Below are 288358 nucleotides of genomic sequence, written 5' to 3' on the forward strand. Positions count from 1 at the left end.
CATCCTTATCTCCCTGGGTATTCTGAAGGGGCGGCTTCCCCCAGCTAAACCTTCTTTCCTCCTACCCCATCCCCACTTTCAGCCAGGAACCTCTTCCCTTCCTCTCTCCCTTTTTCGGGGCATAAAATCCTCCAACTCAGCCTGTGTGAGCGCTGCCGGGATGGAGCAGTGAGTGCAAACGGGAGGGAGTTCCTTTGTTTTAATAGCCTGCCTACAGCAAGGTAGGACTGCAGGCAAAGTGATTCCTGGCCAGCAAGGGGCACTAATCCTGTAGCAGAAGACCCAGTGGAGGGGAGAGCCATTGGAGAGCATCTGAAGGAAGAGATGGGCAGGCGCCAAGGCAAGAATTCCTCCAACAATCTGAAAAACAACATGAAAACACCAGATCCCAGCGATCTTACTACAGAAGGACTTGAACACCCTATTCTGGAAGAAGTGGAAAACAGTGTCATTATGAAAGCAATAGAGTCTCTTAAACAGGGTATGAATAACTCACTTAAAGAAATAGAAGAGAAATATAACAAAAAGGTTGAAGAAATGAGTAAAGAAATGGAAGAGAAATATAACAAATGAGTAAATTCGTAAACGATACCCTGGGAAACCAAGAAAAACAATCAAACAGGTAACGGAATCAGTTCAAGAATTGAAAACTGAAATGGAGGCAATGAAGAAAACACAAACCAAGGGCCGGCTGGATATGGAAAATCTAGGTAAACAAACAGAGACTTCAGGAACAAGCAAAGCCAAAAGAATACAAGAGATAGAAGAACGAATCTCAGATTATGAAGACACCATAGAGAAAATAAACGCTCTGACCAAAGAAAATAGCAAATCCAACAAATTCTCATCACAAAACATTCAGGAAATCTGGGACATAATAAAAAAAAAACAAATCTAAGAATAATAGGGGTAGAAGAAGGAGAAGAATTGCAGATCAAAGGTCCAGAAAATATATTCAACAAAATTATAGAAGAAAACTTTCCCAACCTAAAGAACAATATTCCTATGAAGGTTCAAGAAGCATACAGAACACCGAATAGACTGGATCAGAAAAAACATCCCCTCACCATATAATAATCAAAACACAAAGCATTCAGATTAAAGAAAGGATATTAAGAGCTGCAAAGGAAAAAGGTCAAGTAACTTATAAAGGTAAACCTATCAGACTTGCACCAGACTTCTCTATGGAAACCATGAAAGCCAGAAGGTCCTGGATAGAGGTACTGCAGAAACTAAGAGATCATGGATGCAAGCCCAGACTACTATACCCAGCCAAGCTATTGTTCACTATCAATGGAGAAAACAAAATATTCCAGGATAAAAACAAATTTAAACAATACATAGCTACAAATCCAGCCTTACAGAGAATATTAGAAGGAAAACCACAACCCAAGGAATCCAACATTCCCAACACTGCCTACAATAACTCAGGCATCTAGCAACCCTTCACAAGCACAACTCAAAGAAGGAAAACACATACACTCTACTACCCCCCCCAAAAAAATGACCAGAGTCAACAACCACTGGTCATTAATATCACTTAATATCAATGGACTCAATTCACCTATAAAAAGGCACAAACTTAGAGATTGGATATGAAAACAGGATCCAACATTCTGCTGTTTACAAGAAACACACCTCAACCACAAAGACAGACACCTACTCAGAGTAAAGGGTTGAGAAAAGGTTTTCCAAGCAAATGGACCTAAGAAACAAGCGGGTGTGGCCATTCTAATATCTAACAAAATCGACTTCAAACTAAAATCAATCAGAAGAGATGGAGATGGACATTTCATACTCATAACAGGAACAATTCATCAGGAGGAAGTCTCAATCCTGAATATCTATGCCCCTAATATAAAGGCACCCACATATGTAAAAGAAACTCTTCTAGAACTCAAGGCAGTCATCAAACCACACACACTAATAGTAGGAGACTTCAACACACCTCTCTCACCAATGGACAGGTCAATCAGACAGAAACCTAACAGAGAAATAAGAGAATTATTGGAGGTATTGAATCAAATGGACTTAACAGACATCTATAGAACACTCCACCCAAATAGGAAAGAATATACCTTCTTCTCTGCAGCTCATGGAACCTTCTCGAAAATTGACCACATACTCAGTAACAAAACAAACTTTCACAGATACAAAAAAATATTAGTAACCACCTGTGTCTTGTCAGATCACCATGGATTAAAGTTAGAATTCAACAACAATGGAAGCCCCAGGAAGTCAACAAACTCATGGAAGTTGAACAGTCAACTACCAAATCACCCCTGGATCAAGGAAGAAATAAAGAAAGAAATTAAAGTCTTCCTTGAATTTAATGAAAATAAAGATACAACATACTCAAACCTATGGGACACTATGAAAGCAGTGCTAAGGGGAAAGTTCATAGCACTAAGTGCCCAATTAAAGAAAACAGAGAAAGCACACACTGAAGACTTAACAGCACATTTGAAAGCTCTAGAAAAAAAGAAGCTGATTTACCCAGGAGGAGAGGAAGACTGGAAATAATCAAACTGAGGGCTAAAATCAACAAAATAGAAACACAGAAAACAATCCAAAGAATCAATGAATCAAAAAGCTGGTTCTTGGAGAAAATTAACAAGATTGACAAACCCCTATCCAAACTAATCAAACGGCAGAGAGAGAACATGCAAATTAATAAGATCAGAAATGAAAATGGGGACATAACCACAGACACAGAGGAAATTCAGAGAATCATTAGATATTACTACGAAAGTTTATATGCCACAAAGTTGGAAAATGTAAAAGAAATGGACTTTTTTTAGATAAGTACCATATACCAAAGTTGAACCAAGAACAGGTGAACAATCTAAATAGACCTGTTAGTCGTGAAGAATTAGAAGCTATTATCAAAAATCTCCCTACCAAAAAAAGCCCAGGGCCAGATGGTTTCAATGCAGAATTCTACCAGAACTTCCAGGAAGAGCTAATACCTATACTCCTTAATGTATTCCACAATATAGAAACAGAAGAGTCATTGCCAAACTCCTTTTATGAAGCTACAGTTACTCTGATACCAAAACCACACAAAGACACAACCAAGAAAGAGAATTACAGGCCAGTCTCATTCATCAACGCGAAAATTCTCAATAAAATACTGGCAAACCGAATCCAAGAACACATTAGAAAAATTATCCATTATGATCAAGTAGGCTTCATCCCAGAGATGCAGGGATGGTTCAACATACACAAATTTATCAATGGAATCAATCATATAAATAAACTGAAAGAAAAAAAACCATATGATCATTTCATTGGATGCTGAAAAAGCATTTGACAAAGGTCTGATCTCCAAAATATATAAAGAACTCAAGAAACTAGACACTAAAACTCTAATTAACCCACTTAAAAAAATGGGGAACTGAACAGAACAGAGAATTCACAACAGATGAACTTCGAATGGCCAAAAGACACTTAAGGTCATGCTCGACCTCCTTAGAGATCAGGGAAATGCAAATCAAAACCACTTTGAGATACCATCTTACACCTGTCAGAATAGCTAAACTCAAAAACACCAATGATAGCCTATGCTGGAGTGGATGTGGAGTGAGGGGAACACTCATCCATTGTTGGTGGGAATGCAAACTTGTGCAGCCACTGTGGAAATCAGTGTGGCGGTTTCTCAGGAAACTGGGAGTCAACCTCCCTCAGGACCCAGCAATTCCACTCTTGGGAATATACCCAAGAGATGCCCTATCATACTACAAAAGTATTTGTTCAACTATGTTCATAGCAGCACTATTTGTAATAGCCAGAACATGGAAACAACCTAGGTGCCCCTCAATAGAAGAATGGTTAAAAAAGGTGTGGAACATATACACATTAGAGTTTTACTCAGCGGTAAAAAAACAATGACATCTTGGATTTTGCATGCAAATGGATGGAAATAGAAAACGCTTTACTGAGTGAGGTAACCCAGACCCGAAAAGAGGAATATGGTATGTACTCACTCATAAGTGGATTCTAGCCATAGTTAAAGGTCTTTGAGTCTATAATTCGTGATCCTAGAGAAGCTAAATAAGAAGGTGAACCTGAAGAAAATCATATAGTTATCCTCCTGGATATTAGAAGTAGACAAGATTACCAGGCAAACTTGGGTGCACGGGGAGTGGGAGGGTGGAAGTAAGGGAAGATGGTTAGGGAGAGGGGGAGGATTGGGGATGGCTTGGGGGAATGGGAGGGGGGAGGGAGGAAGGATGGTTATGGGAGCACGGAAGTTTATATCTCAACTAAGGGAGCCATTTTAGGGTTTGCAAGAGACTTGATACTGGAGTGTTTCCCAGGCCCAAGGAGAGGTCCCCAGATTGTTCCCTGGACAGCAGAGGAGAGGGTGCCTTAACTGGCCTTGGCCCATAACCATACTGATGACTATTTTGCATGTCACCACAGAACCTTCATATGGGGAAGGATTAAGATAGAGACAGAGACACATATTGGAACACTGGACTTAACTCCCTAGGTCCAAAAGAGAAGCAGAGGGAGGGAGATCGTGAGCAAGGAAAGCAGAACCAGAGGGAACCTTCATCCGATGATGGATGGAGATAGAGACGGAGACCCACATTGGAGCACTGGACTGAGCCCCCAAGGTCCAAATGAAGAGCAGAAGGAAGGAGAACATGAAAAAGGAAGTCAGGACCGCGAAGGGTGCGTTCACCCACTGATACAAGGGGACTGATCGAATGAGAGCTCACCAAGGCCAGCTGGACTGGGACTGAACGAGCATGTGATCAAACCGGATTCTCTGAATGTGGTTGACATGGGGGCTGACTGAGAAGCCATTGAGAATGGCACTGGGTCTTGTTTCGTCTGCATATACTGGCTTTTTGGGATCCTGGCCTGTTTGGATGCTCACCTTCCTGGACCTGGAGGGATGGGGGAGGAACTTGGATTTCCCACAGGGCAGGAAACCCTGACTGCTCTTGGGAATGGTGAGGGAGGAGGAGAGGGAGTGGGGAGAGCGGGAGGTTATTGGGAGGAGGGGAGGAAGTGGAAATTCTTTAAATAAATAAATAAGGGAAAAAAATATAACAGATGAGCTCATTTACGATTCTTCTGTACAAACAGCCCGGACTCCTCAAGGCAGACTGGTGGATCCCAGTTTGTCTAACTCTGCAACAGTCTAGGATGCTCTGTAAATGTGCGTTCCCAGTGTTCATCAGTATGTGATGATCCCTTTCATACCTCTCATCTCTAATATTTAATTGACATCTATAGTATGAACTACTGTATGCTGTGTACACTGAAATTGTTAAACCCATGTTCACCCTACGTTTCAGGGAGGCATTCTGTAAACGGTCATAGGAGCTGTTGGTGCTAATCACTGAATGTTTCCCTAGCTCATAAAACAATAATCATCCAAATCATTGTACTTAAACCCTTTCTGTTCATGTTTGACTCAGAAATTTCCCCCACAGGCTCATGGGTTTGAACATATGGATCCTAGCTAGTAGTAGTGTTTTGGGAGGTTACAGAACCTCTGAGAACATGCCCTAGACAACAGAAGTAGGGCGTAGGGGTAGATTTTGAAGGCGTGCACATTTCTGGCTCTAACCCCAGATCTCTATGGCCTGCCCATCAAGATGAAAGAGAACTTGAAAGTATCTTCTGTCATAGCCCAAGTCACTCCAGTCACCAGACTTTCCCTGACATGATGGACCCGCTGTCTCTAAGCCCAAATCAACTGCTCATCCATTCAATGCCTTCTGCTTGTTATCTCAGCAGCAAGGAAAGTAATGAATGCGCTGTCCTCCTTTTTTCCCTTTGTTTTCCTGGGCCCAACTCATATCCCACCCAGCACACATGTGCACACATGCCATAAAGAAAAAAGAAATCCATCATATTGTTCCATGTTTACAAAGCGCGTTTTGCATTTATTTGCTCTAGTGTCGCCCAAATCCAATTTTAAGGGATTTTCCCTGTAGATTTCTTTTAATAATTGCAAAACTTATATATTTGCTTACCTGCCATAATTTTATTGCATATCAAGTCAGAGAAACCTCAGTCCAGTCTTTCACATCCAGAGACGGAGAAGTACAAAAAATAACAGACAAAGTACTCCTGTGTTATGTACAGATTGCTTTGGTAAAGGGAGAAGAAATCAAAATATTCAGGGAAATTTTACTGAATATTATTTTTTCCATATAATAGCGTCAGTCACAGGTAACAAAGCCATAATTCACATTTTGATTCCAGTATTGGGGCTATAGGGAGTTTTTGTTGTTGTTGCTTGTACTATTTTGGAGAGTTTTGCCATTAATTTCATCAGTTTGATTATTTCATGAACTTAGAATGCTGCTAATATCTTCTTATTTAACATTAGAAAGGAAAAGCCTTCTTGCTAAAATACTAAACATGTGCTTTAAAATCTGTTCTTTAAGCAGACTTTTCAAACGTTGGAATGAATTTCTGTGGCTGTACACTCAGGATTTAAATGATACTGTGGTACTTGTGAAAGATCCATTCTAGAAACAAAAAGAGGGAAGCTTATCAGCTAGTAAGTGGGCAATCGCCACTTTCTAGTTTCCTGGTAAATCAAAATTACAGGCTTTCTTGTGTTCATTTGGAAGTTGACCTAGGTCTCCTTCTGTCCTGGTTTAATTTATATTGCTGTGACAAAGCATCCTGACCAAAAGCAGACTAAAGGAGAAAGTCCATTCTAGCTCACAATTCCAGGTTGCAGTCCATCAACTGTGAGGAAGGCAAGGTGGGACCCGAAGCAGCTACTCACCCACAGTACCGGGCAGAGAGAAAAAAGTATGTGCATGCACACCTGCTCAGCTCACAGGTGCAACTGCTTAGCTCACATGAACACCTGTTCAGCTCATGTGAACCTGCTCAGCAGCTCACATGAACACCTACACAGCTCATGTGAACACCTGTTCAGCTCACATGTACAACTGCTCAGCTCATGTGGACACCTGATCAGCTCATGTGTACACCTGTTCAGCTCACATGAACACCTACTCAGCTCACGTGAACACCTGCTCAGCTCATGTGAACACCTGCTCAGTTCACATGGACACCTGCTCAGCTCACATGTGCACCTGCTCAGCTCATATGTGCAACTGCTCAGCTCACATGTGCAACTGCTCAGCTCACATGTGCACCTGCTCAGCTCACATGTATACCTGCTTAGCTCACATATGCACTTGCTCAGCTCACATGAGCACCTGCTCAGCTCATGTGAACACCTGCTCAGCTCACATGAACACTTGCTCAGCTCACATGTGCAACTGCTTAGCTCTTGTGAACACCTGCTCAGCTCATGTGGACACCTGCTCAGCTCATGTAGACACCTGCTCAGTTACATGGACACATGCTCAGCTCACATGTACACCTGCTCAACTCACATGTGCATCTGCTCAGCTCACATGGACACCTGTTCAGCTCACATGTGCACCTGCTCAGTTCACATGTGCACCTGCTCAGCTCATCCACACAGCTGCTCAGCTCACTTCCTTCATTCTTTTTCAGAGCAGACCATAAAATGGCACTGCTCACACTCAAGGTGGATCTTCTCATTTTAATTAATTTTATTAAGAAAATTCATTACATCTGTGCCAACTTGATTTCTGTAATTCTTCATTAAGACTCACTCTCTTCCCATATGGTTCAAGATGCTTTAAAGCCGGGTCAAGTTGACTATTAGAATTAACAACTACCCTATCTAAAAATAGCCTTGAGTCAGGCAAGAATAAAGTTAAGACAAGACTTCTGAACACTGACCTGGGAGAAGTTAGAACATGTAGTTCTAAGCCACAATATTCTGTGGTACATTTCATTTGTTTGTTTAGTGTGTGTGTGTGGTGTGTGTGTGTGTGTGTGTGTGTGTGTGTGTGTGCATTTAAGGACACGTGGAGACCAGAGTCAATTCTTTTCTTTCAATATGTGGGTCCTGGAAATAGAACTCAGATGTCAGTCTCCCTAGTCTTTAAGTTCACAGATGAAAAATAAATAAGTAAAGGAAACTCTCAGATCTTGAAAGAAAGGCAAAAGGCCATGGCAGAGTAGAACCTGCCTCTATTAACTTAAGTGTTTGTTTTTTTGTTTTTTTGTTTGTTTGTTTGTTTTTTCTTTATCTGAAGATGTGAAACAATGAATGTGAATCCAGGGTCTGGAGAAAATGCAGACAGATGCCTTGAAGATGATCTATTATCATCATCAAATAATATTCTACTTCCTAAGGACCCATGTGTTTTGCAAATTCAGCATCTTTAGTCAATATTATCGTACCTCCAAGTGTTGAATGTACAAATGCATGACAATAGCAATTGCCTGCATCCCTTTCCAAGTGGACAAAGATAGAGAGTAAATAAATGTTTCTTTGTTATTTTGTCTTTGTATATATTAGTTGTGTCATACACCATTTAAACAAGCAAGTGACTTTTCCCAATAGGACCACAGCAAATATCTAGGCTCTTACATGAACAAAAACTCTTGATCTCTGTAATTTTTACTTATGTCACATAATTTATATTATTTTTCTTTTAAAATGTTAGTTTTTGAGAGTCTGATACATTTTTATTCTGCATTTACATCATTTCTACCCATCTCTTTGTTCTTCAGCTCTTTTCATGTCTCAAGTCCCTCTCCTATTCATGACCTCTTGTTCTATCGTTGATGTTACATATGTATATTAGTATGCACAGTACACACATATAATATACGTGCAGCCTACTGAGTCAGGCTATTATTGCGCCTACCTGCATGTGTGGAGGGCTGATATTCATATCAACACTCCCCCTTTAGTTTTGAGATCTTGAAAGTGAAAGCATTAAGCTCTGCATAGGTGACTGGAAACAGGGAAGCAGCAGGCTCTGGAGGCAGATTTGGGTCATACCGGAAATCCTGTGTAAACTGGGCAAGTCTTCATGGGAAATGAAAGAAAAAGTAAAGAGTTCACGATTCTATACAGATCCCCCCACGCACTGAGATAAAATTTCCAGAGTTATTGCTGAGTTTTACAAAATCTGGGCTAGTTAAAGATTGTTTTCCTATAAACGAGAAAAACTATAGCCTTTTTATTCCTAGATCAGCAGACTCAGATCAGCTGAACTAGAGATAAATTCACTAATATGATTTACTGTGTTCCAGGTACTGTTACGATTTATGTTAATTAGCACAGCGCATTTGATGAGAATCACAGGAAGTAAATAAGCAGACAGGGCTGAGAATAATCCTTTGAAAACCCACTCCTTCCCAGAAGCAATGAGAACACCTGGGAAGGCGTCAAATCATCGTCTCCAGAATCCTAGAAATGGGTCTTGCAACAACTAGAAGGGAGGTTTAACCTTGGGACAAATGGCTGAGTCTCGGTAATGACATCAAGTTCTGTGTCATTTTAATTTCGCTTTACCCACTCTCCTCTCCTTACTTCCTTGAAAACGAATATCTTTGCAAAAACAGTAAAATGATAATCCTCGAATTCCAAGGGTAGCAAATTGGATTAGGAACCCTCCCCAAAAACATTGCCCTCAGAATTGCAGGTAATTACCTTGTACTTCCCTAGAAATTTCCACGTAGAAGGTTGTGTTCATGACCAGAGCCAGCGCACAACAGAATTTCTCCAGGAGAATCTGTCAACAAAGGGTCAGCAGCAATTGATTTACACTAAAGCTTCTTGACATGGTTAGAATGTTTGGCGCAAAAATAACTAAGGAACCATAAGAGGCAAATCCGAGGAGCAAGATATCATGAAAAACTGTCAAGTTCTGCTGTGTTTTTGGAAATCTAAATGGCCAAATGGCCGTGCACTTGCCACAAGATATGTGTACAAGTTCATGGCTTTGTACAAATCCCAGAGAGAGTTGAGAAAGTTCAAAGGTCACACCTTTGTTTTTCCTGAAGACTGCACAAACAGGAAGTAAGGGCGATGGTAGGATTGTCAGCAACCTGCCTGTAATCATCACCCTTCTCTTTGCCTTGACAAAATGCCTTACAGAAGCACCTGAAAAATCAAAATAATAAAAATAAAAATAATGATGATGATGATGATAATGATAATAATAATATCAACAACAACATATGGTTGGATTGTGATTTTTCTTGTCTTTTTTTGTTTTGGTTTTGAAAAAAGGTTTTGTGTAACCCAGGTGGCTTGGAGCACTGTGTTGTCTACATCAAATGCAGTTTATGTCCAAAGACAAAAAAAATGGGAATAGATTTAATAAAGATGAGTTCAAAGCTGAGTTTATTTTGAAAATCAAGAAACGATTGAAATAGGCTAAAAAATAAATATGCAGACATTTTGTACTCATGAACTAATTGATTTAATATTATTAAAAGGTAAATATCCCTGTTTGATCTCTATATATTTACTGAAATCCTATCAAGCTGACTGGTGATATTTTTGGACAAACAAGGAAATGGAAAGGACCTGGACTAGCTAAGTCATTTTGGAAAGAAGAGGAAAGTTGGGAGGCTCATCCTTCCATACGTCAGAACTTACCACATGATTATAATAGTCAAGAAGGTGTGGTACTGGTGTAGAACAGATTCACATCAACTGGAATATCATTGTCTAGAAGCAATCATTAAATATAATAATTAAGTAACTGAATGGTTGAAAGAGTGCCAGGACACTTATTCTTAAGGCTGAAAGAATAGTCTACATTTAAAGATTTATTTTAATTTTATACATTATGTGCATGCATGTGTGTCTGTGAGAGGTGGTAAGCGATGTGTGTGAGTGCAGGGGTCTTGGCGCCTGAGGAGACCAGAGGAGGATGTTGGATCCCATGGAGTTGAGTTATAGACACTTGTGAGCATCTCAGCATGGGTGTTGGAAAATGAACTCAAATTATCTGCAAGAGCAGTTTGTATTCGTACCCCTGAGCCATCTCTTCAGCCCCAAGGATAGCCTTTCAAACAAATATTGCTACAAAAAGTAGATATTCAGTTGTACAAGAAGTAAGTTGTATATGTACTTGTGGCATATAAAATTAAGTAAGACATGGACCTAAGAAAAACCTAATTGTGTTAAAGATGCAAAGTGTTGAAGGAAGTTTACATGATCTTGAATTGGATGAGAAATTTTTAGATACTATTGAAAACACAGGCAATGATAGAAAGTGTAAATAAATTAAACTTTGTAAAAATTGAGATAGGTTGAGCTTCAAAGGACTGGCTCAAGAAGTATAAAGGAAACACAGAACAAGAATAAAAACTGGTAACTTATAGACTGACAAGGAACTTGTCTCTAGAATATGTGAAGCATTCCTAAATCCCAACAATAGAAAGACAAACATCATTTTTTTCAACAGCCAGAGTTTAAACACATTTTTCTCTGTTTCTACAGAAAGAAACCACAAATGTACAGTAGATCCATGAGTAGACAATCCCACCATTGGACATCGGGAATGCAAATCAAAACAGTAACACTCTAACCACTCCATGTCTGTGGGGGGACAGCTATGACAGTTGACTCACATGTGGAGCTGACGCTCACACGCATTTCTGGCAGAAGTATAAAATATGGTGTCTGCTTTGGATAACTGCCAGACTGGTCCTCAAAACTTAACCTGGGCTCACTCTTCCACTCCCAGTCATATACTCAAGAGAATATCTTTTTAAGAAAATCGGCATCATGATTTGTACAGTGTTGCAGAAGCATTCTTTACAAAGTAATGGAAACGAAATTCAGAAATTCTGCAATAGATGACTGTCTAAACCAATCACGAACACGGATATTCATTCCATAGGATGCAATTCCATCACAAAAAGAAATGAAGTCCTAGCATAAGCAAGAGCTGGAATGAAACTGAAAAGCTCTGTGTTGAGTGAGAACGGACAGCGATGGCAGCATGCTATAGGGTTCCATCTATGAACTGTCCAACACAGGCAAGTCCACAGAGTTAGGAAGCAGATTCCTAGCTGCCAGAAGCCAGAGTCAATAGCGGAAACAAACAGCAATTACTAGCCTAGCATGGTGGCTGACACTGTAAGTCCTAGCATTTGGGAGGCTGAGGCTGGAGAATCACTTCAAATTTGGTTTGGGCCGATTAGGGTTACATAGTGTTTTAGCTACTTTTTATAGCTATGATAAAACACATGACCAAAAATAATTTGTGAAAGAAAGGGTTTATTTTGGCTTATCATTTCAGAGAGATAAAAGCCCATCACAACAGTCATGGCAGCAAGCATCAGGCCTGTCAGAGTAAACAGGAAGCTAATACACACAGAGAAACACAGTGGGCAAACTGCACACACAGAAGCACAGTGGGTAAACTGCACACACAGAAGCACAGTGGGCGAACTGCACACACAGAAGCACAGTGGGCGAACTGCACACACAGAAGCACAGTGGGAGAACTGCACACACAGAAGCACAGTGGGAAAACTGCACACACAGAAGCACAGTGGGTGAACTGCACACACAGAAGCACAGTGAGTGAACTGCAGACACAGAAGCACAGGGGGCGAACTGCAGACACAGAAGCAGTGGGAAAACTGCACACACAGAGGCACAGTGGGAGAACTGCACAGCGTGATGAGGCTATATATTGCTGGAAGAGGCTGCTTATTCATTTCCCGGCCGCCCTGCAGCTCAAACCCAAAATAATCACACAGAAACTATATTATTTAAAACACTGCTTGGCCCATTAGCTCTAGCTTCTTATTAGCTAACACTTATATTTTAATTTAACCCATTTCTAGTAACCTGTGTATCACCACATAGCTGTGGCTTACTGAGTAAAATTCCCAGTGTCTGTCTCTGGTGGGGTTACATGAATTCTCTGGACTCCCCACTTCTTTCCCCTAGCATTCAGTTTAGTTTTCCCTACCTAGCTCTGTTCTACCCTATCAGGCCAAGCCTGTTTCTTTATTAACCAATGGTATTCACAGCATACAGAGGGGAATCCCACATCACCTCCCCTTTTCTGTTTAAATAAAAAGGAAGGTTTTAACTTTAACATAGTAAAATTACATATAACAAAACAGTTATCAAGCAAGAATTGCAGTTACAATATTTATGTCTACTTTTCCTTTTATCATAGCTAAGAAAGCTATTTCTATATATCTAGAGTTGATTATCTATTAACCTATATTTCTTAATTATGCGTTAAATTTTTCCAATGAGCTGTACACACAGCACCATAATCAAGAGCAGAAATCAAGAGCAGAAACACACATACAGCAAAATTGAGCTTAAATGTGTATCAATAAACCAAGATCCATATCAATGCAAATCTCTATAGCATATCTGCCTTTAAATGTAAAGAAATATTTACAAACAATGTTTGGGAATATGGACTTAGTTTTCTTCAAACTGCTTCCTGCTTTTGGCTGGGTGAAGTAATTTTTTGGGAATGTTTACAGCAACTTTTCAGGGGCTCTTGGTCCATCAAACCGTATTAGTCGACAAGTATTCCACGGGTTTTCATCCTCTGTGAAAACAAAAGAAGAATCTCTTTTCCAAAGCAACATATCCTGAGACCCAAATTCTGAAGTCATGATACCTTTAAAATATATGTGATGGTTTAGCTTAGCAGCCTGTACAATAAAATGTCTCTCTGTACTTAGCTCCTTCACAGTCAAAAATTTCAAAGAAAACACGATAATATATATAATCAGGACTATTTGTGTGTATTTCATCTTTATGTGGCTTGTTTTTATTCTATTACTTTTTAATATTTATTATCTTTACTCTTTTAATCTATGACTGTCTGTAATCTGTCATTTTAAAGACTTTGTTTTTTTTATGAACCATTTACTTCTTTTTATAACTCTCTATACTCTTTTTCTTCTCTCTCCCAAGCCTATGTACATTTATCCAACACCATGATTCATTTAGAGTTCTTTTATGACTGAATCTGTCCTATTGCACATATGTAATTCTTTTTGGTCTTGAAGAGCTTTTAAAATGATAAGCAGCCTGGCTGTGGTGGCCCTGGGTGCTGTTCTGCCTCTCTCCACTTTCAAAATGGTGGAGGTACCATTATTGCCAGGGACCACCAGGTAGGAGCTGCACTCAGCACTGTAACTCTGAGAGTGAGCATGCAGCACATAAACTCTTTTTATCTGAGTAATAGCTAAATATGCCATGCACAGCATTGCATGGCCTGAAAATATCTCTGTATATGGTGGCAGGAATCTGCCATGCTCTCCTGCCTGTACATTCCTAGCAGACCAAATCCTGATGCCTACCCCGGCAGAGGGCACTGAGCTACAGGCATGGTCTCAGCTACTTTCCCAAGCAGGCATACAAGCACCCGGGCCCGCAAACCCCATTCAAGTGCTCCATAGCTGGACCTGCAGAAAGAGTCAGAGTTTGTGCTGGCAGCATGGCTGAGAAACCATGGCTTTTTTTTTTTTTACTGCTGCTACTAAATTAAGAAAACCTCTACTAAAGGAGCTGCAGCATGCCACCAGCAAGCAAAGCCCATTAAGAAAAATAAATGATGCTAAACTTTGTTTTTTAGTGTTTATAATTCCTTTCCAAGCCCTCTAAGGTTGTACGTGGATTTAGTTGACCACGTCGGCATGCCAATTTGTACTTGGAGGAGCCTGCTTGTTCATTTCCTGGCCGCCTGGCAGCTCAGACCCAAAATAATCACACAGAAACTTTATTATTTAAAACACTGCTTGACCCATTAGTTCTAGCTTCTTATTGGCTAACACTTATATCTTAATTTGACCTATTTCTAGTAATCTGTGTATCGCCATGTGGCTGTGGTTTACTGAGTAAAGTTCCCAGTGTCTGTCTCTAGTGGTGCTACAAGGCTTCTCTGGACTCTGCCCTTCTTTCTTCCAGCATTCAGCTTAGTTTTCCCCACCTACCCCTGTTCCACCCTACCAGGCCAAGCCAGTTTCCTTACTAACCAATGGTATTTACAATATACAGAGGGGAATCCCACTGTATGAGCTACATGTTCTCAAAGCCTGCCCAGTAACACACTTCCTCCAGTAAGGCACCGCCTTCTGAAGGTCCCATTACCTTCCCAAACAGCTCTACCCACTGAGGATCCAATGCTTAAATAACTGAGCCTCTAGGGTCCTTTCTCATTCAAATCACCACCCATACTGAGGTCAAAAACAGCCTGGGCTACAGAGTGAGAACCTGTCTAGGAAGGGAAGGAGAAAAAAAGAAAGGAAGGAAAGAAGAAGAGAAAAAGAATGGAAGGGATGAAGGAGGATGGAGGAAGGGAGGAAGGAAGAAATAGAGGGAGGGAGGGAAGGAAGGTGGAAAAAAGAAGGAGGGAGGGAAGGAAGGATTGCTAATATATTTGCAATTTTCTTGGAGATTGACAAGCCAGTTGTGGAATTGTGCAATGGTGACAGACCACACTTGTAAGTGCACTGCAAACCATCAAACTGCATATTGAAATGACATATGAAGTTAACAATTATTACTATCTCTGTTTTACAAATGATAAAATGAAAACACTAAAGATTAAGCAATTACCCTGTCACACAATTAGTATGAGGTAAAACGGGGGTTTAAATGCAGCTCCTCCTGCTCCAGAATCCGAGCATTGGTGTCTGTGTCCTGTGGAATCCTTGTAAGTCCTCCTTGCTGCTAGGAGGTCAACTAATAAACCAAACAGGTGCTCTTCTGTTTCTGTCTGGCTAGAGAAAATGATACAAACAGGGGTATCAGCCCCCATCTTATAAATGGGATGGTAAATCCAGATATCCTGTTAGAGTCCAATGACATGTAATGAAACCTGGAAATACCTTTCCAGAAATTGCCTCTTAGTGGGTCATTTTCAAGCCTCTTCCACCTTTACACATACAGAAGCTTCTCCCATAATGACAGAGGAACAAGGCTTTTGCCTGTAGACATGTTATTACTAAAGATGAGTCATTCTCTGCCTTACAATGTTGCTTAACCCTTTGGTTTTGGTTTCTTTGTAACAGAGGAGCTGTATCCTGTACCTTAAAATCCTGTATACTTCAAACTAAAGTCAGTCCCGTGAAAACTGGTCACGCAAAAAAAAAATTTCTGCTAAGTAGTAGTTACTATTGTGTCTGAGATGATCCCACAAACTAATCATCACTTTCCCCATAATTCTTGTCAATATAATCAACAGCAAACAAAGGTCACATTTAAATGAGAATGCAGCCAACACTCACAGATCTGTACAACTGAAACAGCAACTGCTAATTACTCATGGACATGAGGAAGGGCACTACATCTTAAACCAACAAAGTGAAGCACGGGGACTGGAGCAAAGCTCTCTGCTGAACTGGCAGGCATGTTTCTCAAGTAAAAGAAATGTGAAATGGTTATTAAAATATTGTTCACAGCAGCTGAGTCTTGAAGTCAATTTAGGTGTCTATTGACAAAGGGATAAAGGGAATGTGTTTTACATTGTATGTGGAATTCTTTCAGCCATGAAAGAGAATAAAGTTAGGAAGGAAACTGGATGCAACTAGAGATAACCAGTATAGACACATGATATGTGTGCACTGATGACATCAAAATAGAAGCAAAATTGTCAGGGGAATGAAAGGAACTAATTGGAGGGGGAGGGGAGACAGAGAGTAGAATGTTTAAAAAAGGATAATCTGAAAGTACATTACACACTGACCTGTGTAACCCTATAGAATAAAGAGTCATTTTGTGTATTCTTCTAAAAACAAAGCCAACCAAATAAAGAAGAACACACAGAAAAATGCCAGAAAGGAAGGAAGCTAGAAACAGTGGAAATTTCAGAGTAGCGTGGTTAGGCTGAAAAAGTCATTTCCCCTACAAGTCCAGGAAAGTACAAACTCAAACACCCACACACACCCATGAACAAAGTACACATCCATATGAATAAAGTGTACACACATGCACACCATACACAAACACACACATCAAAGTGTTGGGATCTGCCAACAGAGATGAAGTCGGTCTCATTTCCCTCCCTTTTCTGACCTTGAGCCTCTTGTCTCCTTTAAGAAAGCTTGACAGCTGGCTCTTTTCTAAGTCTCCAGACCAGAAGATGCTGTGCCTCAGAGAATGCATCAGTCGCGTGTGCCTTCTACCTTTGCTAATGCTGCAGAACACTCACCTTCTAGCGTACCTTTAAATAATCACATGGTGGAGTTGTGATTTCTTCCCTCCTTTCTTCTTCCCTCTCTTTTTAATTAAATGCAGAAAAATGATTTAAAAAATAGGTAAAAACCTAAAACTTGTATCTAATCCTTTAAAAACTGGCCATTAACTTGAGAAGATGTTAGGCTCAATGATTCAATACATTTACTCTGCACAATATTTATATAGTTGCAGGAGGCTTATTATCTATATTAAAATACTATAAAATTTGTTGAAAATTCAGTGTAGAAGATCTGGTCGATGCCATGACTTGGGATTGTTCTTTTTCTCCCTCATCCATACATACAATTTGAGAATTTGGGCTTTTTCACAGCATCCCACGTTTCCTGAATTTTCCTTTCCTGTTTTTCTGTTGTTATATTTGTTTGTTTGTTTGTTTGTATCATATTCTTTGCTTATTTGGTCTATGCCTTCACTTTATCTCTGAGTTTTGCTATTATCTTCTTCTTGATTCATTTTGCATTTAAGACTTTCCATGGATTTTCTAGTTGGGCTGTTGGATTTTTTAGCTTCATTTCATTCAGCTTGGGTCCTCTTCAGTGTTTCTATCTCCTTTCTAAAATCATTATCAAATCCTGGCTTCTCTTCTCTTCTCATGTTTATGTTTGGGCGTCACTCAGGCATGAATTCTCTGTATGTTCTTTCTCCTTGATTTCTTTGTACTTTGTTTAAATCTGGAATTCTTTGATGAAGTTTATGATTGCTCTTTTAAGTTCTGCATCCTGGGGTCCATCAATGTCATTCTCATTGACAAACATTTCTGCAGGATTGGGAGGTTTGGGCAAGAAGATATTGGTTTGATCTTTCATCTTATTGGCATTTTGTGATGAGATCTGGACACGTGGACTTCTTTTGTCTGAGATGGTAGAGCAGGCTGAGGGAGAAGGAAGAGTGTGGATTAGGCCTAGGAGTGAAAGCAAGATGGCAGAGAAGACTGAGATGGTGCATTGGCTGTGACTAGCGGTCCAAGCCTGGACTGTGGAGTATGTTTGACTGCTTTACAGATTGTAGAAATGAAAACAGTATGTTACTGGCACAAAAACAGACATGTAGACTCATCGGACAAAATCAAAGAGCCAAACACGAGCACACATAGCTTTAGCTGTTCAATATTTATTTGACCATATGCCCAAAAGAGCAGCTGGAAAAAAGAAAGTACCTTCAACAAATGGTGCTAATAATGACATTAAATTGTGTCTGTCACTTTCACAAAAAGTAATTCTTTTTTTTCTTTTTTTAAATTAATTAATTTATTTAAAATTTCCACCTCCTCCCATCCTCCAATTTCCCTCCCCCTCGCTCTCCAGTCCTAAGAGAAGTCAGGGTGCCCTGCCTGTGGGAAGTCCAACCCCCCCCACTACATTCTAGGAAAGATGTGCACCCAAACAGACTAGGCTCCCAAAAAGCCAGTACATGCAGTAGAATCAAAATCCAGTGTCATTATCCTTGTCTTCTCAGTACACCCTCTTTGTCAGCCACATTCAGAGAGTCTGGTTTGATCACAAGCTCCATCAGTCCCAGTCCAGTTGGCCTTGGTGAGCTCCCACTAGATCAGTTCCACAGTCTCCGTGGGTGGACACACCCCTTGCAGTCCTGCCTTCCTTTCTTATATTCTCCTTCCTTCTGCTCTTCATCTGGGCTTTAGGAGCTCAGTCCAGTGTTCCAATGTGGGTCCTCCGTCTTTATCTCCATCCATTGCCAAATGAAGGTTCTATGGTGATATGCAAGATATTCATCAGTGTGGCTATGGGAGAAGGCCAGTTCAAGCACCCCCTCCTCTGCTGCTCACAGACCTACCTGGGGAAATCCCCTTGGACACCTGGGAACCCCTCTAGAGCCAAGACTCTAGTCAACCCTAAAATGGCTTCCTTAGTTAAGATATCTTCTTCCCAGCTCCCATATCCACCCTTCCTCCATCTCAATTATCTCCAAGCTCTCTCCAATCTCCTCCTTCTCCCTTCTCTCTCCCTATCTCCCCTTCCCCCCAACTCAACCCAATCCCCCTGCTCCCAACTTTTGCCCAGTGATCTTGTCTACTTCCAATATCCAGGAGGATAACTATATGTATTTCTTTGAGTTAACTTTCTTATTTAGCTTCTCTAGGATCACGAACTATAGGCTCAATATCCTTTGTTTAAGACTAGAATCCACTTATGAGTGAGTACATGCCATATTCCTCTTTTTGGGTGTGGGTTATTGGTTCACCCGAATCTGTGCCTCCCTCTCCAGGTACAGTTTGTGCGCCTTCCGTGCCTACCATGAGCTAGGGCGAAGGCCTGGGGATTGAACAGAGACACATACATAAAAAGAGACCTGGGTCGATTGTCAAGAAATAGGCGAATGCCAATTTTATTTAGCTTTTTGTAAGGTTAATATACTTTTGCTCCAGTAAAGGAGATACTTCCTCCCAGCCAGGGGGGCGAGGGGAACTGGCGCCATGTGGGTATCTTCCCAGGCAGGGGGCAGAGGCAGAGGGAGCAGTGACAGACAGTGAGAGAGACCTTGGCGCCGTGGGAACTCTTCTGGGCAGGTGGGAAATTACCATTCCAAAGGTTTAACAAAGCCTACAGCTAGATCACCAGGCTAAAAGTGGAGCTAGCACAGAAATTAGCAGGAAACTTGGCTGGCTAGCATAAACAGTCCTTGCAAAATGCCCTCTAAGAGCAGGGGGAAACCCGGGAACCTACAGGTTATCTCACTCAGTAAAGCATTTTCTATTTCCATCCATTTGCATGAAAAATTCAAGATGTCATTGTTTCTTACTGCTGAGTAAAACTCTAAAGTGTATATGTGCCATACCTTTTTTATCCATTCTTCTATTGCGGGTCACCTAGGTTGTTTCCAGGTTCTGGCTATTACAAATAGTGCTGCTATGAACATAGTTGAACAAATACTTTTGTAGTATGTTAGGCCATCTCTTGGGTATATTCCCAATGATGGAATTGCTGGGTCCTGAGGAAGGTTGACTCCCAGTTTCCTGAGAAACCGCCACACTGTGATTTCTACAGTGACTGCACAAGTTTGCATTCCCACCAACAATGGCGAGTGTTCCCCTTACTCCACAACCTCTCCAGCATAGACTATCATTGGTGTTTTTGAGTTTAGCTATTCTGACAGGTGTAAGATGGTATCTCAAAGTTGTTTTGCAGATAAAACAAATTTGCATTTCCCTGATCGCTAAGGAGGTTGAGCATGACCTTAAGTGTCTTTTGGCCATTTGAACTTCTTCTGTTGAGAATTCTCTGTTCAGATCAGTACCCCCATTTTTTAAGTGGGTTAATTAGAGTTTTAATGTTTAGTTTCTTGAGTTCTTTATATATTTTGGACATCAGACCTTTGTCTGATGCAGGATTTGTGAAGATCTTCTCCCATTCAGTAGTTTGCCTTGTTGTCTTAATGACAGTGTCCTTTGCTTTACAGAAGCTTCTCAGTTTCAGGAGGTCCCATTTATTCATTGTTGCTCTTATTGTCTGTGCTATTGGAATTCTACTTAGGAAGTGGTCTCCTATGCCTATATCTTGTAGACTACTTCCCACTTTCTCTTCTATCAGGTTCAGTGTGGTCAGATTTATATTGAGGTATTTAATCCATTTGAACTTGAGTTTTGTGCATGGTTATAGATATGGATCTATTTTCATTCTTCTACATGTTTTTATCCAGTTATGCCAGCACCATTTGTTAAAGATGCTTTCTTTCTTCCATTGTATAATTTTAACTTCTTTGTCGAAAATCAGGTGTTCATAGGTTTGTGGGTTAATATCCGGGTCTTCGATTCGATACCATTGGTCAATATCTCTGTTTTTATGTCAATACCGAATTGTTTTCATTACTGTAGCTCTGTAATAAAGTTTGAAGTCAGGGATGGTAATGCCTCCGGAAGTACTTTTATTGTCAAGGATTGTTTTGGCTATCCTGGGTTTTTTGTTTTTCCATATAAAGTTGATTAGTGTTCTCTCAAGGTCTGTGAAGAAATTTGTTGGGATTTTGATGGGGATTGCATTGAATCTATAGATTGCTTTTGGTATAATTGCCAGTTTTACTATGCTGATCCTCCCAATCCAAGAGCATGGGATTCTAAACGGATCAATGGCCTAGCCCTGAGACATGAAACACTGAAATTGCAAGAGGAAAATGTAGACGGTGCCTACGTGATGTAGATATACAAAAGGCCCTTTTAAACAGGGCTCAATTTACTCAAGAAATAAGGCCAATAACTGACAAGTAAGATTTTATAAAACTAAAATGTTTCTAAACAATATAAGAAACAGTCAACCAGGTGAAGAAGAAGTCCATAGAATGAAAGTTGTATATCTAACAGAGGGCTAATATCTACAATAGATAAAGAACTGAAAAAAAAGGCATTCAAAACAATGGGCCAGGATCTGAACAGAGAGTTTTCAAAAGAAGAAAAAAAAAAAAAACAATGCCTACGAAATACCTCAAAAATGTTCATCCACCCTAGAAATTATGGAAATGTAGATCAAAACAACTTTGAGATTTCATCTTATCCAGTTAGAATGGTGAAGTCAAACAAACAGCAGATTCTAGAGAGTGATAAGAAAAGGGAACCCTCATTCCCTGCTGTCATATTACCCTGCTATACTGTAAGTCCTTAGCCTATGCATAAAGGACTCAATAATCTACTGCACAGATCCTTGATCATCTATGTTCATTGTTACACAATATCTCAGAAATGAGAAAACAAAAAAATGTCCTTCAACTGACAAATACATAATGAAAATACAATATATATACATATACTATGTAATACCTTCCATTCAGCTGCTGACAAAAAAAAGTAAATCATAAAATTTGTAGGTAAATAGGTGATACTCAAAAAGATCACATTGACTGACATTCTCCAGACTCAAACCAAAAAAAAAAAAAAACTAACATTACATGTTCTCTTTCATTAGAGACTCCTAACTTGAAATCTTCAAATATGAGTACATATCATGGAATAACTACAGAAATCAAAAATAAAAAAGGACCAAGGCCAGTGTAGGGAAGTGGAAAAGAATAGAGAAGGGAATAGCAGGGTATAAATAACCTGGTGGGAAAATGGAAAGGGGGTGCTCTGTTAGGGCATGGAAAGGGAGGAAAATTCAGAAGGAGAGAGAAGGATGGAAAACAAGATGTCTGAAAAGTCAGAAGGAATCATTCTATTAACTACATTCCTTAAAAAAAACTACAACACACACAAGCCTGTGCAAAAATATACATACATGGTTTTAATGAACTTCTCTCATCTAGGCTGAGAATGCTGCCTGCCAGAGCCAAAGATCCTGAAACAAAAACCACAACAGCAGGCATATAGAAGTACTTTTTTTTGTATTGCTGGTCAAGGTTTTCAACTTGTAATGTTTAAAACATTCCAGTTTGCTGCCATTGTTGTTGGTTGACCCCAGATAGAAGGCAAATCCTTACTGCTAGAGATGACAAGCACTTCAAAGGCCCCTGAGATAGAACTGACATGTATGCCTTCCCCTTGAGGGCTAGAGTTCATGGAATCAGAAGGTGCTATGCAAGCTTCTGAAGGAGAGAAACAACCATCAATCCTACCGAGCTATGATAGATATATGAACCACAACAGTGACCATAATAACCCAGGGGTGCAATAGTGCCATGTATACTTTGGCAGTAGCCAGCAGCTCTCTAATTGGACTTAAGACCCATTCAACAATAGGGAAACTTTCCTAGTACTGGGAACCTAGTCAGCTACTCCAAACTACTGAAGTCATGCATCTTGGAGGAGAACCTCAACCATGTTACTGTACCAGCACAATCTCTAACTACTTATTAAATGTTTGCCCTTACACCCAGAGATAAATGGAGTCCTCACCCCTCATTTAGAAAATGTCTCTTTGCAATAGTCAGAAATCATTACAGAAAAAACACAACCATTCAAAATGCTGAGTTGTGGAGCTTAGTCCTACTGGAAACATCTACAAAACACCCTTCACCTAACGCTCAGAAAACCTTGCAGAAGAAGGAGCAGAAGGATTGTAAGAGCCAGAGGATCGGGATATGGCTGTGAGATTGTGTTTCCTAGTAAAGTCAGAAGCTATGTCTGTAAAGTTTCAAAAGCATGACTCTCATAGACATGCCAAAGCGGGCAGGAAAAGACCATGAAGATTCAACACAAGGAACAACTAAGGAACGCAGAGAAATCGTCTTCTCCAGAGAACACACCGGCTGGTTATCAAATGACAAATGCTCAGCCTTAAAAATGCAAATACAAGTAACATCCACAACCAAGCAGGCTACATTTAGGAATAAATATGCATATTAATGAAAAAGGAGGCAATGAATTTGAAAGAAAGCAAGAAGGGGTATGGCGGAGGGTTTAGAGAGGGGGGAATGGGAAGAGGGAACTGATGTAATTATAATATCAAAAATGAAATAAATAATAAAAAGAAATTCAGTATAGAGATGGCTCAGTGGTTAAGAATGTTGGCTGTCCTTCCAGAGTACTGCGTTTAATTCTCACTACCCACAAAGTGGCTAACTCCAGTTCCAGGGGATCAAACATTCTCTTCTGGCCTCCTTGAACTCAGCACACATACAGTGCATATACATTCAGACAAAACATCAAAACACATAAAATAATTTTATTTTTTTTATTAAAAATTTCCACCTCCTCCCTGTCTCCCCTTTCCCTCCCCCTCCCTACCTCTCCCTCCTTCTCTAGTCCTAAGAGCAGTCAGGGTTCCCTGCCCCGTGGGATGTCCAAGGTCTACCCCCTCCATCCAGGTTTATAAAGGTGAGCATCCAAACAAACCAGGCTCCCACAAAGTCAGTCCATGCAGTAGAATCACAACTCAGTGCCTTTGTCCTTGGCTTCTCAGTCAGCCTTCATTCCCAGACACATTCAGAGAGTCCAGTTTGATCACATGCTCCATCACTCCCAGTCCAGCTGGCATTGGTGAACTCCCATTAGATCAGTCCCACTGTCTCAGTAGGTGGACGCACCCCTCGTGCTCCTGACTTCTTTGCTCATGTTCTGTCTCCTGCTCCTCATTTGAACCTTGGGAGTTCAGTCCAGTGCTCCAATGTGGGTCTCTGTCTTTATCTCCATCCATCGCCAGAAGAAGGTTCTATGGTGATATGCAAGATATTCATCAGTGTGGCTATGGGACAAAGCCAGTTCAGACACCCTCTCCTCTGCTGCCCAAGAAACAATCTGGGGACCTCTCCCTGGACCTGGGAACCCCTCTAGAGCCAAGACACTAGTCAACCCTAAAATGCCTCCCTTAATTAAGATATTTATTTCCCTGCTCCCATATCCACCCTTCCTCCATCCCACCCATCCCATTCCCCCAAGCTCTCCTAAATCCTCCCCTTCTCCCTTCTCTCTACCCATCTCCCCTTACACCACCCCACACACACCCCCGTGCACACAAGTTTTGCCTGGCAATCTTGTATACTTCCAATATTCAGGAGGATAACTATATGATTTTCTTTGGATTCACCTTCTTATTTAGCTTCTCTAGGATCACTAATTATAGGCTCAATGTCCTTTAATTATGGCTAGAATCCACTTATGAGTTAGTACATACCATATTCCTCTTTTTGGGTCTGGGTTACCTCACTCAGTAAAGCGTTTTCTATTTCCATCCATTTGCATGCAAAATTCAAGATGTCATTGTTTTTTACCGCTGAGTAAAACTCCATTGTGTATATGTTCCACACTTTCTTTAACCATTCTTCTATTGAGGGCACCTAGGTTGTTTCCAGGTTCTGGCTATTACAAATAGTGCTGCTATGAACATAGTTGAACAAATGCTTTTGTAGTATGATAAGGCATCTCTTGGGTATATTCCCAAGAATGGATTTGCTGGGTCCTGAGGTAGGTTGACTCCCAGTTTCCTGAGAAACCGTCACACTGATTTCCAAAGTGGCTGCACAAGTTTGGAATCCCACCAACAATGGATAAGTGTTCCCCTTTTAAAAACACTTTTAAAAGTTCAGTGTAACAATTCCTACAACTCACTAGTTGTGTTTAAAGTATGATACAACTTCCTCTTGCTGAGATCTAAAATTTACAGTTATAAAAAGATATGTTTATTGTCACTTGGTCTACATTCTGAGTTAAATAGAAGTGTGCAACTATCTATTCCAATACATTGTTTGAGATAGAATTTTTATTACTTGTAAGCTGTAAGAAAGATAAGCAATGCTCTTTAGATAAAAGCTAACATACACAAGTCTATAGCAAATAAAATACAAGAAAGGTTATTTATGCTCCATCAACTTTCTCCAGCTAAGGGATTAGTCTTGTCACTTAAAATACAGATATATTTTATTGTAAGTCCATGTCTGCATATATATGTATATGTGAGTGTGTGAACATCTGTGTGTATGTAAAGAAAGATTACCATGAGACATTGCCACACACGGTGATTCGACACAATTTTCTATGTTTCTCAGTCATTTCTTGAAGCCTGTGGGAGAACATTCCGGTTTCCATGATATATTGATCATGGATGTCTGTGGATCGTAGAGATGAAGCAAGTTACAGTGAGTTTCTGAGAGATCATTCCTGTGAACAGTGTTTCTGCATCTTTTCCAGAGTTCTTTGTTTCAGCTAACTTTTCAAGGGTCATTTTGGACCCAACAGCTTTTGGCAATAAAGACTGTGCCTTCCCTCCAAGACAAAGGTGGGCTATTTCAGAAGATTCTAGTGCCCTAAAGCTAGGGTTCCTCCCCCGATACAACCTATTTCATCAAGAACAACCCATGAAATACTAGCTGCCTGGTTTGATGTCTTCTGTGATGATTAGCTCTAATTGTCACATTGACACAACCTACAATCCATGGGGAACAGGGTCCCAGTGAGGGGTTGTCTAGGGGGCAATGTGGGCTGTGAGTGTGTCTGTAGTAGACTGTTTTGATTGCCTTCACTGATGTGAAAAAAACCCATATTGGAAGTGGGCAGTGTCACGCCCTGCTTTGGGGCCCTGGGCTGTATGAGGGTAGAGTGAGCAAGCTGAGCACTAAGCACACACACAATCCTTTCCCCTGCTCCTAAATGTGGGTGTGATGTCACTAGCTGTATTAAGTCCCTGCTATCTTGATGTCCCTGCTATGATGGACTATGATCTGGAGTGAGCTAAAAAAAAAAACCATTCTTCCCTAAGCTGCTTTTCTTTGGGATATTATTCTATTACACCAAGAGAAACGAGGCTAGGACACCTTACATAGTGGGACAAGCCTTAGAGTTTCATGCTATCTGACATATGTACTGAAGCTTTAGTGTGCAATGGGTGAACCACTGATACTTGATTAAATACCAATTCCTATATGCCATAAAAGATTCTATATTATCTCAACCTGGCCACCACCCTATTGTTTCACCAAGATGTTGTTTCTCTCCTTCGGTGCTTATGACCCCTTTCTTTAGGGGCATCTTCTACATACTTACATTGAACACTACTTATCTGATATCATTCCCTTCAGAAAACCATATCACCTTGTTATTTATTCTTCTTAATACCACTACGTCAATGGCACTTAACCTCTTCATCTATAACATCAACATATAAAAACTCCCCCTTCTCTCTGATGCACATCTAAGTGAATGAATTGTCCCTTGGGGACCTGATAATCCCTGTGTTTCTCTGTTTTGGCTTCTCTACTACATCTTCAAAAGTCATACCCTTTACCATTCTCAACTACTCGCTCCGCCAACAGATGACAAGAAGGAGATAATCAGAACTTCTGCTACTGATTTATGAGCATGGGTTATGATCATGTACAATATGATGTAGTGTTTTGCACATGCCCGAATAAGACATAAATAGATTTAATTCTATATGGCTATATAGAAATGTAAGTTCATGTGTGCTCCCACACTGTCATGCCCAGTCTATAACATTTTACTACATCCAACTGACCCTTCCGGTTCTCACAGTTCTTCCTTTCTGCGTCCTCTGCTGTGGTGAACCTTGGGCCTTGGAAGAAGGGGTGTAATATGGGTGCCCCTTCAGAGCTAAGCATTCTACATCTCTGGTTCTTCGCATGTTGACCAGCTGTGGGTCTCTGTATTAATCACCACTTACTAAAGAAAAAAAAATCTTCTTTTACAATCTTGGGAGATTCGCTAAACAATGGGTATTTTGAATCTTTAGATATTTATCTGTGTTCAGATGAGTGATCTGATATCATATCCACAAATCTACGGTCATATTCTGTTGCTAAAGCAAATCCAACAGATTTGACTTAATGAAATTTTGCTTTAAAAGGCATTTCTTCTATTCCTTTGTGTTTCTACTAGCAGTCAATCTGGTACAGCTTTTGGATTCACATTTAAATAAAATAAAGTAATATATTGCTTTTCTCAAGAATTTTATTTGATTTGCAAATAGCACTTAATTGAATTAATATTATGATGTATAAAGATATTTTTTTCTACAAACACAGCACTACAAGAAATAACGTGTTTATCCAAGATAAATCAATTTCACTTGAGAGAAGGCCTTAGGTTTTCAAAAGAAGGAAGTAAAGTTTGGTTTTAATAAGGAAAGGCCAAAGATTATGGAAAGAAGTTTGCTGTCTTACGTTGATCTGCAAAAGTCCGTGAAGAAAAGCAAATGGAATGGGAAGAGCTGTTTTCTTGACCTGTTTTTTTTCTCTCTCTCTCATTTTAGTAAGGACCTAAAACCTTTGATTCATGGGGACTGGGTTCCTTATCTGTAAAGAATGGGTTGAATGAATTCACCTTAGTCTCTTTTTCCTCTTAGAAGGTCTAATGTGGGGGACTCTAATTCTGCAAAAGAAATTCCCAGGAAGAAGAGAGTCAATGAGACCAGAGAAGTGGCTGAAAAAATAGAAATCCTGCCTTCCAAAAGACTTTGACATGACACAGGATATAGCAACAGAAAAATGTGGGGTAAAAAGGATCTCCAAACAGAAGCTTCACGTTTGAGTAGAAGATTTTATTGGGAGAACTAAAATATTAGCTAAGGGCAAGAAAGAAGGCTTGGTGGATAAACATGCTTGTCATGAAAACATGGTGGCTTGGGTCCAATCCCCGGAATCTAAGTAAAAGTAGAAAGAGAGAATCTACTTGCTAAGTTGTTCTCTGATCTCCATACATGCAGAGTGGCATGTGAGTGTACACACATACATCATATACTTGCACACACAATAACGAACATTTTTCTTAATAAATGATAAATTAAATGGGAAGGCCCCAATGAGACATTTTAAATGCATAGGTGATATGCCTTGACCTCTGATGATTACATTTACAAGAGAATTCTAGCCCTCAACTCTAAGGTCACCCATTAGAAAATACAATTGAAACTAAGAAACTCCTGTTTTTAAGCCTTAATTCTTCAAACATGAACATAAACTGTATTGACAGGGATTCTCAAATAAATTATACAGAAGAATGGTTCTTCAACTGATAGTTGAAGCATAGTATGGGAGCTAGTATCTTACACTTAGATTTCACCCATAAATGTCTCTGGAAGGCACATTTTCCAAAAACAGAGCTAAGCACAGAATTGTTCCTGAAGCGGAGCAAAGTCACACTATGTATCAGTTCCAAGTCTATTTCCAAGTGTTTTCCCTCCCCATCTAGAAGCCCATACACAAGTCCGCTGGGCGCCCCGTAGAACTTACCAGTGTTGAAGACCTTTACCTAGAAACCTTACCAAGTGTGCTAAGTAGAATCCTCAAAGTTGACCTGTATAAAATGTAGGTTTGAATTAGATGACCTTAATGATATGTCCACATTTACATTTCTGGATATGCCAGTGAGGATTCTAATCCATCCCAACCCATATCTGGCTATGGTGTTTTCAAATGGTAACAATTTTCTATTAAAATATTGATAGATATGGCTTGTAGCTGAACAATTTGAGGCATATTCTGCTCATTTTATTACATTTCATGGTCGCTGTCTTCACAGGGTACTTACACCTCTCCTACCCAGCAGAAGCATGGCACAATGGAGGGTTATAAATTTCTTTCCAACTCTTCAGTGGCAAGCTGAGTGGGGCTTTAGGAGAGGGTTCCCATCATGGAAGTCACCAACTACTTTAAGTGTGGGCTTAAGTAGTTATTTTGGCAGAGCAACTGAGAAATTTTAATGATACAGGTTGTACTTTAGTGAGTTTATGTAGCCACAATTTGTAAATAGCATATATTTAAAGTAACATCCTTTGAGAGTTGGGAACTGTCACTGAATGCAGCAAAGGGATCACTCACATTTCTGATGGGGAAGTGAGGCTCCAACTGTATCTTTCTTTGCTGTTTTGTTTTGATTTTGTTATTATGAATAAAACCATCAATCAACAGTTGTATCAGAACTATATCCAGTCTTCATCTGAAATGGTAGGTAGCCCACAGATTCGAGTTCCGTGAGTAGCTGTGACAGCAATTCATGAGAATCAAAGGGCTCAGTGGGATTGACAGTGAGGAGCTCCATGAGTGTTTTATTATTTGCCCATTGTGCCTTATATTTCCTTTCAAGTAACAACATGTGCAAATGAATCTCTATACAAATAAATTTGTAAGGTTAGAGAGATAGCTCTGTTAGTAAAGTGTTTGTCTTGCAAGCATAATCATCAGGGCTCCATTCACAGTATCCACATAAAAATTTCAAGCATGACTTATGTGTGTAATACCAGCACTGAGGAGATGAAAATAGATATGTCTGAGGGACTCTATGGCCAGCAAACATAGCTTATTTGGTGAGTTCCAGACCAGTGAAAGAGTGTGTGTGTATGTGTGTGTGTTTGTGTGTGTATAAAAAGTTAACAGCATGAATGAAATGATACTCAATTCTGTCCTCTAGTCACCACACACAAGTACACATATATCTACACACAAATGCATGCACACATACTTAAGAAACAAATAATTAATTTTCATGTACATATATACATATATACACATAATAAACCAAGAATTAGAGTTGATCATTAAGGGTTTGATTATATAACATGTTTCATGATCTATTGTGAAAGAGAAAACCGTGAGAAACAGCCAATAATAAAGGAAAGAATGAAAGAATCAAAGTCTTAACTCATAAAGAAGCAATGTGTTCATCGCTCTGGGGAAGGAAGCATGTAAAAGCAAACCAAAAACTCAGACAGATGAAGAGAAAGGCTCAGTTCATCTGGTTAGCTGGAAAAATCAATCTGAAGCCACACACAGTAGCGAGTCTCAACTGCCTGTCCAAACAACCAGGTGCTTCCCTCACTCTGCTTTGCTTTGAATACAGAACATTACTGCAAGGTAGACATGGCTCTCTTAGTGTGGGGATATCAAGAAAATTCTGAGGAACCCTGATTAACGAGCCATGAACCAAGAAGAGACTTTTCCTGTTCGGATCACTGCTCAGTGCCTTCCCTTATGTCTTAGAGTCTTCCCAATGGGAATCCTTTCATTACTGAAGACTTGAGACGTAAAGGCAAGACTATGGCTCAGGTCACCATATGGCAAGAAGCATCCTAAAGAAGTGCACAGGAGACACCAGCCAGAAGATCAGGTAAGCCTCCTGCCTGTCCACAGAACTCTCCCATTCTGTTCAGTTCCCAAACATCTAATCTGCTTCTACCTCTTCCTCCACACTACCCACTCTCATTGCTATGCTCCCTAACTCAAATGATATTCCCTGCTCAAATGCCAGTCAGAAGAACAGGTAGACAAACTCAGAAAGAGACTTATTGGTGAACCAGAGGCTTCATCAGCTACCAGAACTCCAGATAGACTGATGACCCTCAGATCTCCTCCCCTCTCTTGGTGTCCCCAATGTTATCCCCAATTCCTCCTCACCAACTTATCACCGTGTCCCAGCCCCTAACTTGAGAAGAGATTCCAAGAATCACTGCTGGACCAGAGACTATGCAGGCTGCCAGAACTCCAGCCCAGACACACCAGAAGACCAAGGAGGAAACAAAACCAAGAAACAAAACACCCATCCAACAAAGACGAACTCAGAAATCAACACCTAGACCTATAATCACCTCAGACTCTGATGCCTAGACACAATGTAAGAACACAATCGATAAGAACCAGGGCAGTATGTCACCACCGGAGCCCAGCTATGCTACTACAGCAAGCCCTGAATATTCAGACATAGCTGAACACAAGAAAACAACCTGAACAGCAACTTTGTAAAGATGATAGCAGTCCTTAAAAAGGAGATAATGAATAAATCTCTTAAAGAAAGTCAATGAACCAAAGAAGAAACCAGCAGTTGAAGGAAATTATAAAAATTATTTAAGGCCTGAAAATTAAAATAAAAGCAATAAAGAAAACACAAACAGAGGTAATTCTGGAAATGGAAAATCTAGACAAGTGAACAGGAACTACAGACACAGGCATCATCAACAGAATAAGAGAGATAGAAAAGAGAATCTCAGTATTGAAGATGCCATAGAAGAAATAGATTCATCAGTCAAAGAAAATGTTAAACCTAAAAATTTCCTGCACAAAATGTCCAGTAAAAAGATCATCAACCATCACACATTGAGAGTGGGGGACATCAATACCCCACTCTCACCAATGGGTAGGAAGCCAGACCAAAACTAAACAGAGAAATACTGGAACTAACAGACATTATGAAGCAAATAGACCTAACAGATATCTATAGAACAGTTTACCTAACCACAAAACAAAATGCCTTTTTCTTAACATCTCGTGGAGTTTTCCTCAAAATTGGCCACATGCTAAGTCACAAAGCAAGTCTCAATAGATACAAGAAAATTGAAATTACCCCTGGGTCCTCTTAGACCATCACAGATTAAAGCTGGATTTCAACAACAGAAAATCTACATCTCATTGGAAATGAACAGCTTTCTACTGAATGACTACTGAGAAATAAAGAAAGAAATTAGAGTCTTCCTAAAATTAAAAGAAAATGAATGTACAACATTCACAAATTTATGGGACACAGTGGTGCTAAGTTCATAGCACCAAGTCCCCACATAAAGAAATTGGAGAGCTCTCATACCAGCAACTTAGCAGCACAGCTGAAAGCTCTAGAACAAAAAGAAGCAAGCACATCCAAGAGGAGCAGAGTGTAGTAAAAGGAAGTGGCAGGCCGCTTCCCGCCACCCAGCTCCCAGCTAGCTTTACAACCGAAATAATTACATAGAAACTGTATTCATTTAAACACTGCCTGGCCCATTATCTACAGCACCTTATTGGCTAACTCTCATATATTGATCTTACCCATTTCTAATAATCTGTAATGCCACTTGACTGTGGCTTATTGGCATGAGTCTAACCAGCGTCCATCTCAGAGAGGAGAGCCACAGCGTCTGCCACATTGCCTTCTTCCTCCAAGAATTCTGTTCTGTCTACTCCACCCACCTAATGGCTGGTCTATCAAAAGGTCAAAGTAACTTCTTTATTTAACCAATGAAAGTAACACATAGACAGAAGACCCTCCTACACCAACAGAGGGTAGGAAATAGTCACACTGAGAGCTGAAACCAATAAAATAGAAATAAAGGGAAAAATACAAAGAATCAGTAAAACAAAGAATTAGTTCTTTGAGAAAGTCAATGAGATAGACAAATTCCTTTTCAAATTAACTAAAAGTCAGAGAGAATATCCAAATTAGCAAAATCAGAAATAAAGGTGGAACAGAACAACGAAACTAAGGAAATACATAAAAAACATACTTTAAAAACCTGCATTCCATACTACTCAGCAGTAAAAAATAATGGCATCTTTAACAAGTATATGTTTCCCAATTCTGAGGCCAAATATCTGGGTTCCCAATGTCACCGACTGGCTCTTCTTGGTTACAGGTGGCACTTTGGCCATGTTCTCACATTGTCACTCCTCTGTGTACCCTAATCACCTCTGCAGGCAAATGGACAGAACTAGAAAAATCATACTGAGTGAAATAACCCAGACCCAGAAAGACAAATATAATATGTACTCTCTCATAAAAGGATGTTAGACATAAAGTAAAGAAATACCAGCCTAAAGTCCACAACCCCAAAGAATGTAGATAACAAAGAAGACCCTAAGAAAGACATGCATAGATCCACCTAGGAAAAAGAAAAAAGACAAGATCTCCTGAGTAAATTGTGAGTGTGGAGAGGAAGGTAGAGGAGAGAGGGAAGGAAGAAAGGGGAGTGGAAAGAATGTATAGTGTGATAATAACCAACAACAACAACAAAATCACCTGCACTCCACAAAATGGAGAAGTCTAAAAGTAATGAACAATTTTCTCAATAGATACCACTTAGCAAAGTTAAACCAAGGTCAGATAAATACTTTAAAGGGACCTTATGGTTGTTTGAAAGGAAATGGCCCTCAAATCGAGTCGCACTATTTGGAGATGTGACCTTGTTGGAATGGTTGTGGCCTTGTTGAAGAAAGTGTGTCACTGTGGGTTGGGCTTTGAGGTCTCCTATGCTCAAGCTACTCTCTCCATGCCCGGTGTCAAAGTTCGTTCCTGTTGCCTTCATATCATGATGGAGCCAGCACAATGTGTACCTGCAAGCCATTATGCTCCCTGCTACGATTACCATGAGCTGAACTTCTGAAAATGTTGGCCATCCCAATTAAATATTTTTCCTTTATGCCACAGTCATCGTGTCTCTTTACAGCAATAGAAACCTAACTAAGACAGACATATAACCCCCAAGGAAATATAAGCAGTGATTAAAAGACTGCCCTTCCAAAAAAGTTTCAGCATAGAATTCTACCAGACTTTCAAAGAAGATCTAATGCCAATACTCCTCAAATTATTCCATAAAATAGAAAGAGAAAGAACATTGCCAAATTCATTTTTTTGAGACTATAGTCACCCTGATACCCAAATCACACAAAGACTCAGCAAGGAAAGAGAATTATAGACCAATTTCTCTCATAAATATGCTTGCAAAAATGTTCAATAAAATACTGGCAAATCAAACCCAAAACCACATAAAAAGATCATCCACCATGAACAAGTAGGTGTCATTCCAGAGATGCAGGGATTGTGCAACATACAAAAATCAATCAATATAATCCACTATATAGGCAAACTGAATGAAAAATGTCACATGATCATTTCATTAGATGCCCAAAAAGCCTTTGGCAAAATCCAACACTCCTTCATGATAAAAGTCTTGGAGAGATCAGGAATTCAAGGGACATACTTAAATATAATAAAGAAAATTTACAACAAGCCTATAGCGCAACATCAAATTAAATCAAGACAAGCTCAAAGAAATTCGACTAAAATAACGAAAAAGACAAGGCTGTTCACTCTTTCCATATCTATTCAATATACTTTAATAGAACTTAAAGTTAACTGGAGCAATAAGAAAACTGAAGGCGATCAAGAGAATACAAATTGGAAAGGAAGACAACAAAGTACCACTATTTGCAGATGATATGGTAGTATATATAAGTGACCCCCAGAATTTTATCAGGAAATTATTACAGCTGATAAACACCTTTATTGAAGTGGTTGGATACAAGATTAACTCAAAAAAATCATAGTCCTCCTATATACAAATAACAATTAGGCTGGGAAATAAACCAGGGAAACAATATGCTTCACAATAGCCACAAATAGTATAAAATATCTTGGGATGACTTTAACAAAACAAGTGAAAGACTTATGTCAAAAACTTCAAGTCTTTGCAGAAAAAAACTGAAGGTATCAGAAGATGAAAAGATCTCCCATGCTCATGGATCAGTAAGATTAACAAAGCAAAAATGTCTATCTTACCAAAATTAATCTACAAATTCAACATAATCCCCATCAAAATTCTAACACAGTACTTTACAGACCTTTAAAAGACAATTCTCAACCTCGTATGAAAAAACAAAAAACCCATAATAGCTCAAACTATCCTATACAATAAAAGAGCTTCCAGAGGAATCACCATTCCTGATTTCAAGCTCTACTACAGAGCTATAGCAATAAAAAAAATTCAAATGTGTTGGTCTAAAAACAGACAGATTGATCAGTGGAATCAAAGACCCAGATGTAAATCCACATACCTACAGATGTCTGATTTTTTTTTTATGAAGAAGTCAGAAATATACAGTGAAAAAAGAAAGTATTTTCAACAAATGGTGCTTGTCCAACTGGATGTGCAAGAATACAAGTAGACCCATTTCTATTACCCTGTGCAAAGCTCAAGTCCAATCGGATCAAAGACCTCACATAAATCCAGATGCACTGAACATGACAGATGAGAAAGTGAGGAATTGCCTTGAACACATTAGCACAGGAGACAACTTCCTGAGCAGAACAACAGAGCAGGCACTAAGATGAACAATTGATAAATGGAACTTTACAAAACAGAAAATTTTCTGTAAGGCAAAGGATACCAACAATAGGATAATATGGCAGCCTACAGAATGAGAAAAAGTTTTCCCCAATTCCACATCCACCAGAGGACTAATGCCCAAAATATATAAAGAACTCAGGAAACTACACATCAACAAACCAAATGATCCAATTAAAAAATGGGATACAGATCTAAACAGAAAATTCTCAACAGAGGGATATTAAATGACTGGGAAACTCTTAAAGAAATGTTCAACATTCTTAGCCATCATGTAAATACAAATCAAAACTGCTTTGAGATTCCATACACCTGTCAGGATGGCTAAGATCAGCAATACAAGTGACAGCTCATGTTGGCGAGGATGTGGAGCAAGGGGAACACTCTCTCCATTGATGGTGGGAGTGCAAACATGTACAGTCGCTATGGAAATTGTTATGGCAGTTCCTCAGAGAACTGGGACTCTGTCTTCCTCAAGACACAGCTATACCTCAGGTGTATACCCAAAGGACACTTCATCCTACCACAAGGACACTTGCTCAATTATGTTCATAGCAGCTTTATTCATAATAGCCAGAAACTGGAAAACCTAGATGTCCCTCAACCAAAGAATAGATAAAGAAAATGTGGTACATTTACGCACTGGAGTATTACTCAGCTGTTTTTTTTTTTTTTAAAAAAAAAACAACATCATGAAATTTTCAGGCAAATGAACGGAACTAAGGTCATCTTGAGTAAAATAACCCAGGCCCAGTGTGTACTCACTTACGTGTGGATATTAGCTGTTAAGTAAAGGATAAGCAGGCTACAGTTTACAGACCCAGATAAGTAACAGGGTCTGCCCTTGAAAAATGACAACTAAGGTTACCCTCTAGCCTTCACATGTACACTTACTCATGCTACCTACACACATACAGAAACACACAGCAAAGATACACGCATACATGACACACAAGCCTAATTTGAGCCTAATTAATAGATGGTGGCATACTTGCTGCATCCTTAACATGCCTCCTCGACAGAAGAGGAATCTGTAGTTTGGATAAAACAGGGATAATCATGAAACAAAAAAATATTTGGAGATTACCTCTAGCAAAATCTATTCTGTTCCAGGAAAAAGCCATGATCCATATGCAGAGTGGGAGAGTAACTGGGAAATTGGTTAATCCCGCTGTGACTTTAGGAGTCAGAAGACACAAGACTTCATTTCACCTGTAAAATCACAGTGTCAGATGGATTAGTTCTCACAGTCCTTCTTGGCACAACCATTACTTGACCCTAAGGAACAGCAGAGCAGAGATCTCTCTAAAGAAACATTTGACCCGATGAGAGTCAACTCCGTAAATGCGTGTTTCTATAATTCAAATTAACCCCCTTATGGATGATGATTTGGGAAGAGTTAGAACACAGAAAAGACACATCAATCCACACAAGCCTTCCACACATGGCACGTTTTGTCCCTCCGCATAAGCACCGAACTGCGTCTTGCAGACACCAGCCTTGCTGAAGGCAGCCAGACATGAAAGAATCTGTCACACTGAAGATTTTAAGAACTCGAATGCACCTCAAGGCATCTCTGGGAGAACATGTTGGAAATGCAGAGTCCCAGGCCCTTCGCCAGGCCAACTGAATCAGAACCTTCATCAAAACACCTTTGAGTTTCTGGTTTGCCTTTTAGGGTTTAAGCTTTGGTGTCCTCGCAATCCACTTGCCACACTCAACTCAGTGCTACCCGATGATTTCCCTGATCTTCTGCTAAGCCATCAATGGTTATTCTCTTGCTCTAATTTTAAGGCTTGAAACTGTAATTTGAAGTGTGCTGGTATTCTTACAAGGATAGCTAATATTTTTATGAGTAGTTACTCAAGTTTGCACAGGTTATGGTCAACTACCAGCCCCAACACTGTTTTGCACTTAGACTTGTAAGGTGTCGGTGCATGATTTTGCAGACCTAAAGGTGTTTAATGAAGTGTCCGTCGCTTTGCAATAGAAATCCCAATGGAGGGCGAGTGCTCAGTGAGCAAGAGCATTTGCTGTGCAGGTCTGAAAACCTGAGGTCAACCCTGAACCCACTGAAAGATGGGAGGAGAGAAGCAACTTAATTACGTCATCCTCTGGCCTCCACATGCACACTGTCACACTTACATCTCCACACTCACACACACACTCACATCGTGTGACATTAACGTTTTTAAGGAAAGCAATGCCAATATATTACTTCCATGTCATTTGGTCTTATGTTTGTTTGCTCAGATTGAGACAGGGGTTCACTGTGTAACCGAGAAGCTTCAGCCTCCAGCCTCAACCCCTGAGTGCTGGCGTGTGCAACCATAGCCAGCTTCTGTTCTGTGTTTACTAAAATGAGTTGCTGGAAACCAAATGTGTCTCTTTTAAAAAGCTAGTATGCACTCGTCGGGTAAAAAGAAAGGTTGTGATTTCCTTTATTCTTCACAAGTCTAACCTCATGAGATTGGCATTCCCGCCTATTTGTCCCCCAGACACAGAGCGGGGAGGGGAGAGGGAGGAGAAGGAGGGTGGATAAAGAGAGGAGGTGACAGGACTGAAACAAAGTCTATGTGCAAAGGGGACACAGCTCCTGTATGGCAACCGGTGGATAGGAAGTCCTGAAGATGAAAATATTCCGGTCTGATATTGAAAACTCTATGGCAGCCTCACTCCTGGAGACTACTGTGCATTTGTAAACTGTGGTACCTGGCTAGTTTTATAACAATTTGACACAGCTGGAGTCGTCTGAGAGGAGGAACCCACAGTTGAGAAAATGCCTCCATAAAACCCAACTTTTGGGCATTTTCTTAATTAGTAATTAATAGGGGAGGACCTGGCCCATTGCGGTTGGTGCCCTCCCTGTACTAATGGTCTTGGATTCTACGAGAAAGCAAGCCATGGTGATAAGCAAGCCAGTAAGAAGCAGCTCACCATGGCTTCTGCATCAGCTCCTGAATCAGCCCTGCCTGTGTTCCTGCCCTCACTGCTTTTGATGATGAACTGTTATGTGAAGCTGTGAGTGAAATAAACCCTTCCTCCCCAAGTTGCCTTGGGCTGTGGTGCTTCATTACAGCAATAGAGCCCGAACTAAGACAGTCCATTTTGTTCTTCTGCTGGTTCCAGGAGTTTTGTGTGTAGTTCCATATTTTACCACCAGGGAGCACTGTGCCAAACCACAGAGCAGAGTGTCCTGTTTGTATCTATAGCCTTGTCTCCCTGTCTTTGAAGCACAGCCACTGGTAGGGTGAGGCCTCGAAGAAAATGAAACGCTTCGGCTGGGTTTCTAACAAGAATGTAAATGAACCACGTTTTCTTCTTCAGCTCGAGGAGGTACGAGCTGGAAGAATCTCCCACCAGATCCTATGCCGGAAGTTATGGTCCAGTCCAACTGGCACTGTGTTATGAGACCAACTCCTAGGGAAATGGTGCCCAGCCAGCAGCCTCCTCTGGGGAGTCTCTGAAAACTCTCTGCCATCGGTGGGCTATCCTTTGTTCTGAGATGACCGGTCTCTTCTCCCAAACCACTCTCTCTCAAAATAGGTTCCTAGCCAAATGGAAAAGAAATATGGAGAGGCACCAGGAAAAAGAGGAAGAAGAGAGGAGTAAGAGGGAGGTGGAGGGGAAGGGCAAGTGGGGAGGAGGGGGAGAAGGAAAGACCAAACTTGATTTTCTGTTTGTTTGTTTGATTGATTGATTGATTGATTGATTGATTATAATGTTAATCCCTTTAACGTTCCTCTTCTGTTTTCATTCCCACCATTTTTCGTCATCCTTTATTGTTATGGGGCTGTTTAACGCTTTCACTACAGTGGTGGTGGTGGTGTGAAGACGGTAGCTTAAAAGAAATCCCACACTAGCTCAGGATTGAGTATAATAGAGGGTTATTAATTTGGGGGTAAACTCACAGATTACAGTCCTCTGCTTGAACGGGGAACAGTAACCGAATCCTGCAGCCAGAAAAGAGGCTGGATTTGTGCTTTATACCAGAATTTATAGTTTAAGAGTCCATGCCCAAGTGAGCGGGTAACTTAAAGGCTACTGGTGAGAGGAATTCCTACAGCAATGGTGTGTGTGTGTGTGTGTGTGTGTGTGTCTGTCTGTCTGTCTGTCTGTCTGTCTGTCTGCTGGTAGCTGCTCTGTTCTGTGCCGTCTTCTCTCCAGTCTTTCTGTTACCCTAGTCTCTGCCCATCCACCTGGAACCTCTGTGTCGCTGTGCCCAAGGAGGAAGAGAACAAACACAGATGAGGAGCCAGGCTTTCCCCCACTGATGCAGTCTCTCTGTAGAGAAGCTCCACACAGCTTCAGGAAGAGCTCAGTTTAAGTGTTATAGCTCTGAAGGGAATGGTAATCTGGTTGTTAGGAGTCAAGACATACTGCAAAGTCACACCGTGCAACAAACCTCACGCAGGAGATTTTTTGGGAAAGACACGAGAGGGCAGCTGCCTCTGCTCAGGTGAGAAGCAGCTGGGAACTGACCAGAAAGCACGCTTATCTAGGGCTCCTTGGAGGAGTTTTCCAGAGTGGGGAATGGTGGGATTTCAAGCCAAACCTAGAAGTAGGCTTGGACCTTTTTCTCATCCCATCTCCTTGACTACACCGTCCAAAAGGAAGACTGGGAAATACTGGTTCTTCTAAGAGCCCTATAACCGCCTTAACAGCTTAAAGCCAACAAGGGAAAGGAAGTCTACTGAAGACTAACAGCAGTCTCTGTCCTTGTGAGCATGTCTCTGCCATTGTGAGCATGTCTCTGCCATGTAAGCATGTCTCTGCCATGTGAGCATGTCTCTGCCATTGTGAGCATGTCTCTGCCATGTGAGCATGTCTCTGCCATGTAAGCATGTCTTTGCCATGGTAATCATGTCTCTGCCTTGGTAATCATGTCTCTGTCATGTAAGCATGTCTCTGCCATTGTGAGCATGTCTCTGCCATGTGAGCATGTCTCTGCCATGGTGGGCATGTCTCTGCCATGTAAGCATGTCTCTGCCATGGTGGGCATGTCTCTGCCATGGTGGGCATGTCTCTGCCATGTGAGCATGTCTCTGCCATGTAAGCATGTCTCTGCCCTGTGAGCATGGACAGAAAACCTTGAGGGAGCTCATGAAGAACCTTCTGGAACTTGGAAAACTGATTCACCACAGAAAGCTTTCTTTTACCAGCCTGGTCTCTTGCCCAGACTGTATCTGGAGTACAGGTAATTCAAAACAAGCACAAAGGAAGCTGCTGGCCCTATCAAATGGGCTTATTCTCTGAAAATATAAGACTTTTCCAGAAATTCTTTATTAACTGAAATAAGTAAAAATTTCCCCTATTCTATCCACCAGCCAGAAATACCCACACTGAAAAATGACTAACTGTTTTTGTAGCAAACCTCAGATGAGAGTTTCAAGGAAATAGGAGTGACCCTGGCCCTTCTTAAAGCATTGTCAATGCCTGGTGCAGACTTGGACCCTTCAAAGATCTGGCCAATGATCTTTTCCACTCTGGAAGGTTCTCAGAGATCAGTAATCAGGAAGTAGCTGGCTGAACCCAGGAAAATGGTGCTGATACTTGTCCCTCAAGTTTCCCTGTTGTTTTTTTTAAACATGTCTTGGTCACACTGAAAAGCTGTCTGAGAGTCACCCACACGGATAGTTCGAAGCATTGACTCCGGGACTCCTTTCTCCAGAATGAGATAGTGTGAGTTTGTGTTGGAATCTGTGTTTTTCAAAACGACTCTTAATGGCCGTTTTGTTCGTAGAGCACATCTAGCTCAAGCTAGCTTCTTATTCATGACCAGGCTGGCCTCGAACTCAAAGATCCGCCTGCCTCTGCCCCCTGAGTGCTGGGATTAAAGGTGTGCACCACTACAAAAGGCTCGGTCATTTTATTTATTTATTTTTGATCCGGAAAATTTTGTGTGGCTGAAGGTGACCTTGAACTTCTCTAACATCCTGATGAGGAGGATGACCTTGAACTTCTGACCTCCTGCTTCTACCTTCTAAAAAATCTGGGTTTAGAGAGTTGCACCAGAATGCCCAGTTTATGTGGTGCTTGGGATCAAACTCAGGGCCTGGCCATGTTAGCCAAGACTTACAAGGTAAGCCCTTCAAATATGACTTTAATACAAGCAAGCTCTGAAGCCCATGAGACAGATATTAGCCCATGTTGAAATAATTATGTTGATAAATCACCATGTGTAGGCAGACTAATATGAATGAATATAGTATTTAAAAACATTTTCTTATCTATATTATGTCAGAAATCTTTTAAATTCCCCTTATTAAATTACTAACACATTGGCCTTATTAGGTATAAAAATGAATCTATGCTGTTACATTTCATTTTATTTAAGAATAAAAAGAAAACCTTACATGATTCTATTAGTCATTGGTTCAGCATTAAGACTCATGATTATAGATAATGGATGTGCTATTATAGACAATCAGAGAATAATGAAGTTTGTAAGGGCTTGTATTTGCTCCTATTTAACCAGGAAATTGAAAGTGTGTGTGTGTGTATGTGTGTGTGTGTGTGTGTGTGTGTGTGTGTTCTCGGGTATGGAAGTAAGTTCCTTTTGCTTGCTGTGAAGCCACCACAGATCTAAATGCTTCCCAGAAAAGGACATTAGTGATTAGGAATGTAAAGAGAAATGGACGACGGTCAACAGTAAGGAGCACTGCCATAGTTTAAGAGAGTCCAAATGGAACAACAGAGAGAGTTCTGGCTTTCTTCTGTTGCTTTAAATTAAACTCAGAAATTAGAAAATGTACAAGAGAAATACAAAGCACAGGGCAAAGATAAGAGCAAACATCAAAAACCATTTATTCTTGTATAAGAACCTCCCTCATTGAAAGCAATCTTTTCCTCAGTATAATAAACTTGATTCTCATCAATATCAATATTACACTTCCCATGAGTGTTACAATAAAATAGAATAGACAACAGCTCTGAATTATAGAGCTTTATTTTCTTCTTGTTTGCTGGCTCAGTGGGTGAAGTACATGCTGTACAAGCATGGAGACACAAGTTCAGATTCTCACAGTCCGTGCAAAAGCCAGGGATGGAAGCAGTACACGTGTGTGTGTGTGTGTGTGTGTGTGTGTGTGTGTGTGTGTAGACCTGAATTCAGATTGTCACAATCCATGTAAAAGCCAATAATGGGAGCATTACACCTGCTGCTGCTGTGTGTGTGCAAGGGGGGGGGAGGATCTGTCTGTCTGTTTGTCTGTCTGTCTGTCTGTCGGTCGGTGCGTGTTCAATGTTTCTTTGTATAATTCTTCTGGACGTGAAAGGAAACTGCCACTTGTCTGAGCCAATAACACACTTTTGAATACTTTTATATTAATAAGTTTTGTTCGATAGACAAAAACTTCAGGATGGCATTTGCTCAAAATGCCCCATTGTCCCGAAGTGACGATATCAGCATGAGACTTCACATTAACCAAAATACCATCATTCAAAAGAGCAAACAAATCCAAGGAGTTCTATTTTGGTAAGGTCTTTTTTTTTTTTTAAAGTAGTAATGCCTTTGCCAATTTCATTGTTATCTCACACCTATAGCCTAATGAAAACAGCCTGTTAGTGAATGGCAGTAGGGCCCAGTGTGAAGTCGTCAGTCTCTTCCTTGCTAAGACATAGATAGAAAGAAGTGCTGTAGAGTGCTATTGCATCCAAACTGAGTGGGTAGTTCATTGTCCTTCCAGTAGCTGCCAGTTTTTACAAGTAAAGACAAAGAAGATCACAACTTAATCCATGTTGTGGACAGCTAGAGTAATGAAGGTCGGCCAATAAGTATTTTCTAGATTCTACACATAAAATTTTAGTTCTTCAAAAGAGGTAGAGTAAAAAATGCATCACAGAGCAATCTTTATGTCTTATTATAAGTCTTCCCTGCATTCCAGCTTGCACCGAGGCAACCCAGTTTCTGATCAGTAATTGGTGGGTCTGTGTAATTTAGAGAGACATGACCAAAAATTCTCAGAACAAATTTCACAAGTCATAGTGAGGAAACTAGCCCTGGATTTGGAAGATGTTTATCACCAGGGTTTTCTTTACATCCATAAGCAGCTACCAGGCACCGGCTGTACACTTAGCACCAGCAATAACAAATACAACAGCAATAGCCTCACCCCCAATGAGCTGGTTTTTATGCAGTGAGAATTGGGTTTAGTGTTAGTAGTTCTGTGCTGTTCTCACTTTAACACTGTGAGACAGTGATCAGTTTTCTATCCTCATTTTGTATACAAGAAGACAAGAAGGACGATTGGGTTATAAGAAGTTCCCAAAGCATATAACATGTTTCTTTAAAAAAAAAAAAAAAAGTTTAGCCCAGCAGTGGTGGCGCACACCTTTAATCCCAGCACTTCGGAGGCAGAGGCAGGCAGATCTCTGTGAGTTCAGGCCAGCCTGGTCTACAAGAACGAGTTCCAGGATAGGCTCCAAAGCCACAGAGAAACCTTGTCTCAAAAAGCCAAAAATAAAAACTAGAAAAGTTTATTTTTAATTTATGTGTGAGTACCTGTGTGAGTGTATGTGCGCCAGCTGCATACAGGCGCCGATTATCCGATCCCATGGAACTGGAGTTACAGACAGTTGTGAGTCAGCAGATGTGGATGCTTGAAACCAAACCCAGGTCCTCTGAAATAAGAACAATACGTGCTCTTAGCTGCTGAGCCATCTCTCCACCTACATGCCCCTCATATGCATGGCTCTTGGTCCTGTTAGCTTCACATTGAAAACAATTCCATTTTCAATAAAGCACATTTTAATGTTGGGTGTCATATTAATTTTCCTAATGTCATTAATTTTAATATTTATTTAAAATTTTACCTATGTTCAGAAGGTATGCGTGTGCAGGTATGAGTGCAAACGTGTATGCAGGACAGAGAATATCCAGTGTGTTTCTCATTTGCTCTCCACCTTATAATTTTGAGACAGTGACTCTTACCAAACCTGGAGCTCAACAACTTTGGCTAGACCAGCTGATTACCAAGTCATAGGGATCCTCCTGTCTCTGTCTCTCGAGTATTGTGATTGCAGACACATATGACTGGACCAGTCTTGTCTGGGTTCTGGAATTCGAACTTGGTCCTCATACTTGCATAGCAAGCGCTTTATTAGCTGGTCCATCTTCTCAGTGCTTTATTTACAAAACGTAAGTTTTATGTTTAGAAATTATAAACATTAGGATTTTTATCCTAGGATTTTTATTTACATTTTAATATTAATAGTTATTTAATAAATGAATTTAGGTCAGTAATAAGGCCTGTATAGTATGATGTGTTCTCTTTGAAGGGATCTTCATATTGCTCAATTTATGAAGCATCAAAGAATGCATTTGCTATGATTTGAATGTTTATCTTCTCCAAAATACTTATGCTGTCATTGAATTGACTTTGGTTCAGATGGTAGCTCAATGCAGTAGTATTTATCAATCATTCATGGCACCCTGGGTTTTATTCCCAGGACTGCAGAAAAGACAGAGTGGAGAAACTTTAAAGAACTGTTTAGGCTGTAAGGGTTAATATCATTGTAAAATGCTGGAAGGGGATGGGAAGAGGGCTCCGTGGATCAAGTGCTATAAGTCCAATTAGTAGATAGATTATGAGCTCACATTGCACACACATGTGCACACATACAATCAGTGGATACGAGCACAAAGACCCACATTCAGTCCCCAGCATTCCCCTAAAACCCTGGCCACGGTAGCCCTGAGTACCTGTAATCCCAGCACTGGGAAGGTAGAGACATAAAGCTCTTTAAGGCTTGCTGGTAAGCCAGTATAGCCCTGCCCAATTTCAGTGAGTTTCTGCCCAGTCCAGGTTCTGTTAGAGACTCTGTCTCAAAAAAAATAAAAATAATAATGTGGAGATCCGTAGATGAAGATACACTAGCCTGGACATTTGTGCATTCACACTTACACATGCATGAACATACATAAACAACACAGAGGCACACACAGGTAGGAAGTGAGATCAGCTCTTCTTGTGTCCTTTCTTCCTCTCTCTATTTGCCATGTTATAATACAGAAACAAAGCCCTCACCAGATGCCGGCACCTTGATTTTCTACTTCCTACCTTCCCAAAAGAGATACCTCGGTAAATTTATCTTCATTGTAAATTATGCAGTCTTTGAGAAAGCAGCATCATATGGACTAAAACAATTTTGGGAGCTACAAGAAGATGAAAGCCAGGTGGTGCTCAGCCTAGAGGAGAGAAAACTGAAATTGTAGGTAAAGGAATAATGAAACATAACAGAGTTTTCCTCTGTTCAAAATGTTAGTGCCAATTTGAAGCATTTTTCTTCATTGCCCTCAAGTACTAGAATCACAATTAGTAAGGAAAAAGATATATGTACATAATGATGCATATGCACACACACTTGTGCATACATATAAACATACATACACATGATCTGCATGTAACAAACTGCAAACTGGTTCTCTAGGTGAACATTAATTTTTTTTTTCTATTGTGGGCATTCCATACAGATCTCATAACCAATTTTGGGTCTTGGGTACCCTTAAGAGCAGTAGACCAAAGGCTCGTTAAAACACACTGATGTGAGATAATCACTCTGTCTGCTGTGAATATGTTTTATTACCATTGGTTAATAAAGAAGCTGATTTGGCCAATAGCCAGGCAGAATAGAGACAGGTGGAAACCCAAGCAAAGATACAGGGGAAAGAAGACAGAGTCTGGGTACACCAACAGTCGCTGGAGGAGTGTGAGACCAGAGCATTGCCGGTAAGTCACAGGGCACATGGCAATACACAAATTAATAGAAATGAGTTAATTTAAGTTCAAAGAGCTAGCTAATAAGAAGCTTGAGCTATCAACCAAACAATTTATAATTAATATTAAGCCTCTGAGTGTTTATTTGGGTACTGGCAGGCAGGAGAGAAACCTTCAGTTACAACCAACTCCGTGATAACAGTCTCTGACTCAGAAGAGAAGGGTCTAGCATCTGGAGAAACAGAAGACTGCTTTCAAAAAAAAAATACTGTTTCTTCTACCAAAACTATATGTTTTATGTTGAAATCTGAAAAACAGATGGTAGTTTGGAAATAAAAAGGCACAAACCCTCAAAAAGAAAGTTTGCGTTGCTGTCCTCAAGAAAACTCAACAAAAGATATGAATCTTACTGATGGGATCTCACAGGACAAGTAGCCCCATCTCCCTCCCATCTTGCAGAAGATGTCCCAAGTTTGTTTGGCACGGTTTCAACTTTGAGATCTAGCCCTGCCCCAGATTTTCCAAGAACCATAACACTCCTGTCAAAAACTGAAAACTGAAATTAAAAAAAAAAAATCATTGGTTCATTCCTCGCCTCAGAAAAGTCTTAACAGAAATAAAGACTCTATGTTGGTCAAACGAAGCCAAAGAGCACAAAAGAAAGGGCATATAACCGCCTGACAAGAGCCAGGAGTAGAGGCAGGAGTGGGAGTTGTGGAGGCGAGGGGTGCATAAGCCCAGGTTGTGAATGTTGTAGAGACTGAGACGGTCTGACGGTGACGGAATCCAGTATCCATGGCTGAAAAGGCAAAGTGACTTTTACAACCCCAGTTTACCTTTCCCTGGCTCCATAGACTGCCAAAGGAAAAAGAGAACAGACTCTCACCTGAAAGGCCAAGTAGCTCCCTCACCTGATGGTGAAGGTCAGCATCTTCCACATGCTCGTAGCACACTCCATCACTGAGCATGATCCTACAGTCTGCCTCTCACACAGGTCGCTCCCTTTAACTCTGTCTGATTTTTCTTTTTATCATTACTGTCTTCAAACACAAATGATAGTATACTTCTATATGTGGATGTATGTGAAAGAGAGGACGTGTATGTTTGGGTGCACATACATATGTGTGTACACAGAGGTCAACCTCAGAGTTATTCCTCGGGTGCTGGTCACCTGATTTTTTGAGTCTCTCATGATTTTTCAAGCTCACTGATTAGACTAGTCACTGCAATAAATAATCAGCTTGTCTTTTCTAACTACGGGAGTATTTTGAGTGGCCTCTGGCTGAAAACCACTGACAGAATACATAATTTAATTAATATGAGTATTTCATGAATTAACTGCCTAAGGATCCCTAGAGTGTTTTGGATGTTTAACTCCCAAACTCATTAGAAGGGAGAGTCATCTCCTCATTGCTTGTCCATCTGAAGAAACAGATCCTCCTACCTCCAGGAAATTCTCAGGAGACTGATTTATGAGACTTAGTCATCTAAAATAAACCCATGCATCAAGGACAAGGAAGGTGAAGACATTATGAATAACTTATGTTATCAAACCAGCTATGTTATGCATATGTATGTATATCATCTATTCATGACCATGAAGTCAATCTTATACAAAACAAATTTGTTACATCTCTGATCCATAACCAGCTACATCTGATAGATAATGATGATAGAGAGATAGATAGGTGATAGATAAATAGATTGAGAGATACATTATAGATAGACAGAAAGACAGACAGATAGATAGAACTAGATGTCCCTCAAATAAAGACTAGATAAAGGAAATGCAGAGTACTACTCAGCTATTTAAAAAAAATGACATCATTAGTTGGGCGGTGGTGGCACACGCCTTTAATCCTAGTACTCGGGAGGCAGAAGCAGGCGGATCTCTGTGAGTTCAAGGACAGCCTGGTCTACAGGAGCTAGTTCCAGGACAGGCTCCATAGCTATAGAGAAACCCTATCTCAAATAGTAATAATAATAATAATAATAGTGATGACGATGGCATCATGAAATTTGCAGGCAGATGGATGGAACTAGAAAAAACCCAGACCCAGAAAAACAAGCATGGTATATATTCACTTACAAGTGAATACTAGCTGTTAGGTAAATGGTAATCATGCTACAATCCACAGACCCAGAGAGGCTAAGTAACAGAGAGATTTGGTCAGGGGGCTGGGGGACACATGGGTCTCCCTAGGAAGTGAAAACAGAATGGATTTTGTGAGTGGACTGGGGGTAGGTGTGGGTGGGAACAGGAGGGAACAGTGGGGGTGGCTATGCGGGGAGAGAGTATGGGGAGAGATGACTGGAAATGGAGACATTGGGGGTCCATATGGAAACCTAGCGCAGTGGAAACTCCATGGAATCTACCAGGGAGACCCTAGCAAGGACTCCTAGTAATGGAGGGTATGGAGCCTGAACTGGACCATCCTCTGTAACTAGGCAACACTTCCAGTGGTGGAACTGGGACTCAAAACCTTTGACCTAAAATCTATCTTGCCTGCAAAATGTAGGCACAGAGCTTGTGGGAGTAGCCAACTGGTGATGGGTCTAATTTGAGACCCACACCACAAGAGGGAGCCCAAGCCCAGTACTCCCTGGATGATCAGGAACCAAGAGGTTGAATAGCCCCAGGAACTAGGATAGAAAAAAAAATGCAATAAACTGATTCCTAATGATATTCTACTATACTCATAGATCAGTGCCGAGCCCAAATCGTCATCAGAGAGGTTTCCTCTGACAGCTGATGGGAGCAGATGCAGAGACCCACAGTCAAGCATTAGGTGGAAAGAGAACCCAAATTGGAGCTCTCCACTGGGTTCCTTCCCTTGGGACTCGGGGAATCTCACAGAAGAGAGGGATGGAAAAAGAACTATAGGAGCCAGAGGGATGAAGGACACCAGGAGAATATGGCCCAAAGACATAATCAACTAAACGGGGATCATAGGAGCCCACAGAGACTGAAGAGACAATCATGGAGCCTGCATGGATGTACTAAGTCCTCTGCATATATGTTATGGCTGTTAGCTTGGTGTTTTGTGAAACTACTAATAGTGAGAATGGACTGGCTATTTTGTCTGTTCCCGGAACCCTTTTCTTCCACTGGGTTGCCTTGCCCAACCTTGATATAAGAATTGGTGCCTAGTTCTATGGTAACTTGTTATGCCGTGTTTGGTTGATGTTCGAGGAAGGCCTGCTCTTTTCTGAAGGAAAATAGAGAAGGAGTGGATCTAGGGTAGAAGGGATATGGGGAGTGGGGTTGGGAGAAGCAGACAGAGGGAAAACTGCAGTCGGGATGAAAATGAAACAAAAATTTTAATTTAAAAAATAATCAATTAACTGACTTCATTGTTTCTTGCAATGGAAAGCATCCAAACTCAAATCTGCTTACTTACTTATTTACTTATTTATTCATTTGTGGAGTATGTATGGCATGGAAAGCATGTGACAACCAGAGGACAACTTTTGAGAGTTGGCTCTCACCTTCCGTTTTGTTGAGACAGTGTCTCTTGTCTCTGTGTACTGCAAACTCACTGGCCCACGAGGGTCTAGGCAGTTCTCCTGTTTCCGGCTGCTATCTTACCTTAGGAGTGCTATGATTACAGATCATGTCTAGCTTTTGCACATGGGTTTTGGGTATAGAACATGGATCATGAGGCCTCAGCATGCAATTTTACCCACTAAGTCATTTTCCTGGCCCAGAAATGCAAGTTTTAGTATAATTTCCTTGGGGAGAAGAAACTCATGCAAACCCAATCGGAAGACCTGCAATTAGAAATGATCATATGGAATCGCTTTCCTTAATGCTTTTGTATTCACTCAAAAGAAGAAATATCTTTCCTATATAAGACCCAGCGGAAAGATGGTGGGCAGTGAAGACCTAGACAGGATTATAAAACATCATCTTTGTATTCAGCGAATTTCTTCATCTGGGTACCTTTTACAATTCCTAGCAGTAATTGTTTGCCCCTAAGTATGTGCTAAGGTAAAATAGTTAGTGAATAATGACCCCTTTTAAATCCATATGCCATAATGATGTCAATTTATTTGAATAGTTGGCTTAGAAAGTCATTGTACCAAGTTAGGTGCAAGCACCCTGACAAGACAGTGCCTTTTATAACCCTCTGCCCTCTCCACACACATCCATTTTCTCCTAATTAGACAACAAAGGGTCTTTGGAAATGCCCCAGTTAGACATCATTACCAAGCATTTTGCCAGTATTCACTAGATTAATGTGACTAATTATACAGCCTTCAACAATGAATAGGAATTGGTCCACGAATTCCTTTGCAAATTGCTTTAAGTTAAAGCCAGTTTAGCCCTTAGTGATAGACCCGGTTACTTTAGGTGAGATTTACAAGAGAGTAGTTTTCTTTTCTCCTTGGTCCTTGAAGGAGAATAGATGATTAACAACTCCTGGGAATTGAGTTTCCAAGGCAGCATAAGACCCATTTACAGCATTAGAATCCCTCAGGCTGGCACAGGATGCACATGGGACAGGTAAGCTGCGGGGTAGGAAACTGAAAAAAAAAAATGTTTGCAAAGCATAAATACGTATGCTGGGGAACTGTGCATACCCAAAAAAAGGAGAACAGAATGATCTGAGTGTGTATGCAGAAAGGGCACACACGCGAAAGTCAGAGGACAACCTTGGGTTAGCAGTGCTTGCCTTCGACACCTTGCTTGAAAAAGTGTCTCTCTTTGGTGTTGCCATCATATACTCCCAAATCTGGTACTACAGCTTTCGGTGATTTTTCTGCCTCTGTCTCCCATATCACTGCAGGCCCATGGAGCTACAGGTATAGGCGCAGGCCACCAGGTCCAATTCTATAAGGGTTCTGAGGGTTCAAACTCAGGCCCCCATATCTGTGCAGCAAGCACTTCACCCACAGAGCCAACTCCCTAGCCTTTTCGAAACTCACTTTCCCGGTCTGTGAATTGGAAACGGGAACGTAATTCGTGAATACTCACTGCCAACAAAAGCACTCAGCCCAGTGCACACAAATGCTCAACAACTGTCAGCATATGGTTTTGTGAAAAGGATTACGGCAATCTGTTAGAAAAATGAACACTAATGTAAATAAGCTTATTCTTTCAATTATCCTTACTGCAGCCTTAGTACTGTTGAGAAGGCAGATTTATAACAAATTTAGTTAAAGATCTCATTGGCTTTTATTTGGGATTCCTGAATTAGGACAGACTCCGTTCTATCAAACAGAGTGAAAGCTCCACCGGCAACAGTTGTGTAACATGGGAACCATGAGATAGGAAAAGCTAATTGGTGAGCACGCGTTACGGTTTTTGGTACGGGTTGAAGGTGAGGAGACTCTTTTGTTCATGACTGTAGTAAACAGAAATCTGTTTGAGGAAATCTCACCTATTTGAGGATCTACCCCCTTCTGTAAAGTTATGTGACATTGGCATGAATGGGTCCATTTTGTTTGTATGGTCAGCTGGGCCATGGTGAAGGAGTTAAGTCAGAACACAATTGCACCCACCCCCGCCTTTTCTTTAATTGCACTATCTCAAATTAAGGGCTCAGGATATTTCTGGGGTTTTAATTCTAATTTCTGGCGGGTCTCTCTCTCTCTCTCTCTGTCTCTCTCTCTCTCTGTCTCTCTCTCTCTCTCTGTCTCTCTCTCTCTCTCTCTGTCTCTCTGTCTCTCTCTGTCTCTCTCTGTCTCTCTCTCTCTGTCTCTCTCTCTGTCTCTCTCTCTCTGTCTCTCTCTGTCTCTCTTTCTCTCTGTCTCTCTGTCTCTCTCTCTGTCTCTCTCTCTGTCTCTCTCTCTCTCTCTCTGTGTGTGTGTGTGTGTGTGTGTGTGTGAATGTGTGCACATGTGTGCATGTGGTTGTGCAGCTATGCAAGTTTGTGGTGGCCAGAGATCAACTGTGGACATCTTTCTTAAGTAGCCATTTATCTTGTCTCTTGAGACAGTGTCTCTCGTTGATCTGGAACTCTCCAATTTAGGCTAGGCTGGCTGGCCAGTGGACCTCAGGGGTCCTCCTGTCTCCACCTCCCAAACACTGGGATTCCAACTGTGGGTCACCATGCCCAGTTTCTTTATGTGGGCTCTGAGCCTCTAACTCGAGTCCTCACGCTTGTATGACAAACACCTTATCAGCTGAGCTGCCTGCCTAGCCCTAAGATGGGTCCATAAATGTGAGTGCAAAATGAGGAATGAGGAAAGAATGAGTAAAGATGAAATGATCTAGGATTGGTGGATTCGCCATCACAAACATTTCCGGGCAAGGAGTCCAAATAGTCTTAGGGTGTGAATAGTCACTCGCTGTTTCCTGATGGAAACCCACTGTTTCAAGTCTTGAAATGAGCAATAAAGTTATTTGAAAACCCAAAGGTTGTATTTCCCATGCAAGAGGTTCCCAGAATAGCAAAATTGCACCGACGAGGACATGAAACTGTGAAGACACACTGGCGAGTGCATATCTAGTCTCAGTGTAGAGGTTCACCCAAAAGGTACCCCTCCCCACGGAGACCTCACTAGGACTGATCTCAGCAGCAAACTTCTATTGCAAATGCTATTTTGTAGTAAGTTCTGTGAGGCTTTGTATTCATTGAGCACTTCCCATCTAATCATGCAAGAAAATGAACCATGAAGAACAAAATGGAGGCTTACATTAAATTTTCTCTTCAGAGAATCCATGTTTGCAAAATCAAGAAGCGAGTCACTACCACCGTGAATAACAAAGAATGATGCCATGAAGCTGTCATTTATTTGGGTTGACTTTCTGATTTAATTTGGGGCACACTACTAAAATGTTTTTTTTAGAGGAGATTAGAAGAAACATTAAAGAGATCATAGTGATAAACCTTTCTCTTTATCAGGCACTAAACTCTACTGTGCTTTCTCTGCATTTCACTACTTACATATTTACAACGCTCCTGAGATCATATTCTCTAGATGTGCAATCTCCCCCATCACCAGTACTTCACATCACATGTCCCTTTCTTCTTATATGCTCCTTACACTGCAAGACATCATCCACAGATGATCCACAGATGAACCCATCTGTGCTGCACCGGAAGTTTGTTGCCTTGAACTTGACCATGCAAAACTCGTATTTTTGATAGAGAACCATGGTATGGAAAGTATGAAGTAGACGAGAGTTCCCTTTCTTCTCAGAAGACATCCATATGTTTGTCATAGCAAAACAGAGTCACAGACCAAATGTTGCCACCCTTGCAGACCTTCGTAGGCCAGTAGTGGACAGATGTGGAAGGTTCTGAAAGATTGGTGGAGATTCAACTCACTCACTGACCTTTTAGAGGTCTGGTGACATCTGGCCCGAGACACTGGAGGGACATATAGCATGTCAAAACCAAGATTCGCTTACCAGAACACTTGCCACTGGGCCACCAGAAAGCCTCAGACTATGTCTAGACACAGGACATGTAGGGACATACTTTGCACTCGTAAATGAAAGTAAAGTCTACAAAATATTTTCAGGCCATCCAAGTACGTTTGACTATTTCAGATTTCACTACTAAAGCCCAAATCCAACACTCATGCCAATTTATGAGCCTCTAATTTTATAAATGAAAATACATCCTTAACATTTATCTACGCAGATTAGGATAAAGTCTGGTGTTGATCACGTTAACAGGAGTCAAATTTCTTGTGAAAAGTGCTGTGAAGGACGGCCGACCTGACTCTCCTGAAGGCTGACCACCTAACATGGCAAAGGATTGTTCTTAAGTCCAGACTTTCTCAGTCCTTCCATTCTAGAGGAACCCTTTGAATGATTCTTGGGATTGTGGATAAACAAGCCTGGTGGGTGGTACACGCCTGTATACCCAGGACTTAGAAGATAGAACCAAACATATCAGGATGCAAAGCTTTGGTCTCACAGTGAGTTCAAGAACAACGTGTGCTGTATAAAACTTATTCAAAAGTAAACTAAAATGATGCTGCATAATGCATATATCACATGGTACACCTGAGTGGGACTTTATCTTAATTTAACACAGATAGCGTGTCTTTAAATGATCAATCCTCGAGAAAAATGTTAAAATGACAAGTAAGTTTAATTTCTCAAATAAACTCATGCTTTCATTTAAAAAAAGATTTAAGCATAAAACAAACAATGAACTTACAATTTTTAATGTCTTAATAAGCTGAGGATGTGGCTCAGTAGTACAGCACCTACCTAGCATGCACAAAGCCCTGAGTTGGACCCAGGATTATATAAAATGGGCATGGTGGTGCACATCTGTAATCCGAGCACTTGGTGCTAGTCCTTGAAGAAACCTCAGATCCAATTTAGACAGAACCATCCAGCTACAGTTAAAGTTCTTCCCCATCCTTCCCGATGGTTCCCAAAAGGACCCAGTTTCAGAGAAACACTCCAGCTGTTGCTCAGGTGTCTAAAAAGGAAGAGAGTACAATTTGATTTTATTGTGCAACTTTTTCAATAAGAAGAACAAGGCTTTGGGGTTGAGTTAGCTTTGTCAATAAAGTACCTGTCTTGCATGCACGAGGACCTGAGCTTGATACCCAAAGCCCATTAAACAAAACACGAAAAACTCAGGCATGATGGTACATGTTTGAACAGCCAGCCTAGCCTACCTGGTGAGCTCCTGACCACGGAGAGATCCTGTTAGCAAAACCAAAAAGTGTCTAGAGATTCTATCTCACACAATCCCCTCCATCTTCTTTTTCTTACGATAGCCCGACCTCCTATCCCACGATGTCCCCTGAGGCTGGGTGGTAGAGAAAAGGTGGGAGAAAGAGGGTGTGACACAGATGTCTCAATTAGGGAGGAGTACCCCAGTCACTTTTTCTCTGTATTTGACCATTTGTGAATCTCTATATTCTATGGTGTACTTGCTGGTTTTGGGTCAACTTGTTACAAGCTAAAGTCATCATAGGAAGGAGCCTTAGTTGAAGAAATGCCTCAGGGAGACCCAGCTGCAAGGCACTTTGTCATTTCGTGATCCGTGTGGGAGGGCCTAGCCCATGCTGGGTAGTGCCATCCCTGGATTGCTGGTCCTAGGTTCCATACGAAAGTGGGCTGAGCTATCCATGAGAAGCAAGCCAATAAGCAGCACCCTTCCACAGCCTCTGCATCAGCTCCTGCCTCTGGGATCCTGTCCTGTTTGAGTTCTTGTCCTGACTTCCTTCAGTGATAAACAGCAATGCTAAAGTGTAAGCCAAAGAAACCCTTTCCTACCCATTTACTTTTTAGTCAGGACGTTTCATTGCAGCAAGAGAACTCCTAATTAAGATGTATGGGAACAGAGGTACATATGGGTACAGAGATTTAGAGGGTAGTTTGTACTATGTCCATTTAGCAAACAAATTATAGTAGATTCACTCCTGGGGCCTGTAAGCTTTGGGTCTTTGGACAAGATCTTCAATAAGAGAGAGATTCTTCTTGTGGAACAGGCCGTAAATATAGTCAGAAAGAAGTTGGTTACCACCAAAACCTTCATGCCACTATAGCATCTGGAGCATGTCTCGCCAGGCCAGTTATTCTTGTATCTCACGAAGTTTACATCTGAGCAAGGCTGCTGCTGACTTTTCTTCCCTAACAGTGTGCCTAGCACCTTCCAGTACCACAACAGCTCTCCAGCAAGAGGAGCTTCCAGATAAGTGCCAACTTGACTTCTCTGGTCCCGTGGCTAAGCGTGCTGTCTTCAGCAGTAAGTCTTACCATCACGTTCTGGGTTGACAGTCTAAGAAAGAACAGGTATTTCTTGAGGGGTTTTTTTTTTGTCTTTTTTTTCCCATGAGACAGGGTTCCTCTACTTTTCCTGTCCTGGAGCTCACTTTGTAAACCAGGCTGACCTTGAACTTGCAAAGATCTTTGTGCCTCTCTCTTGCTCTCAAATGCTGGGATTAAAGGCGTACACCACCACTGTCGAGCTCTCTCTCTCTCTCTCTCTCTCTCTCTCTCTCTCTCTCTCCCTCTCTCTCTCTCTCTCTCACACACACACACACACACACACACACACACACACAATAATTTGAACGCATTTATCACTCTTATTATTGGAACAGAAACCTAAAAAGGGATACTTACGAAAATATATGTAGATTTTGGCTAGGTTAAAGATCCAGTCCATCATAGAGCGATAGGTCAGGATATATAGAGAGAAACAAGCCACTGCTCCGCAGGGGTCCTCCTGGTTCAACAGGAACATCAACCCATAGGATGGTGTCACTCACATGTAGGATTGACCTTCCCCCTCAGTTAGCTCAGCCCAGAAACTCCCTCATAGACAAACCCAGAGACTTGTCTCCTAGATGATTCTAGATCCTATCCAGTTGAAAATCAATATTAATCATCACCCTTACAAATGACGTAATGTATGTCAAGCTAGATGAGGAAGCAACTTGTATCAGTTTATTACAGCCTCAGTATGTCAACACATACTCATTGAGAATGGAATGTTCAATAATTTCCTGTGTGACTTTTCTCTTTGGGACTGATGAGTTTTACTACTAGAATCCCTCTTTAAAAAAAGACTCTTTCTTACAAATGCTTTGTGCTATAGTTAGAGCCCAATAATGGTAATCTCAACCAATCAGCACAATGATTTGTCTAATTTTGAGGCACAAGTGCCTTTTCCATCTATCAGGAGCCATTGCTGTGCCCATAAGTTGTTTTCAAGCGAGGATGCAAAATGGAGTAAGTCACCCTCAATGACCCATGCAATCCATTGATGAGCAGTTTTCATTGTAAATGTGAGTGCACAGATTTCTTTCTTGTGAACCCTTTGTTGTACTGATACAATGGAATGACTCACATCCTGGATTGTTCATCATGTCATCAATTTACCTGAATTGTCTATAGACGTTGAGTCTTCCTTTTCTCACTTCTTATTTTCAAAAGTCACCACTTGGACCCTTATATATGCTTGCAAATGTAAATTCTAATAAATTAAAGTATGGAATGTGAAATGAACAAGAGAACAGAAATTGCAAAACTATATGAAAATGTCAGAATGCAATCTATGTCATCTTGTTAGCTAACATATAGAACTCTTAATTTTGCTAAATTTACCCATTGCTTTGTCTGGTGCCATGGAACTCTGAGATGTCACAAAGACAAGGCAATCAGTAAGGCATAAAAGAACTCAGTCAGTTATCTAGCTCCAAGGAAGGATAGGAACCCCAAGTCTATGCCATGAGCTAGCTCCACATACCCATCCACCTGAACCTCAAATCCAATTCAACCCATACTTTTGACCCTCACTCATCATAACCACTTGAAATAATGTCCTCTCCAATGAACCTCATTCCTTCATGTCCTGAGGACTCCCATCCCTCTGTCTCATTTGATTTGGCTCTTCTCAAAGGGACTGCTTTCTTTCATATGATCAAATATGTGACCTATCCTAACTAATGTCACCCCTTGATGACATCACATAAATTCTATCATCCCTGTCTTTCATTATTTTGTTGCAAGAATATTTACTTTGAATAGTAACCACTTTATTGAAATGTAATGTACTTATCATGAGAATAAGTCACTTGATATGTACAACTTAACAATTTTCTGTGTGTTCTGTTTTGTGCAATCACCATGACTATTACTTTTAGAATACTTTTATCACTCCCAAGTAAGCCATATCTCCTTTCCCTTCTATAGTCCCCCCCAACCCTCCTTCCATTTTTAGACAACCAATAATCTACTATTTTGTTTTTTATGGGCTTAAGAACTATGGACTCTCCATGTAAATAGAATGATACAGTAAGGGTCATCATTATTGATTCTAGCTTTCTTCATAAAGCTTCACACTGAAATCCCCCAAGGTTTTCTATTGAAGAATTTGCTTATTCTTTAAGTATTTACACATAACAAGTACTATTTTATCAGCACCACAGGACTGAGGGAAACAGGACAGCTTCAAAATTCCGTGCAGCATCAGCACCTAAGGAAGACCACAGGAGACAGACAAATCAAGGTCAGACCTTGTCTAGACTGCTTCCTTCGCTGTAAAATGAAGCTTTACAGAAACGAACACTGGACTGCAAAACTTTATGCACGCTCTCTAGCATGTAATAAATATTCCACAACAGGGAGGTTCTGTTGCTGTCGCTGGTGTGCTATCCCAGCGGAACAAGACAAGCATGAGCCTCATTAGAGTCCTGTCAACCCACTACTGTCACTGGAAGACACACCTGTTCCTAGCAGTTCCCATGACAGATCACATTCTCTCAGCATCCTTTGGTCTTTCACCCATCAATACTGATCTTGTCCTTTTTTCACCTGGTGGACTTCCTCTTATCCTTTAGACTAACCCTCTGTAGAGGGGATCAGAAGGAGTAGGAAGGAGACAAGACAGAGCAATGCGGGTGATTATGAAGAAAGCACATTGTGTACACATCACAACACACCCATTGTTGTGCATAATTAATGCTAATAAAAGCATCAAAAAGAGACTTAACTTTTGTGATGCTTTCTAAAATGTTCTCCAAGGGCCCTTCTCCCATTCTGCATCAAATGACCCTTCCTTGAGCACCATCTCTTTCTTATTGGTCCAGTGCTGTGCTATAACCTAGTACCTCTCCTCTTTTCCCTGCTCTTACCCTTAGAGTAGGCTATGTGGCATTAATCCCTGCTTTTGTAGTCTCCAATTAGATGTTCAATAAATATTTACTTCTTAAAGGAATGAGTATGTGAGTGAAAAAAAGAAAACGGTGCCCGCGGGTAACAAATGCCTTTAATCCCAGCCTTCAGGAGGCAGAGCATACAATCTCAGGGAGTTTGGGGCCAACTTCATCTATATTGAGAGTTCCAGGCTATCCCGTGCTAGACAGTGATCTCAAAGAGAAAGAAGAATTGGGGGAATATAGGAGGAGGGTATTGAGTAAGTTGCTTTTCTGTATATTCTTTGGCAGCAGAGCTGAATTGCAAGCCAGTTTGTCTTAAAACTTTCGGCAGTAAACTAGTACTCCCTTTGGGTTCTGAAAGTGGAATGACAATATTTCTCCAAAGAAAAGGGATTCCTGCGTTTCCATTAATCTGGCCAGAGGCTGCAGGTATAAGACTAACAGACTCCTTGGTCTCGACTGCGGGAAGGAGCATCACTCAATTGCAAAGATCACTTTTGTTGGCACCAGTCAGAGGACAGAGACATCTGCGTGCCCCAGTGACATCACTTTTCACATCAGCCTTTCACAATAGATGGGGGAAATGTCAGGGCACATTTCCAGTTTATCTAGACATAGCTGGGCCAAGGCCAAGTTTCTCTATACTTCTCCCCACTGTTATTGAGTTGTTAGAATCTCCTGAGTTCTCTTCACCCTCATTCTACTTCAAACCAAGACTCCCAACTTCCCCCAGCTCTTTTGTGTGAACTGATGCCTCCAGAGACAAAGTTCCAGGTGATACTCTGATCAATGGTTCAAAACCACTCTCTGTCTGTCCAGCTAGCACACCAGATCCTGGGATCTCTGGTGAGGGCTAGCAACTTTTAATGTCCTTTTTTTCTCTGGTCTCAGACCTACAGAACCCACTTACACCCATGCTTCTCCTACTTCTTCTTGTGCCCTGGCAAGATTTGCCACCCATTTGCTCTTGGGTCGGACTTTCTGCATCCCCACCTGTTGGGATATGCCTCTACCGCTTCCTGGAATAGAGCAAGCAGGTGTCTGAAGGCAATGAGAGAACTGTTGTCTGAGAAGAACTGTAAGTGACCATTCATGAGAGACTGTTAAATGTAGCCACAGGGGGAGGAGTTGGCTTCCACTAGTAGGGAAGCTCCATTGGCTAGAAATCTGCCCCACGCTGTCCTTCTTCACCCAACCATCTCTTCTCAAGAACAGGCCCATTTCTAATGTCAATCTAACCTTCATCTCAGTAACACCCAGCACAACTGTGTCTAATTCATTTGTGACAACTCTATGGCTAGGATCTAGTTTTCCTTTTTGTTTTTAAGAGCATCCACGGATATGTCTGGTTCTCTGATGGTTTCTTTTGTATATATGTATATGTAGGGATATTCTTCTATATGTTTTTGCATATATGTGCTGTATCTATGTGTGTAGATGCATGTGCAGATGCATTCATGTGCATATATGCAGATGGAGGCAAAGTTTGAGTTTGGAGGTCTTCCTCTAACCACATCATTTTCCATTTTGTGTTCTGAGACAAGCCTAAAAAGGGCAGCCAGTGAGCCCTGGAGATTCCCTTGTCCTTGAACCCCTTCACTGAGGTTTAAAGTGTGTGCTATCACACTTGATTTTACATAGGCACAGAGAACCCAAATTCAGTGTTCCAAGCTATTACTGCAAGCACTTCACCCATTGGGCCAGGTCCCCAACCCTTCTGATTGATTCTTAATAAGAAAAATTGAATTCTGAGTTCATTGGATTCGATGTTTAGTTATTATTGTTGTTCTTAGCGTGAAGCTTTCTGGCACAATTAAAAACTGAAAGTTTTATTTTGAAGGTAAAATATCTATGTTGCTTCCAAATGCAACCACATAAAAGTATATTTCTGAATCCCCACTTCTTTTTTTTTTAGAATTTGTAAAACAGTTACTTTTAAGGGAACAGTTCACAGGGAGATGGGAATCCTTTCAAAGGAGTTCGGGTAGTCCTTTGGCTTTCTTTACAGGGGATGACGAAGTGAATTCTAGATCGAAGGAACCAATTCCAGTGTGTACTTCTAAGAACAACTTTCAAGTTCTACTGTCACTCAAAACAGTGATCTTCTGCTACAGCTGGACATCAGTGCCCTTCTGGTGGGGGACAGAAGCTATCTGTAACACCTGCTGGTTCCAGTGCCTCCACCAAGACTCATCATCACACATAGGAGACTCATTCTCTCCCTAGACTCAGACATGTCAGTGGCTCTTCTCAGCAGAATCTAAACTCATAGCCAAGATTCTAACTGCAAGAGCACAGAGACAGAAATTTTGACATTCCAGCCTCTGCATCAGAAAGTCAACCCACGTGCTTGGCTCAGATACCTTAAGGATTGCTGTATGAAATACCATCTGAGAAACCATCTGGAAAATTCGCAGTGAGAGTACTCAGAGCAAACACTTGCACTGGTGAGCTCAGCGCACACTGGGATTCTTGCCTGCCTTGAAGAGAAGACCTGGGGCCAGGATTCTGTCTTGCAAATGAGTGAGGCAATCAACAGGTTAAAGACTGGGCATGTGGAGCTCAGCGGAAAGGTGTGTGTTCAGTGTGCACTTGCACAGCCCCAGGCTTCACACCCAGCATCAAATCATTTTCAAAGACTTACTGAATCTTCAAATTCTTCCTATTTACCTTTCCTTATTTCTACATCTTCTCAGAGAATGATGAGGACAAAGATGACCACCCTGTACCCAAGGTTTGCAAATACTAGAAAGGGAGAGAAGTTTCATCCCACAGAATTCTCTCTACAGGCTTCTCATTTGAAGAAGCCTCTGGTTGATGTTGAAGTTGGCAAGCGGGAGCCATGTATGCATTGTTTTCCTTGTGGAATTTGTATACATACAATTAACAAAGTAAAACTTAGCTGGCTATGCAAATGCTAATTATTTACTCCTCATTTAAATAACAACAATTAAGTCATTGTTTGAGCTGTCCGGGTTTGCATATGCAAATTATGTTTGTCTCAACTACTGGAAACTCACTGATCACAGCTGCGTGAAAAATGGGGAGTTTATAAAATTTCCATCAGTCTTCACAGGGTAATGCTTAGTTATGCAAAATTAATTTAGCATTTGCAAATTAGAAGATGGTGCTTTCATTCATGTCTACCTTTAGCTCCTAGAACTGTACAAGTAATCCCTGAGAGAACTTGTGAAGGATAATCATTTAATTTTAAATCAAATCATAAAACATTTAAATGGGGCTGCACATATGTGATGGAGTTAAAGGACGAGAGTGCTCCTGGCAAGCATCTGAAGCCTTTTGATTGACAGAAGGCAGTGATCACTGAGAAACACCAAGCGGCTGTGTTGGCACGCTCTCCCCTGACTGAGCCTGCTCTCATCTCCTCGCTACCTCATCCCACTTTCTGGAGCATTTTAAAATGGGGTGCTATCTCTGAATTTTAAGACGAGAAGGGAAAGCCATTCCTTAGTGACAGCAGTGGCAAACATGAGCTGTTTGATGTCTTCCCCTCATTCCCTTGCTCTCGGTCGGGAACTATTTGCTCCCTCTCCCTACATGGATGTTTTCATTTTGCTTGATTTTTCCTTAACTCACAGTAAGAAATACTTGTATTGTCTCACCTCTGTGGACTTATAGTGGGAGTTTGCAGATGTCAGGACCTGAGGAGCTCAGTTGGTAAAGTGCTTGAAAATGAGTGAACCTGAGTTAAATACCCAGAATCCACATTTTAAAAAAAGCACCGAGGAGGCAGAGACAAGTAGATGCCTGGGGCATGCTAACCTACTTCAAGAGTTCCAGACCATTGAGAGACCCTGACTCAAAAAGAAGGTGTACTGCACGTGAGTTTGATTACCAGCACCGATATCAAGATCTGACAGCTACCGGTACTCTATTGCTCCAGTGTATCTATTGCTCTCTTCTGGCCTCTGTGGGTTCTTGTACCCTCATATTCACATACACACACACACACACACACACACACACACACACACACACAATTAAAATTAAAACAAACCTTTAAAACTATTTTAAACCCGAAGTAGATTTTGTAGGCAGAAAAAAAAATTACAGATACAAATTTCATAAGTTAGCAAATTTGTAACATCCAATAACAAGTTGACCTTCATTGTGCCATGGTGCTGCTTCTATTGAATAAAACCTTTGAGACAGGTTAAGAAAATATTTAAGAGTGACATTACCAGATGCCACTTTTTATACTGATAAGAATAACAACAAAAGAAACGAACACACAGAAATGGAACCGCTCTACCTTCAACTGTTATTGTTGTGTAAAGAGGAAAATCTACCATATTTCCCCAGAGTCAACATGTCTCCATCAGTTAGAAGGTCAAGTAGTGAGGTATGCTTTCTAACCATAGCAGGAGGCAGCCAACAAAAATATTTTGACCTTACAATGTCTCCTTCAAAGGTTGCTGTAAGTAAGTATTATCCTCATAAAAAGCAAAAACCAGTCACTGTTCAAACCCAAGATGGCCGGGTTGGAAATACCAGCAGCATGTGTGAATCCCTCCGCAAACCCATCAGCAGGAATAGATGGCAATTTAGCAAACAAATAAACAAAGCAAACGACTCCAGAGAGAGCCCTTGCTGGTGGAACAGGCTACACGGGTAGCACACTAGTGTTATTCAGGCAGTCTCCCCGGGGTTCGTGCTTTCTTGCAATGCATACACAGCTGACTACCATGACTGCTACTGTACCCCCATGTCTCCCACATCCCATCTGCTTCTCCACTCGAAGCAATGGCCCCCACACTTTCCACACACATTAGGAACTGTCTCGGCTCTTTGCCTTTGCGCCTGCTGTTATTTCTCCTTCAAATGGCTCGCTTGTATCTCTCCCCTGGGAGAAAGTCTACTCAGCCTTCCAGGTCTTGCTTGCTCCTTCCTTCCCTTGGAATGTTTTTCTAGGCATCCACTGTGCCTCTTTCAAGGAACTTAACAGTATACAGGTAATCACTGACCTTTTGTTACGAGTTAAATTGTGTCTCTCCTGCCCCAACCCCCACAACTTCATATGTTGGAGTCTTTTATAATTTAGTGTGTTTGTGTATGTAAGTGGTATATACACATACATCTACCTGTGCCTGCCTGGAAGCCAGAGAAGGTTTTCAGGTATCCTGCTCTATCATGTTCCCCTTGAGTCGGGGTCACTCACTGAATCCAGATGTAGGCAGCCTGTAAGTCTCAGCAATCCTCCTGTCTCTGGACATCCACTGCATTGGTTGCAGGAACATGTAGGCATGCCTGTGTTTTATGAGTGCTGAGGATTCAAATTCATGTCCTCATGCTTGCATAGTAAACATTCTTATTAAAAGATTAGGAACAGTACCTTGAGAGAAGACAGTATGTAGACATAGAAAGAAGACAGCCATCCACAAACCAAGAAGAACTCTTCAGAAGGAACCACCACTGCAGATGCACAGATTGTGAAAGAGTTTGGCCTCCCTGATGGAGAAAATCTGTCTCTGTTGTTTAAAGTACTCAGCCTCTTGTACTTGGTTGCAGCAACCCAAGCTGGTGGGTACACCATTTGCTCTTCCTCTTAAGAGTAAGCTAAGATCAAGGGCATGAGTGCATGCAAGAGTCTCACAATATGGGTCGAATAATTATTTATTGAGTGAATAAAGCTGAAGCTGGAGTGAGGACAGAGAAATAAAGTTAAGACAGCCGTGTAAGTGTTAAAAGTCCTACTGCAGTTACAAAATAGAAAGAGTCTAATACTTTTTAGCTAATTATAAGTTTGAGTTTTCAATTGAAAAATTAAGAGGAGGTAATGAAGGACAAGAAACAGGAGCAGAAGAAGAGGAAGAGAAAGGCGGAGGAAGAGATATACCAGTTCTCTAGATGGATTAGGAAAATCCTAAGATAAATTGCTAAGTCCTCTAATTTAGAATATATGCTTTTTTTGTAATCATTATTCTGAATTCACAAAATCTTGGCTTATATGTAAAATGTACCACTAATTACTGAGAACTAATTATACCCATGTCATAGAGCTAGGTGTTATGACTTCCTATAAGAATCATAAAAATATGGTGGGAAAAGCCACAAATGAGTACCTTGGTTAGAACACAGCTGACATATGTTTATGTATATATGTATGTGTGGTGTATGGTGTGGTGTGTGTGTGTGTGTGTGTGTGTGTGTGTGTGTTATGTGTATGGATGATTTCTTCTTGTCCAAAAGTAATATATTTTGTATATAAAACTGATATTTTGTTTTCTGAGTCCTTAGTCATCCTATGAATAGTGTTCAGGGCCTAATGAGAAAAACAAATTGGATTGTGTCCAAGTTAATGATTCATCTTTCTGCCTCAAACCAACTTCTTTGCTTAAGTAATTTATTACTTGCTTCTGTACCTTTGTGACGGAATACGTGATGAAAGCACTGAATGCTTACAGGTTTTAGTTTGGCTCACAGTTTCAGATGTGTTTGGTCCATCATGGTAGAAAGGGCAAGGTGGAACTGCTATTGTCAGTGATGGCTGCATTCTTGTCAAGATAAAGCCAGTTAGTACTCTAGCATGGAAGGGGCAAATAGGGAAGGGGAAAGATTCATAAGCTCCACCTCCTAGCTGAGGAGCAAGCAACAGTCGGTGGCTGGTGAGGAAGAGAGTGAACTTTCTGTTGGGGTGTGGCCCTAGGTAGGTCAACCATGCTCCCGTGGATGGTCCCATAATCATGTACATGTATTGACAGCATTAACGAGGTTCAATGGGTTATGAAAAGAAAAGTGCAGAAAATAAGAAGGACATGAAGTTGGGAGGAAGAGAGATCTAGGAGTAGTTGGGGGGAGGGCAATGAACATATCCACAAAAGATCAAAGAATATATTTTAAAATATTTTTGCTAAAAGATGAATAAGGAAATAAAAACAAATATAAGAAATCAGCCATTTTGCTCATGCACTTCCCTTCCCTTTACCTGGATACTAAAGCATGGAGAACGCTTTTGAAGAACAGAGAGAGAAAGAGCCTTCCTGAGAGATGAAAGGGCCTCGGCCAAACAAAGGCGTGGAAGTACAGATTGTAGTTTTTGAAGTATTGGTCATTTCAGTCAAAAGCGCACAAGTAGAATAAGGAGAGAACAAAGGACATTTGATCCTGCTGGAGGAGTGAGGGCTGCAGAAGGTACAGCAAATGCACAGGGAAGAGCAATGAGCCCCGGAGACTAAGGATGAACGGCAAAGAGCGGTGAATCTAGAAGACAATGAGTCATCTCGAGGACTACACCATTCTAGGGTCAAAACTGAAAAGACAAACAGTGGCCAGAGCAAAGCAGAGGAAACCCAGCATGCTTAGCACCCTGGGAGCCAGGTGACAAGATATGTTAGAGAGTCAGACTTTGATGTGCTAGATAGTGCCATGCCAACTTGACACAAACAAAAGTCATCTGGGAGGAGGGAGCCCCCGTTAAGAAAATGCCTCCATAAGATTGGGCTATAAGGCATTTTCTTAATTAGGGGTTGGTGAGGGAAGGCCCAGCTCATTGTAGGTGGTACCATCCCTGAACTGGTGGTCCTGGGTACTTTAAGAAAGCAGGCTGAGCACCTCTCCATGGCCTCTACATGAGCTGTTGACTCCAGGCTCCTGGCCTGGGTAAGTTCATATCCTGACTTCCTTAGATGACGATAAGAGATATGGAAGTGTAAGCCAAATAAACCCTTTCCTCCCAAGCTTCCTTTTTGGTCAAGATGTTTCATTGCAGCAATAGAAACCCCAACTAAAACACTGGGAAACAGTATTTCCAAAATCTCAGCAGCTCAAACCTTGGGTGGATCTTAAAACCAAACTAGTAAACGGGCTTTTCTGTCTTACCAGTCAGCACACAAATAACCACACGAAGACTTCTTATTAACTATGAAAGCTCGACCAATAATTTAGGCTTTTCCCTAGCTAGCTCATAACTTAACCCATTTCTATTAATTTACTTTCTGCCTCATGGCTTTATTACCTTTACTCTGCCCATGCTGCTTTCCTGCTTCCTCCCTCTCTAGTTTGTGACTCCACCTTATTCTTTCCAGCATCCTCTCTGCCCCTCAAATCCTGCCTAGCTATTGGTCATTTAACTTTTCATTAAACCAATTACAGTGACATATCTCTATACAGTGTAATCAGATATCTCACAAAAAGTACTGTCTTAATTTCAGAAAGCAGCCTGGGAAGAAACAACAACCCTCCTCTTCTGGAACTCACCAATTTCACTGTCAAGGAGAAAAGAACCTATGTGGCGTGTAAACCTACGTGGTGTGTGTGTGTGTGTGTGTGTGTGTGTGTGTATACAGACGCACATGAACATTTGTGTGTCTATGCGGAGGCCAGAAGCCAGCTGTAAATCTCAGTCCTCAGCAGATATTTCTTTCATATCTCTTCATCATCCAAGGAAGTCAGGACAGAGCAGAAATCTGGAGTCAAGAGCTGATGTAGAGGCCGCAGAGGAGCGCTGCTCACTCGCTTGCTCCCCACGGCCTGTTCAGCCTGCTTTCTTATAGAACCCAGACCCACCAGTACAGGGATGGCACCACCTACAATGAGCTGGGCCCTCCCCCACCAATCACATGCTGAACAATTTATTTATTTATTTATTTATTCATTCATTCATTCATTTTGAGACAGGGTCTCTCACTGGTCTGAAGTTTGTCAATTATACTAGGCAGGCTGGCCAGGAAGCCCCAAGGGTCTCCTGTCTTTACCTCCCAAACACTAGGATTTCAAACATTTTCATGTGGGCTCTGGGGCTCAAACTCAGGTCCCTATGCTCTAAGATGAGTACTCTACCAACTGAATTTTCTCCCTAAGCCCAGCCCCTACATGATTTGTTCAAACTTGTGCTTTGAATTGAACTCCTGGTACCGATTCCTTCTGTTTGCTTAGACATATGGCTAAACCTAACCTAATGCCTTTGCAGTTCGTGTCCAACTATACACCTAGAAGGAGCAGAAGACTGGTTAGAATGTGCCAGGCTCTGCCCCACCCTTCATCCGCCTTACGGGGGCATGGGTTGGGGAGAGATGCCCCCTACCGCTCCTCACCTGAGGTCCTAAGAGCTGGAGCGCTGCTCCTGCCCATTACCAGCTGCAGCACTCGGGAGAGGGGTTCATGGACCTCGCCTGACAGCACAGTAGAGCTGGCCCTGAAGGTGGAAGTGTGGGAGAGCTGACGCTGGGGACGTGAAAGCAGGGAAACTAGACCCACCCCTCGCTCATCCTTGCTGCAGAGCTTACCCTGTTAGTGAAGACAGGGAGAGCTAGCAGACTCACCACTCCTGCCACTACCCAGGCCCAGAACCAGAGTTAAGAGTTGGCCCGCTCCAACACCCACCTCTTCTATGATCTGCTGGAGCACGTGAAGGGGCGGGTCCTACAGATCCAAAGCTGGAGAGTCTCCATGACTCAGGGCCACAACAGGATATCCAAGAGAGTCCTAGTGAGGACCCAGCATTGATAGTATAGCAGAAACCAGAGGCCTCGGATCAGATCAAAAACTTTTTGCAATGAACACTTGCAAATAAAGATATATGGATAAAAGAGTTTACTGCATGAATCACTGTATCACATTAAAACTTCCATGGTGAGATTTTTCCCTTTTTTTCATTTTTTTCCATTAAATTTTCTTTTCTTTTTTTTCCTTTTGGGGGGCAGGGAGGTTACAAGGGCAGAGGGCAGATATGCAGGGACTAGAAATGAATGTGATAGAGATGCATGATGTGAAAGACACAAAGAATAAATAAAAAAGAAAGTTAAACACTATTTTAAAAAGAATTTGCCAGTCTCTATTCCAACTACAGCATCATCTAATAATTGTTCTAATATCATTATAACCTTTTAGTGACAATAGTAGTATTGACATTGTATTAACATTATTGATTTTTATGTTGATTTTGATCTAAAAAATACCTTCCGAAACTTCTGGTCTTATATTTGCAGGTTGTTTTAAGTCTATAAATGCATATGTCTCATCCACAAGTCAGGCCAGATTATACTGGCCTAACCATTCCTTATCTGTTTATTGATTCCCCTGCCCTGCTTACTGGCTAAAGAATTCCAGTAGAAAGTTGACAGCTTATATTAAAAGTGTTTTCACCATGTTCCCGATGCCACTAGTGATTGTTTCAACACTTCTTCATTAAGAAGGATGTCTCTCGGTTTCTCTAGATATAATTATTAAGTTTAAGGAAGTACCTTTCTATATTTTTTTTGTCAAGATACTTTGTGTCTCTTGAAATGAGTAAATTTTTTTTTCTCCCAGTTATGCTACTGCCTGGCATGGATTGATTGCTAATGCTAAAATAATCTTGCAATTTTTAGGTAACTAGTAAGTCGTCATATTTTTTTAAAGTAGTATTGGGATTGTACGACGTTTCTTGCGATATAGTTCAGTGGCTGGGTGTTTGTCTACCGTGCCCAGAGCCCTGGATTCAATTCCTAGTGATTTGAATCAATCAGGCTTTTGAGATAGCAGCTTGTGTCCCGAAATAGTAGTAAAGTGGTCACTGAGAAATTGAGGAAGGCAGGACCAGACGGATGCCTTCAATAAATGTCTTAGGCTATGATTTGTTAGGCACGCTAAGGAGTAAGGTGGCTCATGAGACTCAAGCAGAGCGAGGAAGGTGAGTCTTTCAAACAGATCTGGGGAGTGGGTGCTAGGGCAGGTCGCCTAGGGAGAGCGGAGCTGTCGTGACCCGAATAGACATTTGCAGGGGTTGCTCTGGCTGTTATCCTGAGGGCCGACTTCAATGGGAAAGAGTCAGGAGATTGCTCCCATACCACCCAATGCTGGTAGAAATGCGTTTTTACAGACCCCAACTGTGCACGTGTGTTTATCACACCCATGCTGAAGAGAATTCGCCTGCCTAGATAAGAGAGTAAGAGGCAGACAGGCTCACGCCAGCTTCCTCTATACCCTGGAGGCAAAGCTCTCTGTGCTGAACTCCCATATGTACATCACTGGCAGCAATGCCTCTCCAAACCCTACAGAGCTTCCCTCCCTATGATCTTACCTTACTGTGGATGACAAGGCAGTGGAAGGAAAAGAATCAAGTCACCGTGTGTTTACGATGCTATTGGCCCATTCTTCTCTTGCAGGCCAGGCAGATGACCTCTTGGAAAATCACATGAGACTTAGCCAAGGCTGTTTACCCCTGTACTGTTAGACACACCAACTATCTGTGAAAAATATTTCCAAAGTTAACTTACAAAGAGAATTTCTACAAAACCCTCTCCGTGTCATGAGTGATTTGATAATTACATTTCAAGCCGAAAACTTAAATGATATTTCTCGTTCATCCATGCCTGAATTCTGGTTGACTATAAAATTCCAACTTGTCACACTTTCAATTCAGCTGACAGACTGTAAATATTTAGTGAACAATTCACTTCACCTGTAAAATGAACTCCACAGGTCAGACCCGGAGGAACAACCCCCGAACGGGAATTGAAAGCAGCTCTAAAGGTCAGGCGCTACCAGAGGAAGAGACATTTTCATGGGCCAATTCGCTTCCGGTGGGAGCTGGTAATATATTTAGAGGAGATGGGAAACGGGGAATATCGGCAAGAAAGATGCCATTCTCTGATTCCCCAAAATTCAAATTAGAAGAGAAAAAAAACGCAGAAAGGACCTTGAAGCCACACCCATTCTCCAGTCACAAGTATCTTCCATCATAGGACCCGATGCCATGTGACCTCGTTCCCAAAATCTTCTGAGAACTGCAGCCATCCACAGCATTCTTCTGGAGAGGGATTTTTCTCAGGCGGGTTCTTGTGTTTAAGCAGAAAGGCCCTCCCCACCAGCACTGGTGCTGAGCTGCCGTTTGTCTATTCTCTAGTGGAAAGTTCAACCACAGGCGGGCATGTTTTCTTTCCTGTGTCTGAAAACCACATGCATTTCAGTGAACAGATGAAAGCAAAGAATGAAATGGAAGACTGTCAGCTACCCAGGTCCCTGTCACAGCAAGTGGAAACACCTTCCTTTCTGCTGCTGTAAGGGTGACCTGGGGAAGATGGCGCTTTTATCCAGTCAGTCTCAGCAGAACGCAAGTCACATTTCATTGTCCTGTGTGGAAAAAAAGCACAAATATATGGTGGTGTTCCATTGTTTGAGATTTGGAGGATCTCTCTCTCTCTCTCTCTCTCTCTCTCTCTCTCTCTCTCTCTCTCTCTCTGCGTGTGTGTGTGTGTGTGTGTGTGTGTGTGTGTACCTGTGCTTGCTGGCACACGTGCATTTGTGTACATACAGAGACCAAAGGTCATACACTGAGACTCCTGATCATTCTTCGCTTTAGTTATTTTTATATTCTGAGACAGATTTTCTTACTGATCCTGGAAAAACACTTACTTGTCTAGGTCGGCTGGTCAAAATACCCAAGGATTCTCCTCATTTTGCCTCATTACCGACGGGCGCCACCATGTCAGACTTGGGTGCTAGAGACCCAAACTTAGATCCTCCTGCATGCACGGAAAGCACTCTACCAGCTGCACCCTACCTCCAGTCACCCGTTCTGCTCTTGTAGAGCACAGAGCAACGAAAGAGCCAGGAGAGAAGGTGAGATTGACTTAGGAACATCTGTCTGTTTTGCTTCAATCAATTCTCACCCAGGGGGCTGGCAATGGAAACAGCCAAAAGTTACACCACTCTGTGTGCCTCTCCTCCGCACAGCAGACGCTTGTGGCTGGAGACATTTCTTTGTACAGATGCAGGGTCCTGGGTGGCGAAGAAGGAGGTAGCGGTGGCTCTTCGGAGATGAGCAACTAAACAAGTTCTGTTTGCCTTTCTCTAAACGCACAACCTGGAAATTCCTTCCATGTCGCTGCCGTCCTTAGCGACCCCACATGTTTTCTCAGCACCCTGGTGTTCAGTGAGGTATGAACCAGTTCACTATGGTAAAGCATGTGCATCTCAGAATTCACACGTGGAAGCAAGAGAGCCTGAAGGTGCAGCCAGGTGATGGAGTGAGATCTGACCATACAGTGAAACATCTTGGGTGGCTGCTACACAAAGATTCATTTTGTGTGTGGGATGGAGGATACACGTGTGTCTATTCAAGTATGTATCGTATATTTGTATACGTGTGGGTGTGCATGTTCAAAAGTGTACATGTGTGTTGAGGCCAAAGTATGATCAGCAGTATCATTTCTCAGAGGCTATCTCCCTTGTGTTTTGAGACTCAGCCCTCACTGGGATCTAGGGCTCACCATTCTGCTGATCAGACTAGTCAATGTGAGCCCCAGAGATGCTCCTACTGGGATTACAAGGGAATGGCACCGTGCTTGGCTTTTTCAGGGGGATGCTATGGACCAAATTCAGGTACTCACATTTGTATGACTAGCACTATATTGATGGAACCTTTTCCCAAGTCCTGCTTCTTGGAAGATCTTTATTGTAGTAACAGATCCTGTAGTTGGCAGTTTGAGAAATTCAGTTTTGTCTGAGTAGACTATCCTCTATCCCCAAAGGCCCGTCTTACCAGATAGGTGGCACTCATTGGTCACAAAGGTAACCGCTGATGAAATCGTTCTTGATGAAAAAAAAAAATAGAAAACAAAATAAGACTAAAAGCAAAAGTTATTTATACTGTGCTGAGGGAACAAAACCCTATGTAGCTTTGCAACACTTTCAACTCCTTCTGAAAAGAAACGTGATCAAACCAGTGGCCATCCCGCATGGAGCATCGTGGCATCGGGGCACGGTACCTCACCCTAGCTGCAAAGCTATTAACAAATGATAGCTGTTGGGGATGCCAGTCTTCTTTAGGGGTGTGGCTTCTGGCAGCCCTGCACGCTGCAGTAGGCAGTCCTGTTCCATGCCTGTATGGGCAGTACTAATTAGACTCATCGGGTTATAATTAAAAACAAAACAAAACAGACATGAAGTTGTGGGCGAGCTGGGATGAGGCAGATCCCAGAAGAGTTACAGGGAAAATTTAGGATAGATATGGTCAAAATTCATTGTACACGTGTATGAAAATGACAAAGTTAATAAAAGTACATTTTACAAAAAGAAATTTTTACAAAAAGAGCAACTGAAGGATTTTAGACACAAACTGGCAAATCCTAGTCATCTGATTCTTCTTTAAAGTAACTTTATTGATCTCTAGGACTTGTTTTCCTAAAGCCTCTCTACCCAGCTCATTATTAAAATTTTCTGAAAGGTCTTTTCTGCTTTGCTCTTTGTGTCATAGCCACAGAAAGGACCAAATGATGACACTGGGCGACCACTGAGCCCATTTGCCCTTTGAGCATTTTATGTGATTTGCTCCAGTTAGAGGTTGACATTAGAAACCTTTTGCTCAAGCTGGAATAAGTTCTCGTCCTGTTTTGCTTTGCTTTGCTTTGCTTCTTATTCTTTCAGGCATTTGTCCACTGACTTTAATGTGGAATTCAAAATATCCTGAACTTTCTTTGGTATTGGACAATGTTGCATCTTTATTATAAGAAAAAGATAGAAGGAAAACACATGTTTCTCTCTCTCTCTCTCTGTGTGTGTGTGTGTGTGTGTGTGTGTGTGTGTGTGGTGCATGCATTTGTACTTCTTTATATATGTGGGAGAATGTACACATATGTATAAGTGTATGTGGAGGCCAAAGGTACAATAGCAGGTGGTACCTTCTGTGGTCCTTCATCACTGTTTTTGTGACAGGGTGTTTTCACCGAACCTAGAGGTCCCCTATGGGCTTGATTGCCTGGCCAGTGAACTCCTGGAATGCTTCTGTTTCCATCAAAACACCCTCCCTCTCCTCTCAAGGTTGGGATTACAAATGCACGGGACCACATACAATTTCCTACTCGCGTGCTAAGGCTTCATACTTACGCGGCAAGCGATTCACCCACTGAGCCATTGCTGCAGCCTCTAGCAAGTCTGTTTATTGAATAGACACACACAGAAAAGTCCATAAATCACAGACACCTAGATGAACTTTTATGAAGTGACCATCCTCTGTGACAAGTACGAAAAAAGTCACCATAAGCGTGCCGTTTCTCTCCTGTCCTCCACCTCACATCTCCTCAATTGTAAAAACTGCAGTTCTGACCTCACAGTGTGTTTTTTTTTTCCCAACTTCTTTTTGAAGTTTGAATCAATGAACCCACACAGATTGCATCCTTATTGGCCTTGCCTTTCATTAATGTTTGCAGGCTTTTTCCAGGCTGAGGCCTACAGAGGTTCTCCATTAAGGTCAGCTGGTACAGCTGTAGCTCACCAACATCCCACAGTTTTATGATAGACTTGTATTGCTGCCAGTTGAGGGTGATTCTGAACGGTGCTGTACTGAACATGCCACACAAGCCTTACAATGCATGTGGACACGCTTCCATGCTTTGTGTACCCACAACATGCCTGGGTCACTAGCTAATCTCACGTTCCTGTGTAAGTGGATAATGTGAAAACCTTTTTGGAAGTTTCGCTAATTTGCATGAGAATTCCACATTCTCCACATGTCCACATAGTATGCAGAATACACCCACCATGCCTTGGGGGCTGAAAGTAGAGCATGAAATTTCTGGAATTTTCTCTCATACCGCAGAAATACGTGGGATAATTGAGGTGTAGAACCATGGAAGAGCCCTGCATTCTGTCCAAACGCAATGACAAGGAAGAAAGGAAGTGTGTTTTTGTGAAAGGGAATGATGGCAGAGAGGTTTGTGGAAACAAATACATAATAATTTTCTTAAAATTCTATTAATATGTTGCTACTCTACAGAGCATGCAAAAGGTCAAAAACTCAAGACTAGCTTCAGTTCATTGTGTGTGTATGTTTTGGTTGGTTGGTTGGTTTATTGGTTGACTTTTAGTTCAGGTTTTGCCTCAGTTCAGCACGTGTGTGCGTGCGTGTGTGCGTGCGTGCGTGTGCGTGTGCATGTGCGTGTGCGTGTGTCTTTGTTTTTGGCTCAGGTTCTGACTGTTCCTGGGGTCAGGAGGTAGTGTAAGCTTGGCAGCACAGCTACAGGGATCCTGGCTAGGTGCACCTTACTCAGTTTACCCAGCAGCCCCTTTGCGAGGAAGAATTTTAAGAATGTTTAAGCCGCTGGTCAGGACATGTCACATGATGCAAAGATTCTCAAGAAACCTGACTTCTGTTTGAGAGAAACTTTTTTATCATAAGGCTTGATCCCCATCTTCACAGCCCTTCCAAATTTGCCATCTCCAAACTTACTTCACCTGGTGGGTTAGTCTTGCCTGCTCTGGTCTAGAACCAAATCCTTTCTTCTCATTGGCGACACTTGAACCAGTTTTCTTTTCCCTGCAGTGGCAACTGCTTAAAACAAGTTACAGCTATGGGGCTGGAGCAGTTAAATCATCAGTTCTCAACCTGTGGGTCGAGATCCCTTTGGGTGACTGAACAAACCTTTCACAGGGGTCACCTAAGACCGTCGGAAAACAGTTATGTCTATTGTGATTCCTAACAGTAGTGTGATTACAGTGATGAAGTAGCAATGAAAATCATTTTATGGTTGTGGCCACTACAACATGAGGAACTGTGTAAAAGGGTCGCAACATTAGGAGAGTTGTGATCTACAGCTTTCGAGATTTTTGGCTGCTCCATCAGCCTTCTGAAATTCTGGTGCAATATTTATATCCCGCCTTCCCTGACTTTAAAGCAATCCTGTGAAAGGGGGAATTTGTGCATTAATATGTGGCATTTGAGTTCTATCTAGAAAAATAAGCTTCTCTTCTGGTTTAGATATCTTTGATCTTCAAGCATCAGACCTGCCTGAGCTATTGTGAGATATAAAAGGACAGTTCATCTGCTTTCCATTGTTTTTAAGGTTGCATAAATGTACAAATGTGAGCTGCTGTATGATTGCTTACACATTTCACATTTTCCCTCTATTGTCACAGTGTGTTTTGTGTGCTGGGAAATCCAGAATTGGCTTTCGAATTATCATCACCATGCTTTTGAGAGTCCCAGCTGCCCTGAAATGCACTGTACAGACCAGTCTGACCTCAGTTTCACAGAGATCCACCTGCCTCTGCCTCCCAAGTGCTGGGATGAAGAGCATGTGCCATCATGCTTGGCTGGCTTACTCTTTTTTGTAACAAGTAGAATGGAGATAACACCTTTCCTCTTTGGATGACATTAACATCAGTTGACAAAGAACATTCCTTCTTCTGTCTGCAGTCTACGTATAGTGACAGGCAGGGGACAAAAGCAAGAAAATAAAATAATTGTATGTGTGAATTCAAGTTGAAACAATAACCAGTTATGCGGTTTGCCAACTGGGGCACAAACTGGAACATTTTGAGGATGGGGACCAAGCTGTGATCAGGAACAGAGCATCTCCCACTGACCCACAGCATAGAATAAGGCCAGTGTGGTTGGCTACATCAGTATCCCGACTCTCTAACTCATTCATGTTACAACTAACATGAAATGCCAGGATCATGGTTTTATAATTCCTCCATTTAAAAACAAAACAAAACCCTTTCTGGTGTTCAGTTTCAATCTCTTTTGTAATATGCTAACTGATGTTGAGGGAAAAAGGAACCCCCTCTAGACATTCTGCCCTATTGACAATGGTACTGTTTCTTTCTTTAGGGCTTCATTAACTGAGAGAATTATACACGATAATTCCATCTATGTATAAGTGAATTCTTTTGCTTTCACAGTGTCCTATTCATTGGAACATGAATTCATTGAAGCATGGTTCTTTTACTGATTTGACCCAGGATGTAATCTCAATACTTATCTGATTTCTGTGGTATGATGGAAAGTTTATCATGAGTTTAAGGATCAAGTAGACCAGATCTATCTTATAAATTATTGGTTATATGAATTTAGAAAATTATTTGTTTAGACTTCATGGATGCACTATATTATCCATAAAATAAAGAGGACTTTACACATGTCAGGGGCTTTATACAAGACCCCATACCCTGACACATGTAAGAAAGGCACGGTCAGCATCAGCTAACAGTTCCTCATCACCACCGTCTTCTTCTTAAATGAAGAAATAATACCCACATGCCTTACCTTGCCCATGATTATAAAGTCCTTTAACATCACTAAGCATGTAGAATGAATAAATATCCAAATAATGAAACTTTAAAAAAATATAGCCACTTTTTTATTATTATCATAGATTGAATTGGCTTCATCTTTCACTGTTCCAAATCAGTCTGCAAAGCTGACAGCAGCCTCATCATCACCAGCAACTGGAGATGCACGCTTGTAGACTCAGCACTTGGGAATTTGTAGTCAGGAGGATCAGAGGTTCAAGGTCCTCCTCAGCTATGTAATGAGTCTGAGGCCAGTCAGGGCCTCATTACACCCTGCTCAAAGAACCAAACAAAATTCAGCAAACAAATAAACCCCAGGAACTGGAGTTCAGTTACTCCCAACAAAAATGCCCAATTTCACTCATCCCTCTGTCACTTTTACCTATCCATAACTTTCACACACTCTGAATAAATTTACGTGTTACTTGAGCCTTTGGTTAAAGTAGTTCATCGTCCTCTAAGTCCTTCAGGAGACTAAGGTAGGCAGCTTTGCAAACAGTCTCTGCTAGGCTCTGAAAAGAGGATGTCTGGGTGCCAAAGTCTTCAAAAAATCATCCGGATTGATGTTCTCCACACAGTGGTTTTCTGTAGGGAGAAATGTTCTTGTCTCGCGACACTGTCCTCAAGTTGTCTGCGTTTGCCACATCCTACTTCTCCGAAATACCATTGTTCTCCAAACTGAGGCTCAAACTAGGACATGTTTTTTGTGCTCTCTATCCTGAGTCCCTTAGGAAAGGCCAATCCCACGGAAAGCGCAAGAGGTGGTTTCCGTAAGAGATGGAGCCTCAGTCGTCAACTAAGTCCAAGAGAAAAGCAAAGTGATGCCTGGCTTCTTTGCCAAGTTGCAACAGGTCCAGGAAGAAGTCCGGAATCGCTCATTCCTTAGCTCACAGGGTCCAGAGTCAGAATGCATCTTTCCCTGCCAGAATGAAGTAACTGGCTTCATTCTGTACTCGGCAATTCTGGGAAACTTTAGGGCAGACACTGAAGGGGAAAAGAAGTACGCCACTGAAAGTTCGGGGTGTTTTTAACACCATGGGTAGAATCTAGCCACCCACACACCATCCTCTCCCGGAAATGCCATTTCCTCTTCCAGGAAACAAAGGTGTGGAGAATTCTGAGCATCAGTCATGTGTTCTCAATCGAGGGAGACGAGAAAAAACCCTGCAGCCTGGGGAGAAGGGGAGTTGGTCCTTCCTGCAGCTTACAGAGGTCAGTCTGCAGGTTCCCACCCCACGTAGGCCAAAAACACAGTTCCATGATCTTGTTTTTAAAATACTTTCAAGACCAAAACAAAATCATTCCTTTCCTGAAATATATGAGAGAATGCCCTCTCAGAAGATCCAGCAGTCAGGGCCATGAACTTCTGTTGATGAACTCTACGGTTATAGGACATTAGAATATCACAGGTCTTCCAAACCCAGGTGTCCGGAAATATGGAAGACAAATACTAAAATCAGTGCTGTCAGGATGGAGGTAGTATTTAGCCGTGCTTAAGATGGATGCTAAAGATCTCTCAAGGTTTGTTTCCTGATTCTGATCCTTCTAAATTGTGTACTTCTGAGTATACTATGTAATATTTCAAAACAACATTATGTTCATGTGGTAAGGGGAGATGATGGTGGTGACGTTCGAAACTCCTTTAGATTATGAAGAAAAAATAAACAATGTACCTAAATCTGCCCTCCACAGTACCTATCATACGTATTTATTATGTTGCCAATGTCATCACTCTTTGTAGCCTTTTAAAAGCAGCTAATCTCTGATTATAGTGTGAGGTTGGGGATGTAGCGCAGTGGTAGGTGCTTGCCTGGCATCAGCAAGGCTCCAAGTCTAACCCTTAGCAGAGTTAAGTGTTTTCAAAATTAATAAGAGGGCATAAGAACTTCCCGGAGGCCCTGCACGTATTTAGTCTCCTAAAATGTGCAGTGAGAAACATAGTCATGGAGAATCGAATGTTTTCTGTCTTCTAGGCACAGCTATGCGACCGCTCTGCCATTTCTCCCCAACTCAACAGGTTCCACTGAAGGCCGGCTGGAGAAGTCAGGCAAACGGCCTTTGAACGAGGGACTCCTCAGTGGTCACAGACACAGAGGCAGGCTGACGTGGGGGCCATTCTTCTCGCTCTGTGACCTTGTTCCCAGGCACAACACGCTTTCCTGCCAAATGTGACCGCCAAAATATAATGAAGGCCTACTATGTGCCAGACTCTGATGATGTCCTGATGAGACTGTGCCATTATACCTCAGGGCTGGAAGCACAGCCTCTGCATTTTAAGATCCTGACTTGAGTCAAGCACTGAATTGAGGGACAATTCAGTGCTTGAGTATCAACAAATAGCAAAGCGGGCTAATTTCGACCAAGCGTTTTTTTATCCTTTTAAAAGGGTCCATTGGCTATGACGGGTTCATATTTATTAGAGGAAAGAGTCGCCATATGTGGCTTCTTAACACAGCCCCGAGTATCACTTGATAAAGTCACTAAGCTCTTCCAGGTCTCTGTTTCATTTGTAGATTAGAAGTTGAAACTGTCGTACCTTAGGGTCATTTAAAGATGGTGTTCTGTGCGTCAGTAATCAGAAGCCTGTTAATTAAGAACAGAGAGAAGGTGGGGAGAAGGACGGATCATTATTTAATTTCTCATACTAATCTGGTCTTCCTCTACCACAGCAATACAAATATTCTATTGAGTGTGGGGAAAATCCACCACCCCTTATTATCAATACTCTTTATGATCATCTTGAAAATTAGCAACATGGTGTAAAAAACTCCTGAAAAGAAAAGTACATTGTAACGACACGATTGCTGCTGGAGAGCTGTGAAGCTCACAGCAGTCCAGAAAATCAAAATCACAAATGAGTCGTAATGACAATCAGGAAGCCTCTATCGCACGGCAAAACTGTGCCCAAACATGCTCCGTGGGTAATTAAAAAGCAAACCAAAACAAAAAGCAACGCTTGCCAATCCTTTGTGATGTAAAAAGGATTAAATAAAAACACTTTTTTCTATCAGCGACCTTGGCCCTTCCCACTGGCGGCTCATTTACGGTTTTTGAGTTCAGTGAGAAGAGACTGCTCTCGCGTCCCCCTTCCTGGTACTCCCGTGGCTGAGGCTGTAGCGTCCGAGCTGCTAGGTGCTGCCTGCGGCTGCCGCGTCTCTCCCCGCCCGGGTCTGTACCATCCAGGCCTCCCGCAGCCTCCAGGTCCCAGTCGCAGCTGAGCGACAAGTGGCCAGTGAGGCGTGAGGATGGAGGGTGGGGACAGAACCAGCAGGAGAAAGGCAGAGAGCGCTGGCAGAACGCAACCAGGCGCGCGTCCCTGAGCCGGCGTGGCGAGCGCCCTCTGGCCGGTGTCGCCCGCCGGGAGCACCCTCGGGTCACCAAGCCCGCGCCAATCCTCCGCCATCGGAGCAACAGCGGCGGCGCTGCGCTGGGACCGCGACCGCGACACCAGGTAGGAGCCGGGACCCCAAGTCACCCCCGAGAAGAAAGCGGACTGGAGGTGCCATGGACTGGGTCCGGAAGGGTCACTAGGGTATCCCTTGCAACTGTTCCAGGAACGAGCAGAGGGTTGTCGGGATAAGTAGGGGTGAGAACGAAATCGAAAAAAGCAAACTTTGGGGCTCCCCCGTCCATGGTTTCTTGCTTACTGGCGACCTTGACCAGGTGGAGGCTGGGGTCAGGGATGAAGGGGCACTTCCTTCTTCATACTGCTTTTACTTAGCGCCTGAGGAAAGGCAGGCAAGGAAAAGGAAAACAGTAGTAACTTTATGTGTTCTCCGGGAAAAAAAAAAAAAAAAAAAGAAAAATCTTTACTCTTGTAAGAAGTGTTTTCTGGAGCTAGTGACCTATCCAAAGAGAACACCTCGTTTTCTGAGAATTTGTTGACGCGCTAGATTAGTTTTGTTTTAGTTTTTGGGGTTTCCCCCCCGCCCAGGGGTCAGGGGTGGGTTTAAAGTTTTTGTTTGTTTTTTTAAAGTTGGGATTGCCATTCCTATAACTTTGAGAAAGAGGTTGTTTTCCAGCCTTGAGGGCTTTGTTGTTAACAAAACATAGATTGTTGCACGTAACCCCTTTGTTCCCCTGGAGTTTGAAGAGCCAGAATTATCGATGTGCAACGGGTGATTTCAGTGGTTCGCTGTGGTGGTGAAGAGAGGTCTAATGTCTGGCTGAACCTTGGTGCTTCTGGTGTGTTGTGTAAGGGGAGCGTCACTGGGCTGTCCTGTTCTCTGGGCTGTCCTGCCACTGTGTGGGCTGGATGTGGTGCTAATAAAAGATTATTCAGTGGTGGCACAACTGTGTGTGTGTGGAGATGGGAGGGTGGAGAGAGTAAGACTGGGCTCTCAGGCTGTCAGTGGAAAAATGGGCCGTTTGTGCCCAGTCCTTCAAGCTGCAGGTGCCTTTGGAGAAGGCAAACCGAGACTGGAATTGTGTGATGAACCCCAGAGGAGATTGAGGGAGTCTGGTTTTTGCCTTCTCATCTGCTACCCATTTGTCCCTTTCATTGGGTAAAGAGAATTTAAAGTCTCAGGACTCGGGTGTCAAAAAAGCAAGAGCTTGCTTGGCTCCACACATTTTCCTTTCCTTTGTTTTGTCTCCCTAAGAAGCCAGGCCCACCATTGCCTCTTTCCTCTGGTTTCCAGAGAAGTCCTATTCCTAGGGCCTTGAGGGCCTCACCCCACTGCACACCCCAACCTTGTGAATCACCATCTTCACACACACACACCCCCAACTTATCTTTGATAATGTGTAAAATGGTAGGCCTACAGCGGATGCTTCCTCTCTTAAAAAAAAAAATGCTGTGTCTTGTGGGAAGAAGGGTGACATTTACTAATTTGGTTGCAAATTACTTTTGAAGTCTATGCACAGCTGTTTAAAAATCCCTCAGAGATCAGTGCCATTGTTTGATGCAGGTGTCTACCACAGAAAGACCTCGTTAGGCTGTTTCTTTCGCTGATTGAATGAACATATATTCGATGATGTAGCCTAGGAAGATCTGAAACCTGCACAGGTCCCTGCAAGTTCAACAATTCTATCTAAATGAAGAGGTTTTTGTTTTAGGTTTTATCACTGCTGCTTTGTCTCCCCCTCCCCGCCCCCCCCCCCCCCCCGCAGCAACTCTTACTGCCTGTCCCAAGGGTGACCTTACTGGCATCAGTAGTTTTTAATTCCGAGTTCCGAGATTGTCATCTACACTTTTAAAATGGAAACTTCTTGGGAAGAGCCCTACTGTCTGATGTTATGTTTGGTTCACTCTTCCATGGCCTTATGCTGTGGAGGCTAAGGATGGCACTGCATCCTGGGCAAACTCCCACCACCTGTTCTTCCACCAGCACTGCCTCCTACAGCGGGGCCTCTGTGTACACTGTGTGTGTGCAGCCTCTGTGTACACTGTGTGTACAGCCACACGGTGCAGCCTCTGTGTACACTGTGTGTACAGCCACACGGTGCAGCCTCTGTGTACACTGTGTATGCAGCCACACAGTGCGGTATCTGTGTACACTGTGTGTGTGCAGCCTCTGTGTATGCTGTGTGTACGGCCACACAGTGCAGCCTCTGTGTACACTGTGTATGCAGCCACACAGTGCGGTATCTGTGTACACTGTGTGTGTGCAACCTCTGTGTACACTGTATGTGCAGCCACATGGTGTAGCCTCTATGTACACTGTGTGTGCAGCCACACGGTGTAGCCTGTGTACACTGTGTGTGCAGCCACACGGTGTAGCCTCTGTTTACACTGTGTGTGCAGCCACACAGTGTGGCCTCTGTGTACACTGTGTGTGTGTGTGCAGCAACACGGTGTAGCCTGTGTACACTGTGTGTGCAGCCACACGGTGCAGCCTCTGTGTACACTGTGTGTGTGTGTGCAGCCACACAGTGCAGCCTCTATGACTGTTCTGTCCTTTCTTCCAAGGGCTTCGGGGATGTCGTTCACTGTTTCAAACCTAGCTTTTACAGAACCTCAAAGATCTTTCACGACACTCTTTTTCTACTCCTCTCATTCACAGCAGGCCTTGGAAGCTCTCTGAAATAGAGAGCTTTGGCCTTTGCTCGTTTCTATAAAGATTTCTCATTCTAGTATGACATAATCCCTTCTCTCATCTGTGGAAAAGACCAGAGTTCTGCATAATGATGTCCCTGGGGTCAGAACCCAGGATATTCTTTTAGGAATGCGGGTTTCTGGTCTTACTCTATCATTTCAGGGCCTGGGAGTAAACCTCCTTCTGATGCAGCATTAATTATGGTGTGTTTGCCTTTCTTTAAAGTAGAAAGCAGGATTAATTAGAACCCCTATTTTTTTTAAGTATTTAATAATTTAGAGTTTTTGATTATGCTGTTTGTCCCGTGAATGTTGCTCAAGTATTAACCAACTGTGACAGCTTGCTAGTAAATTTGTATTTGGCTTTAGGTGATTTCTTTTTTATAGGACTAAATATTTAAGTTTCAAAAACAATTTCCTCTAAATCAGTTTAAATATGACACATTGTTTTGGTTTTGGTTTGAGACAGGGTCTTATGTAGCCTAGGTTGGCTTCAAGCTCACCTGGAACACTTGATCCTCTTGCCTCTACATCCAAAATGTTGGGATTTCAAGTGAACACCACAACTCCGGACCTTAGGTGGTATCTTTATGATACAGTGAAAATTGTCTATGACACAGCTATAGGAAGTCCGCACACACACATACACCCCAAATTAAATTTGTAATTAAAAGTAGCAAGGTTAATGCATAAGATCGTGTTAAGTTCATCCAGTCCTTCTAATACAGTGTTTTTATTAGTTCTTGGAGAATTTCACATCCTTACAATGTATTCTGGTCATAATCTCCTCCGCTCCTCCCCAGCAACTCCCAGACTAATCCCAGAACCCCCTCAACTTCATGTGCTCCTTTTCGTTTTGTTTTTGAGATTATAATATGATTAAAATATCTCTCCCTCTCTTTCCCCCCACCCTGTCATATATCCCTCCCCACTCTCCTTCATGGTCTCTTTTTTTCATTAATTGTTATTGCACGTATATATGTATAAACATATATATTCCTAAATATAACCTGTTCAATCTGTATTTTTTATAGCCTTCTAAGGGCCACAGTTTTAAAGAAAAATGATTCTCATTCTCCTGGGGGCCATTAACTGCCAATAACTCCTTAGGTGGGGAGGGTGCTGGTGACCTCTTCCTTGCGGCGATGTCCTGCAATGACTTGCCCTGGCAGCCAGAGTTGCTGTGATGTTTTTAGAGTAGCAATTCTGTTATGTTTCAAAGACTGGCTTTGCCCAATTTGTCACATCCTGTGGATCCTGCAGTCTTTCTGTCCCATGATGACCCTTACCCTGGTGGGGAGGAGGTGTGATACGGCTATTCCATTTACGACAGAAGCCCACTGTTCTTCACCCCAGTCATTATCTTAAGACTTCAAGCATCTCATTTCTAAGCATCCTTGCAGCCAGCCTAGCCTGTTCAAATCTATTCCAGTAGTTAATACAGAAGTCGTGAGAGATTTACAGAAACACATGATGTAAAGCCAGAAAAAGTGAATTAAAAGCTGTTTCTTGGCAAGGTCAGAGCCTTCTTTCATCTTAACCTGTCAGACATTTGTACATAGTCAGATTCTAACTACTATGTCATCTCAACATATTCTTAGGGGTGGGAATTGAAAGTTCAAGGTCTCAGAAGTTAGAACTATCTCAACTGAGTCCAGAATCATAGATTTCTGCTCCAGGGTTAAGTTGTCATTTAATTAAGACTCTAATAGAATGCTAAAAAGTGACAACTTTTGAATCATAATCAGAACAAAAGGAACAAAGTTTAAGCTGGGGATGAGGCTTAGTTGGTATTGTTCCTACCTGGCATGCAGGAAGTCCTGGGTTCCATCCTAAGCACTACATAAACCAGTCGTGGTTCTGTATGTCTGTAATCCCAGCACTCTAGAGGTGGAAGGCAGGAGATCAAAAGTTCAAAGTTGTCATTGGCTACAAAGTGAGTTCAAGGCCATCCTGAGATACAATACACCTCCTATCAAAACAAACAAAAACAACAGCAAAGGATTACCATTACTTATTATCTAAATGCTAATTATAAATTATCTTCTTTAATCTTCATAAACTCTCTTATAATTTGGGTATTCTTATTCTCCCTTTTCAGAAGAAGAAACTGAGGATCAGGAGAGCTGAGTCATGTGGCCAGGTTTTATTTTATAACTTATAAGAGGTTGAGCCAAGTTTGACTGACAGCTAAGACCTGTTGTAAACTGCATGTCAGGCCATCTACCAATTGGAAAATGCACACAAGATTGACCATCTTAATCTCTTAAAAATATTTGTTTAATTTTATTTTATGTGTATGAGTGTTTTGTTTGCATGCCTGTCTATAAACCACACGCAGGCCAGAGTGGTTGTCGGATCACCTGAGACTGAAGTAGGGGCCTCTGAAAGAGCAGCAAGTGCTCCTAACCACCGAGCCATCTTGCCAGCCCCCCTCTTAACCTCTTTTAAGTGTCAGATTCAGTGGCATTGTGTGACCATCACTTCCATCCATTAAGCCCTTTTCTTGTGTGTGTACGGGATGTGTTTCATGTGGCATACACACATGACTGTGTATCCATGCACCCTTTCTCATATATGTAGAAGCCAGAGTGAGACATCAAGCGCTCTCCTCAATTATTCTCCATGTTACTCCCTTGAGGCAAGGTCGTTCACAGAGCAAAAAGCTCAGTCTTTGAATGAGGCTGAGTGAGTTCTGGGAGTCTTCCTAGCTCCACCCTCGGCCCCCAGTGCTGGGGTTATAGGAGCATGGAGTTGTTCTGGCTTTTTATGTGGGTCCTGGGGTATAGGAACCCAAGTTCTCACACTTGCAGAGGAAGCTTCTTAACCACTGAGCGATCTCTCTCAACAAGCCCCATGGAGCGCTTGTCATCTTACAAAACCATACACAAAGCACTTGCCTTTCCATTCCCCACTTTGCAGCTCCTGGGAACCACAATTCCACTTGCTAGCTTTGTCGAGGCACCTTACATAAGTATGCTCGTAAAAGAATGTGTCTTTTATTGGCTGGCCGTGTTCACTTAGCTTCTTTCACTCAGTCTTCTCCATCCATGTTACAGCAAATGTTCAACATTTCCTGTTTTTTAAGATTGAACATTTCAGTGTGTGTCTGTGCCATATTTGCTTACCTATGAGTCGGCTGAGGGTTGGAGCAGTTGCTTCCACCTTTGATTCTTGCAGATAGGGTTGCAAAAAGGCAGGTGTATTAACCCTTTCTTGTTGCTATGACCAAGTATCTCTCAAACGCAATTTTAAAAAGGAAGCATTTTTTTCTGGCTCATGGCTTGAAGGTATAGTTCATTATGTCAGGAACGGGTCTGCAGCAGAGCACGGGGTGTGACTGGTCCTGTTGCACCCACAGTCAAGAAGCAGAAAGTGACGGGGCCTGATGCCTTCCTCCCTTTCACATTTCTGCTCATGCTGAGACTCCGCCCATAGGCTGACGCGGCACATGTCCAGAGTGTGTCTCCCCTCAGTTAAACATCTCTAGAAATGCCAGAGATTTGTCTCCTAGGTGATGCTTATCCCGCCAGATTGACAATCGAGTGTTAACTGTCTGAGTAGATGTGTAAACATGTCGGAGATGTTGTTGTTGCTTCCTTTTGGGAATTCCAGAATCTGCCAGCAATTCTGTACACATTTAAGAATGATAAGGAAACACTGCGGTGTTTTCATTATTGTTGGACCACTTTGCATTCCCACCAACGGTGATATGCTGTTCTAATCACTCTTCGTCCTAGCCAACCATTGAGATTTTCTGCTTTTGATTAGAGTCATCCAAACAGACCTGGTGTACTAACTAATTAACTTTAAATCAGATCATCAGCTGCCCAGTTCCAGGGATCTGTGAGGCAGGGCTATCCCTCACTCCATTACTTCTCCTGTCTCATCTTGTATTTACATGTCTGTGCTAGCTCAAATTCACTGGAAGCACTCCTATTCATGAAGCCCTGACAGATCAGGAAACCATGACCGGGAGGGGCCCCTAAAAGGCAAGCTGAAGGCTTTTGTCCCAGTCTTTATACAGGACCTTCTAATGCAGAAGCGAATGCCATGAAGAATGAAAGCCTATGGTACCAGTTCTCAGTAACTCTGAGTGGAGAGCTTATAGAAAAGTACTTATGGGGCTGAGCATCTTTGTGAGGATGCAACTATCTTATCTGCCTATTTCCCTTCTGACCTCTCTACAAAGACTAGAGTTTTCTCCCGGTCACTACAGCAGGGTGACACAGGTTCCTAATAGGTGTGCATAGAATGACACTGTCTATGTTATATAGATGGCAGTCCTATAAGAGCGCCAACACTTGGGGTGTCTGAGTATCCCAGAGCTGTCAGTGTTAGCTCCACTGACACCTAAAGGGTTAGTGACCCCGGTGTGTCTTACAGAAGATAGGAACAGCATTTGTTGAGTGATCCTGAAGCCCACAGGTGTCCTAGCGCAGCAGGACGAGGGGGTGTGAGCAGGTTCGAACCTGCATCCCTTACCAGTTTGTCAATGAACCTTAATTAATTAACTTTTAGGAGTCTCGTTCTCCCTACTTGAATGAGTGAGTGGCAGTGGCATTGTAACTGGCAAATCTTCCCAGGTCAGGTGAGTGTAATACGTATGGGTAGAGCTGGGAAGGTTAACTGTTGTGTCTAGACTGGAGCACTTTTGAGAATGCAAGGGGACGTTATTAATAACTAATCTAGTACGACAGCTATAAACCCAGCTTTCCTGGGAACCCTGATCAGTAGAGTTAACTTACTTTGGAGAAGGGGTTGGTTGCATGAATGCATGTGTGTTTATGTCTGCACGTGTATGTGGCATATGAATGTGGTTACATATGGAGAGAAAGAGAGAACATTTGCTTGTGTAGATGTGTGCATGTGCCCAACATTTGTGTTTCTGGAAGTCATAAGTCAACACTGGGTGTCTTCTTCCCTGTTTATTCGGACAAAGGGTCTCACTGAACCCCCAAGCTCACTGAGTCCATTAGCCTAGCTAGCCAGTCAGCTCCAAGGCTCCTCTTGGCCCCGCCTCTCCAGTGCTGGGATTACAGACACATGCTGCCAACACCGGGATTTCTTACACGGATTCTAAGAAACCAAGCTCAGATGCTCATGCTCACAGTGCAAACCCTTCCCCAACTCCTTAGTCCCTAGAGCAACCCTCCTTTTAAGGCCCACAGAGCTCTTGGCCACATTCTAAGCACAAGAAGAGCTCTGCTAAGGTTCAGTTTCACTCCCTGTGGCTGTCAGTTCTAGTCAGGCATCCCTGGCCTTGTGGAGAGCACTTGTTGTGCGCACTTGCGGAGAGACTTAGCGTTGTGCGCACTTGCTTTAGCTAGTGAAAGGAAAGCAAGCATGGAAAGGGCAATGGTTCTGACTCTAGAAAAGCTCAGTCTGGAGAACCTGAAATGTACACAAAAGAGACTTCTTTTTAATGCATGTGTGCATCTAGTGCCTGCTTTCCACCGACTACGATTCACCCTGTCTCACCAAGGTATGTTGTCTCTAGAACAAGTAACTTGCTTTAGACCAGTGATTCTCAATCTATGGATCGTGATCCCTTGGGGGTTCAAATGACCCTTTCACGGGGGTTGCATATCAGATATTTACATTATGGTTCATTATAGTAGCAAAACTACAGTTATAAAGTAGCAATAAAAACAATTGTGTGACTGGGGAGGTTGCCGCAACATGAGGAACTGAATTTAAGAGCATCAGCATTAGGAAGGTTGAGAATCACTGCTTTAGAGAAAGAGAAGCCAAGAAAGTATTGTGAGGGCAATCTGTATTGTCACATAAGCTGAACTGTCTGAAATGCCTGACTGCTTCACCAACAAAACTTCCTTAAACTCTAAGGTCTTGTTTTTAATAGTAAATGGATCTTGGGCCAGTTTCTCCGTTTTTTCATGAGAATATAGACTCAAAGCCTTGCAATGTGAGTGCAAAGGTCAAATTTTAGCTTTGTGTTGGGACATGAGCTCATGAGACTATTATCTTGATCCTGCAGAATGGAAAGCCATTTCCATTCTGCTTTTCATCCTAATTATAAAGAGCATGTGGTAAAATATCGAGACCATAATACTATGGACTTGGCTTCAGAAGTTGGCTTGGACCACCGTGGTGGTCCTGGAATCTGGGTGTTCACCTCTGTCTCCTTCCTCCATGTCCAGGGCTCAGCTAGAGTCAGGGTTTGTTAGTTCACCCGCTGGGACATCTGCTTCCTTACTCCACCCTTTCTCACTTCTGCTGCCTCCACCCTGAAATACCTCACTGGTCTACATTACTCTTGATGGTTCTCCATGCTGCAGCAGGAAGCAGCCTTCTACACCCGAGTCTGGGTATCCCACCTCCCTGCTTTAAGTTCTTCCATGGTTACCCAGTGCTTTGGGGGTGAAACCTAACCTCCTTAACAGACCCAAGAGGTTCTATGCCTTTCTTCTCTGGCCATATACATCACATTCCTCCCAAGTCAGAGCCTCATTAAATACTTCAGTGACATGCATCCTATGTGGACCCAAGCTTGCTATGTGGTCTACTCTGCTGGCCTCTGACCTCTCTTTTCTTGAATTCCTGTGCACCTCATACTTCACATAATCATCTCTTCCTGCAGGCTTTTTGGGGATCCTGTAGACCAGAATTTACTTTCCTTCTATGAGGATTCAAAGCATCTGTCAGATCATCTCTCTAAGGTACTTAGCAGAGCATATAGCCTGTAGCAACCAGTTTTTACTTGTTAGCAGTAACAGCAGTAGGGATAGATTCATTTGTTTGCCTTTAGTTGCCCCTGGTATTACAGCCTGAACAAACACTGAGTCAACATCATCTCTCATCACTCGTCACATCTCTAATATATACCTATGTATCTGATACATGAGAGTATCAAGAAAGACTTGTAAGATACGTAAATGGTCATAAAATCTACAATCTGCAATGTCCGGGGGCCTATCCATTGTGTTAGAAGAAATGGGTCAAATGTGATCTAAATGTTTGCACAAACAGAAAAAAACTATTTTCCTGGAAACTTTTGTCTGTGAGTTTCTGGAATCTTCTGGATAAATTTCACTAAAACTCCTAGCTCAAGGCATAGGAAACATTTACAGTATGAACCCTTCACAACTCTGCTATTAGGGACTTTTATGCTAAAAATTCTAGGAAAGGACCAGCTATAAGAAAAGATCTGTCTCCTCTTGTATGTGTTGTATTGTCTTCCTCTGTCAACTTCTGGCACCTCACTTTGCTGACAATTAAAATGCCAATAAAAAAAGAAAAAGACAACATTAAAGATTATCAAGAAACTAAAGTCCCTAATTGGGCCAGGTGGTCTATGCCTAGAATCCCAGTCTTAGGAAAGAGGAGGAGACAGGAAGATTGTGAGTTAAAGGCCGGCCTCGGGCTACACGTGGACACCCTGTCTCAGAAACCTAGGGGCTGGGGTGTGGGTTAGCGGCCGGTCACTTATCTAGTCAAGGCTTCAACTCTGACATTGAAAAAAGAAAAAAAATCAAGGACTGTAGGGAGGGTAGAGAAAGGAAAAGAAACATTACAATGTGAAAATACACTGTAAGCCAAAGGACAAAAAAATAAGGAAAACATAAAATCAGACGTCCTGACAACCAGATGCTAGCTATGTTAAAAAGGACTAAATGGAAGAAATACTTTCTAACCTAAAATTTAAAAGATCTTAAGGGATCTTTTGTTTGTTTGTTTGTTTTTGGATCTTCAAAATGAAATCATAGTTACCTGGCAGTTTAGAATAAGAAAAGGAAAAGTAAAGGAATAAATTCAAGAGTTTGGGTTTTCGGTACGTACCAAAGGAATAAAAGAAGTGAAATCACACACACACACACACACACACACACACACACACACACACACACACACTCCATAAAATCCCCAGCTAGCCAGGAGTAAGTGAAGAAGCATGACCCTTCTCCCAAAACACAGTGGAGGCAAGAACTGACTCCCAGAGTTCCCCTGACTTCCACATATAGGTTCAGTCCCCACTTTCTCTCTCTCTCTCTCTCTCTCTCTCTCTCTCTCTCTCTCTCTCTCTCTCACACACACACACACACACACACACACGCACGCACACACACACAAGGATTTTTTTAAAATTCTGTTTAAATGATTCAAAGGTAGAATACCCACAAACATGAAATGAAAAGAGGAAAAAGGAAAAAGTATTTGAAAGAAGATTAAAAATAAATCCTAGCAATGAGTGGGGAAGGATAGAAAGAGAAGGGAAAGAAGGGGGAAGGGGAGGGCAGGAAGGAGGGAGACAGTTCTCTAGGGGTCAGGAAGAGGGAGGGACAGAGGGAAAGAGGTGGAAGAATACACTATTCTAGATCCCTGGTACCCACAAAGCAGAGCTGGAGCAAGGTCAGGGCCAGTATTTATTCCTGGCGTGAAAGGCTGGGTCACAATGGTACGCAGAGGTGATGTGCACTTGTGGTGACGGTTCTCTCCTGAGAAGTGTCTACACAAGGTCATGTGAGGGCAAGCCAAAGGACTCCTCCTATTGGCCTGCAGAAGCAAGGTGACACTTATTGCTGTGTAAGGCACAGCCTTCTTTCTCATCTCAACCATCTCAATCTAAATGTTTCCTTTGGGGACATCGGAAAGTATGGTGGCCCCTTAAGTGCCAGTTGCATCCCCTACTTTGTTCACCCTCCTTTGTCCATCCCTTTCTGCTCCCGCTTAACTCAAAGGCCTTAACCATCCCTGTGTGTTGCCTTTCATGAGGCACCTACAAGTCTTTCATCTTCCCTCTTCTGCTTCATGTATTCCTGGGGACTTGACAGCTTCTCCCCAGCTCATTGCTAGAATCCCATGATGATGTATGTTTTCATTCAATTATTGCTTCCTCCAGAAGCTGCTGAAGGGCATGTAGCAAGTCTATCCCCTTCTCGCTTTAACTCTGGTCTTATGGAGCTGAGGCTGTGACTTCAATGGAGGAAGCTCATGAAGTCGGTGATGGCGAACACTGACTGCCAACTTGCCAGGACCTAGGATCACCTGGCAGACCAATCACTGGCCATGTAGATAAGGAACTTTCTAGATTAGGTCAACCGAGGTAGGAAGGCCAACCTAAATGTGGGTGACTGCATTCAGTGGGCTGGAGCCTTGGACTGATAAAAAAGGAAAGAGGTTGCTGACACGAAGCCTCTACCGCCTGAGTGTGGGTGGGCGTGACCACCTACCTCAAGCTCCTGCTACCCTTTCTTCCCATCCACGAGGGACTGTACTCTCAAGAAAGTACCTAACACAAAGCCTCTGCAATTAAGAGATATAATTGATTTTCCTCCAGGCACAAATATGATGGTTTCTGCGAATGCATACCACATTTTCATAGCTAGTAATAAGACCTGTAAGCACTCCAAATGTTGTCTATGTTTTCAAGCTAAGTCTTAAGGAATATGCCTGAAACTAGTGGAGGCCAAGTCCATGAAAGCCTTAGTTTCCTCCCACTAACTGGGGACATTCAACCAACTGTCACCTGAAGTTAGAGCATCCCCTTTAGAGAGACCGAAGGGAGGCTACCATCTCTTGTGTCATTCGTCTGCCTCGATCCTCCTCGGCCATGATGGTACACTGATCACAGCATTAATGAGCCAGGTTAGGTGGTGCATCAGTTACCTTTCTCATTGTCATGATAAAATAAATACCCGACAAACACAAAGTCCAGAAGGCAGGTTCCTCAGAGCTCACAGTTTGAAGGTGCCGTCCATCATGGCATTAAAGGCACGGTCACCGGAGCATGAGGCAGCGGGTAACAATGAATTCACGCTGAGGAAGCAGAGAGGATGAGTGTTGGTGCAGGGCGTGCTTTCCACTTGTTGTGCAGTCTGGGACACCAACCAAGGGGACAGTGCTGACATTCAGAGTGAGTCTTCCCTCCTTAGCTAAATCTGGAAATCATCGGAAGCACACCTGGAAGTGTTTCCAAACCCAGTCACCTAGAAAATGAATATGAACCATCAAAGTAGGTCTTTGAAACTCCTCCAGATTGTAAGGTATTTAACATATACATAAACACACACATACATACACGCATCACACACATACACACAAAGTTTAAAACATTTAATACTACGATAAGAATTGCTTTCTATTGTATTGATAGTGATGGTAATACAAGAGGTGTTACAATAACCTTTTTTTTTAAAAAAAAGACAAGTTGATTACTTGATTACCTCAGTGAGTATGTAAATGATGATGATGAACAGAGAGGCAGAATATTAATATTGAATAATTAAGACTGGGAATTCCTTCCTTCTACAAAAGGAAAATAGCATCTATATCATTGAAGACTCACTTCTCACAGCAATATTCAGAACAGCCATTAACCCTTCATAAGAAGAAACTGAATGACTCTTCCACTTAAATAGAACTACACACTGATGCACAATTTTGTAAGAATTATTTTAATGATGATGAAAATAAGCCAATGAGAACTCTCTCATGGAGTTCCAAGTTCTTAAGCAGGGCAGCTGAAGTATTTGCCAAAGGCAAAGTCGAGTCCTCTGACCTTCCCCGGTCATTTCAGTAAGAGCAGTATCATAGCTCTGAGACTCGCTCCTAGCTCCAGGACATGGGGATTGTTAATATTTGCAGTGCACCTGAGGTCTGTGATGAAAAGCACTCCAAGAATGTAAACCATCTGAAGGAGAAAAAAAAGACATCCTTCTTGCTTACTAAGGTGAAGAAAATGCAACTTCTTTGACCAAGTTTAAATGAGCACATCATTTAGTAACTAATGAAGTAAAATGCACCCATAACAGCCTCTTACAGTAAGAGCTGCCGAAGAGAAATGTCAACACAGTCCATTATTCTTAACTTTATTATTTCAATAGAAAGGAAAGGTGAGAAGCAAAGCGCTTCTCTTCCTAAAGCAAAAGCAGGAGAGTTAAGAACAAAAAGAATGTCTGTCCATGCAAGCATAGAACCAATTTTCTTGTGGAAAAATGCTGTGAATATCTTCTTGTGGAAGAATAATTTGGATCCCCTATATTTAACTGTCTGAGATCCATGGAGAGATTGCACACTTTTAATTCAAGTATGTGTCCATCTCAACACTCTTAGTCATAAGCTAAAAAGGGAAAATGCAAAAAAAAAATCACCAAGCATTCTGTGAGTTCAAAAAATGAAACATAAATTTGTTTGAACATTTGTTTTAAAGCAGCCAGAAGGAAAAAGTCAATCTGAATTCCAGGGAATTTTAATCCATGTGCCATGCACATTTTCTTAGTCTTTTGTAAGATAGAATCAAAGGATTGCATTTTCTAAGAACCCATTTCTAAGAAGCTTAAGTCTTAATCAGTTAAGTATGACATAGGCTTGAAATGGGATTTGGTGTTGAGTAATTAAGAATGAAGTTCAGAGTGATATAAGTTGGCAGTGAACTCATGTTATCGCTCTGGAATTGTCCAGGATGCAGTTTATCGTTTCTTTGACAAACATTTACTTGACCCTGAGTCTTGCTTTGGATATCAGTCTCTGTGGGACAAATTGCCCAAGCTTAGTGACTGAAAGCATCTCTAATTTGCTTGCTTGTGGTTTTACAGGTCAAGAATTCGAGGGTGGTTCTGGCATAGTGACTAAATAGCTCGTCAGAGTCCTGGGGGGTAGCCTGATCTGATCACATGGTTCCATCGTGGGTAAAACTACAAGGGTAAGGCCACATAGCTCCTCATCTTTCTTCTTGCCAAGTGCCTACCTTATGCCTCTTTCCATAGCAATTAGATACAAAAAATGAGGGCTATGAATACCCAAAATCAAAGGCTCAGATTTGTAAAGTTCAAGCTAGGACGTTACACAGCATCATTTCTACAGATGTCCATTGGCCAGAACAGGTCACAGAGCAAGCAGGATGTGGGAGTGGGAAGTGTGGAGTAGCACCCCAGATCAGCCCTGAGATGGGGCAGGCTGAGAAAGCTATTTTTGTAGTACCATCGGACACAAACATGAGGCGGTTAGCACACTATCTCCTAGAGAGGACCTCTTGTATCTTCTGTCCCCACTGGGTGGGAGAGCAGGATCTCTAGGCATCCCCAGCATAGACCTCCTTTAACAAAGAGCCCTACATAGATACAACAAGAGGTCAGGAAACATGTACAGTCAAGTTATTGCGGGCACATGACCAAGCAGCAGAGTAACTGGGAGAGAGACCAGAAAAGCCTAAACAGGAAGAAGATGGATGTGCTAAAGAGAGCTGGGGTTGGGGAGAGCTCGCAGTAGTGGACAGAACCAAAGAACTGAGATGGGAGTGGCAGGAGCGATGAAGAGGATGAAACAGAGCAATGAAGAACACAGAACAAGGACAGTAAAGCAGAACACGTGATTCCACAGGAGAGATGCCAATCATGGCAAAGGTTAAGAAAGAACCAATGGAAAGCTAGAGGTGGCTTAGCATCAGAGCTGACTCTAAGCATCCGTGGGAATCAAGCAAGAAGCACCCAGGAGAGCACCCTAACTTGGAACCAAAAGGGTAGAACACTCCACAAACCAAGCTGTCAATCTATTCCACTTGACCAAATACCGTCACTGGGCCAAACTGACTGAATAACTTTAGAGTGAACTGCGTGCTTGCATGCCAGTGGCGACACACTTAGATCCTACACTCTAGTTGACATATTGTCTTATTGGGGAACTGAGGAGAGGGGATGTGGCAGTAAAAAGTCAACCATGAAAGATCTACCTGCAAAGAACTCTTAGTCTTATTTGGAGAATGGGGGAACAGACTATAAAGAAGGCAATCTAATTGACATGAGAAAAAGAGTTTCTACTAAATAATGCAAAAACGGAGGGTTGCCCATTTGACTCTGAATCAAAACTGGTCTAACTCGCAGGCAACCAGCTTTTCCTGCCTGCCAGGTACTGCTGTTATCTCTTCGCAGCTAGTGACTCATCTCGCCCTGGTAACCACTTTTGAGGTGGGTCCTATTGTTATCCTGAGTTTACAGGCAGGGAAACTGGGGTTAAATAGCTTGCTGAACGTCATGAGCTGGAAATCAGACCCAGGTGGTCTGATGTTGTAATCTATGTTTTTTTGTTCCTGCAGTTATTATTGGTATATATTAATTATACAGAATACTGGTTTCATTGGGACATCATACATGCACATTTTATTCTCTCCCTTTTCCCCTCCGCTTCACTGATCCCTCCCTCTTCACTAATAGTTTCCGTTTTGCTTTTACCTGTACTTTTTCTTCTCTCCTTCTCTAAAGCTTACACTAGAGAAAAAAATCAAGAGAGAGAATATGAAATGCTTGTCTTTCTGAGTCTGGCTTATTTTGCTTAACATAATCTCCAGCTCCATACATTTTATTGAAAATGCACAAGTTTTTCTTGTTATTATTGTTGTCATTGAAACAAATTTAAAACTTGAAATCCTACTGCCTCATCCTCCCAGGTACTAGAATTTATTTCTGCTCACTTGTGTGTGTGTGTGTGTGAGAGAGAGAGAGAGAGAGAGAGAGAGAGAGAGAGACAGAGAGACAGAGAGAGAGACAGAGAGAGAGAGACAGTGAGAGAGAGAGAAACTTTGTGAGTGAATGCCACAGCTGTATGTGTTCCCATGGAAACCCCCAAAGACATTATATCCTGAAAGGGCAGTAGACCAGACTTCGTTTCTAGCACCGATATCAAGTGGCTAACAGCCACCTGGAACTCTTCCTCTAGGAGATCTGACTCCCTCCTCTGAGCTCCATAAGCACCCTTACACACACACACACACACACACGCACGCACACTCATAAATACACATAAATCATTATAAATGAAACAGTAAACTATTTTCGAAGCAGTGGCTGTGAGCAGCTAAGGATGCTCCTCTTCTCTGCTTCCTTATTGGCCGAGATCTGCTTCAGTCCCGACCTTCGTGCCCTACATAGCTTCCTTTCCAGTATAGCCAGAAACCCGATTCACTTCTCTGTATATGTCAGTCCTTCCAACTGTATTCCAAACTTCTGGCTTTGCACATAAAGATTCTTTTAGTCAATCTATAAATAAAATGAATTATATTTTAGAATCTTCTTCCATTCTTCTGGACTTACTCATCCCATTCTCAAACTCTCGCCAGGCTCTCAGTGAACTTTCCCTTCCTCCTTCCCCTTTCATTCACTCTTATGTATTTTGAGTGCAATACTTAAAAAATACCCTGAACAAATTGTAAATGTTGCATTCTGTCTAGGGGTATGTGACAGAGAAGGTGTTGATCATGTGTTCAATATCTAGTGCCACGTGCAAGCATGCAAAGACAAATTCTCATTCTTTCTCTCCCCCCACCCCCATGCACATACACTCACAGACACAGAAAGAGTGTGATACTGATTACTGTGCCTTGTAGACAACTATTAATTTTTTAGTTAAAATGATTGAGAATGCAGCCTGATTAACATTCTTGAGCAATAACCATGAAGTTTGAACTTTATGGAAATATTTTGGGAATTTGAGAAAATAACGTACTATGGGACATCTTAGAATTATTTTAGTTCATGCTAAGAGTGCTTTTTTATTTGCCTTTGAGTCGGGAGATTTTCATATGTATATTAATCAGTGAATTTGTGTCAGCTTTTGATGCTTCCTGTGACTGTTGCTTATGATTTAACAGATTCCTGAAGCACATGGATTCAAAACACTAAAAAAAGACATCCTTGTTCGAAGAAGTATTTCTTTTGTTTTTAACTTCCAAAGCATCTTTTAGAGATTAGAGATGCAGCTCAATTGGTGGTATGCTGGCCTAGCATTCATAAAACTTCAGGTTCAGTCCTCAGCATCCATATGATGGCTCACAACCATGGCCGTATTCCAGGGATCTCATGCTATGGGATCTGACGCCCTCTTCTTGTCTCTATAGGCAGCAGGCGTGCAAGTGGTGCACAGACAAACACACGGGCAACATATTATAAGCATGATAGACAGACAGGCAGACAGATAGGTAGACAGGCAGATATTTTAAAACATCATTTTAAAAAATCTTTTCTCTAATGGAGGGTCACTGAGTATATGAAAACACTCTATGGCAGGCCTCAATGCCCAGTAATCACTGACAAAATAAACTCAATAACATTTTTGTGAATTTTTTTTGTTTTATTTACTTTGTTTTAGCATTTTTATCTTATTTGTCTTTTGTCTGTTTCTTTTGATTCTTATTTTTGTGGTTTTATGGGGGGGCTGTTTCTTGCTGATTTTTGTTTCTTGTTTTGTTAGGGGAACGGGAAAAGAATATAAAGTTGGATAGGTAAGGAGGTGGGAAGGATGGGGGGAGTTGAGAGAGGCGGGGAACATGAATAAAAGATATTGTATGGAAAAATTTAGTTAAACCATAATAAAAGTGATTAATTAATTAAAAACAAATGCATTACCAAAAAAAATCTAAATAATGTTTTTGTGTGTGTGTGTTTTTGATTGGTTATAAAACAAAGTCAGAATTGCAATGGAGTATTCACATTCGAGAAAATGAGCAATTTTCAGAAGCCAAATAATTAATTGAATGTAACTATTAGCCACGCATCAGAGAGGTACCTGTTTGGTAGAGTGTTTTAGGAGCATGTATAAAGGCCTAGTATCAGTCACCAGTAATGCTCTGAGCATGGTAGCACACACCTGTAATTGGTAGACAGAACAAAGAGGCTCAGAAGTTCAAGGTCATCCTTGGTTATGCCAGAAGTTCAGGCAAGCTTGGGCTATATAAGACTTTGTCTCAAAAGTAAGTATATATATGTAGATACATATGGTGCAGGAGAATTGTCTGCATTCTGTCAATCATGTTTTAAATAAACACTGAGTGGTCAAGCAGGAGGTATAGGTGGGAAAACCAGACAGGAAGTGAAAATGATGCAAGGAGAGCAGAAGAATTCTGGGGAGGAGGAAGTTGATTCCTCCCACTCCTGCCCAGACCACCAAAGCAGCAGGATGTGATCTACCCCAGCTGAAAAAGGTACTGAGCCACATGGCTAAAATAGATCAGAATAATGGATTAATATAAGTTACAAGAACTAATAAGAAGCCTGACCTAATGGGCCAATCAGCTTTATAACATATAGAGATCTTTATGTGATTTTCTTTGGGACCTAAACAGCTGTGGGAATTGGGCAGGACAAAAAACCCTAACAAACAAGCCAGGACCCCCTCATGTTAGATAGATAGATAGATAGATAGATAGATAGATAGATAGATAGATAGATAGATAGATAATAGATAGATAGATAGATAATAGATAGATAGGTAGATAGATGATAGATATAGAGAGATAGATAGGTAGACAGATGATGATGAGAGAGACAGAGAGAGAGAGAGAGAGAGAGAGAGAGAGAGAGAGAGGAAGATGCAAAAATATTAGCCCTGAAAATGAATTAGAATAAATAACTGCCTAGGTAGAGAACCTTTATGGCCCTCTTTCCAGGGAGCAGAGACCAAGTATCTGACAGTCACTAAGGCTCCCCCCCTTTAGCTTTATTGTTATGCCATATCCAGGCTCACCACGGCTAGCGTGTTCCGTTTTGCTGTATGTGAGGAGGCATAGATCACGTATGCGGTCCTATGTATCTGCACACTGGTGAGGGTGCATGTCAATGCAGAAGCCAGAGGAGCACACTGAGTACCCTGCTCTATTGTCTCTGCCTTATTGCCTGGAGGCAGGGTCTCTCACTGGACCTGGAGCTACCTGGTCCACTGATCCTCCAGGCTCTGACCCCCCACAATGCTGGAGTTATGGACCAAGTGCTTGATCCAAGCCAGTGGGTGCTGGGGATCATGGAACTCAAGTCTTCCTGCTTGTACTTCCCTTCCCCTAACAAGCCATCTCCCCAGGTCCCACACAGTGCTTTTAGATGATGTATATATTCAGTCATAGACGATGAAAGGAAACTATTTTTTTACAAAAGTATAAGATAAGTATAACTGAACTAACCTATTGGGGAGAAAACGTTTAGAACATTGCTCACCATAAAATATTTTGGATAATTTTCACCACACTTTTACAATGCCTAAAATTTTGCCAATTTAGGATTTTGAAGGACATGGGTCTTCTTAAAAATCCAATGCTGCTGACATTTTCTCTGCACCGTAGACAGGTGTAGCCAATCAGGGGAAAGTGAGAATTTTTTTTATTTCAATTTTATATCTGTCTAACGAGTTAAATATGTGTTGATCAGGCACCTAAGCACACTGGGCGTCATTTGGATACAAAGATACAGAGATAAAAAGAGAAAATGCTAGCCCTCGGGAAACCTGCTTTCTTTCAGGAAAGAAAGACTAAGGAAGTGAACCCCACCAGCTCAGTGAGAAAAAGCTGACTAAGGGCCAGCACCAGAAAATGCAGATAGAGGGTGGAGAGCTCAGGGGAATTTTTGCATCTTTGTCTGCTTTTAGATTGCTAAGTGTGTGACTCAGGAAAAAAAAAATCTCTCATACATGTTGGTTGCCACAAGTCATGGTTAAGAAAAACAAAACAAAACAAAACACAAAGCAAAACAAACAAACAAAAACCAAGAAGGTACCGATGAGTCATTAGGTGGCACAGAAACAATACGCCTTCCGTCCGCCGGACCCATACGTCTTCGGACGGACATGAGTCTTCTGTCCTCCAGGGGGTTAGAGCCTCGGGTGGCTCTCTTTTTCTACCTCCATTCTTTTGTTACTATGCAGGGCCCGATTTTCAGTAGTGGGCAGCGAATGCTGGCTCCTAGGTGAATATTGTCATATCTAACATGACAGCTGTAGTCCTCAAACGTAAGGTTTATCTCTTGCTTTCATTTTCAATCCCTAATCTTTCATTGCTTATGGCTGATTTTTTTTGCAACTAAGAAAAATGAGCAGAAGAAACCCCAAAATGGTTTAATTAATTCCCACTCATGAAGCTGAGACCAAAAAGCTTTCACCTCCTGCTCTCCTTCTGCCTGTGTCACCTCTGGGGTGTTTCGCCCTGCTTTGTGGCTGTGACCATTCAAGCGTACTCCCGTCTCCAAACACTTCCTGGGAAAGGAACCACCCTCATTCATCTCTGGCCTCTTCTCTTAAACCCCACACAGAGAATCCACCTCTGAGAAATTCCTCAAGTCTTCACATGCAAAGATAAAGGCCACAAGATATAGAATTAGGCTCTACCGCTTCACCTTAAAAAGTATTGCCTTTCTTCCTGTATCGAGGTGAGAATTCTCCCATAGATACAAGTTGGGGCATTCTTCCCATGAGCAATAATCACCTCCAGCGTCTTGAAGCAAATCAGTTTCTCAGATCTTCGCCCTGCACCCAAAGCGTTGACTGCTACACCATTAGCTGTCCTTGTTTACCCTGTGTCTTCTATCTCAGCTTTCTGGTTGTATTTTATCTAAGTCATCTTCACTCTAGTTGAGCTAAGGCTGTGTGGTTTTGCAAATTAAATCCGTTGTGGGTTTCTGCATATGTCCTCCTCCCTGTGTTTACTAAGCTTTTTTTATTTTAAAAACATGGTACGTCTGTTTTCATCTTGACAGTTGTGTGAGGCGAGGTTTGTTTGGCTCAGGGTTCTTTTAAACAAATTCAAGGCTGTTTAGAAGGACACACTCTTAAGAACCAGAAATAAACGCTCTGGTGAAAGTGTACCTTTAGGAACGGGTAGAGTCCCCTTTAAAGTTTAAGTGTGTGTAGAAGAGATCATGTAGTCTGTGAGTCTAGACTTTATATTTTGGTCAAAGAAGATCTGTTTCTTTTTCTAAACAAGGAAGCAATTGTTAACTTTATTTTCAAATTTTAAACTTTTACCTTCTTAAACTTTGTGTGGATGTATGTGTGTAAACGATCTGTGTGAGAGTGTAGGAACATGCGTGCCATCGTGTGCCTGTAAAGGTCAAAGGTCAACTTCATACCTTTGACCTTTGTTCTGAGACAAAGTCTCACAAGGCCTTTCTTAATGTTGTACTGCACAGTCAAGGCCAGATGGCTTCTTCTCCTGTCCCCACCTCCTGTCTCCTTCTCCTGTCCCCACCTCCTGTCTCCACCACCTGTCTCCATCTCCCAAACTGACAGATTGAAACTAGTAATTGTTGAATGCAACAGAAGTAGTAAAAATGTATGGAATTTGTAGCATAGGTACATGTGGGAGATGGGGACATAGTGGGATTCATAGATGGTTCTAATATTTCTAGTTTGAAAGACTTAGTAGACAATAATTCTATTGTTCAAGACAAGAGATAGAAGAGAGACATGGGTATCTAAGGAAAAACTAGAAATCCTATTATGTTTGGCTATGCTTGTGAGATTATTGAGCCGCTTGAACAAGTCTGATGACCCATTGTTGAAATTTTGAGAATGAAAGAAACTAGAGTGGAATAAATTAAAGTACAGATGTGTCCCATAATACTTCCTTGAGGAGACAGACCAACTATAAACAGAAGCAGGAGTTGGTTGCAAAGTCAGCAGACGAGTCAGCCAGCACTGGCAAGTGTGGCTGACACTGGAGGAAAGAAACAAGGAAAAGACAGCACATTTGCCATTAGCAGTTGGTCCTTTCAGGGAGCAAGATGGGCAAGTGTGGGCAGGGTGACCCAACTGGCAGAGGGTGGAAGAGTGACTGGGAGATAAAGAGATGGCCTTGGAAGCTTATTGGGAGAGGAAAGGGTTAGGCCACCCTCTGGCAGAAACGATGTCAGAAGTTTGGTGTCTGAAAATGGAAAACTTGCATTGTGCCTGTCATTGGGACCCAGTGAAAAAATGACATTGGGTACCCAGAGCAAGGAGTCGGTGTGTGGGATGCTCCTCAGTGACAAGGTAGGTGGAGAGAAATGAAGAAGAGAGTAGGAAACTGAGCAAATGTGTGTCTTGTGGCTTTCGTTTTCTCTTCAAAAGAGACACGCTCATCTACCTAGGGTGGAGAAGGAAGAGTGATGGTTTTGGAAACTAAAAGAAAAACAACTGTGAAACAATTCTAAAGGAAACAGACCAAGATAGGATTTTTAAAAAAGAAGGAAAGCTCATAAGCAAATCCAGTGGAAAAAAATCATATTCATAGATTATATATTTGCTTTTGTATTTGCTTCTTAACTTTCTGTTGGCTTTTGTTTGTTTTGGGCAGGCAGGGTATTACATGACCCAGGCTGGCACTGGACTTTCTGAGTAGTCAAGGCTGTGCTTGAACTCCTGATCCTTCTGCCTCTACCTCCTGAATGCTGGAATTAAAGGCATATGCCACCACCCCAAGCTCATTTAACTATTTTTAAGTGTACAGCTCAATAGCATTTGCTATATTCAAGATTTTCGCCCTGCTTCACTGCCAACTGTTTTCATAATTGTCTCCTCACCCAAATAGAAGCTAATAGCTCCCCTTCTCCATGAGCTCTGCCTCGGGCAACTCCATTCTGCTTAGTCTTCCTGAGAATATGCCTGTTACTGATAGCTGATACTGCTTTGCTTTTGAACTGTGATTCATGAAAGAAGAAAAAAAGAAGTGATAGAAGGTCATCATGTTTACAGAACTGTCCTATGGCTGAAGACTCCATTTGTAATTTTAATTTATTCTGTGAGAATTTCACACATGTATATCATGGAATATGATCATATCCATCCATTCCTTGGAACTTTCCCAAATCCCCCTCTCATTTTCTTGTCCTCTCCCTTCTTTCCTTTCTTCCTTTTAAATAACAAACCACTAAATTTAGCTAGTGCTGCCCATATATACATGGGTGTTGGGGCCATGCACATACCAGTGGCCACACCCCAAAGAAGGATTCTCCTCCCTCAGCAGCCCCTTAGTTAGGGGTGGGGCCTTGTAAGCTCCTCCCTTCTTCATGCTTTCTGGCAGTGACAAAGCTGGCACAATCACGAACCCACAGCAGTTGTGGTTACCTGCAGTCGATTTCAGAAAACCATTTGTTTCATTTCAGTATGTGTTACTAAAACACAAGTTCCTTTTTAAAAAAACAGCTGTTTATGCATCATCTCAAAAAATGAGATATTATGCAAACAAGCACCCTCTGCTCTTTGTCATATGTGGGTGATGGGGAAAGAACTCTAAAAGGGGTATCAGACTCGGCTATATTTAATGGAAATGTTTTCCTGCTCTGTTACAATAATAAGCAGGTTATAATAAGAAACTTCAGTGGAGGAAATGTCTGATGTTTTGGTCATCTCTGTAGAAGCACGTTTTCGTGTATGTGTGTATGTGTGTGTGTGTGTGTGTGTGTGTGTGTGTGTAGTGCCTGAACGAGAGATAAGGAAATTCCAGTATTAAGAACGAATGACAAGGCCCTCTTCTTGTGGGCCTGTATTATAGACAGGCCTTTACATTGATAGCAGCAGATACAGCTGCTGGCAACCACAGTGTCAGCTAGACACCAGAACTCACTGCTGCCCTCTAAATATTGCTGACCCAACCTACCAAAAAGAGGAACTACTTTTCTATCTTCTCACTTCCCCAGACTTAGCTCCCCTGATCCCAGGCTAGTCAAAAGCAGTTATGAGATTCTCTTGCTTTCAGTAATGAAGATGGGGAAGGCCTGCCCTCTGTGGGTGGCATCATACCCTGGATGGGAGCCTGAGCAGCGTAAGGGGAGAAGAAATGCACAGCAATATGCGTTCATTGCCCATTTCCCCTTCCTCCTCCCTGCTCCTTCTTCGTGTGTGCGCATGCGCACGTGTTTGTTTGTGTGTGTGTGTGTGTGTGTGTGTGTGTGTGTGTGTGTGTAAGTATCATGGTCCTCTGTAGAGATCAGAGTACAACTTGTAAGAGGTGCTTCTCATCAAGTGTTGTTCCAGAGACCATATTCAAGTAGTCAGGTTTGGTAGTAGGTGTCTTTACCTTCTGAGTCATCTCTTTGGCTCCTGCTGTCTGCTCCTTGACTATGAATGCCATGTCACCAGCTGCCCGAGTTCCTGCTGCCTCGAACTCTTCTCCGTTAAGTTCTTAACAGAGCACAGGAACCCGTATAAGGCCAGACATTTAGAAGATTTGCAAAGGGTCTAGTGATATAGGTCACTTGCTTAACATGGCCAGAGTCCTAGGTTCAGTCCTTAGTACTGCCAGAGAGAGGGGAGGCAGAGGGAAGAAGGGAGAGAGAGAGAGAGAGGGAGAGAGAGAGAGAGAGAGAGAGAGAGAGAGAGAGAAAGAACATCAAACAAATTGTTAAAATAAGAACACTTTTTTCAGCAATATTTTTGCTTTAGAAATATGATGCTGTATTGTGAAGCACATTATTTATATTGTCATCATTTAGTTGATTTATATTATATTTCATTGAGAAATAAATAGTGTAACTTTTTTGTTATATTTCCTGGTATGAAAAATATCCCAATCCACATAATTGACGTCTCCTTATAGAGTGAGCTGGAATGTAGCTCAGTTGGTAGAATGTGTGCCCCGTATAGAAACAGGGCTGGGTTCAGTCCCCAGTGTCTCATAGACTGGGGGGGGGGGGTGCACAGCTGTAATCTGACTACCTGGGAAGTAGGAGCATGAGCATCAGAAGTCCAAGATCATCTCTGACTGCATAGGCAGTTCAAGGCCAGCCTGGGCTACATGAAACCCTGCCTCCAAAGAAAGGGAGCGAGGAAGGATGGGAGGAAGAAATGTTAAGACAAAATGTGAGGATAATCTTCTGCAGAGCAGAGATGGGCGAGAGGAGACACGTGTGCTAGAGCATCCCTGGCGTACAATGGGTAGAGATGCAGAGAAGTGCGAACAGCACCTTGCTTTAATTTCAAAGCTTGGAAAACCTGCTATATGTAGAATACATATTTTAAGGATCACACAATATATATCATGTCTAAAGCTTGGGAGGTAATGAACTCCAAATTTAGCCTAGTAATTAATGTTCATAGAGAATAGTTGAGGGTGCAAAAGCAAAGACATTAGAAGCGTCGAATGTTTCAATTATGTTTTCTTTTTGAGTTGGAATTCAAGGCATGATTGTTCATGAAGGGTTTTTTTTAATGGTTTTGATAAACCTAATGGATTTGTCTGTCGCATCATGTAAAACTAATACTTGTATGTAACTCAAAAGCAGAAATGCAAGCGGATTTTAAAAACGGGCAAAGGTCTTGAATAAACATTTCTTCAAAGAAGATGTGTAAATAGCCAACAAACACATGAAAAGATTCTCAGTCTCGCTAATCATTAGAAATATGCAAATTACAACCACCATGATCAAACCCATTTCCATGACTATTAGAAAAACAATAGAAAGTAAGAAATGGAGACCTGGTGATTGTGTGCCTTGTTTTCAAGAATGTAAAATGGTATGCAAAGCTGTTAGGTGGTTCCTCAAAACATTAAAAATAGAGTCCTGGGATTTAGCTAAGAGACAGGGTACTCTCCCAGCATGCATGAGATTCAATCCCTAGCACCACACACAAAAGAATTAAAAAGAGAATTTAAAAAAGAAAAGAAAGGAAAATCGAATAAAACCCCAGCCCTTCTAATCAGAACATATGCAGAGGAACTGAAAGCAGGAGCCCAGAGAGATAACTTGCGTATTCATGCTCATTGTCAGCTTTGTATGCAGCAGCCAAGAGGTGGAGACACTTGTCCTTAGCAGACGAGTGCATCAGTAAAACCAAGTACGTACACACAAGGGGCTATTACTGACCCTGGAAAAGGGAGGAATCCTTCTCATCTCCAGCAGAAAACCTTGAAACCCTTATACTGAGGGTAGAAAATCAGAGGCAACAGCCTCTGTATGATTATCCTTGCTTGAGATGTTTTTGTTAGTTCAACTCCCAGGTGTGGTGGCTCCTGCCAGAAAGCCCAATGGTTGGACCCCGAGGAAGGGGAGTTGTGAACATCACACATAAAATTGTAAATGTCATCGGAACACGACGTAGAATATTAGTTGCCAGGGCCTGGGAAAGAAGTTGAGGTTGCATAGGTGTGGTTTCAAATTTTCCAGATGAAAAAGTTTGAAAACGGGTCTATGGCAATATGGATGCATACACTATGACTTCACTGCAAAATGCAAATGATCTCGATAGCGAATTTTATGTCATGTGGATTTTCCACAATTAAAAGGGAATTTGTATTAACTATAAAAAGATTTTGTGTGACCTAGAGATTTCCAGAATTCCCTTCAGTTACGTAACTACCGTAAAAATAAGATAGTTATCTAATTAAATATCTTGCTCAGATTCTACACATCAGTCCAGTCCTTGACGTGATTTTATGCTAAGCATTCTATACTGATAGAATATTCCACACTTTTTCTTCACCCGCATAAATCCCACTGCAGCGAACACTGCTGAGGGGCTATGGAGACGCCTTGGAGGATAAAGTGCTAAAGTTTGGATCCCCAGCACCCACATAAAAGCTGAGGCCTCTTTGTAACTCCAGAACTCTTAGGTGGTGAAGACAAATCCCCCTGTGAGCCAGCTGGCTGGCTTAACCAACTGAATCAAGTGAAAAGGGAGAACTCTAGATTGAGTGAGGGACCCTGCTTCAATAAATAAAGTGGGAAGGGAAAGGGGCTGAGCAAGGCACTCAAGGTCAACCCCTGGATCCACATGCACATGTGCACACATGCATGCACAAGCGCACACTCCTGACCGTATGTACACATGGGAATACATACTGCAGACATGTACACATGCAATAAAGGCTATTAATAAATGCCCTTCTAGGAGTCTCACTAACATACTGCTTTCTGTTTGACAGTCAGGAGCCCACTTATGCATGTCGGATTGCTTTTGCTTTGTGAACCTTGGACACTGTATAGATCTGAATTGCATGACTTGGATAGCCCCACTAGTGATTCTTCACGTGTCTGAGACTGCATGTGTGCCCAGCTTTTTGTGTGCATTGAACTTAGGCTTCTGAGGCTAGGGCTTTCCTAGCTGAGCCACACCATGTTAAACAATTTTAAGTGTAGGATTTGGTTCTCTAAAGACATTGACCTTGCTCTGCATCTCTGGCCACTATCCATCTCCACAAGTGTTTCATCTTCTCAAACAGCAGCTCTGTACCCGTTAGGAAGTAATCCCATTTCCTCCTCTTTGCCTTGCCATTCTCTCTGTCCTCAGCATCTGACCAGCCTAGTTCTCATGTGTAAATGTATGTACTCCTTTGTCCCTGTGACTTAGTTCACTTAGCACAGTGTTCTTAAGGTCCATCTGTGTTGTAGTATGTGTCAAAGCCTCCTTCATTAGGTCTGAATATTACTGGTGCTGAGGTTTAGATCCCCAGCACCCAGGCAGAAGCTGAGACCTTCTTATAATTATAAAACTCTTAGGAGGTAAGGGCAGATTTCCCTGGGCTAGCTGGCTAGCTAAACCAGTTGAATCAAAACAACTCAAGATTGATTGAGAGATCCTACCTCAATAGATAAAGGAATCCTAGGTCAACCCCTGGTTTCTACATGTCTGTGCATATATAGACACACAGTTGTGACAATATATACACACATATATACATACATGTATTACTGACTGTGATAAGTCTACCCTTTTCAGCCTCAACTACATCTTCTGTAGAACTAGATATTGGTCATTTTTTTTAAAAGGCCACTGTTTAGAGTTAATGACAACACACAGAGAGAAAGATACATATACACAAAATAAGGCATGGGGCTCACATATTGGATGTGAATTCTATTCTCTTCCCTTCTCTTCCCATAATCCCCCTCATGTGTGTTCACATATTCATATGAAGGCCAGATGACACCTGGACTGTCATTTCTAGACCACATCAATCTTGGTTGTAGAGGCAGGGTCTCTCCCCAGCCTGTAGCTCAGCAGGAAGGCGAGGCTGACTTTGCAGAGAGCCCTAGGGATGTGCCCATCTCTACTTCCCCAGGGCTGGGGCTACAAGCACACTATCATGCCCAGGTTTTTGCTGTTTTCACGTTTTTATAGAAGTGAAATAGGGTTCACATGTTTGCAAGGCAATTATTTTACTGACTAAACTGTTGCTCCAGATGGCCTTCCTTTCTTTTTCTAAACCATAGGTTTTGTGAGAAGCAAGGGCAAGTGCACACCCTTCTCACTTCCCTAGTTCCTGATGTCACCCTTCAGTGAAGACGCTAGAATTTCTGTTGAACTTAACTGAAAGAGTGGGAGATCTTCATTGTTTAGTAAATTGGAACCCAGCTTCAAGAGCACTAGCATTATAAAATTGTTCAGCCTTCCCACACTTTCCCACTATCCCCACCCATTTAGATTGGTAACAAGGAAAATTACCGCAAGCCCCATCACTCAAAACATCAACGTGTACAGAATGCATTGTGGGTTGCACTCTTAGCTGGTAGCTTAGGGAAGAGAGATGGCTGACCCGTCTTGGGCTGCATTAAAATGCTGATATCAGGCTAAATGAATCAGATCAACATGTGAGGACCCAGTCTTCCATTATCTTAATCTGTTGTCCTCGGCCTAAGTTAATTAAAGTTAATCACTGTGGAGTTAATTATAGTACAACAGAACATGCGGTTAACAGCGTATTCTGCCATCCCTGCAGAATGGACAAGTCAGTATCTCAGTGGTCAGGGTGGCTGATCTTTCACAAAGGCAAGCAAGCCTGCTGCTGAGGAACCTTGAGTGATGCTAATCTGGATGGAAACACAAAGCCACTTTCCACAGCAGATGCCAGATGACAGGAATTACACTCAAAGTGGTGACTCTGAGACAAACAGTTCACCTTGTTTCTGACTGAATGTTTCCACTGGTTCAACTCTATGAAAAATGTATTTTGATTGTGTGTGTCTGTGTGTGTGTGTGTGTGTGTGCGTGCACATGTGCGTGTATAGGAGCACATGTGTACACAATCATCTGGAGGCCAGAGCCCAAATTCGGGTGTCTTTTTTCAGTTGTCCTTACCTTATTTTTTGACACAGAGTCTCTCATTGAACCTGGTCTTGCTAGTGTAGCGAAACTGTCATCGGATCCCAGAGGAGTCTCTTGTCTCAGTCTCCCCAGCTCTGGGGTGATAGACAAACCAAACACTTTTTATGGGGTTGCTGGAGATCCAACTCTGCTCCCCATGGTTGTGCTATAAGCCCTTCACTCACTGATGCAGCCACCTCCCTGTCGTGAATTTTTTTCTTTTTATTCTTTAAGACATAGTTCCTCCCAATCTCCAGAATTCCCCAGAGACAGTAAGTTGCTGTCATAAACTCAATGATGTTATCAGTTTGTCTTTCCTGGGGGGGGGGGGGAGAAGGGAGAGGAAGACATTGTTACTGGCTTTGAAACTGCAAACTTAAATAAAGTATACCATTTGGCACTATGAGACAACCTAAATTCTTCCTACAGCTGAAAGTATATAGCTGCTATTCTATTTGGTTTTGAGTTTGGTTTTGGTTTTGCTTTGTTTTGTTGTTGCTGTTTTGAGACAAAGTTTCTCTGTGTAGCCCTAGCTGTCCAGGAACTCACTCTGTAGACCAGGCTGGCCTCGAACTCAGACATCTGCCTGCCTCTGCCTGTTAAGTGCTGAGATTAAAGGTCCCCACTGCCTATCTCTGCTGTTCTTTTCAGTCTTGACAAGAGCCTTCACAGAACACAAGCAAAGCAAAGCCACTGTCACTTCAACTAAGAAGAACGTAGCTGGTAATGGGTGACAGAGCCCGATGTGGTAACGAATGCTTGTCATCCAAGCACTGAAGAGACGGAGGCAATAGGGCTTCAAGTCTGAGTCCAAGCTAGGACACAACATTGACTTCAAAACCAGCCTGGGCTACATGGCAGGACTTCGTCTCATAAAAAACAAAAAGCAAACAGGGTTATGTGTGATGGGGGTGTTTGTGTGTGTCTGGGTGTGGGTGTGACTGAAGTAGGAGGCCACAAGTTTGAGGCCAGCCTAAGTTTGTTGTAAGACCTGTCCACAGGGAAAAACAAAAAACAAACTCAGTACTCAGGACAGCGGTGAGACCTAATTGAACAGCGTGACTTGTGTTTCTTCCCACACAGCACCTCAGCCCTGTTGAGTTTGTATCTCTGAAGAACAGCTCCATGGGAAGCCTTGTCAGCAAGCCTGCTTTGTTAGGAGGAAGTTCATTGGATGATGGTGTGCTTGGGATCTGGAGGCGTGTGTTTGCTTTACTCACGTAACCACAGAGTAGCGGTTAGTTTCTCTCTTAGAGATAAGAGTGACAGGAGCTGATGCTGACTTTAAAATGCCCATGAACTCTTCTTTTGAGAAGATATCTGGTGATTTAGTCATGATGATGGTAGCTAGTCAGGTATGAGACGCCTTAAAGGTTGTACCCCTTCCCGTACAATCAGCAGTTTATCAACCCAGGAACTGAAATTGCACGGCTCTGGTCACAGATCCAAAGACTGCGGTCTGGGTGCCGTCTCTAGCACTAAGTGGAAACATCCTAGACTGTGCAGAAGATCACACGATGGCTACCAAGTGGGAGGGCTTTCTGCTAAAGAACAAAGAGCCATTGGCCCTTTCCTTAAGAATTCACTCAAGTGGGCCTCTCACTCGGACAGGAACTGGCCCTCAGGAAATCCACCATTCTAGGGGCTTTAGAAATAATATAAAGCTCACCTAAAAATGGAGGCAAGCGTGGGCTGTCAGGGTGACAGTGCTTTCCTTTACTGTGGTCTCTGGGCCATTGTCCACTCACCCTCAAGAGTCCTCCACATTGTTCTAGGAGTTCTGCTTATCTTTTGTGCTGTGTTTTACGTGTCTCTTGAACTCATTTGATGGAAATAACACGGACCCGAGAGTCTGGGGAAGGCAGAGAGAGATCCTTATAGGGATGACAGGTTTCTCGTGTTTACCTCTCCACCTTCCCACAGATTTTGTTGTTTATTTTTTCTTCCACCTGGATTCAGAAGAAGCCTGGAAGGGACTCGCAGACAAGGACAGGTAATTGAGCGTGTATAGCTTTGCTGCAGCTGGGTATTTTCAACACGCCTCGGCTCCACCAGTGGGACGTTTTCGTCTTTCTTTCTTTTCAAAAGTACACAAAGCAGGATGTGAGCTCACCAGTTACTTAGCACACAGAAACACAGGAACTGTGGGGCTAACTGAGAACAGTACTTCAAACGGTGGTGGAGAGGTGCCCCTGCTTCCTGCCTGCTTTGAGAGCTACACTCTTTCCAGAGGAGCCCTAACTGGGGCTCCAGAGAAGCTCACCTCCCAATCTGTGAATTTTCTCAGAGGCTTAAAGAAGGAATTGCATGCTGGTAAAGAACACTTAGGTGATAAAGTTTCCTTCTAGCTTTGGGAACCTGTGTGTGTGTGTGTGTGTGTGTGTGTGTGTGTGTGTGTGTGTGTGGTGTGTTGCTGGGGGATTGAACCCAGGGACTCTGGCATAGTAGGCAAGAACTCAACACTGAGCTGTGGTCACAGCTTTGATTTTACATTTTTTTTTCTTTTTAGTTTAAGATAAGGTCTTGCTCTCCATCACAAGTAGAGCCTTGTGCTATTTTTTTTTGTCAACTTAACACAATTGAGAGTTCCCTGAGAAGAGAGAACCTCAACTGAGAAACTGGTCTGTCTATCAGCGGAACATATTTTTGACTAATGACTGATGTGGGGGTCCAGCCCACTGTAGGTGGTGCTTCCTCCTTCCTCTGGTCCTGGATTGCACCAGAAGCAAAGTATGATGAACAAAGCAGTAAGCAGCGTCCCTCCTCCATGGCCACTACTTCAGTTCCTGCCTACAGGTTCCTGCTCTGCTTGGGTTTCTCTGTTAACTTCTCTCAGGGACCACAATGAGGACGTGTAAGCCAAATAATGCCCGTGCTCCCCAAATGACTTTCAGTCAGTGTTCTGTTAGAGTAATATAGCAAAAGAACCAGGACAGCCCCAAGCTTGTGATCCTCCTGCCTCAGCACCCTCTGCCCCTCCGGTAGCCCTGTGCCTTCTGATCTGCTAGGAATTACTCGTCTGTTTGACATAAACCTTCTGTGACCTGGAATTTGCATTGTCCGCATTCATAGAGTCTCTGCATCCCTCTTGTATTCCTGCAAATACCTAAGGAAGGCACAGCATAGAGAGCCTTTTGAGCTTAGATTTCAAAGGAAAAGAAGCAAGAAAATGACCTTGTCACATCCCTGTTGCCTCTCCAAGCTGTAGTGTAAAAGTGTATCTGATAATCCTTGGAATTAGACTTAAATCCAGCTCGCTCTTGTCTCAGGGAAGGTCAGCATTCTGATTTTGTGGATGCTAGGCTTCAAATCTTTATGGTTTGTCTTGGAGCTGTTGTATTTGTCTGTTTGTCTTAATTTCTTTACATTTATTTAGTGTGTGTGTAAATGTGTGTGTACGTTTGTGTGTACATATGTGAAGGCTAGAGGTCAATTTTAGACATCTTTCTTTGTGGCTATCCACATCATTTTTTGAGACACAGCATCTCACTGAACATGGAACTTGCCAGAAATCCACCTTTCTCCATATCTTCAGTGCAGGAATTAGAACCGTGCAACAGAACCGGAGTCCTCTTGCTTACCCAGAAAACACTACTGACTGAGCCATCTTCCCAACCAATGATTTTTAAACCTAATGGAGCAGAATTGCTTTGAGCTCAGCATTTTAATAAATTCATACAGCAGTGAGATATGACCTAGAGAATAGGAAAAAATCATTTGCAAGTTAAATATGAATATATTTTGGAGAATGTGCAAAGAGTAGATATTACCTCATTTGAAGAAGGAAGGCTTGGAGGTTACTTTAATATGCAGCACAAACATGAGAATAAATAAGAAGGGCATACTGAATAACAATGTCTAAAACTTCACCCAAAAAGAGTAACAGCTTGGAGCATACAAGAGAATTTTCGTTAGTTTATTTATTTTTTAAGAAATGCATAAACGGTAATAATGAAAAAGGCTCAACCTAGATACACTGGCATTCACCTCCGCCTCACCAGATTTCCATTTTTGTAGAATCACTGGATGAGCGAGCTCTTCAGTTAACGAAAGTCTGCTTCCATTTCACCACAATATCTACTAGCTCCCGGGAGGAACGTGAGACCATGTCACTAGTATTTAGGAAGCAAAGCTCGAATTCCAAATCTAGGACATCGGAGGTCTTCCGAGGCAAGTCCGATTCAAGACTTGCTGTAATTATTTGTCCTGTTGCTGTGAAAAACACCTGAGCAAAGCAGTTCAAGGCACAAAGGTTTCCTTGGCAGGCATGGCGTGAGACTACAGTCCATCATGGCAAGGAAGCCACAGCAGCGCTAGCCTGAGGGTCCTTGACTGCCATCTTAACCCCGGTCCACAGTCAGAGCAGCCAGGATGAATGCTGCTGGTGACCCGACTCTCTGCTTTAGCCTCCGCCTGGGACCTCAGCTACCTCCCACGTGTAGGGTGGTGGCTCTTTCCACCTCAGTTATCCTAATCTAGAAAATCCCTCACCGACCTGGCCAAAGGGGTTGTTCCCATCCTGACTCTCAATCTCATCGAGCTGAAAATCAGCATCCACGCCACAGTCCTTGTTTCTGCTTCAGTCACTAGTGTTTGTCCGCACGTCGAAGTCTGGAGTGAGGACGAGAGATCAGGCCAAATTTATAGCCAACTACATGAAACAAGATGGGTCAGCCGGACGCTAGAGCCAGATGGTGACACAGGCCACTGGTAAACTAGCTGAAGGCCAAACTGAGGCCTTGCGTCAGTGCAAGACTTGATCCAGGCTCAGCACTCCAAAAGGTCAAGAGCAAAGTAGGACCCATGTCTGGAGCCACGCCACTCCAGCTCCAGGGAAGCAGATCCCCCCTTCTACACTCTGTTGACACTGTACACACATGCACATATCCACGCACCAACATACATCACACACATAGTTACAAATAAAATAGATCTTTACCAAAAAATGAGCGTGCTGGGGAAGTAGGACTTTAGAATGTTACGATGGACAAAACACAAGGATTTAGTCAGCTCCTATTTCCAGAGGAGTTAACTGTTGGATGCAGCCTCCCTAAAAGTCCATTTGTTCTTTGCCTGCATTGATGAACCTCTAGTGGATTCTACTCTAACTTCTGTTCAAATAATATCTGAAGAGCACTGATTATTGTAGATATGTTTTATAAGCACGTGGGCACAAAGAAAAATGTCTGCCTTCACTGAGCCTTTAGAAACATATAAATCAGAACGAGTTATGCATCTTGACTATCGCAGCAACTGTTCCCAGGAAGGAAGTAGATAAGGGTAGATGCTGTACAAAACAGAAGCCCATGCCTTGCTGAGGGAAACATAGAGGGCACATTCACTGCAGAAAACAGCACAGTGGTTCCTTGCACGGCTAAACAGAGTGCTTCCTGATCCAGCCATTCCGTTCTTCAGTGCACCCAGAAGAACTGAGACAGGGACTCGGGTGCTTCCTCCCCGGTCTAAACATCACCATCACGCAGTGTATTCAAACAGTAGGAGATGTTCATCAAGAGGAGAACAGACAAACCAATGTGGCCTGTCCTCAGTGTAATATTACTCACCCTTTAAGAGAAGCAGGGGCTTGGGAGATAGCTCAGTCAGTAAGATGACGGCTGTTCAAGCAGGACCCCTGTGTGAAAAGGCCAAGCTTAGTGGTCCGCATTCAGTTCCACAGCTGGGAGACGGAAATGACAGGTGAATCCCTTAGGCTTGCTGACTGGCCTGCCTACCTGAATTGGTGAGTTCCAGACTGATGAGAGACCCTATTTCAAAAGACAAGGTGGGCAGTACCCTGAGGAACAACTCAAGGTTTACCTTTGGCTTACACAAACATGAAAGACACACACAGACACACACGCACACACACACACTGCAAAACAGATGAACCCCACAAACCTATGTGAAGGTGAAAAAAATTCCAACATACATGATGAACCTAGAGTGGCCAATTCCATCAGGTCAGGACGCAGAATGGCAGCTGGAGGCTGGGGTGGGTGTTGGTGTTCAATAGGGCAGAGTTCAGGCTTCGAATAATAAGGATGTTCTAGAAACTGATGGCAGCGATTATTGGGCTGTGATATGAACACTCTAGGGTCATTGAATTGTGAACTTCAAAGAGTAACATGGCAAAGTTTATGTTCAGTGGATGTCACCAACATAAATCTATTGAGCCTAAATTCGCTACCCTGACAGTAGCGACTGCACAGCGAACTTTGTGCAGCTCTTGTGCCTGTGCAAAGGTGACCACAATCATTGAGTCCGGAAAGGTGGAGAAAGAAACGCTGACTAGAGGGGCTGGGAGTGTTTATTATGGAGAAGCATTGGTGGAACAGCATGAGAGCCCTTGTTGAATTGAGGGACCCACAGTGGCAAAGCCACCACCCTTAGACACCTTTTCCACATAGCGTGGTGATTCCAAGATCAGTAGAAAAAGTGATATATGGGGAAAATGATAGGCATTTCAGAGTAGAAAGAAACCCTCTGACCTTCCATGGAGCCATGATTAGAGAGCCAGAAGACCTTAAGAGCATTATGGGTATGGAACCACAAAGCAAATTCTCCATTTCTAAAAGATGATTGAATATTGGATGGCAGGCAAACCAGTGAAAACATGTCCTCCTCTTAAACCGTTTCCATTGTCCTTCCAACTGAGCAGTGCTACCAAATAGGAATGGAGGATTTGGGCTTCACACTTCACATCAGAAGTGTTTCTCCTAAAAAGCTAAATGTTCCTTTCTCCTAAAAGGTTGCTCCAAAGTAGATTGTTCAGCCCCAGTCTGCATGCAGCCTGACTTCCCGGGCTCACCACCAAACAGTAAATAACTGAATGCTGGAACGAACAGATTAGTCTAGCAGGCCAATTCCTTCTAACTCTGCTGCCTCCAGCCTCAAGCACAGAGCCCCTCAGTGCTCCTCCACCCTGGAGCAACACCCAGGAATGGGGGGGGGGGGGGGGGAAGAGGCCCTTCGGCCAGATGCTGAAGACAGGAAGCCTGGGATAGTGGCAGGAGCTCCTGGAGGCTTCGAGCAAATTACTCCTACAGAGAATTTGTTTTCCAATCCCCGCCCCTTGCCATTTTGCCTAAAAGCTAGACTTCCCATTTATATCGCTTGCCTTTTATTGCCACATCCCCTGTGAGGAAGCTCTCAGCTGCAAAAGCCTTTGGGGGAAGAAGGAGTATGGGGAAGGGCAGAAGCTGAACCAGAGAAAACAGTGTGTTCTGCCCTGTACTTCCTGGATGTCCGGTGAGAACACCTGGAGACAGGGGTGTGGCATCGTCTTTGGGAGCAGCGGAGGTGACAGTTTCTTTGGAGAAGGCTAGAGAAGACTGCAAGGTGAATAATCGCTGCGGAAGACAACAATCATCTTTTAATCACCGCGCCTCCGCTAGAAGGAACAGCTGTGGAGCACACAGTGGGAGCCCAAAGAGCCCCGGCAAAGATCTCAACCCAGCTCTCTCAGTGGGATGTAATTAAAAATAATTAGTTATAGAATGGCACTTAGCTTACTGAAGATCAAATGATTGTGAGCTTCCAGAATAGACCCCGAGGGAGGGAGGAACATTGGCTCCATCGTGCCTGGGGGGGTTTCTGTGGCACTTGGGTCTCACTTCTCACTTGGCTGTGACACTGTGCAGAAGCGGGCAGACAGCTTCATCTCTCTGAGTCAAGGTCTCCATCTGTAAGACAGAGGCAAGAGCATCCCCTCTGATGCACTGAGGCACTAAAACAGGACACTAGGAAAATTACTTTGACTACATAGCAGAAGTTTTAGTCCCTATTGCCCCATTTTTTTCTAAAAGGTAGGCTGAGGTAGAGATTAATAAACATTCCTTCTTCGTTAGAAAAAGATGAACTTTCGTTTTAAAAAAGAAAAGAAGGGTTAGCAAATGTCCATGAATGTCTGTGAAAGATTGTCTTTATTTTGCTGACTTATGTTGGAGGACCTGCCTAGGCTGGGCTGCATCAGCATCTGCTGGGCTGCATCAGCATCAGTTTCTGAAGTCCCAGCCCTGGATTAAATAAAGGAGAAAGTCGGCCAAGCACTGGTATACATCAATCCATTGCTCTCTACTCTCGACTGTGGATGTAACGTGACCAGTTCTCACACGTCCCTTGCTGTGTCTTTCCCACAATGATAGACTGAAATCTTGAACTCAGAACCAAATAAACCCTTTCTCCGTGTAATGCTTTAAAAACTGGCCATATGTGAACCCAGCACAGTGGATGGCATTACTATGGGGAAACGTATTTGCTGATCTGGGTGGTTTGAAGCTGAGGATGACTTCAGTTCTCCGAACTGAGAATTTCCTATTGGAAGGCCTGGAGGACTCTTCTATGGTTCTGATAACAGGGTGTTGTCTGAATCACTTTCCACAGAAAGCTCGTGATGGATTGGCCTTAACTGTAACCGTGACTTGTCAAGCCAACTCTTATCAAAGCTGGAGATCTTAATGGGTGCAGCATGTGAGCTGGCACTGGATAAGCTGGTCTCACAGGGAAAACAGGCTAGAACTGGAATTAGAGGACTTGGGCCATGCCACTTCCCCAGGAGCAGAAGCTGTCCCCTGAGAAGTCTTAACTCCTGAACACTTCATTTTTTTTCTGCTTTCTAATGGGAATGGTCTGTTCTACTTGACAAAAGTGGTATGATGACTTAATAACTTATGAAAGGAATTTTCCTCTTTGTTATAAATATGATTTTGTTATAAGAATAATCACTTTTTCTTTACTTTTTACTTTTTCTTTTCTTGTTTTGTTTTTTGGGGTTTTTTTTTGGTTTCGGTTTTTTTTTGAGACAGGGTTTCTCTGTAGCTTTGGAGTCTGTCCTGGAACTAGCTCTTGTAGACCAGGCTGGCCTCAAACTCACAGAGATCCCCTTGCCTCTACCTCCCGAGCGCTGGGATTAAAGGTGTGCGCCACCACCACCCAGCAATAACCAATTTTTCTAACGATTTTTAAGATAGCATACAAAGTGATAGGTTTCGTGAATGCATTTTCACATATAAACTAAATGGGTTTTTTTTTTCTTTCATTTGTCCCTCCCATCCCCCATCCTCCCTGCCTCTTTTCTCCCAGAGTCTGGAGGGCCCTTGGCTTTCGTGCCCCATGACTTCCATTACCCTTTGTTTCCCCTTCTCCCCCATTTAGATTGCTTCCTCCTGTGTCATATCCATCTCGACTTTCATTCACTACATATTTATTCTGATCATTTTTAAGAATTAGAACTGTGGACTCTAAAAATAATCATTTAAAATCACCTAAAATCAAATCCATCCAAGATAACATTTCCGTCCAAACTTTCTCTCACTAAAATTAATGCATGTATATTTAAAAATAAGCTCTTGTTATAATAGTATATATAAATAGTTATGTCTCTGATATAACCATATTATGTAAATATTTTTCCTTCAATGAGTTATAACTAGTCCATTGTAAAATAATCCATTGTAGTACAGGCTATTTGATTAAGAAATGTTGTGTTTTTTATATTAAGCTCACTCCAGTGTTATTATTATGAAATAATTCAGCAACAAGTATATGCCCACAAATATACCTTATTGTTTATTATTTATTTAAATTATTTAATGCATATTTCCTCTCCTTTTTTGAAGATTTACTACTTTCACTGAGTGTGTGTATATTTATTTGTATGTGTTGTGTGGGTGCCCACCGAGGCCAGAAGAGTATTCAAATCCCCTGGAGCTGGAGGAACAGGCAGTTGTAAATCACCCCTTGCAGGTGCTAGGAACAGAGCCCAGGCCTTCTGTAAGAGCAGTCTATAGGCTAATAGGTGAGTCATCTCACCAGTCCCCATATCTTCTCTTATAGAGATTGTACACATCCCTTATGGCCAGATCTGCTTCAGGACTCATATGTTATAAGGATGATAAAGTTATATGTTATATATTGCCAATAAACTACACATGGGGTTCATATTAATCATTTGTCTAATGTATAATCTTGTTACAATTTTAATTTGCTTCAAAAGATAAATCTTTTTCTATTTTCAGAGCTTTATGGGTTTTGGAATTATAGAGATGGGATTCTGCACTTGGCTAATTTACATATTTTTGATTTCTAACAACATTGAATTCTTTGTGTTCTATTAGCTAGCTATTCATACCATTTTTCATATGCTGCCTGTGTTGGGCTTGTTCTATACTTTTTTATGATGTTTGTATTTTTCCTGATGGTCACACAGATGAGTCAAGAGTATAGTCATATGTTTTACAAAGATGTGTCTGTCATTAAAAATGCTTCATTAGTGTTCATCACAACTGGCTTTTACATAAAATACTGCTGACATGTTCTTCTTTATGGAGTTTCTGTGGTGTCATATCTGGAAAGTTCTCCCTCGTTCCAAAAGATTCTAATCACTAATCTATATTATCTAGTACTTTTACTGGTTGACTGGTTTCATTTCTACATATCTTCTATCCACCCAACTTTTAATTTGATGTTGACCTTGATATAGCCTTCAATTCAGAGGACACGGTCCCATTTACCAACAAACCTTCCCTTTTCTATTGGCTTAGAGTATCATTTTAATTATATACAGAACCTACATATACACATATAGACATCTTAATCTGCTTCAGATCTTCTATTTTGTTCTGTTTATTTAACCTCTTTTAACACCATTTCCACAGTTACATAGAATTTTCTCTATCTATAAAAACTTGTGGAAAGGAAGAAATGATTAAGTGGAACACAAAGGATTTTTAGGAGAGTAGCAATGTTCCATATGGATACTATTGTTGTGGGAACATGGCCTTATTTGTCTATCCAAACCCATAAGACGTACAACACCAAGAATGAACTTTATTGAAAACTGTATCTTCTATGTGATGATGATAATTGAGACAATGTATCTATCACTCTAGTAGGGATATGGGTGGTGGGGAAACTATGTGTGAGTGGAACAGGGAACTCTCTGCATTTCTCTGCTCAGTTTGGGTATAAACTTGTTCCATAAAATTAAGATAGATTAAATGAAACAAATCCAGGCAATGCTACTGAAATCATGGCTTTATTCCTGTGAGAAATATACAAAGGCAAACAGAGCATCAGCTAGATTGTGTTTTAGCAAGAATTATGATTCAAATACTTTGTTATTATAGAATAGTATTTATCAAATTCAGTGGTGAAGGACCAAAGTCTTAAAATCCCATTTTCTATGAGAGCTCAGGTGTCTTTATTTTTCTTAGGAAATCTATTTGTGACACTTGGGTTAGTTACATTTTCCATTGTGGCCGAAGGCCTGGTGTAAGCAACTTAAAGGAGGAAGGTCTTACTTTAACCCATGGTTTTGGAGATTTCAGTCCAGGGGCAGAGAAAAGACACGGAAGGAGCCAGGCTTTCACTGGGCTGACTGAGCTGGCTTTCAGGGCGAGCAGCTCTAATGTTCTAACGCTGGAGCAAAACCTATCATTAAGTCGTCTTCATGGGCAAATGATGTCAGAGTAATAGGATTCAGGCAGTGGGAAGATGACGGCCTCTGGGCTCCTGACCCACGTCTGTCACCGAGCAGACAGATAACATGGATATCGCATTGCTGATTTCTCTGAGTTTCAATTCTATTACCTGTTATATGAGAATCTAGACCAAATGGCTACCAAGGACCTTTTAATTTTCAAAATGGGAGAGAGATTAGGGCATCCCTACTCTGATTTATTCACTGTTCACATAGTTGGAATCTGAAATGTCCCCCAGTTTCATGGCCCTCTGCTGGTGACCCTGATAGATTTAGCTGCCAACTTTGACACAGCCTAGAGTCAACTGAGAAGGGAATTTCATCAAAAGGACGGCCCAGATCAGGGTAGCCTGTGGGTATGTGGAGAACAGGAGGCCCCAGCACCCTGTGGATGGCACAAGCCCCGTGTTGGTGATCTTTGGCTATCTAAGAAAGCATAAGTCTGTGAGCAAGTCAGGAAGCAGCATTCCTCCATAATGGCTACTTCAAACTCCTGCTTGAGTTCCTCCCTTGACTTTCCCCAGTGATGAACTATGACCTGGAAGTGAAAGCCAAATAAACCCTCCCCTCCGCAAGTTGCTCTAGCTTGTGGTGTCACAGCAAGAGAATGAAACTGGAGCGGCTGGCCATGCAAATTGGGAGGCTGTGGACCCTGCAGGTAGTGGGCAGGTTGCTGACAGAAGGTTCCTAGGAGCAGCTGTTGGAAGGTAAACCCCATCCCTGGTTCCTGTTGTACTTCCTGGCCTGCCAGGACGTAAATGACCCCTGGCACATGCCTTCCCTGACATGCACTGAGCTGCTCTGCCCTCCCTTCCCCACCACGGTGGGTTAAAACTCTGAAACTGTAAGCCAACATGAATCATTCATCTCTTGTTTTCGTCAAGTATCGTGATCTCAGAGAAACAAAAATAACGAGGGTTGTTGCTGGCTTTATACTTGATTCACCCATTTGCTTGTTCATTATGAACATATTATAAGTCCATCCCGATGTTCTCCATGCACATAAGTGAGATGGGAATGAAGAAATAGAGAAAGACAGATTATCCTAATCTCCTGTGTTTCCTTCACCACGGTGAGCCCAGAAGTCTCTGAACTTGACACGGTGATGAGGAGCATGGACCGGGGAGATGGTCTCACCACTGCCACTTGAATATACTGATTTAGGAGGCTTCTCATCCTTAGCTATGCTGGCGTATTTAACATGTAGAACCACCCTGAGCATTGTTGGTTGTCTAGTAATAGACACGGCCTCTGCCTATAGCCAGTAGCATCTGTTCCCTCTATTTATGACAGCCAAGTCTACTGTCTCTAAACTTGAACAAATGTCCACTGCGAGTAGCAACAAGCTGGTTGAGGAGCACAGACTTAGAACCTCCTTAGACACAAGCACTGTGCTAGATGCTGTGCAAAATGAAAAAATGGGAAGATGCAGGCCTCTCCGGTGTGGCTTCCTCTATTGCAGATTCTGTATCTAGGGTAGGTATCAGGCATCTGGAATCTTTGCTGAAGGTCAGCTTGTTTTTCCCCACAGTTTTAACATGACAGGTCCAGAGGGCTAGAAGATTTGCTTGCTGGATATTTGTCGGGTGATGTTGATATTGGAGGATCCCCCAGAGACCTACCTTAGGTGTTACAGAGTTTCTGGCTATATCCTTTATGGATGTGGTACATGCTGTACTTGTGGCTCAAAATACTGTAAAACTAATTCTTTCGGTCACACCCATTCACATTCCATACATTTTAAATTAGGCCTCGGGGGCCACTGAGATGGCTCAGTGAGTAAAGGGACTTGCTGCCCAGTCTGACTACTTGAGTTTGGTACCATGACCCACATGGTGCAAGAAGAAAACCATCTCCTGCAAGTGATCTTCTGAGCTCTACACGCGTCCTATGGTGCATGTAACCCCTCCCCAACCCTGCGTGAGCTCATACTCACAAACAGAAAACTTAAATATCATTCTAAAAAATGTTTAAGAAGAAACTAGGTCTCAATGAACTGATTAGTCAACCCACAATTCGTAAGATGTCAGAGGAAAAACAAGGAGAGAATCCTCTAAGTTGGAGCCGTCACAGTTAAGTAATGGGCTTGTATAGTATATTAATCTTGGCCTTCTCCTAAATTACCAAGTCAGTAGTAGTGAACAGGCTAACCCAGAAGTGTGGATGCTGCCTAAGTTTACAGTGTATATGGAGTTGAAGCTTCAAACTTTGACACCGAGTTTTTACAATCTGTGCATTTGTTATTGGGGACATTTCTGTATATAATAAGTGGGCAATTCACTTGGACCCAAGCACACACATCTGTCCACATTTCTTTCCCTTCTGATCCCCTTCCCTGGGCCATCATGTCTCTGTACCTGCAGCATCCTTATGTGACAGAAACGGCCCACGTCAGCGTTATCTGTCCAGGCTAGTGCAGGGAGGACTTTACCCAGTACTATTCTGTGGAACCCAGTCAGTTCATCTAAGGACAGTTATTTCCGCTCTCTGTGGTGACAGCAGTGAACATTGTATTTTCTCTGAAAAGTGTCACCCACCCTCAGGAGGAAGTGGGGTGTGGTGTTAACGCAGCAGTAAACACAGGAGTGTTTTGCCATTGGTGTACCCTGCGGTGGCAGCTCAGTCTGCTCTTTCTCCTGTCTGTGATACCACGTCACAGCTCTCTGCTCATGGAGTAAGAAGGCAAGAAAGTGAAGGCCAGGCTCTGGGTGCTTCGTTTTCTGATCCCCTGTAAGAGAAGAGGCCAACAATCATGTCTCATGGCTTATTTAGAGTTAAGTCCCAATGATACCCTTGTATCCAGTACAGCAACTTACAACCCCATTGGTCGTTTAGCCAACGTTTTTTGAATAGATGTTTGTGTCACCTCATCTGCTTGGTCAGTAGTTTAGGCTTATTCTAGGCTTATGAAGTGATCCATGGTATGAGTTCTATTCTTAGTAGGAAGCACTTCAAAGGACATCTGGGAAAATCTTACGGGATCATATCTGACTTTCCCAGTGGCCCCTCAAAAGCACTTTCTGTAGATTAAGTCTTTGACTCTTCAGAATATGGACAGATCCAGTCCTTCAGAGATTTCTAGGAAGCAAGCCTACTGTATGCCTGGTTTTACACATATGAGAACAAAGTCATGGAGTTTCAGACATTTGATTGAGATATAGAGTTGGAATATGATAGAGCTGACTTTATATGTTGGCAGTGACCTTTGCAAACCTATGAACACCTTCATGTTTTCACTCACTCCAGGGTTCCTGTGCCCCTGTGTATATTAGCAAATGTTAGGTGACAGTGACACCCTGTGCCCTGGGACTTCAGCATCATCTTCTCATTAAGGTGTCCTTTGTCTCGGGTCCCGGTCCAGCTTTTGCTTCCCCGTTCTACGTGGTGCAATTTTCCTCGCTGAGCATCAGCTTCGCAGGAAGAACTAGAAGAAGTCACTCCGTGCATCAGGAAGACAGCAAAGCCACGGCCACAGAGACAGATTCAGGGCTGCTGGTCCAATAGCATCATAGAGATCATCTTTTCAGGGTCAATTTGACACACGGAGCAGAACCTTAAATTACATCTGCTGTAGAAGACAACATCTTCATGCTTGCCTTTTCCCAGACAGGATGGTCGGCTGCCAGCATGGCCCAGGCATCAGTGAGAGACCCTGTCTCAAGGGAAAAGGAAAGAGAGGGAGAAAGCAGGACACTGGGCATCCTCTTTTGGCCTCTGAACAGGTGTACAGTCACACATTCCCATATATTCACATGCTTATAAAACACACAGACATATACCCGCTACACACAAACATGCCCAAGGCATACACATTAAAGAAAACTTTGAATAGGCATAAAATAGAAATTCTGGGTACTAAGAAAACATTGGGGTCTAGTCTAATTGACAGTGTTAATTTTTGTCTTTAAAATAATAATATTTGTAGTACTTAGTGCTCAGTACTTTGGAAGATAGGCATGATGGGGTATTTAAATGATTCAAAGATTCTTTAAGAGTCTTCTAATTGGGAAAATTTACTCCCACCTCTCGAGTCAAAGCTGCCCTGGAATTTTCTTTGACCAGTTATATGTGGCAGAACTATGTTGACTGAGTCCCATGCCCAGCCTTGAAAGGCTCAGCAGTGTGCTTCCTTCTCACCCTCTTCTAGGGTCACTGCCATACAGACAAGCCCAGGATGCTTCCAGGAGGATAAGGGACCTCATAGAGAGAGAAGCCAAGCTGGCCTAGCTGTCCCCACTGAGTCAACCCACATGCCATAAGATGTGAGCTGTCCAACTGAGCACATCTCTACTTGATGGCAATTAATTGCGAGCAATAAATAAACAGCTGGTATTTAAGTTCCAAGGTCATTTGTTGTACGATTAAAAAAAAATCAAACAGCAGGAAAAATGGACAAGGCACAGTTGTATCTTCATGAGATCTAAAAGCTGAATATAAGTTCACAAATCCTTATTTTGTTAAATATATTAAGTCTCTCAGGAAAGAATTGTGTAGACCTGCAATGTCAGATACTCAGAGGAGATCACAAGTTTAAGTCATTAAGGAATCCTTAAATTCAATCTCTAGTGCTATCAAAGAAAAAAGGACCAAGCATACAATCTCTAGTGCTAGCAAAGAAAAAAGGACCAAGCATACAATCTCTAGTGCTAGCAAAGAAGAAAGGACCAAGCATACAATCTCTAGTGCTAGCAAAGAAAAAAGAGTCAAGCATACCATGACGTTTTTATCCTGAGTAAGATTGTAGGAGTGAGGAAATGAAGTTGGGACCGGGAAAGAAGTCTTAATGAACTGAGACATAAATGGGGCCCCTGAAGAATGGAAGACTAGAAAGATGGCACTGGGCATGAACATGGGAGGATGGCCATGTGGAAACAGGAATAGTGGAAACAGAGCCCTAAAGATGGACTTGGACTCACCCAACAGAGAGTTCCAGGTAGCTTCTCTGTGGGAGAAAAGCATTAATTAAGCCCAAGACATAAAGGCTTTGAAATGTCAGCCTAAGAATTATGATTTACTCAATAAAGATTCACAGGTCTTTCTTAGTTATTGGGGTAATTTAATCAGAATGATGCTTTTGTGGCTCCATCCATGTAAGTAGGACTCATTGACACACATCTTGGTGTGTCAGGAAACAGAACACAGGTCAGAACCTGGGATGCATATAACCTTAAGGGCCATCCTAGTGACCAACTTCTGTCACCCAGGCCCTACCTTCAGAACACTCTATGGCCTTCAGAATAATGCCACAGTCTAAGCACCAAAGGTTCAAAATAAAAGCCTGTGGGAGACATTGCGAAGTCAATTATAACAATCATATTTTGCTGAGCAATTATAATTGGAAGTCAAATTCTTTGGTTTCTTCATTCTCGAGAAATTACAGTGCATCTTCTCTTCTGCACGTTGAGCATTTTGAGTCAAATGAAAGCTGTCATGTTTTGTTTGTTTGTTTTGTTGGTTGGTTGGTTGGTTGGTTGGTTGGTTGGTTGGTTGGTTGGTTAGTTGGCAATTTGGTTGGTCTGGTTGTTTTGAAATAGGTCTCATTATTAAATAGCCCAGGTTGGTCTCAAACTTAGGATCCTGCCTCAGCCTCCTGAGTCCTGGGAATAAAGACAAGTGCAACCATGTCTAACTAGGCTACAGTTTTTGTTATTATTGTTGTTGTTTCTTTTTTATTTTTTCTCACTCTTCTTTAGCAATGAGAATGTTCAACAAGTGTAACAATGAAATATTGTCCATTTTTAAGTTAAAAAATATGCTTAAGTGCTAGAGGGTTGAATCAGTGTTTGTTGTGCAAATATGAGGACCTGCATTTAGACCCCAAGCACCTAGGTAGCAAGTCCAAGCATCATGTATGTGTTTGCAATTTCAGTGCTGGGGAGACACACTAAGGAAGATTCTAGGGGCTTGTTTGACCAGCCAATTTAGCAAAATTGATGAGCTCTCAGTTCAATGAGAGATCCTATCTCAAAAAAATAGGGAAACAAGTAATTGAAGAAGACAACCAACATCAACTTCTTGCCTGCACACACACACACACACACACACACACACACACACACACACACGCACACTGGGGGGTTGGCGGGGATCATGTCATTCCAGCCATTGAGCTCATGAGAACATCTATCTATGACAAATACTGGGAAGTTTCCTTTACTGCCCACTTTCTCTACAACTCTACCACCCCATTTGAACTTCATATATCTTTACAAGTAAGAGACTTTCATGAGCTAAGCACCAGGATTTTCATTTCCTGTGGCCTAGACTCACATCTACTGCCAATTATATCTGATTCCGTACAGCATCAAATCTATTAGCCAAAAATAAATTTGATCACGCCCAGCATTCTAAGCATTGAGCTTAGAAGAGTGAAGATCCTTCAGAAATTTCGAGTATCTGTAATGATAGTATTTTTCACCTTCGATAGCAAAAGCAGGGAAGATTGCCTGGGTGAACTGCTATCTATCATGATAAGTGTTAAAACAAGATTATTGTATCAGAGGGCAGTAAGTACTGTATGGGAGATGTATGTAGGGTTTTATGAGGACATGCTAGCAAGGCGCAGACACAGGTCACATAATTCAACCAATATGTGCCTCTAGAAGACTGTTTATCCGCTCCTCCTGACCTATTTGGTACAAATCAATAAAGAGGAAACAGACCATTAGAAAACATATCAGGGTTTTAATACTAATAACTAACATTGATTGAGAGTTTACTGGGTGCCAATCCCATTCTAAGCACCTTTCATGTGTTTGCCCATTTAATTCCCACAGCCCTTTGAGAGTGCTAATGGTAGCAACAGTGCTTTCAAAGGAGCAAATAGGCTTAGAGGGGTGATATAACTCCAGCAGCCGGGCTCCAGAGAGCGTCCATCTTCTGCCTGTGACAGGTGCTGGAAAGTTAGGGGTGCACTTCCTCCACAGCTGTCTGAGCTCAGTTTGAACGTCAGATGTCTTTGCAGGTAAAAGAAATGCACAAGCAGAAATAATGTGCACTGTTACTTTTAAGAAGTAACGTCTTTGGCAAAAAAGCATTGGATATCCACTATAGATGAGATGGGGGGCAGTGGACAGGCTTTTAACCCCCAGTATTTGGAGGCAGAGGCAGGACATTCTCTAGGTTCTAGGCCAACCAGTTTTGCAGAGGGAGTTCCAGGTAAGTTGGGGCTATATAGCAAGCATCCTGACCCATCTGTCATCTTCCATACACACGTGTTGTGACTTGTAGGACTGTCGTAGGTGGTGAGGAAAGGTGAAGTTGATTGTTTACAGTTCACCAAACAAAACGTGGCAGCCCCAGTTATCAGACACCATGTGCCACATGGACATTTGTTTGTAGACAAGACACTTCTCTTTCTAGCTTAATATCCAAGAAAATTTCTCCTCTTCTCTCCATGAGTTCTGAGCCCCTAAAAGGAACCCACAAAACTTCTCTATGTTAATGTCATCCCCCCAGTGTTGATCATAGATCTTCTTTATTCTCGACATAAATGTCCATGCGATGCCTGTTCTATTTTCTAGATGTCAACACGTATGTCTTATCATGCCACTGTGGCCAGACCCTTGGAAAGGGAACCCTTCACTAGTTTGGAAAACAGACACTAGCATTGAGTAAACTGTCAAAATGCTCTGGGTAAGGACGTAGAATAAATAAATCTGGAGAAACACACCCAAATGTGCATCGCTTATTAAATCAGAAATCTCTGCTACCAACACTAGACCTCCAGGAGAAGAAAGTTTCACTGAATTTCCCTCCACCTGGTAACATAAGCCCTGGCAAACCTAGAGATTCCCATCTATTCCTAAGACAGATTCAGGTCAAATTGCTGCTGCCCAGTTAGGAGCCTAACCTGGAAATAGCCTATGATGAATCACCAAAGGTCATTGTGGTAGTAACTTGGGCTCGAGGAGTCAAGGATCCCTCCAGACTCAAGTCAAAATCGCCTTCTTATCTTTACTATGAACGAGAACATGAAGAGAGGAAGGAAGGATGCTGCTTTGTTACTGATACTAAATGAGAGCTTCAGACCTACGGGAATTTAAGAAGCAGGTGGAAAAAGAAAAGATAGAGATGGGAAGACAGGCTCAGTAGATGAAGCACTTGCCTGACATGTGCAAAGACAGGAGCTCAAATCGCCAGCATCTGCACAGATACTAGGCAAGTGTGGCAATAGCCTGCAATCCTAACACCCAAGATGCAGGGGTAGGGGTTCTGGGACAAGCCAGTTAGCTAGAACTGCAGGAATTCACACGCTCTGGATTGAGCCAGAGACCCTCCATCACCAAATAAAGTGGTGAGTGACCAAGAAAGGCACCCATTTCAACTCTAAGCCGCCACGTGCACACGCTCACACAAGTACATGTACCCACACATACCCACATATATGCTCATCACTCACACACATACATGCAGGAAAACATAAAGGAAAAGGTGTTTAGTTGGCAGAGCAAGTAGAGATGGAGCTAGCTGCAGGTGAAGATTCAGGCTTCGGGTGTCAATGAGATGGCTCAGCAGTAAAGAGCACACGCTGCTCTTGCGGAGGACCAGAGGTGGGTTCTCAGCATCACACAGGACGGCTCATAGCTGCCTGTATCACCAACTCCAGTGTTCAGTTCTGGCTTCTGGCTTCCTCGGCTATGTGCGTGCATTCATACATACACACAGATGCACAAGTACATAAAACCATAAATCTTTTAAAATAAAATTGTAAAAAAGAATCATACTAACTCTTGAAATCTGTAGCCAACACTGTGGTGATTTCCATGTAAAGCTCTGAGGAAACATATTAGGAACCCTGGCCTTTACGAGGTCCTTTGCCTTTAGGGTGAGGCACAACCAGAAAATGGTCAATGGCTTGGAGGTTTTTAAAGTGGTTTGTAACATTTAGTAGCTTCATTGCTTGTGTCTGTATGAGCGTGTGTTTGTCTCTGACAAGAGCAACCCAAATTGAAAATATCCAAAGTAAATACGGATCAGCTGCTAGCTGCTGAGAGCCAATTCCATGACACACAGAAATAGACTACGTAAGAATGTTGTGGTGTCATATTTACTGGCGTGACTAAAATAGGCTCGGTCTTCACAAACTCGTTTTCTGCTTTCTGTGTTTTGGACACCTACTTGAAGAAACAAAAAGTTGGAAAATGTTTGCCTTACTGTGCAGCTATCGAGCGTGACTGAGCAGAATTAACCCTTAGTTCTCACTATCGAGGTTAGCCACAGGCTTTCCAAAGATCTCTGCAAGCCAGTCTCTAGTTAAGGACCCAGCAATGTGTTTCTCAGAGGAGGAAATGAACGCATGTGTTCAGATGGATAGCAGGCCCATTGGGAGTGCTGGCTATTCGTGATAAGGAACTAAGTAGAGATGGAATACTAAAAACAATTTGTCTTAGGGACCTGTAAATACAGCCTCTGTCTTCTGTCACTTTTCTAGGGAACAACCATGTCACCATTCCTTCGAATTGGTTTATCCAACTTTGACTGTGGTACCTGCCAGGCTTGTCAGGGTGAGGCCGTGAACCCCTACTGCGCTGTGCTTGTCAAAGAGTATGTGGAATCAGGTAAGTTAATTGGGGTCAGGGTGGGGGAGGGAAAATAGGGGTTGGTGGCTAGGCTAGACAAGTATGTGGGAGACAAGACCTTCCTTGTTCTTCCAGGACATCTGATGGAACTGAATTTCACAGTTTAGGATGTTGGTACCCAGCAAAGACAAAAGACTTTATTAAGGACCCAGGTTTAGTGATGGATTCTGACCAGATCTATTTTGCTGTGTTATTTTTCCCACATAAACAGAGATAAAGAAAGTACCAAGTTGGGGAAATTAGACAAGGGGCTAATGGAGAAGAAATCTAGTAAAGTGGAGTAGACTATGTATTACCTGTGCTAACAACTCCTTATTTTCAATGACTCCAGATGAAGCCTGTCAAATCCTAGATCTTGGGATTAACTCTAAAGACTGCTTGTGTAAGAGCCTTCTCTGAGAAAGTTAGGAAGGAGTCAGCTAGAATTCTACATGAATAAAAGAATATTTCTGTTTTATTAACTGTGACTATGTACAGGCAGTTCATGAGGAGGAGGAAATTGGAGTCATGTCCCTAAGATTGATTTTGTGAGTTTAGACAGCTCTGTCAAAACAATCCCATTGGGTAAAGAATCCCTTGGTGATTATGCCCTCTGATTCCCGCTTGATCTACACCTCTTCATTTTAGTATTCTTAAGTCTCTTCCAAAGGAAAGGAAGGAAGCTATTTATCCCAAGACCTTCCCAGCCTTCCTGCCTTGTTCTGTATTCCTGAATGCAGAAGGAGAGTTATGTAGGATGTATTTCCATTCATTTACACACACACACACACACACTAATGGAGAGTCACTGTGAGAGCCTTGGGGACAGAGCAGACAGGAAAACACTCCCTGTCTACAAAGAGGACCCTCCCTTCAGACTTTGCAGTCTCACAGAGGAAGGCAGGTGATAAGCAGTTAAGGTGTGATGACCAGCAACGGGGGCTGAGAAGATAAAGCCGGGCAAGAGGAGAAAGGGGCAGAGAAGTGAACATTATTCTCAATGGAGTGGCCCTAAAATGGTCTCTGTCAAAGGCCGGGAACATCTGTGGATGTGAGAAGGAACTGAGGCATGCACTGAGAGCCTCTCACTGGATGCTGAAAATGCCGAATTCTGGGATTCCAAATTTTATTACGTTGTGTCCCCCATCCCCACTTCCCTTCATGCTCCCTTCCTCGCACTAGTGCCTCAAAGCCTAGGAGACAGTCTGGATGCTCTTGATTTCTCTTCCACCCAGACTCCTCCACTGTCTTAAAAGTGAAAATGCCGCTTGCTTCCACCTAAACTCTTGCAAATGTCACAGACATCTTTGAAGTGTAAAATGGCTGTGTATTTTCAAAGCTGCTTTTGACTTCATGGGTCTTGTAGATCTGGCTCTCTTTCCAGCCTCAGGTCTCACTGACATTTGCCAACTGCCAATCTTTCTTTTTCTTTTCTTTTCTTTTTTTCCCTTTCCTCTTCTTTGGGCCTGCTTTTGAACTTGATCTCAGCCAAATGGACCACGAGACCCTGTCAGAAAAAAAAGAAAGAAACAAAACTGTTTTTCCAACAAATTAGTCAGTGGGATTAGGATATTTATTTTTTATTTTTGTTCAGGTTATGGTCTGAAAAGGAATCTAACTAAGATTCCTCTTCCAGAATTTAAACAGGTTGCCATATTTAGAGTGTGAGGTTGCAGTTTTCATGATGAGTCAGGGGAATGGGAACAAACAGGAAGTGGTGCCGTCAGCCTGGGACCCTTTGGAAACATCAGCCCTTGCTGGACACACATAGACAGGCATGCTGGTTAATTTTAACTGTCAATTTGAAAGTCTAGAATCAGCTGGGAAGAACACCTTAATTAGGGATTACCTAGGTTATGTTGACCTGTGTGCAGTCTTTGAGGAATTATCTTGACTGTTAATTGACGTAGGAAGACCCAGTCCATTTGGGTGGCACTATTCCCTAGACAGGGATCCACGAACAGTATAAGAGAGGGGAAATCTAGTCAAAAACAAGCAATCAAACAAGTAGGCTTGCAAGAATGCATTTATCTCTGCTCTTGATGTGCTTTGACTAATTGCTTGAATTCCCTCTTAGTGATAGACTATAGCCTGGGATTTAACCCAAATAAGCCCTTTCTCCCCTAAGTTGCTTTCTGTCAGGGTATTTTATCACAGCAACAGAGATGAAACTAGAACAACAGGATTCTGAGTTCTGGTCTATGTTTTAGGTCATTCTTAACCTAGTGCCTGACTCCTGGATCACTGCCCTTCTCTGAGCATGGAGAATGGTTATAGGGAAAAGGAATAATTTAATAGGGAAGCTTAGAGAATATGATAAATAATATCATCGTTGATTTTCAAAGAACCCAATCTATCATTGTTTTTTTAACCTAACCCCTCCTTTTACAGAAACTCATGAGTTCCCAACCCCAAACTGGAGAGCCGTTGCCAGTTGGTGGTTTCTGAGGTAGAGTGAGTCAGGTTTCTTTAAAAGTGTAACTCCTGGTCTGTTGGCCAGGCCCCATTGGGTGTCTCCACACCAATGTATATGGAGAATACAGAAAATTGAACTCGCTGGAGGATAAAGGAGGAGGAGAAGGAGGAGGAGGAGGAGGAGGAGGAGGAAGAGGATAAGGAGGAAGAGGAGGAGGAGGAAGGAAGGAAGGAAGGAAGGAAGGAAGGAAGGAAGGAAGGAAGGAAGGAAGGAAGGAAGAAGAGGAGAAGGAGGAGGAAAAGAAAGAGACTCAGTGTTGAGGAAACTATGTTGGGAGGAGGGTGTGGAGGGTGGATCAGAGGTGAATCTGGAAGGAATTACAAAGGTGGAAACTATCATAATACATTGTATTCTCGTATGAATGTTTCAAAGACTTAATGAAAATGTACAACATTTTAATCACCCTCTTCCTATTCAGTCCTTCACAGAGTCACAGTTTATACCGCTACTGGCCATGTTTCCCTAAAGTTTGAAATTACTGGTAAAAGCCCACTCTATTTAGCCTCCTGTGTTGTAAAAGATTGTCAAAATAACTTCATATTCCTACTTCAAGCAGATTTGTTTTTCTTTTACACCACCAATGTCCCTGAATTGCTAAAGATGACATTCACTAGGCTTATTCTCAGAAGACGCAGTCAAATACTACTGCAGTCCTCTGCTACTGGAAATGATCGGAGACTGTAAACCAGAGAAGATCTCTTGTGGGTAGATCTAACAAAATGACTTAATTCCATTTGCAAACTGCCAGGGAGCTTCTGGGAAAGATTCTTGTAAAGAACTCAAACTTGTCACAGCTCTTGTTCCTGTGACCAGGTCCTTTACTTTCCTGCCTGTCTTCACATGTGCATCTGCTGTTGGATTGGCTGGTCCATTTTCAGCCCTTGCCAGCCTTTGCTTAGGGAGCATCGGTACTGTAAGCTACATCTTCAAAGATTGGAGAAGGAGGCATGTGCTTGTGATCATAGCACTTGAGAGGCTAATGTGGGAAGATAGAGAACTCAAGACCAACATGGGCTACACAGTGAATTTGAGACCAACCTGGGCTATCTAGTGACATACTATCTAAAAGAAATGGGGGGCGGGGAGAAGGAAGTAAGGACTCATTTGTTTCAAAGGCTGTTGTTTCCGTGTGTTTATGGCAAATAAAAATTATTTTTTAAAAAAATATTAAAGGATCATTCCTTATAAGTTCAACTTATGCTGCTGTGCCTTTCATATAAATACAGCAGCTTTATGGGGGTCCATTTCTACCAGATGCCAGTGGAATTAATAGAACCAAGCTATTATAAGAAAGGAAGGTTTTAAAAGGCGTAGGTTGGGGATTTCTTTTCTTGGTTGATGTGTTGAGAGGAGCTATGTGAGTGTGGTTGTGTTTCTTGGCTTTGTGTGTGTGTGTGTGTGTGTGTGTGGTTTTCTGAGATGTGGTCTTGCCACAAAGCACAAACTGACTGTGAACCCTCCATCCTCCTATAACATGTGTTGGTGTTATAGGTGTTCACCACCATGCCTAGTAGCAAGGGGCTGTTTTAAAGGTTATTTTCTCAGATGCTCACTCTCAAAGTGGAGAGAGGAAAAAAAAAACCATTGACTGGGGAAGGAAATTTTCCAGTTTAAGTAATTTTAAGAGGGTTGGTACTTAAACTATCTATATCGTACTTATAAAAGGCAATGTGTTAACTTGCATCTAACCATGTACCTGTCTTATTCTGCCCTAGACTGTATCAGAATTATGTACATGACAGCAATAGAAATGGCGGCCACTATTAAATGGAATTGAATTATTCTCCGGAGTTTGTAGAAGAGTAATTAAAGAGACAATATTTTTTCTCTCCCTAGAAAATGGGCAGATGTACATTCAGAAAAAGCCGACCATGTACCCACCCTGGGACAGCACCTTTGATGCCCACATTAACAAGGGAAGGGTGATGCAGATCATTGTGAAGGGCAAAAATGTGGACCTCATATCGGAAACAACTGTGGAACTCTACTCCTTGGCGGAGAGATGCCGGAAGAATAACGGAAGGACAGAAATATGGGTAAATGTCAGAGCTGTGTATGGTACGAACGGTGTGCACCCAAGCCTTGAACTTCTGACCCTCTTCTCCCCACCTCTCAAGTGCTGGGTTTAGAGGTGTGTGCCACCATACACAGCCAGTATGCACCAGGATGCAGGCTGTTGAGTAGCTTGAAATGCCCTGCCATCCTTAAGCAAGAGGACACGAGTCATGGATAAGCAGACAGCCTATCATATACTCCTTGGTGATTTGAAAATTACAGTGACTATTCATGAACTGAAGTGTATTGAAAACCTCAGATCTCTTGGTATGGAGAGGAGGATCTCAGTTATAAATAACAGTTATTGTCTGTTACTCTTAAGGTACTCCTGGAACTAATAGGCTTATCCAGGGATGAGAGTGGGGTATTGAAGTCTCCCACTGTTAGTGTGTGGGGTTTAATGCTATGATTTAAGCTTTAGTAGTGTTTCTTTTGCCCTTGTATTTGGGGCATAGACATTCAGTATTGAGATTTCCTCTTGATGGATTTTTCCTGTGACTAATATGAAATGACCTCCTTTCTCTCTTTTGGTTGATTTTAGTTTGAAGTCTATTTTGTTAGATATTAGGGTAGCTACACCAGCTTGTTTCTTAGGTCAATTTGATTGGAAAATGATTTCCCAACCTTTTACTCTGAGGCAATTCTGTCTTTGAGGTTGAGGTGTGTTTCTTGTATGCAGCAGAAGGATGGATTGATTCTGTTTTCATATCCAATCTGTTAGCTTTTTTATAGGTGAATTGAGTCCATTTATATTAAGGGATATCAATGAGCAGTGATCACTAGTTCCTGTTATTTTAGTTTTTGTTGATGGTGATATTATTGTGTGTGTTGTTCCCTTTAGAATTTGCTGCTGTTAGCTCATCTATTGTCTGTGTTTTTGTGGATGTAGTTAACTTCCTTGGACTGAAGTTTTCCTTCTAGTACTTTGTGTAGGACTGGGTGTAGTACTTTGTTTGTGGCTAAGTATTGGATAAATCTGGTTCTGTCATGGAATATCTTGCTTTGTCCATCTATGGTGACTGAAAGTTTTGCTGGGTATAATAGTCTGGGCCGGTAGTCTCCTAATGTCTGCATAATGCATGACCAGGGCCTTCTGGCTTTCATTATTTCCATTGAAAAGTCAGATATAATTCTTTATATGTTATTTGGCCTTTTTCCTTTGCAGCTCTTAATATTCTTTCTATATTCTGTATGTTTTGTGTTTTGATTATTATGTGGTGAGGGTTCTTCTTTTTTGATCCAGTCTGTTTGATGTTTTGATGTTCTGTAAGCTTCTTGTATCTTCATATGCATATTTTTCTTTAGTTGGGAAAGTTTTCTTCTATGATTTTTTGAATATATTTTGAATATATTTTCTATGCTTTTGAGTTGGACTTCTATCCCTATTATTCTTAAGTTTGGTCTTTTCATGTTGTCCTGTATTTTCTGGATATTTTATGTTAAGCTTTTGTTAGAGTTAATGTTTTCTTTGACTGGTGAGTCTATTTCCTTTATTATATCTTCAGTGCTTGAGATTCTCTCTTCCATCTCTTGTAGTCTGCTATTTATGCTCCTGATCATTTTCTCATATTTTCCATTTCCGGAACTTTCTCAGATTGTATTTTCTTTATTGTCTCTCTTTTGGTTTTCAAGTCTTGAATAATTTCTTTCATCTGTTTGATTGCTTTTTCTTGATTTTCTTTAAGAGATTTGTTGATTTCTTCTAATATTTTGTTTTTCTCTTCCTACATTTCTTTGAGAGAATTTTTCTTTTCCTCTTTAAGGGCCTCAAACATTCTCCTAAAGTTATTTTTTAGATCATTTTCTTCTGCTTCATCTATATTTGAGTGTTCAAGTCTTGCTGTTGTAGAGTCACTAGTTTTTGTTGGTATCATATTGCTCTTTGTGGTGTTCAGTGTGTTCTTACCTTGTCTACCCAGCTTTTCCTCTGATTGGTGTAGTTGGAGCTGTGTCTCTAGTGATCAATCTTCCAGTTGCCAGTGGATCCAAGGCTCAGATGGTTGCTCCTCACAGTTCAGTCAGGGCCATGGCTGCAGTCACCCGGAGGACACTTGATGTTCCAGAGATTGTTTGGGCCTACTCCTATGGAAGTTGCTTGCTTGAGCCTCCTCTGTAGAGGTCGCTGGCTCAGGCCTGCTCTGGCGGAGGTCACTGGCTCCCTCGGCATTCTCTCCCTTGTACCTGCTCTGGCTGAGGTGGCTACCTCCAGCCTACTCCAGTGGAGGTTGCTGGCTCAAGCCTCTTCTGGCAGATGGAGGTCCCTGGCTTGGACCCACTCCTGCAGAGGTCTCTGGCTTGAACCCACTCCCACGGAGGTCCCTGGCTTGGACCCACTCCTGCAGAGGTCTCTGGCTTGGGCCTTCTCCCTCAGCAGTAGCTCCCTTGTACCGAAAACCATCTTCTATATAGATTGAAAGCCAGAAAACTATTTTCATATGTTTATGTCATTTATGCCAAAGTAGTAAAACTCCTTACCTTTCTACCTGAATAATAATTCAGATTTTAGCAAGACTTCCAAAAGCTTTAAAGTTACAACTTCCACATGGGAATGATGGAAACCTAGAAATGGCGTTCTTGTGTTCTTATGACCTCACGTTGATTTTGTCTTCTTTTTTTATAATATAATATTTTATTATTTCTTCTTTATTTTAATTGATTTTTATTGAGTTTTACATTTTTCTCTGCTCCCCTGCAGTGATTTTGTCTTCTGAAGAAAAATACATAACTCATCCTTCTGTCACAAAGTTAATATTTAAGCACAACGACATGCCAAGATTTTTTAAGGTGCCCAAGATGACATATGTTTAGGCAATGTCATTCAACAGTACATATAGAACACCTTTCACTCCACTTGGGGAGGAGACTGTGGCAATTCCAACTCCTGTAGACTGGCTGCTTAGACAAACAGAAAAGGTTAAAGAACTGGCGGGTGTTGCAGATGTTTGGTTTGGTGTGAAGGAGTTTATATACTTTAAGCTAATGGAGATGTGGAGCTCTGGCTGTGTCTGAAACACAGGAGACAGAAAAGATAAGTTACAGAAACCCCCACTTCCCCATGCCTGCTGTTTCCATGATTTTCTACTTTCCACCTAATTTATTTTGTTGAAATTAGACCTCTCTCTAATTTTTATGATAACTTACTATGTTTTCTTCTCAATGAAGGAACAGATAATCAGATTTTTTTATCCTTCTTTAATAAAGTACAGACTTCATTCACTAGCAGTTTGACTTTCTATTTCTATCTTTTTGAAGTTGCCTTTAATTTCACACCCTGGGTTTTGCCAATTTCTCTCCTCTTCCTCCTTTTCCATTTTGTTTTGTTCAAACAGAGTCATGTTATGTAGTCCAGGCTAGCCTTGAACTACTAGCAGTTCTCCTGCCTCAGTCTCCCAAGTGTCAGGATTGCAGGCATGCACTAGACACAAGTGTGCACTTGTAAGACTTCGTCTGCGGCCTAGGGCTGTTGGACGTCAGTACATAACAGCATTCACATCCTCATATAGCCAAGTTGCTTGCTTTCTGTATTTTTAAGCCTTAATTTTGGGGGGTTATTTCTTGGTTTACTTTCATTTCAAGAGCTCCCAGACTATTTTGAATTTTTGTTTTATCTTTCTTCTGAGGTTATCAGCTGTTTTAAAATTGATTTTTTTAAAAAAATTTAGCAACAACAACAACAACAACAACGAAGATTTTCTCAAATTTGCCATTCATGCCCATCTTGGCTTTAAACGACACATTGGTTCTCCCTTTGTGTTTCCCATGGTTGCAAGTATCTGCAAGGGTTTTACCAGTCACTCCCCAGGGCTTTATAAAACGTCACTTTCCAATGGCTTGCTGACTTAATTTCCTCCATCACCAGTGCTTTCTGAATATTGATAAGGCCGTGGTGACCAAGGTTCACAGTTTCCTTTGAAAATGGGTCTCAAATTCCCCCTCCTTGTTCTGCTTTTGCCTCCATTTTTACTATACCAGAGATTAGAAAATGATGGTGTTAATTCTTATGGTCTAAAGCACTTCTCTTTACCTTAACCAGTGTAAGTTTGCATGAGAGCTTATAGCTATTCCAAAAGCAGAGCTTTATTACATCACAAAACTCTGAGAGCAGGGGTACTGCCAGTTGTCAGTCTTTCCGAACTCATTGAAGACTTGGTGATTTGCACAAGGTCACACAGCTGAGAAATGGTCCCTCAGTGCTTTGAAATTTAACTCTGGGTTCAACATAACAGTTCCTGCTGTCTCTCCCTTAGGACAGGCGACCGCTGCTATGATGCTCAATAATGAGTCACTTTAAAGTCATGTCTTAATCTATTTATTCCACTAATGGCATAGTATGATGGTTTGACATATATCATATATGTGTAGGTGTGTATATAAACATACATGCATACATATATTCAAATACACATGTATGTAAATATCTACATAGATACAGATATATCTATTTTCCTCCTGTGTATGTTACATTACGTGGTATTCAGAATAAGTCTTAAAATGGCACTTTGCTCTTCTGTCTTCTGTACGATACTGTCCATAAGTTGTATATATACATATAGAACTTGAAAAATTATAATAATGTATAGAATATATAAGTACCATGCATGAACTTTTTCTAAAATATATGTCAGGTAATTTAGTAATTTAAAAACTATTCAAATATGCATATAATATATATATATATAAAACATGCATATAGAAAACTTTCAAGAATCACCTAATTAAATTTTTCTTTAGTCATTTTACAAATGCTTGTGATAGAAAAAGTATACTGCATGGAGTATACCCTGATCTGCCTAGATGTATAGCCCACATAGTAAGTGAAAGAAAACCCCTCAGAGCAGGACTTATCTTTATTCCCTAGGACCTACTTCTTCCCAAGTGAGCAAGGCTTGGCATCCAGGACACTTCTGTCAGTGATTAATATCTGGGGATAAGCTCATATGGTCTTCAGGTAAACACCCTGCAGGACAACAGATTCCGTTTTTTGAATCTTCTTTCTTCTTTCAATTTTGAACCTCCAGTAAAATGAATGAACTGCCAAGTCATTCCATCAAAGGCAAGCCACTGTCTCAGGTGCTGCACAGTTCTGATAATAGCGGGCTCGGTGATGATGAACTTGCGTGGAGAAGAGCCGAGATCTCCTCTCTAGTGGCAATCTGCCATAAGTCATGCAGCTAGTTAAGAGGTCCTAGAGCCAGGGTTGGCTTCCCATTCTGACGATGTTCTTTCTTCTTCTCTCTCCCAGTTAGAGCTGAAACCTCAAGGCCGAATGCTAATGAATGCAAGATACTTTCTGGAAATGAGCGGCAAGTGACATTTCTTCTTCCTGTTTGGGGGTGAGGAGGGTATAGCCTGTTCAGCGAAGGCTCGTTTTGCTTCTGCAATATCCTAGAAAAGAGAAATGCAAAACATTCTATTAAAATTCTCAATGGTGCTCGGGCAGGAATTGAAAACAACTGTTCAGACCAGACAAATGTAGAGCAAACATAAACACATGGGCGTATACATGTGTTTTATGTAAACATAAAACATTCGCGGGGCTGGTCTATAAATGGTGTAAATTCACAAGCCTGGTGCTTTCATAGTCTCTCTATTTCAGTTTGGGAATTTACTCTGAATACAAAAGGCTGCTCCTGCATTGCTGTGTGTAAACACATTGCCTATTTATAAATGGTGTTCTATACCCAGCATTCCACTGGCCTAGAATATGAAATAAGAAACCGAAAATATCTTCTGTAAAGCTAGTATCAAATGCAGCGGCCTAAAGTTAGTCACCTCACATCCTCTTAGGAATAAGGAAGGAAAAAAAATGCACAGCCAAAGAGTTTCAGTTCCGTGTCTCACATATACCCGAATCACAGAAGGTGAGCTGAGAAGCGCTGTGGATACCCTGGGCACCAGGGCCGTCAGGCAGTCCTGTGTCTGGGAATTAACTGCAGCTCTTGATAAAGCCCTAAGCCACACAATAAGCATGTGAGCTGAATAGCAATAAACTGTGTTTAGTAAATTATTTTTACTTCAGGTTCAGTATCACTTTTCCAAAAATGCTTAAGACCAGAAAGGTTTCAGATTTTGAATTATTTAGGGAATTGGGGGTATTTGCTATTTGAGGATTTAAATCCAAGTCTGAACAGAATATTCTGTTATAGTTCATATAAGTGTTACACACCAACCTGAAGATAATGTTATATACTAGTTCAAATAATTTTGTGCATGAGGCAATGCTTTATGGTTAGAAATTTCTAGTTGTGGATCTTATCTGTGCTCAAAATATATTTAGCCTTTTGGATTTTGGACTTTAGGATTCAGGATGCTCAAATTATAGCAACACAAAATGAGCTTTAGTTCCGATATTTACACTGCTTTATTTAACATATATAAGTCCTAATATGCCCAGACTCAAGTAGCATTATAAGACAAACGGGGAAAACTTACACACTTACCCGGTGTTTGGACATATTGAGGCATGGTTATTAGACTGTTTAGGTCTGCTAATGAGATTATAGCTGTGTGCTTTATTTTTATCACTGTTATGACAAAAAGTTAAGGAAGAATTTGTTTGGGGCTCAGAACTGAAGAGATACAGTCAACCATGGGGGAGGAGGAATCATGGCAGCAAAACCACAAAGCCGTGCAGATTCCAACTCATTGCTAATTAAGTCCAAGTCACCAATAGCATATCAGTGTCATATTAAGGAAAGAAATACAGCACTTCACCCTTGGAGTTGTTTCATCAAAAGCAGGTCCAGATTTGAATTCTGTACTTCATGATTCCCGTGTCTTCCATCTTAATCTGTGCCTACCTGAAGACTGTCTTGTGAATATGTCCCTGTGTCTACCCATGTGTGTCTGTCCATGTCCGTGTCCGTGTGTGTGTGTGTCTGTATGTGCCTTATGTGTCTGTATGTGTGAATGGTATCTGCCTGGGTGGTGTGACTGTCTGCCACTAACAAAGGGCCTCTTTCTGTCTTTAATGAGCAGCATAGCAATCTTTACATAGGGAAGGAATGGGATACTTTAGAGAAATCTTTAACAGTTTTAGGAAAGATTAAATCACTGACTGAAACTGACCCCAGCTAGCGCAAACAGCAAACATCATTATTTATCAACCAATATCCATTAATGGTTGTTTTCAACTTTTATGGTGGATTTTGGTAAGTTTCTTTCTACTTCCCTATTTGCTACTTTCAGCCAATGTACTGATACACTTATATTATTCTGGGGCCGTAAGAGTATGTAACTTTTAACTGTAACTATGCTTTAGATTAGGCTGTAGAAGTTGATAGTGTGAGAAACCCAAGGCAGGTGAGTCTGGTTGTTGCTTATTCTTTTGTTGCAAGGAGGCGCTGCTTGTTAATCCTGGCCACCCGGCTAGCTGAGCCCCGAAATAACCATACAGAAACTGTATTAATTAAATCACTGCTTGGCCCATTAGCTCTAGTTTCTTATTGGCTAATTCTTACATCTTAATTTAACCGATTTCTATTAATCTGTGCATTGCCACATGGCAGTGGCTTTCCAGGTAAAATTCCCAGCATCTGTCTCTGGCAGATCCATGGTGTATCTCTGACCCTGCTTTCTTCCTCCCAGAAGTCAGTTCTGTCTTCTCTGCCTACCTAAGTTCTGCCCTATCAGGCCAAGGCAGTTTCTTTATTCAGTAACCAATACAAGCAACACACAGAGGGGGCTCCCACATCATTCTTTGAAAGGCCATTTAAACAAAGAGGCTGCATGCACAGTAGGACATCAATCTTCAGTGACCTCATGGGGTGTTAACTCTGGCTGTGAGGTCCAGCAAAAGTTCCAATCTCTTACAAAGTAAGAGGTATTTTCAGAACGTGGCATTGTCACACAAGGCAGGTGATCCCTTCATGCCTTGGGTCGGGAAGCAGAGAGATGAATGCGAGTGTTTTGTTTGAATGCTGGTGCGCATCTTGCTACTTGGTTTTTTTTTTTTTCACTTTTCATTTATATGAGAGCCCAGGCTATGAGATGGCGTGGTCCATCTTCCCTCCTCAGCTGAAGCTCTCCGGAAACACCTTCATGAGCATTTGTAACATGACGGCTGGCTTGTTGGGGTTTCTGTCCTGCCCGGTACCCCACAGCCGACATATCCCAAAGAAAATCACACACAGGACTCCATAAGGTTATAAACTGATTAGCCCATTAGGTCAGGTTACTTATTAGTTCTTATAGCTTATATTAATCCATTATCATTATCTATGTTAGCCATATGGCTCGGTACGTTTATCAGTTGTCAGGTCACATGTTGCTTCTTCAGTGATCTGGGCAGGAATGACAGAGAGAGCTTCCTGCTTCCCAGAATATTCCTGTTCTCATCGCCCCACCTCTACTTCCTGTCTGGTTGGCCCACCTATACTTCCTGCCTGGCCAATCAGCATTTTATTAAAATACATCATTGACAGAATACAGATAATTTCCCACACCACTTCCCCTTCTTTTTTAAAAAAAAAAAAAAAACAAAGGAAAATATCCATAGTCCATTTTTGGGGAATGTGGGCGTAGTATTGCAGGCTACTTCCTGCTGATTAGGGGCACTGATGATCTTATGGGGACCTAAAGAAAATTTAGAGTTATAATCAAGTTCTGACTGGGGTATCCTGTGAGTCTTGATCATCTCAGGCAGCAGTCTTGAACCTGTTTTGGATGAAGAACTCTGTCACCTGGGCCATCTGTTCCTATCAGAGATTTCTCAGGTGGTCTTCCTTTATCGAACCTGATTTTTCTTAACTCAGAGTGAATCCACAGCCTCTCATTTTCTGTGGAAACAAAAGCAGAATCTCTTCTCCAAAGTAATATACCTTTTGACTTCAATTTTGAAGCCAAGGTATTTTCAAAATACCTATCTTGGGTTAGTTCAGCGGTATTTATAAACAAAAGTCCTTTAGCAGCTGTTGCTCCTTCCTCAGCATTCAAACAATTCAAAGAGAGCATAATAGCATACAGTATCAAGATTCTCTGTTTATTTTCCATCTTTATGTGGCTTTAATTTATCCTCTATTTCTTATAGTTTTACTTCTACTTTTAGAGACAGGTTCTCTGTATATCTTTGTCCTGGAATAACTATATAAATCAGGTTGTCCTTGAACTCACAGAGATCCTTCTGTCTCTGCCTCGCCAGTGCTGAGATCAAAGGTGTATGCTGCCACACCTTGAACTCACAGAAATCTGTCTGTCTCTGCCTCCCAGGCATTGGGATTAAAGGTGTGTCATCACCACACCCTACTTCTCTCTTTCTTTCTTTTTTATTTTTAATGACTTTAACCTTTAACTTGCATATATTTTTAATACACTGTAAACCATTTAGAGGTTTTCTTCTTCTTTGAATATCTCTTTACTGTATATCTCTCTTTTTTTTCTGACTACATGAGTCTTTAATTTACTAAGCAATATGGAGAGCTGTAGCTTTGATGGCTAGATCCAGCCCATTCCTTAGCTTTCCAGCCTCATGGCAGAGGTACCACCAGAGCCATTTTTATTGTCACAACTCTACAGTGTTTCAGGGTCCCTGCCAGCAAGCAAGCTGCAGCATTCTGCTCACAGACCACATTCAGTCGGATTGCCTGACTGAAAGAGTCAGAGTTTGCCCTGGCAGGATGGCCCAGAAAGCTGGTATTTTAAAACAACGCAGCTTTTTTCCTGTTACAGCTGAAAACCTGAAAAGCATACATTCAGCTTTTCATCAACACCGTTTAAGTGTTTCGTGGCAGGACCTCTTAAAGGAGCTACAATATTTTGCAGCTAAAGCTGAGTCAGGAAGCCTCTCTTAGATGAGAGCATTTGCTTGCTTGCCTCTAGCAAGCAGAGCAGACCCCAGAAATTGCTGCTACCAACAAAACATGCTTTACTCTATTCTTTCCCAAGCTTTCTCAGGCTTTCTGTGGATGCAGTTATCCACGTGGGCACCATCTGTAACATGGCCGGCTTGTTGGGGTTTCTGTCCCGCCTGGTACCCCACAACCGACATATCCCAAAGAAAATCACACACAGGACTCCATAAGGTTATAAACTGATTGTCCCATTAGGTCAGGTTACTTATTAGTTCTTATAGCTTATATTAATCCATTATCATTATCTATGTTAGCCATATGGCTCGGTACGTTTATCAGTTGTCAGCTCACATGTTGCTTCTTTGGTGATCTGGGCAGGAATGACAGAAGAGCTTCCTGCTTCCCAGAATATTCCTGTTCTCATCGCCCTACCTCTACTTCCTGTCTGGTTGACCCACCTATACTTCTTGCCTGGTCAATCAGCGTTTTATTAAAGTACATGATTGACAGAATACAGATAATTTCCCGCACCAGGCATTCTCAGAGGTGTGCCTCTTAGATGACTCCAAATCTAGCAACATTGACAGTGAAGACTAACCAGAACAAGTTCACCTCCATCAGCTTAAGACCCAAACACATCCCTTTAATCCAGAACATTGCTCCTGACCTCCCAAATGCCCGTAGCCATCTCATAATGCACTTAGTTCATCTCCAAGAGCCCCTCAGTCTTAATAGTTCTAAGGCAGTTCAAAAATTCCAAAGTCCAAAATCTCTCCTGAGAATCAAAGCAGTCTTAACTATGAACCCCTGTAAAATCAAAAGGCAACTTATATACTTACAACATATACAATGGCATAGAGTAAACATTCTCATTTAAAAGAGATTTAGCGGCATAGCAAGGAAATAACAAAACTTAAACTCAGCAAGGGAAATAACAAATTATTTTTCCATGCAGCTCCATATTTGGCTTCTAAGTCTTTAAATGGCAACATTTGGGCTCAAATGGCCCTTCCTGTTAATTCTGTTGCCTGCACACATGATCTATCTTGGTCTGGTTCTATTCCGTGCCTTTTGTTTTCCTTAGCAGACATCCCACAATCCTGATATTTCCAACATCCTGGAGTCTCTGTTTCAACTTAGGATTCATCATCAATGCTTCATAAAATGGGCTCTTGGGGCTTCCATGCAGGGAATCCAACCCTGTCACTGATTGCCAGACCTCGGTGTCTTTCTGGAACCTTGGAGTAATCCTCCATGATCCCATAGTTCTTGCGTGCCTACAAACGCAGCATTGCGTCAATGATACTGACAAATACTATCGTTTGAACTGTAATCTGGCTCCTTCCACTCCAGCTTTTATAGTCTCTGCGCACCTTTTGCAACCCAAACTGATAAAACACTTGCCTAGGCAGTTGTTTTCCAACAGGGAACCCCTTCATCAGCATTCTCTGTTCATGTTCTCTCCTTTCATGTGAGTTTAGATTTTTCATAAGCTGAAACCTTAAATGGGTTGATGGGGTCTAGCTGGGCAGAGGCCGAGGTGTGTATCATTCCATTATTCCAGTACGAGCCCAGGGACAACATTTGTTGAACCACCTCTTAAATATTTATGTAGTGATATGGACCTGCAGGCTGCGTTCCTGCCTGGATCCTGGCTAGCTTACACCCGAAATAATTACACAGAATCTGTATTCATCTAAACACTGCCTGGCCCATTAATTCTAACCTCTTATTGGCTAACTCTCACATCTTGACGAACCCATTTCTAATAATCTGTATGTCACCATGAGGTCGTGCCTTACCAGCATGAGTCTAGCCAGCGTCTGTCTCAGATAGGGGAATCATAGTGTCTGCCTGACTCTGCTTCTTTCTCCCAGCATTCTGTTCTGTCTACTCCATTTATCTAAATTCTGTCCTATCAAAAAGCCAAGGCAGTTTCTTTATTAACCAATGAAAGTAACACATAGACGGATGACCCTCCTACATCATATTTAGCTTTATAAATTATAATTATTATAAATTAGGCAATATAAGCAGATATACATGATAATTAGATGGTTTGGTTGGGTTCCCCATTCAGTAGCTTTCAATTTCTTTGGGTTCCTAGATAAAGGCATATTTACCTTCTTCTAACAAGCTCTTAGCTCTCGTTTTCTTGGGGTATCTCACCCTTCTTTTCAGCCTGAATGTTGGCCTTGGCCCAGGGGAACTGATGGCAACTTCGTCTCTGCCTGTGTGCTTTAGGATGCAGCTGTTTTCTCTTCCTGTTCCTCTGTCTCAGAGACAGTCCCTCCCTTTGCTGACCTCATGCTTCATCCCTGGCAGCTCTGCGCCATCAATACACTTCCTCTCTAATGTCAACTTTCCCTTTTCTCTGTGGTTTCCTCCTGATTGCTGAGAGGTCCTATATTAAGCCTTCTTTTCCTAGCTTGAAAAAATACATATATTAACCTTTTGCCTTTCTGGGTATTTCTTTTCTCTTTCCCTGGTGTGACATTTCTGTTCTATTCATTTTTTTCCCCTTTTCTTAAGACATGATGTCAGATAGCCTGACTGACTTGATAGACACTTGAAGATGACCTTCAACTCCTTATCTTCCTGCCTCCACCTCCTGTGTGCTAGGGCAGGACCAGAGGCATGCATCACTCTACTGGTGTTATGTACAGTGAGAATATGACAGATCTTAGGGCTTGAGAGACAAGCACTCTACCTACTGAGATATACCCCCAGCCCTCACTGGCAGTTCTTGAAGATACAGTTCATATATATTAGTCATTCTTTATTCCTTGCTCCTTTGGGTTTTTCCCCATTTTTTCCTTTTATTGAAAATAGATTATTTTTCTCACATAATATATACTGATTATGGCTTTTCCTTCCTCTACTCCTCCTTGGTCTTCCTCACCTCCCCTCTTATCCAGTTCCACCCCTTTTATATCTCACTAGAAAGCAAACAGGCTTCCATGGGATGGCAATAAAGCAAAGCAAAATATAATATAATATAATGTGAAACAAAAACCAACACACCAGAATTGGAAAAACAGAAAGAAAAGAGCTCAAGAGAAGGCACAGGAAATAGAGATTCACTCATTTACACACTCAAGAATCCCACAAATATACTAAAGTGGAAGCCACAGTGTATGCAAAGGACTTATAGAGAAAAAAGAGAAAAGAAATATATATATTAGAAATAAAAAATAATGAGATAATAGAAAAGGAAGGGCCCTGATATGACATTATGAGACAAAGAACCTCCAAAATGTCATTGAGCTTTCTGCTGACCCTCTAGTGCTGGGCATGCAGTGTACCCTAAAAGCAGCTTGTTTCTTGGTAAGGCACCTATGGAGGAAACTAAATGTTCATTTGGAAGTGATTAGCAAGCCGAGATTGCTTCTGGGCTGGGGATGGGAGCCTATATCCAGTTCCTTTGATTCTTAAACCCTAAAAGTCTAGCATATATCTTGACCAATCTGCTAACATAGTTTTCTCTGAGACACTGAACCTTCTAAACAAGTCCCTATTTTTTCAGCCTTCAACTTCTTAGACATTTCAATGCCAAAAGAGTCCTTTTTACTGATCTGTACGTTTTCAATATTTTCTCTTAAATTCTCAGCTTTCTCTACTTGGTTTCTTTAGTAATTTATTTTCCTAGACCCCAAACCATCTGGATCTATTTTACACCATCACACGCTGCCTCTTATAATTAGTGCTGTTATATGTGTGTTCTTCGTGTCTCTCTGGCTTAGCTGTAGATGCTCAATGGTTAGGAATAAAGCCTCAGAACTCTCCAGAATGCTCAGCTCAGAAATTTAGATGCTCAGGATATATCAGTGCTTGATTGACTGCAAACAAGTCAATTAAATAAAAGATCTGAAGCTATTTGTGCAAAAGAAATGGCCAAGCAAGTCATTTCAGAGATAAACACTGTCAGTACCAAGAGAATTAAAGAAAGTCTATGTTATCCATAGGCATTCCCTTATAGTGACTGTAAGAATTAGGGATTAAAGGGAGCCACTAGAAGGAGTAAGGAAAAATTAGTTTCCCGGAGTATTCTAATGTTTTAAAGTTTACTGTAATCTAATGTACAGAAGGTTATTTATATACATACATAGATATAAATGATATAGGTATAGATTTAGATAATATAAAATTAGAGGTGTATATGCATATTTATAATAATACAGCTAGGCCTCTAGAATATTCATTTATTCTACAAATTACACATGTCTTATACTTTTCTTCATTCCATTTCATTACATCTGAATTAAAACAAGAATGTCTGATTTTATTAATGATTGACATATACAGGTCACAGTTTATAGCTTTATCTGTATAGTTATTTCATAAATTGAGGGAAAAAATTATTAACTTAGTGACAATCTCTCACTCACACTTACCAAGCCCAGTTTATTTTCCTCCTAACTCCAAATAAAATCACCTGAAAAATCTATCCTGAAAGTAGCGGGCAGAGCATTGTGGCCCAGCTGAGGAACTATGAGGAAAGTATGGAAAATTCCCTGCACACAGGCATTTGCAATTTCCTTAAAACAGACCCAGGAATGGCTGCCAAGGAAATATGGGTCCTAAAGTGTATCACTAGGTTCAGATGGGTTCCCAGGAAAAGGCCTCTACCTGCCCAAAATCTCATGTGTCTAGCTCTTGCATTCCCAACCAGCCACTAATGACAATGGAAAGTAAGGAACCTTGGTAGATTCACCCACCTCAAGTGTGTGGTTAGACCTCTCACTGCTGAGCCAAGATAGAAGCAATTTAGTTCCATTTTGTTGATTTTTTATGTATTTGAAATATAATGAGTGCTAATTCTAAATTTCCAGTTTTGCAGATAAAAAGAAACAGCAAGTGATCCAACAATCTCCAACCTATTACAAATTATGACTCTAAGCATTATAATCATTAAACTTATCATCCTTGTTTTAGTGATAGAATACAGTTCTCATTATTTCTTTATTATTTACCATGCTAATTCTTCTTCCTTTGCTGAAGTGTTTATTGCATGACTTAGTGACTTACAATTTTGTGTTCCTTGTGCGTTTTGAGCATTAGCCTAGGCATTATAGGTATTCTCAGGGTTCTATCATCTTAGATTCCTTCAACCCTTTGGGAAAATTTCATCTGAGCCTAGGATGCTATGGATAATGAGACCCACAAGCCCAGGGCTGACTGAAAACATTCTGACTTGACAGTGTGAAGTAAATGACACAAGATGACTTAGGCATATAAAACTTAAACTATTAATTATCTGGTACTTCCTACAACAGAGGCTGTAGCTCATATATCTGATCGCTATACCCAACAAGAACCAGAATATTAAACTTCTCCCAATAGTTATTTGCCCTTGCACAGGGCTAGGTAACTCCTTTCCGTCTTTGGTACCCTGTATAAACCGAACGCTATGCAAGGCGTCCTGGCGCCAGAGTTCTTTATCCTCCTCACGTCCTGTCAGTCACAATACTCTGGAAGGACAGACTTGAAATGTCAGGATTCTGGTTTCAAAAACTAAAGAGGGCTAGCAGAACTAGAGAAGCAAACAATGGACCAATCCAAACCTTTAGTACTGCTTCCTGCAGCGATTCCATGCTGCCAAATTAGTAACAAAAGCCTAGTGCCATTCCCACCCCCACAAACCCTTGAAAGGCCACGGTGTGCGCTCAGCACTTACTGCTTCTGTTTCTCCTCAAGTGCCCACCCTCTCCGCCCCGCGGTGACTATCATGTTGCTTCACTGCATCCTATGCTCTCTCCCCAGACACAAAGGACATGAGTGACTTTGAGAATGAAGGATTCTTCGCCTTGCACCATCGCCGAGGAGCCATCAAACAGGCCAAAGTCCACCATGTGAAGTGCCATGAGTTCACGGCCACGTTTTTCCCTCAGCCCACGTTTTGCTCTGTCTGCCATGAGTTTGTCTGGTACAACACTTGATATTTTCCTCTCGAGCTTTAAGATATGCGTATTATCACTGCTAAGCACTACGAGCTCTACCGTGAGGGAGGGTGAAGGGCCGAGTGCTGTCGAATGGTGGTCAGTGGGCTCATCAGCACTGAAAAAGTCTAAAGAGCCTGATTCAACACAAGATTTTTATAATGTGACTCTTGAAGAGGGAAATTCACTCCAGAGAGAGTCTTCCATGAGCTAGCTTTCCTTGGCTATAACAAAACACCCAAGACTATCACTTTTAAGAAGCGAAGGCTCATTTGAACTGACAGCTTCAATAAAAAACCTTTATTGCCTACCCCTTTTATTTTAGGTCTATGACAAGGCAAGACACTGAGGCAGGGCAGGGCTACCCACGACACCTTAAAGCATCCAGGAAGCAAGAGAGGAGAGAGAAAGCACCAGGGTCCCAGCATTCCTTCCAAGGGCACACTCCAATGACCTCACTTCCTTCTGCCAGATCCCATCTTATGGTTCAGTTCCTGGTTCCAAAACATTAGCACATGGCTTTGGAACATTTCCGATCCAAACCATAAGAAGGCCCAATGGAGTTTTGTTTCTGACTAAATGAGAGGCTGCTGGTATATGTGGAAAGGAGCAGATGAGGGTCTATTGTTATTGCAAGCAGAGCTGTGCGATTTTATAGTCAACACCTTCATCATCGCAATAGCTCCACTGCTGCATTGCTGCACTCTGCACCACACAGCACTCTCCCACGGTAACAAATGGCTGGAATGAAGCTCTTGGGTGTCTTCATCTCGGAGATCAGTGTAACCACACAGCAAAAGCTACGGTAGAGGGGAGCGAAATGATGTCTGTTTCTGCTCTCAACATCTGTGCCCGCTAAGAGATGCTGGTCCCCTCGGGCTCCTGCAGAATCATTAGTGCACAAGTTCCCACTTCGTGGGGTCTCCTCAAGCCAGCAGAATAGGATGAACTTTCATTAATTGTTTTTCCTCTAATCACTCGGTCCTCCTTTGTTTTCTTTGTTTCTAATCAACAGTGCTGCTTTAGATAGCAGATATTCTTAGATTCTCAGAATGAGGAAACAGATACTTTACAGATAAGTGCACTCATCTGTGCATAAGCCAAGAATGAGTGAGGGAGTGACTCACTCATAATTAAACGAGGCACTGACTTTCTTTAGTGAGGAGCATAGAAATTTATTGCTAGAAGCTTGGGATACATTTGGTCTGGTGTTGTAAACAGTTTGCTTGACAATGCAAAGATGATAAGAAAATTAATCTTAAAATTTTAAGTAAAACAACATAAACTTAAGCTACCTTCTTGACAAGTGATGCATGTGAATCACACATGGACACAGAGGAAATCCTCTGTGGTCTTGGGAATGTCAAGATCTCATTTACCTCTAGATCATTTCTGCCTCAAATGTCGATGTGAACATGCATTTAAATCCCACATTGCTTTGTTACAGGGGGCTGAACAAGCAGGGCTACCAGTGCCGACGTAAGTACAAGGCATTTCCGCTGTATTCTCAGTACTCTTTGCATTGAATTGTTCCTCCAGAAATCACAAGTGGCAATTGTCTCTTTTCAGAATGCAATGCAGCAATTCACAAGAAGTGCATCGACAAAGTGATAGCCAAGTGCACGGGATCAGCTATCAACAGCCGAGAAACCATGGTACTGGCGTAGTTAGATTCCATTTCCTTACTCTCTTCACCTTTTCCAGCAAGTCAGATTGCCAGCCTCACTCTCAACCTCAACAGCTACTACCAGAGCCTCTGGTGAAAATAAGCTGTCAAGAAACTGAGTTAAATGGATATGTGTTTTAGACCGCAATAGTTTTTCTCCGGGTTATCTTTACTTCTTACACCTTCAAGGGGATGTTATCATCAGCGTTCTGTTATTCCCCTAACCCTGGAATAGTACTGTCCAATAGAAGTCAAATGAGAGCCATGTGTGGAATTTTAACCTTCCAAGTGGCCACAGTAAAGAAGAAACAGACAGGGTATGGTGCCATAGGACCAGTTCAGGACACTGAGGCAGGAGGATTACAAGTTCAAGGCCTGTCTGAGGAACAAAGTGAGGTCAAGACCAGCCTGAGTGACTTAGTGAGACTCTGTCTAGAAATAAAAAGTATAAAGCAGGCTGGCAATATGGCTTAGTGGTAGTGTATTGCCTAGCATGTGAGAGGAGGCCCTTGCTTCAGCCCTCAGTGCCATAAGAATCAACAAAGTCATCTAAAGGATAGACAAGTAAAATTCATTTTTATCATATGTTTAATTGAGCCAGTCTATTACTATTTCAATATGTAATCAATATAAAATATTTTTCACTACTTGTCCTGACCAAGTCCTCAAATCCTACTATGCAATTTGCTCATGGTTCTCAATTCTAGCCCTTCACCCTACAAGTGTTCACTAACCCTGTGTACTTACTTGGTTTTCTTACCCAAAAATCAGATCAGGAGTCTCCAGTTGTCATATCTGAGGCCATTGGGTCACCTCTCAACATTCATTGTTCATTCAGATTGTTCCTCCATTGTTCTTAACAGCACCGTGCAGTACCAAATGAGTGTTTCCTTAGCTCCTATTTGAAAAAGGGTCCGTATCCCTTGTTCTTGACATGGTCGCCCCATCTGTCAAGCTGTGAGCCTCCTGGTGCTTGATGCATGCTTTGACACATGATGCCACATGTGCCCTCACCTGGAAGAACTGCAGGCTTCTTCAGGTACCTCAGGAAGGTGGTAGGCCGTCTGAAGGCTAAATGCCCCTTGCTACACCTGTTTTCATTACAATCGCTGTGAGCCGCACATCTAGGAGATTATGGGAAGTTGAGACCTAGGGACACACGTGCAGTCAGGTCTCCGTCATTCTTTCAGTTCCACAAGGAGAGATTCAAGATCGACATGCCGCACAGATTCAAAGTCTACAACTACAAGAGCCCGACCTTCTGCGAGCACTGCGGGACCCTGCTGTGGGGGCTGGCCAGGCAAGGACTCAAGTGTGATGGTGAGTGCCGAGGGGTGGGGGTGGGTCCTGCGCATAGCCTGATGCCACCTGTGCATCACGGAGGGAAGACGAGAGGCTCTAGAGTGATGGCCTCTGTCCCCATCTTTGTGTGCTCACGAAGACGGATGCTGTCTCCATGAGACAGTAGATTTCCTTGACCATCCTTCTACCCTGCCATGTCTCCATCTTCACATCCAAGGAGAGAGTTCATAACTGCTCAAATTCAAAATTTAAGCTCAGTAGCTTAGGGTCAAAATCAGGGTTCAACAGGTCAAGGACCAACAGGTCAAGGTCAAAGCTCAATAGCTCAGAGTCAAGGTCAAAGATCATGACCCAGTATTTCAATGTTATACTCAGTAGTCCCGGAGTGAAATGACAGCCTTCCTCTTTTGACTGGTCCCTCTGCCAAGGACTCTCCACTCTGCCCCAATCTGTTGTCTCTTAGATTCTGGGCTACCCCCATCTTAATTCTAGTAGATTGACTCATGTGGAGCTCCTGCCCTCCTCTTTAGTATTGGTTAGTGAGATTATTTCTCCAACCTCATTAAGGAGTAAGCACGTGTGTCCCTTTGAGCAGTGAATGGCTCCAGTGAGAGATGCTCTGGGACTTTAGCTACGGAGTGTATCCCACAACTATGGCTGTGAATGCCAGTGCCCAGATGAGACAGGGTCACCCACCCTAGGCCTTCCTCTGGGGTTTGGATTATAGCAGAACTAAGATATAATTAGTATAGATTATCTTATTTTTATTGGATTTCTATACATGCTACCATTCTCTGAAAGTGGAGGTACTCAGACCTACACTGAAAAGAGAAACAAGGCATTCTTGATCTCGAACTCTTATGTTTAAAAACTGAAATGCTACAACTAGGGAGTCACGAGGGTAAAAAGTGTCTCATAAAGATCAGCAAAGCACCCTGCCTTGCCAGTGAGAGAGAAGGAGAAGGCGAGACAGTTTCTTAGCACATAAAAAGAACTTTCTGATGGCGAACTATTAAATGTATTAGCCTTTTATTTTACTTTGCGGCATTTCTTATTTCTCTTCTCTTTGAAGAGCTGGAGATGGCCTTTTAAAAGTAGAAAATCATCCTCTTCTGTCTCCCTTTCTTTGCCTCAGTACTGCCCATGTGCCTGGGGGCCCTACACATGGCATTTTAGTGAAGGCAAGGAGAAGAGTTTGGTTTACCGATTGTTACCACAGTAGTGACTGGCCAGTCAGAACTCACCTTAAGAATCCCTTGATGAGCCCCAAAGTCCTGTATGTGTCATTTCCTTCATATGACTGTTTATAAAGGAAACTTCGACATGAAGGCTTATGGAATATGTTATTAATTCTTAGGTAACAATAATGTCCAAATATCCTAGCTGTAGAAACAGAAAGGCAAATGACCACCGTCTTACTGCTTGCGGCTCCCTGTGACCATCTCGCAGTCAGGTCTCACTTCCTGGGAGCCCTGGTGCCTACTCATTAAGACAGGGTTGTTCTTAACAGCCTGATCGCAAAGCTTAGAACCTCCGTGAAGATTCCTTGGCATTGTTTCACACTGACATGCTTTGCTTTGCTCTTTCTAACATTCTTTCCTTCCCATTCCATCCCCTCCCCCTCTCCTGCCATCTGTATTTCATATAACCCCCTTCCCTCTTTTCTTTTATTCCCTCTCCTTCCCCCCCTTTCCCTCCCTCCCTTCCCCTTCCCATTTCAAAGTCCGTTTTTGTTTGTCATACTCCTGTTTCCTCCACCAGGACTCGCCCTTTCTTCTTGACTGTCCTAGTTATCCTTCCTTGAGTCCTCTCTCTTTGTCTTACCTTCCCCTCGCCTCATAGTCGTCTCCTTGAGGGCCCTGCCTTCCCAGCCTCTACGCTGTCTTCTTTCCTTCTCTGCCAAAATTCCCATGAAAATAGTCATCCGAAGGGACTGTTTGCGATCACAGAGGTCAAGTTTCCACCTGATAGGTTAGTAACAAAGACGCACGGTGTTACAATGAAAAGGAAGGTCTCTTCCTGACTGAGCATCAGAGCCAAGCTTAGACCTGGCTACAGTTTTAAGGAGCAGAGTAAAATAAAAATCCCAATGCACCAAATTCTCAACTGGTGTCTTACTTACATATCTTTACTCCCATCACTTGAGAAGCTGAGACAGGACAATGTCCAGTTCAAAGCCAGCCTGGCCTACATTGCAAGACTCTGTCTCAACAACAACAAAATAGAAGTCTTAAAACCGCCCAAACAAATCCAATGTAGTTATATCAACAATGCAGAATTTTTACTGCCAATATTAAAGTTTTTAAATATGCCTAAAAGATTTACTTTAAATGAATTTTGTAGCAACTGGAATTTATTTGCATAAATAATGTTTAATTTGTTTTATGATGAACTATCTAGAAAAATAGGGACTATTAAAAAGGTGGAATCTGCCACACTTTTATCTTGTTCTTTTAAAGTTTAGTTTTATCTAAAATTGTGTATATGTGTCTCTGTGTGTGTGTGTGTGTCAGTGCATGTGAATCCAAGTGTTCGTGGAGGTCAGAAGAGGGTGTTGGATCCCCTGGAGCTGGAGTCATAGGAGGTTGTGAACTATATGACATAGGAGCTGGGAACTAAACTTAGACCCTTTACAAGGGCAGTGAGTGCTCTTAGTCAGCGAGCCACCTTCCAGTCCCACCTAGATGTTTTAGTATATGATGATGTAATACATTATAATGATGAATGAGAAGTTGTGTTTGCTGAACTGCAGTCACTGTGTGAAACGCTTTGTGCACGTGACTTGCTAATAAGCAGTGGAGATTAAGTTTGGGGTCTGAACTGCCTAATTCTACTAGTGCAGTGCTTTAAGTACTTTGGTAGAAGCAAGCAACACCTGAGGTTAGAGTTCCTTTCCTCTGCTGGAGCTTAGAATCTTTATGCCAATTTTTCTAGTGTAAAGTATAATGGTGATCTTTCAGAAGGAAATTTTTCTAAAAGTGGTCTTTACATGGACTCGTGAGGACACACAAGGACAAAAGGAGGGTCGGAAGGTCACGGGATGGTGTTGTTATCAGGACTTGCGAAGCAGGGAGCTTGTAGGGTGTAAGAGCTAGAAGTCTATGTAGACAGCATCAGCCTTGTAGAGAGAGCCATCAGAAAGAGAAGGACATGAGAGAGAGGGAGGGAGGGAGGGGGAGATTGTATATAGTACCAGAAATTCTACTCAGAAACCCTTAGGACCTTTTGTTCAAGCTCATGCAAGGTCAACTGTGACCAGGAAACACTGTCCTCCCCACTCATGTATTGACCACTTCTCATTCTTTTTCTGTGGAAAAGTTAAAAACTACATCTTACAAGACCTACAAAGTTGAAGGTGCACTCTGTTCTCTGAGCCTCTTTCTGTTAACTATGCCACAGATGTAAAGTTAAGACTTAAACTCATATGTAAGAAATACCCTTTTCTTCATGACCTCGATATTAACTGAAGCACAATTACAATAACTGAAGAGGTCCTCTGCCCTTCCTGTAATTGCACAATATCTGGGGGTGAATTGCTTGGGGGCCTGAAAACTGAGGCACAACCTCCATCCAACTGTCAGGCTGACACTGGCCTCGCCATCTAAAACCCCAGTGATGAAGTCTGTGACTTCCTTCCTATGGCTTCTGTGGAATGTTGTCTGATTTCATCAACTCTGAGGCCAGTGCTTAGGTCCAGTCCCTCTAGAGTGACTTCTATAACTTCCCCTAACATCGCAGTCCACCAAAGAGCTTCCTTCACTCCTGGGTCCACAATTGTTTGATTTGACCTTCCAAAATGCCATTCAGACTCTGAGTTCTGTTCCCAGGAGACTCAGCCATCCTGGATGGCTCCCAGTAGCCAGGGCTCAGACCTATGCCCTGATTGCATGGCCCCATCATCACTAGTCAGGAAGTTTACTAACAATGCTATTTCTTAAAGGAAGCCCATGGTCTCCTGGCCTCTTTCCTCCTACCCACTCCTGTTCCCTCACTTACACAAGTACCACCTCATTCCTATCCATTTCCCTTCTTCAGGCTGAGGCTGCAGCTTAAACTTCACCCCAAAGAGCAAAGAAGCTCCACCAGTGCAGCTGGGAAAGGGGATACTAAGTCTCCAGACTGGAGTGGAAGGGCACCCTCTTCTATCCTAGTATTTTCTAGTCAATAGAACCTGCCATAGATGGTTCAACAGAACCAATGTCAGCTTAGGGCTTCTATCCACAGTCCATATCAGATGCAATGCCAACCACGGACTTTCTTGCCTAGAAATAAGATGTCCCTGTGTAGCCCCAAGGACTTCTTTTCCTGCTCCTTACCAACTGCATTCCTCCTTTCAGCATGTGGTATGAACGTCCACCACCGATGCCAGACAAAGGTCGCCAACCTCTGTGGTATAAACCAGAAGCTAATGGCTGAAGCACTAGCAATGATCGAAAGCACCCAACAGGTGAAGCAGAGAAGGGGCTGGTGAGATTCTCCCTGTGTCCACTCAACAAGGGCCACTCAAGTACATTGCTCCCTCAGCCCATCATCCCTACAGGATGTCCCAGGGTGTCCTTCTGAACACTTGCCTTTATCTTTTCATATTCCTGACCACATTGCCACCTTTGAGATGCTTCCTGTCTTCATGCATCTGTGGGACTATTTACAATATCTTAAACTCTTCCTAGAATTCATTAAAATTATATATATATAACTATATAACATATATAACATATATATTATATATATATATATATATATATGAGCTACCTACAAAGCTGGAAGAAAAGGATCTGCTTCCTGGAATCATCTTCAGAATTCTCTCAGGACACTGAGTCTAGGTGACTTCTGCCTGGCCATTTACACCTTGTCAGAGGTTCAATTCCCATCTCTGAGGACCAGTTCTCGTTGAGGCTTGGAATTACCTTCTATAGAAGCTTCTTCATCATTGACCTTCTTTCCTGCCCTTACTTGTGATGGAATGAGTTGACTTGTGTGGGGGATTCCAGCTAGTCCCCTTGAAGGGCGGAAAGGCACTAAGTTCCTGCTGCTGATGCATTAAATGCTATAGATGCTTGCAAGGCAAAGAATTCTAAGGGAAGAAAAGCTTTGGCTGTCCAGCACATTTAAAAGTCTTAAATGTCCTTTGTCCTCGGGGACAAGCACAGCACACTTTCTGTGACGGGGAGATGCTGGCAGCTACAGGTGGTTGGGCTCACTGATCCTGTTTTTATGATGCAGGCTCGCTCCTTAAGAGATTCAGAACACATCTTCCGAGAAGGTCCAGTTGAAATCGGTCTCCCATGCTCCATCAAAAATGAAACCAAGCCACCATGCGTACCAACACCTGGGAAAAGAGGTACCTATCAGTGTGATTGACTGTCAGTCAGTGCCAGTCACTTGTTCTGATCAACCTGACCCTGTGTTCTCTGGATTTGAGTTTTTTATGATAAGTTTCCCTTTTCTCTAAGATTACAGATCCAATTATCAACTTTGAGGCCCCTACTTTATTCTCAGCTGAAAATACATTCATTTTTCATACAATACATCCTGATTACAGTTTCTTCTCCTTCTAGTCCTCTTTTTAAGAGTAAAACCAAATGCTCCAAACTCGGAGTACTTTGTGAGGGGGTTGCTGGTGGGGGAGGGTGTGTCTAAAATGTCATCTCCTACCCATGTTAAATGGTTTTACAGCCATCAATCTTCTGTAAAGCAAGATGAGGAGGGGGCATTAGTGTTGTTCTACACCTTCGAGACTCTTCTCTGAGGTTTCAAGACAGGAAGGAAAAGAGTCAGGCCCTCAGCCTTAACCTTTGCCATGTGCCTACTGCTTGAAAGAACTGCAAGGGAAAATGCAGCTGTGTGATTCTGGCAACTGAGTCCTATCAGCAAACATTATAAAATATGTTCTTTGGACTTAGAGAATATTAAATTAGTTCTCTCTGTCTCTGTCTCTCTCTCTTCATGCATAGCCTTTGATTGAGTCTAGCCTTTCTCAAGTTAGACCATTTCTCAGGCCATTGACTGGAAACAGAGGCATAGTCCATACCCAAAATGGCAGATTTACAGACAGCTGGAGAAGAGTCAAACTGAATTAGACGGAATCTCAGAATGAGACATGAGAATAAAAAAAAAATGTATGGGCATCCTAAGTGATTACAGTAAACGTAGCCATTCCTGTTTAACAACTATTTGCCATTTGCAGAACCCCAGGGAATTTCCTGGGAGTCCCCTTTGGATGGGATGGATAAAACGGACCACCCTCCAGACCGTCCTCCTGAACCTGAAGTGAACGTGCCAAGACCCTCTCTGCAGCTGAAACTGAAGATCGATGACTTTGTCCTGCACAAAATGTTGGGGAAAGGGAGCTTTGGCAAGGTAGGCTCTCAAGGACTTCAGACTAAAGCCCCTAGTAGGTGATGCTAAATTCCTAGGACCAGACGGTGTGGGGGCCTGCCGAGGGAGCACCCCCAATGTGTTGGGAACAAACAGAGAGCATCCAGCATTAACTAGGAAGCTGAGTGACTCTGTGGTAATAGCAGCCTCTGTTTCCTGGATATTTGGCCCCAAAGCCATTTGCTTTAAGTCCACATACTTCGCATGCTATTGAGTTTGACATCTTTAAGCATCAAAGAATGTAGAAAGCGGCCATTTCCTGTTCACACTGGTTCTTTTGCCGTTGTTGTTGTTGTTGTTGTTTTCATTGCTTATTCCCCACACCTAGAGTATTGACCAGTGACCTTAGATGACCTTAATACCCATTTAAAGGTCCAAGTCCAAATGTGTTCACACTCAGAAGTGCTAGGGCCAAGATTTCACCTTGACTGATAAAGAGAAGGGAGAAGACACAGCTCAGACACTAACACTGTAGTTAGAGGACGTCTTAGAAAATGTACCTTGGGGAAAGTCCCCGTTCCCTACCCTTCTTGTCACTCACAGGACAGGGACAGAAGAAATAACTTACCTCTGTCAGTCATAGAGAGCAAGTACAGACTGAGGAAAGGAAAATTGAGAGAAAGGAGATGAAGAAAAAGTACCCATCCTCAGGCCTGAGAGACAGGTAGCGAAGCACTTGAGTTGCAAGCTGAGCAGCCTGCGTTCAGTTTCCAGAACCCACATACAAACATCAGGTTTGGTGGCAGCTGCTTGTCATCCAAGCACTGGAAACCAAAAGACCAGAAGATCCCTTGGACTCATGGCCAGCCAGTCTACCCAATTTAGTCTGCTCCAAGGAACCAAGAGACCCGGTCTCAACAAAACAAGACAGACAGCTCCTGAGGAACAGCATGTGAAGCTGACCTCTAGACTCCCCTGTCATGCTCCACAGTGCATGCAAACTCGAGGACACTTAAAGAAATTTCAGCCATCGGTGACAACAGAAGATTTCCAAGTTAATGATTGTAATGGGGGACATGATAGAACATAGGCTTTTGGGTATCTTCGACATTACAGATGTGTAATTTATTACTACGGTTCCTAGCTATTTTTAAAGCATTAGACAGAACTCCTAGGAAATTTTTAACCAAGGGCCATTCTCCCACGACTGCGGGAATCCAAAGCCAGCTAAGCACCTGCTGGCCAGATTTCGGCAGCAGCGTCTCCTCAGTTTATTTAACAATAAACAGGTTCAAGTCTACCACAGTCTCCACCATGGCTGAGTCACACTGTGTTCCGACATGTTTGCATTTGAACACTAATGCATTTTCTTTTCACAAAATCTACTCTGCCCTGCAAACAGTAGCTGGGATCCATGAACTCTTTTCAGCTCCACAATAATGCAGACCACAACAGTTCTTTCAGTGTTAATCTGAGTGCAATAGGCAATTTTACAGCCAGTCTTTATTATAATTTAGCAGCAATTAATGCGCAATTATAGCCTGATACAAAAATTGAAAGGGCATTATGTAGATGGCAATTGCTTTCTTGGCTCTTAGTTTATGGCTGGTTTTAGGATGGTTTACTAAAAGAGACAATTACCAACAGAGTACTTTTGTTAATGAAATGTTTATCTTTTTTGTTCCCATGTGGATTTCTACATTTGAACAAGGTTAGTAAGCTAAACATACATGCCTTGGCAAGTATCCCTGGGGACATCCTGGGCTCTAGGTACCTCCTTCCTCTGGGCGGAATGCATGGTGCTGCTTTGCCCTGAGATGCCAGGCCCTGCACACCGAGAAGACAGAACCCCAGCTGACCCATTTCTCATAGAATACTAAGAGTTCTCAGAAGCTCACATTTCATCATTTTTCTGGCTCTCCGTGGAAAACATGGCTTCTAACCAAAACAGTAGTCTGCTATGGATTTCAATCTGCCTTTAAGCCAGTGCTAACAAATTACATATTTTCTGGCGACATCAACACCATTTATGAGTCTGAGTTCCCATCCAAGCTCCAATCACTCTACCAAGCAATCGGTCAGAGGCAACTGTGCATCTCTTTTAAAACAGAACAAACAAACAAAAGACCCCCAAGGCTTCAGGTGGTCTAGGCTGATCTCAAACTCACTGCACAGCAGAAGAATGACCTTGAACTCCTAATCTTTCTGCTTCCACCTCCGCAATGCTGAGATTACAAGATTGCAGGCCATGCCTGGTTTTTGCAGTGCTGAGGATCAAACCCAGGGCTTTCTGCATGCTAAGTAAGCAATCATGTTACCAACCGGTCTACATTCCCAGCATTGCACGCAGAGTATCATTTTAAACCTAGACTCTTGCATTTTCAGTTTGGCTCCATTGCATTTTCAGTTTGGCTCTATTGCATTTTCAGTTCGGCTCCATTGCATTTTCAGTTTGGCACCATTGCATTTTCAGTTTGGCACCATTGCATTTTCAGTTCAGCACCATTGCATTTTCAGTTTGGCTCCATTGCATTTTCAGTTCAGCACCATTGATTTTGACATTTTCTAAAAGTCAGTAAAAGAAACAAAATGTTAAGAGTTTTTGTAGCTCCCGGGACTTGGGAGATGGCTCAGTACTTAAGAATATGCATTGCTCGCACAAAGGACTGGCATTCGGTTCTTGGCACCTACGTCTGGCTCTCACTGCTGCCTGTAACTCCAGCCCCAGAGTATCTGGAGGCCTCTTCTGGGCTCCTTGGGCACTTGCAACACACACACACACACACACACTCATCCACACCACACATTAACAAACAAAAGGAACATCACAGTTTTAAAATAATAAAAAAGCTTTAATGACTTTCATTTGGAAAGCATTTTACAGCTGCTGACTCACTCTACTTCATCATGATTCACTTGGGGGTCGCCTTAGTCCTGTGAATCAGTGAATAAGGAAGCCCCACCACCAACCTTACACAACTTTAAAGCTGGGAAACTGAAGCCCAGAGAGGTCAGTGACTTTGCTCACACGCCCATAGCTATATAAATGGTGTGTCCTTTCAACTGTCAAGAGTCCTCTCTTGTCTGCTTCACAAGTCTAAAATTGTTTAAACCCTCTGTTATATGACATCTGGTGTCTGGTAACATCTGAGACAAGAAATCAAATGGGAAAATAAACTCTGGGGTTAGATTGTCCCCAAAGTAATTCCATGAATTTGAGTAAGCTATACTTTGAACCCAGGGATATCATTATCTTTAGTATCAATATCATTAATACCTATTCTCAGTGTTCAGAACTAGGAGTTGTTCTGAGTCCTATTGTGTAGCCCAGGATAGTCTCAAACTCACCATGTAGCCAAAGATGACCTTTAACTTCCGATTTCCCCACCCTTCCTTCACCCCCGCCCCCAAACGCTAAGATTAAAGACACACACCGTATTTGGTCTCTGAAGTGCTTCATGCACGTTAGGCAAGCACTCTACCGGCTGAGCGACACCCCAGCTTCACGATTCTCATGCGTTAAGAATAACCTTCCACAAGATGAGCTGTGGTGGCTCATGCTTTTAATCCCAGCACTTGGAAGGCAGAGACAGGTGGATCTCTGTGTTCGAGGCCATGCTGGTTTACAGAGCTAGTGTGAGGACAATCAAAGCTACGTAAAGAGAAACCCTGTCTCCAAAAAACAAAATAATAGTAATAATAACAATACTTACCTCCAAATGCGTAACAGTTTTGTGAAACCCAAGGTAGGATGATCTGAAACTCTTAAGTGACATCCTAAACAGTTAGACACTATCCAGGACAGGAACCGAGCATGCATTAATAAGAACCTTCCAAATGCATCAACAGTCTGTGAAATCCTTGCAAAGGTACGATGATCTGAAACTCTTATGTGCGATCCTAAACAGTTAGACACTATCCAGGACAGAGACCGGAGGCCTTTCTTTTCCCACCTGGCACAGATCTCTCCTAAACTCTGCTTTGTTTTCTTTAATGTGTGGAAATCCATATTCTGAAACAAAATTGCTGCCTCGCTTCCTTTTAGGTCTTCCTCGCGGAGTTCAAGAGAACCAATCAATTTTTCGCAATTAAAGCCCTAAAGAAGGATGTGGTGTTGATGGATGATGACGTCGAGTGTACCATGGTGGAGAAGAGGGTTCTGTCCTTGGCTTGGGAGCATCCGTTTCTCACACACATGTTCTGCACGTTCCAGACCAAGGTATGTTTTTTCTTACACTCTAAGGTTTCTAATCGGGTTCCTTTTCTGTGCCAATTAAAGAATTAAAATGTGTGGAAAGTCCAGAGATCAACAGGTAGCAGCAGAGAAATCTCAAACCCAGCAGACAGAATCAGCAATTGGACAACGGCTTTCCCTGAGGTTGAGCAAACACAGACATGCCTCAGACAAACAGAGAAAAAGACCCTCCGCAAAGCAGAAGTGGACTGGAAACTCGAAAATCCAGACTCTTTGCAAGGCCTGGAGTTTTTTAAGTCTCCAAAGGGTCTTAGTCCCCTGATTTACGGTTAGTCCGTTTATTGTATAAACTGTTGTATAAGCATGTCCTGATGGAGCCTTGAACTTGGTGAGTCAGGCCATCAGCACGGTACTGGCAAGCAGAAGAAAAAGCCTACAAGACTTTTGTTTAAGCTTCCAGGCTTTTGTCTCAGGTCAGGAAGTTGGGGAAGAGGCCAGCCATCTTGGAAGGTCACCACCTTTAGTACCTAGTCATGGCTCCCCTCCCTGTCTCTCTGCCTACCAGGGCGTCTGTGTTTGGGGGGTTCCTACATGCAGGGAAATCGGGTAATGTCTTCATGTTGTTCTCACCCTCAGTCTGGCCTCCTTATGTCCATTTCAAAAAGTTTCATCACTGCTAAGCACCATGGAAGCGTGACTTAGAATTCTAAGTGTTGTATGTGGGGAGAGACACTTGCTGCCAGGTCTGTCTCTGTGCACATCATTTGCTTTGATTTAATTTGTTATAAGAACCAGGCTTCTACACGGTGTTCCACTCTTTAATCTACTGTACATGTATGTAAAGGTGCAAAAAGAAGGAAAAACAGATAAAAAAAACTTATAATCTCTCTTGAATGAACTTAAGGAGATTTACACCCTGGCAATGCTGAAGCATTCATGAGCAGCCTTTGTATGGCTGGTCTATTGGACTTGTCTATATTGGGGTTTCATGATCTAAGTTGACGAGGACGACCGACCAGGTCTCTTCGTCAAGAGGGCACCAGATCTCACAAAGACTAGCAGAAAAGGTGGGTGTTAGTATGAGTTTGTGGGTGAGAGAGGTTGAACAAGATGCACTTATGTCAACATCCACACGGGACACTGGCCCCTCCCTTCCGCTGACTTTCTCAGAAGTTGCTCCCATTCCTGGGAAACTCTGCGCCCATCACCTTTTCTCTTATGGACAAAAATCTCAATTGTGTTTTTCTGACTCATAGCATTCTAGAGAATTTGGAAGACTCTCAAAGATTTATAATCCCACCCTGGATAGACTCACCATTAACACTCTAAAGCCTATCATTCTAGACTTTTCTTCACCCCCATGAGCTGCTTCGAATAAGTAACAATCCACTGTAAATACCCAGCCATCTATAACCTCCATTTTTAACATCTTGTTGTATTCATTTCCTTGGATATGTGAATATTCCTCAACATATCCAGACTAAAGCGAAGACTTAGTGAGCAGACCTACGTCTGAAGCACTGTGGAGCCTACTGGCCCCAAAGCATCCTCCACTCTATAAGACAATGCTGATACTGTTACCAGGGAAATTGAACCTTCCTTTTGGCATTCTTAGTCTCATTAATAAAAGAATTTTAAAAGGACTCAGAAAACAGCCCAAGGACCAGTTTGATCGTCTTTGGAAGAACAGCAACAAGGTAGGCAAGCTGTAAATTTTAGCAGTTGCCTGTGGAAGGGAGATAGAGAGCAAGAGAGGAAATCATGCAGGAATAAGAGATAGTTTATCCTAGAACCAAATTTGAGTGACTGTGGCCCAGGAAACAAGGAACCAGGTTGATGTTCCCAACAAAGAAGCAAATTCATGGAGCTTTATAGTAGCAGAACAAAGAAAATCATACATCAAGACATTTTTTTTAATACATTGATCGAAACAACAGAGAGGTAATTACAGCAAAATGGGGGGTGTGTGTGGAATTTCTTCTATAGGCCTCAAATGCTATCAGACAGCATCCTCTGCCCTCCCATTGGTGGAAAACAGGGTTTTGTGAAGTTAATGCATTTGCAAAGGCTTATATCTATTAGTAGGATGTTAGGTCCAATACACAGATGGGTAAGCAAGGGTTCTTAGGGGGCTAGAGACAGCCCCAAAGACATTTTAATTGGGCTGTCGGATCAGCAACATGCCAAACTTTCCATAGCCACTGAAGGTTTTGTTTTGTTTATTAGTAATTTAGTTATGAAGGTCAGCAAGCAGACACATGGTAGGAGGGACCAGGCCTCAGGGAATGAGTGAGAAGTGCCCAGGGAAATCATTATGTCAGTGTCTGAAAGAATAAGAGAAGGAAGGAGACGGGAAACAATGTTTTTCTGAATTAAGACTAAGAAAAGGGATCAGGCTCAGCAGTGGCAGGGGCCAGAAGCCCTGCAGGCTGCTCCAGAAGGGCCCTCTGAAAGGAAAAGGCGGTAATCAGCCCTGCCACTCCCCAGACTGGCATCTTGATGCATCAGACTTTTGCGGGTGTAGGACTCCCTCCTGGTCAGGTGATCAAAAACAGAGCCAGTCTGATTAACTCTCAAAGAGAAAACAATATTATATGATGCTTTGGGTAAGTCAGAAGGTCAGATCTCCACCCAGGCCCAGAGGTTGGACCTAGATTCCAATCCTCTGACCAGGAAGAAACAGCTTTCCCTTGGTGAACCCCAACAAAGCCTGCAGGCCTCCACCTTTTCATATGATGATCTAAATCCTAAGAAGGTGCTTTACTTTCTAGCACCAGAGAGACGGAGGTGGGGTCTAAAGTCAAAGCCATCCACAATGCCTCAATGTCTGATAATGCAACCTAGCTACCTGACCACAGCTCCAAGCTTGTAATACTAAATCAGAATACAGATCTGAAGTGACAGATTCAGAAGAAACCCAGATAATAGAACTTGAAAGACAGAAAGAACAGGAAGTTGGGCCTGGCAGGTCTGGGGGTGCGGAAAGTTCGAAGGGGAACTTATAAGGTTCTAAAGCAGTGGTTCTCAACCTTCCTAATGCCGCGTGACCTCTAACACAGTTCCTCGTGTTGTGGTGACCTCGAACCTTAAAATTATTTTCGCTGCTACTTCACAACTGTAATTTTGCTCCCTTTATAAAACATGATGTAAATACCTGATATGCGGGTTTCTAATATGCGGCCCCTGTGAAAGGGTCATTTGACCCTCAGAGAGGATAAGGACTTATGATCCAAGAGAAAGTAACTATTCTTGGTGCAGCAAGAAGGAGGGTGAGCTTCCTGACAGTGAATGTTAGAAATTTCCTAACAGCATCTTCCGGTTTGTCTGGGTGATGTAGGTATGTTACCCGAAATCAGAGCCACAGACTCTGTCCCTGTCTCCCAGGGGGAGCCCCAAACTGCTGTCTACCCTGGGAGTGTTCTCATTGCACTTTTCTTCTTGCATTTTTTTTTCTGAAAAATGCGTGCATGCATGCATGTGTGTGTTTGTGTGTGTCATATGCACATGTGTGTGGCTTATGTACATGTATGTGTAGATGCCAATGCTTCTGTGTACTTGTGGAGGACAGAGGAGGCTGTTTGGCGTTCTGTTCTTCCATTCTCTGCCCTATTTCCTCAGAACAGGGTCTCTCACCGAATCTGGAGCTAGTTTGTCTCTGCAATCCTCCGGTCTCTGCCCCACCAGTCCTCTAGCACAGGCTTGACGTTTTACATGGGTGCTGGGGATTTGAACTCGGGTCCTCATACTTGTGCAACAAGCCTTCTTATCTGCTGAGCTCTTTCCTCAGCCCCTTGATTTTATTTTTATCTCTAAGAGTGTATTTGTAGTAAATGAATGAAATAAAAATTGAGGCCTTCCTTTTTTAAAGGATGGGAGTATACAATTTGTGCCACATACTTCCTGGGGCAAACTGACAGTTACCCTCCAAACAGTCTTCCAGGGATACTTGAGCTTCAAGATTAATTTAGCATCTTTTATATGCATATATATCATATACATCAAGTCCCCTGTGGGAATGCATGTGTATTCCCATGTGTGAGTATTGGGCCTTTTCACGAGGACACTCCTCACTTTGTCTGTCAGAGCCACGGGTCAATATTTTTCAGATTCCATGCAGTTTTGATACTTTATTGTAGCGTGATTAATAAAAACCCAGAGACAGACATTGGGGTTCAACCTGAAGACCAGAAAAGCAAAGCAGCCAACCACTGGCTCTTAACACTACCTCGTCCAAAAATGGTGATCCTGCCTCCAGGAACCCTCAGAATGAGACTGAGCCTGAAACCTGTCACGGTGCTGGAATCAGAGGCATTCACTGCTACTGCTTGGTTTCTGGGGCAAACTAGTGTGGCTGCTGGGATCAAGGTGTGTGTCACCACTGCCTGGTCTGTAGGGCTGATCAGTGTGGCTGCTTTACTCTCTGATCTTCAGACAAACTTTGTTTATTAAAATACAAATGAAAGACCACTACACTTTAACAAGACCAGAGAAAAGTGATTGTACCAGCATCTCCCTGGTATACACACACACACACACACACACACACACACACACACACACACACACGCAAAAGATGGAAACGGTGGCCAAGAATTTGCTCGTCAAATGTAAATGTGCCTGGTTCACTTGGATTTTAAGGACTTGAGTCCTTCTAGGAAAAGGCAAAAGAAAGGAAAGAAGAAAAGCTGTCATGACACTGAAAGCCGCAGGACCCTGAGCTTTGGAGATGCCCTGATTTATTTTTTAGATCTGCCCTGTCAAACAAAGTAACTGACTAAAGGCCCCGCATCAAGGGGAAGCAGTGATGTCACCCTTCAGCCCCAGGCCTCAGGCTTGTGCCGCGGGACTCATCTCCCGACCCAGCTCCCCAGCCCAGGGTCCTTGGGTTTAATACACCATGAATGCAGGCACAGCAGTGCACCCCTATAATCTCAGCACTCAGGAGACTGAAGCAGGGGGATCAGCAAGCTTAAAGCCAACCTGGGTTATAGCATGAGTTCAAGATCAACCTGGGCAAATCATGAAACCTTGTCTCACTGTAAGAGAAAAGCTGCCTGACAGCTTGGCTTGGTGAAAGAGGTTTGCCTGGCAGGTACTAGGTCCAGATGCACTTCATCAAAACAGGACATAATATGAATTCTCTGCTACTTTCCTAAGGAATTGAGATTTTTTTCCCCCAGAAAGTTATTTGGTTGCCTCCTACTATTAATCCCACCAATGGAGACTAGGACCCCTATCCGCAGTTTAAAGTCAATTTTGAAGCAAGCTTTAATTAAATACTGGCCAGGTGGATGGACCCTGGCCAGGTTCATACCCAGGTTCCTGGGGAAATGGTCCAAAATCAAGTATGGCAAGGGCTTAAGAAGGAAAACCCATAATTTACTGTATTTCCTATCAGGTCAATCAGGGGCAAGCATACATCCTGACATACCTCCAGCCTGTGTACCTCCTGCCCACATGTGATCAAGCACATCAGATGGGTCATACAAGCTTGTTTAGGGGAGTGAAAACATGTGGCTTGCTGTCTCCCATAAACAACAGCCTCCGACATTTCGGAAACTGTCTGTCCTTGGGCAAGCAGCTTGCAAATTCATGGATCTCTAAAGCACCACAACTAAAACTTAATGTGTACCTTTGGCTCTCACACTACTTCCAAGGAGTGCTCCTGTTGTACATCAGAGCCGTTGACAGGTATTGAGGTTGTCCAGCTAGTATTTTCCAGGCACATGTGGATCAGATCATTAAAGATTTTTTAATGTCAGGCGAGGGAGATGGCTCAGTACATTGCGTGCTTACCACACAGGCATGACAGAAGGCTGGTGTGGAATGTACTTACCATCTCAGTACTGGGGAGGTGGAAACAATTTGCCAGTCAATTTGTCAAATGAAACAGACCAGTAAGAGCTGTCTCAATAGTACAAGAAGGGCAGTGTCCTGAGGAGCCACAGGCAAGGTTGACCTCTGACCTCCACACCCATGCACGTGCTCTCTCTCTCTCGCTCTCTCTCTCTCTCTCTCTCTCTCTCTCTCTCACACACACACACACACACACACACACACACACACACAATTTTATGAGACTAGGTGGGTGAAAATATGGTAAGAAAGAAAGAGAGGCCTCTGAGAAAAGGATAAGCGCCGTGGACGTGGATGCTGGAATTTAGCCTCAGTCCTGATGCTTTCTTGCCTCCTTGCTCTGAATGAAAAGGAAATATCAGTGTGCAAAGGGGCTGCCGGCTAGAAACAGGTACCCTGCAGGAAAGCGCCCTGCCGAGGCCAAGGAGGCACAAAGCATTCCATTGAATTCAAACCTGAACCCAGAAGAAGCGCAAAAGAATCTTCCAGTTTAGTTTTCTTGACCCTTGATCAAGATGGCTTCATATTCTCTTCAGTCTCTGACATCAGCCATTGGCCCCACAGTGCAATAGCGTTGAGGGTGGTGACTGACAGAGATAAGAAAAGCATGGCTTTTACATTATCTGATTTACCTTTTATTTACATTTCTGTATTATTCCTTAATATTTGTATTTTCTGTGCCTGATAGGGAAGTCCACAAGGCTTAAAATTGCACAATCCCTCCTCAGTATGTTCTTTAAAGTGTGCAAACATGTGAAACTGACCCCTGTCTGGAGATGAGTGGGTTAATGTTAGAACGCTTGCCTGGCACACACAGGACCCTGGGTTCTCGCTACAGCAGAAAGGGGAAAAAAAAAAGGAAGTTGCGAAGGAGAACTAGAAGGAGAGAAGGATGGAGGGAAAGATAAAGGAAGAAGGAAGGGAAGCAGAGGAGAAAGGAAGGCAAGAATGAGGAAGGAGGAAAATAAGGGAAGAAGGAGGATCAATACCTACTTTTCATTATTAATTTTTACAATGTACAAGATGAGGGCTGGAGAGTTGACTCAGCAGGTAAGAGCACTAGATGCTCTTCCAGGATTGGGGTTTGAGGCCCAGCACCCACATGATATTCATGACCACCCGCTTTCTAGTTCCAGGGGGTCCATCCCCCTCCTCTGGCCTCTGCTAGTAATAGCACACACATGGTACACAGACATGCATGCAAGCAAAACACCAATGCATACACTGTTGTACCCAGAGTGTGGACCCCGCCCCCCCCCCAAAAAAAACACCAAGAGACCAGATCTAATGCAAAAGCAGAGTCTTTTCAATTACGAGTTAACTTGGGTCCTCCATCCATCCAACACAGCAGGTGGAAGACAAGAGGCCCTGAACTGCAGTGGGGCAGAGCAAGGGGGGCATCTGGGGTTCTGCTAGTTGCATGGTAACAGTGGCAGGATAGGTCCACCGCAGGGTTGGGGGAACACTTCCGGGTTGGAGGAACACCTGAGGGTTGAGGGAACCTGTCCTGAGCTGATTGATCAGCTGCGGCTGTGGAAACTGGAGGCCATCTTCGGGGCGGTTACTGGCATCCCACCATTCTCAGTAAAGCGCATCCAGAGCCCACCAGCTGACTTCTGATTGGTTCCTTACCACATGGTGGATACCTGGCAGTTTCTTCCCAGTAATAAGTCAATGTTGGGCAAGGTTGGCCTCTCAGCACATCCTGCTGAGTCAGGGGCCTACATCTTGCTGGGTCTTTTCCGCAGTCTGTCATGGCTGCCGGGGGTGGGGGTGGGGGTGAGGTTCTAGACCCTTCAACACAATTTATTTTCATAAATTAATCTTTTTTAAAAAAAAAAGATGAGAAATATGTAAGAAAAACCATCTACAAGAACAATTGCTATGAATCTTTCAGTTGAATTCACTCATGAATGAATTAACAATAACTGGAAAACACAGAAAACTTTGAGACCCACAAGTAAATTAAAAACAACTGGAATAAATTAAATATGAACTTTAAGACTCCATCTCACAAATTTCTCTCAAAAGTTCCTGTTAAATTAAATTACAATTTGCTTCTCAGGGAACCACTATCTGTGAGTTCTGTGTTTTTCCGCAAAAGAAACAAAACTCAACACTTTATAAAGTTTTGCCTATTTTTACTTTATTTTAATTAGTAAGAAAGGAAAATAAAAAGATCTACCTAATTTGGAAGAAAAATATTCTGCTTCCTTGACTTTCATTTTTAGATTGAAGTCTTGTTTAAATTTTATTTCGTTTTCTTTTCTGGGGACACATTCATGCCAGAGGGAGCATGGCAGGTTCAGCGGACAACTTTCAGAGTGAGCCCCTGCCTTTTCCTTGCTGAGGTAGGGACCATCCTCCATTTCTGCCATGACCTCCCAGAACCTCTCCTGTCTCTGCCTCCCACCTCACCAGGAACCCAGGGATTCCAGGTCACTACCTCCAGCCTTTTGTAGGTTCTAGACTTTAACTCAGTCATAAGGCTTAGGCCTGGAATGCTTTCTCTGCTGAGCCACCCTCCAGACCTAAGTTCCTTGACTTTAAGATATCATTCATGCAGGCATGGTACCACACCCCCTTTAATCTCAGCACTCAGGATGCTGAAGCAGGAGCATCACCAAGTTGAAAGTCAACCTGGGTTATAGCATGAGTTCAAGGCCAGTCTAGGCAACTTTGTGAGCTGCCTCAAAAGAAAAATAAGAAAAGGGCTGACAGTGTGGCTTAGTGGTAGAGTGCTTACCTGGAACGCGAGAAGCCCAAAGTTCCAAACCTATTACAACAGATAATAATAATGATAACAACAATGAACTGAGAAGTCCAAGTTTCCCTGCTCTATCTCCCATAAAACCATGTCAAACAGGCTGGTGTGGCTCTAAAACTACTTTGAAAAGATGCACCTAATACAATGAGGTCTTTGTTTGCTTTTTTATTGTTTTTCATTAGACATTAAAGTGAATCATGATCTGGCTTCATTTGAGTCTCCTATGAATTAAAGGAACATTAATTAATGAGAGGTCTGTCAATATTCAAATCTGCAATTGTACTTTAAGATGTATTAACAGGACTGGAGAGATGGCTTTATGGTTGAGAGCATCAGTTACTTTCCCAGTGGACACAAGTTCAAATCCCAGTGCCTACATGGAGGCTGTTTGTAATGCCAGCTTCAATTGATCTGGCGCCCTCTTCTGACCACCACAGGTACTGCACTCATGAGGTACATGTCGCTGCAGGCAACTCATCCATACAAATTAAAGAAAGAAAGGGGAGTTAACAACCACAGACCTTGAAGAGGCTTTCAATCCTATAAGCACAGCTCTGGGTCCTTGCTAGTGTATTTGAAGGACAGCCACTGTGAGGGTTAGAGTTCTTCATCCCCACTACCACATAATGAATGCTGGTGTTCAAAACTATACACTCATCCCTTGTCTGAGTAACTTCAACACTGTCAGCACAATTCCTTTGAAATTTCTCTTCCATAAGAAATAATAATAATAAAATTAGGGTAAAATGGGAAAAAAGGTTGTATTTTGATTTCTTCTTTAGAACATAAAGCTGTGCCTCTGGTTACAGCTTCAAGGCAGAAGACACCATCTTTTGAGAAAGCATCTAGCATGGTTTGGTAGCCTTGGTTTTCCTCCTTGCCTCCAAAGGCACAAAGCTAAAAAAGAAAACATTGTGGAGATGTTTGAATCTTTTGTGGAAAAAATACCATATGATCTGCAAGATTATTATGTGAAGTAAGAGGAAAACTTTTTATTTATTTTTTTCAAAATGTGTCATCCTGGCATGTCAATGATTTAAAAGCAAGCTGGAACATTGTTGGGTGTTAAACCCAACCTAAGCTTCATATTCAGGAGCTGCCGCATCTGAAGCTGTCGAGAACACTTCAATCTAGACACCCGCTGGTTGAGTTTGGAGCCCTGGTGGCTGTCACAATTTTGATGTAAAGACTAGAATAATAGAAGATTGTATATAAACCACATCATGGAAGAGACTTGTCCCTACACTGGGCCTGAATGAATGCTGGCCACTGCTGTGGGACAATGGTCCTGTACCCTGACACTTGTATTTTAAATAAACACTGATTGGTTAGTAGCCAGACTGGAAGTATAGGTGGGGCAACCAGGCAGGAAGTAGAGGCAGGGCAACGAGAATTCTGGGAAGAGGGAAGTTCCAGTCTGCAGTCATCATCCAGACACAGAGGAAGCCAGACACAGAGCAAACAAGATGTGACTGCCTTGCTGAAAAAGGTACCAAGCCATGTGTCTAACACAGCCAAGAATTATGGGCTAATATAAGTTATGAGAGTTAATAAAAAGCCTGAGATACTAGGCCAATCAGTTTATAACTAATGTAGAACTCCGTGTGTTTCCTTGGGACTAAACAACTGCAGGACTGGGCAGGACAGAAACCCCAGCAACAGAATAGGGGGTTGATGTAAGACATGATTGCTCCTGGAAGCCCTGATCTATTCCTGAGAGAATGGTGAACACCAAAAACACTCCACTTGGAGTTTGTCTTCTCCTTAGTAAAACTGATCTTTGGGCAAGAAACTGCTCATGCCTCGACCACTGTCAAAGTGCATGATGTCCGGACTGGACAAGCAGGACACAAGAAAAAAGACTGCCAAATCTTGCCAAGACAGGGTAAAGCAGTTTTGAAAAATTTCTGGCCTCTGAAAGTGGTCTGTCAGTTACTCTAGGCCTTAGCCAAAGTTGATTGATTCTACATTGCAAGTGAGACTTTGGGTGATTGCTCAGGCAGCCTGTTGTCTCTCTCAACAGGCCACTGCCTGGTTGAACCTGACCAATGAACCTCTTTTCCTGAAGTGTTTGGGTAAATTATTTCAGAAATGGTGACTCACTTGGATGTTCATCAAACAACCCTCCACCACCCCTATGCCTGATGTCACAAAACGGTGATTTTGGATGTAGATTCATGGTTTATCAAATTTGGTACCTTTTTAAAAAAGTTTTTCGAGACAGGGTTTCTCAGTAGCTTTGGAGCCTGTTCTGGAACTAGCTCTTGTAGGCCAGGCTGGCTTCAAACTCACAGAGATCCACCTGCCTCTGCCTCCTGAGTCCTAGGATTAAAAGTGTGCTCTACCATCACCTGGCAATCAAATTTGGTAGCTTTAAAATTAATTTATGGTAAATCTAATATGCTTGGAAAGTTTGCTGAAAGTGTTTTGTCCAATGTCACAGGATAATAGGGGAAATTAATAAACAGACATGCAGGAATTCTTTGGCATGTAAAAAAAAAACCCAAAAACCAGTATAGTAGAAATGTCATAAGCTCCCTGCACCTCTAAACCCGCAGGTGCTTTCTCGCGTCCATGTGGCTGTCATATTTCTTCAGAGCTCAGTGCATACAGCAATATTAAAAATAAATATGCATGTTCTACAGGCCAAGTCAAAGAATTGTCTGTGGATTCTTTCTTTGTTATTTGTATAGTTTGGTTTGGTTTTATTTTGGTTTGCTTTTTAGATAAGGTCTTAGTAGCCCAGGCTCTGGTCTCAATCTTGATCTTGACATTGGCCAAGGAACCTCTGGTCCTCCTGCCTCCTCCTTCCTAATGCTTAGATTCTTGTGCCTGGTTTATATGATGCTGGAGAAGGAATCCAGAACTTACTGCGTACTATGCAAGCACCCTGTTAACTGAACAACATTCAAGCCTGTTTCGTTTAGCATTGGGTGGGTATAGTAACTTCCCTCTTTTCTGAGTGGCATTCCCAACTCTATCCACTGGCTATCTCCCAATGTATACATGCCTTCTGTTCTCTGATAGCCATCTTTTTCTTCTATAATCTTGAAATTAGAACATTGTCACCCATGTTTAACTCATGATACCCTGAAAAGAATTAGGTCTACTTATATCTCATTTTAGGAAGTACTTTGGTCCTGGTTTCTTTTCTTCAGATACTGAAAAACTTATATATAAATTGGTTACATTATTCTTTGGAAATCTCATGCATCTCAGTTGCAGTCACCTCTCACCTCCACCTCCAGCTCTCAGCAGGACTCCCCATCACATTTCCCACCAGTTTCATGTCCTCCTCCTATAACTTTTAATTATCAAAGAGTAAATAAGTTTTATAAAAAGACAACCCCCCCAAAAGAACCCTGTTGTTTGAATTCCCTAGCGTTTGAAGAAAAATGATACCTAAGAAAAAATAACTATAATCATTTTTTGCTTTTGTTCCCACCTTGCTTATCTGGTAAAAGGGTTAGTGTTCGGATGTCGTTTGTGTGACATTTGTCAAATTCCCGTTCATTTTCAATGTTAATTGTTCCTGCTTTGATAAGAATCACTAGCTAATTTCTTTGATGCTGTGAAATTCTCATTTATCCCAACCGTTTGACAACTGTTCCTCTGGCTATATTTTCCATTCTCTTTTTACTCGGAAAATGTGAGCATTGCAGCAAGAACACGGTATACAAGCCAGAGAGCATCAAATAGCTTTAGCATCTACTTTTACAATCTCCCTTTGGCTAATGATAGAAAGTTCACAGAATGCCCTCTGCCTCCTCTAAGAATGAGTTTGTGTTTTAAATAGTGATACATCCCCATAGTTCTATACCCTGTCCCTTCTCTAAATAATGTGTATAAAAGCAGCATGGTCCTATGATATTTATACAATTGATTTTGTTAGATTGATCACCTCAGTTGCTCTTTAATCATCTCTCCTCTATACCGTCAATTTAGATTTGCATTTTAATGGTGTTTATCCTTTTAGAACTTTTGGGTTGTATTCTTTTTGGAAAAACTATTATATTTGTCTTACTTTGATTCAAACAATTTTTAAGCCTTTTTAAACCCCAAGTTCTATGTGTGTGGCAGTCGCCTATAGCCCAGGCTGATCTCAAACACTGGGTAACTTAGGGTGACTTTAAACTTCTGGTTCTCCTGCCTGCATCTCCAAGGTGCTGTGATTATACATTTGTCAGCACACATCTGGGTTATTCCTTGCTTGCCTTGAACCCAGGGCTTCGTGCACAAGAGGCAAACACTCAACCTCATGCCCAGCCCTCCAAAGGTCTTACAAATACGGTTTTTGACATCCAGCCAATCTCTCTACTACTTTGTACCTGTCCACATTTTCTTTTGTGCATCTTCAAGGTAATAAGATCATTGACGTCGATGAGTTTTTGGACTAGGATCTCAATGGCTTCAAACACCAAGTCTGTTTCCCTGCCAGCTCTAGGACTGGCAGTAGTTACAAGAATTTAGCAATGAATCAACTTCGGCTAAACCTTCTTTATTGATCTTGACAGTGATTGGTGCGTAAGGTCTTGAAGTCACGATAGTTCTTCCTTAGCCTCCTAAGGAAGGAGCGCTGAGGGTAAGGTGTGTGCCACACCCAATGTTTTTGTAATTTCCTACCAGTGATAACTTAACAACTTTAAATGGTCAACAAAAAAAACACCCTGTTTCAGACAACTCACCTTTTATGTTGAAACCCAGACTATTCCTGGGACATTCATTCTTAATGTGTGGGGATTATAGTTAATAACTACAGTTATAAATATGAAAACACCTGACATTTATAGAGTGTTACTATGTGTCGCTCCATGTTCTGGGAACATTACATATTTGAGCTCCTTTACTGTTCATAGCAGTCTATGAAGTACACATTATTAGTGTCCATGTTTTATAGACAAGGGAATGGAGGAGCCCGGAGGAATAAGGAGCTCATTGAGTCAGATCGCTGTGAAGCAAGGGAGCCAGGATGTTGCTGCACCGCCTCTCCTCAGAGACCAAACACACCAAGGAAAGCACTTTAAAATTCATGAAAGGGAGTTTTAGCTGCACTTGGATTGCAAAGGAAAATAATTGGTTAGTTAATGCAAGAAGACCCCACGGAACAATTAAGCCAGTAAATACAACTGAGCCCAAGTCCCTGTTGCAAGGTACCGACATCTTGAAATTCAGGCCAGATATTTCTGACTCACACTAATGAATCTACAAAGGTAGTGAATTTTACTAATTAAAATTTACAGTAGAAATATAAACAGGCCAGAATAAATGAGCTTGCTAATTTGTAGAGAGCCATTTATCTCTTTTCTATCTCTGCCTCCCTTGAATATGCACATTCATGCACGTGCACTTATACACACACACACAAACTGAACCCTTATATATCTAATTGTACAAATTATTTTTTTGTTAGATCCTTTCTGGTATATATTCATGAAAAGGAAATAAGCCTTGTTTCTTAGAACATCTCAATTTGTACTTGAGTAAATTAAAATGAAAGAAAGAGCCTGGTGACACCGCCCTGTAATTCCAGCACTCGGGAGGGAAGCTGTGACAAGAAGATTGCGGGTGATGAGCCAGCCTGGACCACATAGCAAGACCTGTTTCAAAGAGAGGATGAATACATTCAAAATTGCTTCAATTTCCTACAATACCACAACATCTGAATTCTGATTTACCAATACCGATACAGGGGTTAGAAGCACAGCAGAAATTTTGGAGTGACCCTCGGAAGACAGCATGGAGTACGTTAAAGAGGGCCCAAAGTCTCACCCTGCCACCTCTTCCCACTCGACATCAGGTCCCTTCCAGTGTGTGTTTGAGCAGCCCTTGGTCTATAGTGAGATACACAGGAAGCTCCTCTCTTTTCCCACCACGGAGGTGTGGATGTGGGAAAGGCAGTTCCTCCCCCTACCCCTTTCTCTGCAAGGTGATAGAGTCCCTTTTAGTAAGCAGGCCTAACTGAGCCTTGGCTGTGTTGGTCCACAGCTGAATAGAATCTTTAGTTCTTCTAACACCAATGGAGCCTTACTGTAGTGACAGTGTAATTTTAAAAATAAAAAAGAGATAAAGCAAAATAATAAAAAAGAGTGGAAGTCACAAAAAAAGATACTGAAGATAATGAGTTAGAATCAGCTCAGAATAGAGTTTACCTTCTTTGAGGATCTGAGTTCAATCCCGAGAACCCACTTTTTTAAAAACCAGCCTTGTAGCATATATTTGTAATCCCCACTCTGAGGAGACAGAGAACAAAGGAAAGCTACTGAAATTATTAAAACTTTTTTATAAAAATTACTTCTTCAGTTCTTTGATTTATGAGATATTTTTAAAATCTATATTCTTGTACACATTTTTAGCCCCTTTTCTTCATCATTAACCTAAAAAAGAGTTTTCACGGGTAAAATTTTATCTGTATGTAACAAAGAAAATGAACACAAAGAAATTTAGATTATCCCATGATAACATATATTTGCTCCAGTGAAGGATGAAAGACACCTGTCAAAGCTGTGGGTAACGTGATCCTTTGCACACAGACCCCTGCAGGTCTTGGCAAAGTCGCTAGGCTATTTTTCAATTTTTTTTCAGAGTACTCAAACTGTTTACTTAAGTAATTTTGTAAGAGTATAGTGAACATATGTGTCGGCATGTGTGCAGAATGGAGGTCAGGAGATAATCTCGAATGTTGGCCCCCATTGTCGTGGCTGCATACTCCAGGCTAGCTGGCCTGTGAGCCTCGAGGAATTCTCCATCTCCACTGAGATTAAACATGTGTTGCTTCTCATTTTATAAGCCTTCTGGGGATCCACCCTCGGGCTTTTATGCTTTTGAATCTGTCTCCCAAGCCCATAAGCACAGTATTTAGGAAAAAGAAGAATTTTCTTAACCCATCAAACCGTTATAATGTTACCGTTTTCAAAATAGAGTTAGTTATTTATTTTACATCCCAGAAGTAGTTTTCCCTTCCTCCTCTCCTTCCACTTTCTCCCCCCCCCCCTCCACCCCACCCTAATCCACTCTCCCTCCATTTCTGTTTAGGAAAGAGCAGGTCTCCCATGAGTATCAATAAAACATGGCGTATCAAGTTGCAGTAAGACTGAGCATCTCCCCATATATTAAGGCTGGGCAAGGTGATCCAGTATGAGGAGTAGGGTCTCAAAAGCTATTAAAAGAATCAGAGACAGCCCCTGTTCCCACTGTTAAGAATCCCACAAGAAGACCAAGCTATACAACTGTAACATGTATGCAGAGGGCCTAGGTCAGCCCCATGCAGGGACCCTGGTTGTCAGGTCTTTCTCTGTGAGCCCCTATGAGTCAAAGTGAGTTGATTGTGTGAGTTTTCTTGTGTCCTCTGCCTCCTACAATCCTCTTTCCCCTCCTTCTGTAGGATTTCCTGAACTCCACCCAATGTTTGGTTGTGTGTCTGCCTCTGCTTCCTTAATTTGCTGGATGAAGCCTCTCTCATGACAGTCTGGTCACAGGAGATGGCCTGCTCAGACCATGTTTCCAATATTGCTAGGCGTCTTAGCTGGGGGCATCTTTGTAGATTCCTGGGAGATTCTCTTGTCCCAAGTTCTTTTACCTGACCTAGAAATGCCCCCCCCCACTTTCCAGTAGTCTCTTTCAGTACTTTCCCCCTCTCTGCCCTCTCCCCAACCTGATTGCTCATGTCCACCCCCACCTTCCCTCAGTCCACTCACAAAATCTCTTCTGTTTCCCCTTTCCAGGGAGATCTGAACATCCTCCCGTGAACCCTCCTTGTTACCTTGTCTCTCTGGGTCGGTGGGTTGTAGCATAGTTATCATTTATCTTACAGTTAATATCTTCTTAGGAGTGAGCACATGCCATGTTTGTCTTTCTTAGTCTGGGTTACCTCACTCAGGATGATTCTTTCCAGTTCCACCCATTTGTCTTCATATTTCCTGGTGTCCTTGGTTTTAATGTATGAGTAATACTCATTGTGCAGATGTACCACATTTCCTTTACCCATTCCTCGGTTGGGGGACTTCTAAATTGTTTTAGCTATCCTGAGTTTTTATTTTTCCATATGAAGTTGAATATTATTGTGTTGGAATTTTAATGGGTATTGTATTGATTCTGTAGATTGTTTTTGGTAACATGGACATTTTTACTATGTTAATTCTATCGATCCATAAACATGGGAGATCTTTCCATCTTCTGATATCTTCTTCAATTTCTTTCTCCGAAGATTTGAAGTTCTTGTCATATAGGTCTTTCACTTGCTTGGTTAGAGTTATACCAAGATACTTTATAACATTTGTGACAGTTGTAAAGAGTATTGATTCTCTGTGTATAGAAGAGCTAGTGATATTTTGGAGTTAATCTTGTATCCAGTCACGTTATTGAAGGTGTTTATCAGCTATAGGAGTTCCCTGATAGTATATTTGGGGTCAATTATGCATATTATCATATCACCTGTGAATAATGATAATACTTTGACTTCTTCCTTTTCTACTTGTATCCCCTTGATTTCCTTTAGTTGTCATATTGCTCTAGCTAGAACTTCAAGTACTATCCTAAACAGGTATGGGGAGAGTGGACAACCTTGTCTTATTCCTGATTTCAGTGTCATTGCTTTAAGTTTCTCTCCATTTAATTTGATGTTGACAATTGACTTGTCATATATTGCTTTTATTTTGTTTATGTATGCCCCTTGTATCCCTGGTTTCTCCAAGACTTTTATCCTGAAGGGATGTTGGCTTTTATCAAAGTCTTTTTCAGCATCTAAAGAGATGAACATGTGTTTTTTTTCTTTCAGTTTGTTTATATGGTGAATTACATTGACAGATTTTCGAATGTTGAACCATCCCTGAATCTCTGGGATAAAGCCTACTTGACCATGGTGGATAATCTTTTTTGATGTGTTCTTGGATTTTGTTTGCCAGTATTTTATTGAGTACTTTTGCATTGAAGTTACCTGAAAGCTCTAGAATAAAAAGAAATGGACATACCTAAGAGAAGTAGATGGCAGGAAATAATCAAACTAAGGTATGAAATCAGTAAAATAGAAACACAGATAACAATAAAAAGAATCAATAAAACAAAGAGTTTGTTCTTCAAGAAAAATCAGAGAAATAAATAAACTCTTATCCAAACTACCTAAAAGGCAGAGAGAAAACATCTAAATCAACAAAAACAGAAATGGAAATTGGGATATAACAACAGATTCAGAGAAAATCCATAGAATATTAGGTCATATTTCAAAAACCTACATTCCACAAAATTGGAAAATCCAAAAGAAATAGACAAATTTCTTGATAGATATACTTTACCAAAGTTAAATTAAGATCAAATTAATCCCTAAAGAAATAGAAATAGTCATTAAAAGTATCCCAACCAAAAAGCTCCCAGGACCAGACAGTTTTAATGCAGAATTCTACCAGACTTTAAAAGAAGAGTTAATACCAATACTCTTCAAATTGCTTCACAATAAAAACAGAAGGGACATTGCTATTTTCTTTTTGTGAGGCCACAGTCACCCTGATACCCGAACCACACAAAAACTCAACAAATAACGAGAATTACATACCATAAGCACAGTTTAAGGCACCAAGAAAACAATGAGACACAAAGCCACAGGGGCTGGAGAGTGATGGAGGCCCAGAGATGATGCCTATCCTTAATCCCAGCACTTAAGAGGCAGAGGCAGGTGGATCTCTGTGAGTTTAAAGCCACCCTAATCTATGTAGCAAGTTTCAGGACAGGCAGATTTACATAATAGAAAGACTTTGTCTTGAGCAAACAAACCAAACAAGCAACCGAAGCACATACTGCTCTTGCAGAGTACCCGTATTAGGTGGCTCACAATCGCCTGTAATTCTAGTTCCAAGGGAAACCAGCTTCTGGCTTTAGAGGTTAACCGAACTGTTATGCCCATACTCACACACAGATACATATAGAGACACACACATACACACACACACACACACACACACACACACACACACACACACACACAATTAAAATAATAATAATAATACAACTAGAGAGGCTTTAGCGACCATCTAGTAAAAAAACACCAGTATTGATGCTTGTCTTCAGTCACTTGTCAGGAAATCACAGTAAAGCAAGAAACACTGTGACCTGCTTGTTTTTAGGCCATAACATTAAGAGCTTTGTGCATATCATGACTGCAACCTGGAAGTTGGGCAGTCATTACACGTCTCTGGATGCCACATCAAACCCTCTCATGTTAGCCAGGACCCCTCAGCATTAGTCAGTAAATTCCTGCTTCTGAGACACCTTCACCCTCAAACGGGTTGACTCTTGCTAAGCACAAGATGGAAACAACACGGTATTGTCCTGTTCTGTTAATAAAGTCACCGGACAGTGGAAGGACATTCGGGGATTGCATTCTGAAGGGCGTGGCGTTAGTAGAAAGCCCTGGAGGAGTACTCGCTTTGTAAGTCAGTGTTTAATCTGATACTGTAACATGAGGGCCGGCTTGTTGGGGTTTCTTGACCAAACTAGTTTGGTTGATCCTTCCTGAGATCTGGGGGTGCTGGGGATTGCTTGTAGCAGGCTGTCAAGGCTATCCACGACCACACGGCAAAACTAAAGAAGGAAGGACTCAGGGACACAGCAGAGTAATAAAACGAAACTTTGCTCAGGACCAGTCAGGTCTAGCTGACCTGGACTCCTTCTGAGTTGCTATGAAAAGCCCTGCCGAGTGGAAACTTCTTCCTGAGCTAAGAAGAGTGAACCAAGAGGACAATGACCAGGTCCTCCCTTAAGCCCCCAACTTTCACAAAGCCCTTGTCACAGGAAGAATGTGTGAAATATGTGGGGTAGAGTTACAGCTTTTTCCCACCAGTCTCGTTTATCCACTTTTTCCAAATCTAAACTGACAGTGTATAAATTGGGAAATCCAAACAAACATTGCAGGGCTCCATTCATATCCTGCCACTAAAAAGGAACATCCGACCGCCTTTGCCTTTTCAGATGATCTTACCAACTGGTTTTATGTGTGGGTGGGTGTGTAAGGGTGAATGTGTATGCAAGTGTGTATGGGAACTTAAGTGTGCACAACCTGTGGAGGCTAGAAGTAAACCGGATGTGTCACTCCTCAGGATCTGCCCACCTTGGCTTTTGAGACAGGGTCTCTCTCTAGGACCTGGGGCTTACCAGAGAAGTTAGACTGACTGGCCAGGGAAACCTGACAATCCACCTGTCTCCACTTCCGTGGCACTGGTATCGCAAATGCATACCACTAAGTCTGGCTGTTTTACGTGGGTGCTGGCATTTGTACTGAGGTCTATGTGCTTGCATGTAACATAAGGACTTTACCCACGGGCCATCTCCCCTAGCTCCTGGCATGCGAGTTTAATCATCCATAGGAGAGAAAGATGCCGGTGCCGGGGCTTGTTCAAAGCCAGTAGAGTTCTGAGTGAAAATGGTAAAGGCCAGAAGTGGTTTAAATATTAATCACAGTGGGGAAAAGGTGTGCCAAGGAAATGCAGGTTCCTGCAGATGAGGGAGATGGCCACCCTTGTTTGAAATGTCAGGGCTAAATTACAGTGATTGAATTGGCAATTCTGGTTTGTACGCAGCAGACCAAAAAAAGTGTGTGTGTGTGTGTGTGTGTGGTGTGTGTGTGTGTGTGTGTGTGTGTGTGGTGTGTGTGTGTGTTTGTGTGTGAGAGAGAGAGTGTGTGTGTATGTGTGTATTTGTGTGTTGCAGTTCAAGTAGTGGAATCTAAAAATTTTATCTTAGTCAATTTTGAAAGAAGCGGATGAATGCATCACTTGAATTATCAAGATAATTGCCATGATATTTAGCTTTTCTCGTGCTGGGGAAATGTGGCTTCAGTACAGATGACAGGCAATGAATGTTACCATGAGGCCAGAACACTTTGAACCGTTACCTTGTCCGCCTTAATACCCAATTAGTCTCAGTTCCAGACATAAAGTTAACTCTGGCTTTTTAAAAAAAATCACTCGGTTGAGGTTAAGTGCAAATTCGTGCACAAACACACCGTCTCCACGCTTCATGGGTTAGTGACTCTGTGGCTCTTAAAAACTCTTAAGCATCCAGGTGTTCAAAGAACTGTGATTGTTTTTCTGGAAGAAACGGTGCCTCATTGTATTGGTGAAACATGATCTGGTTGGTATCTGGGACCTCCGATAGCTGGTACTGTCACCTGAGGATGATTCAGGCTTTCTGTTGATCACTGCCTCTGAGCACTGGATTTCTAATACCAGGCAGGGCCCTCATCCTATGCTAGGAGCTACATGCTCAAAAACTACGGCTACCTCTGCCACGAGTGACATGTGGACGTGAACGTAATACACGAACTCGATGACAAGACTGAGGACTCTTTGATGGAAGACCTGGAATATCACCCACAGGGCATGCTCACTGAGTGTTGGCTGAGCATCATATAACATGGAGGTCCCCACCCTGTTCCTGGCGTCAGAGACCCAGACACCAACCTCCACATTGTCTCTTGTGGCAAGTGTGTGATTGACACCCACTAAGTGCTCCATGCTGCCCATAGTTCAGCAGACAGATCCCATTGGGTTCTGCTTCTTGTTGCATGGGTCACAGAGCACAGTCGCTTACTGTGTTACCACCCTCCCAGGGGGATTCCACACATGCCCTGGGGTTCAACAATATAGTTCAGCTGAGAGAAATTTCATGATAGAATTGATTTCTCTAAAATTGTCTGATCTTTTTGAAAAGTCAACTTTCTTTTCTTTCTTTCAGTGCTAAAACTTGGTGTTTGGTTGTCTTTTTCCCCCTAGGAAAACCTCTTTTTCGTGATGGAGTACCTCAATGGGGGAGATTTAATGTACCACATCCAAAGTTGCCACAAATTTGATCTTTCCAGAGCCACGTAAGAGCCCCACTTGGTATTTGGGACATTCTGTATTCCTGGTGGTTGATGTGCACCCAGCACGCACCCACAGATTGCTTTCCTCGTGTGGTCTTTTATATTTAGTTTTTGTGATCGTGTGTGTGCTTGTGTGTGTGTGTGTGTGTGTGTGTGTGTGTGTGTGTGTGTCTATGCACATGTGCGTGCTGTGCCCTTGGAGTCCAGAAGAAGGTGTCAGATGCCCTGGAACTGGAGTTCCAGGCAGCTGGGAGTCACCTGCTGTGGGTACCGGGGTTCAAACATGGGTCCTCTGAAAGAGTAGCAAGTACTGTTAACCACTGAGCCATCTCTCCAACCCCCTCATAGATTATTTTTCTTACTTTCTTGCTTGGCATGCCTAAGTCCCATGGGAAACATGTCACACGAGCCAACAATTTCCCATTTTTATAAAACTGAAGTCCACTCCTGTCTTATTCCACGTTCAACAGGAATCAAACCATTCGTTCATTTCATAGGAGCCCCCTCCAGGCCATCGAGTTCTTAACTCATTGAACACAGATGCAAATATGTACCCCTTGGAAAGAGCAGAGAAATGGAGCACAGATGTCTCAGGTGACCCTGGGGGTGGCACCTAGCTTCAGCCTGTCATCGAGAAGCTCGATGGGAAGTTACAAAGCATTCAGCCCTTCCTGTGTTTGAAAATAACCCTTCCCTTCTCTGGCATCAAACAGCTGGAGATGCTAGTGGAGTCAGCTGTTTCCCTGGTAGGACAGCGGGTCCTACCAGCTGGGTCCCGCAGCTCACCTGCAGCCGTTGTTTTTCCCTTAGCCTTGGTCCTGCGTCCCTCCTGATAAACCCACAGTGGCATACAAGCAAGCAGAAGCAGTGGAACTGGCATCATTTACAAATGATAGCTAGGGCTGGCAAGATGGCTCAGTAGGGAAGGGTGCCTCATGACCTGGTCCCGTCCCAGACTTACGTAGGCTGTCCTCTAATCTGCACACATGCACCATGATACACAATAAATGCATACATGTATACATATACAATAAATAACTACATACTAGCTATTTTCCCTTGATTCTCGGCAATCTATCATATACCCCTTCATAACCACTTAAAGTGATTTAGGCAGAACTGGGCTGAAAGATGAACTTGGTCCACCGACTTTTGCAAAAACCAGCACCATGGCTGTCTTATCAACTCTAGAAGGGAGCACTGGCCACTCCCAAAGTCTTCAGGCACCTTCAACCAAGAACCTGTGATCGTTTTATCAGGTTTCTGCAGCATTGAGCATAAGTCACCGGGCACTGCACACTTGCAGGACAAGAGGGGGGAGTCATTCTGTCCCCCAGGGTTCTATAAAGCTTGAATGAAGCCAACTTGAACACCTGCTGCCCCTGTTGTCCTCTAAATGCGTTCTTCCTAGGACCCAGCAAATTTCCCTTCCAAGAAGCTCTCCCTTATATCTGACTTAATCCCACTAGAGAGACATAACCTCATTTCCTTTAAGCCTGTCACCACTGATGATGAGGACCAGCTTATCACCGTCTGTCTCCTCATATCCTTTTGCCCCCTCTCAGTCTATAGCTCTGGCCCAAGCTTAACAACATCAATATGAAAATATTCTAGCCAGATATGTTGGAAACGGCCCGGCACAAGGCTCTGTCGGCTCTAGGCAGAATTTAAAGTAAAGGAGGAAGCTAATTTTCCTACTACCCTGTACTATTTATTACATTTCATGTTTGCATAAGTTTTAAGATAGTATAGTTTAGGAGATAAGAGCAAACAGCAGATTCACCAGCTCTTAAATGATGCTTTCTGGGCAGACACCAGGTGAGCAGGAACCTTTGTGTTAAGTGCAGAGTGGATGACATCTTCCTTCCTGGAATTCAGCAAAAGCGCATGTGTGCCATTTAGTTGAATATACATGAACTATCACAAGGCTTGGGGCTCTTGCCCTGCTCCTCCTATACCCATGCTGTGTCTTGACTGTCTTTCTGACAGGTTTTATGCTGCTGAAATCATCCTTGGTCTACAGTTTCTTCATTCCAAAGGAATTGTCTACAGGTAAGCCGTTCTCTGGGTTGATTCCACAGCCCCGTTCATTTCAGCACTGCTGTTGACTGACATAAAAGTGTCCTGGGAGAACAGCCCCCACCCAGAATCCTTCCCACTCCGATTCTAATCCGGGAAGCCAGAGGTTCTGTCTTGTTTCATCCTTCTTTCTTCGGGCCCTTGCATGGGCTTTCCCTCTTCTTTTCCTGCCATTGCTTCAACTCTGATGCTTTATTTCTGCTTTCTCCATCCTTTGTGCCTTTTTACCTCTTCCTTCTGTTTTAAGTCACTTGGAATTTTTATGCAATGTTTCCTTTTGTGTGGGAGAAGGAAGCTCTTTCAACATCTATGAAAACTCGTGACTACACCCTACAGAAGCACACAGACCACCTCCACCGCCCTCATCGATGAATTCAAAATTTCTCTTTTGCATGGTGTTAATTCATTCTCTGCCACCAGACTCTTAGATGAATACTATACTACACTCCATCTTTTCTTCTCAAAACACAGTTGACCCATATTTAACATAAAATCTTCAGCGTTAGTTTTTAGATGTCTCGTTTCTAGATTCAGAGGAAGGGAGAGAGGATGTGAGGGAAAGGAGCTGGAAGGATCTGGCTGAACTGCCAGTCACCAACACAGGGGCCTGGTCTGGGATAGCCATAACTTGGAGTCACCATTAAAAGTTCCATTGTCCTACACTTGGCTTTTTGCAGACAGCAAGCTGAATAGAGCCTTGGTCAACACTGAGGCTTTGGTATTTGCAGAATATGGTTCTACTATCAGAAAAAAATCATATAATAAGAACACTCCATTTCCAGATATGTCCTGGCGAGGGTACTCTCTTCAGCATCACAAAACTCAAGTTTTTGAGATGTACACTCTAGAGTATAAATTTAAACTTCTTTTAAGTTTTGTGTGTGTGTATGCGTAGTGTGTGTGTGTATGTGTGGTGTGTGTGTATATGTGATGTGTGGGTGTGTAGTGTGGGTGTGTGTGGTATGTGTATAAGGTATGTGTGCATTGTGGTATGTGTATTGTGTGGTGTGTACATGGGTGTGTTGTGTGTGTATGTGTGTGGTGTATGCAGTGTGTGTATAAGGTGTATGTGTGTGTGGTGTGTGTATGTGCATGGTGTGTGTGGTGTGTGCATGTGTGTGGTGTGTGTATAAGGTATGTGTGTGTATATGTGGTGTGTGTGTATGTGTGTGGTGTGTACATGGGTGTGTTGTGTATATATGTGTGTGGTATATGTATGGTGTATGTGTGTGTGGTGTGGGGGAAGTAGTGTGTATGGTATGTGTATGTGTGTGTATTGTGTATATTGTGTGTATGGTGTGTATATATGGTGTATATGTGTATGTGTGCGGTGTGTGCATGGAATTGGTATGTGTATATGTGTGGTATGAGTGTGATGTGTGTATGTGTATGGTGTGTGCCTCTGTAGTGTAAGTGTGATGTGTGTGTGTGTGTACAGTGTGCGTATTTGGGGTGTGTGTGTTCTTGTGTGGTGTGTGGGTGTAGGTGTGTAGTGTGTGGTGTGTGTGCAGTGTGTATGTATGTGTGTGGTGTGTGTTTGTATGATGTGTGTGTATGTATGCTGTGTATGTGTGTGTGCTATATATATGCAATAACTACAGAGGCCAGAAGAAAGTGTCAGATTCTTTGGAGCTGGAGTTACAAGTGGTTGAGTTATGTTCAACATGGATGCTGGGAATTGAATTCAGGTCCTCTGGATAAGCAGCAAGCACTATTAGCCACTGAGTTATCTCTTCAGAATTTTTTTCCTAGCTATCTAAAATGTGGTAGGTTAGGGATAATAACTTTCATTTTTTTAGTTTTATTATAATGCCTGTAATATGTAAAGCACACTTGCACTTAATATTGCATAGTTTGTATGTTGAAATGTGGACAGACTGGTAAGAATGGGGTGAACGAATATCTTGATAAGTGGATGAGTGAACAGATTAACAAATGAATGGATTGATGGATATGAAAGGGGGAAGTCAGGAATTTTGGAAAGAGAAAGAATTGGATATCGCAGAGTTGCTAAGGACCCATAAAACTGAAATCCATATTCCCCAGTGTTTCTCTTCCCACTCAGCATGAGGTTTCCATCTTGGCATGCTGATGGATGTGTAGGACAAAATGACCAATAAATGTCTTCCTATGACAAACAGCATACACTCATTTTAGGGCTTTATCCACACGTGTGAGTCACGGTTTTAAGTCTTCTTATGTACCAATCAGGGAAGAATATTTGACTCATTGAATGAGGTCATTGTAGGTCTTTGAGAGGCATCTGAAGATAATTAAAATCAAGATGAGGCCACCAGTCCTGTCCCCACACTGCTTGGTGAAGACAGCAAGCTGTTGATGGTGGACCCCACACTTCCGCTGCTGATGGCACTGAGGTTGGCCTGTTTAAAGCAACATTCCAAGTGCTCAGGGGTACCTTGACCGGTAGGCGACTGAAATGGCAAAGAGAGCCTGTTCGTTCCCTCCTGCGGGACAGGGCTGCACTGGTCTGTTTACAAACTCCAGTTTCGTAGCTCTGAAAGGCCACCCAAAAAATTAACATAACCCTGGCGGCACATTAAAAACAAAACATCATTCTGTCATAGTCCTAGAGACTAGAAGGTTTAAATCGAAGTATAGCAGAACCTTTCATCAAAGGTTCTAGAAGAAGACCCTTCTCCAGCATACCCAGCAGGAGAGGCTGCAGGCATCTGTAGCTACATAACTCCAATCTCTGTCTCCACCGGGACCTTCTCTCCCTGTGTGTCTCTCTTCCGTGTGAGATGAGAGCAAGGCATGATAAATTTAGTCTGCCTTCACCACACATGCAATTCAGGATGAGTTCATCTTGACACCTTTAACTTAATTATATCAGTAAATACTCCCTTTCTTAAATGGGTTAAAAATCACAGCATTATAGGGAGTATGACATGGATTTTATTCTTTTTTATTATTTTAAAAATGCACATGCAAAGTCAAGCATGGTGGTACATGCCTGTGATTCTGGCAGTCAACAGGCTGGAGGCAAGAGGATTAAAACTCAAGGATACTTTGGGCTACAAGAGAGTTCCTGCATGCATGCCTGCATCTGCTGCATGGGTGTGTGCGTGTGTGTATGTGCTTACGTGTGTGTATGAATAAATATGTATGAGGTAGGCACCATTCACTACTCTGTATCATGAACTGATAAATGTCCACTAATGTATTGTCCATGGTTAAAGACCATGATGGGCAGAAAATATGTAGAATTCCAAACTGTAAGATAACAAAATAAAGGCACTCTCTAGATTTTCTTGGAGGGTAGAATTACTTGAAAAAAATAGAGGCAGCACATGCTAAAAAGTTCAAATAAATAGGATTCCAATTGAGAGAGAGAGAGAGAAAGAGAGAGAAAGAGAGAGAGAGAGAGAGAGAGAGAGAGAGAGAGAGAGAGAAGAAAAGACCTTATGAGACTGCTAGCACTCCAAAAGCAAAAACTTCTTATCTTGGTAATGTTTTTTTTTTGTTTTGTATTTAAGGGGAAGAGAATTTTCAAATAGAGAAAATGACTACAGAGAAGCCACCCTTCCCACCCCCACCGCACACACATGGAGGAAGTCAAGCAGAAAGGGACAGGCCAATTAACTCTTAGAGGTGCTTACCGCCTCATGTAGAACAAAACTAGATTCACGGGTTCAGAGCCTGTGGTTGGGCAGCACAGAACTGAAGAGATGAGATTGGGGTAGCTGTTCGTCTTTCAACACCATCCAGGAGAGCCTTCTCATGGGAACAGCGGCATCTGAAGAGATGCTAATTTGGATGTAATATAAAACCAAGGACTCAGAAAATATACAGACATGGCAGGAAAATTCAGAGCCTCAATTCTGAGAATATCAGAGACAAAGAGTGGCTGTTCTTCTGAATGAGGAACTAGACCTCACTTCCATATCTGAGGCCATTTCCAAATGCTTTTACATGGCCTGTTTCAGTAGATGCCATAGGAGATAAGCAAGAGGCATCATGGGCCTTGTTTATTGCTTAGTAACAAGAGGTTCAGCAAGGTCCACCGTGAAACAACTGTAACTTGGCTTCTGAATAGAAGATCTTCTCTAGAACTGACCACACGCCGAAGGGTTCCACTGAGTTTTCCATTATGTTCGACACACAAGTGCCATGGTGACAAAGAGTGGCTTTGGACTCTCAAGTGCTTCTCTCGAGTCTTGATGTCCTAGAGTGAAGAGTTAGTTAAATGACTGCCTCAGAATGTTCTAGATCTTTGGGTTCTATACAGTATCCCTAGTTTGCTCCAAAGGGCAAGTCTTCTGCCTCCAGTCCTTACTTCCATGGAGGTCTGGCTTTGAGAAAAAAAAGTCTTTTAGGGCCTTTCCATTCCTTAGGTCTCTCAGAACTCCTCTTCCACCATCCCAAAGACATCTGTACCGCTTTAAAAAATGGACTGGAAATTTGACATGAAGCTTATTTTTCCTAGCCAGAGGCACAGGGAACATTTATTTTTAGAATCAGTTAAAATACATCCGTGTATCGTTTCATAAGACCAGTTTGATGAGAAAGACCAGGTGGTCTTGAACTAAAAGAATGTAAGAGAGATAGCCTAGGTTTGCATTCCAGGCCACTGACTAGCTATTTGGTCTGGATAAATAACATTGTGCATGAGAAACTTTTATCTTACCTTGGGGGGGGGGGGGAACTACATCAGTAGTAACTTGATGAGGTTGATGAGATGTCTCAGTGGGTAGGAAGGAGCAGTTACTATTCAAGCTTAGAGACCTCAGTTCAAATTCCAACCCCCCCCAAAAAAAACCCAAGTTTGACTGCATGCATTTGTAATCCCAGTTACAAATGATGGAGGGAGAGGAGGCAGGAGGCTCTCTGGAGCTTGCTGGTTACCAGCCTAGCTGCAGGCCCAGTAAGAAACACTGTCTGGAGGGGAAAGCATGGAGAATAACAGAGCAGGATACCCACCGTCTCCCCCTCTCCTCCACATACACATTTAAGTGTGAGCATCCACCCACACATGCACCTGTATTCCACACTACATACTTCACATATACTCATACTGTAACACTAGTAACAATAACTTGATATCAAAAGACTACTGTGAGACTCAAATGATGAAATAGGTGTGTGTATAAGCAAAAGAACCCAGCAAAGTATTAGATACTGGGGCCATTGTCCTGGTCTTTTCTAAAGCATCACACAGCAGGATCTAGCTCTCTGGAGATGACGGCACCAACTTCAGCCAAATTTTAGAACTATATTATCTATAAATGACAAACTTAAAATGACACCAATATGGCATAGCATATGGACTAGCTAATAAGCCTGAATCGTTAGTGTGTGAATTTAGATCAGCCTGTAATTGGACTGAATGGATATAGCTGGTAAGATATGTATTTAGCTCCAGTGAAACATTAGGAGTCAGAAGACCAGCACTCTCCAGTGAGAAGGCTCAGACGCAGCAGGCATCTTCTGTCTTGACCATGAAAGTGTGGCAGGGACAGAGAGAAGCAGGTGCTGTCATGAATCTGAGACATGTCTAGGGATTCCCAGTCACACAGAAACTATTGGTGTCATATGGGTAGTAGAGATGACTAAACTGGACCAAATGGAAGACATAACTCCGGGGACATCGGCTAAGTCTCAGCTGGGGCAGCATAGCTGGGTTCCACTCTGTTTCTCTCGTCAGCTTGTTCTCGCGGGGAGTGGAACTAGCAGTTGAAACAGTTACTCGGGTGCGCTTCACAGCTCATAACCATTGGTTGATTGTGAAGTGATTCCATGCATATCAGTGAGTGCTTCGTGTGTTGCCAGAACTGCCCCTGGAACAATGACTCGGGACGCTAAGATAGCCACTCTCCCGCTGGGACAGCCACATGGGGCATTGATGCTCTCACTCTCCTGCTGACATAGCCACACGGGAAATATGGATCGAGCCCCTAAGGTGCAGCAAGTATTCAGAAGGCATGGAAGATGTGGTGATCTGTTGCAGTATCTGTCCCAAACCAGATGGCCGGGGCAGCAAGGGCCTCAAGAGAAGCCCTGAACATGAGCCACTGGATATGGGGAGGTGGGACATTTGACAGCATGCAATGAGCTACTGAGAAGAGCCATGTCTGGTCCAGAGGATTTGGTGGCAGCACAGCCTCTCCTCAAGCTCTCCCCCGAGCCATGATGGCACAAGCTACCGTTCCCCCACGAGAATTTCATTTGAACAAAACTGTGTTGATTCGAGTGAGATTTCACTTCTCTTTTGTTTTCCAGGGACCTGAAGCTCGATAATATCCTGCTAGACAGAGATGGACATATCAAAATAGCAGACTTCGGGATGTGCAAGGAGAACATGCTAGGCGACGCGAAGACAAATACTTTCTGCGGGACTCCTGACTACATCGCGCCCGAGGTAGGGACACACTGCCTGGGCGGCCCTTGCCCAGCCTCTGTGCTGAGGCCAAGGGATTCCTCCTCTAGGGTTCGGTATGGTTTGGTCTGCGGAGTGTTTTCCAGATGTAGATCCACATATGGGTCTTTTGAGTTTTATAGAAAACGCTACCCCCTACTAATGACATCTTTCCATGGCCAGAGATCTAGACTCCCTTTGCGTTATGGGTCTGAACCCACCCCAGCCTTAAAAATTATCTCTTCAGACCCACCGGAAGAAACACCTGGCAAAGAGTCAGGAAGAAGCAATGCTCCACCTAAATCAAGTGTAAAGGTGGGGTCAGAACCCCTGGATAGAAGGGAAAGGAGGAAGGGCTGTCAGCGCCTCTCACCTCCATTTCTAAATGAGTGTGGGTGCTTCTCTACGGCGAGGATAACTGTGGCTCGTGGTGTTATTGAAGCTGTTAAAGGATCTACGTGTCTGACAATTTCATAAGGCAATCTATTACTCTATATGATTATTCGTTGCTTTAAAAAGCTTTAGAGAATAGTGGAATTTCTAAAAACTATGCCTCATTCTAATCCCACAAAACAGTTTGCGTTCCTGATGATCTGACCAGCGTTTTCTCAGGGGGTGTCTGCCCTTTCAGTGAAACTCACTTTCGCACTTCGGGGGATTCTCCTCCAGCTGCCACCCCAGGGATACTAGAGACCGCCTGACCGTGCGGGCCCTGTCAGAGCATGGAATATCTGGGGCCGTTGCATTTATTTTATTTTTATCTTTCAGTCTCCTGCACAGCCGCTTGTTTGCTCTGCAGTCTGTGGCTGTGGCTCGCTTTTAAGACGCTTTTTAAATTTTGAAATAATGTTTGTAAGAAGTTCCAAAAGTAGCACAGAGACACCTGCACCCTCCACCCAGCTTCCTCCATTAGTTATAACTCAAATTGTTCAAGATCTAAAGAGAAGGCACAATGGACAAGAATCTTCCTCTGTGAACATCTGGACCTGCGTTCAAATCCCCTAGCACCCACCTAAAAAACTAGGTGTGGCCATGTACACCTATAACCTCAGAGCTTTGGAAGGTAGGGACGGGACAATCACTAGGATTTGCTGACTCCAAATTCAGTGAGAGCCCCTGTCTCAAGGGATAAGGTGGAGAGTTAAACAGCAGGCTACCCAATGTCTTACATCATGGCTAGACACACCCACACACACCTGCATTTGCATCTGCACGTAAGCCACACACACACACACACACACACACACACACACACACACACACAAATTAGTTCCTTTTCTACTGCTCCGATAAAAACACCATGACCAAGTCAACTTGTAGAAGGAAGGGTTTATTTGGGCTTGCAGTCCCAGAGGGAGAAGAGTCCATCACCCTTCCAGAGGGGACGTACGGCAGCAGAGCAGCGACTGAGAGCTCACATTTTAAACAAGCAGGAAGCCCAGGGAGTGGTGAAAACCTTTGAAACCTCAAAGCCCGCCCTCAGGGACACGCTTCCTCAGCAAAGCCACACCTAAGCCTCACCAAACAGTGCCCCCAAAGCATTCAAATGCTTGAGACTCTGAAGCACATCTTGCCAGTTCCCCTCATGGATAGATTTGGGTGATCTTCCCTTTTACTCAGTGAGGAGACTAACACAGAAAGATGAGACAAATTAACTTTTTAAAGTAATGGAAGGAAGGAAGGAAGGAAGGAAGGAAGGAAGGAAGGAAGGAAGGAAGGAAGGAAGGAAGGAAGGAAGGATGATTGTCTAGTAAGGACAGATCTCGGATTTCCCTGATAAGGCAAAGTCAGCAGCAGATCCCATAGTCCCACAAACAATCATGGCAGCTGGGGCTAAGAACCAAGCTGCTTCCACTGCACCACCATGGTTTTCATTTTAATTTAACCTCATTGAAAGGTTCGGATGGCTGCTGTTCTTCGGGAAATGGCGAGTATTTTAACTGTCCAGTTCACTGCTGTGATCCCTTCCTGACATTAGAACCTACGTGTGAGCACAGACACTGTCTGTGTGTGGGAGCAGAAAGCAAAGCAGCTTTAGTTTGAGGGGAAGCCAAAGCTAATTCGGCTCGAGCGTAGGAGACCTCAAAGCGGAGCCTGTTCAGCACTGAGCCCCTCGGTGATTATCCCAAACTGTGTGGACTCAGCTCAGATACGTCGTGTTAGTCTCAGCAAAGGTCTCCTATGTCTTCCTCTTGCCCCACACTGACCTCCTCCACACCCATGCCCACCCCTGACCCCATCCAACCCCCACCCTCAGCACATCAGACACCTCCGATTCTTTTACCTTCGCTTTAGGATGTCTAAATATCTTTATTCTGTTCTTGTCCATCCCTGTCTGCAAAAAAAAAAAAAAAAAAGGTTTTGTTCTTTCTTGAGCAGAGCAACCTGAAGATATGTGTGTGTCTACATTACATATGAATTTGAAGATATGTGTGTGTGTCTACATTACATTTGAATTTCATGCATTGCTACCAACTAACATGGTCTAAGTGTTAAAAATATGTCTAAAATGTGTAACAGCAAATTGAACTAAGAATGAGACAAAAACGGGTGCTAAGTAGCTTAGTTCTTCTGTCTTAATAGTAAAAACTAAGTATATGTCATGAAAATTAGGAGATCAATACCTTATTAAAATTATTTCTTTTCGAGATTTAATATCATGTACATCGTCCCCTTCCTTTTTTCCTCCAATCTTCCCCATATTCCTCCTTGCTCTCTTTTTCCATTAATTGTTGTTATTGCTGCTGCTGGTGGTGATGGTGATGGTGGTATGCATACGTGTGTGTGTGTGTGTGTGTGTGTGTGTGTGTGTGTGTGTGTGTATGTTCCTAAATACGTAAGTACAGTCTGTTCGGTCTTTTTAATATCACTTGTGTTTATGTTTTCAGGGCTAACCATTTGGTATTAGATAGCCAGTTGGTGGTTCTTCCCTAGGTCAGACGATTTCTCCTGCTTTTATCATTTCTTAGTTGCCTGTAGTTCTTTGCTTAGGTTGAGGCCTCATGAGCTTCCCCCGTCCACTTTAGCAAGGCTGTTGGTTGGGCCGTTGTCCAGCTTGTGTTTAGACAGTCACGTTGGCGAAACTTCATGGGTGTAGCTTCTGACACTCCGAGGAGAGACAGTGTCGCAGCAAACTCCCCGCTCTTCTGGCTCCTCCAGTCCTTCTTCTCCTTGGCTCTGATCCCTGAGCCTTAGGTGTGGGAGTTGAGTTATAGAAGCCTCAGTTGGGACTGGGCTCCACACTCTAGGTTTGATTGTTTTTCTGTAATTGTCTCTCCATCTGCCACAAAGAAAAATTTCCTTGTTGATGGTGAAGACTATACTTAGGAGATAAATTTTAAAAAGAACCTTGGTTTAAGGATCCATAAAATGACTCAGCAGGTAAAGGCACTTGCTACCATGGCTGATATCCTGAGAGCCATCTCTAGGACCTATGTGATAGAAAGAAGAGACTCCTGGAAAGTTGCCCTCTGACCTGCACACATGTGCCACGGCAAGCACATGCCTCACTCCCCACACACACACACCAAATAACTGTAATTTTTTAAATTTTTTTAAAAAACTCTTGGTTTAATACTCTAGGTCTCTGGGCATTAAAAGGTCTGACATATTTCTTCAAATTCTTGGTTCTCATAGTATTGTGGCGCCTGGTAAAGATTCCTAGCAAGTACAATACGGAGCAATATATAATCAGCAGTTAGCAAGGACTATCGCTGATAACAGATGCAAGTCCATTGTCCAAAGCACTGTTTTTAAGATTTTTTTTTTTTGAAAGCAAGCTTCTTTGGGGCCCAAAGCACAGTTAATGAAGCCACTGGTTTAGCTTCACACGTGGCTGATAAACAAGCTGTCTGAAAGGGACGGTGCCACCACCATCTCCTACCGCCTACATAGAGTCCTGTCATTTACTTAAGTCCGAATGTCCTGTGTGCTACAGGATCCCTGTGATCACTAATGGGCTACATGTTATCAGGATCCATTCATCATCATCTCAGGAGTGCACACTCTTTAACACGCTTGCTCCAAGGAGCTGTTACTGTCCCCATTACAAGGGACAAAGAGGGTCTGTGTCAGACAGTGACAAAGCCGTCATTATTATCATTATTACTTGACTAGTTTCTCCACTTTGGAATTGTTGAGTCTCAGTTCTTGGAGTAAGGCGGAGCTAGGAAAGGGGACAGACCCTCTCCCTGGCTCAGCTCCACCACCCTGTCCGTCACAGAACAGTGTGCAAAGGACCATGCAGGAAGAAATAAATACCAGAAGACAGTATTAACTGTGATTGGAATATTCAGAGACTGGACTTCAGAACCAGCTCTCAACTCACTATGAGACCTTAAATAAAGACCACAACTTCCTAAATCCAGTCATCACCCTCCAGGGATGACAGCAGAGGTCCTGGGTATTATTAGAAATGAAGACATAATGTACAAAAAAAAAACACCTGGTGGATGTTAGCGTTCCTTCTCGAACAGTCTGTTCCCTTTGTGAATTTGCAGTTTGCTCCTCCCTCCTAACGTAAGACTGTGTTTACTTTAACTAACATCACCTAAGCCTCAAAGCTCTGACTTCTGTGACAGCGGTCTCCTGGCCTCCAAATTCCTTTTCATTTGTTCCTCCGAAATGAAGTTGTTTACGGAGATGTTTGTTGTTCGGGAACAGTTCTGGTTGCTTTGGCACCACCTTGTGGCTTGTCTTGGGAATTGCGTGTGAGCCTAGTGCCTAATACCCTTTGTGTCTATGTAGGGCTGAACCAACTGATTGTACACATTAACGGTGCATCTTTTCTTCCTCGTCTCTCTCTCTCTCTCTCTCTCTCTCTCTCTCTCTCTCTCTCTCTCTCTCTCTCTGGGTCATTAAGACAAATGTAGTTGCCTTTTTGTTTGTCAAATTTAATGTGAGCTTTTATATTTCCATATTGAATTACAGCTATCAAGTATCAGTTTATAAATGGTGGCAGATTGCAAAATTCTGTTTGCTAAATGATCTTTGCTTTCATACACGGGGATAAAGTTTATCCAAGCAGCTGTTCAGCATTGCACTTACAGCAGTTTCCAGGCCCTGCTTTTCATAGGATCCCTGGAAATCACCCTGTTATTACAGCCTTATTAGGTAGCCAGGCATGAACATCCTTTCTAACAACGGAGGTTCTGGAGGGGTAGGAGGCTTCCTCGAACTGTGCAGTGAGGGATCCAGCCCATACAGAGCATGTGGGGCTTTGCATGGTTGCATAGCATCCTGCTATGTCTAAGTATCACGATGTCTTTGTGCATTCATCTCATGGATGGGATCTTTGGCTGGTGTGCTCTCTCTTAGTCACCATAAGCCGGGCTATATTAAACAGAGTGCCTGTGTCTCTTAAATTCACTGGCTTCATTGATTTTGTTAATATATCCACCGCCGCATCCTCTTCAGTCACTCATGCAGTTATGGATCCCACTGCACACTGTTTTTGCCGTGCCTGCTGGCATTAGGATGCTATGCAGTGACACAGTGACGTGCGCAGCCTTGGCAGCTTGCACAGCCTTGGCATTCCTGCAGCAGAAGGAGCTACTGGAAGTCAAGGGACATCTTTATTGCCACAAAATGTAAAATGATAAAAGGATAGATTTAGTGTTTTAAGTTAGGTAGCATTTCTGCCTTTACAACCTCCTCCCTGGAAGACAGACCAAATCAGTTCTCAGAACCTATCCTAAGCTGTAGGTCTGAGGAATCTCTGATCTGACATCTGGGTGGGAAGAGTCTTGAGAGTCTTGCTGACTTCTCTCATGATAGTCACATGACTTGATTCTGCATCCTAGTGGCCAGTCACGTGCCTCTTGACATGAACAGTTGTGACTGGCTAAGTTTAGAGATGGCACTGGATGGAATGGATTTTGTGTGGTCTTATGCAGAGTTGGAAGAGCAGAAGCCATAAAACACATAGGTCTCATTTAGCTGTCTGCATCAAAGGTAATGGAGAATTTAGGCTCAGGCCAGCTCTGTAGGATAAAGTCCCTGCCTCCCAAGAACCTCACAGCACAGAAGGAAAAAAAATGAAAGCTACACACTTGGTTCAGTCATCACACCCAAAGCCAGAGGGGAAAAATACAAAATAAAGATGAGTGTAAGTGAGTCTCTACTTCCACTCAGAAGCTTGGGCACGATGTGTCATCTCTTTCCAGTCATCAGCAGGCCAGAAGATACCCCTCTCAATCAAGACCACAGGCTGTCACAACCAGCCAGTCTCTCACCTCCAGACTTGGGAGCATTAGCAGTCGTCAGACTCGAATATTAATGGTACTTCTGTCTGTTGCTCGTGCAGATCTTGCTGGGTCAGAAATACAACCATTCCGTTGACTGGTGGTCCTTCGGGGTCCTCCTTTACGAGATGCTGATTGGCCAGTCGCCTTTCCACGGCCAGGATGAAGAGGAGCTTTTCCACTCCATCCGCATGGACAATCCCTTTTACCCACGATGGCTGGAAAAGGAGGCCAAGGATCTTTTAGTGAAGGTAAGAAATGAAAGCCAAAGCCTGGGGTAGTGCCTAAGAGGGTGACTGCGTCAAGTGCGCAAGACCCTGAGTTTGACTCCTAGCTTTGAAAAGGAAAAAAAGAAAAAGAAACAGGAAAAAAATGGTGCTAAGAGAGGATTCATAAAAATCAGTACTAGGTTCTGCTCAGTAGTCCCATTTGTTCCCAGGTCCTGAGACATGACGGAACACCACAGCATGTAGTGAAGGGTTTAAAGGGATGCTGCTGTCTGTGTTTCAGCTGAAAGGCTGGTGCTACGGGCTCTGGTATCAAAGTCAGGGGATCAAGACAGGGGTAGGGGGGGAAGACCCATGTCTCATGTTGCTTCTTATAGGCAGAGTCTAGATTGTGTGTGTGTGTGTGTGTGTGTGTGTGTGTGTGTGTGTGTGTAAAAATAAAAGGAAACTATTGGAAGGGAGGAAAGAACCAGCCAGAAAGGGAAGAATGAAAAAAGAAGGATATTGGGGGCACAAATGTCATATATGTCTGAAAATGTCACAATGAAATCCATTATTTTGTATACTAATTAAAATAATGAGAAAATTTAGCTTTGAAAATTAAAACAGCCATAATTGAAAAACAAAACAACAAAAACCAAATATGTATAGGCAAGCATGGTGGCTTACAAGGTAAGCGAATCAGGAGTTCAAGGTAGCCAGACCAGGCTATATGATTACATGAGACCCTGTTTTAAAAAAAGAGGGGGAGGGTGGATGAGGGGAAAGAAGAGGAAGAAGGGAAAGTAAAATAAATCTTCTTTTCACCATTTATAAAAGAAATCCCAAAAAGCCTTGGTGGCCCTGGGTGGAGGAAGCCTTGGTGGCCCTGGGTGGAGGTGTAGTTAGTTCTTTAAGCAGTCACAGTATGTGACTTACAGCAATCTTTGTCCCTTGTATATAATGCCCTATGGGCCAGCAAACCACCCATCCCTAGCAGGATGCAGACTTCTCCACTCATGCTGCTGAAAGCAAACCTCTTCAGTCCCAGACACCATCTCTGCCATCTCCATTGAGAAAGGAAAGCAGACAACCCTAGGCCCCAGGCAGCATGTCAGTCTTCACACTGATGCAGGTCTACTGCCCACCTCAGCTCAGAGGTCATGGTGAGGTTCTGGCCTGTGGAGATGGGACCGCAGCCATGCTGAGGTTACCTGCATCCTTGTTCTCTTCCTTTCCAACCTTTGAGTCTTCGTAGGCCTATAGTGATAGATACAGATACAGATGCTATAGGTAGGTAGAGACAATATGTTATGATAGGATAGTTAAATATCAATAATTCTCTACTATAATCATTTAGATATGGTAGACTTATAATCATCAAATAATAAGAGATTTACCTTAATTTTTTGTGGCAAGGTTTCCAACTGAGCCTGAATCCACAGACTCGTCCTCTGTCCCCGAGCGAGCCCAAATTTATGAACTCTTTTCTTTAATTATTATTGTTATACATACACCTCTGGGGTGTGTGTGTGTGTGTGTGTGTGTGTGTGTGTGTGTGTGTGCGCGCAGCCTGATGAGTCCATTATGCATTACTAACCAAAAGCTATTTCCCTAACCCCTATTAATGAGTTTTAAACCAAAAGTTCGGAAGCATTTCCATAAGCTTACAGAAGTCCTAGGTTTCCTTCCCAATACCAAAAAGAAAGAAAGAGAGAGAAAAGAAGGAGCGAAGGATGGGAGGAAGAGAGAAAGAAAGGAGAACAGGGAGGAAGGAAGAAAAAAATAGAGAAGGCAGGGAGGGAGAGAGAAACAGAGAATAAGGGATTTTCAGGCTCATCTTTCGCTAGTCAGCATTTTTTCTCTTAAAAACTATTTAGGATTAAATCTAAAGGGCTTTATACTTCCATGTCCCTAAGGCAAGTGACAGCCTGTCTGAGGTATTAGAAATTTTGAGACGACTCCAGAGCTCTCTCTGGGAATCGGGATCGTGAATCTGAGAGGTGTTGACAAAGCCCCATAGGAAACTCGGCCTGAGGTTAATAGAATAGGTATTTAAGACCAGAGCCTGTTCCACGCAGCTCGCACCTTCTGACCCTGAGCCAAACAAGCGCCAAGCTTAGAAAACTCCCTGAATGGCCAATTAAATTCACTTTTAATGAGCAAACAAAACACATGGATAATGAAAGCTAATTTAAAAATTAGCTAGGTTTAAAAAAAAGGACAGCAGTAAAAAGAAGCTAGTGGGATTCCAATGCAAAGTCCCACTTATGAAAGGCAAGTTCAAATCTCATGATAATCAGGACTTTTATTTTACACTTGGTTGTATGAGGAGCTCAATGTGAATTGAACATGTCAGCCCCGGTTGCCGTAACACAATGGACCCAGACTGATTGGGCGACATTTCCCTTTCATTGTCCCTTAACTGCTTGGCATAGTGTCAGAGACAGTATTTAAGTGAACACAGATCAGTCCTTACCCTCTCCCCCACCCCAGCAAGCCCTACTTATTGCACACTGAAATATGGATGCGTCTCACTTAGCAGACATTTATATCTTACCAAGTTAGACATCCAAGCTCAAGAGTCATCAGGGTCAGCCTTGGTGCTGGCCTTCTTCATAGGAGGCATATAGGCACCTTGCTGTATCTAAGAGAAGAGGTGGGTCAAAAAAATACTCTGTATCTCTTATTTTTAAGGACAATAATCCTATGAGATTTGGGCTCCGCCCCTGCGACCTCATTTAACCTTCATCACTTCCATAAAGTTCCTCTGCACATTCACACTGGAGTCAGGACTTCACTATATGAGTTTTGAGGGGTCTGTCACTTAATCTATACTGAAGCATCAGGACCAACAGAGCTTTCTGGGAAAAAAAGAAAAATGAGGAAGAGCCTTGTTTTTCCCATCATCAGAGATTCAGTCACCGTCAAATTGAGCCTACCGGTCAGACAAGTCCCCAGAATTAGTTGCAATCCAACACATGTGTGTGCTTCATAGCCAGCCTTCCCATTGTACCTTCCAAATGCCGAGTTTCCGCTCAGCATCAGGAGAACTTCAGGTCACTAGGATAGGTGAGGTAGGGGCTGGCCAGCAAAACCAGAAGTAACCTTGAGAGGAAAGTGGGGAGGGCTAGTTGCCAAGATAAGAAAGACTGGGTAAGAGGAAGCCATTACTTTAGTAGGGAAAGGAAGTAGAGCCTGTATAACAGACACCCACATCTCATCAAAAAGAGCAAACTATTGATACCTCATGCAAGCTGCGTGGATCCCAAAGGCAGAAAGTTAATCAACGCCATGTCCTTAAAGTGATGGAATCACGTTCAGTCAGGGGAGGGAGCAAGTATCGGGGCAGTTGTATGGCTGTGACTAATTTAAGATAGCAAGAGAGAGAAAGAACTTGCCATCATTTCAAACAATAAAATACTTAAAAACAGCCAGGTAACATGGTACACACTTGAAATCCCAGAGCTGGGATGGTGAAAATAAGCCGTGGGGTTTCCTGGCCAGCCAGGTCAAGTGAGAGGTCAGGTCTCAAAAACCAAGGTAAACAGGTTGGAGAGATGCTCAGGGGTTAAGAGGACCTGCTGCTCTTGCAGAGGACCTGAGGTTCAGTTTCCAGCACCCACGTGGCAACCCACAACTGTCCTAAGCTCCAGTTCCAGGGACCTGACCCTCTCTTCTGACCTCCACAGGCACCAGGCAGGCACACACGCAGCACACAGACAGACATGCAGACCAAACCCCAAATCTATAAAATAAAAATTAATGATAAAAATGTTTTCTAAGAGAAATAAAGCCAGGAGGAGACACCTGAAGAACAGCCAAGGCTCCACTGGTCTTCACATAGGTGCACACACCTACCTGGTCACCCACGCTCAGAAAAATTAAAAGCAGAAGCAGGGTTGAGGTGGCTCAGCAGGTAGAGGCACACACCCCGTAGCCTGATGACCTGGGACTGATCACCAGGGAATCACATGGGAGGAGAGAATCAACTCTCACACACAAATAAATAGATAGAGGTAATAAATTTAAAATAAAGTAAAAGTAAGACTAAATGCCATGTAAATACCAAAACATATGATATACATTTCTGCAGATTATCAGCGGCAGAAGAAAAGTGTGTTATGAAAACAGGCAAAAATGTGTTGAGCAGATCAAAACTTAAGACAATTAAGGATAAAAACAGAGAAAGGCTTCAGGCAAAAGAGACTTTAAAGCCACTTGGACACCTTTGTGATTCCTGACATGGATTTAAAAAAAAAAAAATGCCTGTCCTTCCTCTTGCACACAGTGCAGCAATTCGGCTGATGAATATTAATTTCCATTACACAATTTGCTGCCAGTGTGGCTGATTTGCAGCTTATCTTCCCTCCTGGATCACTTTAAAGCCTCCAGCAGCCTTCACAGCCTTAGGTTCCCCCTGTTGCAAAAATCCAAAGAAAACACTATTTCTCTGAATTTCCCTGCGGGGACTTTCCCATGAGATAAAACCAAGAAGTCTGGGGTTTTTCAGGAAGGCTGGTCAAGGCAATGCTGTGTGGCACCCCCGAGAGCAGTGGGACCAGACTGTCCCCTTGAGTTCTCATCGGACCCGGGCACATGTAGCCCACCAAACAACTCCGTGTCGCGAGAGGCCATGGCCATGCCAAGAGCTACAGCTGGGATGCTGCTGTGCAGTTGCCTAGTGACAAAATAAAACGCAAGCACCCTTTCTCCCCCGTTCATTTATCCAGGATGTCCAGTCACTGTGTTTGGAAATGGTGGGAAAGTGATGATCTTAAACAGAGATCCATCCCCCCTTTCCCGAGGAGCGACCCAGGAGGGAGGGTGGGATCCAGGTACAACCCAGCACAGCTGCTGGTGGCTATGAGCTGCTTCCTACCCAGGCTGTCAAATAAATTTAAACAAACTCCAACAATATCCCAGCCTTTTATGTAAGAGTGGGCTGTTTCCTGTAAATATAGAAAGCTTTCACTGGCAAAAGCAGAAGTGTCCTTGCGCCCTTGGTGTGTCATTCCTGCCGCGAAGCCCTTGACCTTGGTGTCCTTAGGACCTGTCTCACCCTCGGGACATTGAGTCTGTTTGCTCCTGGGAGAAAAGATAAGGACAGAAAGAATATTGAACTTGGGGGCTGGAGACCAGATTATCTTCTTATTTTCCATTTTGCTTTTTAAAAAAAGCATTATTTTATTTCACAGGTGCCTAAGCCAAGCTCAGATGGCTCTTTGTTAGGATTTTCTTGGTTCAAATGTCACAGGTTTGCTGAGAAAAATCTAATGGAAAGCCGAGTGTGGTTCACAGTTGGCCCAAGGCAGTGACTTCTAATTTAATTCTCTAAAACATTTCATTATACCAGTGTCAGCTAGATTTGGGTCCATTCTCAAGACACTTAAGATTTCCATCTCATCTTGTTTCATAAAAATATTCTTGAGAGGTAGAGGTCAGTCATTTATTATGATCATCTGGGGAGGGGAGAATATATGGGCAGGTTTCTTATTTTCTCCATTTCTTCATAATAATAATAATAACAATAATAATAATAACAATAATTTAATCAGGGCTGGAGAGTTGGCCCAGCATTTAAGAGCACTTCGAGAAAACCAGACTTCAGCTCCCAGCACCCATGTTGGACAGCTCACAAGCTTCAGCAACTCCAGCTTGAGAAGGTTTGGTGCCCTCTACTCTACCACACCTCCACAAATACCTACACTCACATGTATACCCACACAGAGTCACACAGACAGACAGACAAACAAGACAGGGCAGGCAGGCAGGCACGCACGCACGCATGTGCGCATGCACACACACACACACACACACACACATAAAAATAAATCTTTAAAAAAATGTGCTTTTCCATCTGTCTGCTTTCTGGTTGTTGAGTCCACGGAGAAAATCATCTTACTGCAAACTTGATGCCTTTTCTCCAGGACAGAGGGTTTTGTGGTCTGCAGATAACCTGGGAAGACAACATCTTCAGTTATCTGGCATTGGCTTAGCAGCTTCTTAGAACTGGGAAGGGTGCTAGACTCTATGGGTAGCAGGAATACAAGTGGTCCCCAGAGCTTACAGTCCACAGAACAGGATAGACAGACTTGAAAACCAGACAGCAGGCGAAAATGGCTGGGGAATGCTCTGTGGAGCACAGCAGAAAATGGGAAGGAGGCATTGACCATGACACCCAGGTGCTAGCTGGTTCATGACCTTGAGGAAGTGACAGATCTACTCTGAGCCTCAGTTTCCTCAACCAACAAGTAAGACAGAAAGATAGTTTCTATTTTTCTTTGAAATTTTAGTTTGTTTATAGCTATTGTGTGTGTCCACAATGCATGCATATACCTGAGTACATGTGTGTGTGCTAACACACAGGCATGTGGTTCTGCGGACAACTTTGAGAACCAGTTCTCTCCTCTACTGTTGTTTCCAAGGTCAAACTCAAGTCTTCAGGCTCTCATGGGAAGTTTTTTACTTGCTGAGATATCTCACTAGTTCACGTTATTGTTTTTAAAAGTATTCTAAAAATTAGGATGAAGTTACATCATATCACTTAACTGCAAGGTTTGAGTTCTGAAGATCTGTCATCCAGCACGTAGGCTGTAGTTAACATGCTGTTCAGCATGTTGGCCGCAGTCAACATGCCATTCACTGTGTGGCCTGCAATCCAGATGCGGTCTAGTGTATGGGCCAGTCAACATGCTATACAGCATGTGGGCCGAAGTCAACACACCTTACAGCGTGTGGCCTGCAGTAAGCATGCTTTCCAGCATGTGGGCTGCAGTCAACATGCCGTCCAGTATGTAGGCTGCAATCAGCATGCCATCCAGCATGTGGTCAGAAATCAAGATGCTGGCATCCAGCATATGGGTCGAAGTCAATACACTGTACAGCATGTGGCCTGCAATCAGCATGCTGTTCAGCGTGTTGGCCTCAGATTGAAAGGTGCAGAGCAGATTTTAAATGTTCTCATTCTCCCCCTAAAAAGGTGAGGTGATGGATGCTCATTACCTTCATTAACCATTCCACATAAATTAACATATCCTGCTGTACCCCGTAAATATATACAGTTGGAATAACCAAAACAAATTGTGTGGACCTGTCTGAGACAACCAGCTCTGAGGGTGACTCTCAGAGAACACTGATCAGGATGAATGGGGTAGCCAATCAGATGACCTCGAAAAGGAGGGTGAGCTCTGTTATGGGGGCTTGTCAAGGAAGAGAGGACTGGAGCAGAATTTAAAGACTCAGGACTGGGAGAATGGTTGAGTCACCTCCTAGAAGATGAATTATCATTATGAAGCTGAGAAGAACAAGTGGTCTATTCAGTGAGCAGATTTGTCCCGGAAGAAGGGACAGGAGTGCTGACACCAGAGTAGAGTCTTGAATGTTAGTAGGAGTATGGGTACATCAGGACTCTCTGGGTCCTGGAGGTCACCTGAACTAACCTTCCATTCTACAGACAGAACTGCTATAGTTTGGGTGTGAAATATCCCACAAAGGGCCACGTGATAGAGGCTCAAGAGGTAATGGAACCATGAGGTGGTGGATCATAGGGCAAGGAAGTTAGTTAGTTGGAGGCCACTAGATCCTGGCCCCCACCCCTTCTCTCTCTTTGTTGCCCTCATCTTGCCTGAATGTTCAGATTCATCTCAGGCCCAAAAGGCATGAAGCCAACTGACCATAGGGCGAAACTTCTGAAACCATGTGCCAACATAAAACTTTCCTATTTTTAAATAAAATTGATTATCTCGGGTATTTTGTTACAGTAACGGAAAGATGGTAAAATAGAAAGTAGAGATTGAGAAAGCTAACCCAAGGCTACAACAGCCCTAAGTCAGACAAACAGATTAGTCACATTCCATGATGCGAATGTGGTCAATTCTGTACATAATAGCCTCGGTTTACTTCCCCTGGGTAGTACTTTCATAAAGCACTTTGGACCCTCAGGATCTCAGTAAGAGTCCCCATGGCTGAAGAGAGCAGCATCAGGACCATGCGGAGGGCTCATCGGTGGGTGTGCAATGCATAAGCCTTATACCTGGCACTTGTTTTTAAGACAGGATCTCAAATATCTCAATCTGGTCTCCAACTCACTCTATAGCCAAGGCTAGCCCTTTCCTCCTGAGCCTCCTTGCCTCCACCTCACAGGTATTGTGATTGCAGGTGTGTGCCACTATGCCTGACTGCACTTGGAACTTAAGTAAGACTCTCTTATTTAATTAGTTAATTAATTGATTAATAAAAAAATCCTCCAGTTTTCTTTTGCAGTTTTCTTCAGCACACCTTTGTGATTTGGGGAAGAGCTGAGGCTCTGTAGGTTTTCAAGTTACAAGATAACATCATTTAAAACCATTTTCAGAAGCCATATTCTGGCTGTTCTTAGAAACAGTGAAAGCAAGAAATGGGGCTGAAACCCTTGTGGGAGACACTTGGAAAAATCCCTACATTTTGCCACATTTTCCATCTTAAAGGGCTATAATCTCCTTAAAACACCCAAGCTGTGACGTTATAGGCAAACATTGTGCTGGTGCAGAAATAAGAAGTAATTGCTTGAGACACCTGGGGAACCTATTACTTTCTGAGTTAATGTCTAGACTCCCCTGCTCCATTGTCCCGGACAGGTTAAAGTTTAAAAAGCGTCCGGTTGCTCTGCTGTCTTTCCAATCTCCACTGTGACTGTTAGGTGACGTGACAGGAGAGAGGGCGGTGGAAAGGGAAAGTCACAACGCAGGCTGGAAGGCTGGAGGAATGAGCATGGTTTGAATAACAGCATTCGCCAGGGGTCTACAGCGGGGTTGCTGACTTTCTGTACCCAGAGGCCTTGCAGAGGCCTCAGCTGACTGCCAAGGACTAGCTGACATTACACGCAAGCCCCACAACACTGAACTCCTAAGATAGGGCATCTTCATAAGAAATGTCACACTTAGAGGGGCAGCTAAGTCAGACAAATAAGTTAGTCACTCATTCTGTCTTGCTGGGGGTTCTTTTTTTTCCCCCCTTTGGGGTTTTTTCAAACAGCACCTCACTGTAAAGCCTAGGTTGACATCATCCAGACTGGACCAGACTGGCCTTAAACTCATTTTCCTCCTTCCCTGGCCTCTTGAGTGATGGGTTTCCAGACACACACCATTGTGTCTGGCTTATGCTGCTGGGAATACAGAGCAGTCTTTACAAAGAACAAATATGTGTGGAAAGGGTTTGCAATATGTGTATATTTGCTTATTCATAGTACATATATGCTTACCATATACATGGACATACATGTGTGTATGTGATTGTGTTCATGTTTACATGCCTCTCTATGTAAAGGTATATTTGTATATATACATGTGTAAGCTTGTATATGTGTGTATGTGTATACTCTGTTTAATTTAATCCTAAGGACATCCCTGTGAGACAGACACTTGATATATGTTCTAGTTTATTTTCTGTTGTTCTGATAACACTATGACCAAAAGCAACTTGGGAAGGGAAAAGTTTATTTCAGCTTAAAGGTTACAGTCCATTATTGAGGGAAATTGAGGCAGGGACTCACACAAGAACTGAAGCAGAAACCATGGAGGGATGCTGCCTACTGGCTTGCTCCCTGACTCATGCTTAACTCCCTTTCTTACATACCCCAGGACCATTTGCCCAAGGACAGTACCACCCACATCAGTCATCGGTCCCTCACAGAAGGTCCCCCTTCCCAGGTGACCAGCACAGCATGCGTCACAGGTTAGGAAACTGACGTAGAGTCAGAGACCACGTAAATAACAAAGCAAAGCTGATTCCATGCCAGGCCTATAGAAGTCACCGTACAGCCTGCCTGAGCAAAGAGTAAGGAGGTCAGAGAGCAGATCGTGGAGGGTTCAGAAAAGAGGGTGTCAAGTTAGTGTGAACCACTGCATCTCCACGGAGGTCAGAGAAAAAAGCCAGCTGCGCATACCCCAGTGAGTGAACAGCCTCCTGACCCAGTGCCTCCTCGCAGACGTGAAGCACTCCCCCTCTGCTCCCTTGCAGCTTTTTGTGAGGGAACCCGAAAAGAGGCTGGGTGTGCGAGGAGACATCCGCCAGCATCCTTTGTTCCGAGAGATCAACTGGGAAGAACTTGAAAGGAAGGAGATTGACCCGCCCTTCAGGCCAAAAGTGGTAAGGACTCTCCCACTGGACGGTGTGGCTTCAGCCCATCTCCTTTTGTCACAGGCTGTCACCTGCCCCAGCCCCACCCTCGGGAGGGACATGCTCGATCCACACCATTTGACTGGATCAGAGGTTGGCAGCGGGGATCCCTTTGCCTGTCATTTTTAAACTGTGTCATTGGAATTCACCTAGGGGAAGAATAAACTGCAGAACGTTCCCAAGTTGAACGTCTGTTGCTGAGAGGGATGGTCAGGAGATGGGGCTTTGCGTGAGGCCCTTATATTCTTAGTGATCACAGTCCTGGTGACTGAAACCTGTACAATGTAATTCTTTCATGTGAAATTAATTATTCCAATAAAAGAATGGATGACTCAAGAGATTTGGACCCACTGGGTGGTGCACACACTACAGCCTACATAAGCAAAGTTAAGATAACGAAGTTGACTAATTTTCTTCACCCCCCCCCCTTTTTTTTCTTTAAACTGCGACCAAGAAATCACCATACGACTGTAGCAATTTCGACAAGGAATTCCTAAGTGAGAAACCCCGGCTGTCATTCGCCGACAGAGCACTCATCAACAGCATGGACCAGAACATGTTCAGAAACTTTTCCTTCATTAACCCAGGGATGGAGACTTTTGTTTGCTCCTGAACCTCACCCCTCCCCAGACCAGAAAGGATTTGCCTTCTCTCTGGGAACTGGTTTGAATAACACTTCTGGGGGTCTCTTTTTCAAGTTGGAAAAGAAAAGAAACACTCAACAGCAAAGGCGGGGAGACTTTCGATCTCCTCACATGACTCGTGACCTGTAGCAGAAACCAAGTCTACTTCACTAATAACATCACCTGCTATAGCTCCTGGCATCTTTCCCAGCAGCCCTTGAGGTTAGATCGCTACTAACTCTAGTTGTTTACTGGAAAGATGGCTCCTGATAATGTGAAAGATTCAAAACCTAATTCTGCCGTGCCCTGGACAGCAATTGCTGGTTGGTGATGAACCAAGGTGCAAATGGAACCTGTTTCTCAAGACTGGAACAGCAGATCGCTCCTTGTAGAAGTGGATCCCACTCAACCGCAGAGAAGGAGCCACTAACCCACGTTGTTCTGTGCATGTCTGCAGAAATGTAAATGGCAGAAGGGAAGGAAAGGGGAAGCCCTGAGCGGGTTGTCATGGGATTCTCTCCAATAAACACAGCTTGGAACTTGAGATTTACAAATCTGTTCATTCTGGCTAACCCTGACATTCATAAAACAGAGGAGAGTCAGTGACAATGAGCAGAGCTCATGGCACCAGCTTTGGGGAAGGGTATGTTGCCTGTGGGGAGCATCTTGTTCTCACAGAAGTAAATGCAAGTGACAAAGATGGGATCTTTTGCTGCCGCCCATCCAACATGGCCTTCCCTCTGCTCTCAGCTGATCTCTTTATCAACATAGTCATTCATTCCCATCTCCCCAGCAGACAAGAAATAAATGCATGATTCTTCTGAGATAAAGAAAACCAATCCCTTATCGTGTTGTTCCTGGTGATTTGATGACAAATAAGCCCCTCTCTAGGTGTCCTGTGAGATAAACGACCCGTGCATGCTATTTGCAGCAGTCAGTCCTGCTGGATTAGAGTGCTAACTATACACTGAAAGTAATTGTGCTCTTTGTATATTTTGATGAGATGTTGTGACAATAACAAAGAAGTGGTTGTGTAAAATGGAATAAAAGAAGAAGAAAGAAAAAGATGCCTCTTGATGGTTTGATTCTCTACTATGTCCCTCAAAGACATTCTTCCACCATGGTGACCATCAGAATGTAGCCAGTGTTGGATCTGCTTTAAAACTGAGGAACTGAGAAAAAAGAGATGCTCAGAGGGGTGAGACATTCAGGAAAATAAATCATCATTGCAATACGCTCCTCTTTCCTCTCCCCTGAAAGATTTCCTGATGGAGGGATCTACACAGGCTGCCTGCAGACCCTGCTGGGCCTCACTTCCTCCAGCGGCAACTTCTATCCCTGGTGGATTGCTCTCCTTCCTCATTCACCTTCATGCAGCAGTTTGTATAAGAACAATACTCCGGTCCAGCCTGCCTTCTGGAATTTTCTGATGACATTTTCCTGCATTCTCTCTTGCTTGCCCCTCTGTTGACTTCTTGTCCTTCCTCCCAAGCTAAATCCCTCAGAACACCCCTCCCCACCCTTGCCTTGTTCGCCCCTTGTAATCTCCTTTCCCTCCTGCGGCCACTCCATGCAGACAGTCACAAATCTAATCTCCAGCTAAAGCCCCTCTGCTAGCAGACTGCATTAACCCAACATGTCCAGAACACATTCATTCCATGATTAGGAAATAGTTCTGCCTTATACTTCCTATTTCTATGGATGCTCCCCGCACCATAGCCTCTATTAGCTGGACCCAGAATCAGAATTATCATTAGCAATCCTTTCTCGCCTTCAAACTTCCTAGATTTTTACTTTCAGACCAAATCCTCTGTTCACAATCCTTTGTATAGTGTGATGGTTAGCGCTGTCAACTTGATGGGTTTAGCATTGCCATGGAAACAAACCTCCACCCTCCTCTGAGAGTTTCCACAGTTCAGGTTTTCTTGATTTGGCGAAATGAGGTGGGAACACGCAGCATTTACTAGGTTGGGCTCTCTGAAAAGGAGAGAAATCAGAAACAAAGATCTTCTTTTTTTCTTTTCCCAAATGAAAATTAACATCACATGGCAAGCACACATGTTGAAAAATCTATATAACACTCCCTGACTGAGCCCCCATTGACAAAGTTCCTGGACTTCCTCTTTGCCTTGAGCCCGATTGCAGCATCCAAGTTTCTCAGCATGGTGCAGACACATGAATGAGACCAGCTCTGTCTCCCTGGTACTATTTTATTTGCCTCCCATGCCCCATTCCCACTTGTCCAAATCCCCCTTGTCTCTTGGATGGAGATCAAATGGCTGGCCCACCACGTTGCATCCTCCACCTTAGCTCTCTAAGCTCTCCCATCATCCGCTGCTCCCTTTGGTACATTTATCATTTTTCTGGTGAGCTGTAAACCCCCAGTGGGAAAGATCTCTGTCCAATTTATCTGTGCATGTTCCATAGCTCCTTTTTCATTAGTGCTTAAAGAGCTGCCAGGTGAAGGAATAAATAAGCAAATAGGTTTTATGGCTCTAGTGTATATGTGTACCACGTTTCCCCTTACCCATTCATCCCGAGATGATAGGCATCCAGGCTTACTCCATACTCGACTACTGTGAATGCCACGATAACCATGGGTGTTCAAATATCTCTACTGTAGATCAACTCATTTGGCTATATTGTAGCCTCTCGCTTTCTACAGGACTAAAGCTCCAATTGCAAAGGAAGCAGTGGCCTCCACATTCAGAACCTGCCTTCCCTCTCTGGCTTCATTTTCCAGCCTTTGTCCACTCGCTTCCTAATTTTCAGACACTGAAATTCTCACAAAATGCCCTGCGCCATGGTGACGTCAGGCCCTTGCTTCCACCGACGGCCATGTCTGGGTCCGTGGTCCCGTTGCAGCTGGGATCTGTGATTGTGTCCACGGTCTGTGTTAACACAGGGGTCATTAGAACCATGCTGTGTTGAGCCAGCCCTACGTGTCTCTGGCCCTGCCTCTTGCAAGATACTATGCAAGAGAATTGCAGCCACCCCTCAGGGAAGAGCTGGCACCTGCACTAGGGAAAAAGAGCCCCATCTCTCACCACAGACATGCACCCCACCTGGGCAACACATGAGGACTGACCCTGTTGTCAGGAACACAGGTGAGCTGGCCCTGAAGTCGTGAGAGCGGCAGAGCTACCCCGTCCCCTGTCTGTCTGCCATGCAGCATGGGTGGGGGAATGTAGCATGAGGGGATCCTGCTTGTTTGTGTTTTCTGTCCCACCCGGTTCCCCCAGCCTGTTTAGCCCCAATGAAAATCAATCACACAGATCTCCATAAATTATAAAGCTGATTGGCCCATTAGGTCAGGCTACTTATTAGCTAACTCTCACATCTTGATTAACCCATTTTTCTGATCTTTTTTAGCCATGTGGCTCAGTACCTTTTTCAGTGGGGCAGCTCACATCCTGCTGCTTCGGTGATCTGGGCAGGAGTGGGAGGAATCAACTTCCTGCTCCCCAGAATTCTCCTGCTCTCCTTGCATCATTTCCACTTCCTGTCTGGTTTTCCCACCTATACCTCCTGCCCGGCCAATCAGCGTTTATTTAAAACATGATTGACAGAAGACAGACAATTCTCCCGCACCAGGGGAAGATGTCCTTCCCTCTCTGTCCCTCTCTACCTGTGCCAGGTGAGAGCTGGCCCTGGGGTCATAAGAGTGAGAGAAGAACTAGCCCTGCCCCTTATCAAACTGCAGCGCACCCTGCCTGGGCAACACACTAGAGCTGACCCTGTTGTTGGGGGTGCAGGGGAGCCAGCCCTAAGGACAGGAGAACAGGAGAGCTGACCCCACCTCCCCCTCTTATGTACCCTGCAGCAATCAAGAAAGAGAGCCCTGCACCTTGCCTGAGCAAGACAGTAGAGCTGGCCCTGGTGGTTTAAGTGTGGGTGGGCCGGGTATTAGGACCTGAGCGCAGGAGAACTAGCCCCGCTCCCTGCTGCAGGCTGTATTGGGTGAGCTAACTAAGGCACTGCTGAGCTTGCCCAGGTAGTGGCAATGAGGGAAAGCTGGAGGTCTGATTCAGCTATCACCCAGGCCCAGAACCAAGGCTAGGAGTTAGCCCTCCCAACATCTACCTCATTTATGAACTATTGGAGCACGAGAAGGGACCAGATCTGTCAATCCAAAACAGCAGGCTTGCCATGACACAGGACAACAGGATATCAAAGAGGAGACCCAATCAGAGCCCATTATCAGTGCTGTAGCAGAAGTCAGAAGCCTTCACCCAGACCAATGACTCCAATGACTCATAGCAATGAACATGTGCAAGTAAAGACAAATGCACTAAAGGGTGAACTGTGGAACTCAACAGGCCATGCGACCACTTTCACAACAAAAATTCTTCTTCCTTTTTTGCTTGTTTGTTTGTTTGATCTTTGGTTTTTCTTTTAAATTTTGTTTTGTTTTAGGGGCATTTGCAAGGGAGGAGGGAGAATTTGAGGGGACTGGGAGATGAGTGGGATTGGAATGCCTGATGCAAAATTCAGTCAATAAAAGTTAAAAGAATTTTTAAAAGGAAGGAAGAGAGAGGAAGGAAAGAAAGAAGGAGGGAGGGGGAAGGAGGGAGAGGAGAAAAGGAGGGAGGGAAGAAGCAAAAAAGGAAGGAAGGAGGAAGGATTAAAGGAAGGAAGGGAGGGAGGGAGGGAAGGAGGGAGGGAGGAAAATAGCCATCACACTAAGCAAACACTTCCCCACAAAGCTCATATGATTAAAAGTTCCCTTTTAAACTTAAAATCCTCTCATCCCAGACAGAATGGTAAGAGGGAAGAAAAGGTAGGAGAGGAGGGGGAGGAAGGAGAGGAGAAGAAAATGAAGGAGAAAATGCTAGGAAGGATGGAGGGTAAAGGAACCTTATACATTGTTAATGGGGATGAAAATTAGTCCAGTGACTGGGGAAAATGTCATAGTGATTCCTCAAAAACTAAAATTAGAAAGAACCAGGTAGACCACTCCTAGGTATATATCACCCGAAGTTAATATCCACGAAGATACTTGAGCACACGTGTTCATCGTGGTGTTCTTTACAGAGGGACTGAATCACGTCGTATATGAGGTATCCTGTTAAGCAGACTAGGTCACAAGCAGAAACACAAGTATACCATCCACTTCAAAATCATACTAAGATTTTTTGAAAAGCGACTTGAAAGTAGGAGCGGGTTGTAACCCGGGACCAAAAAGGAAACCAGGGTCAGAGGAAAGAGTGGCGGAGGGTAGCCGGGAAATGGATGCAGTCAAAACACAACGTGCATGTGTAGAACTGCGACAGTGAGCTGTGGATAAATACTGCGAATTAACAATTATGATAAAAATAAAATTCCCTTTCAACCATTTTCTTTGATCTTTCTTCCTGTCAACCTTTGTTCCAGGAGAGTATGGCTAGTGCTGTCTAGACGGAGTCTCCAGGGCCACCTCATAGACTGCGATAGAGATGACCCCTAGAAGAAGAACAGGCAAGCAGTGAATTTGGGAGTCGGGAAAGCTGTCTTTCATTCTACTGTATTTTTTTTCTGAATGAAGAAAGGCCCACTGACTTGATTAAAGATGTCAGTCAACATGGTGAAATATTAACCAAGTCAAAAATCTCCTTTCTGAGATTTGTAACATACTGGAAATGCCAATAGACTCCATGAATCCAAAGACTCGATCACTCACGGGAGCAATTAGCCTTCATGAAAGCAATAGAGCAGCCTTCGCAATTGGCTCATTAGTCATCACTTCAGGGGAAATTGATTGTAACAGGAATAAAGATGAAGTGGCCCGAGAGTAGATAACAATAAGAAAACTATAAAGCCGCAATCATTTCGCTACATTTATAGAAAGTCAGATCCAGAAAATTCGATAGACTAATTTTCCTTTAATGTAAACACAAGCATGAAGATATTAGGAAAAGGTCAGTTTGCTTCCAAACAATTAGAGGGACGAGTAGAACAGAGAAAGAATGTAAAAGCAATCACAAGCAGGCATGCTTTTAATCATGCCATTAATCAGTGTGTCAGTGAGTTAAATCTCTAATAAAAGACAGTCTCCCGTTGATGTTTTTAATTTTGTGCTGTTCAGCAGCAGACACAAATCAGGCAACAAAAATTTCTGACAATAAATGGCTAAGAAAGATTTTGTAGTTGAAAGTGGAAGAAAAGAGAGATAAAGGAAACAAAGAAATGGGGGAGAGGTGTAAAGAATTAGTATGACTGCAAAACAAAAGCAACAAAAAAACAAATTCAGAGCCTGACAGCAAAGCAGCAAAAACAAGGACAGAGATCACAGGGTGAGTCTGGACTCAGCTGCACACATGGCTGAATTGGAATCTGTAGCCAAGGAGCAAAGTGAGATCAGGGAGCGGAGAATTCCTGAGTGATGCTGATGGGTTAGCGGAGAGCCAAACACGATCCTTGAGTCAAGGTGGCAGGGCCTCCCTGAGGGACGGTGAGACATGAGAGATTTGATCAGATATCAACAGTGGCAGATTCTGGCTAAACTAGCCCGATACATTAGTTACAGTGCAAAAATGAACATGGAAATCCAAACCTTTTAAACTAGCTGGGAAGAGAATTCAGAGAGCAAACCCCTGATGAGAGTTTGACCAAAGGGAGGGTCTGCATCAAGACACAGGGGAAGAAATGAAAAGAAAAATAACAGTTTCAGTAATATTAATGCCAGGCAGAATGTAGTTAAAATAAAAAGCAAAACATTGCGATTTGAATAGAAATGTCCAGTATACATAAAAATGTAGAGACTTTTGAAAGTATAATAAATTAAACTGATTTAAAGACAGGTAAATTTATCATCATAGTGAGAGGCATTAAAATACCTCCCAAGGGTTCACCCACTGAGACAGTGCGCCTGAGCTAATAGGAGCTCGCCAACTCCAACTGAACTGGGAATGAACGAGCAAGGGATCAAACTAGTCCCTCTGAATGTGGTTGACAGTTGGGGCAGACTGAGGGGCCAATGACAATGGCACTAGGATTTGTCACTACTGCCTGTACTGACTGTTTGGGATCCTTCTCTTTGGATGCATACCTTGCTCAACCTGGATGCAGTGGGGAGGACCTTGGACTTCCCACAGGGCAGGGTGCCTTGCCCTCTCTTAAGATTGGAGGGGGTTATGGGAAGGATGTGTGGAGGGAGTGGGAGGGAAGTGGGAGGAAAGGAGGAAGTGGGAATTTGGATTGGTACTTTTTAAAGTAATAAATAATAATAATAATAATAATAAATACCTCCTCAAAAATCAAAACATTAGGCAGGAAAGAATACTGGCGACATGAAAAAGTTTAATAAGCATGAGCTAATAGAAAATTCAAGTCAGAAAATGCTAAATATATATACCCCGAGTAAGAAAGTATCTGCTCTCACAGGATTTAATAAAGCTTAATGAGGTTAAAATATGGAAAATATATCTGGTACATAGTAAAGAGAGGAAAGTGTGGGAAACATTGTTATTTTCAAAATCTAAACAAAACCACCAACACACCATCAACAAACCATAAGTTAAAAGACTCAGCTACTGACAGGGGGACTGGCAAGAAACTTCCATCTGGCAAGGTGAAAGCTCACTCGTAAATACTGCTTGCTGCATTAGAAAGACAAATAAAACACAATTCGTACACTATTTATGAATGAATTACAATAGAACAGCATAGTTGGCTGAAACCGTTGGTCTTCACTGTAACAGGCTTTGAAATCACCTGGGAGGCATTGAGAGAAACTCCCTAAAACAGTCTGTGAGGCTGTTTCAGGGAGTTTCATCGAGCAAGGAAGACACATCCTGAATGTGGCTGAATCGGCGTGTTGCAATCCTAACTGAATGAGAAGGGGTAGAGTAAGCAAACTAAGCACAGGCATTCATTCCTGTCTGCTTCCCAACTGCAGATGCCACGTGACCAGCTGCCTGGCCTGGCTCGTGTTTTGTCAACTTGATACAAGATAGGGTTGTCTGGGAAGATGAACCGCAACTGAGAAAATGGATCCATCAGATTGCCTATGGGCAAGTCTGTAGGCTGTTTCCTTGTTTCATGGTTGATGAGGACCAGCCGACTTACTGGGGTGATGACCGCTGGTCAGGTGGTCCTGAATCATATAAAGACAGCAGGCTCAGCAGGCCACTTGCTTCCGTTCCTGCCCTGACTTCCTGCCCTGCCTTCCTTTGATGATGGACTGTGATACGGAACTGCAAACTGAAATAAACACTTTTCTCCCCACATCACTTTTGGTCCTGGTGCCTTCTTACAGCAGTGGAAATCCTGACTAAGGCCACTCCTACCACCGTTCCCTCTCTACCATGTGAGAGCCATGTTAGCTCGGCGGTGACTTGGATGAGAATGGCCCCTATAGGCTCACATGTGTGAACACTTGGTCCCCGAGTGGGTAGAAGGATTAGAAGGTGTAACCTCATGAGAGGAGCTGAGTCGCTGGGAGTGGGCTTTAAGGTTTCAAAAGCCCATGCCTGGTTCCATCTCACTCTTCCTCCTGCTTACGGATCAGAGGTAAGCTCTCAGCTATTGCTCCAAGGCCATGCCTGCTTCCTGTTACCGTGTTCCCCATCATAATGGCCAGGGACTTAACCTCTGAAACTGTGAGCAAGTCCCCAATTAAATGTTCTCTTTTATAGTTTGCCTTGGTCATAGTATCTCTTCACAGAAATAAGATAGTAATTAAGGCGCTCTTCAGAAGTGAGACAAATAAACCTTTCCTTCCTTATATTACTATTATAAACCTTGTGTCACAGCCACAACAACAAAACTAATGAATACAAAAAAAAAAAGCTGGCATTGAGAAGGGAGCTGCTGGGATGACCTGACTTTGTGACTTTGGAACTGGTTTTGAAGAGGAGTGTGAAGAAAATGGCCCTTTCACCAGAGAAAGCTGAGAGCCGAGAGTTTCACAGTCATTCCAATGGGAATTGGAAAACCAGAATCCTAACGTGAGTACAGGCAAGAAGGGCTGGGCTCCAGGTAATCCTCTCGAGAAACACTCACAGACGTGTCCCAAGGTGTGTCTCCTAAGGGATTCTAAATCTTCAAGGTCAAAATGAAGAAGTAGAGGCTGGAGAGATGACTCAGTGATTAAGAATATTTGCTGCTCTTTCAAAGGACTGGAGTTGGGCTCCCAGCACCCACATTAGGCAGTTAATGACCACTTGTAACTCCAGCTCCAGAGGACCCAATGCCTTCTTCTGACCTTGTAAGTGTACACGCACTTGCAGAAAGAAAGAAGGAGGGAGAGAAGAAGGAAAGAAGAAAGGAAGGAAAAAAGGAAGGAAGGAAGGAAGGAAGGAAGGAAGGAAGGAAGGAAGGAAGGAAGGAAGACATAGAAAGTAGCCAGGACTACAGAGAGAGAGAACAAACTTGTCTGGGAAAAAAAAATTGTCTTAAAGAGGAAAAAAGGAGGGAAATTTGAAGAATGAAAAATAAGACATCTAGCAAAAGGATTATCCGAGATGTTTGAGATGGGTAGTTTATATCTTAGATCACATCTTCTGCAAATGGGAAAATTTCAACATTAAAAATATTTTTAAATAAACAAACCTTGTAAGAAATCACAAAAGGTCTTATATAGAAATCATATAAATTGGGAAACAGAAAGTTTTAAAGACAAATACTGAAAAATACTGAGAAAATATGCAGCAGCGTTCACCGATAAACCCAAGTTTTAACTTTCTCAGTAAAAAACTACTTATCAACTTGTCAAAAAATAATTGAGAAACTATCGTCTTAATTATGGAACTAAAGAGGAAGTGATACATTATGAAGAATAAATACCTATTATTTCATGTCAATATATTTTAAAACTGAGGTAAAGTGGACAGTTTCCTAGGAAAAAATATGAATTTCTAAGATTTGATTCATCACATGGGTTTTGTGTTTGTGTATGCATATTCATATTAATATTCATATGTGTGTGCACAAATGTGTGCAAGGGTGTGCACACACATGAGCATGCATATGGAGTCCAGTAGTGATATGAGTTGTTCTCCATCTTTATTTTATTTTATTTTATTTTATTTTATTTTAGATAGGGTCTTGTGCTGAGTCGGAAGTTCACAGATTTAGTTAGACTGTCTGTCCAGCAAACCCCAGGTTAGTGAGAGACCCTCTTTCAAAAGCATGGGTAGGATACTCCTGGAGAAATGATACCCAAGGTTTACCTCTGCTCACTACATGCATGTATCCACCCCGTTCTCACCCCCAAAATGCATTCAAAGCCTTAGTAGCATTTCTATATACTGAAAATGAACAATTTGAAAAATTAAGAAATTTCTTCCATTTAGAGTAATATGGCAATGCAGAGGTGACCAGGCCTGGCTGTATGTGTGTTTTTAAGATAAATTTCAAAGAAACACTCCTTTGTCGACATTTTAAAAAAATATTTATTGTGATTATATTTTCTATTAAAACAAAGACTTTGCAGGCAAGCCCTTGCTCATTTGCATGGTCTCTGCCTGGGTGCAGATGGTGCCTACAGCTCCAACCACGGTGATTAATCCAGACACACCACCGTCCCATTAACCATGCAGTGAGAAATGAGTTTAGCTGTTCTCTGGGGTTACAAGGAAAAAGGCATCCATTTCTGAACCACTCAGTTTCTTTTCATCCCAAGTCCAACACGCGTCCAGAGGCTGATTTATCTCAGAGCTCTAATACTTTTTGCCGGGTTTCAACTCCTTTCACTGTGTCAGCTAATCCCTTTCAAAGTTCTCAGTTAAAAGGGACTTAACAGGGCGGGCAGGGGGAGCCCCAACTTATTGACATTTACTCCATGGGTTTGACAAGAGAGTCGCCAGGGGACTTTTTCCCCTGCACGACTTGAAATCAAAACAAGTGGCCCCAGATGGCCAGCCAAATCAGGGGACTGTGGGGGCCTGGAGTCTTACAGGAAAAGCCAATGTGTTTCTTCATTGGCAGGTGTGGTCCTGGCCCCATGGATGCCTTCGTCCGTGTCCAGAGGTGGGGTTCATCTCCTGACTTCCCTCTCAGATGTCAGGAAGGGAAGTGCAAGGAAGCCATGTTGCCCACAGCTGACACACACACACACACACACACACACACACACTCCAGGGTAACCAACTGTTCTCCTGTGACATTCACAGGAAACCTGGATCATGCCCTTGTTTTGTTCCGCACCATTTTGCTGCAAATGTTTAACAGGCTGTGGGTGGCCCTATCTTGTGTTAAGGTACCAAGAATATCAATGAGGTAATGAGCTGTAGGAGTGAAACCCTCCAGGGGCAGGACTCATCAATACTCCTCCTATCATGTCCCCTAAGGCCAGGTTAGCTGTGTTTAGTTACAGCTATGGTATTTTCATTCCCACAGATGGCTTTGCACACCCCCTGGGTCTACCCAGCCCATCTCCATTCTCCTCTTTCTTGTGTGTTTTTGGGTCACGCATGTCTGTGACAGTGGGGAACTCACCATGTGGATCTGATTCAGTGGGTACACACAGTATGTCTGTCTACATTGTTTATGAACCAGTGACAATTCTGTTGGCTAGTGACTACCGAGGGTATGTTGGGAATATAAATATCAATCCTGAACGCAGGTAAATAATGTAGAGTAATAATATCCACTAAGCAAAAGAGTTCTTAGTTTCCTTTCTTCTAATGTTAATAATCTCCATAATCCAGCAAACCATATAAGGACAGTTTCATGGTACATAGTAAGAGCTTTGGTCCTCTTTTGGATGATTCAGATAAGGACAGGTTACCTGACTTTCTTCCTCTAGAACCATCGATCGTGACACTCATCGGGGAGCAGCTTGTCCTTGAGTTTCCAGCGATAGCAATACCCATGCTGGAACATTTTTCAAAAACAAAATAGAACAATAGATCTTCAAGGAAGACACTCTGTGTGTCTCACGTCTGTTCTATTATTCTCTTCCAACACCAGTGCCCTATGCAACTCAAAGGGTCCTCCCCCCCACCCAGTCCAGACACCCTCCTCACATAAGACATCCACATCATAAAGACAGTATACTTCCGGTGCTTGGAACAAGAGTGTCCTCCATAGGCTCATGTACTTGAATGCTTAGTCATCAGGGAAGGGCACTACTTGAGAAGGATTAGGAGGTGTGGCCTTGTTGAAGTAAGTTTGATCTTGTTGGTAGAGGTGTGGCCTTGTTGGAGCAGCTATGGTCTTGTTGGAAGAAGTTTGTCACTGGAAGTGGGCTTTGAGGTTTCGAAAGTCCAGTCTAGGCCCAGTGTCTCTCTCTTCCTGCTCCCTGCAGATCCAGATGTAGAACTCTCTGCTAATTCTCCAGCACCATGTCTGTCTGTGCGCTGCCATGCTTTCGTCATGACGAGAAGGAACTAAACCTCGAAACTGTAAGCCAGCCCCAGTTAAATGCTTTTCTTTCATAAGAGTTGCCATGGTTACGGTGTCTCTTCACAGCAACAGAACAGTGACTAAGACAACACTGAACCAAGGACCTGCTAGAGCATTCAACAGTGTGAGAGGAAGTGTATGTTCTTCTTTAGGCTGCAGTAAGAGTGGTTCACATTAATCCATCACATATCTTTGAATGCTAGTTTTGAATTCAACTATTTTTTTGAATTCATACTGCTAAATGACTGATTAAAAGAATAGAGTTGAAGAATAGAGAACTAGAGAATAGCTCAGGGGGTAAAGAGTTTCCCGTGTAAGCCAAGACCTGGGTTTGAATCCTCAGGATCCATGTAAAAACTGAACACTGTGGTACACATCTGCAGTCCCAGTCCCGGGGGAGGAGAGACATGAAATTCCCTGGTACTCTTCCGTCGGTGAGATCCAGATACAATGAGGGGCCATGGTTCAAACAATATGGTGAAAAGCAATAGGACAGCTGCCATCTACCTCTGACATCCACAAGCACACATACACACACATGCATTCACACTGCATACACACACAGATACACACACGTACTGGCACACTGACCCGCATACACACACATACGTGCACATGTACTCACGTGCACAAACACACATACACGTGCACTCACACATGGACCTGCATGTACACAGACACACACACACACGCACGCACACACGCACACAGAGAACAGAGGAGGAACTTGTTTATTCACTCTTACTCCGTGCTTGTCACCAGGTGTACACATCCCTCCCTATTTCTCACTGTATTTCTATTCTTTTTTGCCTATCAAATCTCTATTCTCTATTCCCTACCATGCAAGGCAGTTCCCTACAAAGAAGCCCATAGGCCCATTTGATCTCTACAGTTCCTCAATTGAGACTTCTCTCGAAGGACTTCCGGCTGTGTCAAGTTGACAGTCAAGGTTAACTAGGACACTAACTCTCTGGCTATGTTCAAAAACAAACGCTTGTGCTTCCCTTGCTCCAGATGAAAATGTTCACAGATGTTGACCAAATCCACCCACATGGGAGAGAAATAGAATCCATATCCTGGAGTGGGCAGCCTGTGGGGAGGAATGGCCTTTGTTCTTGAGTTTGCTGTGCAATCTTGAGCGAGTCATTTCATCACCCCAACTAAGAGGGTCAGCGCAGACACATCTGAGGTCCCTTCTGACTGGAATGTTTTCTGGTTCTCATGTGAATCAAAATCCTAAGGAGCTAAAATGTCAGTGAGCAATTCTTTCCGCACACGGGTACCCACTGAGACCACTCTCCAGATGTGGGGCCAGCCCCAGTACTCTCAGTTCCTTTCAGCTCTCTTCTCTCTCACAACCCCTGCCCAGCCTCCTCCTGCTGCCACACAGAAACCCCCAGTCCCCCCCCCCAAGTGTATGAATTCCTAGACCGCTAGAAATAATAACATACCCCCTTTTATTCCCTCTCTACTTTACTAAAAACAGTGCCTCATTTCCCTGTGTTTTGTAACAAATGTTTCCTGTATGGTTTGTTGGACAATTAACAATGTTAATATTTGCTCCATATTTTAGACTGTAAAGTGTTCTTACATATGTCCTCTTATTCTCACAGAAACCTCTGGAATCATTTATTAATATATCTATTTGAAAAACAAAAGAACTCTTGTGGTGGTGGGTGACAGCCACTAAAACCTCAGATTATACTGGAAACTTGAACTCAAAGCTCTGGACCTGAGGTTCTATTCCACTATGATACACAGACTTCTGGCTGCATCTTTCCATCAGTGACCACTGACTATGGTTGACTGAGAGTTTTAAATGGGCTGTCCCAGCTTTAGGTCATAGCTGGCTCCACATCTAGGGAAACCGAGTCAGGGATGTCGTCTAACGCATGCTTGGTAGAGCTTTTAGCACACCTCCAAGTCCCTGTCCATCTTGTGCTTACACCCAGACTCCATCTTGACAACAGAGATGAGGACAGTTCCTTGGACCCCAGCCAAGGGTCTTGGAAATCGAAATATACTTATTCTTTTGAAGGGATAAAGATTTTTTTCATTGGCTTACTTCATTCCCTTGGCCAAAAGTCTAGCACATTCTGCAGCCTCATCATTTTTCTTGGTGTGTTGTTTGTTCAGAGCAATGTGTGGCGTTTGTGTTGCAATACAGGCAGAGTAACAAGATGGGTGCTTTAGTCCTGAACTTCTGTCTTCTTTGTTTACGAATAGACAGCATCTTCTTTAGAGAGACTTGAGAAGCTTCCAGATTTCTCTAGTTCTTTTGGGCCCTAAAGAGTACAGAGTACCTGTCAGTCTAGAAACATCCTTTTTTTTTTTTTTTGGTTTGTTTTTTGTTTCTTTTTCAAGACAGGGCTTCTTTGTGTAGCTTTGGAGCCTGTTCTGGAACTAGTTCTTATAGACCAAGCAGGCCTCAAACTCATAGAGATCCACCAGCTTCTGCCTCCTGAGTGCTGGAGTTAAAGACGTACACTACCACCACCCAGCCCTTTTCTCTTCTTTTCTTTTCTTTAAATAATCAAATTAGAACACTCAGATTGACACCCACAATACATCCTGAACAAACTTGCCCTTCCTCTCTCCAGTTCCCCTTGGTCTATAAAAGAATACCCCTCATGCAATAGCAGGCCCACTCTGCAGTGGACCAAGACACTTTGCTTCACATAGAAATGTGTATGTTGTTCCCATCACTGATTCGAACCACATAACTCTTCCGTTCTTCATCCAGAGCATCAGCAGCTACTTCTGTGGTCGTGCACATCTGATAAAGCGCCAAGTTTGGGTTCATCCTTCACTTCACTGCGTTTCAGACAGCCGTGGCCAGTAAGGAGATGCTCAGTTTCATCTTGACACAGCCAAAAAGGAACAAGCAGGTGGCTGTCCTCACCGAGCCTGTGCTGCTTCTGCACATCCAGACAAAGGGGCGCAGGTACTTCCTGTGGACAATTTGTGGACTATTAAGAGAGCACTGCCCATGGTGTTCTCATCTTTCAGCTAGCAAGAGGAAGAACTCCTAACTGTCAGCCGTCGCGGGAGAGATGCTCTGTGCACAGCAAGAAGAACGCTAGGCTATCTCTCATTCTCAGATGGACGCATCCAGGACCCCATGGTGAGTAAGCGCCAGTTTGAATCACCTACCAGACCCAGAAATGCCAGGATCCGTTCACAAGAGTTCAAATCCAGGAAGACGTCTCCCATCATTTCTTCCTTCTTGACTTTGCCTTTCCTATCTTGAGGGCACGGGGGGGGGGGGGCAGGGGGGGAGCAGATGCACAGAGGAGCAGAAGCTATGGTTATCTGTTTATTAAAGGAGAAGGCTGAATCCAAGGAATAAAAAAGGCTTCAGGAAGCTAACTCCAAGTACCTCACATGGAGCCCACTTGAACAAGAGGAGAGGAAAATATTTCATTGAAATGATTCCAGAGTCCTTTGCTAACCCATTTATTTTGCTGAAACATGAGTTGAGGAAAGACACTGTGTGTGTGTGTGTGTGTGTGTGTGTGTGTGTGTGTGTGTGTGTCTGTGTATGTGTGTGTGTGTAAGATACAGAGAGATTAACTAAATGATTACGAATATAGCACGCAGCTGTTTAAATCATGCTGGCTGACTAATTGCTCCCTATACACTCACATCTCAATATGTATATTCCTGTCCCAGAACCTTTACTCATTCTCTACTACCTGCCCAGAGGGCCCCATGTGTCTTGTAAGCAACTTAAAGATAACCTCCTCCCAAGGCCCAGCTAAAGCCTTTAGTGATGGTGGCCAGGGATGGCTTTTTCTTCAAGTTGTCCTTTAAAATGACATTCAGGAGCAGGGCCCAATTCCAGGAGCCAGAAGACTATGTGTGTTAAATGTGTTTTAAAATGGAAATAGTTTTCTAGCTTCCAGTTACCTAACAGAATAAAAAAAAAAACAAAATGTGTTTTATACAAACTCGGGGACAAGCTATTTACTCAATTCCTTCCGAACTTCACCTAAAGTTTTGAATAGAAAGTTTCAACATTTAAAAGGACAAAGAGAAAAAAAGAGACAAGAGAGGAAAGATATTCACAGAGTTTTGGAAGATGGAAAAAGTCGAGGAAGACTTGGCACAGTAAAGAAAGAAATACTAAGCTGTTGAGTCACAGAGTTCAGAAAGGAATAAACCTGTGGCTTGTGGAGTTGGTAATCATAATACATTGAGTAGATTCCTCTAAGTAATAGTCGTGCATAAATAATTACATAAATGCAAGTTTAATCAAACAGAATCAGAAGTGAAGAGACAGTTTCTGTGTGGAGAAGATGAGATATAGCCTTATCTTGCTTAGCAGGAAGCCAGACAGGATCTCAAAATCCAGAACCTAAGAAAGACAGTACAAAGGAGAAATCTCTGAAGAACTTTCAAATTATGTGCAATCATGACTTCAAACATATATAATGTATAGATTCATACACATACTATGTAAAGACAAGACATGCAGGCAAAAAATAGTGATAAATAAAACAGAATATAGAACAATTCTTTTATAGATAAATGGGTACAATGGTGAATGGTTGATAAAGATATATGGGTGATGATAGATAGATAGATAGATAGATAGATAGATAGATAGATAGATAGATAGATGATAGATAGATGATAGATAGATAGATGATTGATAGATAGATAGATAGATAGATAGATGATAGATAGATAGATAGATAGATAGATAGATAGATAGATAGATAGATGATAGATAGATAGATAGATGATTGATAGATAGACAGATAGATGATAGATAGATAGATAGATAGATAGATAGATAGATAGATAGATGATAGATAGATAGATGATAGATAGATAGATAGATAGATAGATAGATAGATGATAGATAGATAGATAGATAGATAGATGATAGATAGATAGATGATAGATAGATAGATAGATAGATAGATAGATAGATAGATAGATGATAGATAGATAGATAGATAGATAGATAGATAGATAGATAGATAGAAAACATGTATGCATTTTTCATACATATATAACAGATGAAAGATAAAGAACATGTAAGTAACTCCTTGGGAAGCTAAAAATTTCTTGGATCTAAATAAACACAAAAATATGACTCCATTATCAGAGGCAGTTATAGAGCTTTTGAAATACTATAATTAACTTATTTCATCTTCAATTGTCCCTCTAACCTCTGTGATTCCGTAAGAAGCCTTGAGAGTACAGCTGGAAAGTCACAGGGCTTCCTGAGCTGCACGCCAGGAGCTGGGTGGGGGCAGATAGAGTTGGATAAATAGTGGCAGGCAGTGAGAGCGGCTGGCAAGGGATGGAGAGAAGAAAGGAGAGGATGGAGACAAAGAAGGAATCAGACTAGGCTCTGTCTCCCGACTCCTGTGAGGAGCAAAGACACCACAGGCTGTCCTGGGGCACAGAGGAGAATGGATTCCACAGTGTCTTAAGTGTCCTATTTAGCTTGAACTGCAAGCTTCGCACAGCCTTGGGTCTGAGAAGGCAGTGTCAATTGAAATATTGTCCAGCTCAGACTGGCTTGTGGGCATGTCTTGATTGTTAGTTGAAACCAGGGCTTCTCTCGTGTTTCAAATGCAAATAGCACACAATTAATTTAAAAAGAAAGAACCTTGTTCTTTTGAAAATGACAGTCTAAAGCGGCTGCCTCATAGACTTTCAGAATAAACACATTTGCGAGAATCAGAGGTGGCTCATAGACACAAAAACAGACAGTGAAGGGCCTGAAACCCTTGCGAGGAAGCAGTCCACGTCAAGAAGTCAGGCACGTAAGTGATAATACAAAGGACCTTCAAGTTCAATGATGCTCAGGAGGCAAGGGTAAGAGCTGGAGGTGGGGTAGGGTGAAAACAGGAAGGACTCCAAGTGACAGAAATCATCACGCTCTTCCCCCACCAAGAGTGATGATTGCCCACCTGACTGCTCACCTGACCACTTGATTGCCCAGCTGAGGCGACCAGGAAATTCAAGGTCTTAACCAACACCAGAGAAGAGGGTCCAGACCAGCATGGATAGATCAAGAGACTGAGCATCCATTCATGCCCTTAGAATCATGGTGTGGGGGGTACACATGTGGGGTGCTGCTTCCCAGGCATTTGCCAGTTTTTGTTTGACACAGGGTCTCTCGTTGGCCTGGAACTTCACTAAACAGCCTAGGCTAGCTGGGCAAGGAGTTCCCGGATCTAATCTGCCCACCTCCCGCCTCACCGTCACTGGGATGACAAATGCCTGTCACCATGTCTGGCCTTGAACACGGGGTTCTGGAGATCACACTCAGGTCCCAATGCTTCATCGATGGAGCCACCTCCCCAGTGCCAGAATAATCTTAAATTACATACATTCTAAATACGAGATCAGCCACTCCGTTACCTCAAGTTTAACCCTGGACTACCAACATGAAATCCAGAGGGACAATCATTTCTCAGCAGTTTGTGTAACAGCCACCACATATTCTGTCTTTGTTGAATTTTGTTTTGTTGTGTTTCCAGGGCTTCAGGCTGTGAGAAGGTTTGGATGCTCGAACAAAGATAAAAATCTGAAAACCAAGTGGAAACTCTAAGTCGCCGGGTATTTACTTAGATTTCAAGTCGATATTTCAAAACACCCGCAGGTGACAGCCACCCTCAGAAACCAGAAATGGCTCCCCAGTCTCTTCAGACTGTAGTTTTTCTCCGCAGCCCACTCCCTTCCCGTTTCTCTGAATAAGACACCGTCATTGTTGTATTGGAAGACGATGTTAAGGGTGTCCCCTGACAGGCCATGTGTTTTATGATACAGTGGCGACCTCTAGTGTCCGCAAGTTGTATTTCCTCCAAGAAAGAATTGGACGCTGTTCAAAGTCTTAAGGAAGTATGTTTCTTAACAGAAAAATAAGACCTAAGGAGACTCAAGACTAAGCACAAGATTATTTAGTTTAAAGTCAAGACATTAACAAAGGGCTAAGTGGGTATCTCAGCTGGTAAACCTTTTCCTGTGCATACACAAGAACGGGTGCTTGATCTCCAGGTTCCTGTGCATGCTCCCAAGGAAAGCTTGCATAGAAGGATGGGGCGAGGTAGAGAGAAATGGTTCATCTCAGAACACGGGGGCCTCTTTCAAAGGACCACATGGCATCTGGCAGCTGTCTGCAATATCAGCATCAGAGCATCCTGTTCCCTACTTCTTCCCTTAAGAGCACATAACACACATGACACATGCAGGTAAAACATCCACATAAGTTTTAAAAAGTTCATCTGGGTATGATAGTGTGTATATGAAATCCAAGCCCTGAAGGAGCAGAGACAGATCAATCCCTGAGGTTCACTGGCCAACCAGCATAGCCTATTTGGTGAGGTCTAGAATGCTGAGAGACCCGGTCTTACAATTAAAAAGAGATGGCACCTAAGGAACAATACCCTTGGGCCTCCACACATGCACACGCACACACACACACACAAGAATAAACAACCAAAGAGTCAAGGAAAGCCAGGAGGCACATGTGGTATCAGCAAAGTGAACTTTACTGCTTAGAGAACTATTGGGCTAAACGTTGAAAAGTGGCGAGTCTCTCTGGCGACTCAGATTATTGGTGACTGACCACAGAAGTTTTTCTGAGGATGGAGATGGAAGCTAAACTGTCAAAGAGTGAACAAGGATTTGGGAGAATAAAATGTGAATGGACCAAAGCTTCAAAATGCTTGAAATATCAGGCCAGCTTAGGTTCCATAGAAAGAAACTATTTGACAATAAGATTCTAGGAGGAGGAGACTGCTCAAGTGGTAAAGTGTTGGCACACAAGTAAAAGGACCTCAGTTCAAGTACTAGGATCCACATTTAAAAAAAAAAAAGCCCAGAAAGAGAGGCACACATCTGTAGACATCTGTAGACATCTGTAGTCCTGGAACTGAGCGGGGAGGGGGGCAGGAGGGAAAGCCAGGATAATTCCTGGGACTCAAGGTCAGTCTAGTTGAATCTGTGAGCTCCAGGTTCACTGAGATACTCTGTCTCAAAATGAAAAGTGTAGAATAACTGAGGAAGACACTCATTCAGCACTGACCTCTGCCTACAAGTGCACGTGTACACACGCACACGCACACGCACGCGCACGCACGCACACGCACACACGCACGCACACACGCACGCACACGCACGCACACGCACGCACACGCACACGCACACGCACACACACACACTCCCTTTGTTTGACAGTCATGAAACTGCTCCGCTCATGCATGATGCATTTCTCAGTTCCTCATGGAAATCTCTCCAAGTCATCTGGTAAATTTCTTAATTTGTTTGTTTTCATGGCTGGCTAGCCTGCAGTAAATAATTACGGTTGTGCAGCCATTCTCTCACTAACGGGCATTCAGCTCTTCTCCCACTCCTGCCTGCTGCTGACAATGCAATAATAAAAAGTCTCATACATTTGCTTTGATTTGCAGGAGTCGGGCGTTCTGGAGAGGAAGTTCGGGGCTGGCTGCACTGCCAGCTGCTCGCCAGGAAAGCACTCTGTGGCTCAAACAACGAAGATGAAGAGAATGTTCCCACAAGCTGTCAGTTGCTTTTCACCTTTGCCAGTCTAATGGGGAGAACCTGGGTTGGCAGAGGCTTCTGTCCCACCCGGTCCTGTAATAAACAGTATCCGGTTTAGTTTTCCCTGCCTAGCTCTGTTCTGCCCTACCACAGGCCAAAGCAGCTTCTTATTCATTAACCAATAAAAGCAACACACATACAGAAGGACTTCCCACACCAAACACGATAGTTCAGTGTTGTTGGTACAGTTTGCATTTCCCTTAATTGCTTGAAAGCTATGACATTTTCTTGCTTTTCTTATCCTTTTGGATTTGGTCTTTTATGATATTTTCCCATTAATGTCATTTATCCCATTTTCTATTGACTCACATTATGTGTTCTGTTTTACTTTGTTTCAGATGTTTGTCGTTTATATAATCTTTTGCAAATAAAATTCAACTTTATATGAAAATGTCATTTTTGTTATTTATTATTTGGAATTGTCAGTGTTGGGAGTCTGGGTTGGGTGTATCTAGGTTTTTGGCATCTTGTTCAAGAACTAGATAGGAATGCTTGAAAAGGAGTACAAATACTTTATTAACAACAGAGTGATAATGCGTATCAGGAATGCCCTGTTAGCAGGCCTGGGGGCTCCCACCTTTAATCCCAGCACCCAGCAGGCAGAGATAGGCCAATCTCTGTGAGTTCAAAGCCAGGCTGCTCTGTATAGTGAGTGCCAGAACAGCTGGGGCTGTATAGTGCGACTGTCTCAAAATGAATAAAGAAAGGAGGAAAAGAAAAAAGAGGTGTGTTGTCAAGGTTGGCAGCAGGGCCCAGTCAGGGGGCTCATTGGATATGGGTGCTTGCCTCTGAGATCGACAGTCTGCATTGGATCCATGTTTCATCCACATGGTGAAAGGAGAAAAGCAACTACTGGGGGTCAGGGCGTGACCGCCACATGCAGAGACATGAAAGGAAAATAAACAAACAAATGAATAAATAAAAGCAATTTAAAAATTGAAGTTTGATAGTGGGCCTTGAGTAAGAATACTCAAAAGTTCAGATTATTCTTTGGAGAGTCTCTAATGGGGTTTAAGAAAAGGAGAAGTTTGCTACTAGGGGTATAATTTGGATGCATCTCCATTTTGATTGATAGTTCTCCAGCTATATAACCATTTCTCTGTGGATGTCTCATCCCATAATGCATTGGATTAATCACATGTATGCCCACATGTATGAGAAGGAAAATAGGGATTTCTCCTTAAAAATACATGTTGCAGACACAGTTTGTCGTATTTTACATGTAACCTAAACCAGTTGAGACAAGATTGTCCCTCCTACCCTTACAACCAGACATAAGGAAAGTATAATTTAAAAAAACCTGGTGTTTTGATTGCCATTAAGGGAAGCGGAAATGTATTTCCCCATTCAGAGAGGGGTGTGCTTACAGCCCGGGGGTTCTATGCTGCTGACAAGTTGCCCAGGGCGTTGTTTAGAAAGAAGGGAGTGAACAGTATATTTAGGTAAGAATCTCGAGCTGTCAAGTGCATTGTTAGAAAACAATGTGTGCATAGCCTAAGACAGGTGGAGTCCCAGGTACTAAGCTATTCCCTATGCTTTCCTGCCTCTGAAGCAATAGGCATCCATTTGAGTTTAGAAAAACCATAATTTGTTTGCATACCTTTTTAGAATTCTGGGGGGGAGGGGAATATAAGATGATACATATTCAACTGTTTGTCCAAGGACTGGGAACTCCAACTGTGAGAAGGGGTTTGTTTTGATTTGATTTTGTTGATACCGTCTGATTAGATTTAACTGTCAACTTAGAACCTAGAGTCATCTGAGAGGATCGCCTCCACTAAGGAATTGCTTAGATCAAGCTGCCCTGGGTCACGCCTGTGAGGGATTGTCTTGATTATTAATTGATGTTGAAGGGCCCAACCCACTGTGGGTGGCACCATCTCTAGGCAGCCGGCAACTATATAAGAAAATTAAGTACAAGCCAACCTGTGAGCCAGCAAGCAAGCAACATTCTCCAGGGCTCCTGCTGTCTTTTTTTGGCTATAACGTGGGTTCCTTAATTCAAGTCAATAATGTGTAGAATAGCAAGCAGGTCTACCTTCAAGTTCCAGCCTTTAGTCCCTACCTTGACATCCCTTAGTGATGGGCTGTGGCCTGGGAGTGTAAGTCAAAGAAAACCTTTCCTCACTTAAGAAACTCTGTCAGAGGATTTTATCACAGCAACAGACAGAAACTAGAAATGACAGCCAAGGATATTTTTACAGCTCTAAACCAAGAAAAAGTACGTGTGTGTGTGTGCGTGCGTGCATGCGTGTGTGTGTATGTGTGTGTGTGTGTGTCTGTGTGTGTGTGTTCACAAATGAAATTGAACATGATTGCAATCCCCACCATCACCCAGTGATTGTTTTAGGCAGTCCCTTTACTTTTCAAGCAGGTTCTAACAAACTTGAGTAGAACGACATCTGTCAGCATGTGATATATTTTGACCATGATCTTTGACCCCTTGTCAAATTGGAAATATGCCAGGTTTCTCTACTCCAAATATTTCTTGATTATATTTATATGGTTATTTATCAGTTAATAAATTTATACCTGTATGGGATTTTTAGATTCTTATACTATTTTGTGGATTGTAACCTGCTGTAACAAATCCTACAGCCTTTAAGTTACCCGCCCACTTGGGCATGGCCTCTTATACTATAAATGATGATGCAAAGTGTGTGTTCTCTCTCTCTCTCTCTCTCTCTCTCTCTCTCTCTCTCTCTCTCTCTCTCTCTGGCTGCTGGATTTGGCTGCTGTTCCCTGTTCAAGCAGAAGACTGTGATCTGTGAGTCTACCCCTAAATAAATAACCCTTTATTATACTCAATTCTGAACTAGTGTGGGATTTCTTTTTAGCGTCCATCTTCAGTAACTCTTACGATCATCAAGTTCATCCGCAAGGAGTTCATTTCCATCCCCCAGTGACTGCCTAGCCAGTTGTTCTGACCTCTGCAGACTGCTTTTCTTGTACACACAAATATGTGATATATTTTTATTTAAAAATTAGCAGTGTGGGGACTGGAGAGACGGCTCAATGGGTAAAAGCGCTTGCTCTGCATGCGTAAGGACACAAGTTTGAGTCCCCAGAAAACATGTTTTAAAAAATCAAAACCAAACAAACAACACCCTCCCCAGAAGGCAAGCTCAGTGATGCGTACCTGTAACCCCTTCAGCAGAGATGGTGACAGGTGGATCCCAAGACCTTCCTGGACAGCCAGACTAATCTAAACGGTGAGCTCCTAATTCAGTGACGAACTGTCTCAAGGCAGTAAGGCATAAAAGATATAGAAAAACATCCTGATCTGGCCTCCACGTGCTTGTACACATGTAGGCATGCACATGCACACAGGCGTGCACACACAATTAGGCACAGCAAGAGATTAAAAAGCTATAGATTTTAGCGACTTCAACATACCGTTTCTTTCCTTACCTTATTAAGAACTTCAACCTTTCTGCTTAAAGGAAACACCTTGCAGATTCTTTGGCATATCCTTTGGTTAGAGTTAGGAGTTAAGGTTGGGGTTAGAGTTAGCGTTTAGGGTTAGGATTAGGATCAGGGGTTAGGGTTAGGTTTAGGGTTAGCACTAGGGTTGGGGTGTAGGGTTAGGGTTAGGATTTGTGGTTAGCAATAGGGACTAGGGTTAGGATAAAGGCATAGGGTTAGTTTTCAGGGTTAGGATCAAGGTATAGGGTTAGTGTTCAGGGTTAGGGTCAGGGTTAGGGTGAGTGTGCAGGGTTAGGGTCAAGGTATAGGGTTAGTGTTCAGGGTTAGGGTCAAGGTATAGGGTTAGTGTGCTTTGTTAGGGTCAAGTTATAGGGTAGTGTTCAGGGTTAGGGTCAAGGTATAGGGTTAGTGTGCAGGGTTAATGTTAGTGTTAGTGTGCAGGGTTAGGGTTAAGGTTAGGGTGTAGTGTTAGATTAAATTATCATCACCATTGCTTTTGAGCTTGAGGTTCTTTATTAACTAAGATAGGAGTTACTGGAACATCAGCACTTCCTGAGTGAAACTGAAATGATAGCTGATGTCTCCTGAGTGACTAATGGGGAGCCGGCCTATACACTATATATGCACTGTTAAATAAAAACCTCATGTCCCAGGAAGGAAACGTAAGTTTTAATCTTGTTTCTCTGATTGGTAAACAATGTAAAACCTAGATTATTTTATTTTCGGAATTTTCCATTTAATATTTTCTTGTCATGTGAACCTCAAATAGCTGAAATGCTGGCATGGATTGGTATGTGGGGTTACTATGCTCACACTCGTACACACTCACCTGTTCACGTCCACATTCAAACACACTCTGCTGCTCCACAGCCCACCCTCCTCATACTTTAACCCTCCCTTTCATCCTAACATACACACACAATATCACATGCAATATCACACACACACACACACACACACACACACACACACACACACACACGTGTGCACATACTCTTGATCTGAAAAACACAACTGACTGCAATAAAAAACAAATTTCCTTTTTTTGGTGCGTGTGTTTGTGCATGTCTGTTGAGGGTGCATGTTCACGAAGATGCTAGTGTGCGCCTTCACTTTTGAGACCAGAAGTCCCTCTCAGGGGCCACTCCCCAGAAGCTGTTCACCTTGCTGTTTGAGACAGGATTATTCGTTGGCCCAGAGCTCACTCATTGGCTCACTGGCCAGTGCCAGAGAGAGCTGGCCCTCTCTACCTCTGAAGCACTGAGATACAATCACTACCATTGCCTGCTTCTTCTTACCTTAGATCCAGGGATCAAACTCTGGTCCTCATGTTTCACTGACTGAGCTGTCAAAACGCAGATTTTCTATAGGACAAAAGGTGTCGTTTTTAAGAAATTTGCCATCGTGCTATAAACAATTCCTGTTCATGCAAGCTGTATTAGTTAAAATCAGTGGGTTGAAGAAACATAATAAACCAGGAAGAGGGTTCATTAGGATAAGGAGGGGATTCAACAGACAGAAGGGGTAAGGAGGTGAGAGGGTAATGGAGGTGTAGCCAACAAACAATTTATATGTGTGTGAACGTGGGACTGATGGAGCATGTGATCAAACCGGACTCTCTGAATGTGGCTGGCAATGAAGGCTGACTGAGAGCCAAGGACAATGACACTGGTTTTGATTCTACTGCATGGACTGGCTTTGTGGGAGTGTGGTTTGTTTGGATGCTCACCTTCCTAGACCTGGATGGAGTGGGAAGGACCTTGGACTTCCCACGGGGCAGGGAACCCTGACTGCTGTTAGGACTGAAGATGGAGGGGCAGGGGGGAGGGGGAGGGAAAAACGAGGTGGGGAGAAGGTGGAAATTTTTAATAAATAAAAAAGAATAAAAATAATTAAATGAGCTCTAAAAGGAGGACAGACCAGCCAGCCTATAATGTCTGACTACTGAAAACTTATGCATAGTGTGATGGTTATTTTTTAAATTTATTTCTAAATATATGTTAGAGGGGCAAAAGTTTGTATGTGAGTTGCCCTCAGAGGGCAGAAGAGGGTGTCAGGTCCCTAAAGCTGGAGTTATACGTGGTTGTGAGCTGTGCCTGGGTGATGGGAAGTGGGATCCTCTGCAAGATCAGGACACAATCTTAAGTGTTGGTCCATGTCCAGGCCCTAACTAAGCTGGTTAATTTGGATTGACAACTTGATACAATGTTGAACCCCTTGGTGTGATAGTTTGAATGTAATTGGCCCCATAATTTCACAGAGAGTGCCACTACTAGGAGGTGTGACTTTGCTGAAGTGGGTATGGCCTTGTTGGAGGAAGTGTGTCACTGTGTGTGGGGGTGGGGGTGGGGAGGGCTTTGAGGTTTCCTATGCTCAGGACACCACCCAGTGTCTCAGTGGACTTCCTGTTGACTGCAAGATGTAGTACTCTCACCTCCAGCACCACATCTGCCTGCATGCCGCCATGCTCCCTTTATGACGATAATAGAGTAAACCTCTGAAACTGTAAGCAAGCCACCCCAATTAAATGTTTTCCTTTGAAAGAGTTGCCGTGGGCACAGTGTCTCTTCACAGCAATAGAAACCCTAACTGAAAGACCCGGGAAGGGAATCGCAATGAGGAGTTTCCTAGATTAGGTTGGGCTGGGGTCTTTCCTGTAAGGGATTGTCTTGCCCAGGTTAACTGAGGTGGGAAGTTCGGCCCTGCATACCTGAATATGGCAGAACCATTTCAAGAGCCAGACCTGATGTGAGTGATTAGGAGAGAGGGAGCTAAGCGACAGCACCGCTGAGACTCTCTCCTAGGTGACTGCAGAGTGTGGCGAGTCGGTAATACAAAGTAACCACCAGTTTCTTTCGCCACTGTGGTGGAGGCTTCTCTAGAAAGAGCGGGAAACATAACGAGCCAGCTTGTCACTTCCTGGGCTCTAGTGTGACAATTGCCGTTCTTTACCTTTTTTCATTTAAAAATGGCATTGCCGGGTTTTCATTCCAACCAGGGCAATTGCTTCCAGGGAAGAAATATGCAAGTTTAATTTTAGTGTCCCCCTCCCAGAGTGGGCAACTTAGTATTATTTGACTGCCAAATTCTGTAACTACAAGTCAGAATATGGGTCCCCATACTTGGGAGGCTGAGGTAACAGAAAAGTCGGAAGTCAGGGCCACTGAGGGCTGCAGAGTGAAACTGTCTCAGAGGAAAAAACATACATTCACACAGTGTGCAAATTCATCCTTTCAGAGATAGAAAAGGAAGTTGTTTTTAGTGGCCTGGATTTTTGCTAACAAACTACTTTAGAACGTATTTCTGAATTTAAAAAAATTAATTTTAGTTTGATATAGACATGGGAAGCTACTTCCAATTTGGACAAATTAACTCCAAGCCAAAGACGTTTCTAAAATACTGTGCATTTTATGTTGGTTTGATTACTTTAATAAAATGTTAATGTGTATGAGTGTTTTGCCAGTATGTGTGTCTATGTCCCATGTGTGTGGATGCCTGGTGCCCTGGGGGTCAAGAAGGGACTCAGAGCCACTGAGCCTGGAGAGACAGACAGTTGTGAACCTCCATGTGGGTGCTGGGAGTCAAACCCAGGACCTCCGCAAGAGCAACCAGTGTTCTGAACCACTAAGCCATCTCTCCAGGTCCCACTGTTCATGTTAAACCTACGTGATGTTTTTGATGCTGTTTGCGAACAAACCTCAGGAACTTTCAAAGGAAGTTCTTTTTCCAAAAAAAAAAAAAAAAAAAAAAAAAAAAAAAAAAAAAAAAAAAAAAAAAAAAAGTTGCTCTTTTTCTTCACTTCCAGAAATAAAAGCATAATTTGTTGCTGGCAAGGTTAGGTATGGATGACCAAGTTGCCATCTGAGATGAGAGTGCGGCAGCTGGTGGCACTGTTTGAGAAGGCTGTGGAACCTTCAGAACGTAGCCTCTCTAAAGAAAGTGGATCACCTCAGGTGGGTCTTGCGGTTCCAAGGTGGTTCCCCAGCCTTGCCCTGCTTCCTAGCGTGACATGATGTAGCGAGTCACCTCACACTGGGCCTTCCACGCCCTTCCCACTGTGATGGGCTCTATCCCTTCTTAAAATGGGACTGAAAATAAATGATCCCTTAAGCTGCTTTTGACAAGAACTGTGTGCATACGCTCTTCTTTCCTGAATATTTTTCTTTTTAGACTTCCGCTTTTAATTGAGTATAGCAATCAAAAGGGTTGAGGTCAGTATTTAATATATATTATGCATATATAGTACATATTGCATAAATATGTACAATGTCTCTTACTTCTACCACAATTCCCTACTGCCAACACCCCGCACCCATAATGTGTTTCCCTTCTAGCTTCATGTGAAATTTAGATTTTTTTTTATGCCTATTTGCAAAGTTAGATCTGAAAACTGTTTCTCAGTCATCAGAATCTATGGACACTACTTTTTTAATCAATCAATCCCCTGCCCTTTTTGGTTTTCACAGCCTGGTATCTTTTGCCTCTTCTTCAAATGTTCTCTTATGTCATAAACCTTGCCATGGAGATTTATCAGGTTACAGAGGCCTGGTCTCAAATCCTCACACTGCACACACAGCTGTTGACCTAGCAACTCTACTTAGGAAAAAATAATTGTGTGTGAGGAGAAAGTATTGCTGAGGTCAATATTCGTGCTTGCTGTGGGCAGGGGGTGAGGGACTGGCTATATAGCCGTGGCTTGAGCTCACTTTGAAACCCGAGCTGATCTGAACCCTTCAGTCTTCCTGCCTCAGCCTCCTGAGGGCTGGGAGTACAGGTCTATACCACCATGCCCAACTCATTCCTCCTTTTCTTTATTTGTTTATGAAATGAGAAATTATTGGTCCCCCAATCATGTTCCAGATATTGGGAAAAGAAAAATCAAGTAGCAGGCCTTAGCTATTGCCACTCTAGCAGGAGAAGCAGAGACTTTCACTGCTTAGAATAAGGTATACTTAGTATAAGGTATGCCTAAATTAGTGTCATCTGCGACAGAGTGTCAGACACCCTAGGTCCTCCAGGCTGCTATCACAGTACAGAGTTGATTCTGTGGTTACCAGTAATCTCCTGTGATAGCCAACAAGGTCAGCAGTAACCTGGGAGTGAGCGGGGGCTCAGGATCCAGAATGGCAGTGATAAAGCCCTGGACCCTGGCCTGTGTTCCACAGTTATCTGAAGTTCAAAAGGAGCCATGTGGGCCTTGGTGTGAGAACAGGCAGAGCCCTCCCTTCCCCCTGCCTTGGTTCCAAACAGTGGTCTACCGAGACTGTGCCCGGCCTCGTTTGGACTAGGGCGCTCTTTGTAAATCCCTTAGGGTTGTGAGACGTGTGACGCCCCCTCCACCCCACCTCTGAGTGTCTATTATCTGTAGGACTGCTAGAAGTTGGATGCTGTGGCTCAGAGGAGAACACCCTCTCCAGGCATGGGAGAGACTGGGACACAAGGACAAGCCACAGGACAGACTGGGAGCTGTCCAGTCTGTGCTTGGCATCCTTACCCAGCATAGTGGGAACAGAGGAATAAAATATAAAGTGAAAGAGGACTGATAGAGGAATAGGAGGAGAGAGGGGGCGGGGACTAAGGTTGTGTTAAAAGCGGTTGATCTCCTGGGCTGGTGGCTCAGGATCACAGAGTTTAACCTGGCACTAAAGAGACAGCTATAGCAAGAGTAGCTGATGCCTCTCGTCGGCACTCCTTGCTGCTTCTTTTGGTTCCGGAAAAAAAAAAGTCAAACCATTCTAGATGAGGAAATGCAAGCTCAAATTCTTATCTCCACGTCGTTGATATTGAATACAGTGTTTCCCACACATTAGGTGTAAGGGAGGGAAGGAAGGGAGGAAAAGATGGAAGGAAGGAGGGAGGGAGAGAGAGTCAATAAAGCTCAGCTTCTTTGTAGCTTCTGGGTTCTTTTCCTAACTAACAGCAGCAGTGCAGCGCACGTGCTTTATATCGTATAGACACATTATGAACATTTACTTACGTGCATGTATATACACATTGGATTAGTTACTTGTGCCACTGCTGAGAATATACCTGAGAAAAGCATCTTAGGGAAGGAAGAGTTGTTTGGGGCACACAATTCCAAGGGACACATTCCACCATGGTGGAAAAACACAGCAAGAAGCCAGGGAGGCAGCTGGTGCCACGGCATCTGCATTCGGGAAGCAGAGTGATGGGTGCTGCTGCTCAGCTCCTTTCTCCTCTGTTCAATCTGGGATGCCAGCCCAGGCCATAGTACCATCTACATTTAGTGTGGGTCCTACGTCTGTTAATATAGTCTAGGTAACCCTTCACAGATAAACCCAGGGATGTGTTTCCATTCCGATTCTAAATGCTCTCAGGTTGACAATAAGAATAGCAATCACATACACACACACACACACACACCATACACCCACTATACATACCACACTTACACAAACACCATACTCAACACACACATACACACACACACACACACACACACACACACACACACACACACACCACAGGTAATCCGAGGCTAGATTACCACTAGAGGGAAGCAAAGGAACATGACAAGAAATGATACTGCCGTGGACCAGACAAAATTAGAACAGGATGCAATTCTTCAGCCTTCCTTCCTTCCTTCCTTCACAGTGGGTCTCCTGCAAGGAAGCACGAGGGGAATCAGCAAGAACAACGAGGAAGAGGAATATGATTAAAGTATGGTATGATGCAAGTAAAAATAATGTCACAATGAAGTCCGTTGTTATTTTGAGCAATTAGTATATACTAATGCATTGAGTGTATTGTAGGAACTAATGAGAAAAGCCTGTTTGTCATAAAGTAATGCAGAACTTTGAGCTCAGTAAACAGGCATTTTTGCAGAGGCATCTGTCCTCCTGAGCCCAGTCTCTTCATCAGTAAAAGGATTATGTTGATTCTGTTCATTGGGTAAACACTCAGGTCACATAAACTGACCAGTGCACACCTCCCCAAAGCAAACAGATGGCCCTGCAGATGACAATGCAGGTACTGTGGCGACTGTGCATTTGGGTCACAAGCTTGTCTGCCTAGTTCTCTTCTTACAGTTCCCCAATAAGAGCTCACAAATGCTAGGTCATTGCCTTTAGTGGCAAAGATGTTCGCCAACCAGGAAATAACTGTTGCTGGGTTCCTTAAATGAATGAGAGAATCACATGCGGGAGACCCAGAAACTCACCAACTGAAATGAGCTCTACTCTCATCATTTACCAGGAGCAGGTGAGGAGTGGCCATGGCCACCTGAGGTCTTCCTCACCCTCCTGTGTTGTGATGCAAGCTGTCTACAACCCCACATCCTTTCCAATTCCTGACAACTCCCTGAGGGTGGCCCTGTTATTCATCACCACCCCCAGTTCCTTAGCAGCCGCCTGCTGAGTATCTCCGGGCATCTAGAACCAGTCAACACACAATGAAGGCGTCTTCCTACTAACACCAGGGGCTGAGAAAGATAGACAGTGGGCAGTAAACATAATAAATAAGGTAATTGCCTAGCACACTAATAGGCAATAGTGTTGTAATTTAAGAAAAGCCAAGGCATGGAAGATTTGAGTGTTGAAAGAGAAAACTTAGGTAGACAGTTGTGAGAGACACTGTCAGCGTCTCCATGTGGTCCCCAATACAGCCTCAAATCTAACCCAACAATCTCCGCTTAGTTCCTACTGTTGACCTGGTAACTTCAGCACTGTTTTTTGTCTCTTTCAATCCCCGTGTGAACCTAACTAGGTATGCATTCAAATTTATTTCCTCCCTACTAGTGGCACAAAAAAAAATCTGGCACTTTTCCCATGAGCTCTACTCAGTACGGTTCCCTCTGTGCCAGGCATTCTTCACAATGACAGTTTGATTGGAGCTAGAGTTGAAGTTCACTTCAGGTGCCGGTCCTGTAACATCGCTTGTCTCCTTAATGACCACATTCCTGTTCTACCTAGACAACCCTTTGCTCATGAGTTTGGGGGAAGTGACCAAACAAGCTCACCAGACTGTACTAAACTAATGTCTGAGGGGAAGGGCCAGGCTTCCCGAAAGTCTAAAGGGCTTGAACTAATTCTGGCATTTAACCCTGTTCGAAGCATCTAAACCACATGATGGTGAGCTTCCTCTGGCCCTCCTCCCCAGCTGCTCTTTCTCTTGCTTGTGCTTCCTCATCTCATGACTCTGGCAAAACTTAGGGCTGCCTATTCAACCTGTCGCAAGATGCACTCTGTGCCAAAGTAAAAGAAAGAGAATGTGCAGACTGCTGGCTGCTGCGTTGAGCTAAGATGATGCAGCCCAAGGCCCCATCAATAGCTGAAGGCAGGCAGCACAAACTAACCTTTAAATTCAAAGTCTGTACTAGAAAAAAAAAAGATTGAGCTTATTCTTAATATTACAATTCTGTACATACATAGCCAAGGGTTCCAGCTACTCACGTTCATACCATCTAATAAATAGATATTTGTTGGGGAGCTAGTATGTGCAAGACACTGTATTCACAGTCCTCCGCTTGTGTGAACACTGTAGAATACATAATGACTCTTATGACTCAGCAAGAAAATAACAAAACCCCAAACTAAAAATAAAGTAATTGAATTTCCCTAAAAATATGTGCAGATGTCTGGTAACAAAATGAAAAAGATGTTCAATATCATAAGTCCTTACATGGCAGATAATTTTGTAAAATTATTCAATGTGGTTTTTTTTTAAAAAATAGCCTGGCGGTTAAATATTAAAAATAATCTTACCACGTGAGCTACCATTACTCCTAGAGTTATTTACTCAAGAGAAATGAAAACATGTCTGCACAAAAAGGTATACACAAAGTTTCATTGCAACTTTATTCCTTAGAGCCATGAAGGAAACATCAAAGGTTCTCAACTGAAAGGCAGATATGGTATGCCTGTACAATAAAATACTGTTCATCACTAAAAGGGATGAAGGGCTAATACATAATGCAATATTAATACTTCTCAGATACACTAACCTATGTAGGAGAAGAAAGCATGGAAGAGTACACAGTCTAGAATTCCATTTCCATGGAATGCCCAGTACCACATGAGACAAGACATGTGTTAGCATTTTCCAGCTCTGGGCTTGGAGGAAACAAGCGCAGACACTTCAGGAGGGCTGAGGAGAACATTCTGAAGTCAGATTACTGTGATAGCTCTACAACTCTAAAAACATAAGGAGAACAGTAAATTATGTACTTTAAAAATGATTGTTTTTATGAGGATTATAGCTCAAAAAACTTGTTTATAAAAGCCTATCAACTCCTTGCTGGCCAAAGAAGTTCCTGAAGCCTCCAAACAATGCAGCATATTGCTGTTGCTGCTGCTGCTGCTGCTGCTGGTTGCCCACCAGAATAGGTAGCAATGCACTATTGCTGAGCCGTGTGCTTTGATTTCATTTAGGACTCAGAGGAATAAGGCTGAGACTGGCAGAAAGCTTTCCTCCCTACTGACTGGTTTGTATGTATCTAAATGTGCTGTGCAGCCATCTGAGAGAGAGCTGTCACTAACAGTCTTACTGGACTGTGAGCCCCATGTGTTACACACTTGTGCAGTAGCGGCATGGCGGTCATGGGAGTCAGCAATTGCTTTCTGGCTGGATTTAAGACCCCGGGGATGTTCTAATACCTGCTAATGGTTTCCCTTGGGCTAGGAGTTCTTAGCATTTAAGTTTACATTGTGTCGACCTGTATCTTATTGATAAAGAAAACTGGAAAACCACTAAGGAGTTCTGCTAGACCTATTGTGGCAGCTTAAAGCATGGGAGCAGGGGATGCCACAGGGATAGTTCCGAAGGCAGGGATAGCTTAATGCATTGAGAGAGGGTCTTCATAAAGTGAAGATTAGCAAGATCTGCTCTATCTTAACATGTGGGAGATCTTCAGGAAGTATTCCTGGAAAGAATTAGAATCAGTGGACAGTGGTTAACCAGAAAAGAAAAATCACAACTGGTCAAACTATAGAGAACAAGCGCAGTTGGGGAGTGCTCAGCCACAGTGGAACATTCATATCACACACATCATCTCCCTAGAGTTCAGGGGCCGTCGTGGAAGAAGAGGTTGAAAGATTACAAGAGCCATAGGCTGGGGAAGACTAGAGCCAGACAGTGTCTTCTGGACATGACAGAGCTGTGGCATCCAGGAATTTACAGCCCCTGTGATTGTCTCCACAAGATCCAGTCAGCCAACATTCTGGTATAGAGTGGGGAGGCGCTCATGGCCACCTCTAGCTTAGGAGCTGTTGACTGTCGGTGGCTTCTTGGGGGAGAACATTCCATTGGAAAAAGGAAGGAGAAAGAGCAGACGAGCATTTGGAACAAAGAGCACAACTCTGTGCCTCTCGACCACACTTATTCCAACACAGTCAGCATTTGGTTTTGCGCAAATAGCTTTTAAAACCACCCTGCTTTCTGGTGGCTCAGACGGTTTCGATTGCGCTCCCTAGTTTTGCAACTGTAACTTTTCTTTCACGTGTTCCTGTGTTTATCCAGTTCTGCAGATGGCTCTGTGGGTATTCCTGGTCCTGCACGTGGGTACCCGTACTTACAATGTGCATATGGGCAAACTGATTCCTATGGCCCATAGCACTGCTGGTCCCTATGTTGTGTTCACAGTCAGAAGGAACCAAGGTACTGTTGGCTGAAGCTGACAATCAAAAAGCTGATAATTAAAAGGTAAGGAGTCTGTCCCTTAAAACATTTTTTGAAAGTGTTTTAAACCTTCTCCTTTATTTTAGGAGAGAAATGGAAGAGTAGAAAAACGACCGACCCAGGTCAAGGACTCACACTATCCATGGTGCAATGCATGTGCCATGAATCAGCAAGTCAGCATGCAGACCACAGAAACACAGTCCAGCCTCTCAGCACAGCACAGCCTTCCACACTGCAGACAAGGAAAGCTAAGAGCACCACAGAGTAAAAGTGGAGACTCGGGCTAAACCTCACTTACCAGCAAAGATAAGGGCTAGGCCGTCAACACACTAATCAGAACTCAACAGCTACTGCTAAGAAACCAGAACAGGTTTCTCCTCGTGTGTGTCCTTAAAAACCGTCTCTCCCCACAACAACTTCATGTACTCATTACATGACGTATAGTGATTATCTGCATTACACGAGTGTGCTGAGAAGATTTCAGAGACAGGCAAAGCATAGGCTCTCCACAAGTTCTACAGCGTAAGGGAGAGATTTGAACACAGGTGGATAGGGTGGGATCGGATGCCTGATGCAAGTTGAATGTGCTGCATGAAGTCCTGAGGGAAGGACAGCTCCTAGACTGGTTTTGAAAAAGGTGTTATAGGGCTGGCGAGATGGCTCAGAGGTTAAGAGTACTGCCTGCTCTTCTAGAGGTCCTGAGTTCAATTCCCAGCAACCACATGGTGGCTCACAACCATCTGTAATGAGATCTGGTGCCCTCTTCTGGCCTGCAGGCATATAAACAGACAGAACACTATATACATAATAAATAAATAAACCTTTTTTAAAAAAAGGTGTTATAATACAATAAACATGACCTTGACTGAGTTAAACTACTAGACAAAGAATTCCAAAATACCACCCAGTGTATGTAAGAATTTAGTAGGTGAGAAAGGTGGTGTTTTATGTTGGGAGAAAAATGTGGATTACTTAATATTATTAGCAAAGTTTAGGTAAGGATGGTGGATTTAGCATATGTCTCCATTTTCATTCCTTTCCATGTACTAGTAAAGAAAATACATTCTGGAGAGATGGCTCAGAGGGTAGAAGCACCTACCACCAAGCCTACTGACTTGAGTTCGATTCCCAAAACCTACACAGTGTCATGCGGAAAGTACAGAAACACCAGCAGGTGGAACTAATGGGAAGGAGCTATAGCGTTGGGTGCAGGTCTTTAAAGCAGACATTGGGACCCAAGGCCCCGCCTCCCCTTGCCTTTTGTTTCCTGGCCTGTGTTAGGTGATGTGAACAGCTTTGCTCCATCACGTGCTCCCACCACGCTGTCTGGATCCCACCACAGAGGCAACAGGCTAAGCAGCTAAGGACTGAAACTTCTGAAGCCATGAGCTAAAATCAGCCCTCCCCCCGCCCGCTTTAGATTGCTTCAACAGATACAGGGAGGCTGGCATGGACTGTCCTTGGCACTTTTCTCCCTAATGAAGTAGGGTGTTCTGTGGTTGTGACTGCAGTCTCAACCTCTAATCAATGCAAGGCACACAGATGCCACTTGTTCGATAATGGGTAAATGAGTGGACCCCGAAGTCGGGCAGACCTTCCACTGCAGAGGCCCTGACTGTGCCACAGGAGGTGAGGGTGAAGGAGAAGGCAGGGAGGAGTGGGCCTAGTCGAGAAGCCCATTCAGCTATCCTCTGAGGCTAGCACCGGTCAGCTCCAGGCTGATAGCCAGAAAGTTCAGAGAAGAGGCCAGGACTGGAGCCAAGAGAAATCCAGTTCAGCACAGGCAAGCTTAGTGGGAGCTCAATGGGCAGAAAGTGGTAGTACATAGTAGCCACAAAAACCAGTGTGAGGGGAGGAGGGCAGTGAGGGGAGGAGGGCGGTGAAGGGAGGAGGCCGGTGAGGGGAGGAGGGCGGTGAGGGGAAGGTGGGCAGCGGAGAGGATCCCAGAGTGACTTCTGCTTCAGGCAGCATTGTGGACCAAAGCCAAGAAGGACAGGGACACTCGCCATAGCCTGACCAGCAAATTCCTGCTGCTCTGGGTCCTTGGGTGCCAGGAACTGATGAGTCTCTTTGACAGTTACAAACACCAGACAAAAAAGAAATATTTAAGTTCAGAGAGTCACAAGGGACCTTAGGAGTTCTCTGTGTAGCCAAAGGCTTTCAAGTGGTATGAAAGAAGGATGAATTCTAGCTACATCTTTTGAGAGGTGTGTGTGTGTGTGTGTGTGTGTGTGTGTGTGTGTGTAAGAGTGTGTGTAAGAGTGTGTAAGGGTGTGTGCAACGTGTGCATGCATCTGTGTACAGGTTTAAGCACCCGTATGTGTACATGGAGAAGCCAGAGGAAGCCACATGATGTTTATGATGTGTGCCTCTATCACACTCCACCTTCTTTTGAGGTGAGGTCTCTCAGCGAATCTGGAGTTTGTTCTTTCACGTAAACTAGTTGACCAGTAAGCCCCTATGATTTGCCTGCCTCTGCCCTACTTCATTGCTAGAATTCCAAACACATTGTACCTGGATTTTTTGTGGGTTCTGGGAGTTTTGAACTCAAGTCTTTATGACTATTATATAGCATCCAAAAAAAACAGGCATAGCTACTGTAATCCCAGCATTAGGAGGCCAAGTCAGAGAGTTCCTGGGAGCTCGGTGGCAAATCAGCCAGGTAAAAGCTTCTCTCAGGTCAGACTCTGTCTCAAGGAACAAGGTGGAGAGCCCTAGAGGAAGGAAGATACATGGTCTCCTCCTCAAGTTTCCGTGTGCACTTGGTCTCACTCACTTATGCACATGCACTCCACACAACACACACACAGATACACACACACACACACCATTTATAACTTCTCCACAAAATGCCATTCAAGCCTCATTAATTAACACCAGGACTGGCATCCTCACCATCACAACTAATGTAATAATTAACCAAGACTAATAAAAATGAGTGAATGTGTGAACCCAAAAATAGTACCACAGTTTAAATCATTGCTCATTAAAATTGCGCGCGCACATACACACACACACACACACAAAGACAAAATCAGACACTTACTGGAAAATGCACTTCTTTTTGCAATTCTTCCCAGCTCTGTAGGGAAGACTTAGGTGTGTCCTATCCTCTTGACCAGGGCATCTTTTACCTACCCCTAGAATTACTCAGAACTAATCTATGTAGAATACAGCTTTCTTTCCATATCTGCATCAATCTGAAAATATAACACATTAAACTACATAATGCAAACTACATCTTAAAAAGTAAAGAATGAAATTAATTGAATAATATGTTTCTTACCCCCAATATATTCAAAACATTATGGGCTCAACACATAGCTGATATTACATATAATCAATGAAATATTGTACTTGATTGTATATGTATAGTAAGCCTGTGAAGTCTAGTGTCTCCTTTATACTTTAAGTTTCCCACAGTAAGGCCTGCCCACAGATCAAGTGTTCCATACTTATCAGTAACTGGTGGCTATGAGGGTACAAATCTAAGAGCATGTAAACAGTGCTGTCTAGTTAGAGTTTTTATTGCTGTGAGGAGACACCATGATCATGGTAACTCTTACAAATGAAAACCTTTAATTGAGGGGGCTCTCTGACAGTCCAATTATCATCAGGGCGGAAAGCATGGTGGCATGTTGGCAGCCATGATGCAGGAGAGGTAACTGAAAGTTCTACATCCTGCATGTGACAGGGAGTCCACTGAGACACTGGGTAGTGTTCTGAGCATAGGAAACTTCAAAACCCACCTTCACAGTGACACACTTCCTTCAACAAGGCCACACTCACTCCAGCAAAGTCACACCTCCTAATAGGACCACTCCCTATGAGATTATGGGGGCCAATTACATTCAAACTTCAAGTACCCTGTCCTGTTCACTGTTGTCACCTCAGGGCATCACCTTTTCTACAGACTACACAAAAGAAGCTCGGCAGGTACGTGCCAGACGGTGAGATGATAGAAAACGGTAAATAGGTGGGTGGAAGGATAGGTAGTTGGATGAACAAATGGATGGTTAGTTTGATGTATGGGTGATGGGTGGATAGATGGATGATGGCTAGATGGTTGGATGGGTGAACAAATGGACTGAGTAACAAGTGAATGAATTACCAAATACATAGTTAATCTTTTAAACTCTGATAATATTTGTGAAACCAGTCTCTGAGATTCATTCATGGTGGCCATCCAGTGAACTGTCAATTGTGCCATTATGCCGTTGGACATCTATCAGAAAGGTCACAGGCTTCAGCACCAACAGTAAACTGTTTATTAAAAACATGCTCTATATTGACATTGGCATTCTTTTCCCTGTAGACAGAGTGTTCCATGTTTGAAGACTTGGTAGGAGGGGAGCTGAGGCAAAACAAGAGAAGGTAGACGTGGTGCTGTTTAAATCATGTAGAACCTAGATTTCTGTCATGTCTACCATCTGGGACTCATGGTCCCATCTTTTTCCCCTCTGAATCTCTGAATCTGTTTTCTCATCTTGCAGCCTTTACTTCAAGGGAAGGCTTTGGAAAAAGCTTCATCTGTACAATAGAAACAAACTGGTTGTGGAATCAGCTCTGCAGACTGGAGTCTCTGCTGCACAGTGAACCATACTTACTAGCACACTATGAAGCTTCCTCTCCCGCTGAATACAATCATATAAGGCCCTCCTCCAATGAGCTTTGTGGAGCTCTGCGTATTTGTGCTGTTAGGTGGGAGATCCAGGAAGTGCTTAAAGCAGGATTGTGGGGAGATTAGCCTTTCCTAGAAGCACAGCAGTGGCCAGTGAGGTCAAAACTCCCATGACGTGATTGAACAGAGAAAGGAATTAGGCAATAGAGTCACTATGGGTTCCAGCCACAAAGTGGATGCCAAGTAGATAGAACCAAGTAACGGTGGGGAGCACAGATCTGATGTGACCAATATGCCCTGTTTTGTTGTTGTTCTTTGTTTGTTATTTAGACAGGGTCTCACTAGGAAGTCTCTGTTGGAACTCATTATACTCCTGTCTCAGCCTCTAGAGTGCTGGGATTGCAGATGAATGGGATCACACACAATCAATATGCCCCTCTCCAGTTAAGTGGTCCCACTTACGTGTACGTGTAAAGGCGTTTTTTTAAGCTTAATGAAATAGATATAGTTTCAATGTGAGGAAGAAACTTGCACTTGTAGTAATAAATATCTTTTCCCAGTCTCAAAGGAAAATAAAGCCAACTCGTGATTCATGCTGAGTTCTCCTCACTCTCATCTCACCTCGACTTTCAGTGCCAGATAAAGTCACTCCCAGAGTCAGTTCCCATGGCAGCTATGTCACATCCCACATCCCTCCTGTTGTCTCCCTACAACGTCCCCCATCAGCCATGTGTGCGTCGCTCAGCCCACATTTCCATATCCAGATGCTGTATATTCCATTCAGATGCAATAGGCTCTCGGGTTATGTGTCCAATCTTCATAGGCCCAGTGCATGTCTGAGGCAGGTGATTAAGGCTTGTCACCAACGTCTTATGTTCCACTAGGGAAATGCTAGAGATGGGATCTGGAAGGGACTTACTCTCTGGCCTATGACTCCTCCTACGGTAAACACCATAGGAGGTTCTGCTCTACCATACAGAGCCTGCTGAGAGGTTTTACGTCACTGACAGAGCAGTCTTGAAGGGATTGTGGAGCATTCTCTTTCTCTCTTTCTCTCTCTCTCTTTCTCTCTCTCTCTCTCTCTCTCCTCTCTCCTCTCTCTTTCTCTCCTTCTCTCTCTCCTTCTCTCTCCTTCTCTTTCACTTTTGGCCATGAGGCAGGTAAAGTTTTCCTCCACCAGACACTCACACCCTGATGTGGTACTTTCTCCATCACACTGAGAGCAACAGGGACAACCCACCATGGGTTGAAACCTTCAGAACTGTAAACCAAAGCAAAGTGTTTCTCTTTGTCAGCTGGCAGTCTCCTGACTCATTACATCAACAGAAGGCCGAGTAACATGGGCATGTTTACAAAACTTCATTATGCTTTCTTCTTGGAATATTTCAGTGTTCATAGATCAGGACATGAGTTCATTGTGCTTTCTGATATGAGGCTGCATGAGGATTTGGATTAAGGAAAGTGGTACATGATGGGTAATCTGGTGAAACTGGCTTCCAGAGCCTGCTTGGGCAATAGCTATCAGTTATATAAAGGGCAGCAGCCAACTTCTAAGAGGTCTTAGTAACTTCCATAAAATGAGGGCTGGATCCCTGTAATGCCTGCGGCCTGTAATTCTATTTCACCGTGAGTAGGCAGAAGAAAGCTCTCAACTTTCAAAGATTGTTAATCCATCTTTCAGAAATTTTGAGTTCTTGGGATTCAAAACTGAGAACCGTAAGTATACACAGGAATGCAGAGGAGCCATGGCAAGACTTGAGATCTCATTAGAAAATAGAGATTAATATCTCGAGGGAGTGTAGACACACTAAGGGCATATGTGTGTATGTGTGTGATGTTGCCATATCTTTTTGCTTGTTGGAGGAGGGGGTTGCTTTTTTGTCCCCACCGCCCAGAATCAAAATAATCACACAGAAACCATATTAATTAAATCACTGCTTGGCCCTTTAGCTCTAGCTTCTTATTGGCTGACTCTTATATATTAATTTAACCCATTTCTATTCATCTGTGTATAGCCATGTGGCTAAAGTTCTGTCTGGCTCCAGCAGGGCTCCATGACTTCTCTCTGACTCCTCCTCCTTTCTCCCAGCATTCTGTTTAGTTTTCCCCACCGAGCTCTGTTTCCCTATAGCTCTTGGCCCAAAGCAGTTCCTTTATTAACCAATGATATTCATAGCATACAGAGGGGGAATCCCACATCATTTGCTGATGGGGAGTAGACCATAGATGGCTTACTCATCACAACCATAACAAGCTTCCCAGTTTCTTGTAATTCATTGCCCTGTGATAGATAAATAGTTGGAAATTTGACCACCTGGGTGATGTCCCAGTGGCCTCCCTCCAGGAATCAGACTGTCAATAAACAAGCTGAGTGGGCACCTCTTGGAACCCTTCAGGGGGGGCTTCACCACTTAGTCCCCCAACAGCACATGCACTGTATCTATAGAGAGTATTTTCTGTATGTCTTTCTCCATTGGATGATGTTGGTTCCTGGGAATAATACTGTGTGCTGGTTATTGTTTTTTCCTTCGACACAAACTAGAATCTTCTGGAAAGAGGGAGCCCCAGTTGAGAAATGCCTTCATCGGATTAGCCTATATCAGTGCATATTTCTGGGCGGGTCCAGTCTATTGCAAGTGGTCCTGGATTGCATAAAAAGTTAAGCTGAGCAAGGCATGACAAACAAGTTTTGCCTCCTCTACAGAGGCTACAGCCTCTGCTTCGGTTCTGACTCCGAGGTTTCCGCTTGAGTTCCTGCCTTGGCTTCCCTTCGTCATCGTCTAGAAGCTGTAAAATGAGATACATCCTTTCTTCTCCAAGTTGCTTTTGGTCATGGTGTCTATCGCAGTGACAGAAAAGCACACTGGGACATATTGTAATAAACTAGGGGGCAGGCGTCCTTTTGACATGCTGATTTTATATTCCCTGATGTCGACGCTCTATTTCTGGTTAGTTTATTTTTATGCATGAATTTTGTCATTTGTCACAACTCGGTGGATATTTAGAGTATTATTATGCTGGCTAGTTTTTATGTCAATTTGACGCAAGATAGAGTCATCTAAGAGGAGGGAACCTCAAGTGAGAAAATGCTTCCATAAGACTGGGCTGTCGACAAGCCTGTAGTGAATTTTTAAATTGGATCTCAAAAAGGGCCAGCAGACTCCAGAGCCGTGTGGGAGGATGTGATGTGTACGTGGATAAAAAGGCTACCCTATCTCCTTGGGGCAGGAGCTGCTGGGAAGGGTTAGAAGGCTAAACCTGAGATGTGCAAACCCATCAAGGCCTCCTGAAACCCATCTGGTACATTCAGTGTGGGAGGCTGGGTGACTACAGTGTTATTTGCTTCCGTGTAACACTGGGGCAAATACTAAATATAGTATTAGCTATGAATGACTCACCCAAACTTGAATAAAAGAGACATCTACCTAAAATGGCACTTACTATTTCCTAACAGAAGGCTATGAATGAATTTCTTTCTATTCTCTATAGGTATTTAAAACAAAAGAACACTCCTCAGACATCTCTATAACAGACTAAAATCACAAAATCCCTGTTATAAACTGCCAGCGTCATGACAAGAGCTGGGATCTCTTTAGAAACTGCCGATCAACGGGATCAGAGAATCTGAGCATGTACTGCTCTTGCAGGCGACCTAAAATGGGTATGGGCTACCAGCACCTATGTACAGTGGCTCACAGTAGCCTGTAACTCCAGCTCCAGGAGGTCATGGGGGTGTGGGATATTCCCAGAGTCCCTGATTCACAGCCTTTTCATTGCTGGTACAAATGCGATCAGGAACAGAAGCTAACTCTGGTTTCATTGGGGCCGGAGATCATTTGGGGTTGGTTGTCAGACACCAGACTCAGGCCACCACAAGCGTGCCCACACATGTACCTCCAAGGGCCCCTCACATTCACCTGCACGTATGTACACACAAGCACACACGAATACCTCCAAATAAAGAGTAAAAGAAAGTAACTTGGGTATTCTTTTACTCTTCTTATTATGGCCCATTTGTTCTGTTAAAGCTTCTTCAGGGGTTTGGGGAGAGAGTGAAGCACCCGCTGCACAAGCATGAGGACCTCAGTCTGGGTCCCCAGAACCCACATGGGAAAAGCCAGTTATGGTGGCACCCACCTGTAATCCCAGCCCACCCTGGAATTAGCTGGGCAGCCAGCCTAGGCGAATTGGTGAGTGCCAAGATCAAGAGAGAAACTCTGTCTCAGAAAAGTAAAATAAAGAGGAGAGAGGTTGAGGAAGACACCCAACACTAACCTCAGGCCTACACAAACATGCCTACACATGCACATGTACCTGCATGGACACATGTGCACATATGGATGCAAACATGCACAGACATGCACACATACATAAACATACATGCACGCACAGGCATTTATTTTAAAAAGAGCCATCATGGCAAGGGTAAGGGAAATATTCCCCCACCCCACTCCACCCCATGCCACCTGAAACATGCACGACCCTGCATGTGCCAGCCTTGACCCTGGGCACATAAAAACAGAAGAGCTGGTCCTGCCCCCCACCAAGTGTACCAATCCAGGAGGTGGGCACTATACCTCACCTGCTCAAAACAGTAAAGTTGGCCCTGGCCCTAGTGGTCTGAGGGTGAACTAGACCCGAGGGGATGAAAGCAGCGGAATCAGCCCTTCTCCTTGCTGTCTGTTGCATTAGGTGAGGTAGCAGGGGCAGAGCTGGAGAGCTCCACTCGGTGGTGATGATTCAGGAAAGCTGGCAGGCTGACCAACCCAGCTACCACCCAGACCCAGAATCAGGACTACAGGGTAGCCCACTGCAACACCCACCTCATCTATGGAGCATGGAAGGGGCTCAGCCTACAGATCCAAAGCTACAGGGTCTCCAGGGCACAAGGATACTAAGAGGAGCCCCAGTGAGGGCCCAGGATTGAGAGTGTAGCAGAAGCCAGAGGCCTTGAACCAGACCGATGACTCATTGTAATGAGCACTTACAAGAAAAGATTTATGTGGACTGAAGGCTATACTGTGTGACTCACTCGGCCACACTACAGTTTCCATGCTGAGATTTTTTTGTTTGTTTGTTTTATTTTCTTTTGGAGAGGTTTTTTTTGTTTTACTTTTAAGTTTTGTTTCAAGGGCAGAGGTGCAGAAGTAAGGGGACAGAGAGATGAGTGGGATCAGGAAGCATGATGTGAAATCCACAAAAAAAAATCAATTAAAACTTAATTTTGAAAAATAAAGATCCATCAGGTAGCTGGGTGACTGCGCAACTGTAGGCATAGTTTAAATACTTCCTTTCATTTTATTCATCATAGGTAAGACCCTGGGGTGGGGGAATCTTTCCTGAGTCTCTGATTCATGGCTTTTTAATTACTAGTGCAAATACAATAAGGAGCAGTAAGTAACTAACTTCCAGTTTCACTGGGGCCAGAGATCACTCAGGGCTTGGCCAGACACCAAAATGGCTTCATGTATGAAGTAGATTAAGGCGTGTAGGTTGACAATTGAAATGTGGAGTGATATTTGACACGGTGAAAGCATCGCTGGTTTAGAAGTCAGAAGTCCTGGTTAGTCTTATATTGCCCTCTTCCCTCTGGGAGACCCACTCCTGTTTTCTTGCCCTTAAAATAAGTCACTAGACCCTGTATTCTGGGTTCCTTTTCAGCTCTGGAATTCTAGAATCTCAGTTCTAATCCCAGCACTCAGGGTGCTGCATAGAAAGACCACTAAGAACATAAGGCCAACCTGAGCAACACAGTGAGCTCAAAGCCAGCTTGGGTTATGTAGCAAGACCTTGAGTCAAACATTTAAAGAGAAAAAGCATTCCCAAACTATGTGGCCCTTCTTGAACATAAACTGACATCCACTTAACCGCTCCCGCCTGTAATGCACACATTTGGAAATCATCTCAAGCTCCGGCAACCATGCCTTCCCAGCTATGATGGACTTCCCAGCTATAATAAGCCCTGCTTCTCTTGAGTTGCTTTAGGTCAGGTATTTGGACACAAGAGCAGGAACAGTAACTTATACACACAGGGGAAAGACACTGTGACTGTTTGGCCATTTCCTGTATGGAGAAGGGAGTCCTGGAGGTAGGACCCCAGGCACAGTCTCTTGAGCTTGTAATCCGAGTGCTGGAGTGGCAGAGACAGACAGACACATCTATGGGGTCACTAGCGGGCCAGTCCACCCTACTTGGAAAGTTCCCAGCCAGTATGACACCCTGTCAAGGAAACCAGATGGATATATTGTATCTAAGGAACAAAAGCAGCGCAAGCACAAACCCGAGTTCACTAGCTAACATATGTACACACACACACACACACACACACACACACACACACACATGCACATTTACTCACATGCGCACGTCCCTTGCCTGCATTGCCATGCTAACAGACAAGACATTCCTGGGCAGCATCCGTGAACATCCGCGCACCGTACCCCACTCTCCAGGCATTCCAGCCACCCCTATTAGCCATCCTAATATCCTAATAATATCAGCCATTCTAAGGCTTCTAATAGCCCAGAGCTCCATCCCAAGTGCCCTCCCTGCTCCAACTGTGCCTCAGCTCCTCCTTTTAAAGGAGTTTAAAATGATAAATGTGTTGCTTCGAAGGCACACATGTTCACAAGTAGATTTTCTCTGACCCCGGAGCAGTCAGGGGCCTTAACTAAAGGGCCAATATGTGCAGAAGCATCTGATGAGTTCCAAAATAGTTTTTTAAGGAAAGAAGACAGCTACCTTAAGCCATAAGGGACCTGAAGCTAAAAGCTCCACTACACCAAAGCATCACCCTTCCTAGCCTGGGCTCATGTGACAATTTTCTCACTCCCTACACAGTACAAACTGTTTTTAAATTATGGTACTATGGTATTACCTTTTTAAAGATGTCCTGTTTGCAGGGTGGGGGAGGGTGGGGAGATAACTCAGTCAGTTTGATGCTTGCTTTGTACACACACAGACCCGAGCATTATCTCCATAATTCACGTTTAAAAAGGAAGTGGGGGTGCATTAAAGAGAATGGCTTAGTGTTTAAGAGCACATACCTAGCACCTATATCAGTCAGTTCACAACCGCCTGTAGTTCCAGCTTCAACAGATTTGATGCCCTCTTCTGGTCTCCACAGGCACCTGCTCTCACCTGTACACACACACACACACACACACACACAAATCTACATATAATTAAAAACAAAAATGAATAAAAAGTTAATCATAGTGGAGTATGATTTTAGTTCTAGGACTCGGGAGCACAGACTGTTGGATCCCAAGAGTCACTGGCCCCAGCCTAGCCTATTGGTGAACCCCAAGCCAGTGAGAGACTTGGGTTCAAACAGAAGATTAAAGCAGATGGTGCCTGAGGCATGACACCTGAGGCTGAACCCTGATTTCCACATGCACACTAATACATGTGTGGCTGCACATACAGGAGTTACACACAACAGCGTGTTATCTGGCTAGCTGACAAAATAGCACAGTTCTACGTAACTTTTCCATCTACAATCATACTTGGCAACCCAGAACAGGCTCTGAGGCCGCAACACAGAAACTAGTGGGGCGTTGAAGACCATCTTTCCCCCACTGCTGTGGTGGTGTAGAAACGACAGGACAGCACTGGCTGGCTCGAGGGACCGGAGAAGCCCTCAACGCTGGTCTCAAGAGGAGCAAGAAGAAACTTGGAAACCTGACCACTGTTCCCAGGCATGAGATCCTGGAGGCTAAATGGACTTCATCTGACTTTTCCGAGAAGCGTCTTCATTCAAGGACTTTTGCCTCCGTGAGTCAGAGGCAGGACAGCTCCACGCCAACTGGTACTTTTCCATGCCTTCCTGAATTATATAACATGGCACATTTTTAGAAACTTGGTTTAAGTTGCAGAGACATTTTCAGAAGATGGCATGCTGGTGTGACGGATCTACAGACAGGAGTGGGGGAACAGCGTATTCTTATTCTGTGTAAAGAAATAGTTCCGTGCAATTGTCTTGAAATGCCTCCTCCTTAAGCCTGTGTTTGTATTGAGATCAATGAAACAAACTGAATATACCTGGGTTTTATTCTGCTGCTTCTGGGAGCGTTCCTCTGCTTGGTTACTTTAAGTGCAGCGTCACAGATTACGGTACCATTAGTTCACAATAACACTCAAGTGACTGTATTAGTTACTTTTTCTCACTGTTATGATAAAATGCCTAACAAGGGCAACTTAGGGAAGGAATGGTGTGCTGTTTGGGCTCACACCTTGAGGGTGATTCTAGATCCCGTTGAGTTATTGGTCAAATATTAACCACCATGATGACCAACGCAATATGCAGAGAAGCATGTATAGGAAGGAAGCTTGATGAGGTCATCTTGAGCAAACTGGACTCTGGGAATAAGGCAAGGCAAAACAAGAGTACAGAAGTTTGTATAGAAATGCTTCCAGGCTCAACTAGCGGAAAAGCTACTTAACCGACCTTCAAGTTCACGTTACAAGATGACTAATTGTGAGAACCTGACATCTTTTGGTGTTACCTCACTTCTTAGAAATCTAGGGTCACCCTTTTGGAACCATGTATCCAAACCAGCCCATTGTCAAGAGTGACACACTTTACCACGTCCTCTCCCATATGTGCCTCAGAAACGAAAGAAACAAATAGCTATTTGATGCCAACATGTCTTCCTTGGAAGGCCTTCAGTAAAGCCACCTGCAAACTTAAACTTTGAAGTCTAGAAAGCTGGGACAATCATGCAGCTTGCTTGGTCTAGACCCAAAACGTCATGTCAGAGCCAAACAGGAACTGAAAGCAACAAAAAAAAGCAGAGCAGAATGGTGTGAACATCAGCTGGTGGTTGCCCTCCAGAAGACCCATGTCTGGGTTCTTTTTTCCCCCTGCCCACAAGCACTGACACGGTATGTGTGTGCCATCCCCAAGGGCCCTCACATCAAACCCACACGACTTTTAGCCACTCTCCGGGGTCGTGTGTCATAAAATATGCCAAGAGCTACAACTTAACTCTGGCCTGTGATGTTTTTAGGCACAAGATGATTGCAGCAATTGGCCAAGGCCTGTCCTCTTAAAACCTATCTCCAATGACACCTCCTGAGGCACATTCTCCATTACAGCTGCATTTTATGTGACTACTAATCTTACATATTTACTAGTCAGGACTCTCTATAAATAAAGAATAGATAGAGTTACTATATAATGAAAAGGGATTTATTAGACTGGTTCACATGAGATGAGTTATGTCCAACAATGGCTGTCTACTCACATAGTGTGGCTAAATTCCTCAGCAGTTCTATGTGACCCTTGAAGGCCAGGAGGGTTTCTAGTGAGATGCTGGGTTTTAATGTGTATTAGAAGATTGAAGCAATTGAGTTCTGATGTCAGCAAAAAGGTTACCATAGCAGCAGCAATAGACTAGACGCACTCATGAACAAGGAGAGAAGGTAGACATGCAGAAGCATCCACTTGCCCATCAGATCTTTTTGTACATGAGGTATCACTGGAAATATGACTGCCCCAGTTAATTCTTCCTGGAAATACCATCACAGACCCGCCCACAGGATGTATGTCTCTTAGTTGATTCCAGATCCAATCAAATTGACAACCATCACGTACCCTGAGAAGCAGAAGAGTGGAAGAGTAGAGAGGTATTGATATAGAAACCCTTGGGTCCCTGTCCCTGTCCCAGAATAAAGAATGCTAGTGTGTAACTTGCTTTGTATATAGGCAGATAGTGTGGCTTCTCCTGGGGCCAGGGGCTCTGTGTTTTATTATTGATTACTAAAGGACATGTTCAGTTATCCACCTCCAAAGAGCCTATTAAGCTGATCCAGGGAGAGATGAAAAATCTCCCAATAACCAACACTAAAGATGCTAGGGAAAATACCTTGGCTATATGACAAACACAGGTATAGATACCAATCCCCAGCAATGATAAGACAGGCTCCCCAACTCCCATTCCTGAATGCTTGCACAGTCTGCATGAAAACTATACCATAATAAGACCAGACCACAAATCCCAGTGATGTGCCACATGGACTTGCTGTTGAGAACTGACATTAAGCTTCTTTTTCCAGATCTGAGGAATATACAGTAGAAAAACTGGCAAACACCACAAATCAGGGAGTGATTTCAATTTTGTTGGCTTTTTCTTTCTCTTCCTTCCTTTTTTTCTTTCCCTTTTCCTTTCTACTTTCTTTCCTTCCCAATGGTATCCCAGCACCATTGCTTTCAGGGATAGAATCACAAAGACATGCTGTAACAGATAGATAGATAGATAGATAGATAGATAGATAGATAGATAGATAGATAGATAGATCTTGTTTTTAGGGACTAAGGGTAAGACTTTACATAAGAGTTGATAATGTTGAATGCACTTAGCAAGCTGAAGTGGGCTTTTTACCGGTCAGGGAACAGAGAAGGAAACCAGTACAAGCTGCTGTGCTGCCCAGGGAAGGCTAACTGAAGTATAAAAATAAATGGGTTTTTGGCAATTGGATTGGGTGGGGCAGGACTGTGCATGGGCAGAGCACATCCATTATCATTTGAATGAACAGTTACGTGCCAGGGAGTCCAGCTTCACATAGACCGAGGAAACAGGCCTGACAAATTCTCTCTTTTCCCACCCAAGGGACTCCATGATAGGTTCTGCCTGCAGAGTGAGACACTGAACCAAGAATGGCCCCGGTGCTTGGGGTGGTGCAGGTGGAAGGCAAGGGCCACTAAGCCTTGCTGGTCAGCTAGTCTCGGAAGAATCAGCAAGTTCCACATTCAGTGAGAGATCCTGCTTGAAAAAAATAATGTGGAAAGCAATCAAGGAAGACACTAGTGGTGACCTATTGTCTTCACGTGCACATGGATCTTCACATATATATTGGCACACACACATGAACACATACAGGTGCATACACCACACACTAAAAAAAAAAATGGATACAACGACCACTGCACACCTACTTAGATAGCTAAACCCAAGGGTAATGGCGATACAAAACACAAACCAGAGCAGTAAACCAAAAGGACCAACCTTTCTAAGGGTGGTATACAAAACTCCAGAGCCACTTCAACGTCTTACCTTTAAGAGGCTAGCATATTCTCCACAAATGTTCTAGCCCTCTGTTCTTTGGTGTTTACTCCATGGCGTTGAAAACATATGTCCACCTAAGTTCCTATTCTACCCAGATTCTTACAGCATCTTGACTCATTACTATGAAAATGTGGAAACAGCCTTCTGTAGGTGCACATAAATAAACTTCAGAACATATTTGCAGACAATGGGATAGGATTTGGCACTAAAGATGAGTGTGCTACCTACCGAACCATGAGAAGATGTGGCTGGAGCACAAATGAATATTACTAAATGGGATAAGTCCATCTAAAGCATTTACACACTGTACCATTCCAGTTAGATTATATTCTGGGAAAGACACACACGCTGACGACAGTGAGATGAGTAACTTTCAGGGGCTGGGGAGGAGCAAGGATACACAACACTGAGGACTTTTAAGGCAATGACACTATTGTATAAGATACTACATTGGTAGAGATGTGTCATTATGCCAGTGCCTAAACCCATACACTGTCTAACACCAAGAAAAATCCTGTTGGGAAGCATGGGCTCCAGGTGAAAATATACCACTGTGTGTTTATTGATTATAGTACACATAGCTGTGTAAGGCAGGATGTTGGCAAAGGGGGAAACTTGGCATGACTGAGGGCAGACGTGATTTGACAAGTCTGCTTATTGTGTAGGCATTTCCTCTAAGTTAAAACGGTCTTGGGCTGCACATATGGCTCAGTGGTTAAGAACACCTGTTGCTCCTGCAGAGGATCCGGGTTCAGTTCCCAGCACCCGCGTCTGTAACTCCAGCTCCACCTGTCATAGATAGGTGCTGGAAACTGACCTCAGGTCCCCTGTAACAACAGCCAGGAAGCTAGGCTTGATTTTCTTGTTAAAACTGTATCTGCTGGTAGCAAGAAATAGAAGTCATGATTATGTTTTTAGAAGTATATAGTTGATACAACTGGTGTTTAGCTAGAACTAGATCAGTGCCCGGAACCACTGAAGCACAGACTCCATCCTCTGGGTAATATCTAAACAGAGAATCCTCAACTGAAGAATCTCAAATGACCGAAAGACACTTAAGGAATTGCTCAACATCCTTAGCCATCAGGGAAATGCAAATAAAAATGATTCTGAGATACCATCTTACACCTGTCAGAATGGCTAAGATCAAAAACACTGATGACAGCTTTTGCTGGAGAGGATGCGAAGTAAGAGAAATCCTCCACCATTGCTGGTGGAAGTGCAAACTTGTCCAGACGCTTTAGACAGCAGCATGGTGGTTTCTCAGAAAATTTGGAAGCAGTTAGACCCAGTATTACCACTCTTGGGCATATACCCAAAGGAGGCACATTCATACCAAATTCCACTTTACAAGTTGCTGCTTTCAGTCTTTGAATAGTCTAACACCTCGTTGTTCCATTCAGCTACTGATCAGAAGAGAACAAGTGTGAAACATATTTATACATTGGTGTGAACTCAAATCAGTGACCCCCCTCCCCCCAGGAAGTAGCTTTTAGCCACACTATGAAAAGCAATGTGCTATTTTAGGCAGGTAGGCAAAAATGTTCTCTCTTTCTCCCTTCCTAATTAACTTTTTATTTACTGAAAGGGGCTTTCGTGATGGCATCACATACAGAAAATCTTTACTAAGAGACTGAGCGAGTGCCAGAGATGTCACCCAAAATATGCTTTGGGGACATATGAATGACTTTAAACTCAAAGCAATTGGAGTTTTTTACTTTTCCCTTACTTCCTAAAACTAGGGTAAGAATTTTCCCCTTGTAAAGGCATTTTAATGCTATAATTACAGTGGAAATTTCCACTTTTAAAGATGCTTCTGCAGGAGGAGGAGAACTGTAGCCTCAGATAACTCCAACTGTTCACTGCAGACATGGCAGCCCTTTGTCACATGGCAACTCCTGGAGGTGTCAGAACTTGACTGTCCCACCCAAGAGGCCACAGCATCTTCCCTCTGTTTAGCCTAAGATGGTTTATAAGCCACATTTTGAGTCACATTTTTTTAAAAAAAAATCTTTTGTACGTGTACAAAATCAAAACTTTCCTTTCCTCTTGTTGATTTGTCAGTTTTATCACGACCCCAAACTTTGAACCTAGGAGGGCAGCAAGGGACGGGCAATCCCAGAGCTGCAATAGCTCCATGACACCAATTTGCCCATTGTAGAGAGATGGAGGGGGTAGTCTTAGAAAACTTCCAAAACCATTCCGAGGAGAACAGCACAGGATCTAAGAGAGATGCTTCTTTCCATCTCTTGAGGGGTGACTTACGTAAGGACCCCTAGAGCACCCATCTGGCTTTGTTCGGGCTCATGATTGGTCAGATCACGAGTGACATTCTAATCACAACTGTGAAACACAGGATTGTCTCCCCAAGCTCCTGAGATAGTCAGTGTATGTCTTTAGCATCAACACAGCAAATGCCTAAAACAATTTTAAATATCCAAGTCAGAATTTCCTCAGAAATGTCAGTGTCTGAAAAACTAGCAAGAGGCTGTGTGTCAGACTCTGAAGCGAAACCAGGGATGAGTGCATCCGGCACTCCGCTCAGGGCAACAGACGCGTCAGAGCAGAAGGACCTGACAGGCTTCGACTCCACACACAGAGTAGCATGTACATCCCCCATCAACTACAGCCCTTTCTTCAGGTGGGTCCTGCTTTTTTTAAGCAAAATATTGCATGAAGTAAAGAATTACAAGCACAAAAGAGATGTGCTTATGTGGAAATTAAGCTGAATGTTTTATGAAGGTTCAGTTAGATTAGTTATTTTACCAAAAAAAAAACCAATTTGGGATTTTAATCCTTTGTTCTATCCCTGTGTGTGTGTGTGTATCTGTGTATTTCAGATGCACAGGTGTACAGGCACATGCATGTGGCATGCATGCAGAGATCAACTTTTAGGACCCAGGACCCTTCTCTCCCTCCTCTTTGTGGAGCCCACCTCTCTTGTTTCTGCCCTGCTGTGCGCTCCAGGCTCCCAGGCTTAAAAGTTTGCCAAGTAGGCTAAACTACTAAATAGTTAGCAAGCTTCCAGGAAACTACCTTCCATCTCACCGTTGCTGGGATTATAAGTATCTGGCTTTTTGTATGGGTTTTGGGGATCTAGACTCGTGTCCCTCAGGTCTACAAGGCAAGTGCTTTACCTACTGAGTCTTCTCCCCATTCCCTCAGCTCTTTTGTATTCTCCTTCTGTTATATCAAATCCAAACCGGAAAATAAAACATTATCACTGTTTTATGAAGAATCACATGAAGAATTTTAATCAGTGGAGAAAAGTCAATGGAAAATTTTCGTCAGTGAAGCTCTCCTCAGAATGCCGTTCATTGGGCCAGCCACATTGCTCAGAAGAGAAAGACACGCACTGTCAGTCCTGCTGACCTGAGTTCAGTCCCCAACACTCCCATGTTGGGGGAGCACTGACTCCTGCTGCTGCTCTCTGACCTTCACACGTGTGTACCACGTGCTCACACAGACACTAACTAAATGTATGTTTGAAAGTCTTTGAAAGCCTGACACCGAAGACTAGAACCTGTCTGCTCCTGAGGTCTTGAGGGAGAATGGTATAGTGCCTTGGCTTCCTTCTTATATTTCCTTCTCGAGCTGCCTCTTTGATTATTGAGCCAATCACTGACGTCAGTGAAGGTAGATTAGGGAGGCAGCACAGATTCCATTCCACCTGGTTGGGCCTTAATGGGGAAGAAAGTTTCCACCCAGGAGAGGAGGAAAGTACCAGCCTGGGTGGAGGAAAGCGGTGGAACAGGGTCACAGAAGCATGAATGTACATGATAAGTTAGGGAATTGGTAGGATATCAACTGTGACAGGGACACAGGCTTGGTAGGTGCCTGAGGAGAGACTGTCAGAAAGGCATACTGGTCCCAGATTGCTCTGGGCCTTGAAAATCATACTAAGATAGTTGGACTTAATCCTTGTGTATCACAGGCCTTCTTAGGGTTCACGCACTAACACAGCCCTGGCATTAAGTACAGCCCCTGAACTGAAAGAAGGGATGCCCAGGCTTGGGTGGTTTCAGCAAGATCCTGGGCTGAAAGGTGACAATATTCTGATACATAGTGGCAAAAAAGAGGAAATGTGAGAAAAGGCCTAGCAGACATTTTGCAAGTAAAATTGGCAGCTGTGGAAGTGTTTTGAGGAGTGGGAAACTCTGTAGCTTCTTCCAGGCATGTATCATTTTAACAGGGACAAGTGAAGGCTAGCTGACTGCTCCATGTATCATACAGTGTTACTTTGAGCAGAAAGTGAGAAAATTCCAGACCTTTTAAGTTCCAAGAAAACTGAAAACAGAAAGGAGATCAATGGGGGAGCCCAGATCCTCCTGGGGTCAGTTCTATGGCCAGATGGAGACGCTCTCTGTCACTGTTGTGTTTCATGTTTCCATGCAAATATAACAGACCGTGGACCAAAACACTAGAACTCAAACATCTTCTTCTAGCGAACTCGATAGTTTGCACCTGTGCCAGCAGTCCTTGCACAGAACCAGACTATTAAATTGAAGTCAGTTAAACTGTGCTGGTCAAATGGGCCAAAACAAGCTTTAATTCTTGCAATTCTAGAAAAACCTTCTGAGATGTTTCTATCAGAATCCAAGCTTTAAGCTCTTTTCTATGACTCAGAAGAGTCAACGCTATTTACCTAACACGAATCTAAACAGGTTAACCTCCAAGCTATGTCTTTCGAGTCTATTTGTTGATTGTGAGGAGTCCCACTACCCGCTGAAAACTGATCGTGTGGGTCTCGCCTGTGCGGGGTTTAGACTTTGGTGAGGAAAAATTGATATGTAAATAGTTATAAATGGTCTAGTTTCATTTCTATTGTTGTGTTGTGATCATCTCTCCTTACAAAAAACAACTTAGGAAGGAAAGGGGTTTATTTCAACTTATAATTCCAGGTTGGGAAAGTCAAAGCTGGAACTCCAAATAACCGTAGTGTGACATCCACAGTCAGGACGAGAGAGAAATGAAGGCATTCTTGTTTGTCCTCAGCTTGATTTCTCCACCTTTATGCAGCTCAGAACCCTCTTCCTAGGTAATGATGCCGCCCACAGTGGGCTGAATCGCCCTACATTAATTAACCAAGACAACCTCTGGCAGACATGCCCACAGGCCAATACAATGTAGATACTCTTTTGCTGAGACTTTCTTTCCGGGTGATTCAAGGTTGTGTCAAGTTGAAAACGAAAGCTAATGTCATAAGTAAACATAAAAGTCATGTGGTGGAAAGAGGTTAAACCGATCATTAAGAGAAACTAAAATTTCACAGCCGAGGCTTCAGTGTTCCGTGTCCTTTTTCTTCGCTTCTTATTTGTCTGATTCTATTCCCTGGGCCTGCCCAATATTTATCTCCTACAGTAGGCTTTGTGCCTTGTCTGAGAGTTTTCTGTTCATCCCTCCCATCCTGAGACCGGCTGTTCCTGAGATCTCAAACGTGTGTATAAACTAAATCTGGAGAAGCATAGTCAGGAAGATGGAGCCAAGTGGCGTCAAGCCCAGCTTAGGTTTTATCGGAGCTGACCTATCTGCTCCCAGGTGTTAACTTCCAGAAAGTTGTTAGAAGGAAATTTCTCCGGGAAAACCCAGGAGCAGACAGAAAGGCAGCAACACCAGGTCTGTCTTGTAAGCATGCAGACTAGCCTTGCAGCAGAATGTTGATCTATCTGCCCTGAAGCAATTAGATCTGGTTTCCTCTGGACTATGATGTCATGGTCCTTTCCTGAAAACTTGCATTAGAAATGTCTCAGTTCACAGCTCATGAAAGGATCCAGGAAAATAAAACAAGACCAGTCAATTAAGTTCCAGCTCAGAACAAAGTCTAAAAATTGACTTTGACTCCATGTTCTAGATTAATTTAGATTTTTGTCTGAGACCAGGCCCTCAGATCTTCTTACTCTGATATTCTGTGATCTACACTCCTTGGGGGGAAATGATTAAAAACAAATGTATTATTCATTTTATTCATTGTTGTGGCAAAATACCTAATAAATGCACATTAGGGAAGCAGAATTTATCATCGTCACAGCTGGATGATTCAATCATCACATTAGGACAGCATAGGAGCTGGAATGCTAGGCAGCTGGTCACAAGTGCCCACAATCAGGAAGCAGGGGTGAATGTGAGTGCTTAGCGCCTTCTCTCCTTTGCATTCAGTCTGGGACCCTGTCCCACTGTGGTACAGCCCGCAGATAAATGTGAATGTTCTCTCTTCAGCTCAGTGTTTCTGGAAACACTCTCACAGACATACCTAAATGTGTTTCTGTTGTGGGATGATATTTTAAGATGTGTTACCTCTGTTTATGCTGTGGAATATTTGTTTAATGATGCAAAGATGTGTTGCGTTCTTTTATGCTGCATTTGTATAACTCTGTGAAGCTGTGTTACTTTGCCTGTCTAAAACGCCTGACTGGCCTCATAAAGAGCTGAACAGTCAATAACAAGTCCAGAGAAAGGATAGACAGGGCTGGCAGGCAGAGAGAATACATAGAAGGGGAAAAGGAACTAGAGAACAAGAAGAAGAGGATGCTAGGGGTCAGCTACCCAGACAGCCATGGAGTTAAAAAGAAAGATACACAGAAATAGAAAAAAAAAATCAAAAGCCCAAAACCAAAAAATTAGATGGAATAATTTAAATTAAGAAAAGCTGGCTAGGGTAGTGGTGGCACACGCCTTTAATCCCAGCACTTAGGGAGGCAGAGGCAGGCAAATCTCTGTGAGTTCAAGGCCAGCCTGGCTACAGAGTGAGTTCCAAGACAGCCAGAGATACACAGAGATACCCTGTCTTGAAAAGCCAAAAGAGATGGAGAGAGAGAGAGAGAAAATCGGGCATTTATAAGTAATGAACTCAGTATGTGTTTATTTGGGAGCTGGGTGGCAGGACCCCCAAAGAGCAAAGAGCAAAAACAACCAACAGCCTGTTTCTATGGTGAATCCAGGTCCAATCAAATTGACAATGAAGATTAACCAACACAATCAGTTAAGAGAAGGGTAATTTATACTACCATCTTTATAGGCAGTATCCGACTTAACCCTGACTACAGCCCAGTGAGGAGTTAGTCATGACCTTAGAAGTAGAGAATATAAGACTGAGAGAAATGAAGTCACTTGGTGAAAGTCACACGACCTGCAAGTGACATATCTCGGCTCAACATGATGCAAAAGTCTTTGTCCATCTCTCTGCCAGCTCAGTTCTCAGTTCCAGAAAGCACAGCTCTGTGACAATGTTCTAGCCACTTTTCTCTTGCTGAGATTAAACACTCTGGCCAAAAGCAACTTTAGAAAGAAAGGGTTCATTTGCCTTACTTATGTTTTGCACTGACTAGTTTCAGGTCAACTTGACACAAACTAAAGTCGTCTGAGACGAGGGAACCTCAATTGAGAAACTGTCGTCCTTAAGATGAGGCTGTAGCAGACCTGTAAGGCAGTTTCTTCATTAGTGATTGATAAGGTAAGGCCCAGCCCATTGGGGATGGGGCTGCCCCTGGGCTGGTGGTTTTGGGTTCTGTATGAAAGCAGACTGAACAAGCCAAGTGGGCCCAGCCAGTCAGCTGCTCCCCTACATGGCTTCTGCATCAGTTCCCGCCTCCAGGATTCTCCCCTGCCTGAGTTCCTGCCCTGACTTCCTTCAATGATGATGTGAAATTCTAAGCAAAATAAACCCTTCCCCCTCCCCTAACGCAAAATAAACCCTTCCCCCTCCCCTAACTTGCTTTTGGTCACGGTGTTTATTGCAGCAACAATAACACAAACTAAGACAGACTTCCAGGTCACAGTCCATCGCTGAGGGAAGTGGGGAGGACTTCAAGCAGAAAGCGAAGCAGAAAGCATGGAGAAATGCTGAAATGCTTGCTATCTCTGTTTCTGCTCAGCTGGCTTTCACCATATAACCCAGGATCCTCCTCAGCCATAGGCAAACCATCTACAATGTGCTGGTCCCTCCTACATCAATTAACAATAAAGAAAGTGGATGGAGGGGTAAGTGTATTGTTCCTGACCGCCACACAAGGCCGGTTAGGGAACACACAATACTCCCGCCACCCTTATCTCCCTGACTACTCCAAAGGGGCAGCTTCCCCAGCTAATCCCTCTCTCCTGCAACGCCATCCCAGCTTTCTGCCTGGAACCCATACCCTCCCCTCTCCTTTTTTCGGGGCTTAAATTCCTCCATCTCAGCCGGGGTGGGCACCGCGGGCCAGGTTAGGCGGTGAGTGCAAAGGGACTGGAGTCCCTTTGTTCCAAAAGCCGGCCTGCAGCAAGCCAAGACTGCAGGCAGGGGCACCTCTGACCAGCGAGGGGCTCTGATCCTGTGGAGGGGTAAGTGTATTGTTCCTGACCGCCACACAAGGCCGGCTAGGGAACACACAATACTCCCGCCACCCTTATCTCCCTGACTACTCCAAAGGGGCAGCTTCCCCAGCTATTCCCTCTCTCCTGCAACGCCATCCCAGCTTTCTGCCTGGAACCCATACCCTCCCCTCTCCTTTTTTCGGGGCTTAAATTCCTCCATCTCAGCCGGGGTGGGCACCGCGGGCCAGGTTAGGCGGTGAGTGCAAAGGGACTGGAGTCCCTTTGTTCCAAAAGCCGGCCTGCAGCAAGCCAAGACTGCAGGCAGGGGCACCTCTGACCAGCGAGGGGCTCTGATCCTGTGGAGGGGCAAGTGTATTGTTCCTGACCGCCACACAAGGCCGGTTAGGGAACACACAATACTCCCGCCACCCTTATCTCCCTGACTACTCCAAAGGGGCAGCTTCCCCAGCTATTCCCTCTCTCCTGCAACGCCATCCCAGCTTTCTGCCTGGAACCCATACCCTCCCCTCTCCTTTTTTCGGGGCTTAAATTCCTCCATCTCAGCCGGGGTGGGCACCGCGGGCCAGGTTAGGCGGTGAGTGCAAAGGGACTGGAGTCCCTTTGTTCCAAAAGCCGGCCTGCAGCAAGCCAAGACTGCAGGCAGGGGCACCTCTGACCAGCGAGGGGCTCGGATCCTGTGGAGGGGCAAGTGTATTGTTCCTGACCGCCACACAAGGCCGGCTAGGGAACACACAATACTCCCGCCACCCTTATCTCCCTGACTACTCCAAAGGGGCAGCTTCCCCAGCTATTCCCTCTCTCCTGCAACGCCATCCCAGCTTTCTGCCTGGAACCCATACCCTCCCCTCTCCTTTTTTCGGGGCTTAAATTCCTCCATCTCAGCCGGGGTGGGCACCGCTGGACGTACAGGTGGTGAGTGCAACGGGACGGAAAACCCTTTGTTCTAATTGCCTGCCTGCAGCAACCTAAGGCTGCAGGCAAAGTGATTCCTGGATAGCAAGGGGCATTAATCCAGTAGCAAAAGACCCAGCGGAGGGAAGAGCCATTGGAGAGCATCTGAAGGAAGAGATGGGCAGGCGCCAAGGCAAGAATTCCTCCAACAATCTGAAAAACAACACGAAAACAACAGATCCCAGCGATCTTATGACAGAAGGACTTGAACACCCTATACTGGAAGAAGTGGAAAACAGTGTCATTATAAAAGCAATAGAGTCTCTTAAACAGGGTATGAATAACTCACTTAAAGAAATAGAAGAGAAATTTACCAAAAAGATGGAAGAAATGAGTAAAGAAATGGAAGACAAATATAACAAAAAGTTTGAAGAAATAAGTAAATTCATAAATGATACCCTGGGAAACCAAGAAAAAACAATCAAACAGGTAATGGAATCAGTTCAAGAACTGAAAACTGAAATGGAGGCAGTGAAGAAAACACAAACCGAGGACCGGCTGGATATGGAAAATCTAGGTAAACAAACAGAGACTTCAGGAACAAGCATAACCAATAGAATACAAGAGATAGAAGAACGAATCTCAGATTATGAAGACACCATAGAGAAAATAAATGCCCTGACCAAAGAAAACAGCAAATCCAACAAATTCTCATCACAAAACATTCAGGAAATATGGGACATAATAAAAAAACCAAATCTAAGAATAATAGGAGTAGAAGAAGGAGAAGAATTGCAGACCAAAGGTCCAGAAAATATATTCAACAAAATTATAGAAGAAAACTTTCCCATCCTAAAGAGTGATATTCCTATGAAGGTGCAAGAAGCATACAGAACACCGAATAGACTGGATCAGAAAAAAACATCCCCTCGCCATATAATAATCAAAACACAAAGCATTCAGATTAAAGAAAGGATATTAAGAGCTGCAAAGGAAAAAGGTCAAGTAACCTATAAAGGTAAACCTATCAGACTTACACCAGACTTCTCTATAGAAACCATGAAAGCCAGAAGGTCCTGGATAGAGGTACTGCAGAAACTAAGGGACCATGGATGCAAGCCCAGATTAATATACCCAGCCAAGCTTTCATTCACTATCAACGGAGAAAACAAAATATTCCAGGATAAAAACAAATTTAAACAATACGTAACTACTAATCCAGCCTTACAGAGAATATTAGAAGGAAAATTACATCCCAAGGAATCCAACATTGCCAACACTGCCTACAATAACCCAGACATCTAGCGACCCTTCACTAGCACAACCCAAAGAAGGAAAACACATACACTCTACTACCCAAAAAAAAAAAAATGACTCGAGTCAACAACCACTGGTCATTAATATCTCTTAATATCAATGGACTCAATTCACCTATAAAGAGGCACAGACTTAGAGATTGGATACGAAAACAGGATCCAACATTCTGCTGTTTACAAGAAACACACCTCAACCACAAAGACAGACACCTACTCAGAGTAAAGGGTTGGGAAAAGGTTTTCGAAGCAAATGGACCTAAGAAACAAGCGGGTGTGGCCATTCTAATATCTAACAAAATCGACTTCAAACTAAAATCAATCAGAAGAGATGGAGATGGACATTTCATACTCATAACAGGAACAACTCATCAGGAAGAAGTCTCAATCCTGAATATCTATGCCCCTAATATAAAGGCACCCACTTATGTAAAAGAAACTCTTCTAGAACTCAAGGCAGTCATCAAACCACACACGCTAATAGTAGGAGACTTCAACACTCCTCTCTCACCAATGGACAGGTCAATCAGACAGAAACCTAACAGAGAATTAAGAGATTTATTGGAGGTATTGAATCAAATGGACTTAACAAACATCTATAGAACACTCCACCCAAATAGGAAAGAATATACCTTCTTCTCTGCAGTTCATGGAACCTTCTCGAAGATTGACCACATACTCGGTAACAAAGCAAACTTCCACAGATACAAAAAAATATTAGTAACCACCTGTGTCTTGTCAGATCACCATGGATTAAAATTGGAATTCAACAACAATGCTAACCCCAGGAAGTCAACAAACTCATGGAAGTTGAACAGTCAACTACTAAATCACCCCTGGGTCAAGGACGAAATTAAGAAAGAAATTAAAGACTTCCTTGAATTTAATGAAAACAAAGACACAACATACTCAAACCTATGGGACACTATGAAAGCAGTGCTAAGAGGAAAGTTCATAGCAATAGGCGCCCAAATAAAGAAAACGGAGAAAGCACACATTGGAGACCTAACAGCACACTTGGAAGCTCTAGAAAAAAAAGAAGCTGATTCACCTAGGAGGAGTAGAAGACTGGAAATAATCAAACTGAGGGCTGAAATCAACAAAATAGAAACAGAGAAAACAATCCAAAGAATCAATGAATCAAAAAGCTGGTTCTTGGAGAAAATCAACAAGATTGACAAACCCCTATCCAAACTAACCAAACGGCAGAGAGAGAACATGCAAATTAATAGGATCAGAAATGAAAAGGGGGACATAACCACAGACACAGAGGAAATTCAGAGAATCATTAGATCTTACTACGAAAGTTTATATGCCACAAAGTTGGAAAATGTAAAAGAAATGGACATTTTTTTAGATAAGTACCATATACCAAAGTTGAACCAAGAACAGGTGAACAATCTAAATAGACCTGTTAGTCGCGAAGAATTAGAAGCTGTTATCAAAAATCTCCCTACCAAAAAAAGCCCAGGACCAGATGGTTTCAATGCAGAATTCTACCAGAACTTCCAGGAAGAGCTAATACCTATACTCCTTAACGTATTCCACAATATAGAAACAGAAGAGTCATTGCCTAACTCCTTTTATGAAGCTACAGTTACCCTAATACCAAAACCACACAAAGACACAACCAAGAAAGAGAATTACAGGCCAATCTCACTCATGAACATTGACGTGAAAATTCTCAATAAAATACTGGCAAACCGTATCCAAGAGCACATTAGAAAAATTATCCATTATGATCAAGTCGGCTTCATTCCAGAGATGCAGGGCTGGTTCAACATACGGAAATCTATCAATGTAATCCATCATATAAATAAACTGAAAGAAAAAAACCATATGATCATCTCACTAGATGCTGAAAAAGCATTTGACAAAATTCAACACCCATTTATGATAAAGGTGTTGGAGAGACTGGGGATACAAGGATCATACCTAAATATAATAAAAGCAATATACAGCAAGCCGACAGCTAACATCAAACTGAATGGAGAGAAACTCAAAGCCTTTCCACTAAAATCAGGAACGCGACAAGGCTGTCCACTCTCTCCATACCTCTTCAATATAGTGCTTGAAGTTCTAGCAATAGCAATAAGACAACATAAGGAGATCAAGGGGATTCGTATTGGAAAGGATGAAGTCAAACTTTCGTTATTTGCTGACGATATGATAGTTTACATAAGTGACCCCAAAAACTCTACCAAAGAACTCCTACAGCTGATAAACACCTTTAGTAACGTGGCAGGATACAAGATCAACTCCAAAAAATCAGTGGCCTTCCTATACACAAAGGATAAAGAAGCAGAGAGGGAAATCAGAGAAACATCACCTTTCATGATAGCCACAAATAGCATAAAATATCTTGGGGTTACTCTAACCAAGGAAGTGAAAGACCTATTTGACAAAAACTTTAAGTCTTTGAAGAAAGAAATTGAGGAGGATACCAGAAAATGGAAAGACCTCCCCTGCTCTTGGATTGGGAGAATCAACATAGTAAAAATGGCAATTCTACCAAAAGCAATCTATAGATTCAATGCAATCCCCATCAAAATCCCATCAAACTTCTTCACAGACCTTGAGAGAACAATAATCAAGTTTATATGGCAAAACAAAAAACCCAGGATAGCCAAAACAATCTTATACAATAAAGGAACTTCAGGAGGCATTACCATCCCTGACTTCAAACTCTATTATAGAGCTACAGTATTGAAAACAGCTTGGTATTGGCATAAGAACAGAGAAATCGACCTTTGGAATCGAATAGAAGACCCGGATATTAACCCACAAACCTATGAGCACCTAATTTTTGACAAGGGAGCTAAAGGTATACAATGGAAGAAGGAAAGCATCTTTAACAAATGGTGCTGGCATAACTGGATGTCATCCTGTAAAAAAATGAAAGTAGATCCATATCTATCACCATGCACAAAAATCAAGTCCAAATGGATTAAAGACATCAACATTAATCCGTCCACTTTGAACCTGATAGAAGAGAAAGTGGGAAATAGTCTACAAGATATAGGCACAGGAGCCCTCTTCCTAAGTAGGACCCCAGCAGCACAGACAATAAGAGAAACAATGAATAAATGGGATCTACTGAAACTGAGAAGCTTCTGTAAAGCAAAGGACACTGTCAGTAAGACAAAAAGGCTGCCTTCTGACTGGGAGAAGATCTTCGCCAGCCCCTCATCAGACAAAGGTCTGATCTCCAGAATATACAAAGAACTCAAGAAACTAGACACTAAAACTCTAATTAACCCAATTAAAAAATGGGGTACTGATCTGAACAGAGAATTCACAACAGATGAACTTCGAATGGCCAGAAGACACTTAAGGTCATGCTCAACCTCCTTAGCGATCAGGGAAATGCAAATCAAAACCACTTTGAGATACCATCTTACACCTGTCAGAATAGCTAAAGTTAAAAACACCAATGATAGCCTATGCTGGAGGGGATGTGGAATGAGGGGAACACTCATCCATTGTTGGTGGGAATGCAAACTTGTGCAGCCACTTTGGAAATCAGTGTGGCGGTTTCTCAGGAAACTGGGAGTCAACCTCCCTCAGGACCCAGCAATTCCTCTCTTGGGAATATACCCTAGAGATGCCCAAACATACTACAAAAGCGTTTGTTCAACTATGTTCATAGCAGCACTATTTGTAATAGCCAGAACCTGGAAACAGCCTAGGTGCCCCTCAATAGAAGAATGGTTAAAAAAGGTGTGGAACATATACACATTAGAGTTTTACTCAGCGGTAAAAAATAATGACATCTTGAATTTTGCATGCAAATGGATGGACATAGAAAACGCTTTACTGAGTGAGGTAAGCCAGACCCAAAAAGAGGAACACGGTATGTATTCACTCATAAGTGGATTCTAACCATAATTAAAGGTCTTTGAGCCTATTATTCGTGATCCTAGAGAAGCTAAATAAGAAGACGAACCTGATGAAGATTATTTACCTATCCGCCAGGAGGTAGGAAATAGTCAAGAGTCCCAGGTAATCTTGGGTGCATGGGGGGGGGGGTGGGAGGGTTGTTGGAAGGGGAGAGGGTTAGAGAGAAGGGAGTAGGGGAGAAATGGAGAAAGCTCGGTTGACCGGGATTGGGGGAAGGGAGGAAGGATGAATGTGGGATCAGGGAAGAATATATTTCAACTAAGGGAGTCATATTAGAGTTTACAGGAAACTTGATTATATATGGGATCCCAGGTCCAAGGAGAGATCCCCAGATTGTTCTCTGGACAGAGGAGGGGGTGCCTGAACCGGCCTTGGCCCGTGACCATACTGATGAATATTTTGCTTATCACCATAGATCCCTCATCTGGCGTTGGATGACGAAACAGATGGAGGCCCGCGTTGGAGCACCGAACTGAGCCCCCCAAGATCCAAACGAGGAGCAAAAGGAGGAAGAAAATGACGACGGACTGCGAGGGATACTATCACCCACTGATACAAGGGGTCGGATCTAATGAGAGTTTACCAAGGCCAGATGGACCGTGACTGAACGAGCATGTGATCCAACCAGATTCTCTGAATGTGGCTGGTTTTTCTGAATGTGGCTGGCCTGCAGTCTTTCCGAGAAGCCATTGACAATGACACTGGGACTGGTTTCCTCTGCATATACTGGATTTTTGGGATCCAGTCTGTTTGGATGCTCACCTTCCTGGACCTGGAGTGAGGGGGGAGGAACTTGGACTTCCCACAGGGCAGGAGACCCTGACTTCCCTTGGGGACAAAGAGGGAGGAGGAGAGGGAGGGGGGAGTGGGAGGGCGTTGGGAGGAGGGGCGTAAATGGAAACTTTTTATAATTTAATAAAATTACAAAAAAAAAAAAACAATAAAGAAAGTGCACCTACACACACACATACCCACCAGCCAGTCTGATGGAGGCAATTCCTAATTGAGGTTCCCTATTTGCAGGTGTGTCAAGTTGACAATTAAAAAAAACTAACCAGAACAAGAGTAACCCCTCTCCATCCTTTAAATGTGGACTTTTCCTGCACCCACCCTTATCGTCCCAACCCCAACTACATGGCTTAGTCTTAACAGCCAGTAAATTCAGGAACATTTATGTGCACGTGTTCATGCGTGTATATGCACGTGCAAGTGTGTGCAACCAGAGGCCAGACATCAGGAGCAGGTGTCTCCCTCATTCATTCCTCACCTTGGTTTTTTGAGAGAAGGCCTCTTGTTGAACCTGGAGGTCAACTCTACTGCCAGCCAATGAATCTCAGGGCTCCTGTGGCTCCGCCTCCCTAGCCCTGGAATTACAGGCAGGCCTGACTTTCTTAAGTGGGTGCTGGGAATGGGACTCAGATCCTCATGCTTGCTTGGCAAGCACTTTCCTGACAGAGCCATCTCCCCAGTCTCATATCTAGGTTTATTCATCACATTTATTCAGTGTTTCCATCATCCCTCCAGGATAAGGATGAAAATGATACAGAGGGGAAAGAAGAGGAGGAGAGGGTGGGTGAGAGGAATGGGAGAAACAAACTTTCTCAAGCATATTCATGCATGTGTTCACACCTGGGTTTTACTCCCCCTAATCCACCTGACACACACCCTTAAAGGACCAGCCTACCTAGGCCTTACCTGCTCTTCACAGTGTTTTTTCAGGAAAACAAGAAGTCAGCTGACCACATTTTACTGTCTCGCTTGTTTGTAGATCTTCTCAATGTAAGCTAAATGGTAGAAATGGGGTCTCATGCATCTGTGGGTTTCCTATACTCAGAACATCATCTTGAGTGAGTGGGTGTGTGGGTGGGTAAGTGAGCAAGTGAGCGAGCGAGTGAGTGAGTTAATGAGTGAGCTAGCAAAAGGGTGAGCAAGTGACCCAACCGAACTACACATTTATGGCGCTCACAATGGCCCTGAGAAGCAGTTCTTTCTTAACTTTATGTTTTATTGATTTGCTTCACTGGCTCTTCTAGACAGGGTCCCAAGTACCCTAAGCTGGCCTTGAACTCACTGTAAAGCTGGGGACAATCACAAATTCCTGACTCTCGTGCCTCAGTTTCTCAGGCACACATCACCGCACTTGACTTTCCTGCTCTGTATGGGTGATGTGGAAACCGAGGCTTAAGAAGTGACTTGCTCAGGTTCACACTGGTTATTCCCACAACCTGGAAGTTCCCACAGCCGAAACTGGCCATGCCTTTACAAAGACCCCCCAGAAGAGATTTTCTGAATTTTACTTTTTATTCCCCACATGAAGTTTGACATGTCTTGCTATCTGGAGATGATGAATTGGTCAGTTAGAGAAATGTCGTGATTTATGTTGGTTCTCAAAGCTGACCCCTGAAAGACATGGAATTAAAGACTATAGGTAGTTTTTAAAGTTAGGCTGTGTTTCACACTTTAAGATTAGAAAGAGATATTAGAGACAAGGCATAGAAATCTGTGATTTGAAAGTTGTGTGTGTGTGTGTGTGTGTGTGTGTGTGTGTGCGTGTGTGTAGTTGATAAAGAATGGGGTGCACTGTTTTATATAACCCGGGAAGAAAGACTCTCGGTGAGAATTATCTAGCTCAAGTTGCCCTGTGGGAACGTCTGTGGGCTTGGTCTTGACTGTTAATTGATGGAACTACTCAGCCCACTGTGGGCAGCACCATTCCCTAGGCAGGGGTCCCTGAACTGTGTAACAGTGAGAGAAACTGGCTGAGAAGCAAGTCACAAGGATGTGTTTATTTCTCTTTGCTCTTGACTGTGTCTGTGGTGTGGCTAGCTGCTTTGACGTCCCTCCAACAATGAACTATATTCTGGAACTGTAAGCCAAGGAAACTCTTTCTTCCCTAGCTTGCTTTTGGCCAGAGCATTTTGTCACTGAAGCAGAAATTAAACTAGAACACCAGCCCCAGTCCCGATGCTTCATAAGCGTTCACTTTCTATGACGGGGACCAGTTTAGATATAGGACTCAAGGCCGTGGGCAATTACAGTGCCTATCTCCCTTAATGACCACCAGCATCAACTGCCAAATTTAGCAGCAGATCTTCCAACAGCTTCTCTTCATAGCTTTCGAGTGGTGTGAATTTACCAGAAAGGAGGGGGGGAAGGAAAAACAGTTAAAATTATGTGTCATGTAACATTTTCCCTTGCTTTGGCATTTTTAAATTTTGCTTGTTTTCTAGTGTAATTCAGTACGTGCATCCACACAGATTAAAGTTGTTGGAAATGAAGGCGGCAAGGAAACTGGTGATTTTCAAGACTTGTTGCTAAAATCTTCCTTTCTCCTCTGCAGACAGGCAGGACCAAGCTGCCTGTTGATACGCAGCATCCAGATGATATCTGATAGACTCACCATCTATTTTTGATGCGCCTTAAAGCCCAAAATGAAAAATTGTGGAACATAGCTCTATCCTAACACTGAAGGACATAAAATCAGAAGCATGCTCCATACACATCTACATGATGAGATTTTTACAAATTGATGTGCTTCAGATCCATTGAAGTCACTTTTCTTAGGAATGCTCAAATGGCCCCATCTTTGGTTAGTGGGACCCCCGAGCCATTTTGCTATTCCCCAGTTGTCCTTGATTTTTCCTTGCTAGTTTTAATCGGCCTGACCTTGGCTGTGAAAAGAGAATTTACAAGAATCTTCAGGAGTAAATTCCTAACTCCATTCTGCACCTTTTTTCCTCTGGAGGGGTCTCATTTCCTAGTCTTCATTACTTCATGCTGTTCTTCCTGCTTCTTTACCTGTGGTTTCACTTCCCCCAGCTTCACCACACTCCAGCCAGGGCTGGGGAGATGGCTGTCTGGGTAAGAGCATTTAGTGTGCAAGCATGAAGACTTGAGTTCAAATTCCCAGCATCTACATTGAAAAAAAAAAAACGATGTAGCGAGCCACCCCAATTAAGTTGTCTTTGAAAGAAAAAAACTATTATTTTGTATGAAATGGTCAAGAAAGTCAAAAATAAAAGGGTGTGTGTGTGTGTGTGTGTCTACAAAGTTGCTGTTTATTTTATTTTACACTGGCCTGTTTGATGTACAGTGTTCAACAATAAACCAGAATTTTGTTTTTTCTGAGTTGTTCTAACAAAACATTAAATAAAAATTAAATGCCAGGCATGACCAGGTACACACATGTGTAACCCCAGAATTGTGGGAAACAAGGTCATCAAGGTTTATAATGACTGGCCTAAATCTGAGTTCACTAACAGATCTTATCTCAAATAAATGAAGCAGAGAATGATAAGAGGCCACCAATGTCACGTGCACTATGTGTAACATCTATGCAAAACAGAGACACACAAACACATATATACGTATACACACAAAGAAAGGAAAGAAAAAGACAGACAAACTCCTGACTACTGTTTGCTTCCTGTACAACAGACCTGCACACTTAACAGATTCTGGGTACTGTAATCTTATACACACCGGACACATCCTAAGTTCAATGTTTTACACAAAGCTCATCATCTCTCCCCAGAATCCTATCTTTACCCTCTGTGGGTGCTAGAACTTGGCATCAAACAACAGACAGACTGTTAGAAACATCTGGAATCTAGCCACACCATCATGGAAAAGTCTTCTCTGTGTTTGATCTGGCTGGACAGTCCTTCCACCAGGACGGTGTGATGCTGGGCTTTCCAGCATCTCTGAAACTGCTGAGGACTCTGGAATAGCTGCCCCACCCCAACCATTTGAATGACCCTGTGAAGAAGCTCTGCCTGGCTGAGTAGAGCAATGAAGAAACCGGCAGAGACAGTAGTTTCCTCAAGTTTGAGACTGGGCTTGCTCATGCTCTTAACTCCGTTCCTGGACAAAGAAGCTGGAGACTAAGAGCTCACTCAGCTGAAACTCTTCTCTGGGAAAACTGACCATTAAAGGGACGAAGTTTCCCAGATTGGGGTAGAAGGCAAGAGAAAGGTTAGCACTTTCCAGGCAGGGACAGTAAACGCACCACCGTCTAAAAGCAAGAGGAAGTTCTGCAAAGTAGAGCAGAGGGTTGACAGCGACTTGGACTGCATGGGACACTAAGAGATGACCTTCCACCACCCAGACAGCTCAGGGATGAGTGGGAGAGAAGGGCCATCTCACTGAGCAGTCACAGGAGCCCTTGTAGCACAGGCTAGCACACCCTCGGTGGTGAACTTGTGTCTCCTGGGATAGGGTCCTGGGCTACATCAATTACAAAAGTAACCCTTTCCTCTTGTTGCTCAAGCCCCTACTCTCAGCATCTACTTTCCTACATGTATCCCCACCAATAGCTACATGTTGCTCATTCCAACTACCCAGTGCCTCCCAGGCCCTGTTCCTCCCCATTAGTTGGGTTCTCGTCTTTGCAAAGAGAAGTTGCTTTCCTGGATAACAGCACAGTCTTCCTGCTGATCCTCCAATCTTCCTGCCTCTTCCTGGGACTCACTCTGAAGACCAGGCTGGCCTCCAACTCCCAGAGATCTATCTGCCTCTGCCTCCCGAGTGCTGGGATTAAAGATGTGCACCACTACCACCTGGCTACTCCAAACATTTTTAAAAACTTGTGTGTGTGTGTGTGTGTGTGTGTGTGTGTGTGTTTTGAGAAGGCCAAAAAAGGGCATCAGGTCCCATGGAGCTGGAGTTGTGTGTAGTTATGAGTCAACTATTATGGATGCTAGGAACTGAGCTCTAGACCTTTGGAGGAAAAACAGGGGCTCTTAACCACTGAGCCATCTCTCCAGTCCCTACAAACATTTACTTGAGCCCTACATATAAATATCAAAAGTAAAATTTTGCCCTTGGCTTCAAATATATTTTAAAATATTTTCAAAATGCCCCCCATGAACCAAAAATTACACTAGTTTTTGAAAAAAATTACAAAAGAAAATGAGGAAAGTAAGATTCAGTATGCTTTCTAATCAACTATTTTAGCAGCTCCACCCAAAGCCTGCAAAGTTACTGGAGGAGGCTTGGACTGGGTGCAATACTGATGTATTTAGACCATTGGAAACAACTTAACTCTCACAGGAAGTCTTAATTACCTAAAGGAAAGCCTTAGGAATGAAAATAAGGGGAAAATAGAATCTGTAACCACTGTTATCTTCGACCACAGAAAGTAGAAACAAATACATTTGTTTCCTAGTAAAATCTATTTTATATATTCCATGTACATAGCTAAGCTTTCTGTCTGGGTTTTCCATTTCCCATTCAGCCCTGGGCTAAAACACAGACCTGGATGATTACATGATCAGCAGGTGCTGCTTAGAAGGTGACTCTTTAGATTAAATATGGGCATCAGTACCGAGTCAAAGAGCAGAGGTGTTTGTCCTTGTGGCAGGGACCCTGCTGCACAGTCGTGCCCATGACTGCAGAATGGCGGTGGTGTGGACTGTCATAAGCTCTTGCAGATCACAGAAGTCATGGTTAATATTGAGAGCTGACTTGTATGATTGCTGAAGAGACGTGTCTCTGGGCGTGTCTGTGTGGGGTGGGTTCTAGATTAAGCTATTTGTACTGGGAAGGCCCACTCCAAATGTAGGCAGCATTGTTCTATGAGCTGAACCACCAAAAAATAGAGAAAGCTAGCTAAGTACATTCACTGCTCTCTGTCTCCGTACTGCAGATGCACTGGGACCATCCTGGTGCTCCGGCTACCCTCCCTTTCTGCCAGGGACTGTAAGCCAGAACTGATTCTTCCTTTCTTTGGGTGCTTTGGTCAGAGTAATGAAGAATGTAACCAACACAAGAACAGCTTTTTAAAAAAATCAACTTTCATCAGGACCCTGTGGCACAGGTTCTTAATCCCAGATACTCAACAGGTTAAGGCAGAGGTAGTTCAAAGTCGACCTGGGCAACAGAATGAGTTCAAGGCCAGTCTGGGCAACTCAGTGAGGCTACTTCAATTGTTTCTTAAAAGAGTTGGTATGTTTTGATAGTGGGGAAGTTAAGCAACGTGTATCAAAAACGACTACAGCAACTCGACCTTCAGCCTGTGATAGTTCCTGCCTACAATCGCAGCAGTTCGGAGGTGAAGGCGGCAAGGTTCCAAATTCAGAACCAGTTCTGAGCTATCTAGTGAGACTTGACCCTCTCGCTAAAATAAGTCAATAAATAATTTTTAAAATAAATAAAAGAAAAAGGTTATCCTCAAGGCTCCTTGTGAAGTAAGTCTAGCAAGTTGGTCGAAGACTCTTGATTGCTGGTTCTGTTTTCCCATCAAAGCAAATTGAGAGCTTACAGCTTAAAGGGCCAGAGTGGACCCTCAACACCACACCCACTCCCCACCCCACCCCACCCCACCTCTGCTCTGCAGCCATCTCTTGGAACTAAATGGTCGTGGTGGAGTGTTTTCTGTAGTTGGTGGCGACGGTGGTTTTGTTTTTTGTTTTTGTTTCATTTCTGTTTGCTTTGTGAGTCTCTTATGGGAAGGCCCCGAAACCGCTTGTTTGCATACGGCTCGCAGAGCCAGGGTGAGCTGAGGACACAGGCTCTGTCTGGCTTGGCAGAAGCAGGAAGTTGGCTACAAGAAGTCCCTGCCACTCTGCCCTGAGCGACTTTTTTCCTTTTCTTTCTTGTCCTTCGTTTAGTGAAAAAAAAACCTAAGTTTACTTTTCAAACAGAGCATGAAAGCTTAGAAAGGGATAGAAGACAAACCAAAGACCCTGTCCCCTTATCTAGAGACTCTAGAATCAGCCAATTGGAAAGGAGTTAAAGGCCAGGTTGGGACTGACAGAGGCAGGCAGTGCTCTCAACACACTTTTCCACGCACGCGAACTCGTGGCGGGGTGGGTACAGGAACCTTCGCAGTCACCTGGCACAAAACCAAACCCTGTTACTCTGTCTCTTTGTCCTTCTACCTAGAGTGGCCTGACATCCTGTTGTCATTCCTGTGCTAGGTGAGTCTGATCCTACCCCAAGGGGAGCGTGCCTCTTGCTGTGGAAGTGGTGTGCTCCTTTCCCATTGATATTCAGACGGGCCCTTTCTCTGATAGCTGCCTTGGTCCCACCAGCGAAGCAGACTGCAGCTTGCTGCCTGGCGTCTGAGATCCCATATACAGAAGGGATGGACGACTTTGCTCGGCTGTTGGTATCAGAGAGGCAGCAAAGGAAACTGTTTCCGCTTGGGGTTTCTGGCCAAGATTCACGTCACCTGTGCCAGACGAAGCTCAGAAAAAGTGCTTCAAGAGAAGCAGCACGTGTACCTAACAAGGAATATTTATATGTGGCCTTATTCCGAGAAACAGAATCTACTGGGCAGTTACAGCAGCAATAAAGTATGTGGTGGCGTTCCGATACACATATCCGCTTCACTTTTATGAGGCTCCTTCATCACTTTTACAACCAGCCTGATTTTCTTCCCCATATCCAGATGCAATGGACTCTGGGCACTGGGAAACTGTCTCTTCCCAAATGTGAAGGGAACTCTAAAGGATTGGATAATGATTTCATAGATTCTCAGGTCTTCTCACGGTCACGTGATCTTCGACTTGTGTTTCTTACGAATATCCATATCTGGTAACGTAACTGTATTTTTCCAATTTCATGAATATTGTCTCCCATACCAAACTGCTTACCTGTTTTTGAAAGGATAAATATTTCAACACCCATGATCTCTGAAACTCTATAGCTCTATAACCCTCACCATCTACCTGTTAGCTGAATATCTCATTTGAAATGTCAGCCGGACAGAGCGAACCCAGAAGGACATGGCATGTAATTTGAAGTTGTACCCGTGCAAAATTAGATGGCTACACGTTATGAAATGTAGAGGTGTATTTGTTTGAAGATCAGTATCAAGATACTGCTTCCATTAAAGAACCAAGAGTACCTGCTCAGTTAGACAGCTGTGGTGGTTCAATGAGTGTGTGTGTGTGTGTGTGTGTGTGTCTGTGTGTGTGTGTGTGTGTCTGTGTCTGTGTCTGTGTGTGTGTTAGTTCATCTTCATAGTCAACCAAATTTAGAATAACCTAGGACAGTGGTTCCCAACCTTCCTATTTCTACGACCCTTTAATGCAGTTCCTCATGGTGCAGTGACCCCAACCATAAAATTATTTTTGTTGCTACTTCATAACTGTAATTTTGTTACAGTCATGTATCATAATGTAAATATCTGATATGGAGGATAGCTGACATGTGACCCCTGTGGAAGAGTCATTTGACCCCCGAAAGGATCAAAGCCCACAGGCTGAGAACTACTGACCTAGGAAATAGACCTTTGGGAGTGTTTTTGAGGTCAGTTCCAGAGAAGTTTAGCTGAGCTAGGAAACCTCTCCTGAATGTGAGTAGCATCTCTGACCCATGAGCTAGTGTGCCAGACCAGATTGAAAAAAAAGAAAGAAAGAAAGAAAGAAAGAAAGAAAGAAAGAAAGAACGAAAGAAAGAAAGAAAGAAAGAAAGAGCTGAAAATCAACATTTACCTATCTTCTTCATGACTGCAGCAAGACCAGCTGCCTTCTGCTCCTGCCGCCATGCCTTCCCTGCCGCGGTGGACTGCATCCTTGATGAGTCTAAAGGAACCAGTCCGTCTTTAAATTGCTCTGCCATACATTTTGATGGTGTTGGGTTTTTTGGTTTTTTTGGTTTTGTTTTGTTTTGAGACACGGTTTCTCAGTAGCTATGAAGCCAGTCCTGGAACTCACTCTGTGGACCAGGCTGACCTCAAACTCACCGAGATCCGCCTGCCTCTGCCTCCCGGGTGCTGAGAGTAAAGACATGCGCTGCCACCACCCAACTCGCTCTGCCGTGCAAAAAAACAACTAATATAGGAGAAGAATGCATTTATAATTCAGCTGTCTAGAAGACACTGCTCGCCTGGCCTTTATGTAGCTGTAGGAACTAGGGAAGATGTGATTGGCGAAGAATATGTACTTGAGCAATTTGAATGCACCTCTAGCAAGGTTTCTTGTGACCATGGAGATTTACTTCATGTTCTTTTCCTGGGTTTCTAAAACAAAGTTTGGAGGCCAGGAGTAAATCCCAACAGGTTGTACCATAGCCCTTTACATTAAAGAAGGCCGTCAAATGAGCATTTTCACAAAATCTGTCTTGTGTGTAGGTGACTGAGATGCACTTGCTGGGATGAATTCTGAATTTGTTTGTCAGGAGACAGAAAAGCCATCACAAAGCCATCCTAGTGAAGCAGCTTGATATACAGGTCGCTTTGGAGCCACGTAGGCATATCCAAATCTTCTTCCTCATTTATCTTTGGGACTTTAGGTAAATTTCCTAACTAATTTTTTTCTTTCTCTCCTTCCTTCCTTCCTCTTCCTCTTTCTTATTCTTTCATGGATGGGTGTTTGGCCTGCATATTTGTTTGTACCACTTTTGTGCCTAGTGCCCATGGAGGCTAGGAAAGGACATCAGATCCCATGAAACTGGATTTATGAACAGTTATGAGGCATCATGTAGGTGCTGATAGCTGAAACCAGCTCCCCTAAAAGAGCAGCTAGTGCCCTCAACTGCTAAACCATCTCTCTAGCCCCTTAATATCATTTCTTAATTCATGAAATGGCATAAACAATGTTTGAGAATTGTTACAAAGATTGCCTGTTTAAATCACAGTGCCTTTAAAAACGAATAGAAGGTGGAAAATGTATAGATTCCCAGTTCTGCCCATAGTCGTATGTCCATAGACTCATGGTTCCTATAAACTATCCCCATCCAACAATGTAATTATTTTCTCTAATCCCACTAATATTTTATCCTATACCAAACTGCTTGCATATTTTTTTTTTTTATTTTCGAGACAGGGTTTCTCTGTAGTTTTTGGTGCCTGTCCTGGAACTAGCTCTTGTAGACCAGGCTGGCCTCGAACTCACAGGGATCCACCTGGCTCTGCCTCCCGAGTGCTGGGATTAAAGGCGTGCGCCACCACCGCCCGGCTGCTTGCATATTTTTAAAGATAAATATTTTATCTTTTTTAATTGAAAAATAATAGGGAGGGAAATAGGAGGAGCTGGAGAGATAGATTAAGATTGACAGAATAGATCGACAGACACAGATAGATACCTCTTACCAATGTGGATACATCTTGAACCATTTTGCCACTATACAAAAGTTATAGAGTAAACTTATGCAAATATATATTGTATATGTCTAAATATATAATAAACATGAAGTATATGAGGCTGCTGTTTACAGGAAACTTCTGTAAGTACAATGAGTACACACTAAAATAATGACTAAAGTACAGAGAAAGTTGGGTATATTCCAGCTCTTAGAAAGTGGAGACAAGAATCCTGCCTGGAATCCAGTGATCTGGAGCCATTTAGGGAAACCACATCAGAGGAGGAAGAAGAAGAGGAAGAGGAGTAACCAAAAAACTGCTTAATTGTTCCCAGCCACCCAGACTCAAATAATCACACAGAAACTATGTTAATTACAATACTGTTTGTCTTGTTAGCTCAAGCTTCTTATTAACTAACTCTTACATCTTAAATTAACCCATTTCTATTAATCTGTGTATCGGCACAAGGCTGTGACTTACTGGTGAGGGTCCAGCGTCTGTCTCCTTCGGCAGCTACATGGTGCCTCTTTGATTCTGCCTACTTTCTCGCTGTATCTTTGTACAGATTTCCCACCTGCCTTTACTCTGCTAAGACATTGGCTAAAGCAGCTTCTTTATCAACCAAAAGAAATAAAACGTATTCATAGCATACAGAGGAGAATCCCACATCAAAGAGGAGCAAGAAGAAGAAAGGGAAGAGGGGCTGGAGTGATGGCTCAGTGATTAAGAGTACTGGTTGCTCTTCCAACAACCTGAGGTGATTGTCCTGAGTTTGATTCTCAGCAACCACATGGTGGCTCACTACCATCTATAATAGGATCTGATTCCCTCTTCTGTCTGATCCCTCTCTGGAATGCAAAC

The 288358-nt window shown here is 42.9% G+C and overlaps 1 protein-coding gene and 3 long non-coding RNA genes across 5 annotated transcripts; 2 read left to right on the forward strand and 2 right to left on the reverse strand.

Annotated features, from left to right (window-relative positions):
* Positions 1 to 76697: 76697 nt before the first annotated feature.
* Positions 76698 to 86071, reverse strand: LOC125417322 (uncharacterized). The gene is made up of 3 exons (XR_007237102.3): positions 85818 to 86071; positions 84493 to 84661; positions 76698 to 79235 (listed from the first exon to the last, which is right to left on the reverse strand). It is a non-coding gene; the product is annotated as an uncharacterized LOC125417322 (long non-coding RNA).
* Positions 79773 to 212455, forward strand: Prkcq (protein kinase C theta). 2 transcript variants are annotated; one of them, XM_048460831.3, is made up of 18 exons: positions 79773 to 80103; positions 130371 to 130497; positions 134810 to 135009; positions 140271 to 140331; positions 150580 to 150742; positions 152203 to 152234; positions 152325 to 152410; positions 153612 to 153741; positions 158061 to 158170; positions 158947 to 159064; positions 159911 to 160083; positions 164087 to 164260; positions 185618 to 185709; positions 187696 to 187758; positions 194026 to 194164; positions 200466 to 200654; positions 210609 to 210737; positions 211222 to 212455. In XM_048460831.3, exons 2-18 carry the CDS (start codon positions 130380 to 130382, stop codon positions 211378 to 211380), a joined length of 2136 nt encoding a protein of 711 aa, XP_048316788.1. In that variant the 5' UTR covers positions 79773 to 80103; positions 130371 to 130379; the 3' UTR covers positions 211381 to 212455. The 2 variants fall into 2 exon arrangements, with proteins under 2 accessions (XP_048316788.1, XP_085555270.1); XM_085699144.2 differs by lacking the exons at positions 79773 to 80103; positions 130371 to 130497; positions 134810 to 135009; ... (3 more) ...; positions 152325 to 152410; positions 153612 to 153741 and adding an exon at positions 155537 to 155694.
* LOC125417321 (uncharacterized) lies at positions 139322 to 155252 on the reverse strand. Its single transcript, XR_007237101.3, has 2 exons — positions 154968 to 155252; positions 139322 to 140413 (listed from the first exon to the last, which is right to left on the reverse strand). It is a non-coding gene; the product is annotated as an uncharacterized LOC125417321 (long non-coding RNA).
* Positions 212456 to 226342: 13887 nt separating the features above from the next.
* On the forward strand, positions 226343 to 232682 carry LOC125417626 (uncharacterized). Its single transcript, XR_007237184.3, has 3 exons — positions 226343 to 226841; positions 230221 to 230299; positions 232153 to 232682. It is a non-coding gene; the product is annotated as an uncharacterized LOC125417626 (long non-coding RNA).
* Positions 232683 to 288358: the final 55676 nt, after the last annotated feature.

Source organism: Myodes glareolus, chromosome 14 (genome assembly GCF_982192425.1).
Source record: "Myodes glareolus chromosome 14, mMyoGla1.1, whole genome shotgun sequence".
NCBI classification, from domain to species: domain Eukaryota; kingdom Metazoa; phylum Chordata; class Mammalia; order Rodentia; family Cricetidae; genus Myodes; species Myodes glareolus.

Bases quoted from the DNA above. Each gene is read 5' to 3' on its own strand.
- Prkcq (XM_048460831.3), top strand. From the start codon at position 130,380: ATGTCACCATTCCTTCGAATTGGTTTATCCAACTTTGACTGTGGTACC. The intron at 164,261-185,617 runs GTATGTTTTTTC...TTTTCCCCCTAG, and splicing joins TCTGCACGTTCCAGACCAAG to GAAAACCTCTTTTTCGTGAT. The intron at 194,165-200,465 runs GTAGGGACACAC...TTGCTCGTGCAG, and splicing joins CTGACTACATCGCGCCCGAG to ATCTTGCTGGGTCAGAAATA.